General features: G+C 34.9%; 11 protein-coding genes and 1 long non-coding RNA gene across 29 annotated transcripts in view; 6 read left to right on the top strand and 6 right to left on the bottom strand.

The window, feature by feature from the left end:
* Positions 1 to 243: 243 nt before the first annotated feature.
* LOC106058157 (low-density lipoprotein receptor-related protein 2-like) lies at positions 244 to 39,649 on the bottom strand. Of its 3 annotated transcripts, none has more exons than XM_056028046.1 (20): positions 39,358 to 39,649; positions 35,175 to 35,285; positions 32,727 to 32,837; positions 32,149 to 32,259; positions 27,308 to 27,418; positions 22,200 to 22,310; positions 18,455 to 18,565; positions 17,733 to 17,843; positions 16,542 to 16,652; positions 15,274 to 15,384; positions 14,167 to 14,286; positions 12,826 to 13,356; positions 10,097 to 10,162; positions 9,008 to 9,106; positions 6,521 to 6,551; positions 4,932 to 4,966; positions 3,894 to 3,983; positions 2,593 to 2,730; positions 2,269 to 2,409; positions 244 to 1,642 (listed from the first exon to the last, which is right to left on the bottom strand). In XM_056028046.1, the coding sequence occupies exons 1-20, from the start codon at positions 39,452 to 39,454 to the stop codon at positions 1,515 to 1,517; spliced, it is 2,475 nt and encodes an 824-aa protein (XP_055884021.1). In that variant the 5' UTR covers positions 39,455 to 39,649; the 3' UTR covers positions 244 to 1,514. The 3 variants fall into 3 exon arrangements, with proteins under 3 accessions (XP_055884021.1, XP_055884022.1, XP_055884023.1); XM_056028048.1 differs by having other exon boundaries at positions 1,547 to 1,642; positions 2,328 to 2,409; XM_056028047.1 differs by lacking the exon at positions 2,269 to 2,409.
* Positions 39,650 to 47,961: 8,312 nt separating this feature from the next.
* LOC106051585 (small nuclear ribonucleoprotein F) lies at positions 47,962 to 57,608 on the bottom strand. The gene is made up of 4 exons (XM_013206789.2): positions 57,479 to 57,608; positions 50,513 to 50,638; positions 49,516 to 49,580; positions 47,962 to 48,748 (listed from the first exon to the last, which is right to left on the bottom strand). Exons 1-4 carry the CDS (start codon positions 57,485 to 57,487, stop codon positions 48,682 to 48,684), a joined length of 267 nt encoding a protein of 88 aa, XP_013062243.1. The 5' UTR covers positions 57,488 to 57,608; the 3' UTR covers positions 47,962 to 48,681.
* A 7,937-nt stretch (positions 57,609 to 65,545) lies between these two features.
* On the top strand, positions 65,546 to 73,082 carry LOC106051615 (transmembrane protein 121B-like). Of its 3 annotated transcripts, none has more exons than XM_056027488.1 (2): positions 65,546 to 65,601; positions 67,665 to 73,082. In XM_056027488.1, exon 2 carries the CDS (start codon positions 67,685 to 67,687, stop codon positions 68,654 to 68,656), a length of 972 nt encoding a protein of 323 aa, XP_055883463.1. In that variant the 5' UTR covers positions 65,546 to 65,601; positions 67,665 to 67,684; the 3' UTR covers positions 68,657 to 73,082. The 3 variants fall into 3 exon arrangements, with proteins under 3 accessions (XP_055883463.1, XP_055883462.1, XP_055883464.1); XM_056027487.1 differs by lacking the exon at positions 65,546 to 65,601 and adding an exon at positions 65,621 to 65,810; XM_056027489.1 differs by lacking the exon at positions 65,546 to 65,601 and adding an exon at positions 66,281 to 66,600.
* A 2,859-nt stretch (positions 73,083 to 75,941) lies between these two features.
* LOC106051624 (4-hydroxybenzoate polyprenyltransferase, mitochondrial-like) lies at positions 75,942 to 91,922 on the top strand. Of its 3 annotated transcripts, none has more exons than XM_056026679.1 (8): positions 75,942 to 76,047; positions 76,515 to 77,119; positions 77,291 to 77,457; positions 79,755 to 79,876; positions 81,454 to 81,539; positions 85,237 to 85,370; positions 88,344 to 88,532; positions 89,305 to 91,922. In XM_056026679.1, the coding sequence occupies exons 2-8, from the start codon at positions 76,534 to 76,536 to the stop codon at positions 89,470 to 89,472; spliced, it is 1,452 nt and encodes a 483-aa protein (XP_055882654.1). In that variant the 5' UTR covers positions 75,942 to 76,047; positions 76,515 to 76,533; the 3' UTR covers positions 89,473 to 91,922. The 3 variants fall into 3 exon arrangements, with proteins under 3 accessions (XP_055882654.1, XP_055882655.1, XP_055882653.1); XM_056026680.1 differs by lacking the exon at positions 85,237 to 85,370 and adding an exon at positions 83,126 to 83,256 and having other exon boundaries at positions 75,951 to 76,037; XM_056026678.1 differs by having other exon boundaries at positions 75,951 to 76,037.
* Positions 91,923 to 92,347: 425 nt separating this feature from the next.
* Positions 92,348 to 110,736, bottom strand: LOC106051594 (conserved oligomeric Golgi complex subunit 5-like). The gene is made up of 21 exons (XM_056026677.1): positions 110,600 to 110,736; positions 107,198 to 107,337; positions 106,469 to 106,526; positions 106,221 to 106,275; positions 105,876 to 105,945; positions 104,866 to 104,986; positions 103,059 to 103,189; positions 101,925 to 102,090; positions 101,607 to 101,716; positions 100,993 to 101,070; positions 99,457 to 99,544; positions 98,970 to 99,168; positions 98,055 to 98,216; positions 97,395 to 97,494; positions 96,926 to 97,036; positions 95,624 to 95,790; positions 95,307 to 95,435; positions 95,009 to 95,194; positions 94,236 to 94,362; positions 93,651 to 93,730; positions 92,348 to 92,478 (listed from the first exon to the last, which is right to left on the bottom strand). The coding sequence occupies exons 1-21, from the start codon at positions 110,643 to 110,645 to the stop codon at positions 92,373 to 92,375; spliced, it is 2,430 nt and encodes an 809-aa protein (XP_055882652.1). The 5' UTR covers positions 110,646 to 110,736; the 3' UTR covers positions 92,348 to 92,372.
* A 6,216-nt stretch (positions 110,737 to 116,952) lies between these two features.
* LOC106051643 (uncharacterized) lies at positions 116,953 to 136,425 on the top strand. 5 transcript variants are annotated; one of them, XM_056026834.1, is made up of 12 exons: positions 116,953 to 117,098; positions 118,247 to 118,415; positions 121,089 to 121,402; positions 124,163 to 124,356; positions 125,039 to 125,150; positions 125,766 to 125,909; positions 126,598 to 126,675; positions 127,632 to 127,842; positions 128,530 to 129,523; positions 130,280 to 130,497; positions 131,037 to 131,233; positions 132,280 to 136,425. In XM_056026834.1, exons 3-12 carry the CDS (start codon positions 121,140 to 121,142, stop codon positions 132,692 to 132,694), a joined length of 2,826 nt encoding a protein of 941 aa, XP_055882809.1. In that variant the 5' UTR covers positions 116,953 to 117,098; positions 118,247 to 118,415; positions 121,089 to 121,139; the 3' UTR covers positions 132,695 to 136,425. The 5 variants fall into 5 exon arrangements, with proteins under 5 accessions (XP_055882809.1, XP_055882805.1, XP_055882808.1 ...); XM_056026830.1 differs by having other exon boundaries at positions 116,954 to 117,098; positions 130,277 to 130,497; XM_056026832.1 differs by having other exon boundaries at positions 116,996 to 117,098; positions 118,389 to 118,415; positions 130,277 to 130,497.
* A 7,390-nt stretch (positions 136,426 to 143,815) lies between these two features.
* On the top strand, positions 143,816 to 182,192 carry LOC129926008 (uncharacterized). Its single transcript, XM_056027678.1, has 11 exons — positions 143,816 to 143,894; positions 144,520 to 144,775; positions 159,829 to 160,013; positions 160,182 to 160,293; positions 163,538 to 163,693; positions 167,952 to 168,023; positions 168,520 to 168,730; positions 174,866 to 175,751; positions 176,688 to 176,818; positions 179,612 to 179,817; positions 180,164 to 182,192. The coding sequence occupies exons 2-11, from the start codon at positions 144,540 to 144,542 to the stop codon at positions 180,324 to 180,326; spliced, it is 2,358 nt and encodes a 785-aa protein (XP_055883653.1). The 5' UTR covers positions 143,816 to 143,894; positions 144,520 to 144,539; the 3' UTR covers positions 180,327 to 182,192.
* A 3,553-nt stretch (positions 182,193 to 185,745) lies between these two features.
* Positions 185,746 to 199,402, bottom strand: LOC129926000 (uncharacterized). The gene is made up of 4 exons (XM_056027620.1): positions 193,435 to 199,402; positions 190,121 to 190,218; positions 188,685 to 188,881; positions 185,746 to 188,572 (listed from the first exon to the last, which is right to left on the bottom strand). Exons 1-4 carry the CDS (start codon positions 193,790 to 193,792, stop codon positions 188,296 to 188,298), a joined length of 930 nt encoding a protein of 309 aa, XP_055883595.1. The 5' UTR covers positions 193,793 to 199,402; the 3' UTR covers positions 185,746 to 188,295.
* Positions 199,403 to 199,676: 274 nt separating this feature from the next.
* On the bottom strand, positions 199,677 to 225,616 carry LOC129926001 (uncharacterized). The gene is made up of 6 exons (XM_056027621.1): positions 224,465 to 225,616; positions 220,510 to 220,768; positions 216,362 to 216,552; positions 215,721 to 215,820; positions 213,715 to 213,858; positions 199,677 to 204,813 (listed from the first exon to the last, which is right to left on the bottom strand). The coding sequence occupies exons 1-5, from the start codon at positions 224,529 to 224,531 to the stop codon at positions 213,804 to 213,806; spliced, it is 672 nt and encodes a 223-aa protein (XP_055883596.1). The 5' UTR covers positions 224,532 to 225,616; the 3' UTR covers positions 199,677 to 204,813; positions 213,715 to 213,803.
* On the bottom strand, positions 204,003 to 206,439 carry LOC129925777 (uncharacterized protein DDB_G0287625-like). The gene is made up of 3 exons (XM_056026276.1): positions 206,432 to 206,439; positions 204,204 to 204,813; positions 204,003 to 204,029 (listed from the first exon to the last, which is right to left on the bottom strand). Exons 1-3 carry the CDS (start codon positions 206,437 to 206,439, stop codon positions 204,003 to 204,005), a joined length of 645 nt encoding a protein of 214 aa, XP_055882251.1.
* Positions 225,617 to 239,819: 14,203 nt separating the features above from the next.
* Positions 239,820 to 288,358, top strand: part of LOC106078079 (uncharacterized) — a 58,974-nt gene continuing 10,435 nt past the window's right edge. The window contains exons 1-11 of one of the 8 annotated variants that reach the window (XM_056026354.1): positions 239,820 to 242,497; positions 245,878 to 246,125; positions 248,155 to 248,431; positions 250,890 to 251,077; positions 251,256 to 251,334; positions 256,594 to 256,746; positions 258,841 to 259,765; positions 261,735 to 262,404; positions 265,506 to 265,687; positions 266,571 to 266,770; positions 269,119 to 271,802. In XM_056026354.1, the coding sequence (XP_055882329.1) occupies positions 248,175 to 248,431; positions 250,890 to 251,077; positions 251,256 to 251,334; positions 256,594 to 256,746; positions 258,841 to 259,765; positions 261,735 to 262,404; positions 265,506 to 265,687; positions 266,571 to 266,770; positions 269,119 to 269,329 (2,865 nt within the window). In that variant the 5' untranslated portion in view covers positions 239,820 to 242,497; positions 245,878 to 246,125; positions 248,155 to 248,174 and the 3' untranslated portion in view covers positions 269,330 to 271,802. Of the gene's footprint in view, positions 242,498 to 245,335; positions 246,126 to 246,410; positions 246,563 to 247,027; positions 248,432 to 250,889; positions 251,078 to 251,255; positions 251,335 to 256,593; positions 256,747 to 258,840; positions 259,766 to 261,734; positions 262,405 to 265,505; positions 265,688 to 266,246; positions 266,473 to 266,570; positions 266,771 to 269,118; positions 271,803 to 288,358 lie in introns of those variants that run through there. The other 7 variants (XM_056026353.1, XM_056026355.1, XR_008777486.1 and 4 more) reach the window with 7 other exon arrangements.
* LOC106070234 (uncharacterized) lies at positions 274,598 to 281,545 on the top strand. Its single transcript, XR_008777487.1, has 3 exons — positions 274,598 to 274,710; positions 275,130 to 275,206; positions 281,410 to 281,545. It is a non-coding gene; the product is annotated as an uncharacterized LOC106070234 (long non-coding RNA).

The following is a 288,358-nucleotide window of genomic DNA, read 5'->3' on the forward strand; positions in this document are numbered from 1 at the left end:
CTCTCCCTCTCTCTCTTTCTCCTTATCTTTCATCAACTGAACTAATTGAAGTGAATTTTTTTTACATCAAGTATTTTTTTTTAAAGAATATTTCCAACTATGAAAAAAAATAAAAAAGACACATCAAAGTATCACGTGACAGTTTGTACGTTTTATTTCTAGAATTACAATGAACTTTAAAAACATTATATATATATTTATTATTATTATTAATTAATTTATTTATTTATATATATGGCATAATGTTATAACTTACAGGAAACTAGATAAACAGCAATAGAAATTAAGCGTAACAAACTTGAATAATCATCTCAAAGGAACTGTAGAGTTATAAGTGTGAAATTCTATCTGTAAAGTTTGTAAAGTTATGTCTGTAAATTTATGTCCGTAAAGCTATGTCTGTAAAGTTATGTCCGTAAAGCTATGTCCGTAAAGTTATGTCTGTAAAGCTATGTCCCTAAAGCTATGTCTGTAAAGCTATGTGATCATCATTAAGCATAGAGGAACATTTTCATTGCCATGTTTAATTGAATACAAGCCACAGATAAAAATGATTTATAGGCACTCAGAGTATCTATTGTGCCCTACTTCATGTCTAAGCAGCACGTACTGGTGCATTGATCATGTATTTAGAGGCTGTTATTCCGTAAGTGTATTGGGCATTTACAAATGGTGTTTATGAATCTGAGGAAAAAGAAATTGCAACAAGCTAGCTCGTGAGTTAGTAAGTTAGTCTAATCCGCCTCTTCAGTGGACAGACGAAATGGTTCCAACAATCTGTCTGACCAAACATCGGCTCACTCAACGCTGATCGTTTACAAGGTTGTCTACCAAGGTTGTCTACCAAGGTTGTCTTCCAAGGTTGTCTACCAAGGTTGTCTACCAAGGTTGTCCACCAAGGTTGTCTACCAAGGTTGTCTTCCAAGATTGTCTACCAAGCTTGTCTTCCAAGGTTGTCTACCAAGGATGTCTTCCAAGGTTGCCTTTCAAGGTTGTCTACCAAGGTTGTCTACCAAGGTTCAAGGTTGTCTACCAAGGTTGTCTTCCAAGGTTGTCTACGAAGGTTGTCTTCCAAGGTTGTCTTGCAAGATTGTCTTCCAACGTTGTCTTCCAAATTGTCTTGCACATTTCTCTCCTGATGATTTTGAGTTTTCAATTTCAGAGGAACCCTGGGATCTCTATGCTCTTGCATATAAAGAACATACAGTTTTAACATGCCTCGTTCCAGTTTAATGAACTCACGGGAATCACGTGACAAACGTTATGTCTAGTTTATGGGTTCAAGAAACAAATATTTATGCGTTCATTCAAAACGGCAGGCGACTAACCAAAAAAAAATAAAAATATCCCGCGCTTTCATAACGAGGCTAAGAATTCAATAGCGATGAATGTTTATCAACATGAGAACATGATTGAGTGGACTTCTGCGTTTAGCAAAAGTAAAAATGGCGGGTGATGAATTTCTCTAAAAGGTAACTCTATGCGTTAACCTCTTGTGCTTGTACAAAGGTAATTTAGGTATAATGGTTTGGAAGAGACCTCTTGGCTTGTTTGTTTGTTTGACCTGCTGTCTTGTCTGTCTTGTTAAGGTTATCATACACATTTCCTTCTTGTTTCCTTGTTACTAAGACTTGATTAGTACCTGTGGACATATTGGATACCACGTCTTTCTTTATCGTCTATTTTTTGTCTATCTATCTATCTTTCTATCTATCTATCTATCTATCTATCTATCTATCTATCTATCTATCTATCTATCTATCTATCTATCAAATCTATATCTCCCTACTTATCTGTCTATCTATCAATAGTTATCTATATTAACTGTAATGTCAGGTGTCTGTTGACACCTCTTGGGAGTCGATTGACAATTTGCCAGGGGTCGCCTAAGACCATCGAAAATATAGATTGTTGTTGTCTATTCTTCTATTGCTGTATGTGTGTGTGTGTGTGTGTGCGGCAGAGTGGAGGATTGTAAAAAGGGGTCGCTGAGAATAAAAGGTTGAGAACCGCTGCAATAATGAGATCAGATTGTATCAAAATATCAAATGACTGTTAACGAAGCGGGTTGTAATGTATCATTTTGGAGCAAAGAGAAATAACTCTTAGCCAGCTAAACAAAAGAAATAACAGAATTTTCGAGCTAATTTCTATATCTTGTCCCAGATTTTTTTTTTGTTTTTGTTTCGGACTGCCCAATCTAATAATAGCAGCTTTCACTTAGTCCAACACTAACTTAGCAGGTAAATAAGAGAAATGTTGTGTTACCACTCTTCTCTGGCAGAGTAAAATTGATTTTATACTCCACATGCACCGGAGTTACGTACTCAATGTCCCTGGTCAGTGCATCAAAATTAGGGGAGACGAGTCCGTCAGATTTAACTCTCATTGTCTTAACAATCGTTGCTTCTGTAATTAATAATAATGTATATCAGCTTTTGAAATGCCTCTAGTCTAGATCTATGGGCTTGAAAGTATTTTAGAGACTCGGTGGCGTCTAAGGTTTGTCAGTTAAGAAGCTAAATCTTTAATATCTTGCTATAATGCTGCTTATTTAAGGATAAAACGAAATGTAGAGGAAACAGAACTTACCCCTTACTACTGGAGTAGACCATCGAGTTCGTGGATCTATTTCATTGACGTCATCTCCAATGGTGTCATACTTCTCGTCTTGGGCACATTTATTGACGTCATCATTGGCATGGGCCAGGGGATAGTATTCAACAGGAGCTAAAATAGAATGGAGTTGTTTATACAAGAAACAGCGTTAATCGTGGTAAAAGAAAGAAAGAAAGAAAGGAAGAAAGAAAGAAAAGAAAGAAAGTAAGAAAAAAAGTAAGAAAAAAAGAAAGAAAGAAAGAAAGAATGAAAAGAAAGAAAGGAAGAAGAAAGTAAGAAAGAAAGTAAGAAAAAAAGAAAGAAAGAAAGAAAGAATGAAAGTAAGAAGAAAGAAAGTAAGAAAGAAAGTAAGAAAAAAGAAAGAAAGAAAAGAAAGAAAGAAAGAAAGAAAAAAGAAAGAAAGAAAAGAAAGAAAGGGTGAAAGGAAGAAGAAAGTAAGAAAGAAAGAAAGTAAGAAAAAAGAAAGAAAGAAAAGAAAGAAAGAAAGAAAGAAAGGATGAAAGGAAGAAGAAAGTAAGAAAGAAAGTAAGAAAAAAGAAAGAAAGAAAAGAAAGAAAGAAAGAAAGGATGAAAGGAAGAAGAAAGAAAGTAAGAAAAAAAGAAAGAAAGAAAGAAAGAATGAAAAAAAAGAAAGGAAGAAGAAAGTAAGAAAGAAAGTAAGAAAAAAAGAAAGAAAGAAAGAAAGAATGAAAGGAAGAAGAAAGAAAGTAAGAAAAAAAGTAAGAAAAAAAGAAAGAAAGAAAGAAAGAATGAAAAGAAAGAAAGGAAGAAGAAAGTAAGAAAGAAAGTAAGAAAAAAAGAAAGAAAGAAAGAAAGAATGAAAGGAAGAAGAAAGAAAGTAAGAAAGAAAGTAAGAAAAAAGAAAGAAAGAAAAGAAAGAAAGAAAGAAAGAAAAAAGAAAGAAAGAAAAGAAAGAAAGGATGAAAGGAAGAAGAAAGTAAGAAAGAAAGAAAGTAAGAAAAAAGAAAGAAAGAAAAGAAAGAAAGAAAGAAAGAAAGGATGAAAGGAAGAAGAAAGTAAGAAAGAAAGTAAGAAAAAAGAAAGAAAGAAAAGAAAGAAAGAAAGAAAGGATGAAAGGAAGAAGAAAGAAAGTAAGAAAAAAAAGAAAGAAAGAAAAGTAAGAAAGAAAGGAAGAAAAAAAGAAAGAAAGAACACTATAAGCTTAAAATAATTTCAAATATGTCCTCCACAGAAAAACGTTCACAAGCAAATGATTGCCTGCTGGTATTGAATATTACATTTGGAATAATTCCTACTATGCATTAAATTAATACCGTCAAGCTGTTTTAACTCAGTGTCGCCTCCAACTAATTCATGGTTATAGTGAAGAAAATGATAGTGGTCTATCTCCTGGTAGTGTTCCTCTGGTAGAGAAGTAGATAAATAAACACAGGTGATTATATAGATATATATATATATATTGTGTGTATGTATGTATGTATGTATATGTGTGTATGTGTTGTGTGTGTGTGTTTGTACGTAATTAATCTTTATTACAATGCGACCCTTCCTTCTTTCGGCAGACTTTTATTGTACCCCAGAATAGATTCTTCCTAGAGTTAGTGAAAAGACTGTGGACAGCCAGTGTGTCAGGGGGAGCGTTGTGAGCGCCAAGCACTATTTCCGGTACTTAAAACACACACAAAAAATGCATATTCTGAGATATCTACAGTGCATTATCCTACTATTAAATTTTTTTAGTTCAAAAACCCAAATCTGTTATTTCTAATGTAGCCCAGCGACTTCAACTAATACATCAAGGATCGATCTGCCCAAAGACCTGGGTCAGTCACGGCTCCTAGAGCAAGCTCAAAACACACAGTACATCACAGCCCCAAGCCCAACACCCAATCAAACGAGAAAACAGTGAAAACTGTAACGCAGACAGAACCCACGGCCAGAACGTCTTCTCCGCTAGAGGAAATACTAGGAACTAAGGCGTGACGTAGAACGCACACAATATTTTTGACAACAAAACCACGCCCAATGCAAACTAAGTGTGGCTGAAATAGTGTGTGCGTGCGTGAGGTGTGCTACTTTGTACAATCACTAATGCATTAAATTATTATTCCCATGATTTGTACTTAGCCTGGACATTAATGATTTGTATTTAGCATTAAATAGTGTTAATGTTCAACACTTGTTGACCACTTATTTACAGTTCGATTATTATGTAACTTGGTTTGTTGTTGTTCTTTAATTTCTACATTAGACTGTTGAGGAGGGGAACCTGGTCAATTAAATCATCCCCCTAGCTAAACCTGTAAAACCCACCTTGACAGCAGAAACACACACAGAAAAATAATTCAAACCTGGGGCATCAAATGATAACCTCGAGTTTTCTGATCTGCAAAAGAACAAACATTACAGTTGAGACAAAAAAAAATGGTTTACGTCTACAAAATATAACAAAATATAATACAATGGCTTATTTTTAATTGCCTTGTACTGAAATAATTTTGTATCGTTTTTTTAATGTATTTAAATTAAAAATTTTGTTGAAAATGTATACAATGTATGTAATCTAGAAAAAAAAATAATTTTAGTATTTTTGTGCCTTAGTTGTAAAGAAACAACTCCAGATTTTTTTTTTTAATTTGTGTGTTGCTTATTAGTGAAAAGATAGAGAGAAAAAAAAAAAGAAAGTCTATTTCTTGACTCCGCATTATTTTTTGTTGTTGTTTTTTTGTTTTGTTTTGTTTTGTTGTTGTTGTTGTTTTCTCCTTGCGATTTTATTATTATTAAAATTTTATTACTATTAAAATTGCTTAATTCTTTAACTTTGAGACATAGAAAGTCACTTGGTAACAAGTTTATGTTTTGTAGGGCAACCATCTTATCTACTTTGTTTTTGTTTTCCTATTGAAGTAAAACGTTTAAAAATTGTGATTGTTTAAAAATAATGAATGTTTAAAATTGTACGAATGTAAATGTTTTTTAAAAACAACAACTTCTGTCTTCATGTTGCTTGCACGATATCTTCATGTTTAGAAAGTCATTCTCTTGCGGTTCAGTAGCGGTCAACACGCGTGTGGATGAGAACATCGGAGGAGATAAGAGGGTGTGGTGCCAGGTCAGCTTGTCCAGACGTTTGGTCGTAACTAACAGCCACAGATATACAAATCTTTGTTCCCTTTAAGTTATATGCATAAACAGAGACATTTCGATTCATTCGTTGATAAAGCCCGCGGCGCAGTTGAAACTCACTGACGAAGTCTCCTTGGTGGTGGAGGCTGCCTAGGGTTGAACAAGCTATAATAGCACAGTGCAGGACGGGTCACTGTCCAGTTGGTTCATAGTTTTCTAAGTTTAGGCCGAACTTCGACCCGCGGTGCCCCCGCTGCGAGGAGTAAGAGAAAAATGTGACGATGTTCTTTTCGACAGCCCCAGACAGGGCCGGCCCTAACAATAGCGGGGCCTTATGCGAAGCGAAAAGCGCGGGATAAGCATAACGTCAAATTTAGGATTTTGTATTACAAAATACATTCCTCTTTACAATTTTTTTTTAAAGGAAAGTTGACAATGCCGTTTTTCTTTTCTCTCACCCCAAAACGACAATTTTGTCTACTTTTTCAGGAGATTTTTATGAGTTTTCATAATATAATATTTCGGGAGATTTACAGGACATTATATATATATGTATATATATTGAAATTACAGGAGATTTCCAGGAGGCCCTAGAAAATCAGGATGCCGCGGAAAGCCTGTTATTATATTATATATAATTTATAATGGTTTAATTTAATAATTTACATCTAAAATTAGATCATGGCCTATGAAAGTGCGGGGCCCACTGCGACCGCATAGAATGCAGTCGCCTAAGTCCGGTCCTGGCCCCATTCTTGTTGACCTCCGTCTAAGAGATTAGCAATATCCTAAAATATTCAATAGAGAAACTTACATGACTTTCATTGATTCTTTATGTGATACTCCTAAACAAACAAAAAGTTATTCAATTATTATTAAAAAGGTTATTTTTAAATGATTTCTCATAATGTTCATATTGATTTGCATACCTAGAATGCATAAAGTAGAGATGCACTAAGCGAGAGAAACTTTAATGCTGATCAGTCGTGACTGACTCCAGCTAAGATATTTTTTGAGTCAGTCAAATTACTTTTTTAGTTACAAAGCTTATGTTAACTCACACTACAGTGGCGTAGCTAGGGTGGGGTGGAGGGGGAAGAATTTGAAAATCCCCCCGGCTCCCACTTGAGGAGACCCTCAAATGAGTGTTGTTTTTTTTTACAATAACTATTAAATATTACGCAAAAAGCAGGGGCCCAAAAGAGGTCAAGCCCCCCTGGCCCACAAATGATGGCAAATTCGTAGCTACGCCCCTGTCACACTGTCTGTCTGATCACAGTCTGGTACAAATCTTTTAAACATTATTTCTCCCACTTCCCAATGACAGATCAAGTTGAAATTTTGCACAATTATTCATTGTCGAAGATGACGCATGAATCAATAAAAAAAAAAACAAGTTTTATCAACTAGTAGTAATTGATTTTTTTTTGTTTTATATAGAGACGGTACTAGCTAAAGGGGGGGGGGGGATAAGCCATGTGTAGAGAATTGTGATGTTAGCTAAAAATTTAAATCTTGCAAAAGATAACCATAAAACCTTCTATTGCTGTAAGTACTTATATAGCTCAGTGGCTAGCGTGTTTGCTTTCTGTCTTGGAGGCTCGCTCGAGTCCACATGTTCGACTTAAGACTTAACAACTTTTTTTAAAAAATTGCGTTTGTAAAGGTAGCACGGAAAACTTCTAGATACCCCTCCTTTCCCCCGCCCATAAATACAAACTGGTCCACACAAGTGATTGGACCAGGGCCGGCCGCGGCTTGTATAATTCGAGATACTTGGCGAAAAGAATTCTGAGGCCTTAAATAAAATTAACAAATTAAAAAAGAAACAGTGAAAGATAAATTTATGCAACTCATTTATAAAAACCTGCCAGTGTCTAGATCTAATGCGACAAATAAATGAAATTTATATATTGCAATTTCCGTAGTAGAGACAGAGTTAGACATTACTTAGTTAGACATAGTGATTTACTATGTTTGAGATCTGATTCAAGTTTTGCAATTCTTTCAATTTTTTTCCGTTCTGTGCGAGGCACCTACCGATTTGAGGCTCTAGACGGCTGCCTAGTTTCACAATGCCTAAGGCCGGCCCTGATCATACCATAACGCACTAAGAATTCCATAAGCATTAAACAAAAGGAATCAATAAGAAATATTTCCAATCGTAGAAATGTATTATTGTTAGTCTAGTAACTAGTAGTATTAACGTTACGCCCCCCCCCCCTTTTTCAGACTTTGCGAACTATAGGGCAGATGCTGTTAAGGTCATCTGCTTCTTTGGCCCACGGTTGGGGAGGGTGTCATGTGGCCAGCACAACAATGAACCGTCAATACTTTTCCCCAACTAGTGTCAGGTACCCATTAGAGCTAGATGGACTCAAAGGCGCCCTTAAGATCCCGAAACTAAAAATCCCAGTATTCACCAGGATTCGCACCCGGAAGCCCTCGGTTCGATAGTTATTTTAGGTCTTTTAAAAATTAATTACACGATTGATTTAAAATTGTTACAAATTCACAAGCTTTGTTTTTAAAAAAGATTTTTAAAAATATATTTTTCTTGTTAACGCTAATGTCGAGGTGCCCTTTCAAAGGGGGAGATAACCAAATACCAAAAGTAAAACAAATTATGCAGTGAGGTGTCTACACATGAAGATTAAAAACATTAAATGTGGATTTATAGGCATAACCATTAATAGACACAGTGAATAAATTGTGTTCATTACAGGAAATATAATTCATAAGAAGTGTGCTGAAAATCCTTTGAAGACCTCATAGGACATCAAACGAATGAGGTGGCCAATCAAAAGTGCCCTTTTGTAAAATATCATCTACGCATGACTATAAATGTGTCCTCTTCCGTTTTTCTATTTAGTTGTGCAGTTGTGGGTGTGTTTTCCTAAAGGGCAACTAATCTCTTCTAAGAAAAATCTGAAGGTGTTCCACATATGAAACAAACAAATGTCAAAGAGTATATAACAAGCAAAATACTTTTGTAAAATAACTTATGGGTAGGGTAAGAACTGCATATGTATAGCCATATATATCTATATTGTATTTCCCTTAATCAATATCACACTGAATTAATTAATTTGCCACTAATTAATTAATAAACTGGTTAATGTTTTTGAATGATTCCTATTTTGTCAGGAAAAATAAATACATGTGCGACGTGTCAACTTGTTCTGAGAATGGGAAGTGGGAGAAAAAACAAAATTTGTTCCAGACAGACAGACAGACAGACAGAGTTGAAATAAGCTTCCTAAAAACTCAAAACATCTCAAAGTCGCAGAGTTGTACTCACGTTTGTGTTTACAAGCCCAAACGAGCAGCCCTCCAATGAAAATGGCGGCCAGGAGAACACTGAGTGTGATGGTAGCTATGTTGAGTGAAGAAGTCTCCTCTGTTTGAAAATAAAGTTTATCCTTATTAATAACATTGTCGTTACGGGACGAATACTCTTCAGATCTAGAGATAATGATTATTGTGAACCTGTCCTGACCTTGAACCTAGTGTAATATACTGCTAAATTAGAATCTACAACGTAACAAAATATTTTTTTCTCTTTTAGTGTAACTTTAATCTGGTCTGGTATGGGAAGATAACTCTAATTGTATTGGTGCAGGTGTAAGTATACCTTGATAAAAGTGTTGGCCTTAGCAGTTGGAGAGATCGAGATGGACAGAATGGACATGCTACGGGAGCGGGAGTTAGAAATTGTATTATGTTCCTCTTTTAAATTCCTAGCCAGTATTTGTAAGGAGGAGACAAAGTACATTAGGAGATGTTGATACTCTGCCGTTGGTTAGTGGTACAAACGATGTGGGCGTGTAACAATATTAATGTAGGATTTGAGCTAAACAGGAACAAACTTCTTTGAAAACAAAACGGAATTAAACTTTTATTTACAAATACACTTGAATGTAGATGTTTGTACGAACAAATGTGGGAACTGATGATTGAAACAAGATCTAGCCCTTAATCTGCCTTCGCGTGTTTCTTCACGTCAGCATTCCCATCATTAGATTGAGCTACGACAGAGCACCTCGTGATTTTATCCGAATCTCTTCAGCCTACACAGCCTAACCATCCGCCCACGTTTTATCTTGGTTACGTCCATCAGGAACACGCCCATGCACTTTATAACAAGGGGAGAGGAAATAGTAGAAATAAAGATGTTGTTGATATTTTTAATTGTTAGTCATTTGTATTGCCCTTGTCTCATTGTATACCATCATGCCCTCCTATATCGAATTTTTATACCAAGGCCACATCATATTTTTTAAAAAAATCATCACATGGATGAATAGGACGGTTGACCTTGACCAATGTTAAGGTTTGACCCCTACTCAAGGTTCCCGCAGCGTGGGTCGACTGCTACACGTATACTTACTGACGCTATGTACTGACTGTGTTGTAGCTGAATCAGTTCCATTCGGAGTGACTTGTTTTCTTTCACCTATAAAATATAACAGCAAAATCAAAAGTAACACGCCAGAGACAATATCTATCTTTTAAATGTTGTTTCTAAATTAAACTGGAATCTAGAGCAAGCACATTTGTTACAGTTTATAGTTTAGAGGATGAGTAGGCCTAACCTCTACTTTTGGTGAGTTTAGGATAACATTTAATACATATATATATATATATATATATATATATATATATATATATATATATATATAATATATATATATATATATATATATATATATATATATATATATATATATCATTTTTAATTTTAAAAAACGCTTTTATTAAAACGCAATAAAAAAATAGAAAGGTTACAAAGACAGTGTGAGCAACCCAGCACTCAGAAATTTTCCGCTTAGCAATGGAGAGGTCACTCCAACTCTGATGTATGCAAACGCGACATGAACCTCTAAAAAATCGACACCATCATTTGGAAAGATGAGACACTGGATAGATCCACATGGAGAGCGAGCATAAGGGAAGCGTCCTGGATTGTAGATGACTTACAAACCAGAAGTAGAAGGAAGGGTGAAAGTGAAACGGCGCCTGGTGATTACAGATGTCCAGCATGTGACCGCAGTTGTGCATCAGGGATTGGCTTCTTCAGAATTTGCAAAGGGAAAAGATTGTCTCTCAAGAAAAAGAATGTAATTTAAATATAAGCGTTGCTTTGTTTCCATTATTTTTAGTGTTAGACTTTTGCAATAACCTCCAATCGCTGATGTATGTACTAAGTAGTATTTTTGTAGAAGAAAAATATTTTGTAAAAATGGTAAATATGACAAAGTTAATTAACAAATCCATCATATTTTTTTCTTTATAAATGATTAATATACATGCAGTCCTTGAGTATGATATAAATTATAATGTTTACATTGAAATACAGTCTTTGATATTACGACCCAAGTCTCCAAATAAGACATATCTCCCCTATGGTAACTATTTGTTCTATACAAAACATATTTTATTAATTACGACTAATTGAATAACTATTTTAGAGTTCCCCAAAAGGGGAAAAGACGCTATTAGTTTTGTGCGAAATGTCTGTCCGTCTGTCCCGTTTAGATCTCGTAAACTACAAAAGATATTGAAAATCCGACATCACAATATTTTAGACCATTCAAAGTTCTGATGCAACGGCTACTTTTTGTTTTTCTGAAAGTGAAAAATCTAATTTTTAAAATCAGTTATGCAAGCAGTTTTTTAAAGAGAAAAAGCTAATTAGTATGCATTATAAGTTAGACCTAATTTAAAACAAATAGTAATCTTGTAAACTTCATTTTCCTGAACTTATTTATGTATAGCCCATGGATCGTTTTTCTTTTTTTTTTTTTCTTCTTTTTATTTTTTTTTAGAATTCGAATAAGTGATTAAGCCTTTTCAAAACAATTAGATCAATTATAAGACATCAGTTAGGCCAGGGGAGGCGAGGTGGCTGAGCGGCAAAGCGCTTGGCTTCCGAACCGGGGGTCCCAGGTTCGATTCCTGGTGAAGACTGGGAATTTCAACTTTGGGCGTCTCTGAGTCCACTCAGCTCTAATGGGTACCTGACATTAGTTGGGGAAAAGTAAAGGCGATTTGTCGTTGTGCTGGCTACATGGCACCCTCGTTAACCGTAAGCCACAAAAACAGATGAACTTTACATCATCTGCCCTATAGACCACAAGTTCTGAAAGGGGAACTAGTTAGGCCAGGTTCACATCTAACTTTACATTTACTTTCACCTATCCTATGATCTGCGGGACCATTGGGGCACAACACAAGATCTGTTAATCTTCTTTCTCCATTCTTATCTCTCATTTGTTTTTGGTATAATTTCATTCTGATGTTTTTTCTGAAAATATTGAAGCCTGCCTGGGTGGACCACTTCGGGGGCCGATTTTGAGTTTGTGTTTCCACACAAACTGTCTTTTGTAACCTTGTTTTTATTGTTTCAAGGATGACTTGTTAACTACTGTCAATAAAAAACGCAATCTGAAACCTTATAGTCCTCAAAACTCTCTAAGACTTTCCTGCAGGGAACAGTACCAGGAAAGAGAAGAAAAGTGAGAAAGGGATGAGAATACAACATAAAAAAATAGGTCATTCATTGAAAGACGAAAGGCGAAAGACAATAGAGGAATGGAGAAAGACGGTCGACAACGGTTCATCAGACTAAGGGATAGGTCAAGGTGAAAGTTACGTGTTGTCACCTAGAATGAGCCTCTATGCAAAGTGTTTGTTTAAGAAAGTCTTTATTGAGTTAATTCTGTTGGTGTGTGTTGGTCATCAAACTCAGAGCGTGTGACTAATCTCTTTACTTTAGTGCAGCGGTTCTCAACCTTTTATGCTCGGCGACCCCTTTTTACAATCCCCCACTCTGCCGCGACCCCCCCCCCACACACACACATACAGCAATAGAAGAGTAGACAATTTTCGGTGGTCTTAGGCGACCCCTGGCAAATCGTCATTCGACCCCCAAGGGGGTCGCGACCCACAGGTTGAGAACCCCTGCTTTAGTGCTATGTAGGAGGCCTGGTTTATTAAAACGAGCAAGGGCTAGGCCTAAAAACACTACATCAGGCCTAATGCTTTAGAACTTAATTGAGATCGCAACCAAGGTAAAATACATCACTACAAATGTTTCTTATAGGTCAAAGAACTTACACAAGTTTGAAACAACACTTGGTGCCAGTCCCTTCAATGACGACACAGATGGAACAGAAAACGAGTTTTTTTCTCTTGGCTCGCTGGCGAGATCTTGCAGTAACTTTGAGTTGGCCGAGCCGACGTCAACAGTGTATATATGGATCAGTGCATCCTTTGCCAACTTCGCTTCTTTTAACACTTTCTCAGCCTCCGTGTTGAACGAAGAATATGCCACGAGAACAGCGACTTTGACAACGTCACTAGCATTAGTAAACATCGCCCTCGTTTCTTTGAGTGCATCCACCATTTTGTTCATTTCCAATGATAAATAAAACTCGCGGTCAAGGTCGTCGAAGATGTCTTTTTGTTTGGAAAAGTCTCTGAGTGGGAAGCGCCGAGGATTGACAGTCTTGTACGTGACTGCTCCTGCCCGGACGTTTCGTGTATTAGCGTCAACAATTTGTAAGAAGTCCTGAACAAAATCTTTGACTTCACCAATGACTGGATCCTCCACAACAAAGACTATATCCGATTTGATTAGACCACACACTGAAAGAGCGAGATGAAACAAGATGACATGTTATTTAAAGCTCATTATGCAACATAATTTGTTTTCTTAGCCTAATTATTGCATTTTAACAGCTTGAAGCATGCTTAATTAATTTGTGTATGAAGCACGTCACAGCAGATATTTATTGTCACCATTTAAACTTAAGTAAGTGTTGTCCACACTGTCAATTAGAATGTTCTCCCTTAAAGAAATGTTCATACTTTTCAGAGCTGCCCCTAACACACAGAAGAAACAGGCGTGGGGTACAGAATTCAATTAGAGTTTAACCTTAGAGTTTAACCTTAGAGTTTACCCTCTTCAAGTCAAGCGTGACAATTTGAGTGCATGACCACATGGCGGCGTCCACTACAAAAATTGCATCCACCACTCAGCCATCATGTACACAGTGTTTGAATCGTGTGTGTGTGTGTGACAGTGTGTGTGTGTGTGTGTGTGTGACAATGTGTGTGTGAGTGTGTGTGACAGTTTGTGTGTGTGTGAATGTGTGACAGTTTGTGTGTTTGTGTGTGTGTGTGAGTGTGTATCAGAGAAGTGGGAAAACTCTTGGCATATGTTGTCTATTGTTGTTTTTAATGTCACTTTTGTTATTATTATGGATTAGGTTACGTAGGCTATATAATTAAATTAAAAAAAGAATTTTCTACATTAGCAGAACTCAATATGACGAACCAAGTTATTTTTTTGCTCATTACAAAACATTGAACAACTATATTAATATTTCTGACCATGGTGAATACTAATACAAGCATTAAAGAAAGGATAATAAGATATTTGTCAGAGGTACATACCATTGATAGCGCAGCTTATTTCGTCGCTTTGATCCTGGCAATCATATACATTGTTACATCGCTTCCCAATGGGCACACACTGACCAGTCTTACATCGCCAGGCAGTGTCTGAGCATCGGGCTAAGTATAAGATATACGTATAGAAAGAACTGTTGTCTAAGACAAATTCGTTTTCTAAATCATTTCCTAATACTGATGTTAAGTTATCGATAATTTGTTATTAGTTTGTTTTTTTGTTTTTTTTTGTAAAGATCCGCTAAAAATTGACTTATTGTATAAGTAATATGGTCCCAATACCTTCTAATATATTTGAAAATGTTGTTTTTATACCTTGATTCCTTGTTGTTTTTATACCTTGATTCATTGTTGTTTTTATACCTTGATTCATTGTTGTTTTTATACCTTGATTCATTGTTGTTTTTATACCTTGATTCATTGTTGTTTTTATACCTTGATTCCTTGTTGTTTTTATACCTTGATTCAATGTTGTTGTTTTTTACAATTTCCTGTTAACAGCTGAAGCACGAGCTTGAGGAGTCTACCTGTTTTTGTGGCCAAGTTGTTCACATGGGAATGTGACATCAGTACACCGACCAACTTTTTGTTCAACTTTCTCCAATTAGGAGTTAGATCTACTGTACACTTTGTTCAGGCGTCACTCTGTATGTTGTTATCTTTCCCTTGGCAGTTTTCCCTCCCCCCCCCCCTCCTACTTCCCCCACTGGACGTATCCAGCACTTTTAATTTAATTCTGTTTTCTTTCTTAGTTAAACTTAATTTTTAAAAAATGACACGGCATGGAGTCACATTCATTCATTCCTGGGATCAAGGGGAAAGGAAGTGTTTAATTCTGTTACTGTGGTGTTCAGTAGGGCATTATAACCAAAGGAAGTAATTATTCTTGTAAGTAACCATGTAGTGGTGATAATCTTTGTGAATAAAATAATTTTCTACTAGTATGTTTGAGTGACTACAATAGATTCGGTCAAAATGAAACTAGATTATATAAAAGAATATACAACTATTCAGTATTTACATTCCAAATACAAACCAGAGGTAGGCCTACACAAAGTGAGAAACATAATAATACAGAAAGACATCACTTACTACAATGGCTTTCGTCACTCTTGTCCAGACATTGTTCTTGACCATCACACAGCTCAGACAAAGAGATACACTGACCATTGTTACATGGCCAAGCAGTAATTGAGCAGCTAGCTAGTTTAAGAAACATAAAATGATTCTTTAGTAATACACACATTTTTAAATCAACATTTCAATACACATGTTATTTTTTAAATTTCCTTTGTTACCTTGACATTAGATTATTATACAATGTATGGTTTTAAAGATCGTGTTTCGTCCTCTGGGTGGCCCTTGAACTAGGTATGTAAATATTTTCTTCTTGAGCTGTATCTTTCTATTGATTTATATTATCACCTCTCCATTCTATGTTGGCACAAAGTTTCCAAAATTTGCCAAAACGTTTTTTTTTCCAAAGCTGGACAATGTCTTTCTGGGAGAATTCTTGTAAACGTTTTTTTTTTTCAAAGCTGGACAATGTCTTTCTGGGAGAATTCTTGTAAACGTTTTTTTTTCCAAAGCTGGACAATGTCTTTCTGGGAGAATTCTTGTAAACGTTTTTTTTTTCAAAAGCTGGACAATATCTTTCTGTGAGAATTCTTGTAAACGTTTTTTTTTTCCAAAGCTGGACAATGTCTTTCTGGGAGAATTCTTGTAAACTTTTTTTTCTCCCACTTCCCATTCTCGGTCGGATCAAGTATTCATTGTTGAATCAATAATCAATCACATGAATCAAGTCTAAATAAAAATAAACTATTAGTTCATCAATTTTCGGTAATGAATTCAACTTTACTATCACCTATCCCTATCTCTGTGGGACCGCTGGGGCACCATGCAGGAACTGTCGACCGTCTTTCTTCATTCCCTGACAGGCCTGTCCATTCTTTGATGTGTCTTCCCATCGCTTCCTCTGTCTTCCTTTTATTCTTCTTCCTGGTACTGTTCCCCGTAGGAGGATTTTGTGATGTGGCCATAGAGTTTGAGTTTACGTTTTTTGACAGTGGTTAAAAGGTTATCGTGGGGTCCAGTAGCTGTTAAATCCTGTTTCTTATCTAGATCTAGTACTTCAGAAGTGGTCTTCCAATGACTGGGACTGGTCCTTTTATGGTGTATTTCATCACTAGGATTCGAGGATTTATTTCCTGTTTCATTTTTTCTATCTTTATATATTAGAAAGCAGATAACATTGTGGCCTTGACCTAGAAGTTTAATAGCCTGGTGTTAATGGTGAAAAGGAAAAAAAAAAACAACTCTTATGATTCTTTATTCAATTGATTTAACTCTTGACTTACAGCAATTCTCTTCATCACTTTTGTCTCTGCATTCAACTTTACCATTACATCTGCTCAAGAAAGGAATACATTGTCCGTCGTTACATGTCATAGCCTCCATGTTACATGAAGCTGGTGAGAGGATGGAAATAGAGTGAACTCTAAAGATTACATATTTGTTCGTTAGTAAGATTTGTGAATGTTTGTGTGTGTGTGCGTTTTCATGTTATGTGTCTATCATAAGTTTTAAAAAAATGCTGAAGAAAAAAAACTCATGGTTGAGAGCGCCCCAGAGATTGAGGGCACTTCATCACATGTTGAGAGCGCCCCAGAGATTGAGGGCACTTCATCACATGTTGAGAGCGCCCCACATGTTGACAGCTCCCCACGGTTGAGAGCGCCCCAGAGATTGAGGGCACTTCATCACATGTTCAGAGCGCCCCACATGTTGACAGCTCCCCACGGTTGAGAGTGCCCCACATGTTGACAGCCCTCTACAGGTTGAGAGCGCCCCACATGTTGACAGCTCCCCACAGGTTGAGAGTGCCGCACATGTTGACAGCTCCCCACAGGCTGAGAGCGCCCCACATATTGACAGCTCCCCACTGGCTGAGAGCGCCCCACTTGTTGACAGCTACTCACAGGTTGAGAGCGCCCCACATGTTGACAGCCCTCTACAGGTTTAGAGTGCCCCACATGTTGACAGCTCCTCAGATTGAGAGCGCCCCACATGTTGACAGCTCCCCACACAGAAGTGTCTGTTACATTTTGTCATACTTTTTCAACCACTCTTCAAAAATTATTTATACAAAAAGACATTTGCCTATTTTTTTTTTTATAATAATGTGCATCCTCTCAAATGCTGTTCGAAATTTGTTACACTTCCTCCATCTGTTTTCTTCTAAATGGCAAAGATATGTGCGTTATTGATAAATAATATGTTTTAAAAAAGTATCTGGGACAAATGATTTGTCGATAAACTAAACAATATAAAGGAATACAGTAAAGTGTCTGGGATGTAACACACTGGGACTTTTGTTTCATATTTCTTATTTTCCTTTAACAATCATTTCTGACTACGAATATAATAGAATAAAAATCATTATTAACACCAAAAACAAATCTCTCATGCCAATGTACTAAGCTGTTTCCTCCTATTGACTTTAGTGAGTGTGTGTGTGTGTGATTTTAAAGGTTAGAGTGGAGACTTACTACAACTGGTCTCGTCACTTTTGTCTTTACAATTCACTTCCCCGTCACATCTTTGTCTCTCGTAGACACATTGACCACTCAAACATCTCCAAGCTTCAGGTGGACAGGCAGCTAGTAAAGACATGAAGCTAAAAAGTAAGGACATGAAGCTAGAAAGTGAGGGTAGAAAGCTAGAAAGTGAAGGTAGAAAGCTAGAAAGTGAAGGTAGGAAGCTAGAAAGTGTAAACAGTAAGTAGAAAGTGAAGACAAAAAGTTAGAAAGTAAAGATATATATATATATATATATATATATATATATATAGATAGATAGATAGAGAGAGAGAGAGAGAGAGAGAGAGAGAGAGAGAGAGAGTGAAGGGAGAAAAAAAAATAAAGTGAATACAGTAAGCTAGAAAGTAGCTAGAAAGTAAAGGCAGAAAGTTAGACGGAAATAAGAAATATGAAGACAGTAACTAAAAAGTAACTAGAGAGTGAAGACAGAAAGTTAGAAAGTGAAGACAGAAAGTTAGAAAGTAAAGGCAGAATTTTAGAAGAAAAAAAAAGGCAGAAAGTTAGAAAGTGAAAGAAGAGAGCTAGAAAGTGAAGACAGTAGCTATTAAGTAAAGAAGGTATCTAACAAATAAAGCTGGTAGCTTAAATACATCAATCTATCATAGGATAATCCTACTTAAGCTGCATAGTAGGCAGTTCAAATTTTTTGTTCTACATAACTATTGTCTTACTACAATTGATTTCATCGCTTGTATCATCACAGTCCACGCTGTGATCACATCTTTGAGCCAAGTCAATACATCTACCATCGGAGCAGAGCCAAGCCTCAGCAGCACATTGCGCTGTGTAGACAAGAAGCTGAACTTGAAAATAGTGCATGTGTGTGTGTGTTGTTTTTATTGTATGAAAAACACACATTAAACTATGTCCTTGAGCATCATGTGATGTTGTTTATACATAATGAATAAGGAATGTTCTAAAATTCTTGCAACATTAAAGGCTGTTGTTCTATTACTAAAAACAGTGTGCAGTTCAGATACACTCTGTGTAGGCAGTAGGCACTATGTCTTGAGGACGCTTGCCGAGAGCTACAACGTGGTCAGTTCCTTTTGGGGAGAAAAGCAGGTCATCTCTACCCTGAAACAGAAGGCTTTGTTACAGCAATACAGGACAGAGTAATCAGGACAAAAAATTACGAGAAGCATATCATGAAACTCAATGTTGTCGACAAATGCCGAAAATGTGGAAATGTGGGCGAGTCGATTGAACACATTATGGCAGGATGTCCAGCCCTATCAGAATCAGCCTACCTAGGTCGCCATAACCAAGTTGCAAAGTTAATACACCAACACCTGGCTTTGACGTACAAATTGATCGGTAAGGACACTCCCCCTTATTATAAATACTCTCCGCAAGAGGTTCTCGAGTCTACTGAACATCTGCTGTACTGGGACAGGCCTATTCTGACCGACAAAACGGTAGATTTCAATCGCCCGGATCTGCTGTTCATTGATAAAAAAGAAAAAACCGCTACCATTATCGATATCGCCGTACCACTGTCTCATAATTTGAGAAAAACTGAGATAGAAAAACAAAGAAAATATGGGAACCTAGGCTTGGAGATTAAGCGTCTATGGAAATTGTCCAAAATAACAATATACCCCATTGTTATATCAACCGAGGGGATAATAACAACTGACCTCACAGACACCTTCAAGGCCCTTAACATTCCTAGGAACATCTTCGTTGCCTGTCAGAGGGCGGTACTGCTGCAGACCTGCCACATCACCAGAAAATTCCTCAGTGGAAACTGTTAAAGGGACTACGATGAATTTTGTTTCTCTTTAGCGAAACTCGACCCTGGCAGTGCCAGAGAATGACTACTTGTTCATTTCTAACATAATAATAAACCATAAGAAATTAAAAGAGGACTTTCTTGGCAAATATAGGCAAAGAGTTAATAAAATCCTCAACACCAAACTGTCTGGCAGTAATCTCATCACTGCAATAAACAGCTGGGCCGTCCCAGTGCTCCTTTACACGTTCGGTGTGATCAAATGGACTGACACTGACCTACATGACATTGACAGACTCACTAGAAAATTACTAACCAAGTTTCGATGCCTACACCCCAAGTCCTCCACCATAAGGTTATACCTGCCCAGGAAGGATGGGGGTCGTGGATTGCAGAACATCTTCAAATTGTGTAAGATGCAAGTTTTAAAAATACGATCAAAACTGCTCGCCTCCAGCAACAAATTAGTTGCCTTCCTACGGAAATACGACTCCGATGCAACCCCTCTGAACCTACACAATGCTGATGTCAATGTCGGTTTGGACGACGTAGGGCATGAGATTCGCCAATGGGAGGAAAAAACACTCCACGGAAAATTTCCGGCTTCATTACATGGGGACAACATCGACAAGGCTGCTTCCTTAACATGGCTCAAAGCAGGTCATCTCTACCCTGAAACAGAAGGCTTTGTTACAGCAATACAGGACAGAGTAATCAGGACAAAAGATTACGAGAAGCATATCCTGAAACTCAATGTTGTCGACAAATGCCGAAAATGTGAAAATGTGGGCGAGTCGATTGAACACATTATGGCAGGATGTCCAGCCCTATCAGAATCAGCCTACCTGGGTCGCCATAACCAAGTTGCAAAGTTAATACACCAACACCTGGCTTTGACGTACAAATTGATCGGTAAGGACACTCCCCCTTATTATAAATACTCTCCGCAAGAGGTTCTCGAGTCTACTGAACAGCTGCTGTACTGGGATAGGCCTATTCTGACCGACAAAACGGTAGATTTCAATCGCCCGGATCTGCTGTTCATCGATAAAAAAGAAAAAACCGCTACCATTATCGATATAGCCGTACCACTGTCTTATAATTTAAGAAAAACTGAGATAGAAAAACAAAGAAAATATGGGAACCTAGGCTTGGAGATTAAGCGTCTATGGAAATTGTCCAAAATAACAATATACCCCATTGTTATATCAACCGAGGGGATAATAACAACTGACCTCACAGACACTTCAAGGCCCTTAACATTTCAGGAACATCTTCGTTGCCTGTCAGAGGGCGGTACTTCTGCAGACCTGCCACATCACCAGAAAATTCCTCAGTGGAAACTGTTAAAGGGACTACGATGAATTTTGTTTCTCTTTAACGAAACTCGACCCTGGCAGCGCCAGAGAATGACTACTCGTTCATTTCTAACATAATAATAATAATAATCTTTATTGTCCGTATGGAAATTTGTGCATTACACCAAACAAAAAACATTATAACTATAAGAAACCAAAATGTACATTCACACCAGACTCACTCATAATTTACATGTGACAAAGTTTATACCAGATTGTTCTTATTTAATGATTTGATTGCCAGGGGAACAAAAGAAAGTTTGTGTCTGTCTTTTCCATCGGTGTCTTGTATCTCTTTTGTGATGGTAAAATCACAAAATCATTATGTATAAACAAGATCACATGATACTAACACCATACTCCTTTAAATTTTATGGGAGAGGGCTGGGGGAGGGGATGGTTTCCTTTGTGTCCTCATCACCTCTTTATCTTCACCTATCTCTTAGTCTGTTAGACCGTCTTTCTCCATTCCTCCCTGCTTTGGATAGATTCTATTTAAATGGCAGGTCCGTCCACTTTTGAATGTTGTCTTCCCATCGCTTTCTCTCTGCCTCTTCTTCCTTTTCGTGGAACTGTTCCCTGAAGGAAGACTTTGTGAGCTCGGAGGACCTTTTAATGTGGCCATAGACTTTAAGTTTGCTTTTTTTTTGACAGTAATTAGCAGGTAATCGTGGGGTCTAATCCTGCCTCTAATCTCTTCATTTGTGATGAGGTCTTTGTATGTGATATCTACGAACTTTCTGCAGCATCTCAATTTTATTGCTAGGATCCTTCTCTGCAGTCCTGCAGTCAGCGTCCAAGACTCGCAAGCATGTAAGAATGTGGCCATGGTCAGAGAGCGTATCAGTCTGATTTTAGTGTCGAGGGCTATGCCTTTGTCTTTCCATGGAGTTTTGAATTTTGCAAATGCTGCTGTGCACTGTGTAATTCTGGCCAGTGGTTCGGGTCTAGTTTCTTCATCCCCTCTGTTCTATAGTAATTTTTCCAAGAGTTTTTACCTGTTGCAGACCTTTCCCACGGCCCTCAACTTTTTTTTTATTGCGAAAAAAGGTGAGTGGGGGGGGGGGGGGGGTGAAATTGTGCACTTATGATTTCATTAATTAACTATTTATCTACACAAATCCTTTATTTGTCCATGAAAGTAGGCTCACTTGTGGATATCGCTCCTAAAGCCCCATTGACTCCGCTATTGATAAAAAAAAGCATATTTTAAATGGAGCTGAAACTGTAATCCTGTTAATTATTATTGTTTGCCTTAAATCAATGTATTACTTTAAATAAATATACACTCGAGATCGAGACTGTTTAGAGTAACAGACTTACTGCAATTGTGTTCATCGCTGGAGTCCCTGCAATCCATAATGCCATCACACTTCATACTCTTTTGTACGCAATGGCCGTCATTGCATCTCCAGATAACGCCGGAACAATCGTCTATATACACAGAGTTGCATATCCTTAGAATGGTTGAATTATCAGAATGTTCATTGTTATGGAATGTGTGTGTGCATGTATCCGATGTAACAAACGAGTAAAGAAATTTGGGCGGATAGTTTGGTTGTGTGGGCTGAATAAATTCTGATGTAACCATGATGAAAAGTGGGCGGATAGTTTGGTTGTGTGGGCTAAATAGATTTTGATGTAACCATGATGAAAAGTGGGCGGATAGTTTGGTTGTGTGGGCTGAATAGATTTTGATGTAACCATGATGAAAGGTGGGCGGATAGTTTGGTTGTGTGGGCTAAATAGATTTTGATGTAACCATGATGAAAAGTGGGCGGATAGTTTGGTTGTGTGGGCTGAATAGATTTTGATGTAACCATGATGAAAAGTGGGCGGATAGTTTGGTTGTGTGGGCTGAATAAATTCTGATGTAACCATGATGAAAAGTGGGCGGATAGTTTGGTTGTGTGGGCTGAATAGATTCTGATGTAACCATGATGAAAAGTGGGCGGATAGTTTGGTTGTGTGGGCTGAATAGATTTTGATGTAACCATGATGAAAAGTGGGCGGATAGTTTGGTTGTGTGGGCTGAATAGATTTTGATGTAACCATGATGAAAAGTGGGCGGATAGTTTGGTTGTGTGGGCTGAATAAATTCTGATGTAACCATGATGAAAAGTGGGCGGATAGTTTGGTTGTGTGGGCTGAATAGATTCTGATGTAACCATGATGAAAAGTGGGCGGATAGTTTGGTTGTGTGGGCTGAATAGATTCTGATGTAACCATGATGAAAAGTGGGCGGATAGTTTGGTTGTGTGGGCTGAATAGATTCTGATGTAACCATGATGAAAAGTGGGCGGATAGTTTGGTTGTGTGGGCTGAATAGATTCTGATGTAACCATGATGAAAAGTGGGCGGATAGTTTGGTTGTGTGGGCTGAATAGATTCTGGTGTAACCATGATGAAAGGTGGGCGGATAGTTTGGTTGTGTGGGCTAAATAGATTCTGGTGTAACCATGATGAAAGGTGGGCGGATAGTTTGGTTGTGTGGCCGAATAAATTTTGATGTAACCATCATGAAAGGTGGGCAGATAGTTTGGTTGTGCGGGCTAAATAGATTCTGATGTAACCATAATGAAAGGTGGGCAGATAGTTTGGTTGTGCGGGCTGAATAGATTCTGATGTAACCATGATGAAAGGTGGGCGGATAGTTTGGTTGTGTGGGCTAAATAGATTCTGGTGTAACCATCATGAAAGGTGGGCGGATAGTTTGGTTGTGTGGGCTGAATAAATTTTGATGTAACCATGATGAAAGGTGGGCGGATAGTTTGGTTGTGTGGGCTAAATAGATTCTGGTGTAACCATGATGAAAGGTGGGCGGATAGTTTGGTTGTGTGGGCTAAATAGATTCTGGTGTAACCATGATGAAAGGTGGGCGGATAGTTTGGTTGTGTGGGCTAAATAGATTCTGGTGTAACCATGATGAAAGGTGGGCGGATAGTTTGGTTGTGTGGGCTAAATAGATTCTGGTGTAACCATGATGAAAGGTGGGCGGATAGTTTGGTTGTGTGGGCTAAATAGATTCTGGTGTAACCATGATGAAAAGTGGGCGGATAGTTTGGTTGTGTGGGCTAAATAGATTCTGGTGTAACCATGATGAAAGGTGGGCGGATAGTTTAGTTGTGTGGGCTAAATAGATTCTGGTGTAACCATGATGAAAGGTGGGCGGATAGTTTGGTTGTGTGGGCTAAATAGATTCTGGTGTAACCATGATGAAAGGTGGGCGGATAGTTTGGTTGTGTGGGCTAAATAGATTCTGGTGTAACCATGATGAAAGGTGGGCGGATAGTTTGGTTGTGTGGGCTAAATAGATTCTGGTGTAACCATGATGAAAGGTGGGCGGATAGTTTGGTTGTGTGGGCTAAATAGATTCTGATGTAACCATGATGAAAGGTGGGCGGATAGTTTGGTTGTGTGGGCTAAATAGATTCTGGTGTAACCATGATGAAAGGTGGGCGGATAGTTTGGTTGTGTGGGCTAAATAGATTCTGGTGTAACCATGATGAAAGGTGGGCGGATAGTTTGGTTGTGTGGGCTAAATAGATTCTGGTGTAACCATGATGAAAGGTGGGCGGATAGTTTGGTTGTGTGGGCTAAATAGATTCTGGTGTAACCATGATGAAAGGTGGGCGGATAGTTTGGTTGTGTGGGCTAAATAGATTCTGGTGTAACCATGATGAAAGGTGGGCGGATAGTTTGGTTGTGTGGGCTAAATAGATTCTGGTGTAACCATGATAAAAGGTGGGCGGATAGTTTGGTTGTGTGGGCTGAATAGATTCTGATGTAACCACTTGGAAGTCTGAAGTAGATGAAGTTATAAATTGGAGGTGAAAGTTAAGAAAACAAGCGAGAAACGAGACGAAAAGACGTGTAGCTTTTAGAGTCTGTCACATTTGTTCAATACAACATTATTTCACAATATTTAAATCAGAGCTTTTCTTACATCACATAGACTATTAATAAAACTATAAATAGATAGCTTTTTTGGTGTATCCGGTGTATGTGGTGTATCCGGTGTATGTGGTGTATCCGGTGTATGTGGTGTATCCGGTGTATGTGGTGTATCCGGTGTATGTGGTGTATCCGGTGTATAAACTAGAGGAAGTGCTGGTAAACTATGTTTTTGTTTTAAAAAGGTATATTTTGTGCACTTGTTACTAGCGCTGCAGAATGTTCTTAGCTCTTCCTATTACAACACACAATAATGTCAATATCAAGGAAGTATTAGACTCAGTGGCGTAGCATCCATAACAAGAAGGGGTTCAATGAACCCGGGCTTATGACCATTAGAGGCCCACAGCCTGTGGCGTAGCAGCAGTGATGCAAAGGGGTTCATTGCGCTTAGGCCTATGACTCATGACCAGTTGGGGGCCAATTTGGGTGACATCAAAGTAAAAAAAAAAACACCTTTAAGTCATTTAATTATGTTAAGACTTTGAAGACACTGTTCCTTGTTGTCCTAACTGAATCAAACGATATGACATTGTTACTTATAAAAATGCCCCACTACTTGCACTGGAATGTCTTTTGATAAATGTACAGATACTCAATTGTTTGTCACACACTACCACAAATTCCTTTCATTTGTGAAGGGGAGCCCACCAAGAAATTCTTGAACCTGGGCCCACGGGTGCCTTGCTGTGCCACTGATTAGACTTTCACTCTCTGATTAGAAACGTTTTGCCAAACAAAATAACGAAAATTTAGCAGTACTAAAGGAGAGGAGATACGAAGATAAACAGCTACGCATTGAGTTATTGGTAACATTATTTGTTTAATTTGTTTCTATTTAGTTGGCAACAAGGACGTTCCATTTAGCGTCCTTGACCTTGTGTAGTTGATCGTGAAATCCGGGACACTAAACATCTACATTCAAGTTCAATCTATGTGTATATTCTTTAGTATAAGTAACATTCATTTTTGTTTAATAGCCATATCACACTATAATACACCTACACCGGTTTAGTTATATTTTTAAATGCCTGTTTCTACAACCAACGAACTAGTATCCGTGTGTGTATTTCTTGTGTTAATTGTAACTAATCCCTACTTATTCTAACAATTATGTAACAACAAAGCCTTTTAAAATAGTTTTTTTTATGTAATGTCTCATTCGTATTTGTTTCATAGGTAACGAGTGTTCTTTCGGAATTGAGTATTAGTACTTCCTGGGCATACCTTACGACTATGTGTTAGTGACGGTCGTTGACTTGTAGCACCAAACTGCTGGTAGACAACTAAACCGCTGAAGGCGAAATGTATCTTAACTAATAAGACTTGAAATAACTTGAGTAACTTCTTTGCGAGCAATACTAAATATATCTTTATTATAATATAGACAAAATCAAGTTGATAATAATAATAATAATAATCTCTATTGTCCGTAAGGCAATTTGTCTTACAATTTGTGCATTACACCAAACAAAACATGAGATAAAATAAATGTACTAGACTTAAAGTCATAATATTATTTAACAAAATCACTACAAAAAAAAACAACAACCTTTCAGTCTCACGTTCTGGAGTCGTCTGTCTTAACTAAGACCAATGACAACAATGCCATCAATCTTGCATCATTCTCAACCAATCGATAACATCTTCCCATTGTCACCATAGAAACACACACACTCATACCATAACATGATAACACTATGCAAGCATTGGTTTCGTACTTTTTGAGTCTGTTCTACCTAACCTATTGTGCTCTTTAAGTTTACAATAATAGAAAGTATAGTTCAATGATACACATAGAAGAACAGATTTAGATGTTAGTTAGTTAAATAAAAATCTACCTGGAAACTTTAATGCTGGGGACAGGCGTAGAAAAGAGAAATTTAACCTAACAACGGCAGACAATGATTAAGTCTTTGATGGATGTGGCAAAATATGTAGGCCACAGCACGAACCAGTAAGTAAAGTAAAGTTCCCCGTTCAGACCTTGCGATCTATTGTGCAGTTGATGTTAAGGTCATCTGTTTCTTAGGCCCAATGTTAACAAGGGTGTCATGTGGCCAGCACAACGACCAAACGCCTTTTCTTTCCCCCAACTAATGTCATTAACTCATTTGAGCTGGGAGGCGCCACAAGATCACGAAATTAAAAATCCCATTCTTCACCAGTCTTCGAACCCGGGACCTCGGTTCGGAAGCCAAGAAATTTACCGCTCAGCCACCACGCCTAATGACTAGCCACGTGAAATACTGCACCCCTTCTTACTCGTCAGACTGAAACAGAAGCCTACAGTCTTAACATCCATTGCTCTGATCTGGTGAACTTTGATCATGCCTCATTAAGCTTTCAAATGAATCGAGGAGCAAGAGTGTGTCTTCAATCAACGGACTTCTTGCTCAGGTTTTATCGTTTATTGGTTTCGTCTGCACACAATTGACCAAGCAAAAATAAAAATAATAAATAAATAAACAACTTACCGCAATCTTTTTCATCACTCGTATCTTTACAATTCAGTTCCCCATCACACCGAAGTCCACTCTTTATGCACTGTCCACTCTCACATGACCAGTAGCCAGCTGGACAGGGCGCTGTAAAATTAAATTTAAACTAAGTCACGGGGAGGGGGATTTACAAAGCATAGGATTTTATTTTTGTATTTATTTTGTCATATCGAAGTAATGAAAACTTATCTCCCTTTCTCCTGCCAACCACACCCACTGGCGGATCCAGAACTTTGGAGTGGGGGGGGCGATTTTTTTCCAAACCCTAACCCTAACGCCCAGTAAACCCTAACCCTAAGCATAAACGTGCGTACAGCACATATATATATATATATATATATATATATATATATATATATATATTCGATATATGAGAATAAAATAAGACTGTTTCTCAATCTTCGGCGAAAAAAAAAACAGTCATGTTGAGGCCTTTCTCTTGCAAGCTTGTGGGTCTAGGAGAGCGCCGTAAGTTTCCTCAGTGGGGTTCGGGGCGAAGCCCCAACATCCAAAAGCGTTTTCTTGCATTTTTCACTGCAGAAACGCATTCTCCTGACAGATACAGCTCAATATTTATCAGTAGGGTTCGGGGCGAAGCCCCGTCGCCAAAAGCGTTTTCTTGCATTTTTCACGGCTGAAACGCATTCTCCTGACATCTACAGCTCATTACTTATTAGTGGGGTTCGGGGCAAAGCCCCGACATCCAAAAGGGTTTTCTTGCATTTTTCACGGCTGAAACGCATTTTCCTGACATCTACAGCTTATTACTCATCAGTGAGATTCGGGGCAAAGCCTCGACGCTAAAAGCGTTTTCTGGCATTCTTCACTGCAGTAACGCATTCTCCTGACCTACAGCTCATTATTCTTTCTATTATAAAGGACCTTTTGAAAAATGTGGAAAAATATTCTAATATGAATTTATAGTCCCTTAATACAAATACAACCAATTTGTTCTTTGAAAAGATAAGATACCCCACATATTTAGATTATGGCTTTGAGGATCGCCGCCGAAAAAAAAAATCGATAAATAATATTCAATAAAATTCAAGCATAAATTGTGAGTTATAGTCCTAAATTTATTTAACTAGAAAAATATGAGATAGAGTAAAGGTTGGAAAAAGTCGACTAGGAAAAGATTACTGTTATATTGAAAAATTTCGTGACTGTTATATTGAAAAATTTCGTTTGAATTATAACTTTTCCAAAGCAAAGTCTTTCTTAAAATAGTTATGATAAATTCATGTGAAATTACACAAACTCTGTCTAGAAAGGGGAAGGGCGGTAAAATGAAAACGATTAATCCTCGCTCCTTTTTATAATTTCTGCTAATGATTGCATTTTGCATTAAAGAATAGGGGTTGGGCGACTCGATATAAGAATTTACTTTATAGCATATATAAATTATATTTGTGACAGATTTTTTTAAATTTTGTAATTTCTTACTATAATACAAAAAGAAAAAAGTATTGGTTTGTCCGATGGGGGGAAGGTGATTGCATGTATCGCACTTCCACCTGTTTATATTATATAGATATTCGACTAATTTTGTTCACATACTATGATTTCTCCATAAAAGTAGGACCGCCCCCCCCCCCCACTCAAAGGGTTTAGATGGGAAGGGCAGTAGAGGTATTCGCTCCTCCCCTTCCAATCGGCCAACAGGTGAACGACATAATATAAAGACCGGTTAAAATACCAATAACAAGTTTTTATCATATAGATATTTAATTGATTCTGTTAGCAAGCTCTGATTTCTATAAATAAATAGGACCGCCCCCCCCACTCGAAAGTTTATGGTTGGGGGGGGGGGGGGCGGATTGATGCCATCGCCCCCTCCCGACCCTACCAAATCGGCCAAAATACTAGAAGGGGGGGGCGAAATTATCTAAAAATAGGCTGAAATATAAATAATTAGTATATATTATAAACATAAGTAATAAATTCGTATACAAATTGTGTGAATTCTATACTAATATTCGTCCGCCCCACCCCTTCGTGGGGGGGGGGGGTTCGGCCGAGTGGGGGGGGGGGCGATCGCCCCTACCGCCCCCCCCCTCCATCCGCCAATGACCATACCCCTAATACTACCATCTTATATCAGTAAAACACGAACATGTATAACATGGGCGTAGCCGGGGGGGTTGGGGTTCAACCCCTCCCCCCCCCCCCGAAATGAAATCCCCCCCCCCTTTCCCCCGGAATTTAGTGACTGATTTTTGCTTTGATTTTTTTTATTTTAGGTGAGATTTTAATACTAAACCATCACTTGCCCCAGCACAACCAAAGGGGTTTTGAGTTTAAAACCCCCTACCAGGGGTTTTCGAGTTTAAAACCCCCTACCAGGGGGGTTTGAGTTTAAAACCCCCTACCTGGGGTTTTTGCAGTTAACTCCCCCTCTTCTATAAAACAAAACAAAAAAAAATGCAAACGAAAATCCCCGAATTTCAAGAGCACAATTAAGGAAGATTTTGATTTTAAACCCCCCTCTAAAATTTACGACATAGAAAAAAAAAAGCTAATTACGCACTCAAAATGTTATGAGCGTAGCTAAATGGGTTTTGACTCAGTTTTGAGTTTAAATCCCACTTCAGCGGGGTTTGAAGGTAAAAAATACCTCTTTAATAATAAAAACAAAGCAAATTATACACTCAAAATATTATGAGTGTAGTCAAAGGGGTTTTGAGTTTAAACTCCCCTCCAGTGGAGTTTGAAGCTAAAAAGTACCTCTTTAATATAAATAAAAGCAAATTACTGACTCTAAAATCTATGAGCGTAGCCAAATGGGGTTTTGAGTTTAAACCCCCCGCCAGGGGGGTTTGAGGCTAAAAAATACATCTTCAGTGTAAGAAAAAAAAGCAAATTACGCACTCAAAATGCTATGAGCGTGGCCAAAGGGGGTTTTGAGTTAAAACCCCCATTCAGAGGGGTTTGATGCTAAAAATACCTCTTCAATATAAAAAAAAAAAGCAAATTACACACTATTTGAGAGTAGCCAATCCAATCGGGGGTTTTGAGTTTAAACCCCTCTTCTAAAAATGGCTTATTTTTTAAAGTTTAAAACCCCTCTAGATGGTTTTGAGTATAAGTTAATATCCCCCTACAGAGCATTTTGAGGTGGAAAATCCCCAACAGATGATTTTGACGATAAAACTTCTATTTTCGATATAAAATCTAAAGCAAACTACAGTCACTTAATTCCAAGAGCATATTCAAGAGAGGTTACACATTTTTACCAGTGGCAGGGCTCCATTAATAAACTGCTGTGAATAGTCATCTGCCGAAATTGAAAAACACTAAATGTGGCTCAACAAAGATTGCTAAGACAGATTTTAGGAGTCAGTTATTGAGATCGGGTCTAAAAAAAGGAAATCCTATGCCGAACTGGGAGTCGACCCCTTAGTAAGATTGTGAGAGAGCGACGCATGAGGTTTGCGGGACATGTTCTCCTACAAAATGAATTACGCATAAGAAGAGTTGCAATGATATCCTAGTACAGCTTGACTCCACTCATTCATGGAGATCCTTATGGCAGGTGGGAAGAGGCTTCAGACATTACCAGTGACAGATTTTTATGGAAACAACTTGACGGCAAATGAGCCGAACGGCGCGGGAGGGTCTAAAGTCAGTAAGAATAGCACATTAGGTTTTTGAAATGAAACTTTTTAATAGCAGGAAAATGCACTGTAGATACCTCAGAATATGCATTTTGTTGGCTTTCAATATCAGAAATAGTGCTTGGCGGCGGGGCGAAAAGGGGGAGCTCCTAGCGCTCCCCCAAACTCCATTGCTACAAATTGCGAGGAATCTACATTTTTTCCACTAACTCATGGAAGAACGTATTCTAGGGCACAATAAAAGTCTTCCGAAAGAATGTAGGGTCAGAATGTAATAAAGATTACACTCCCACCCCCCAAACCCCCCCCCCCCCCCGAAAAAAAATCCTGGCTACACCCATGATGTATAACCATATGTCACTCTGTGTGAACGAAAGAAAAGACATAACATGTAATGCACTATGAAATGAATTTCAATGTTAGCGTAAACACGGTAGGCCTATGTCAGAAAGTAAGTTTAATTATTTATTATTTAGAGAAATATATATAGTTCGTAATGAATGACTTTGTTGCTACTAAAAATATAGAAAAAAGTGTTATATAGATCTAGATAGGTCTAGTGTCCAGGCTAGGATCTTGTGTGCTGTGCAAATCCAATACTAAACTAGTCATAGAACATTACAATTAACAAGATAGACGTACTCAAGACTTCATACTACTTCAACTGAACCATTTACTCACAAATGGGTAGCTTGTCTCTCTATCCGTCTCTATCACTATTCAACTTTCTCTAAGCTCTAGCCATCTTCAGGGGCGTAGCTAGGAATTTTTTACCATTTGGGGGCCCGGAGGGCTTGACCTCTTTGGGTGCCCCTGCATTTTGCATAATATTTAGTGTAAAAACACTCATTTGAGGGCCCCCCTTCAGTGGTGGCCCGGGGGGATTTTTTAATTCTCCCTCCTCCTCCCCCCACCCTGGCTACGCCACTGGCCATCTTGTTCTCTATGTACGCCTATTCTGCTACGTCATTCGTCTGTCTGACTACGTCACTATTTTTACCGTTGCTAAAAAAAACAATGCCCAATATATTTATCTACAAAGCCAGGCACTCTACTCTCTAAACTAAACTAGGTCACTACAATAGAAAAACAAAAAATAGGACTGACGCTGCAATTATTTTTAATTTGGGAAACAAAAAAATATTTCTAGTGGGAAGAGAAAGAGGAACGAACATACAAATTGAATGTAATGTCTATACTTACAACAGTTTGTTTCGTCGCTTGAGTCTCGGCAGTCAAAAACTCGATCACACAATCTGACGTCTAGTAGACAACTTTCATTATCGCAATGGAAACTGTATTTACTGCACGAGCCTTAAGAGAGCAAGATGATGACATCATCTTTATTACTTTGTAAAACTACTTATATTCTACGCCTTTTCTAGTATTGAATTACTGACTTGTTTGAAAATAAGGCAATGTCTTTTCTTTGGGTTTTAATCTGTATCCATTATCTAAAGTGAATAAAATGCGAGGAACTAGTACAATTCGACAAGCGTTTAGAAACCTCGTGTAAACATATCCCGATAATGTAATTGAGGCTGCCACTTAGACAAGGTTGATGTTACCTTCATATCTCAAGAAAGTTGCGGCTTCCAAGAATTTTTGTGAGGTGTATAGTGATAATTCGAAGTGGTGATACCTAGATTTTGTTGTATATTTTACGAGAAGAATTTCAATCAAGTGTATAGTGAAAGTTCAAAGTGGTGATACCTATATTTTGTATAGTCTTACGAGTTGCGGTCAGTTAAAAAAAAAGTATTGGCTTCAAAGTCACTCACTACAATTCCTCTCGTCACTGTTGTCTGGACAATCTTTTCTGCCGTCACATCTGTAGCTTCCAGGAACACACTGTCCACTGCTGCATGTCCACGCTTGGTCCGAGCATCTCGCTGTGACATTTTTTTAAAAAGTATATGGATGAATAGAAAACTTTTTTTTTGTAATAATAAAGCTTTAAAATAATTAAGAGTTCTTTCAATGAGGAACTAAATGAGAGTTCTTTCAATGAGGAACTAAAGGACTTGGAGGAGAATCAAATGAAAGACTTACTTTAAAAAAGGAGATTCCTGCGGGGAAAGGGGAGGCAGCTGTTTTTATCCCTACGCTATATACTTGGCTGGCTTGGCCACGTCCGTAGAATGCCAGTAGGTCGACTTCCACAGGACATCCTATACGGCGATCTAATAGAAGGCAGGAGAGGCTCTGGTCGCCCACTTTTACGGTATACGGATGTATGCAAACGCGACATGAAGCTCTTCAAAATCGACACTAGCAGCTGGGAAAAAGTGGCACTGGATAAATCCACATGGTGAGAGAGCATAAAGAAAGGGTCACGGATTGCAGATGTCATACACAACAGAAGCAGAAAGAAGGGTGAAAATGCAACGGCGCCTGGTGATTATATATGCCCAACCTGCGATCGCAGCTGTGTATCAAGGATTGGCCTCTTTAGTCACACAAGAAGCTGCAAAGGGAAAAGATCGTCTCTCGAGACGTAAAATGCCACAATGATGATATACATATAGTGTCAAAATTGTGTGAGATTTTATTATTATTATTTTTTTTATTATTATTTTTATTTTGCGAATAAAGATGTTTAACCAAAGAAGTAGTTATGAAAAACATTATTTCTGTTTTTGTTTTTATTTAGTAAGTTTGTCTGCGGGAGAGTTAGTATGTTAGTATTTAAATTTATTTTATTGAACATAAATCTAGTAACACAAGGAACACTACTCCATTTTAAAGTCTCACAGTAGCTCTCCAACATGTGCCAAAGCAATGAAACAATTCTTTTGAAAGGGATTTTCACAAAATATTTTAATCACATCTCTTTGTTTCAAATTGTCATTTGTAAGATCCCGTTTACGTTCTTTAAGCAATCAAATACTTTAAGAGGAAATAAACAAAGAAGAGAGAGCCATTAGAAGAAAGGTGGTGGAGGTGTGATGGAACTTTAAAAAAAAACCGTAAGAAAATGAAAAGAGTAAGATATTGAAATAAAAAAAATAAAAAAAAATTATTTTAAATTAAGAATGAAAATTACTTTGTGCTTCAAACGAGGTCTTAATTTTTCTTTATTTTACATGTTAAAAAGTGCAAAAATAATGTATCAAAATACTTCCCTTATCAGTCCTTTCGTAGTCTGTAAACCCGATACAGTAAAAGCTTATCAATCCTTTCGTAGTGTGTAAACCCGATACAGTAAAAGCTTATCAATCCTTTCGTAGTGTGTAAACCCGATACAGTAAAAGCGTATCAATCCTTTCGTAGTCTGTAAACCCGATACAGTAAAAGCGTATCAATCCTTTCGTAGTGTGTAAACCCGATACAGTAAAAGCGTATCAATCCTTTCGTAGTCTGTAAACCCGATACAGTAAAAGCGTATCAATCCTTTCGTAGTCTGTAAACCCGATACAGTAAAAGCGTATCAATCCTTTCGTAGTCTGTAAACCCGATACAGTAAAAGCGTATCAATCCTTTCGTAGTCTGTAAACCCGATACAGTAAAAGCGTATCAATCCTTTCGTAGTCTGTAAACCCGATACAGTAAAAGCTTGCTATTTGTAGATTTAGCTACATTTATGAAAATCCCCAATACAGAGATCTTGCCCAATCAGTTGTTACTTTCCACTGGAAGTTGAAAAGTGGCTCTTAAGGCACTTTTTAAAATTCTAAACAAAAGATAATTTGGTAGTTATGGTAGAATATCGCCTAAATATAGATCTAGTATCACGTGACATTATTTTTTGTGTGCGTCTATTATATGATCAACTCGGGCGCCGTTTTGCCCTCACTGGCATAGAGAAACGCAGCTGGAGGCCGATGGAGACCCAAAGAAAAACTTCTTGACGACAGCTGCAGAATACGAAAAGAAAACTTATACAGAACCCCCCCCCCCCCCCCCACAGCGGACAACGGCTTTGCTTGCATCATATGTGAAAAATATGTAGGTCGCAACTAGTTCTGCATAGTCACGTAGAAACATTGCATTCATCCTTAATCTTCGGGATCAAGACATTGCCATCATAATGTATCAAATGATCGCTAATTGTCAATTGTTGTTTTTCTTCTTATTATATGACTTGGGCTTTACTAGACTAGATCTGGTCCTTTTTCATTGCTTTCTCAAAGTAAAAAAGTACACTTTATTTTATTTTTCAAGAAGCTCCTCTCAAGTCGAAGGTAAATAATTAAAAAAAAAATTGTTTTAAATGCAATCAAACTTACTGCAGTTCCATTCATCACTTCTGTCCTGGCAATTTTCTTCGCCATTACACAATAATGTATGTTCTATGCATTGGTTATTTCTACAGCTCCACTCACCCTGTCCACAAGCAGCTAGAGAGAAAGTTGTTTTCAGTAAACATTTATTACAACAGAACGACAATCTTCATCAAAAGACAAAGCATTTTATTAGAAAAGAAAATCTTATCTTATCTTATAAATTACAGACGTTACTTCAAAAGAGAAGATAATTACTTCCTAGGCCAATCCATATGTCAAGCCTAGTCCTGAATGTTAATCCGTGACTTAAACTTTACTAAGTGCTCAGAATTGGGAGGGGGGGTTAAACCATTGTCACTGTGAGTTTAGTTGGCCCAGGAGAGGTTATAACTTTGTCACTATGAGTTTATTTGGGCCAGGAGAAGTTCTAACATTGTCACTATGAGTTTATTTGGGCCAGGAGAAGTTCTAACATTATCCCTATGAGTTTATTTGGGCCAGGAGAAGTTCTAACATTGTCACTATGAGTTTATTTGGTCCAGGAGAAGTTCTAACATTGTCACTATGAGTTTATTTGGGCCAGGAGAAGTTCTAACATTGTCACTATGAGTTTATTTGGGCCAGGAGAAGTTCTAACATTGTCACTATGAGTTTATTTGGGCCAGGAGAAGTTCTAACATTGTCACTATGAGTTTATTTGGGCCAGGAGAAGTTCTAACATTGTCACTATGAGTTTATATGGGCCAGGAGAAGTTCTAACATTATCACTATGAGTTTATTTGGGCCAGGAGAGGGAAAACAGGTTGGACATTTTGTTTGCTAATGACTTATCTTCTAGGTTGATCTCATGTTATTAACTTTTATTGCATCTTCGTATCACTTTTAAAATTGGTATCTTCATATACTAAAACTTGCCTACAACTGATCTATTTCTTTTTCCTTCTATCGAATCGTTTTTACTCCCAATCTAAGTCTCCCATTCTTCACCTCCATCAAGACACTTCCAATCACCAATTGAGAGATGAAAGAGCAAAGATAATGCACGGACAGGCTCCACTAAACAGTTTTATTAATTAATTGACAGATCTATAATTAAAGTCAACTTGACATAAAATAAAGTCCATACATAAGGGAAGAAGTGTGTGCACATATATATATTTTTTTTTTTTAATGTTCGGATGTCCCTTTGGAATTGAATATTAATGCACTCAAACCTATCCACTGAGGCTAATGGGGCTCATTCACCAATCGTAATCAAACAACACTGAGCCACGTGATTCTCTATCTCTTCTATACAAATTACTATCTAATTTTAATCAACAATGGTTATCACGTGACAGTTTATTTCGTTCTTTATCAATATTATCATGTGACCGTTCTTTTTTGGTGAATGGGGTCCATTGGTTTCCGAGGAAAAAAAAACTTAGAAACTCAGTTTTAAGATGTCTTCATTGATAGACTATCATAGTACAGTTCAAGTATCATAGGCGCATCGATGACAAAATCAACCGTCATTTATGAAGGAACAGTTAAAGAAGAGTCCAGCTTATATGTAGATATTAACTATATAATTATAAACAGAGCCAAACTGCTGCTTGAACACAGACCTGTATATATCTTATATATATATGTCTATTCTGGACATCGATGTAAGCCTTTTAGCTCAATGACAACTCCTTTGCTAAAATTACAAGAGTCATACGTGTGGAGAAAATGCACAAGCGTTGATTATGTTTTAATAAATAGTTATATATGATAAATTTCCGAATAATATAAATAACCTGCCACCTCTGTTTTGTTTTTTAAATTATTTTAGATGTCTTTCTCGAACTGTTAAGTTTAAAGACCTCTGTTAAATTGTAGGCACCATTCCTCTATTAAAACTCTCTATTTCAAAGCTTATATTCACTCACTCCGTCTGACTGACTGGTACAAATCTTGTACACATTTTTTTCTTCCACTTCTCTCTCTCGGATTAAGTTGAAATTTTGCAGTTATTCGTAACCAATGATAATACATGAATCAATAAAAAAAAAATTAACCGATTAGTTATTCAATTAGTGGTCATTAAGTTTCTTTCATGTCGAAAAGGGATGCTAAACCCTGCAGTATTGAGATATATAGCAGTGATTTTGTGATTCTTCACCTCATCTTAGCTTATTTTTTTTAAAGTACGTTTTCTATTCTGCCTAAAAGTTATATTTAAATTTCAACTAAAACGTATTTATTAAAGACTTGACCTATTGTCGTCTGAATGCTCGTGTGTCTGTCAAGTCGTGTGATATGCAGTCCGAACTGACGTCACAATGGTCCCGAGTTTAAACATTTCCCCCTTCCATCCCCTGTCCTCTTGGAGGAAGTTTAAGTTTTTAGGCTAGGACGTAGACTCTAATTTGTGAATAAAATTACAAAAAATTATACAAAAAAAAAAAAAAAAAAAAAAAGAGAGAGAGAGAGAGAAAGATGGACTTTAAAAAGAAAATTATTGTGTTAAAACTGAGGATTATTTATTTGAAATAAACTCGTAAATAACTGGCAATGCTACACTTTAAAAGAAACACACTTAACTCGTTCTAAGCATTCATTAATAATGATTCGCAGAGGGAGGAACAAGTGTAAACAATTGTTTGCAAGACATGGCACGAAGCTGACACCAAAACCACGAGAGCCAGATAGATCTAGATCTTACTTTGATTAAGTATACCACGACTAAAAAAAAATTTAAGGATATTCAAGCAGGTTCTCTGGGAGGTATCTCTTATTTTGCTCATTTACAGAATTTCCGCAATCACTCCTACTCCAGATTGCCCAGATATCACAGCTGGAAGGTATTTGAGAGTTAACTTCCTGATAGAAGCAGCAGATTGAGCTTATCAAAATGAAGTTGTCGCCGACAATTAATAGCAATAAATATATTAGTTTAAATAGTTTTGTTTGGGTTTTTTATCAAGCGAAACATTTTTCAGACAAAAGTGCAAATGACGTAGCTATATACATCTTTAAAAAAATATTTACTTTTGTTTTGAAACTGAAAGAATCTATTTAGAATGTATACAAGTCAAATATGATTTAAAACATCATTTAATAAGCAGTTGTTCAGATTAGGCTCTTGCAGTACAATCTGCAAACAATGAAAACAATTTGGGAAATTGAGACCTTGAGTGAGAGATAGCCCCTTGAGAAAACGATCAATTAGATAATCATTCAATAACATCAAATAAGCCAGGTTCACATTGAACCCTATCTTATTAATCATCAGGTCAATGAATACAGATAAATATTATCAATGTAATTATAATAAGATTAATATAGGCCTACGATCGTATTTCCGCATTATGTGGTATCATGTCATCGGTCGGTCTAACAATATAAAAATATCGGTAAAATGTTCGCTACGTACACATATTGTATTGTATTTTGTATTGTAACTCTCTAAGGCAGGCACTCAACGAAAGACAGGTTGACAAGAGTAAATGATGTATTTATTTATGATAAATGCAAATGAAGCATCGACAAATGGTACGGGTAATAGTAACTAGTTAGACTTGGACTTCTGCTATAAAGTCACAGGGAGTAATATGTCTACGTTCTAAGAGTCCTACTTTATACCAGAACACAGAACAGACCACCGACACACTTCCCAGTGTCGCTCCAGGTCTCCCTCACAGTTTCCTAGTATCACACAGGACAACACTCAGCACCAGACTTCAGACTCCCATGACTTCTAGCCGGCTTCCCCAACAGTCTTCCTTGTTTTCGTTCACTAGTGCGCTGGTGCGCACCTCAAGCACTGGTGCAAGGTTGGGTTACAACAGTATTGTCCGACTCGGGAATTGGACTGTGGTTGTTGATAGTTTTTAGTTCAAATTTCTGATAATCTTGCTGAAAATATTGAAAGCTGCCTTTTTACCTGCCTGAGTAGACCACTTTGGGGGCCGATTCTGAGTTTGTGTTTCCACACAAACTATCTTTGTAACCTTGTTTAATCTGCCAAGCTGTCGACCATGTCAGAAAAAAAAATGTCATTGAAAGGTCTAAATATTGTCGGATCCTGTTTTATACACGCGTTTCTTTCAATTCAATAGATTCCTTTCTACGACAACAATAATTTTTTTTTTCTTTTGGGAAAAAAAAAAGGGGGGGGGGTGTAATTCAACTGATTGTAAATGACAGTTTTGTTACTCACCTGACTCCTGCGATGACCACTTACAAACACTTAGTATAAAAATAACCATTATGAATTCAACAAACGAAATTCTTTGCCGCCAAAGTAGAACACTCATTTTACGCAGTTATTGACTACTTTCTACTAACAACACTGAAACTTCTGTTAATCAAACTGACTAGTAAACCCTGTCCCTATGTTAGTGTATTATTAAAGTTATTTTGTTGTTTTTTTTTTTAGCTCTTAGTTTATTTTTAAGAATCACAAGTGTTTACTTTAATATCTATTTCCCTGTACTAAGTTCCACTCTGACTTTTTGGTTGTCCCACCAACATTAACTTGTTTTCTCAGTAACTGATGCGCAGGAAGTGCACACACTTTGATCTTGTGATTGTTTAATAGTCCAGAGAGCAACAGGTTTATAGTTGTGCTGTTTATCATAAGCTCACAGACAGTTCAATGACATAGAAAAAGATACTAAATCATTAGGATGCATTTAACGCTTGATACACCCATGCTGGAAACACTTTTTTTTAATTTCCTCTTTAGCAAGACGTAAGTTATGGTGGTGAGTGATAGGCCTACTTTCATGCCTGAATGGGACTAAAGTTTAATAACTAAATAAAACAAACAAACAAACAACAAACAAACAAACAACAAACAAACAAACAAACAAAACAAACAAACAAAACATGCAAACAAACAAAACAAACAAACAAAACAAACAAACAAACATACAAACAAACAAAACAAACAAACAAACTTCTTCTTCTTCATCGTTCTCATTGTTATGTCGGAGTGTTCATATGACTAGACCAATACATGAGATGAACTGCGCAGTGGTTTCCAAATCAAGGAGCTTTCCATATAGTTTTCTTTCTATTGGGGTGATTTGGGACCAATGTCTTATACGGGCCTCTTGGTAAAGAGAACAGTTTTGGGGGACGTGGTCGGCATTCTCTGGTGATACTCCACATGTGCAGATTTCACTGGTTCCAATTTTGAGCTTCCGGAACATGTGTTGTCGCATTCTGTTGTGTCCGGTCCTGAGTCGAAAGATTAGACGTTGGTCTTGGCAGGATAGCTTATAGTAAGTGTCATCTTTCTTGTGATTTGGATGGGAGCTCGTCCATTTCTCATTTATTTTATCTACAATTAATTTCTTCATTTCTTCTGGATAGAGTGCAGAGTTTACTTGTGAGTTTGTTCTCCCACTCTTGGCGAGTGTGTCAGCCTTCTCATTTCCTGCTAGTTGTAAATGGGCTGGAATCCATTGAATAACAGTTTGTTTTTAGTTTTGCTGTTGTTGAGCTTTAAGTGTTGTTCTGAGGTTTTTAATATAAGAGGAATCAGAGTTTTGCGAGCTTTGGAGGGTTGTTTTCGCATCTGTTAGAAAGACAATCTGACTGTGAGGGGAACTTGGATGATTTGCTAGCATGCTAGCAGCTAGTGCTAGTGCTTCCCTTTCTGCTCTGTGACTGTCAGAGAGCTCTCCAGTTGCAATGGATTTTTCCAGTTTTCCTCCATCTGGCCATTCGATAAGTATTCCAGCTCCTCCATTTGTGGTGGCTTTATGGGATGAGCCATCCGTGTAAACTCTGATCCACTGATTGCTAGGGTAATTGGTATGTAGAAAACAGTTCACTATTTCCTTGAGCTCTGTTGGTCTGTAATCAGATTTTCTTTTTATGTTTTCAATATGGTCCCTTATAGTAGGAAGAGGGCTTTCGTCCCAGGGTGGAGATTCATTATAGTGTATTAAGGATTCCAGAGTAATTTTTTCAAGTTGGTGTTTCTTTTTTAGGTTTAGAGATTCCTGTATGAAATTGGTCCTTTTGAGACGGTTTTTTATGCCAGTTTTGTGGATTTTTGTTCTGAGTGGGTGCCTCTCCAAAGTTTCCAATTTAGTGAATTGGGAAAGGGTTTTTATTTCTCTTCTTTCATCCAGAGAGATCAGGGCAGCGGTTTCCTCCATAGCTCTTATTTGTGTTGTTTTGATTGCTCCTGTCATTATCCTTAAACCAACATTTTGAACCTTGTCTATTTTTCTTAGGTTGGTTTTGGGCTGCTGAGCCCCATGCTGTGGCATCATATTCTAGTACAACAAACAAACAAAAAAAAAACATACAAACAAACAAACAAACAAACAAGTTAAACAGAGACAATTCACCATCGACACATAAAGTTCTCCCTAGAACTTTGCCGGAATCCATCATGTCTTTTGGAGGCGCAGTGGCTTAGCGGTAAAGCACTAGGCTTCCGAACTGGGGGTCCCGGATTCGAATCCTGGGATTTTTTTTTTATTTCGGGATCTTTAGGCTCTTCCGAGTCCACCCAGCTCTAATGGGTACCTGACATTAGTTGGGGGAAAGTAAAGCCGCGGTTGGTTGTTGTGATGGACGCATGTCACCCTTGTTAACCGTACCGGTAGGACACAAAAACAGATGACCTTTACATCATCTGCCCTATAGACCGCAAGGCCTGAAAGGGGAACTTTTTTTTTACCATGTCTTTTGTTCGTCTTTCCACTGTCCATCCATTGTGTTGTGCTGTGCGCAAGTGTGCGTCAGCGTAGGAGTAGAGTTATAATATATAAATAACAGTATGAATACAGGTATATAAAATAACATCAACTCCCATCCCCGAAAATATATTTAATAATCCAACAGGTCTGTGAATAATCTCCAACTGTAGAAAAAATCTGTAGGGGAAAATAAAGAAAATAAGCTTTAAACGTAAAGGAAGTTACTTTTGTGCTTTTTTTTATGTTTTATATGTTTACTAAGACACGGTTTTGATAGATTCGCAATTTAAACGCCGCAATCCGCGAAAAAGCCTCAAAATTTCTATTAGTTTATTTTCTAGTTTATTTTTGGTACCGGATGTTAATAAAGATCTAGGCTCACAGTCAGCAATAAGCAAACAACTACCATTAGTGTCATAGTGGATAAACAATACTTTACTGTATTGAACGCGTGCACCTTTGCGCACCATATCAACATCCCATTTTCTTAAAAAAAAATAAAACATTTTGGAGGATAGGCCTATCATAAAAAAAAATATTTAAAAAAAACAACAACACAACAAACATAAACAACATAACATACAAATATACGCTTCAATGAATATGAACATATCACATTTAAAAATCAACAATCAATTGTTCATTAAGACACAAAATCATTGAATCTTGTCGGTTTCTTCAACTGATCCCTTGGTCGCTTGGAATGAAGAGTATAAGCTCTTTGATTGTCGCTTCCAAAGTTTGTTTGTAATGACCTATGGCGAATGTGTTAATCTTGAGTTCTGTTGTCCTGTTAGTTGTCATCAGTATCGGGAAATATATCTTGTTCTGTTTCTTGGGTTGATATGTACTCCGTTTTTTTTTTTTTTTTTTTGTTTTTCGGTAAACTGCACCATTGTCACCTCGAATAATATAAGCTCTCTGCTTTACTTGGGACACCAGTATTTCCAAAAAAAAGGCCTCTCTAGCTCTGTTTCTGGTGGAAAAAAAAATGGGGGGGGGGAGGTCAAACAAATTGTCGCGAACCGGGCGTCAGTTTTGCCCGCAGTGCCTCTAGTCAGAGATAATATAATCTTTATAATGGCTAGATTGTACTGTAAGCCAACAGAACAGTTAACTGTGAAGAGATGTTTAAATAGTTATTTTTGGCTCGTTTATTAGTCTAGGGGTAATTGAATTTATTCATCCCACTCACATATACACGATTTTTAACAGGCACACCGCAATTAACAGTAAAAACAGACCAGTATATTAGATTCATAAATTAAAATGATTAAATGACTATAAGTTTACACAAGATAACTGATGAAAAAAATAATATAACCAAGGAATGAAATAGATGCATTAATGTATAGAATGATTGCTCATCATGGATTGCTGATTAATGAGTGAATGAGAGAGGGTTCCTATGTCTTGACTACTTATATTTCTTAGCTCCTAGCCCGGGGTCTTCTTCTGGTGGTCCTAGGACTGGCACTCAGAAGGATGAGGCATCTGGCACTGTCCTAGGACGTCGGCTCGAGATGTTCTCTATGCTGTAGACAAGCTGGCTCTAGGTTTAGGCCGCTGTCTGTCTAGCAGTAAGGAGGGTTGATGCTGCAGACTAAGTTTATAGTAGTTATCGTAGAATCTCTCAGCTGTGGTTTCTAGCTCGTAGATGGCCGTGCTAACTCACACCAGTTTATTTTCTGTAGCGAAGGTTGCTCTAAGCAGTCGGCAGTGGGCAGTAATTATTGGACAGTGGACAGTTTGGGCCGGGTACTGGGCAGATGTTACAGGGCAGTAGGCACTGTGGACACTGGGCAAAATTATATGGCCAAGGACAGTAGGCAATGCCTTTTTGCTGACAGGTAAGTAATGGATTTGGGTGGGGGGGGGGGGTATCTGGTGTGGTTGGCTTTGGTTACAGCCTTTTGTGGAGATCTGGCAGATGTAGGAACCAGTTACAACAAGCAGTTACATCAACAGCAACCAGGCTGGGGATATGATAGACAATTAGGAACCTCCTCCTATAGGCATAGAATAGGGATTCTCGTATGCCTTGCAATCATTCAGATGTAGGCATCGGTATCAATCCAAATAAGGCATGTAAGACAATTAGATATAAAATCTTAAATCATGCATATAACTCAATAATAAACAAAATACAAGGAAGATAGCCACAATAAGTGCTATCATATAATGTAGGATGATTCTAGTCAAGATTCATCCATTGAATGTGATTACGTTGATAAGTAATCAGTTATAGTAAAATGCGGAATGAGCATAATATACTAAAGGATCAGATGAAAATAAAATACAAGGGATAGAGCTACAATAATAAGGGTTTGATATAATTAATTGAAATCATATTTATCCAAGGGACCATAGGTTCACAAGGGTGTGAGACATAATAATACGTTGATAAGTAATCAGTTATAGTAAAATGCGGAATAAGCATAATATACTAAATGATCGGATGAAAATAAAATACAAGGGATAGAGCTACAATAATAAGGGTTTGATATGATTTATTGAAATCATATTTATCCAAGGAACCATAGGTTCACAAGGGTGTGAGACATAATAATATGTATGAGGGATATAATAGCAATGTAAGGTAATAAATTTCACATGGGCTCTGTAAGTTTAGAGCACTGTGATCTAAGTTCTTAGCACTTAGATTCACGAAAGGTTATTGTTTACATCAATCACTAAGATTCAGGAATGGATAAAACATAACAAATCAAATATAATAACTATGGTTTCAAACGTAGACAATTATAGCGCATTAATAATACTATATGAAAATATAGCATCGATATAAAAGAACACAATGCTCATGCATAATAAAGTAATAATGTAACGATGTAATGACGGGGAACGTGGTTGAGTACACACACATTCCTATAAGATAAAATAAGTAAAGTAAAATATTTACACTCACCCTTTTATCCCTAATGAAACCTCACAAAATAAACTCCCTAAACTAGGAGACTATGAATTCTTGAGGGCCTATCTTAGAATGCTTTGGTCTCTATAGATGGGACTTTTGTTTAACGGGTGGGGAAGAAAGCTAGGTGATTTTCTCACATGTATTTATATACCGGAGATGTCAGGCGTCAGGTCAGTTTTATGGTCTATATTCGTTGCCTACCGTGTGAGTAGGGACTTATCTTCTTATCTTATATAATACAGACGTTACTTCAAAAAAGAAGATGATTACGTCCTACGCGTCATGCATTTAGTCATGCATATTTACCAATGACTTAAATTAAACGAATACGTCTGTGTCGAGTCCGTACAAAACTATTCCTTGGGCGGCGCGTATCCTACGGGGATTGGGGTGGGTGGGTTTGAGAAGGTGTCAATAGTTATTTAGCCGCCGTGTGTAGCGCTGGTGCAGCGTCTACTGTGTCGTTGGTCCCCCGTCCAGCGGCCAATAATTAAATCTTAGCCCTAGAGAAGCTAGCTTATGTTTTACGTCGAGTTTCATCCCGCGAGAAACAGTACCTTTGTCTTGACGCGTGGGGATAAAGCCTAGAAGAATTTAGTTATGGGAGGACAAGCAAATAATTAGTAAAGTTAAAAATAAAAGTTTCTCACGGTTTGCTGGGAAAACGCAAATCAACTTTAGTTTGCAAGTTTCGTATCGTCACAGTCTCGTTTCCTGTATAAGTTGAACTTCTTGTCACTTGACCAGAACTTGAATCACTTCAAGTTCAAATTGACAAATACATTGTAAAATGTTTTACGTTTCGGATGTTCCTTCAGAGTTGAAGATAATTTAATTCCTAGTCCAAACCTTCCGTTGGACGACGGGGGATGGGAGCGGGCAGGGTTTGAACCCGTGACCACAGATAAGTCCGAACGACAGTCCAGCGCGCAAACCGCACGACCAGGCAGCCAATATAGTGCGCAGCTTCTGTACTGTGTGGAGGTGCTTTGCACGGCAAGGTAATACCAATATTCTGTTGAATGGTTACAATATTTGTGAATCACTTTTCATTGTCAGAAATTGGAATATTGATTCTCAGAATTTTAATCTGAGCACTCTAGCCTGGTAACTTGTGATTTTAATTTGAAAGTAACTTTGTTATTCTGTGGTTCTAAAGCCATCCATTTCGCCATAAGGTCAAAGGTAAATCATGCTTGAATTTAAAACAGAAAAATTAAACTTGGAAACAATAAAACAATAACAAAAAATTCGATGTTATATTGCAGTAAGCCAAAGGTCATCTAGTTGAAAATATAGAAAAACTTGTGTCCTGGTACATACTCATTACTTTCAATTATATATGATTATAATATCATTCCTTTAGATTTCACATTCTTCTTAATACTTACCCATACCAAGCAAGCGGATATTATAGCTCCTTCTTCGTGATCGAAGATGAGCACATTTTTCATTTCCTATGGACCCGAAGATGACTTCTAAGTCCAATCCTCGCTTTAAAAAGCTGGCCGCATACGTGGCAAGGGTGGGTTTGGTCAGTTGCAGATAGGCCTGCTTCTTCTCTCAGCTTTTCGTTGGTTCGGCGCTCTTTCGCCCTGGTCACTCTTCTTGCTTCAAATCTTGAGACTCCGAGACTCACTGCTTCACGGCATGAGGAGCGATCGAGAGCTAGTGCTTCCCAGCCGCGAATGTCGATATCGCATTGCTAGAAGGAGCTCTCGGGAGTGTCTTTATAGCGTAGGTATGACCTCCCTTGGAGCGCCCTCCTGCACACAACTCCTGGTACAGAAGTCGTTTGGGAAGGCGATTGTCTGACTACATGTTCCGCCCATCGAAGTTGGGACCTTTTTACTGTCGCATTGATACTGTGCATGTTGGACAGCTTTAAGATTTCTATGTCTGGTATGTGGTCGGACCAACGCACCTTATGGATACTCCTGAGACAGCGTAGGAGGAAGGAGTTTGGTGTGGCGGGAACATATGATATTACTGTGGTGCCGAACATAGGAATGTTTTTTTACTTCTCTGATTTGCCTGTGGTTAACTTCTAGCTATGACAAGTTTGGTAATCGAGTCAATAATGTTTAATGCTCAATGCAGGCTGCTATGCACAAACTTTCCCGTTTAAATTTAATAGTTGTGATATTGTTCTTTTATTTAAAACAATAATTCTCAGTCAAAACACGGGTTTCATCAGTAGTTACACATGCCATCTTGTTCCAAGCCAACACTTTCAAACAGTTCGTCAAAGAATTGAATAAATACTGGGCTGAGTTTGTGTCTTTGCATTTTCCGAAATATCTACAATAAGAATCTTTTAATTTTGTAGAAGGACAAGTAGACACAATGTTTCTTTAGCCTCATCATCATAAGTGATACGAATTAGAAGTTTCAATAATTTCTACACATATTTGAATTGTATATATTTTTTAATACATTTGCCTCAATATGTAATTAGCCCACCCCTGCCCTAATATGAAGGAGAGCACACTAGAGTTTGGGTCAAACTAAAACTATTAGCAACTTGCGCGAATGTTACAAGAGAGGACAATAAAATTAGGCGACTAGTCCTCTGTCCAGTGTCATTCTTCTGTCCACCGAAAAAAAAAAAAAAAAAAAGTTGCTTATTTATGCCCTTACCGTACCCGTGTATGAAAATATTTCTATACTCTTTGACCATGAAAGTGAATGTCTAAATCTAAATAACACTGATGCAAAAGAGTTAAAATTTTAAAGAAAACAATAGGTTAAAAATAATTTCATTTAGTCTAAGATGGAGAAAAGTGATCTATGTAAGTGCTTACAATTATTTTTAGGTAAGGACATTCTCTTTTCAACTAAAAGAAGAGTATACACGCTATTAAAACAATTATTCTATGTATTTAATGTTTAAAACTATTCAGATATAATTAATACAGACATTTTAATTAAGTTTTTTGTTGGGGGGGGGGGGAGGGGAATGTTTCATACATTTTTGTAATTTTCAAAAAAAAAAATCATTTGGCCTGTCTTGCACCCATATATCTTTTACATTTTCCAGAAATTTTGTTAACTATTTTTTTATCTAATAATTCAGCTACAACTCTGGTGGTTGACATATTACAAATCAATGTACCAATGCTAAGAAAATGTAAAAAAAAAACAAAAAAACAACAAACTCAGAATACTGGCTAAAATCTCCAACTTTTTAATTAGATGCCCAAATGTAGAAATGAACAAAGAAATGGAATGATAACTTTCCAGAACATTCACCAGTTTTATTCATGAGACAATGGCTGGCACTACCACCAAAGTAGCACATAAAATATGTGAAACTGTCAGTTTGAAATAAGGAGATCTTTTTTGTTTAGTTCAACTAACAACTTGTGTTTACTTCATCATGGTTTTGCTGACAACTAGCAAACAACATTGAACATGGAAATACAATATCAAGATAACAACAATCAACAATTAAGAACTAAAGCTACAGACCAACACATGGTCAGCATTGCCAACTAAAAATTCAACATTGAACCATCATTATAAAAATTAAAAAACCTTTTTTTGGTCAATGAAAATTGCTAGGTATGACCACCATACAACAATGAAGATATGATCAATAATAAAAGAAATGATTTATAGTCAGGTTGTCAGGTAAAAAAAGATGAAACAATGTGACAATAAAAACGACATTAAAATGTTGGACTACATGTTCAAGCTAAGAAAAACACAAAACTGATCCACAACTTGTAATGAGGGTGAGATATCATGTTCATAAGTCAGGTTGTATATGTACAAGAGTCAGGTTTTCATCATGGTTTACAGCATTTGACAAGAACAACAGCACACAAAAAGATGAGCTCTAAAGGCGGCTCTGACTGGTGACATCAATGGGACTTGAGATTCTTCAGTCTCTTGTCTCTCCCTCCTCATCTTCTTCCTCAACACCTCTGATGTACAGAACATTGTTGCACCTTCGATCAAAAGGAAACATTGTCATTATTATACAATTATATCATTTTTATCAATTATAACACGTGTTAACACTTGAATGTTATGAAGCAAAACCCTCGAGGTTAGTGAGAGACACTATATTATACTATGTCGCTTAGGTGAAGCTTCAACACTACTTTATACTGTGCCATTTAGATATAGATTCCTAAATGTTGTATGTAGAATAATATTTCTCAGGACAATGTCTCTAAATATTCAGTTTCACATTGGACCTTGTCTTATTACAAGGTTATAAATATCAACTCACTCTCTCTGTACATGTTATTTCTCCCACACCCAATCTCAGATTAAGCTGAAATTTTGCACAATTATTTCTCTTACTTGACAACACAAAAATCTATTTTAAAAAATTATTCAATTAGTCAATTAACTTTTTTTGTATCTTAAATAAGGGAAAGAAATCATACTTGACAGATGTGGTAGTACTAGTTGAATTAGTCCCCTTGAGGACTCGAGCCCTGGATGAACATTTTTTATGCATTAAAAAAAACGATCATGTAAACATTCACCAAGATCTCCCCTTCTTCCCTCCCCCTTTCACTACCGATCCAGTCAAGTGATAGGGTTAGAGAGCATTGAGAAAGCTAAAAGCTAAACAAAAACAATTGGTAAAAATTGTTTCTAATCGCACAGATTTATTATTGATACAATTACACTTAATATAAGCTTTGTTTTTTTTTTAAAGTATTCTTTATGTTTTTTTTTTGTATTGTATTCACTCCATTACCTGATGAGGACTTCTCCTAGATTCCCTGCAAGCTGACCATCAATGAATTCTTCTGTGTTTGCCAACTAAACACAAAAAAAATATTTTTTTTTAAAATTAGATACTTTGATATATCAGAAGTTTTGAATTTACTAACAAAATTGCATACTGACTGAAAAAATATCTGTAGAGAGATTTCATTCCATGTGTAAAGATTTTGAATTTCTCACTATTAAAAATACAAACAGTGAGTGTAGGAAAGAGACGTGAAGCCATTAAATTAAAATACAAGAAGGAGAACCTGGAGAGTTGAATGTTTTTACTGAGGCAATATGTTCCAGGAGGAACACAAAGGTTGGATGGTGATGATTTAGTGCAGCCAGCTTGTGTTCTTTATAAAGAAATATAATTTTGATGTTGGGGTCTACTGACCCCATTGCACCAAAGAAATTTTTTTTTTTTCAAGGTACCACAGCAGGGTTAAGAAAAAAGGGCACATTGGTAATCCAAAACCAGTTTCAGTTATCTGACCTAGTATGCTAAAAGATAAATAAGCATGATGCGACAACTTTCCATTACCAGTATTTTAAAAAATGTGCATCAGGTAAGCCACACTAATACTGAAAATGTGAAGTTAAATAATTAAAAAATCATCTCTCAATCCAAAAAGATTAGTTAAATTAATTGATTTTTCAGATTTTTTTCTCAATTGCATCAAACAAATATATTCCAGAAACAATCAACAACTATTATCAACAGTAAACTTTCTATGTATTACAACATTTTTGAGGAATACCTGATTTTGTGAACGTTAACACCTTTTAAGCTAATATTTAAAAATATAAAATTTGATTAAAATTCAAGGTTGAAAAAAATTGGCTATGTAGTCTAAAAGTGGAGTGTTTCTAAGGGATGTCAATACTTGATTCTACTGAGCTTCTAGAAATGTCAACTTCATTTTATATTAAAGTAACTTTGTGAAAACAAAACTGAGACATTCTAAAAGTGTCACACAGACCTGGAGATTCATGTAGCCATCAACTGACACAAGATATCCTTTATACTCCATTCCCCACTTCAGTTTCACCATGACTGGCTTACCCGTGAGCCCATTTAGAAAGGGCTTTGGGTTCATAGGCAGCGTCTGAAAAGAAAAAAAATATTTAAAAAATTAAACGCTTAAAAGAATAGGTTCAATTTCATTCAATATATAAATAAATGCAGATAACACATTAAATTAGCATAAAAAAAGGGAAAGTAATGTAAACATTACATTCCCTAACCCTAACCCTGCCCCTAGATTTGTCTTATTTGAACCCTGCCTGACGTCACCAATGAGTTTTCTGAAGGAAATCAGTTTAGATTTAGACAACTAGACCTATGATATAAGGTCTAGATCTAAAGATCTAGTAGGCCTACTTTACATGACTATAGTCTGATTGAATAGATCTAGACTATCAATCATCTGAGATCTGAGTAGATAGAGATTGATAGATCTAATTTTATTGATAATGAATGATACCATGAGAAATATATATTTCTCATGGTATCATTCATTGTCAATGAAATCAAATAAGACAAATCTAGGGGCAATTACACTCAAACAGAGCACAGCGCATAGCGGCCACGCGTACTCTGAATCTGATACTGCCCAAGCAGCCATTAAAAGTCTAGAGTCTAGATCTAAATTAAAAGTATTCAGATTAAATTAAAGAATCTAGATCTAGACATTTTATTTAGACTATCTAGACAGAGTCAAATCACTCTAGATCTAGAGACTTTTAGATCTAGAACTAGGGCTAACTAGGGTCTAGAGAAAACAAGATTAACTGTCAATAAACCAATATCAGATGAGCGATGTTAAAAACAAATAAAGTCTTATTTCACTCTCTTTTTTTTTGTTAGAAAAATGGATTAGAAGAAATTTTCGTAAAACTCCCATCACTAGATTTTTGTTTAGGTCAGACTATTATGGAGCTATAAAAATTATCTTGAAAATGGTTGCCAGCAGGTTTGAGACCCACGCTTTACTCATTATCATTATATAGATCCATATTTTGAGTCTATATCTTGAGTCTAGAGTAGAGAGTACATGAGTAAAGTTCGATTACCTGCACTCCGACCTTTGTAGAGTATACCGGCCTCTTCACCGTATTTTATCATATCCTCTTTATTTCAATGCTTACTACCCAAATTCCTATTGGATTTTGCACATGTACCATTTGTTTACACTTCCAACATGTGATGATGTGTTTCTTCCATTTTCTAGTAGAATGCGCTAGTAGTTGCGTTACAGGGGGGGGGAACCTAGAAAAGCGGAAAAGCTCTAAAAAACAAAAACTAGTGAGAGAGCAAGAGACAAGCAATTATCCATCATCCAGGTACTTGTACCAAAAAGGCTAAGGTGTGACATACACACGCACTCTGCAAGTCTGTTGCCTTACAGGAAAAAAATGCCTCCATAGGTACAGTGTACCTGTAATTACACCTCCTATTCTCCCCAACAACAGAGACAATTTTGTTTTCATTAGCGCAACCAGCTATATATGGTAGGGCTGCAGGTAAAACTGTAGTGACCTAGGTGTGACGTCAGCAAGCCCAGAATGAAAAAAAAAAGGAGTGTGGGAAAAGTGATTACAGCTAGTGTTCTTATGCTGGTGTAAAAAGAAAATGATTTTAATCATAAGGATGAAATTTGAAAACAACATTTTAGATATATTTCCTTTGACGTGGTCATTACATTTTCTAACCAGCCGTCCACTTTTACAAAAAGAAAAATCATGCCGCAAACTTTTACACAAGACCATACTGACCCTACCACTCTTTCACCTCAAATATAATTTCAACTATGCATTGTACATTACAACGTAGTTATTTTTATAGACACAAGGATGACAAATTCATGGATACTCTTTTTTCGTAGGTAAGACTGTTATGGAGGAATGAAAACTGATATCTGAAATTGAAATGTAAAAAATGGCCAAGAATTCACTTAGCGCTGCCGGTTATCATACTTTACTCTAGATCTAAAATTGGAAGAATAGTCTAGTCATGATCTAAATCTAGTACATTAGTTAGCTAGGAAAAAAAAACCCCAGAAGTGGGGAAGTAAAAAAATGACCCATAAAAATTTAGACTTAAAAGATAGCGTTTTTGATGGTGTTTTTTTTACATAAGCTGCACTTGGAAATTTATTACACTTTTGAATGAAACGTGAGAAGTTTTAAAGTTGTTTTATCAATTACTTTAGCCTTTGCAACAGACAACTTATCCAAAAAGTGCACTAGAGAAGTTGCAGACCAGCTAGCCACCAGCGATCACAGACCCATATTGATCAGTATCGATACCTCCTTCAAAATATCAGAAAACTCCACCATCCCCAGATGGAACTACAAAAAAGCCAACTGGCACCTATTCTCAAAGCTCACAGACCTATATACAACTTCAATAAACTGCAAATCAAATCAGGTTAATAAGTCATTCTCAGCTTTCTCCAAAGCAATACTCTTAGCAGCTAAGGAATCAATTCCTAGAGGAGCAAGAAAAGATTATATCCCCAACTGGTCTGATCACCTTCAACAACTCCACAATGCCACTATTGAAGCCAGAAACACAGTAGAAAATAACCCTTGTATAGAAAATAACATAAATCTAAAAGCAGCTAACGCAGTTTTCAGGAAAAATTACCTTTCCGCCATGAGGAAAAGTTGGCACGAAAAAACAGAACAACTAAACGTAGATAGAGATGGCCACAAACTCTGGCGTATAGCCAAATGTCTCAACCAGGAAGAAAACAGAACAACTCCTATAGTAATAGAAAAGGACAACCAACCCCTGAAAGGCCAAGAAGCAGCAAATGAATTCATTAAGTTTTTCCAAAGCGTAGGACAAATACAAATTAATGAAAGTAGAAATAAAGATGTAAACTCAGAAATCCAAGATAAATTTAAAGAAAACAATCCAGCTTACTCCTTGGGAATGACCACTAATCTTAAAATGAAGGAACTAGATGAATCCCTAAAAGCCCTCAAACCAAAACAAGCCCCGGGCCCAGACAAAATATCAAATGACATGCTTCTTCACTTGGGTCCTCAAGCCAAAAGAAAACTGCTACAATTATTCAATGCTAGCTGGAAATCCGGCAGAATTCCAAACATCTGGAAAAAAGCCATTATGATCCCTATACTAAAGCACGGCAAGCCAAGAAATAAACTGGATAGTTACCGTCCCATCAGCCTCACTAGCTGTACTTGCAAACTGATGGAAAGAGTGATAAATAGAAGGCTGACATGGATCCTTGAGTCAAATAACCTACTCACTGAAGCCCAGGCTGGCTTTAGAAAAGGCAGATCAACAGAAGATCAAATTGCCTTCATCACACAAGAAATAGAAGACGGCTTTCAAGAAAAGAAACCAACAACAATTGTGTGGGTTGACTTAGAAAAAGCATTTGACAAAGTCTGGGAACAAGGTCTCTTGCTCAAGCTAATCCAGCATCACATATCCCACAGAATGTACAACTGGATAAAGGAATACCTAAATAATAGAAAAGCCTTAGTTTGCATGCAAGGACAAAGAAGCCACACAGTGGGTATAAAAAATGGTGTCCCCCAAGGAGAAGTCCTATCCCCAACACTTTTCCTAATATTCATAAACGATCTAAATCAAAACCTACCCAAAAAAGTTAAGAGCAGCATGTATGCAGATGACCTTGCCTTAATTAGCACAGAAGAATATGTAGGAACATCGAAATTTCGATTACAAGATGCTCTTGATAAACTCAATAATTGGTCCAAAGACTGGGGCATGTCCATTAACACAAAAAAGACAACATATACCATATTCTCACTGTCAACAAAACAACAAACAATAAAATTAACATTAGATAAGGAAGCTTTAGAAAAAAATGACAGCCCTACTTATCTTGGAGTCACCTATGACCCGAGACTAACCTGGAAAAAACAAATAGATAAAACACAGAGTAAAGGCATCCAGAGACTATCCCTCTTGAAAAAACTAGCTGGCACAGATTGGGGAGCAAATCACAACATCCTGAAAAAGACCTATACCAGTTATGTAAGACCTGTACTAGAATATGGTGCCACAGCATGGGGCTCAGCAGCCCAAACCAACCTTAGAAAAATAGACAAGGTTCAAAATATTGGTCTAAGGATAATGACAGGAGCAATCAAAACAACACCCATAAGAGCTATGGAGGAAACCGCTGCCCTGATCTCTCTGGATGAAAGAAGAGAAATAAAAATCCTTTCCCAATTCACAAAATTGGAAACCTTGGAGAGGCACCCACTCAGAACAAAAATCCACAAAACTGGCACAAAAAACCGTCTCAAAAGGACCAATTTCATACAGGAATCTCTAAACCTAAAAAAGAAACACCAGCTTGGAAAAATTACTCTGGAATCCTCGATACACTATAATGAATCTCCACCCTGGGACGAAAGCCCTCTTCCTACTATAAGGGACCATATTGAAAACATAAAAAGAAAATCTGATTACAGACCAACAGAGCTCAAGGAAATAGTGAACTGTTTTCTACATACCAATTACCCTAGCAATCAGTGGATCAGAGTTTACACGGATGGCTCATCCCATAAAGCCACCACAAATGGAGGAGCTGGAATACTTATCGAATGGCCAGATGGAGGAAAACTAGAAAAATCCTTTGCAACTGGAGAGCTCTCTGACAGTCACAGAGCAGAAAGGGAAGCACTAGCACTAGCTGCTACCATGCTAGCAAATCATCCAAGTTCCCCTCACAGTCAGATTGTCTTTCTAACAGACGCAAAAACAACCCTCCAAAGCCTGCAAAACTCTGATTCCCCTTATATTAAAAACCTCAGAACAGCACTCACAAAGCTCAACCACAACAGCAAAAAAACTGTTATTCAATGGATTCCAGCTCACATACAACTAGCAGGAAATGAGAAGGCTGACACACTTGCCAAGAGTGGGAGAACTAACTCACAAGTAAACTCTGCACTCTATCCAGAAGAAATGAAGAAATTAATTGTAGATAAAATAAATGAGAAATGGACGAGCTCCCATCCAAATCACAAGAAAGATGATGCTTACTATAAGCTATCCCGACAAGACCAACGTCTAATCTTTCGACTCAGGACCGGACACAACAGAATGCGACAACACATGTTCCGGAAGCTCAAAATTGGAACCAGTGAAATCTGCCCATGTGGAGTATCACCAGAAAATGCCGACCACGTCCTCCAAAACTGCTCTCTCTACCAAGAGGCCCGTATAAGACATTGGCCCCAAATCACCCCAATAGAAAGAAAACTATATGGAGAGCTCCCTGATTTGGAAACCACTGCGCAGTTCATCTCATGTATTGGTCTAGTCATATGAACACTCCAACATAACAATGAGAACGATGAAGAAGAAGAAGAAGAATTACTTTAGAAAATGGCCTAATTAATGCTTAATTAGGATTTTTTTTTAAAAAGTTAATTATCTTTTTAAAATTTATTATAAAAAATACCCTTTTTTTGTTTTTAGCAATACAGGGTCCAGGAAAATAATCGAAAATTAATATCATGTCTAGCTATAATTCTACCAAGTTTTATCGAGCTATCTCATGCGTGTCATATCAAAAACTTCAAAATACGATTAGCATTGTTGGCTATGGGATTTACAGATTTTGATAAAGAAATTTTGTCATAGACGTAAAACCACTTCAGGCCATGTAAGGCCTAATATTCTGGATATATTCAAATAGTTTTTGTGAATAAAACTTTTGTGCACAAATTTTAAAGTGCATTTGAAAAAAAAATGTTTCAGATGATTTTGATGCCACTTTTTTATTTATTTTATTTTCTGCAATCACAACGCCGCCATTTTTGTCCACAACCCTCTGACATTTCTTGACGCTCATTACACAATAATTTGTTAAATTTCCTTCAATATTTATTCTTAACAAGTTAAGTTCATAAATATAAATGAAATCAGTTTTGTGAGCCAGAAATTTACTACTAATACTAGATCTACTATTAAATTTCTGATTTAATAAGTAGATCTTTCGTGTACGAAACTCAATTCCAACTTTATAACTTTTGACCTGGGGGTGTGTCTCTTCCAGCTAAGCAAGCGACAAGCTCTCATCTTAATTGTTCCATGTCAATCAATGTTAGCTCAAAACGCCACCAAAAAAATCATCAAGATCTTTCTAACTGTTAAACATACAGCCATAATTTTTACACCGTTGGAAAGTTCTGTTAAAGTATTTTAATGATTATGATGTACCGCACTAACAAAATATTTTTTTTTCAAAGAAAATTTTTGTATCTCCCCTCCCAGCATTAGTACAGGCTAGTAGTAGTACAGGTCTAAATTCTAAATCTAGTCTAGTATTTATCTAGATTTCTAGATCTAGTAATTTATTATCCAACAGCTGCATTCGACATTTTTATCTTACTACTAGATTTAGCCATCGCTGATCTATTGAGACTACTGACATTCGCTGCTACTGCAGTCAGTAACTGAGTAACATTCACATTTCAGTCATTTCATTGCCATTGCAGATTGATGTCATTATTGTCATACAGTTGATACAGTATACAGTAAGTTCTTAGACTTATGATTGTTGAATGTTGTCATTGTTACTAATATTAAACACTAAACACCACTGTCCACTGGGGGAGGTGTGACTAGATCTAAACTAGAGCATAGATCTACATCTAACTACTAGATCTAAGTTACTAATCTACACTAAAACTAGCCTAGGACAGTCTTAGAGTCTAGTCTAGATTTAGAGTAGAGTCAGTAGACTCAAGACGCGAATTCAAGTTGTTTGTAACATCGTTAGACTAGCCGACACACACCGGGCGTCACTAGCCTAGAACAGTAACATGAGTTAGATTACTAGATCTATATGTTTTAATGAGCTAATTGGTTTACTAAAGGGGTAAAAGGATTAGAATTTTAATTATTATTTGTATCTTTCCCAACTTACAGCTGCCATGTTTGATATTTTGTTGTGTTTTCAACGACACTTCTGCAATAAATAGTGCGGTAAAATGCCGGAAAACGTGAAAGGATCGATTATAAGTTTAGTTTTGCGCATGCTCGTAGTAGTTCAAAAATATTTCACAGACAACCGAAACAATTATAATTTACAACTTAAACTCATTCTTTGTTTCAGTGGCCTCAATAAGGGGGAAAGAAGTTAGTTTTGCGTGGTCTTTCCCTCTGTAATATAAATAATATGGCTTATATAGATATTTAGGTCACGTTTAGATCTCAAATACTAGAAAAGCTATCCGAGCTCAGCATATTTTACAGTTTGCTAAGGTTAAGTTACATTTTAAATAAAGTAGCCTATAGAGTCTACGTCATTTATTAAACACACTATTTTCGTAACAATAAGGCCTATTTTGTATAGACCCTACTAATATATGAGGCTTACATTGTCGTAGAGTCCGAAGATTAATGAGGAATGCAGAATTTCACGTAGCCACGCAGCCCCAGCTGTGTCCTACATATTTTGCCACATCCAGGGCAAGCATAACCATTGTCCGCCGGTGGTCGATTAAGATTTTCTTTTCGCCGTCTGCGTCAGTCCTCGGTAGCAGATTTTCTTTAGGCCTCAAATTTGTATCCCGCGGCCATTGTGAGTGACCTCCAGCTGTCTCGTTCTGAGGCCGCATGCAGCCATAATATGTGCTCTCTTCTATGTCAGCTAAGACAAGTTGGCGCCTAAGCTTGTCTTTAAAGCCCCGGGCACGCTACCCTGTCTCATCGTGGCGCCCATGTGGAAACGGTCGTGATCAGAGGGTACGGCTAGTCCAAAGGGTAGCACAAGGCTCCCGTGGGAGTGTCTAAGACAGTGATTCCCAAAGTGGTCTACATTGACCCCCAGGGGTCTACGAAGACTTCTAGGGGGTCTACGAAAGTGAAAAAAAGAATTGGGGGTGTATGACAAAATGGGGTCCACGAGAGAAGTTCGTGATTTTAATTTTGATTTTACATCAATGAATTTAACAATTAGGCCTAACTCACGCAAATATAATTTATATTTAACTAATTGATCGGATCATAAGAATTTCCTCTATACTGTCCATACCGGCGTTCGCGAGGACTTCGCTGTTCATAGTGCGATCTTGCCACCGTATGTCCATGATGGAGCGCAAGCATCTTTTGGTAAAAGCGTTCAAGTAGTCTTAGTTTCTTTCTGTATGGTGTCCATGTCTCAGATCCATATAGAAGGGTTAAGAGAACCACCGCTTGGTAGAAATTAATTTTTGTAGGCAGGCGGAGCGACTTATTCCGCCAAACTCTCGCCTGAAGGCGCCCAAAAGCGCTACTATCCCTGGCTCTGGGCAGACGTTTGTCAACTTCCCTTGAAAGCGAGGCGTCATTTGATACTCTACTTCCTAGATATGGGAAGTGGTCTACCACGTTAAGAGGTTGTCCATTTACGTTTTTTTTTTCAGGCTGAAGGCGACTTTCTATAGGACTACATATCAGAGGCGGTCTAAGCAGTGCGCGGGGCCCTGTTCGAATTTCATATGCGGGGTACTGGGCCGTAACGGTAGACTATATTATACTATATATATCGTAGCCCTACCATGTAACGCTAACGGGATCGTCCGCCTCTAATGCTGAAGACCTTATTTTTGTTACGAAACATTGGCTTGCTACTCTATTAAGTACTGTATATTGGCCTTATAACTACATAAGTTTACCATAACTTTTGGATCTGTGACATCCACAATACGCTATGTAAAAAACATCTGTTCTTTATGGCTAACATCAAGCGTGCAATCAAAGGTGATGGGAAATTATGCCACCAGGTCTATGATACGTTCGTTTAGAATCCTATATCAGAGGTAGGCCTAATAGTCGTGATCCTCGGCGTTCTTAAGAAGATGTTCTTGCATGATTCGGTCCAATTTGACAAGCATCTCAACCAAGCCTAAAAACTTAACGTTATTCGGAGTATGAAGTTTCTGTTCTCCCACGAAATGTGCTGTTTTTTTTTTGTTTTGTTTTTTTGGCAAGGTACTGAACAATCGCTAGATTTTTTGCTGAGACTGCGCGCCAACGCAGTTTTTCTTTTCTAATTTGTTCTAGCATCCAGTTATCCATTGCGGTACCATTGGAGCTGACACATATTTGTTAAGTATGGATGGCTGCCTGGCCGTGCGGTATGCGAGCTGGACTGTTGTTCGGTCGTCTTGATGGTCCCGGGTTCATACCCTGCCCGTGCCATCCCCGACGTCCTGCAGGAAATTTGGACTAGGAAGTAGATTATCTTGAACTCTGAAAGAGCATTCGAAACATTTTACAAACATTTTAATGTGATCTCCTGCTGCTGAATTTTTTTTTTTACCAAGATGTTTCCAGTCGCAGCAGCTTTCGTTTGCTCATTGGCCTCCAGTAGCCATCGTGCCAAAAAAAATAAATAAATACTGTCTTTAGTCTTTTGTTTAAGAACAAAGTGTACGATAGAAGCTACAGTGGTCCGACTTTATTATGATGTACACTGAAAGGTAGGTTTTCACAAGGCCACCCAATTTATAGGCCTATGCACAATAGCCATTGGGGGGAAATTAATACGTCATCGTCAAACTTTTTGGATGCTGATTGGCCAACATAACTATACGAGCTAGGCCACAATAGGCTACAAAACAAGGAATCCCTCTCACACACCCTCGTCCTTTTTTTTTTTATGGCGGACCAAATATAGCCTATAAAGTAGCAGTAGCCTATATTTACTGTATCAATTCTTTTTATACTATAATGCGACACAACAGTAGCCTACTTTACAACTATTTACTAAATAAACTATTTTTATTAGTTGCCTTCGCCTTTGTGTTGTTTTTTATGCAAGGTGAACTGTTAAACCACCATGTTTAAACAGCGTGATAGCCGCGTAGAATACAGAAGCTACACGGCATTTCGAAACCAAAAATGCTATGTTATGTACTTGGCAATTGGTATCATATAGATGCCAGGAAATATTAAGTCCTAGATTATAATGAGAATTGTTCTAATTTTCGAACCTGAGGGTGGCAAGGGAATATCCTATCGCGAGACCCCTCATGTGCGGGGCCTGGAACGGTCGCCCCACTTGCCACCCCCTTAAGGCCGCATCGGAAGTTGATGGTGCTGAGGCCTACGTATATTCAGGAATTTGAGTGTCAAGGCCTTCATCTTCGTGGATATAGGTTAGTGTTTCTTCGTCTTAAACGTACCGTAGTAAATGCGATGTGAATGTTCTTTCGTGAACGATACAGCATTACGAGTTCCAACAAGGTCCTTGAACGTTTAAATGCCAAACTGGCAAGGAATATATTATTGGCCTAGTTTTATAGCATTTCTTGGTATACGATTCCCCCGGGTACGCTATTCTGCCTCATCGTGGCACCCGGGTGGAAACGGTTACTTGAGGGGGTAACTAGGCTAAATGAATGGCGAAACATAACTCCCGTGGGGATGCCCACGGGTAGACGAGAGTCCACCTCTTGCACGGGCGGAGTTGCAAAAGAGTCCTCATAAACCTGTGACACATCCAAGCGCTGTTCCTCAAGGGACCGTTACATAAATGGCGAGTCCCCCACGGTTAGCTTGGTATAACGAAGGAAAATGGCGGAGGCTCCCGGTGTCCTCGGCCTTCGGCCATGTTCAGCCAAGCATGCGTCCGGGGCCAAAGGCATTGGAAACAGCAATGCTTTACATAGGCATTGACTCGGGTCTCTCTCAAACAGAATTGTGTTCACACAGGTCTGTTTTTTTTTTTACTGTTTGGCGTCAAAACAGGTTTTTTTTTCAAACTTTGAGCTCGATGAGCCTTCGGCTCAGCTCATAAGACGATCAAACGGTATTGGATTCCAGCAGCTTTCGATTTTCATTTTTTCTATTTTTCTTCTCCTTCATTTTCGATCCATGTTTTGGTCAGATGCTTTTAATTGATTAGTGAATGACTTCTTGGTGGGGAAATCCTGAGATCTTGCGTCGAACGGGCCTAATATAATGCTCACGTGACTGGACACGCCGATGCAGCTATAGACTACTTCATGCGATACTAGATAGTAGTTCATGGCACCGGGAAATTAGTTGTATTGTATAGTAGTACTAATTTATAAGTTCAGGGCCCCCTTACAGAATTCCCCGAGTAGGTTCACACTAACGCGACTTTCTATAGGACTATACAAAAATAGGCCTCATGTTGTTTGTTGATCGCTTAGACTGCAGCGGTTCTCAACCTTTTAAGCTCGTCGACCCCTTTTTACAATCCCCACTCTGCGGCGACCCTCATCCACTCAGCAATATCTTCTTCTTCTTATATAATACAGACGTTACTTCAAAAAAGAAGATGATTACGTCCTACGCGTCATGCATTTAGTCATGCATATTAACCAATGACTTAAATTCTGCCAAGTCACTGGTTTTCCTGGCTAGCTCAGGCAACCCATTCCATGCTCTAATAGCACTAGGGAAGAAGGAGTATTTGTACAAATTTGTCCTAGCATATGGGACGAGGAATGTGCCTTTATCTTTGTGTCTTTCAGAGTATTTTATTAAATTTTGTTTTTGTATTTGAAGATTATGGTTCAGTGTTTTATGTATTATTGCTACTTTACTTTTGATCCTTCTGTCCTGAAGGCTTTCTAAATTTAGTGATTTTACTAAAGGTGTTACTCTAGTCAAATGTGAATATTCGTTTGTTATGAATCGCACTGCTCTATTTTGTGTCTGTTCTAGTTTCTTAATGTTTTCTTGAGTTGAAGGGTCCCAAACAGAGGATGCATATTCTATTATTGGCCTAACCAAGGTTAAATAACATTTTAGTTTTATGTTCTTATTTGATTTATAGAAATTTCTTTTAATAAATCCTAATGCTTTGTTTGATTTTTTTGTAGTTTCATCAATATGTGGATTCCATGACAGTTTTTCATTTATTATAACACCTAGGTATTTTGCGTTTTTAGTCTGTGTTACTGGTTTGCCATGGATAAGATAAGTGGAATTAATTTGTTTTAGTTTTTTTGTTACTCTTAACAACTGACATTTTTCTGGGTGGAAAGACATGCTCCAATTTGATTCCCATTTCTGTAATTCATCTAATTCTCTTTGTAAAATATCTGTGTCTTGTGTTGTTTTTATTGTTCTATATATTATGCAATCGTCTGCAAATAATCTGACTTTTGTTCCTGAAGTAATGCAATTTGGTAAATCATTTATGTAAATTAAAAATAGTAGTGGACCCAAGACTGTTCCTTGAGGTACACCTGAGTTTACTGTTATCGGTGTTGATTTAGAGCCATTTATTATTACAGTTTGTTCTCTCCCTATCAGAAAGTCTTTAATCCACTGATGCAGTGGACCATTAATGCCGAAATATTTTAATTTTTTAAGCAAACTATGGTGGTGAACTTTGTCAAAAGCCTTAGAAAAATCTAGTAAGATAGCATCTATTTGTTCGCTATTATCTAAACCTTTTGAAAAATCATCAATTAGTCCTATTAGTTGTGTTTCACATGATCTATATTTCCTAAAGCCATGTTGGTATGGTGTGAGGACATTATGTTTGTCTAAGTGGTTTATGATGTTGCTACATATTATGTGTTCTAGGATTTTACATGTGATGCTGGTAAGTGATACTGGTCTGTAGTTTCCTGGGTCAGATTTTTCTCCTTTTTTAAATAGGGGGGTGACATTAGCTTCTTTCCAGTCCTTTGGTACTCTGCCCTGGTTAAGTGAAGCCTGAAAGAGTATTTTGAACACTGGGGCTAGCTCATTACTTAGTTCTTTGAGTAATCTAGCTGGAATACCATCAGGTCCAGAAGCTTTATTTGGTTTGGTGTTGGCTAATAGTTTTTGAATTCCATTTTCTTGTACTACTATATCTTCTATGTTGTCTACTTGGTTCAAATTCAGTAATATGTCTTTGTCTCCTGGGGCTGAGAATGCTGATGCAAAGTATTTGTTTAGAATGTTTGCTTTAGTTTCATTATCATTATGTATTATGTTATGTTCATCTTTTAATGGCGCTACGCCTGTTGTTTCCATTTTCTTAGACTTAATGTATGACCATAGGTTTTTGTTGTTGTCTTTAGATATTACATTGTTTATGTATTCACTCTGCAGCTGTCTGCTTACTTTTTGGGTTAAGTGTTTAATTTTTATATACTTTTTGTAAACTCTTTCTGCATTAGTTTCTTTAAATTTTCTATATAGGTTTTCCTTCTGTTTACAAAGCTTCTTTAGTCTATTATTAAACCAGCATTTATTTATTTTGTTTGATGTGTATTTAGTTGGTATTTGATTTTCTATAATGCTTTTAAGATGGTTTTTAATGAAATTCCAGAGGTCATCGACTGGTTGGTTAATGTCTTTTTCTAATAAGAATGTTTGTTGAAAGTTTAATGCAGCTTGGTGTAGTTGTGTTAGGTTACATTTATTCCAGAGTAAGATTTTTCTTTTGGGTTTTATATTGGCTACTGCTTTTATCTGACTGTGTATTTTTATGATCTCATGGTCTGATAGACCAGGGATAATATCATAATCAACTACTAATCCAGGTCTGTTGGTTAAGAAGAGATCTAATGTGTTGTTTAATCTAGTTGGCTTTTTAATGATTTGATCTAAACTTAGGTTGTGTAAAGTTTCTATGAAAAGCTCATTTATGTCCTTAAGGTTTTGGTGTTTATCTATGGTTAGTGTTTTCCAATTTATATCAGGTAGGTTGAAATCACCCATAATCCAAAAAACTGCATTTTTATTTGTCTCTTTAAGTGTCGTAATCTGCGCATGATTACATAGTTCCTGCATGTATTCTAAACTAGAATTTGGTGGTCTGTAAATGCTGCCTATTATTAGGATAGAAGAAAAGACAAAAACAATCCATATTTTCGATGGTCTTAGGCGACCCCTGGCAAATCGTCAATCGACCCCTAAGGGGGTCGCGACTCACAGGTTGAGAACCCCTGGCTTAGAGTGTATAAAGAAATGAAGCTTACCAGTAGAACGATATAAGGGTACAGGCCAAACCATTTTTACAGACAATGTTGTCAGTATAGACTGAGAAGCTTGTTATGAGCTTTTATAAAAGGTTACGTCAATCACGTTAACGGGGAATTTCTGTCATTTTAACAGTGGCCCATTTAGTTGGCCAAACGGGCCTTTTCCCGAATGCCCAATATAGCCTAAGCCAATCCGACCCTGTTGCTGGAGTTAACAGTTATGTATGTCAACCACGATAAGATCAAATGACCCATGTTTAATTAGAATGATCTTGTCAACCACTGTAGATAATCTCCCGCCTTCCGAGATTTTTTTTTTCTACCAAAGCGAAAGAGTGTATATCTTATCTTATCTTATATAATATAGACGTTACTTCAAAAAAGAAGATGATTACGTCCTACGCGTCATGCATTTAAATAAGTCATGCATATTAACCAGTGACTTGAATTCTGCCAAGTCACTGGTTTTCCTGGGGCAACCCATTCCATGCTCTAATAGCACTAGGGAAGAAGAAGTATTTGTACAAATTTGTCCTATGGGACAAGGAATGTGCCTTTATCTTTGTGTCTTTCAGAGTATTTTATTAAATTTTGTTTGTGTATTTGAAGATTATGGTTCAGTGTTTTATGTATAATTGCTACTTTACTTTTGAGTCTTCAGTCCTGAAGGCTTTCTAAATTTAGTGATTTTACTAAAGGTGTTACTCTGACTCTAGTCAAATGTGAATATTCGTTTGTTATAAATCTCACTGCTCTTATATTTTGTGTCTGTTCCAGTTTCTTAATGTTTTCTTGAGTTGAGGGGTCCCAAACAGAGGATCCATATTCTATTATTGCCCTAACCAAGGTTAAATAACATTTTAGTTTTATGTTCTTATTTGATTTATAGAAATTTCTTTTAATAAATCCTAATGCTTTGTTTGATTTTTTTTATTTCATCAATATGTGGATTCCATGACAGTTTTTCATTTATTATAACACCTAGGTATTTTGCGTTTTTAGTCTGTGTTACTGGTATAAACCGAGACTTGTCGAAAGTCACCGACATTTAGATTCAGCCCCGGTAGCCAATCACGTACACGTTTCAATTTCACGTTGTGCTTTGATAGTAAACAAACCATTAGTCCATTAATAGACATCTAGATCTAGCTCTAGTCTACTAGAATCTATATCTAGATCTAGATCTAGATTCTATTTGGTTGGATAATGAATGCGTAAAAAATAGTCTTGGACAGTTTGATCTGTTGTAGTGTTGATGACTGCAGCTCGATTATCGATAGATCGATTTACATTTTACATTATTGTCATACTAGAGGGGTCTATTTAAATTATATTATTATTAGATCTATAATATTTATGTCTAGAGTCTAGAGTAATCTAGACTCTACACTCTAGTCTCTCTAGATTCTAGATCAATTGTCAATAGTAAATTTATACAATTTAATATTCTAGATCTAGATGTAATTGAGTAATTCTAAATCTACATTATAATCTACTATAATCTAGTGACTAGTGATTCTAGTCTAGACCCCCTGCCGTATATATATATAGAAATCTAGTTATAGTATAGTTATATATAATTTATTATAATATACATCTAGACTAGTTCTATACTTACTATAAATATAAGTATAATAAATAAATGATTTAATAATATAATAATTATTATTATAGTTATTATAGAATTATAGATCTAGATTTTCTAGGTCTAGATAGTCTAGTGTATAACTATAATAATAGGCTATAGTTATAAGTTATACTTATAGTTATAGGACTATACTACTGTATATAGGAATATAGGGGTCTATGCCTGCCCATGGCCATGGTGTCTATAGACTAGTATAGACAGTATAGTATGAGTATAGGATAGTTATATATAGTATAGATTTAGTCTAAGATTATACTGATACTTATATAAATATTGTTACAAATGAACAGTGACAACTAGAGGTCAACCTGTGACCCCAGCGAGATGACACAGCAGCCAGTGTTCTCTGGAATCTACGCATATAAACAATGACAGGATGTGACGTGTCCTCACGTGTTGTTCCAGGGGACAAACAGATCTAAGAAGGGGGCAGTTACTAATGAACAGTGACAGATAGAGGTCAGTACGTGTGACCCCGGCTTGATGACACTGCAGCAGGTGTTCTCTGGAATCTACATGTAAAAACATAGACAGGATGTGATGTTTCCTCACGTGTTGTTTCAGATGATACTAGCAGTGTTTGTGCAACTTTGGAGGAGCGATTAGGGACTCTATATAAGCCAGAGAGTTAATGTGAAAGTCAGTCGTGAGTGAGCCATTACAGTCGATACAGATGATGTAAGACGTGTGCGACTCTAGTGGAAGAGAAATGTGTACGACTCGATGCAAGTTAACTAGGGTAGAGTTAACTGGAGTGGACTACTGTCATTAAAGTCTATACAGCGAACTACGGTGGACTTGAGCCATTACAGTCGATGTAATACGTGTTCAGCTCTGATTCGGTAGACTTGAGTACGACTTGGTTCAGCTTTGGGAGACCTGGAGTGACACTGGAAAGTGTGTCATTGGTCTTTTCTGTGGAATACGGCTCGATGCATGTTGAGAAGAGATGAATTGCAATGAAGTGAAGAGATGAATTGCAACGAAGTATAGCTAACTGTAAACTGACAGATATTGTACAGTCTTCTAAGCTACATTTTACAGTGACGAATTGTTAGAGTTAATAGTCATTAAAGCTATATGAAACTGCAAAAGCCTCTTGGACAGAAACCCAACATCAGCAAGCGTGGGGCAGTCAAAAAGAAAATGAGACTTAGTTTCCTCCCTGTACTGCGCTATAATAGCTTGCTTAGGCCTTGGCAGCCTCCATAGGGAAGTGCTGTCAGGGCGCCTCATGTGCTCCCAGTCTCGGAACAGTCAGATGGCTCTATTAGTCCATGTTAAACAAAACAACATGTATTCTGTATATAGGCAATCTCAATCATCTACGTCTTTTGTCCGATTATTAAAAATTCTACGCGCTAGCCTATTGTACTATTACAAAATAAATATTTATTTAAAGCCCCCTTTTACATTTTTATAATATTATTCTATTATTATAGTAGACCTTTTTTTTTATATAGTTTTGAAACAGTCTTTATCTATAAAAAATGAATTCAAATAAATTTTTTTTTTTTTTTCAGATTTTAGAAGTGACTCCACAATGAATGAAAAGGAAAGGCTTTGTGACAGATGTTTATTTGTTCCTACACGTGTTTCTGTCATTTTACTGGCTATGATTCAAGGAGGAATCTTGAATTATTTTCTTATTCATTATCAGACACACAACTGGTATGCTTGGATTGCAGGAGATGTTGCAATAATATTCAGCTTTTTTGTTGCATTTTTCATCTCTTTTAGAGAGCTCAAAATCGTTCACAAAGCTAAAAAATATGTCAAAAATCACTTATTGATTTCTACAGTAGAAGCCGGCAGTTTTCCCCTTGTTTATTTTGCTTGGTTGGTGTATTCTGTGATTATGGCTGTCCGGGTTGGCATTATTTACAAATCTTTGGCATTTCAAGTCCAACATGAATTGTTTTTTGATAGAAACCTCCTCAAAGTTACTGTGGCCTTTTCTGGATTGGTATTTTTGCTTTTAGTGGCTTCACACCATAACTTTGGCCCTGGAACAACTGCTGGCAACCAAATAAACCTTTTGTCTGCCTTGGTTCCTTTTGACATCATAGATGCAGTTGACATACTCAGCATATTTTTTTTCAAGGAAGATAGAGATACTCTTGAGCCAGTTCTGGCATGGTTCATCATCATTGTTGCTTGTCTGAATTTGGTGCTTCCCACTGTACCACTCATGATGCTAAGCAAGAGTCACTTTGGTGCCCAGCCCATTACGTCTCAGTTGGAGTATCTGAACAAACTCATTCACATCTTTGTCATTAATTTACCTCTGCTGGCTATTCGCCTGATTCTGTGGCAGAAGCACAGGATGGAGATATCACCATTGTTAGTGAAAAATGTCTTCATGATAGTTGTGCTGGGCATTGAGCTGCATGAGAAAGAAAAAACACAACAGAAAAATATGGATGATGTTGCAAGCACTGGCAACAGAGCTGGAAGTCTGAGAAGTATGGTGGGACATGAGCCTTTTTCTGCTTGTAATAATAACCATGTTTAAAGGTTCTATTTAAAAAAAAATGGATTGGAAATCAAACCTAATTTTTTTTTTGTTTTGTTTACTTTTTTATTAAAAATATTGATATTATTTTAGTGTATTTAAATAGTACCTAAGTTCATGGAATAAATGTTGTTGTAATTTGATTTATTAAATGAAAAATTTTATGCTTCAATGACATTTATTAGAAATTTGAGTCACTAAGATAAAAATTCTATTAGTTGATCTATTTTTTTAAAATTAAGGGAAAAGCCTACACAAGCATAACATTTTTATTTTTTAATTGCTTTGTTCAATTTCCCATTTCTTCAAATGTCAATCCATCAAAATAAATAATGTGGCCTATAAGAAGCTTACTTATAGAAACAATGGAGATGCATTTTTTAAATTTATTCTAAGCAATAATTAAAAGCTTATCAAAAAGACTGTATACAATGGAGGCTAATGGTATTTTATCTTTGCATGTCCTGTTGATTTTTTGCCCAGTGCTTTGAATTCACAACTTTTCCAAACCAATTATTTTTATCATGCATTTAAAAAAATTATTTATCCAAATATTTGACAAATTTACTCATCTGGGATAAATTTTTTGTTTTGCTTACATTTTCATAAAATGTTCATTACTGATATCAATAAAATTATTATGTAATATTAACATTCCAGTAAGACATTTAAATCGTATCAATATTCATTAAAAGTAAACTAAATAATGTATTTTTGCCGAAATGCTAACTGTTTTTTTATACATATTTTTAATGCAATTACCATAACTATCCGCTGTGTTAACATGGCACAACAATTTTGACTTTTAACAAAGTGTTTAACCCCATGGAGGAAAAACATTTACTTCACTTCAAAAATTATTACGTTTCTTTTATCATATGGAAACGAATACTCTTTTTTGTTCTCACATTAAGCAGTTTTTATTCCCTTTTGTGGAGTTGTAAGCATATTTCAAATGTAGAATCTCATATTGGATTCCATTTTTCTTCTTTTTCACATTTTAATTGTAGAATCTCCTATTTAACTAAATTCTTTTTTTTTTAGTAAAGATTGAGAAACATGCAGTAAATATTTGTAAATTATTATTTTTTCTTGTTGACACATTTGCCAGTTCTCAGCCACTTTTGTGGACTTGTAAGCACATTTCAAATGTTCTATATCCTATTTTATTAAATTCTTCTTTTTATATCAGGAAAAATTGTGAAACTGTTACTATGTTAAGATTTTACATTAATTTTCATTTTCCCCATTTTATTCTTTCCCTCTTTCTGTGCTAATTATTTTGATAGAAAAAAAAAGAGTTTTCCTAAACAAACAAAATTCTTCAAGGTGGTCAGAGTTACTAAAATGTAGCTTTTTATTTCATTTTATAATTTAACATATTTTATTTTAAAAGAAAATAGGTCTTCACCAGCGCTACCGAAATTACTCCATGAGAGTAACCCTGCACAGAAAGAGTTAAAACTTAATGTAAGCCTTTTAAAAACTGTGCTGTTCCATTGTAATATTATTATTTTTAATTTAAACAATTTTAAATAGAATCTCAATTTTCATGTAATGAAAATTATTTGTTACTATTATTTGCTCAAACTATTTTTATTGTGATTTCAAATGGTTTATCAGCACCGCAAGTGAGTTTTTTTCTTGCTACAAATTGTATATACTGAATCTTTAATGTTTAAAGTTTTGCGTTATTCTTAGTTATATTACTTATTTTAGTCTTTTCAAGAAAAGTGTTGGCTCGTGTAGCTTAGTTACAATATTTATGTTATCTGATTGTCTATTATTATGTTTTCAGCTTGCATTTCACATTATTTTTGGCAATATGTGCTACTAATTACACTTTTGTTTCTGTGGATTTGACATAGTAAATTATTGTTTACTATTTTGAACAATGCCTATTCATTTTAGAGATTATAATTCTTCCTCTAGATGTAAGCTGTTTTCTAGTGTAGCTCACATAAAATCTGTACTGTGGAAACAAATAACTTTGATTTAAGCACTTATATTTATAGTGACATAATATTCACATCTAGGATTACTAGGACATATTTAAATACAGTGACAAAATACACATTTGACTGATCTTGAACATTTTAGGGAAAAAAATAAATACAAATGTATTTATTGGACTAAAGCAGTTTTCAATAAAAAACAAACTTTAAGTTCATAAAATGAAGTAATAATTTTTATAAAATAAGTAACATATTAGTAAATATTACACATGTACTAATTTAGTTAAAAAAAAAAAAAAAAAAGAAGTATTTAAACTTTCAAAAGTACTGTTTATTAGCTAGGACATAGAAAATGATGATTCATTCAAGCTTTGCTTATCAATATGCTTTGAATCTAAAAATCTAATTACTCAGAAGTAATTCTATGTTAACTTCTTTTTCTTGAAATTATAAAATGTCGAACTTTGACCTACCCAAGAAAAAAAAGCACCTTCATTTAGAGCTCTGTTGGATTCTCACTTTACCACATACATTTTGTGAAAGGGTTAGAGGGTTAGTTTTTTTTTAATTGCATAATTATTTATAAAATATATTTATTTGTTTAAATATTGCATACTTGTTTTGGTGATATTATAAATATTATTGTTGATGTTATTGTTAACTGAAAACTTGTTAAAGTACTGGGTATAATCAGCCAGGCAATTGTTATAAAATCTTTTGCTTTTTATTTAAAAAAAAAAACCACAACATTCCATAATATTTAATATACATTAAATATTTTGTACATAATTCTTTTTTTTAATATTACAAGATGCTTCAAACTAAATAATTATATTTTGAACAAAAAAAAAATTTTTTTTTTTATGAATTAAGGAGTTAGCGATTGGTAGGGTTATCAGACAACAACATTCCCAAAGGAGGATTAAATGAAGGACAAAAAATGACAAAGTAAACTGGACATATTTATTTGATTAAACTTCATAGTAAGCTGTACTGCAACTTTATTACATGTCATATTTCTCAGAAGAAAAGACTTTCAGCAGTAGTTCATCATTCGCGCTAACATTTACGTGGAACCCCATGCAGGCAGGATATATATTTCAATATCCACAAATAGACAAAGATATCTTTTAGAGCCTCACTGTAATCAACATTGATGGATTGATGCTGTGTACTATTTGTCATTATCAAGTGCATTTATCATGCCATTCGTTATATAGAGGTTATATAAATACTAATCAACACAGTGAACATGCGCCTTGCTGTGAAGCTTTACATCTTTTCATCTTTCTATTTTAAGGGAGTTTTTATATTTAAACCAAAAGATATTAAGTATTAAATTTGATTAGTATATTGTTTGCCATTATAGTAAACAGCAGTGAAAAGCCAGACATTTTGACACTTAGGCTAATGTGCTGGCTGGCCTGAGGACATTTCCTCCTTTTTCCGGATCTCTCTTAACCCTAGCTATTGAAACTAAAAAATGTATCACATTTCTAAACTTAAAAACATAGAGGCTAGTTTAACATGAGTACTATTTGTAGCCACCATTTTACAAAGGTGTTATTAAACGATAGTGGTCCTGGAGCATCCAAAAACTTACTAGTGAAATCTATCCTACCCTGATTCAAAGTAGAGACCACATAGATAACCATATTTCTCCAATATATGTTCCTTTATTAATTAGGACTAACATTATAACTTTTTTATTTTTCATTGTTACCACAATTATGGTGAAGTAATAGTTAAGATATAGAATTGGAATAACTGGTTGTTTTTTTGTATAGATTTTTTTTAAAGTTAAGCATATCATAAATAAAAAAGTGAAATATTTTAGAGTATGTTTTTTTTTATTGTTCTAATATTTCAAATTTTTTTATTTATAATCTTTTAATTTACAGCCATACTGTGCACATTTAACAACCTAAACATGCATTAGTAATGTACATTATGCTTTATTGCTTAGAGACATATTCAGCACCAAGCTACTGTAGCCAGACATTATTGGAATAAAAAATGTCTATGTAAAAAAATAAAATTTAATTTGACATTTCAAAAGAAATGTTAGTTGTTTTTTTATTTTTTTTTAACATATAAATTAAAAAAAAAATAGTAGTATAGGACTATTTTTTTTCTTATAATGATAATATTTGTTTAAAAGTTATAAATTAAAACATGATGATATTTTAAAGAAAATGTTTAATATCTCTTCTTTTTTAATTATATTATTGTTTACAGTATTATTTTTATTAATATTATTAATTATTTTATTTTTATATTTTAAATTTATATTTTAAATGTGTTCTTTTACATTTCTATTCTAAAACATATGGTAGTGGATTGTTAATCCTGCTCACTATTAATTGATTTATTTTTTTGTAAAATAATAAGGGATCTTTCTTTTTGAAGTAGAATTCTGTTTCAATGTATCTATTTACCTTCTAGTGATATTAAAAATGTTCTCATTTATTTGTTTAAAAAAAAAATTGAAAATCATGTATGACATAATCAGAACTGTTGAGAAAGATATTTTTTTTTATATATTTTAAATGTTATTTCAAAGTTTCATCTTCATGGCAACTGAAACCCATTAAGCCTGTCTTATTGGAATGTGATACAGAAATTATTAATTGTATCAAAAAATGTTTGATTTATTACATTTTAATATGATTGTTCAAAGATAGCTTTAGTGTAGATAGTCTAAAGTATTTAGCATAAATATAACAGTTTGGCCTTGAGATATGTTTCTGACTATATAAACTAATAATAAAACATTGGTGTTTAAACAAAAAATGTTTCTATTAGTTCAAAAAAGCTTGCTTGCATGTTAATGTTTGAATACTTGTTCCTTTATGAGAAAATTTGAGAATTTTTGATTTAAAGAAAACACAAAAGTAAGTCAACAAAATGTTACAGATAGATATAGAGAAGACTAGTCTAAATTGTAACACTTGAAACATTATCCTAATTTTATTTTTTTTTCACTGTACAATACCCCATGTCTAGGTTACCAGGATTTATCTACTGTTAAAACAGTTACCTAGATGTATCTACTGTTAAAACAGTTACCTAGATTTATCTACTGTTAAAACAGTTACCTAGATTTATCTACTGTTAAAACAGTTACCTAGATTTATCTACTGTTAAAACAGTTACCTAGATTTATCTACTGTTAAAACAGTTACCTAGATTTATCTACTGTTAAAACAGTTACCTAGATTTATCTACTGTTAAAACAGTTACCTAGATTTATCTATTGTTAAAACAGTTACCTAGATTTATCTACTGTTAAAACAGTTACCTAGATTTATCTATTGTTAAAACAGTTACCTAGATTTATCTACTGTTAAAACAGTTACCTAGATTTATCTAGTGTTAAAACATTATCCTAGTTGGGTTTTCCAGGCTTCCCCAATCCCTAGCTACGTCACTGGTGATCACAGATGAACATCAACATGGGCCCCCGCAGGGGGTTGCAAGGAGGAGCACAGGCAGCCCAATGAATTTCTGAGTATCCAAAGTCTGTTCAAATTAACATATAGTAGCCGTTCTAGCATTAGCGGTGTCATTAATGACATGTATCTTCTTATCTTGTATATTACAGACGTTACTTGAAAAAAAAAAAGATAATTACGTCCTACGCATTTCATATGTCAATCCAGTCATGCATGCAATGACTTAAAATCTTTAAGTCGTTGGTTTCCCTGGCTGATTCAAGTAACCCATGCCATTCTCTATTGGCATTAGGGAAGAAGAAGCACTTGTACCATGCTGAAGAACATTTCAGGAGAGATGGCATCTTGAGGAAGGCGAGACTGCTGGCAGACAAACGGGAATTGAGTTGGTGCTACCGTGAATATGTCCACCAATATATCGTCCATCACTTGGTGGAAAAATAAACAGTTTTTGTATGCATGCCAATACACACACACACACACAAATACACACTATAAGTGAGGTGTGTTTTGGTCAGAGATGGGTATAGGCTACTGCAGTTTACATTTAGGCCAATGCTCGTCAGACGGAGGTCGCTACTTCAAAAAGGAGGGCATGTATGTTCCCTTTTGCGGACCTCTAGTTACCTACGTAAGATGGAATTATCTTTTTTGTTTTTGAATGAATTTATAGGATATTTAAAGATATTTAAACAGAATAAATCCGACTCAACTACCACCCTTACAAAATTGTGAATCATATCCTCTTTGAATAGCACATATTATTAATTCACCCAGGCAGAGCCAATTTTTAACTACGGTACCACTACAGCCCAATATAACCAACACTCTTTATGGCAGAGCCATATGTAGGCCTATGTTGTTTTGTTTTGTTTTTTTGTATGTATATGTCTTTTGTGTGTGAATGTTCGTATTTGCATCTATATTGTTATAGTAACTTTGCTGGGGTGGACTATAGTAGTAAAACTGAATTAGCACAGACTTTAGATACCATTATAAGAGCCTAAATGGCCCAGCAGCAAAAAACTGGCTAGAAGAAGAATAGCATAATAAATAAATAAATTATAGCTATTATATAGCGCTACTTTCATGCATATAGCATGCTCAGTGCGCTATGGTCCAATCTCATTTGTGGACCAGTGGGGGGGGGGGGGTATGATGGTATCTGGGATAAGGTTTTCCGTGCTGCCTTTAGGCCTTAGGCGCTCAGTAAACACAACTAGTCTTAAACCTCCTTCAAAGCCAAGTCAAGTTCTAGCGTACTTAGCCTGCTCTCGACCACGCTTCCCACTAAAGACAATAATAAAGACAAAAGTAAGCTAATTTGCTTCTCTCTCCTTCGCCTTTCATCACACCGAGACCAAACGAAGCCGTGAAACCATCCGAGAGATTTTCCAGGACGTACATTTTTTTTAAAAATTATTATTAGTTTTTCATATGGTTTACAGTGACCTTATATGCTACACTGGGTATTCACATGAATAAGAAAGTATGAAGTATGGTTTACGTGTTGTTGTTTTATGCCCATTATGCAGTCTGTGTGAGAACAACATGTGAAGGCCAAGGTCTCCGAATAATGCGATGTGAAAAGAGGACGGCAATACTGTAATCGCAAGGTCCCAGCCATATACGTATTGACTCCCCCTTTTTTTCACTAATAATTTTTTCTTTAAATATGATAAGGTGGTACATTTTTGGGTTAGATTAATAACTTTATTTTGGGGGCAAAAAGAAAACTAGCAGTGTTCATCGTTTTTAAGGCACGGAAATTTAAAAATTAATAACGCATATAGATCTACCTATAGGACCTATAGATCAATATTAAAGTTTATTCATTACTTGTATAGGTCTGTGACTTAACCCTAACCTTGTCCAGAGCAATGCCGTGGCCTTGACATTCTGCCAGATAGGAATGAAAATCAAACTTTTATAGACAGAGAGATAAGATTTATAAGCATAAACTAGATCTAAGTAAGGCAAGGTAGATCTACCTAAGTCTAGATCTAGACTCTAAAAGCTCTAGGCTAGTTTTTACATAGTAATAAGTAGTGTAGATCTAGATGTACAGACTGAGACTACACACTTTTCACTCTACACTACTTATCACTAGTAGTAATACTAGTAATACTAATAGTACTAGTGTACTACTAGATACTCAGGATACTGACTAGACTAGAATCACTACTACTACTAGTACTATAGATCTAAATTTGAAGTCAGTATCACTGAGTATCTATAACTATTTCAAACGCTAAAAATTGTCCATGACCATATATTCATTAATTTAATATTAAAAATATTGTTTAAAATCAGAGTTATTGCTCTATTACATAGGTTTGTTATTCTATTATTCAGAGTTAATGTTCTTAATGTTTATCTCTTCTAGTTTAATATTCTTTTTTTCACCTGTTGCTTATACTATACTATTTTTTTTTCTTCACATGAAAGAACTTGTACAACAGTAAATATGTCAATGCCAATCTTATCTCAGTGCCATCCCAAGTCAAGAAACATTATTTCATTATTCAGCTCAAAAGTCATGAATACTACTAGCCTTACAGGAAATCTTCAGGCTTCGCTGAGGCATTTCCCATGCTGTAAATGTGCAAGTACTTTTTCTAAAAATCATTTGTTGAGAATCAATAGGAGACGTTCTCATGTGCTGCTTCAACCATCTAATCATGCAAGGATAATCACAGGACAACATTCCATGACATGGTCATACTTGAAACATTCAGTTAGGATTTCAGAAAAACAGACTACATCAGTCTCTGTTCTCAATACAGCATGTGTTACAAATGTCCTTCAGACTTCAACCAATTTAGTTGTTCCCAGTTCCCATTTTCATTTAAGCTCCCCAGAGCAATGGACGGCATTAAAACCCAGTAATGACGCAGAGGATCTTGCACCGAGCTCTTCGCAGCAAGTGCGGCAACAAGGCACATTGCAGGCAGTCAAATCATTTAATTTTTCAACAACTAAGTTCATCTTGGACTCTTCACCTCATTCTTTGCAACCTTACCTCAGGCTGATTAGATTTGACAAACCAATAGGTAAGATATTTCAGTACAACTAAAAATAGTTTGCTGCATTTTTTTTTCTTACTCTTAAACTTCAATATTTTTTTAACTTTTTTTTTCTACAGTGTAAACATTTCTTTGAAATACTGAGTCCAGAAATTCAATTATGTTTAATAATCTATGATTGCTTTTATGGTTGTGCAGGCACGTGGTTATTGTACTGGCCATGTACTTGGAGTATTGCTTTAGCAGCACCGCCAGGATGTATGCCAGATTTGAAATTACTATCGCTATTTGGTGCAGGTGCTTTTTTTATGAGAGGAGCTGGATGTATTATCAATGATATGTGGGATAAAGACTTTGATAAGAAGGTAAGATTATTTTTTTTTTATCTTTGGTGAACTGAATTTAGAGCATCTTCTGCAAAAATAAATTCTATAATCTGCTGCCCTCACTCTGACAAAGTTAAAAAGATTGTATGTATAGGACTATATATATTCTAGTTATAACTGTTAAATTGAAATATTTAACAGTATTAATTTAAAAACACTATTTTTCAAAGACATTTCAAAGAAACCTTACTAAACCCTTGAAACTGTCAGTAAATTCCAAACTTCCAATTTTAGTCTGATTTTAAAAGTTAAAAAAATGTATAAAATGTATGCTTGAGTGAAAAGCAAATAAACCATAATTGCTATTAGCCTGTTTATGTGTGTTGATCTTTACTAGTATGTTATCAAAGAACAAAATAGCAAATTTTTCTGCAGTGTTTAACTCTTTCTCTCCTAAGGGACGATATCGTAGATTTTTTTCTTTAAAGTCGATTAAGTGAGGATATTGCCGTCGGTGCATTTAAACATCTTTGTTTCGTTCCTATTCTTGGTTAATAATTTTAAATGCTTATATTCTAAATCTACGTGATTTCCGCATGCAGAATAGTACTCTGTTTACTTCCTTCAACATGGTTTTAATATTACAGAGCATTTTGAAAGTCGTCTTTTTTTGTTTGTTTGTGTGTTAAAATGGAAATGGAGCCCGGCCCATCTGGAGGTCGATCTACTAAAACTTGTAGATCTAAATTATATTTGGATCAATAAGTAAGAAAGAAACATTACTGATTCAGATAACAGTCACATTCCTCGTCCCATATGCTAGGACAAATTTGTACAAATACTCCTTCTTCCCTAGTGCTATTAGAGCATGGAATGGGTTGCCTGAGCTAGCCAGGAAAACCAGTGTTTTGGCAGAATTTAAGTCATTGGTTAATTTGCATGACTAAATGCATGACGCGTAGGACGTAATCATCTTCTTTTTTGAAGTAACGTCTGTATTATATAAGAACAGTGGTTTTGTTTTATCTGTTCATAGTGATAGTGATAGTTCTAGTGTCAGTGTTAGATCTAGATTCTAGACAATCTAGATCTGAATCTGAATTAATCTGCTGATGAACCTGCCACGCCCCCTCCTAAAACTAAACATATTAACACAAAGAATACATCTAGATCTAGGCCTGTTTCAACAAGTTTGAAAAATGCAGAGATGGGTACTAAAACAGAAAGCAAGTTTAGATTTATTCCTTCCAGTAAATCTAGCTAGATCTACTTCAGCCAATGTAGTATATACATTATACAGGTGTCAACATGAACTTACTCAATTCTGAGTCAACTGAGCTTGACTGTTTTTTTACTCTACTAGATTCCGCAATAGTTGATAATCTTTTTGATGCAGTCAACATAATAAAAAAAAACAACACTCCAGCACACATGACATCCATTTTTACAAAATGGAAACCAGTTTCAAACAATGAAATTTATAAACTTCTGGCCATGACCACAATGATGGGATTAGACTCGTTGTTACCTGCCGCACATCCATATGGATTGTTTTAAATACCGCAGTTACTACATGGAAGTTGTTTTTTGATCAGGCAAACACTATGTAAATAGCAATTAATCACTTTTATTTGAATTATATCATGTACAGTGTAATTATTGTCTTACTGGAACTTAATGTTGCAAGTTGTTTTTTTCTCATACATTTTCTCTGGTGGTGACCTTGGATTATGTGCTCCAGTTTTGTACTCTATGAGTTTTTTTTATTGTTTGAGTGCCAGTTCTATTTCATGAAAATATGTATAAGGATTATAAAACAATAGCATTTTATTCAGTTTGAAATAGAAATGATCTTATGTGACTTGGATTACATTTTTTGTTGTCCATTGGTGAATTTTCAGATTTTCATTTTTACTTTTCATAAAGCAAAAAAAAAAATCTCTTCAATTTATACACTTGATTTTGTAATATCTAAAAAGAACATTCATTTTCCTTTAATTCAATATCAAAAGCATTATTCTATGATTGTAAAAAAAAAGTTATACCATTTTAATTATAACCTGTTAGTGCACTACAATCAGATTAAATTAATAATTTAGTCAGAACGTGGAAAATAATTACGGAGAGAAAGAGTTAAGTTTCAACAATTTTAGAGGCACTCCTTATTATCAATATCATCAACTATACAAAATGAATATATATATATGATATTTATAAAGCAACACAGTTTATAACGTTTAAGGGCACAGTGATGTTTGTGTTTTTTATATTCCTGTTCAGAATTTTAAACTCTTATTACTTCTTCTTATGTAGTTCTTGTCATTGATTATGCCCAGGTCGCCAGAACAAAAGCAAGGCCATTAGCTTCAGGGGAGTTGACTTATTTCCAAGCACTTGTCTTCTTGGGGACTCAACTGTCCTGTGCCCTTGCCATCTTACTGCAGCTGAACACATACAGGTAGTCCAAATAATTGATCTTGCTAAAGATGTAAGATTACACAGTTAGTAATTAGTAATAACAACGAACAACAACATGTGGGTTGAATTTAAAACTTGTAAGTTACTAATCATTTTATGAAAACATTTAATATTTTATTTTAATATTACATTACACATAGGGCTTGGGGGTTTGATATTACTGTCACTACAAATGTTAAATATTTTTTAGACTAAGAAATGAAATACACACTTCCATCAGTTTATGATTAGTTTTTATGTAAAGAGAAAGTTTGCGATTCTCAACAACATCTATACAAGAAGTAGAGCTTATTTTTTTTTTACAAAATCAAAATTAATTTATATACATGTACCAACACTGAAGTCATAAAACAGTCTAATGATAATCATTTAAATATTAATGAGTCCACAATTGAAAATGTTAACCATCTTTTTATTTCTCATGTATATTGCCTTCAGTTTGTGCCCCTTTAGTTTGCTGGACTTGCTAATAGCTTTAAGAAAAGAATTTTACAATAGACCAAAAGTAGTTAAAATCTTTAATATGTGATTACCATTCTTTCAGGATCTGTCTCATGGCTTTCTGGTTCCCAAACATAAACTGATGATTTTATTTAATGAGATATTTTACAGTGAAGTTGATTCACTAAACTACATAAATTAATAGCATATTAAGTTAAACAACATTGCAAACAATACTAGTATTAATATATAGATCTATTTAGAGTGAAGTTGATTCACTAAACTACATAAATTAATAGCATATCAAGTTAAACAACATTGCAAACAATACTAGTATTAATATATAGATATCTATTATTCTCTACAACTTACCATATCACGCCAACAGCTGACCAACAAGTCAATGATACTTTCATCCTCACACAACTTCAATTAGGATGGCAGGATCTCAGAACTTTCTCTAAGAATTGGTCTCTAGAATAAATAGAGATAAATGACCATGTGTTTTCCACTTTACTGAAAGGATAGTGGTGAATTGAACAGATCAACAGAAGAACAATTAAAAAAAAATAGGTTTAACAATTAGAAAAGAAATGCAATGCTGCCCCAAGAGTCTCACACTTACTGAAATACAGCCAACAGCTCTAGGATTTATTACTTAAACACAGTGTATCATGGTGTGTCCCAAATTTGTGTATATAAAAGTGTGTCATGGTGTGTCCCAAATTTGTGTATTGAAAAGAATTGGTGCACAAGAGGAACAAAGCTACACAACACCAACACAGCCATTTCCCTAAACAATACAACAGAGTTAAAAGTTTATGTACCTCAAATAAGTACACACATTTTGTGGACCAAAACATATTACCAATAGTGCAGTGTAAAGTATTAATAGATGGAAGTTACCTAATTAGTTTCATTCATGCTGCTTTGCTTTTTTTTTTTTTAAATGAGAATTGTCTTATGGAAGAAAGAGGTTGTTTTTCCAGCAGGTTCTAATGTCTTGCTTTTAAGACTAGGGTTGTATGCATGGAGGAACAGTCCTAAGTAGACATTGAAAGGATATAGCTGTTTAGTGTGTCATGGTTTTACAATAAACTCTTCTTTATTTGACAGTATTTATCTGGGAGTAGCCTCCATGGGGCTAGTGATAGTGTACCCACTGTGTAAGAGATTCACCTATTGGCCACAGATAATGTTAGGTAGGTTACAAATAGCTATGTGAATAATAACTTGTGACAAAGACAATTTAATTTATCTTTCAAATAGTAAGGGTTGATGGGCATGTCATGATATAAACTGTGCCTAACGGGAAAAAAATTGCTACAAACACTCAGCACCATCCTGAATCAATGAATGAATTGATTTTGTATCAAGAGTTGGTCATCAAAATACATCACAGAACAGAAATTGAAATACTTTTGAAATGTTTTTTTTAGTCTTCATGTAAATTAGTTGAATATGATGAAATAATTTATAGATTTTAGACTGTTTAAAAAAAAGTTAAGTTTTAATAAATATTTGTTCACTTCTAATTGTCCCCATTGAATATACAGCATATTTTGACATGTTCGCACACAAAAGCTGATAGCTAAGATATATAAAAATAGCCTTCTTTCTTATAGATAAGCTTGTGATTATCTTGGATAGATAAGAAAAACTGTGTTTAGATGCTATTTAGTACATATTTCTTTGAAAGATGACAGATAAGCTTACAGATTCTAATTAAAGAAAACATCAAAGTGTAAATATCTCTTTATTGCCATTTGTAGCAGATGAATAGATCAACCTATATACCCCAGCCTAAAGGGAAATTTGTTAAAAGGATGAAAGCTTTATTAGCAAGGGGAATTAATATCTAACATGCAGTCAATAGACATCCAGGAGTAAAAATTTGGTGCTGCGAAGTTTAGTAGAACCCAATTGGACTAATTACACATGTAATAAATATTAACAAATACTATAAGAAAAAAATTAGAACCTTGTAATAAATTAATATCAGAAAATGTTATTAAATACCAGTACTATATTCTCTAATTTGCAACATTTTGTTGACCAAAGTAATGGCTACTATTGCCTATCCAAAAGAACAGAGATAGCTTAGTGTGTGTGTGTCGTAGTACAAAAAAAAAAGTGAGGTAGAGGGTCATTATAGGAGGGAAAAAAAACAACAAACTTAGACAAAAGCTATCAAATCTGATCATGTGTTGTGTGCTGCTCCAGACTGTCATCTCAGTGGTCTCATGTTTGAACCTTACCCACCATCATTCTGCTGGAGGTTTGGGCTAGGATGTAATAATCTTCAATTCTGAAGGAACATCCCAAACATGCAAAACATTTACATTGTATTTTTGCTGGAATTTTTATTTACATATAATTACTAAATGAAATTCAAATTTGTTTTCAAATGTCTCAATTATTTTCAATCCTAAAGTATTAATATTGCATTTATCTTGCAAGATTAACAGATTAACAATTCTAGTTTTATTTGAAATTTAATTATGAAAAAAAAATCTTAATTAATCATTTTATTTAACAGATACATACATAACAAAATTCTATTTTACATGAATATTATAATCTATACCTTTTTTGTTTTGTTTCATTAATCTACATATACAAGTTTTTTTAAAAGCCTGACATTTAATTCAATTTAATCTAGTTATTATGCTTATCAAATTAAAGCAATGTATGAAAATTTAATGAAATCTCCAGGACGAAGCATGTACAAATAAACAGGCTCAACATTTTTAGTTTTTCCAGATTTGACAGCTTTATTCAATTACAGGGCTTACTCTTAACTGGGGTGTCCTGCTGGCGTGGTCTGCACTCCGAGGTTCATTAGAGCTGCCTGGTTTGATCTTGTACCTGGCCTGTACCACGTACACCATTGTATATGACACAGTGTACTCACACCAGGTACATGCAGTTAGTGGTAGACAGGGGATACACTTGGTGGGAGTTGTTTTTGGATAGGAAACTTGTCTCTCTACAAGCAGGGAAAAATATAATGTCAGGCATGGACATTCCTGTCTAAAAGCAGGGAATGTAATGTCAGGCATGGACATTCCTGTCTAAAAGCAGGGAATGTAATGTCAGGAATGGACATTCCTGTCTAAAAGCAGGGAATGTAATGTCAGGCATAGACATACCTGTCTAAAAGCAGGGAAAATATAATGTCAGGCATGGGCATTCCTGTCTAAAAGCAGGGAATGTAATGTCAGGCATGGACATACCTGTCTAAAAGCAGGAAATGTAATGTCAGGCATGGACATACCTGCCTAAAAGCAGAGAATATAATGTCAGGCATGGACATTCCTGTCTAAAAGCAGGGAATGTAATGTCAGGCATAGACATACCTGTCTAAAAGCAGGGAATGTAATGTCAGGCATAGACATACCTGTCTAAAAGCAGGAAATGTAATGTCAGGCATGGACACACCTGCCTAAAAGCAGAGAATGTACCATCAGGCATGGGCATGTCTGGCATTAAGTAGAGGATGTACTTGTCAATAGGCAGGTCATTGTTAGGCAAATAACATACCTCACTTAGCATGTGATGTATCAGCCTGTCATTTGACAAGGACAAACCAATTTCTATGTGATCGGGGGGGGGGGGGGGTAATCTGTCTATATTGTAAAAAGTCAAACATCAGCATAATCTAAAAAAAAACACTTTAAAAAAAAAATTCTCTTGACCTTTCTCTGTAGCTAGAATGAACATTTGGATTTATGAACACAATTTTATCTACCAACTGCAACTTTTGATAGACTTCTACCAAACAACGTCTTCTCTTACCCTGCTGCTTTTCTATTTTGCACAATTTTGCTTCTTTTTACCACAATTTTAGTCTTTTCTTATATTAGCATTTTTCCTATAAAGAGATAATATCAAATGATTTGTTTGCTTGGACTGCTGAAAGCACATCTTAGTTGTTAGCAGTGTGCTAGGAGCAATGTATTGTTAATAATACAAGCCTATACAAAATAGATTACAAAATAAGGACAATAAATCTTCAATATATGGCTGTGTGGCTCACAGATTTGATCTTTGCTAACTGTTGTGTTTATATACCCCAGTACTTCCTGTCTCCTAGACTTTTGTGTTTGCATGCACTTATAGTACATTCCTGTTTTAACCTTTTACAGAAAAATCTTGTGTAGATGTTTTGTTTTTAGTTTCTTTGTGTGTTTATGTTTTAAAAATATTTTCATTTATTTATCTTTTTTTTATATAGAAAAAATTCAGTTTTTCTTGGACACACGTTAGCCTCTAGTTCACACAAAGTAACAGCCGAATGAATGCTGTATGGTTGATATGCTTTGTGCTGTTTTAGACGTGTTTAAATTCTGGTCCACCATAGTGCTTAAATCTGTTTTTTTGTCAGAACGTGAGGGATAATATTATTCTCAAATCGAACTATTACCAGAAACATTTTAAAATACCTTTTTCCTAAAATGTTTACATAAAATGTTGTTTTTTTCAATTGAAGTTACATAACATTAGCATTTAGGATTTAACTATTACTATTATATTTTTTTTACACTTTTAAAGGTAACTTCTTTATTTCTTTTTGCAAATTTATATTATCTTTGTCATTCCAAAAAATTAAAACTTCTGAGATTACAGGCAATTATCTTCTAGCCCATGTTTTTTTTTTTCTGCCTAATTCCTCTTGATCCTCAACCCCATAGAATTGTCCACATGAAACATGACTGCATGTACCAGTGATGAGTTTTCACAAGCATTTTCCTTTTACAGGCTAGGAACATTTTGTAGGCTGTAACACAAGATTGAACCAGGCAGATAAAAGACTACCCCCCCCACATAAATAAAAATTCTGTCCTGGAGGTTTTATGCAATAAGACTTGTCATTAAGGTCAGCTGTCGTTCTTCCAGGCTTCGCCTTCAATTATGGTGCCCTATTGGGGTGGGCAGCAGTCAGGGGCACAGTAGACTGGCAGATATGTCTGACCCTGTATTTTTCCAGTATATTGTGGACTCTTGTTTATGATACAATCTATGCTCATCAGGTAAGAACCAGCGATAGATATAACAACTTCAGCACATTTACCACATAAACATTGTGGATTTCTGTTTGATGTTGATATTTTTAAAATATAGTGTTGAAGCTTAAAAGGGCCTTAAATCTTAAAGCAAGAATTCAAGGTTTATTTTAAAGTTGTCTCCCTTGCTGAGTGTTAAAGAGATAAAGAGGCCAAAGTACTGTATGTATGTAAACACACGTGCTTAAAATAGATTTGGTTTTCAATAAGGTCGTATGGGTCATTGTGTTAATTTTATCAGTGGACCATAATTTTTTGGTACATATTGTAAAAAAAGATGTTCAAATGTGTGTCCAAATATTTTTTCCTTCATTAGATTATTATTTTCCTTAGTTTATATATTTATTTCTTTATTTTTGTTAACTATCTTATTTGTGTTGTTTTATTGTAATCGCTTATAATCTTATTAACTGATATTAATTGGCTACATAGACCTAGGCCACTAAATTAGCCAATAAAATATATATTAACCAACCAAGCACTTAAAAAAAACAACTATTAACCTTTATTTTATTCAGAATCATTAATATCTAGAAATGTGAGCCACATCTAAATCTATATAACCATTTTAATTCTCAACTATAATTATAACCCATACTACCAGGCAAATTGTTTTAGTTTTCATCTATATGACATACACAAAAAGGCTAAAGAATCTAACATATGAGTAGATTGTTGGTCTGTAGGGATCAGAAATGTTTTATAGGCTCTCATTCACACTATTGTGTGTGTGTTTGTGTGTCCTGTATCTTAAACTTAAAATGTAGTTTAGGGATTTCACTATTTAGCAAGATAATAGACATACTAAAAATCTGTGTTTGTACAAGTACACAGGCCCTGTATGTTATAAACATGTACATGTACACTGTGTTATAAACATGTATATAAAACTTAAAGAAATCACAATTAACATATTACATGTGATACAAACGTCTGTCATTTAATATTGTATTTTACTTTCTTTACATAAACAATTTTTGAAAAGAAAAAACAACAACCCAGTAACACACAAGTATTAAAAAAAAAAAAGAAGTAAAATGTTTGTCAAATGTTTGACATGTTTCGGATGTTACTTTAGAGTTGAAGATAATATACTTCCTAGTCCAAACCTCCCGCAGGATGACCGGGGGGGGGGGGGGGGGGGAATGCCAGTGGGCAGGGTATCAACCCAGGACCATCAAGATGACCGAATAACAGTCCAGCAAGCCCCCTAGTATTAATATTAGATCTATATTATTAAACTCTCTAGCTCGCGCTACATATTTTTTTAAAGGAAATTTGTCACTTGCCCTTCTGAAAATTAAAAACACCTAAAATGTAGATTAAAAAATATTGTTATGCACATAGTTGTACCCAGTATATGTATGGTGAGTCAATAGTAACTTGGTCTGTGGAAAAAATGACTCCAAACTCTTGCATTATGACCTGTTTTCAATAGACCATTTAGACATTGATAAACCACCAGATTTTGTAGACCCATTTATATTGTGTAGAAAAGAAATGAAGGAATATTTTGTTAAACTTTTTCACTGGTGTCTTAACTGATAATTGGAGCATGTTGCTTTTTTTTTTTTTTTTTGGGGTGGGTGGGTGGGTTAGCTCATTCAACTAAGGAGAGAGAGCTCTAGAATAATATTATTTGACCTTCCAAAAACCCTTGCTATCAAATATTATTCTTGAATCTAGGCAGCGAACACAAGAGCCACATAGCCATATGTCATTGTTTATTGTTCAATATCTTAGGCATCTAGATAGAGAAGTTATTTCTTTTCTGAAATATTTGTTATAAAAAAATGAAACAAAAAATCTTCAAAAGCTTGTATTCATTGTATTCTTAAGCTGCTAACTGTACTTGCTTCCTGTTCTCAAGTCAACTATTTAACCAGTGGAGTTGAAATATTAGCAGCTCTGTCTGTCTGGTCAATAGTTTATACACATTATAACAAGAAACAATTTAAAAAAAATAAATTAACAAATCAGTTGATTAATTATTGATAATTTATTATTTTGTTTGGAATCAAACAAGTGAGAGAAATTTTACTTGACAGATGTGGTGGCTTAAGTTGAAAAAGTCCCCTTAATACTTTGCTCAGAGAATTAGGTTGTCGCTTAAAAGGTTGAAACTAACAATAGATAACTATAAAATCTTGTATTTTTATAAGCACTTTCCTGGCACAGTGGTTAGTGTATTGGCTAGAGAAGGCTTGGGCCCTTGAGTTCAAATTTTTTCCTCTTAAAATGCATTTAAAAAGCGATCACTGTAACATTTACATTCACCCTAACCCTTCCCAATTGGTCCAAACAAGTGATTTGGCCATAGCGCATTGAGAAATATAAAAGCATGAAATTGTGTTACCAAAAACTATTAGTAAAAATATTTTATTTGTTATTGCTAGTCTAGATGTATTACAAATTTAATTACACGACTAATTCAAACTAATTACACTTAACATAAACTTTTTTTTTTTTTAAAGTATTTCTTATATCTTTCTTGTTCTCTGTTGCTTTTTAATAATGTCAAAAGAAAAAAAATAATTGCATCTGTTAAAACACTGTGCATCAACAGAGTGAACATATATTATACCTTATATAAACAGAACTACTTGATAAAACGAGAGAATATATTACATGTATTGTATAATTCATATACAAGGAACTACATGATCATACAGGTGTATACAAAAAAAGCACTTAAAAGAATCAGTATTTTGTTTTCTACTTGTGTTGTCACATCTCTCATTGTTGGGACAGTGGCTTGAGGTAGAACATTGATATTTATAAACCTTCCCATTACTTTTTTAAATTATCAAGCAGCTTGTTCAATGTCATTTCAAACTAAAAGTTCATTATTGTATTTATTTCAAGATTTTCGATAGCTGATTTTTAATTACCAGTACATATACTTTTTTTTGTAAAGTTTTCACACTTTTTCTTTTAAAGGATAAGTATGATGACATGCTGATTGGGGTGAAGTCCACCGCCATACGACTGGGCGAGCAGACCAAGCCCTGGATGGTTGCATTTACAACAGGGATGACTGCTGGTTTGACTGCCACAGGGTTCATGTGTGACATGACATGGCCTTACTACACTGCAGTTGGAATCACAGCACTTCGACTTGCCCAACAGGTAGCACGATTGAATGCCTTTCATTTGATTACGTCACAGTTATGTTCACAGAGTCTGCTATTCCTTTAGAAATATAGTGCCTCCTTTTTTAGTCAAATACATTTTTTTTAAAATTATTTTTTATAGAGATATCTCACTCAACAATGACATCACACTAATGACTCTTTTATGACTTCACATACCTTATCAAATGTTGCATAACTTATGAAATATTGAAAAGACTTCACTAAATGAAGACTTACACAGAACATTAAAATTATATAATTATCATCTTTTTTTTAATGGGAAGAACATTAACTCACTGTCAGTTTTTAAAAACTGGAAGTTTTCTTGGATTAGTTGTGCACTATAACCTAAATGTGTAAACCAGTAAGCTTCAGTCAGGATGTACTTGTTAGCCTTGGCTGCCTACCCACCTATGGGAAGGTAAACTCGGAATCCAAACATTTGCTGCCTTGAGGTGGGGAAGATTTTGGTAGTCGACCCTGAAGAAAAATCTGAAGCCAATGACTCAAAGGAACCTGCTACACCTTTATTCCCAAAGTGTTTCTTTTGTACACATCAGCTTGAGAGGAAATGATGTGTGGGCGACTCCATTCTGACTATAGGCAATGTCTAGGCATTCATTTCAATTGTATCCCTTTTATAATTGAAGGACGCTGAAATAAAATGTAAAGAAAGAGGAAATAATTTTATTTTTGAAAGATGAAATGATCTTTTAATTAACCTTAGTATTCAAGTCTAATAAACTTGTATTGTCTCCTCCTGACAGTTGTATACAGTTCGATTGGATAATGCTGATGAATGTGCCAAAGCTTTTCGTGGAAACTTTTATCTTGGTGCAGTCATGTTCCTTGGGATTATCTTCTCCAATCTCCTCAAGCCTAAAGAGAATGTTGAGAAAGAGCCCAAGGATGTGGCAGTGATCACTGACATATAAAATGACTTGTGCTGGCGACATTGGTTCCTTACAAGGTCACTGTGATTTTTGCCAATTTTTTAGAGACAGTTTAAATGTAATTTAGGAAGAATTTTTGTGATGTAGATGAGGTGTAAATGTTGTTTGTTTTTTTAATATGTTTCAGACATTCCTTCAGAATGAACATTATTACATCCAGGGGATAGAAGCAAGTGGGGGTTCAAAAGAAGCGCATACCACATGTAGCTTGTTGGGTAGCATTGGTTATAGTTTGTAGACTGATTTATGAGTATAATAAAATACTGAGAAATCATTATTTTTTAATTATTTACAAGAAAATGCTTAATAATAATAGTAATGCTAGTAAAAAAAAAAGACATTGGAAATAGTTAAATCAAAAAGCTTGTAAAATGTCAAGTGACAATATTAGTAAAACATTTGAAATTTTAGTTAATATCTATGTTTTCTGTGGTTGCAGTGATTCCTTCAGCTATTGTATGATCAGCTGACTGATTGTTTGGACGGAGCTGTCAATATAAAGCTCTGTTCAGTTCTGATTCAACTTCTTTTTCATGTTGTGTTCCTCCCTTGTAATTTGTAATGAAACTGTTTCCTCTCTACCTTTGAGGCATTATGATGCCAACATGCAAAGTTGAATGTTCCTAAGTCTTTTTCTTCTCTGAGTATGTCCATACTTAGAGAATCTAATGTTCTTTTTCAGAAGGACAGGTCAACTAGAACTACTTCATTTGGTGTTCTGTTAGTTGAAGTGCAGGATAATGACTGGATGGTGTAATGGTAAGAGATATCTGTTTTATGAAACACAAGTGAGAGCTCCCTTTACGTTCATGCTCATTCTTTGAAATGGTTGGATTGCTTTAATGAGCTCTCTGGTTGGCTGTCTGAAAAAAAAGGGCTTCAGGTCAGCTCAAATGCTGTTCAATCTTAGTTCTGACATCCTCATACAAAATGTAACAATTGGGTAACCCCCAGAGATGAGTTTCTGCCATTGGTCATGTCTGGGGCATAGGCCACCAACCAGTTTCTTCCAGTCTCTCCAACATCTTGCCCAACTGTTTCCAAATTTCACTGCCATGTATTTCTCTTTCTATGTGGGTGTTCCTGCTGAGAGCTTTTCATCGCCAGCAACTCTGAAGGATATTGCTTTTGACCAGAACCAGTCTTGGACTCAATCACATTTGAAGGGTTAAAATTTGTGTACTGTCTGAAAGGCAAACCATAGATATTTTTGTAAGAAACCCTTCCTCTGTTCTTCACTAGCTTCAACTTGACTTTTCCCATAACTGAGCAAGTGTCAGATTTATACTCTGATGCCATGATAAATTCATGATGGGATTATTTCAGACATTAATTTTATTATTGCTGCTGTATTTATTTCTTCTGTTGCATTGTCAACATTTCCTATAACAAGATCTATCAGTGGATCATAAAATAATTCCACTAAATACTTCCTCATCGATTATAATATATCTAAATAAGCACATGCAAATGAGTAACTTTTAATTTCTGCATCAATCTAATGTAATTTAATCATGTCTTATAATCAGTATCTATTATAGATAAAACTACTTTTCACATCTATGACCTTTGAGCCAATGTCTCTTAGAACCGACACCTTTTTTTCTTTTTTAAATATCCACTCTTAGAATACAAATTACAGATGAATTTTTTGGTTGCTTTTAACTCGAATATCTTTTGTGGTGTTCTCAGGCGTTTGACAAAGTTCTTCGGAAACATTTGTGTTCAATTTCAATGGTACCATTGGTGCTCTCATGTCTTTATTTTCAAATTCATTTTTATTCATGGGTCTTATTTTGTTTTAGTTGCGATAATGCTAATGGACTGTTGATCTACTGTATTCATAACTTGGTTAGTCACTATCAGAGTAACTTCATTCTATTAACACGACTTTGTTCACTTGAGCTGATTTAATTATTATAGTGACTATAGTATAGTATATATATATATATAGTATTATGTCTTCTCCAATTGTCTGGCTATGCACCAGAAAAAATAAAAAGTAATGTTGCACATAACCATAACTATCAATTAAATGATCAAAAATAGACAAGATTACGGCACATTTCATAATCACATTATTTCATATGCTAGGACAAATGTTTACAAGTATGGTACTCCCTTCTTCCCTATTGCGAACAAAGCATGGAATGGGTAGCCTGAATCAGTCAGGAAAACCAATGACTTAGCAGAGTTTTAGGTCTCTGGTTAACATGAACAGGTCTAGAACCTAAGAGTATATTCTTTTTGAAGAAATGTCTGTAATTTCTAAGAGAAAATGTAAATGCCAGTGTGCATGAGGTTGAGGTCTTCATAAATCTAATTGAACTATAAAATAAAACTCAGCTGCTACTGCTGAAAGATTATAATTTAAAATGTTATGATTATTAAAACTTATTGATCCTATTGCTAGTTTTGCTTTCTTTTTCTGACTAGAAAAATTTGATGCATGATTGCTATTTATTTTGAATGCAATAAAGTTCAATGTATGCATGTTCATCAAAAGCTTGTACAAACAGGTGATACATACACTCATGTACACAAACACACAGACAAATGTTATAGTAACAAGTTTATTTGTTAGATATCCCTCATTACAACCTAAGCTCCATGTGTGTATCAGCACAGACTGAAATACTTAGGAAACTATTCATTGTATATGTACATTTGACATAAAGTACAGATCATACAGTTGGCAATTCAAAACTAACATAATAAAAATAGCAACAGACACAAATTTATCACAGCATAAAAAAATATATGGTCAACTTAAAAAAAAAAAAAAAAGGCCCAAGTAATATTATATAATAATAATTGAAAAAAAAAAAAAGATTAAAATTGTGTATGTACATGTCTGTTTATATAAATCTGTTTTATATAGTTCAGTGTAAACCTCTCTGTAGTAAGTCTAACATGATAGGGTAGACAGCTGTGTATTCTTTGCCTTGTTTCTGGCGTATTAGTTTGGCATAAGCTTCCAGGGCACCCCTGAGAGAGATGACAAATGTTGATTAGAATTAAATGTTGTGGCCTGGGTTCAAAACTATTAGAAGAGGATATACTGTTTCTTATTCATTCTACTTTAAGCAAGTGACAAAATTTTGATGAGGATGATGAAATCTAAGAGTATAAGACTATAAATAAACTAATTGTTAAAAGCACACAAATTAAAACCAGCTAAAATCTTCTAAAAAACTATGATGAGAAAGTCCTAACCCCTAGATCACATACACAATAATAATCTAAATATGCTGAGATAGAAAACTTCATTAGAAAATAATCTAAATATGCTGAGATAGAAAACTTCAGTAGAAAATAATCTAAATATGCTGATATAGAAAACTTCAGTAGAAAATAATTTAAATATGCTGAGATAGAAAACTTCATTAGAAAATAATCTAAATATGCTGAGATAGAAAACTTCAGTAGAGAATAATCTAAATATGCTGATATAGAAAACTTCATTAGAAAATAATTTAAATATGCTGAGATAGAAAACTTCATTAGAAAATAATCTAAATATGCTGAGATAGAAAACTTCAGTAGAAAATAATCTAAATATGCTGATATAGAAAACTTCAGTAGAAAATAATTTAAATATGCTGAGATAGAAAACTTCATTAGAAAATAATCTAAATATGCTGAGATAGAAAACTTCAGTAGAGAATAATCTAAATATGCTGATATAGAAAACTTCATTAGAAAATAATTTAAATATGCTGAGATAGAAAACTTCATTAGAAAATAATCTAAATATGCTGAGATAGAAAACTTCAGTAGAAAATAATCTAAATATGCTGATATAGAAAACTTCAGTAGAAAATAATTTAAATATGCTGAGATAGAAAACTTCATTAGAAAATAATCTAAATATGCTGAGATAGAAAACTTCAGTAGAGAATAATCTAAATATGCTGATATAGAAAACTTCAGTAGAAAATAATTTAAATATGCTGAGATAGAAAACTTCAGTAGAAAATAATTTAAATATGCTGATATAGAAAACTTCAGTAGAAAATAATTTAAATATGCTGATATAGAAAACTTCAGTAGAAAATAACCTAAATATGCTGAGATAGAAAACTTCAGTAGAAAAAACTATTTTGTACTTCATGAATTTCTAAAAAAAAATTATTTTTTTTTACTAAATCTTGTCTTACTTGATTATTTTCAATCTATCTGTTTCTGCTGTATGATCATCTAGCCACTGAGAATACCTGATAACTGACCAATCAGACACCTGGAGTGTAATAAGACAAAATGTTAAATAATGGCACATTTTTATCTCTTTTACTGAAGAGCATACATAAATATGACAATATTTAGCATAATCTAATGTGAGACAAATGGAATTGAGGACAAATATTAAATAAATTAATTGTTTTGCACAATCAATTATTTTTGTTAATTAATCAATCTCTCCACATTCTCTTTAGGCTTTGTCCACATGTATCCAACTATCAGAAAGTTGCAGTGATCTTAAAATTTCAATAACTGCATCCTAACCAATCAGACTCATCCACACATGAACAGTGTGTCATGTCTAGAGCTCACCCTAGTTTAAGAAACTATAAAAGATTATTTAAGATCTGTCTGTGTTTAATAATAATAGAACCTGTTAAAGATTTAAAATAAAAATAAGTAAAACAATAGAAGATCTATCTAATCCATGCACTGCAATCAGATTTGAAAGAAAATGTTATAAGTTTGAAGACCCATTACTGGCACTGGGAGTATTCACAAACCTGATGAGGAGATTTCAGCTCAGAAGGTGCTCTAGCAAATAAAAACTGCAAGACTGTACTGTATGGAATGATTTCTCCAAGTGCTGGACTCTGTGAAATGTGCTCAGGAGTTTGAAACAGTAATGGTCTGGAATAGGAAAAAAAAACTTAAATCAGAGGTTCTCAAACTTTTTTCACCCGGGGACCCCCTGTATACAGTCAAAACCAGCCCCATGACACCTAAGTGAAAAGCTAGATAAATTCATAGCACATAAGTTAAAAAAAAAAAAAAAAAAAAAAGGTGTTCCTAAGATTATAAAATATAAAGTTGTAGAAAATTAAATGACTTGGATGATGATGAAATTTTATGAAAGGTATTTATGTCTGGCTTAATGCTTATAAGTGGCAACCACAAATCTCCTCGTTAGAAAATTAAGTTCCTCGTTTGTGGAGATTTCAATATTAGTATGGATTAGTATGGATTCAACTGAGATTGGGATCTAAGTTTGTCAATACGCAAAAGGATTCAACATCCAGTTGGGATTATCTAAATGAAGAATGTTTTCATAGGATAGTATGTTATAGACTTATTAAACAGAATTGAAGGGCGAGTTGAAAATTACTAAAATTATCTGATCAGATAAACTGGCTTTTAGCAAAGAAATTATTTAAACTTTCATCTTTCTGGGGACCCCCTATGCTTATCATGCAGAACCCGCGAACCACATTTAAGAACTACTGACATGGTAGGATACAGACATTTCTATCTGTGAATAGCCTAACAGGCTACCTACCTAAACGCTCTCAAGAGCCTGTAAGATTTTCCTAGATCTGCAGGCCTGCGGCACAGTGGTGATATGGCCAACTCCATTTGAGCAAAGTCTGCAGCCAGTCTCAGTTTACCTCCATCACCAAGGGGTCGCACTAAACTAGCATGGCGGACAAAGAGCTCCACACACCGACAAGCCAGGGGATTGATGCTGATAAGGAAAAAACAAAAAGAAAAAATCTTTTAATAAATGAACGCCTCACTGGAGATGTTTCTTGTTCAAGCTTGTTTAATGCTAAGACAAGGAGAGAAAAAGTGTGCACCTGTCAAGAATAAAATCTTTACATTTGAATGGAGCCAAGTAATCTGACTGGCATCTGACAATAAAACTTTGAAGTTCTTTCATGTAACCTGAACAAGGGGCTTCTGTTTCAGACTTGCTGGGAGCTGGCCTGATGAGATCAAAGAGAACCCATTAGACAACACTAGTGCCACCATAGTTACAATTAATTTATAATGAAAACAAGTGAAGAAAATAGCTTTTTTTTTAATACATGTTTTGAATTTTCCTTTTGAAGATGTAATGTAATCCACAGTTATACATTTCAATAACAAGTTGTGTGTGTAATGCTAGTCTCACCCAGAGAAGTCTTCACTATGTATGGTCAATATAATAGCTTCTAAGGCATCTGATATAGAGGACAACAGGGGCTGCAGTGCTGTGCCCATCAATTGGACAATGAACTCTAGTGATGATGTGATGCTCTGTTGGGCTTCATCGGGGAAGTGAGAGATGCCAGACAATACCTAGAAGACAGTCACAAGACAAAAAAAAAACATTAACCATCATTATTGATTAGCTTCAACTATTGTGTAAATGGAAACTGATGTATTACTTGTGGAAGAAAATGTACATTGTCTAGACTACTTTAGAACAAATAATCTCCAATGAGTGCCTGATTATTCATGAAAAACTCTTATTGCACTTTCTTGTAACACAAATTTCTGAATCATAACTGCAAAAACATTGTTTCAGAGCTAAACTCATACTTGTAAGGATCAAATTTCTTTTTCTAAGTAATTAAATTTACAAGTAACTCCATACAGTGAAGTAATAAAATGTATGACTATTATAAAAAGGAAAATAAAAAGCATTGATAAAACCAATAAAAATCTACAGATCTATCCATTTTGTTGGCCATAAAGCCAAAGTTTCAAAATAAGACTAAGACTAAGACTGCTTTATTGATCCTTACAGAAATTTGTTGTGATTACAAGGACTCGTTTCTCATATAAAGACAACACAACAGAAACATACACATATATACAACAGACAACATAAAGAGTTCATTCAGCGACTACACACAGGTATCTTGGTGCATTTCATGTTCCCTGATCAATGAGTGGCGGTGATAGCGTCTGACCGAGTGAGGTACGAACGAGTTTTTGTACCACTCCGTTCTTGTTTTGATTGACAGCAGTCGCCCACTTCGCGACGACCTGGCGTAGTTCTGATGGAGCGGGTGGACGTTGTCTTCCAAGATTTTTTCGATTTTTCTTAGGCACGTTTGTTCAAAAAGTTCCTTTAAATGTGGTAATGTTGTGAGTGTAATTTTTGATGCTTTTTTAATGATGTTTTCTAGACGTTGCAACAGTTTAGATGAGGCGTTGCCTTGCCAACAACTTATTCCGTATGTTAGCAGATTTTGTACAGTTGCGCCGTAAAATGTCTCAAGGATCTTCTTGTTTAATTTAAAACTGTTGAGTTTGTATAGAAAAAAGAATCGCTGGGCTGTTTTCTTTTTATTAGCAGACTATTTTTTAAACTCATGTTTACTTAATGATTTTACTTAGTCAGTGTAAGCATTTGAGGTAGTATGGTATATAACCCAAGTAAATTTGATTGTTTGGGAAACTGTTGCCTGTAGAGGTAAAAACTTACTTTTGATACAGCCTGATGAAAGAGAAACAATGTATTCACTACGCCCACATTACGAAGTTGGCCAGATGATAGAGGTCCAATAACTTGACTGGCCTCCCCATCTGTAGACAGCTGGAAGAAAAATAATGAGTAAAAGGCATCAAACTAAATAAAAATAATAGACATGTCAATATATTTCCATCTGACTTCTTGATCAAAATGTGTACATCATACAAGACAAAATAGGCACAGTATACACATTGGTCAAGATATCCCCATCAGAAGTAGAGATCAAGATATGCTTACGCAACATAAAAAGAAGGTAAAGATATGCCCAACATACATATGTGAGTAAATCCACTCTAAATATGTTAAGGTCAAGAGCTGACAATTCTAATGTTACCCGGAGAAAATTTTATTCATGTGTTCTATTTTTCGACTGTTTGCCAAAACAAAACACAGAGAAAATAATAATGTCCAAACTACTTACCAGCTGTTCACTCTTGACACAAAACAGTTTGACAGTCTTGGCTACATTCTTGGCTACTGTAACACTTAGCTTTGTGTCCCCACTGGATACATTCAACTCACTGTGAACCAAATTACAAAACTTCAGGACATCTTTGTGATAATACATGGCTTTTAAACACTTAATTTAGAAGGAAAGGTAATAATTTTTTAAAATGATCAATTTAACTCTTTCTTTCCTAATCTCATTTCAGTTGGATCTATGATCCCATCATCCTTGGGTTGTTTCATTTACTTTCTTCTCGAAATATTTTTAATTGCTTAAAACTGTATCTAGAATAGTTTCATTTTTTTAAACCTCCATGTTTTTTTTCTCTTTCAACAAGTTCTGACATATTACAATGTGTTTAAAGAAGGGGGACTACTTTTTCTACTTTCTATTTACAATGCTTTTCTAATGGTAGTGACATGGCATACCAAGCTCCAGATTTCAGTTTTTTAATAAGTTTTATATTTGCAATTATATATCAAATGTAAAAGTTATTGAAGTTTAAAAATAACTGAATTGTGCACTACAAATGAGCAAATAGGTAGTTTCACATTCTGCCTGAAAACTGGAAAATAATACCTGAGACTGAAAGAGTTAACAATGTTTAAAAAAAACAAAAAAACAACCAAAGACCTTGCTATAGTCTTGACTATATTGTCTACTTCCTCTGGTGTGGGCGGGTTAGAAGACGATGATGTAAACACAAGGTTGATGCTGTCAAAGAGTCTAGACAAAGACATTCGCAGGTAGGCATTCTCAAACGTTGCTAGAGTTTCACGTAAAACTTTCTCAGAACTATCATAAAAGAAAAAAAAAAGAAAATTAAAGCAATTTTAATAAAAAAACACAATACATTTTATTTACAATTCAAATATTTTCAGATCCATTAGGATGGAAGTAGTTAAAGCTATGATTGAATAATCAAAGATGCACAGATATATAATTGATCAAACATTTGCCAAAATGAAGTTACTTACTGCTCTACAAAGCTTCTAGTTATTATGAACAATTAACTATAATAATTAACAAATATATTTACACACAGACAGAATACATAACATTCTATTTTTTTAGGCCTAAACATTTTTTTTGTTGTTGTTGTGATTTTAATTTCTCAAGAACTGAAACAGAACAAATAAACTTGTGTCACCACCTTCACCTATCCCTTGGTCTGTTGGACCATTGGGGCACCACAAAAGATCTGTCAACCACCTTTCTCCATGGAGAAAGACCGGAGAAAAGTGTGTATAGAATACATATTTAAGTTTCAGGTTATTAATAAATTAGTATGTTAGAAACTGGACATAACAGCTTACAAGCAACAAATAAAACATTGAACCTGATTGTCAATAATACTTCTGATGGATGATCAGTTGACTTAACTATAGAACCTTACACAGGCCTAGATAGAAAATATGATATAATGTCAGTCACAGATAATGATGAAAATGAAGTTTCTTGTAGTACCATTAGAACTATGTATGTTTTAGAACTAGTTAGTGAAGATGCATTCTATACAAATGCTGGACATGATGTTCTAACACTTACTCATATTGCTGCCTGGCTTTCTCTGTCTGGGCAAAGAAGTCTTCCTCTGTCTCACCAGCTGGAATAATATCGACATTTCCAGCACTAGGTGTCACACTAAGTGCTATGCTAAACTGCTGCAGCCGACGCCACAAGTCATTGTAGAGCCTAAGAAGCTTAGGGTACTCCCCTTCAAATGACTGCTTCAGGAATGAAGAATCTGAAATTTCAAAATGAAAAAAATATCACAGAAAAATGTTATAAATGTAATAGCAAAATTAATCATTGCATTCTTTGTGGGTGTGGGTTATCAAGTTATGCATAATGATTTAGCAAGAATGCTAAAATGGTTATCAAGTTATGTATAATGATTTAGCAAGAATGCTAAAATTGGTGTATGGATACAGTGAACCTCTAAAATTTGTATACAAATAGAAATGACACTAAGATTTGTAGAAAAATCTAAAAATTACACCGAGACTTCATATTTATTGAGGAATTTACTTACGCTCAGCAGCAGTGTTGAATTCAAGAGTCAACATCTTTGTGACATCCTCCCAGAAAGCCTGAATGATATTCACATCACTGTGATGATGCTGAAGTTGGTTGAAGAGCAATCAATATTTATTAGTTACAGGACTTTTAATTTTAAACAGTGAATTTGATAAATTCGATGGTTTCACATACTAATAAAAAAAAATAAATTAGAGCTTCAAATTTTACTTAGCAAATATTTAGTCAAATGTGCAAGTGGAAAAAAATATCAATAACATTGGAGTCATTGAATTGTATTTAACTAAAGCTTCAATGAATTGACTCTGTTCATAAAAAAAAAAAAAAAAAATTGGTTGTGCCTTATACACAATCCGCAGCAATGGTGCAGAATTTTTTTTATACCTTTTTTTTTTCGATCGGCGAAATTCCAGGACATTGAAAGAGATATTTTAAAATTCCAGGAGATTTCCAGGACTTTTTTATTTTTTCTGAAATTCCAGGAGATTCAAGGACATCCTGGAATTTCAGGAGGCCGCGGATATCCTGACAATAAGTGGTTTTAGGAGAAAGAATTAAACGAACAAGAAATTAAGTTTTTTTTTCATTTAATCACCTCGACTAGTGTGCAATTATATTCTATTTTTGAAGATAAGTCTGTAATTTATAAGTTAAGATAACTCTACTGTCAGCCAAATTTTTAAATGGCCATAGAAAATGTGCAAGAAGGGATAACAAATGATGACAATGAAATATACTATCGGCCATCTATGATGGAGTTGTTAGATAGCACCTCTTAGTTTGACTCACTGCCAAGTGTTTAAATGTTTATGCATTTTATTATTTTGATTTGTAGACTAGCTAGTAAAAACTATTTTTTAAAAAAATTTTCTTTTTAATAATGTGGACTATTATTATTATGATTATTCTTCATTATTTTAAAGAGCTTGATAATGATGAAAAAAAAAAGACATAATAGGTGAATTTAAATGTTCAAATAATATCTTACTAACTTGTTCTTTCTTTCATTGGTGTCAAGTTTATTTCTAAAAGCTTTCGAGATTGAACATTTTAGACTTTGTGAAACAGTTATTCTAGTCAGTTAAAAATAGCACAGTTACTTCCAACTGTGCTTGAAATGTTAAGCATTTAATGGAATGCCAAGATTTTCTACTTTACCACTAACATAGTACATTCTAGGAAACACTTGTACCATATAAACCTCTGCTTATCAATAGAGTCTTTTGTACACTTGGTTTTTAGATCTAGGGATGCAACAATAAGAGTAGTCAACTCTACATCCTATCTTTGAATGAAATGCAGGGTTAATTATTAGGAAAACCGAACTGCTTCTACTATATTAATAGATTTGGCTAAGAAACATTGAAAAAAAAAGGGAAGGGGGTGGGGGAGGCTCATTTAGATCATTGCATAAAATAAAGAAAAAGATCAATATTTTGCAAATAATACAATGTGTAGGGAATAAAACATTGATTATCTTAATGCTTTCTGTATCTCTTCTAAAACAAAACAAAATGAAGTCAAATTTTACCTTCGCCAGCTCATCAATAAAACAAACATGTGACACTGGATCTCTCTTTTTAACTAGAACTTTCTGAAGGTGTTGAACCTGAAGAACATAATACATGACATTCAAAATTATCGGCACAAGGTAATATTAGCACTAGTTAATTACTGGCACGTTCTACAGGTTTGTTCGATAATGAATATGCCATTTAGAAAGACAAAGCAGTTGACAGTTTTTATTGTTGTCTTTTTAAAAACTATTTTTCTGTTATATGTTAGAAACGTTAATTAACAGGTATAAACATCTAACTAATAGAAAAACTATCCCACCATGATCAACACAATTATTTGCCTCTCGACCAGACACACAAGGACGAGGCAACAGATGACCTTAAAGTAAGAATCCTAACCAATTGAGGCATGGTTTCTCAGAATGCCAACTTTGTCAATTGAAGTCTACTTATGTGACAAAATTACTGGACAACAAAGGTAAACAAGTACTCTCCAACAAATATGGAATGTTTGGACTTCTGTTTGACTTGGTCTACACAGAACATCATTGCTGACCAAATCATTTTTTAGATGAGAAAATGTTTTCTTTCCCCCTGAGCTCTAGCAACAACAATGGTGGTGGCTGACCTGAACACAAGCTGAGTATATGTTATCCATTAGTTTCTCCATGTTGGTCCACATGTTGGCTCTGAGCACTGGGATGTTACTGGGGGCAGGCATGGCAGCACGGCCTGGGGCTGTTAATATAGAACAATAAATTTATCTATTGGGTTTACAAGCTAAATAAAAAAAGAAATTATACAAAAAAAAACCAACAACAAAAAAAAATCCATTAAAAGAAGATGTTTTTATTGTTAAAGTAGAAAAAAATCAATTTTCTAACTCATAATAACAATTTTAAAATGTCACACTTTTTTTTTTACTGGTCCACAAATCTTTACTGACCTCTAGCAGAACCTCCAGAAGCCATGGTCAAGGCTTGGACATCTAAACAAGCCCTGACCTGCTGGTGAAGGGTGGCTCGACATCCAGCCACTACACGGTCAACAACTGTATGCAGGGAGCCCAGGTTATAGAACACTTGCAGGGATGTGGCAACAGCTGTCTGGTTCTAAGACATAAAGAAGTATGGAAGTATTTAATGCTAAAATACAGCAACAATAAAATACTTGACAATATTAACTAAATTTGAAATATAACTATTCAAAAAATGTATTTCAGATTACCACTGCATACTGAAAATATAATGCCTATCTACAAAATACTTGAAATAGAAACATTGAATGAAAAAAATTGTGCTTTTAGGTTTCAGATTATTGAAAAAAAAAAAAGCATTCAGGTTTGAAGCCATTGCGTTCCATCAGAACATGTGTCAATGTTGGGGGGGGGGGGGGGGGGGGGGGGGGGTTTACAAAGTTGATTATGTAAGACATCAAAGACATCACCAAGACTAGACTCTGTGAGTCTATGAGAAATGTATAGATAAAATTCAAGGAAAATATGTTCACTGCAGCTTTTCACTTGATTATATAATAATGTAACTCAAATCTTAAACACTAAAGCTTAGATTTTATGTTTATCACTGTTAGTACACTTGATAGCCCTGCACTAACAAAAATTAGCTTGAATATTGTCATTAATTTGAAAATAAAAATTACAAATAACTTAATAACTGTAGCTCTATTACGGTATTTAAAAGAGTTGATAAGGCTAACTAAATCAGAACAGGAAAAGCAGGTAAAGATTTGGATGCTGTAATTACAAAGTGTCTGAGCAAACAACAAGAAATTGGAGGATGTAACAGGAAACTAGGGGGTTAAAGAAATTATATTATAAACTTTTAATTTGGTGAATAGGAAAAAGTACAAGCCACTGATAATAAACAGTTCAAGGATGGCTGCCTGGTCGTGCGGTTTGTGTGCTGGACTGTAGTTTGGATTTATCGATGGTCCAGGGTTCAAACCCTGCCCGCTGTCATCCCCCGTCGTCCTGCGGGAGGTTTGGACTAGGAAGTAAACTATCTTCAACTCTGAAGGAACATCCCAAACATGTAAAACAAACATTTTACAAGTCCATTACCTGAGTGGCCATCCCTTGTTCTAACATTTTCTGGGCCTGGGTCTCAACTTCTTTTCTTGCCTGTTTCACTAACCTTCGATCTTGATCAATAATTTCCACACCACTCAAATCTACACCTTGACATATATAATCTGTACAGAGAGACATCAAGAAAGAGCAAAATTATTGAATTGACTTAATGTAGTCATTAGAGATCTCAGTGAAGACATGTCCTGTATTGCAGTTATACTATATTAAACATTTTATTTCCATATGCAAAACATGTAGTCAATTTTTATTTTTAACCTCAAATTTTATTATAGCAAACTCATAATTAGATTCCCCCCCCCCCTTTTTTTTTTCTTCTTAAGTTTACTAAATGTCTGTGATAATGAATGGATTTTTTCTATCTGGTTACATTGAATTAAGTTATTTCAAACATTTACTCATTTCCCAATAGGTACAGTCAGTTGTGACATATAATCTACTCCAGACAGCATAGAGTTTAACAAGAACATTGTCTGCATTTTTTTAAAACATATAATTAGAATTTTCTAACAACTTTAATTTTCTTATTTAAATCATGCAATGCAAAATACCCCATACATAAATGTATGGTTTATGAAGTTAATATGAGATTTAGAGTTAAGAGGGGAAAGGGGAGAGGGGGTTGGGCGTTATGGCTATGGCTAATGCCTCCCAATCATGCATGATTCAAAAGAGAGTCAACTCAAGGAAAAACAAATTTCTGTTACAAATATCTGTGAATATTTGCTTAGAATAGACCATCAAACATATCCTACTGACTGAAGTGTTACTCATCACAGATATTTTCCATACTTCTATAAGGATGTGAAAGCTGGAAAATGAATGCTTGGACTGTGAGAAGAATGAATGCTTGGCCTGTGAGAAGAATGAATGCTTGGCCTGTGAGAAGAATGAATGCTTGGACTGTGAGAAGAATGAATGCTTGGACTGTGAGAAGAATGAATGCTTGGACTGTGAGAAGAATGAATGCCTTTGTGCGTCAATGATTTAAACAACTACATGGTAAGAGATACCAGGGAAATAAAACAAACAGCTAATCAGCTTGTCCTTGTACAAGTTTAATCAGCTTGTCCTTGTACAAGTTTACATTTTGAAAGGCAAACAGAAAAATCGCCTTAATACTTGATAGTAGCTGGAAGTAGGATGGTTAGACATTATTCATGGACAAGATTATTCTTAAGGCTACAAAAGAAGCAGTCAGGCTAAGATAATATGGAGACATTTACTGGCTTGTCTGTTGACGAAATTCACTAATGGGAATTTGAGAACTTTGTTATCTAACAGCAATACAGCACAACTAAACGTCAATTGTTAAATATATTATATATTAAAGATTGGCTATTAAGTTTGATATATTAATTGTTTTCAATAGTGCTTAGAGCTAATAATAAAATGTTTTATATGTTTTGAGTCTAATACTGATTCTGACTTCCTATAAAAGAGAATTAATTCAAAAAGTATTTTTCTCATTGTATTTATAAATCAAACAAATAGAATCCCTCTCATGAAGTTTACGATAATGATGTCTGCTGTGTGTTGGAGATAATATAATCAAATATTCTGACGCAAACAAAATTAAGTGATGTAAAAAGACTACAGTCAGCAGGTTATTTTAGATGGTCAACTTCGAGATTGTGACAACTACATAGATTGGCAATATCATTGTATATGAGGCTAGACTATTTATAAATAGGCCATGGAAAAACAAAAAGCGAAATGTCATTGAATATTTTGAGAGGGATTTATTTATGTCCCCTTTTATTATATTCAACTAACTTACCCAGTTCATTTAAACTTTGTGCTGCTTTAGTGATCTCCCTTGCTCCCCCTTCCAACTGACTGTGTAGGCGTCTGCTCAAGTACATAATGCGAATAATTCGCCTCAATAGGTCACATGTTTCCTTTTGATGGCAAACATTTTTTAAGATGTTAAAATTGTTTGGCATTTTTGTTTAACAAGATTTGTAGCATGTAAAAAAAGGAAGTAAAGCTCAGTCATTTTAAGAATGGTCACTAAACGCTTATTTCTTTTCTTTACATAGAAAAATATGTGAATGTTTTAGTCACTATATAACTAAACTCTGAAACACCCTCAAAGCTAGTAATCCTAATTTATATCTGAACATTTTTTTTTTCCAAATAGCACAACTTTCATGTTAAAAGCATGCTCAGTGCACTCAGGTCCAATCTCCCAATCTCTTTTGTGGACCTATTAAAGGAGGGAGTATCTGGGAGAAGGTTTCTGTGCTGCCTTTAGGCAGTCAGCAAATCAACTCATCTTGAATTGAGATTTGAACTCAAGCCCCCTTGATAAGCAACCAAACAGTTTATGTCACTCAGGTACACAAATCTTTCTTTGAAACAAATATTCAAATGTATTTTTCTACTTAAAGAAAAACAATAAGTCGCTAACTGAAATGTGAAAGAGCCTGATTGATCATTAACAGTAATAGATCTGGACATTAACAAAAAAAAAGTTCATAAAAAACAAAATATGGATAACTATAGCTTGTATTATCAGAAAAAAAAAAGATGTTAATATTTCATTTATTTATGAGAATGTATTGCTTTATGATAAAAAGAATCAGTCAAAGAAATAAAATTTTGACTTTAAAAAGTTGTTGTTTTTTTTATTAAAAAAATATACACTATATTTTATATTAAGTTGATAAATAAAATAAATACAAATTCTCCCATTTCCCTTTTATGCAACATATAATATGGACATTCTTTATTATTAGTTTTAGCTTATATATAAATGTTTAAATAAAGTATTCTCAAAAAGTGTACCTGCAGGTTTCTTAGCTGTACTGTTCGAGCCAGAATTTTAGAGTATGGTTCACAAACTTTTGTTCTTATCCTATAAAAATAGCTCACTATATTAGACCAGCATTTCAAATAAACAGTTAAAAAAAAAAAAAACAATTTGTATTTCTGAAGCTACTTTGCATTTAGAAACAAAAAATACCTAATATTATATTATATATAACAAAGGGCTAAAATAGATGATATGATGATTTGTCATAAAAAAAAAATAAAAAAATTTTATGCACATTTCCAGACTCTAATTTTAATGATGACTATTAAAGAATGACATGTTTTAAACAGTGGATTTTGTTACACAGAACACTTTACCTATCCATAGCTGAGAGCAAAGACTGGATGCGAGTCTGCATCATTTGTAGAACGCCTGGAGAATAAGAAAACATTTTTAATCATGTAGCGTAGATGTTTAAAGTTAAATGTCAAATATGATTTTTTTCCTGTTAGCAGGAAACAGTTAATGTTTTCCCCTATAAAATTGATAAAATGTTAAATAAACAAAAAAAAATTAAAAGATAAATGTAAACAACAGAAACAAAAAAAAAAAAAACCCAGCTCACCTTCCAGAGTTTCCACACCCGTAGCTTGAGACAGCAAGTCTTCATGGTGAGTTACAATCTGGATGTAAAAAAATCCTTCATTCATTTAATCATACAAATATTTTACAACTTAGGTACAGTTATTTTATCTATTTCTGCACTAAGACTACAAAATTTGTTTTTAACTATCTAGATTCTGACACATTGTATCATTTTAGGATCTTGATCTGTAGATTTGAGTAGTTTATGCAGAACAAAGAAATACTAAGCATTTGAGTAGAACAATGTCCTTAAGCCTAAAAATGAAGAGATTTATTGACTGAGTTAAAAAGTTGATTCTGACACATTTTGCCATCTCACACTGTTGCTCTCTAAATTTGAAGAGTCTATGTCCAAATCAAGACATGTTAGCGACTGCATCAAAAAGTTTCACTACCAAAGTTTTCTATCCAGACAGAAGTCAGGATTTGTAAGTCATGGTTTGAGATAAAATACAATACATTTTTTATTAATGTTTTCTTCTTATCTTATATAATACAGATGTTACTTCAAAAAAGAAGAATAAGTTGGTTGACATCTAGGGAAAACTATTAACCATCCTTTGTAGTAATATATTTTAAGACTATGTGAAATATACATTTTAAATATATATTCTAAAAGATATGTATTTTGATGCATGTATTGATACCTCCCTCACTCTAGTTTAAATATGGAAACAAAGACTTTTAATTGAATGCACAACTAACTTACCTGGGCATGTATTTCTTTGTCTAACAAACTTATACCTTCTGCTAATTTTCCCAACTGTTCAGAAATAACCTGACCTTGAATGGCTTTATTCGCATGAGCTTTAACATCAAAATTTTCATCCAGGAAGTGTCGGAAAATTTCTGAAGATTGAAAAAAAAAAATAAAATTATTTTTAAGATTTATGGATAGTTAAAAAAAAAAGTCAGTTGAATAATTACATTGTATTCAAAAACTCCTACCTTAATAATTTTATTAAAGAAAATATGAAAACAAAAAGATCTTTTCGGCTTTACATAAATCTAGCTTGAAATTTACTTAAAACTTATTTCTTTCTATCCTCTTTTATTTATAGTACAAAAAACATTTTAAAGCCAACCTTCGACAATTTATAGTAATGTAATTGCAATAAACCAACTTAATGATCTAGTGTGCTTACGTTTACTTAAGAAACTCAGACTTAACTCAATACTGCAGTTCAGTGTGACTTTTATGTTTATAAATGATAGATTATAGATCTAGTCTATATAGGTCTACTTTCTAGTCTAGTTATTTTCTAGAGGTCAATGATAGCATGCAGCATGGATCTAAAATAATCTAGATCTAGTCTATATCTAGATATATTTTAATATAATATTTTTTTTATAGATCTCTAAAATAGATCAAGTAGCTCTAACTGCTGAATAGTATTTAACTCAAACTGGTCATAAGTGAGTCTCAAAACTGTTGAGTAGTACTGTTAGTTAGACTGTTAGGGTTACTCAAGCTACTTACTCTAACTTAAGTTACATTCAGTTACTCTGATCTGTCATTGAGTCAGCCCAGTGACTTACTAGAACCACTAGAAAGTAAGTAGACTACATAGAAGATCTATATTGACTAGATCTATAATCTATTGTTAGGCACTTCTGCTGTGTCGAATGCAGATAAACCAAACTCAACAAAATCCAATAACACCGGCAAAAGGCCGAACAATCAATAGAAGTTAGTCGACGCTGATACTGAATGTCGAACAAGTTTAATAGTAATGAAGCTTCATAACAAGCTTCTTATCTCCAAGCCATCTTGAAACTAGTCTGTTTACATCGTCTGATATTTCGCTATCTCCTCCTAAAACATAGTACTGTTTTTACCAGTCACGTCATTGTCTTTAACTGTACTCTAAGTGACTAAGTCTAAGTCAAGACTTCCCTTATTTTCGAAACAAATATATATATTATATATAGATCTCTATTATTAGATTTATATCTATATATATCCAATTCCTAATCGTGCCATGACTGTAACAGTGACTAGATTCTATTAATAATTATAAAAATAGTATTAATTTTAAGTACTATAAATTATCATACCGCAAATAGCCGTAAATAATTAATCAGTGTAACGCCAGTTACGGCCACTGACTGTAAATCAAGTAACTGTGTAAGTGTCAGTGTTAGTACTGTTACTTTAACCTTAGCCATCCCGAAACTAGTCTGTTTATATCTATAATATTCTATAATAATAATAATTAGATTTATAGACAGTATAGATTATCTATAGTATACTATATTATAATTATAAATATAGTATAGACTATGACTATGTAGAAAGTATATATAGTAGCTTCTTATATTAGGCACAGCTCATCGAATTCTCCTTTAAGAAACACGTCGCTTTTTTTTGTTTATAATTAATTTGTTTTTATGTTTGGAGCTAAAAACGATGTTTCGGGACAGTGCATGTCCAATTTTAGATAAGTTCCTGTATTTTTGTTCCGCTTTTCCAAAGCAGATGGCAGTTTTTTAGATTCTCGGTAACCAAGTATGTAAAGCTATTGTTTAAACCTCCCCCGGCAATTCATACCCATATAAGGGATGAAGGCTATATTATGAGCCTGTTTGGTCGTAGGCTGGTGGATCTATCAAAACATCTTTAGAAAGACATTCCAATCACATTCATACTGTTAGCTGTTAAATAAAATTAAAAAAGGAGGTGTTTCAATTAATAATAATGAATTAAACACATTCTCCTATAGTGCACAAGGCAAAATCGTAATAAGAAATATTATTGGGATTAATAAATCTATGATTTTTTTCAATAAATAAATGTGACCTAGATCGAGATATCTAGAATATATAATATATAATATATTTAACAATTGACATTTAGTTGTGCTGTATTGCTGTAAGATAATTTGAAGCCAGAGACCATGCCCACTGCAGGTGATCACGCCAGGCGAGTGCTGGTGGTGAGGAGAGGTATACACTAAGCGTGTAGTGTCACAACCTATCATACAGGCAGTGGAGGGAAGGGGGAGAGAGTCATGAAAAGAATTATAAGCATCTATGGGAGGGAGGGGATGTTAAGGTCTAACAAAACGAACATCCAAATTATGAAAAGAAGAGGGTCCTTGGATGGGAATTAAAAGAAAGAGAGAATACATGTAGCCTAGTTGAAAATATCATCTTTATTAAATTATAATAATTAATTTATAGATCTATAATTATATAGATTTATTTCTGTCTGTTTCTACACATAGATTATGTAGGTAGGCTCATATATATATATCTAGAGAGAGAGAGAGGCAATATACTATAAATACATATGATATTGCAGAAGTGAATCTACTTCTTTTAATACAATCTAAATAATTTTTAATTAACACAGATATAATTTATTAGCAATAACATAGTGGTGTTTCTTAACGGTGCTCAATGTGCGCTAAAGGAGAAAGCACAAAAACTGCGTTTATTATAGGAGCATGAAGTGACCTGATTTATTTTAAAATAAAATCTTGACTATGAGTGGTAATTTAAAGAAACACAGCTATTTTTATAGTCCTTTAGTTGCAGAATAAGAATCTGCTTTCAGTTTTTTTGTAAGTTAAACCGTCACCAAATAAAAAAATAAAATAAAAATTTGACCTAGTTCCCGAATACGGTGTGCCTAATATAAGAATCTACTGTCTATAGATCTAATAAAATCTAATTATAATTTATTATAATATGATCCAATTCCTAGTTTATAAATTATACTGAGATTTATAGTTAGTTAGTGTAGCTTCTAAGACTTATTCAAGTTAGTGTAAGTGTAGGTCTAGACTCAAGACTTAGACTGGCAGTGGCAGTGAGTGGCTAGTTACTAGATCTAGATAGTGTTTTGTCACTCAGACTCAGTGTCACTCACTGACTCAACTCAGTAGTGAGTAGTGTAAAATAAACTATTACTATTAAATACTAGACTCTATTAATACTATTATAAACACTACAAGTACATGATACATCTACTCTAGCTAGACAAGAATCTAGAGATCTACAGTATTACTTATTACACTAGGCCCAATCAAAATTAACATTTTACATTGAATGTACTCTAGATCTAATCTATATATGTGACGTAAAAGAAATTAAACAAAATAAATACCGTCTTCTTCCCATTGTTTCCAAACAACCGGGTCCATTATTAGCATGTAGCAGTATAAAATTAACAGAGATTAATCCTAAGTGTCAGGTAAAAATAGTATTAATAATCGATAAATAATAGACATTTTAGCACTTAACTATATAATCTATATATATATTATTTAGTGCCACGTGAACGAAATCTTGACCATAACCTAAAAGCACTTCTAGATAAAAAGTAGATACGTAAAAGAAACCAATAATAGGCCTATAACTAAATTCTATATTCAGCTCTTGATATCAAGAAAAATATACATGCTACATTTAGTATAGTAAAGATAATCCAAATAAAGGCGAAATAGATGTAGACCCCCCACCTCTTTTCTATATTTTTTACAATCAGCCCTGGCTTCAGTGGCGTAGCTAGGGGAAGGGAGGAAAATTTGAAAATCCCCAAAATGAGTGTTTTTATTTGCATTTAATATTACGTATAAGTAGATTTAAGAAGTAGGTTATTCCCTTTTTTTAAAGACCAATTAATCTATAACCACAAGTAGGGCCTACTACAAAGCTTATATCAACTCTAGTAGAAAATGTGTTCTTTCTCCCACACCCAATCTTGGATCAAGCTGAAATTTTGCACAATTATTTCTTTTACCTGACAACACAAGAATCAATATTTTTAGCGGCTCCCGAAAGGGGAAAAGACGCTATTAGTTTTGTGCGAAATGTCTGTCCGTCCGTCATGTTTAGATCTCGTAAACTAGAAAAGATATTGAAAATCCGACATCACAATATCTTAGACCATTCAAAGTTCTGATGCAACGGCTACTTTTTTTTTCTGAAAGCGAAAAATCTAATTTTTAAAATTAGTTATGCAAGCAGTTTTTTAAAGAGAAAAAGCTAATTAGTATGCATTATAAGCTAGACCTAATTTAAAACGAATAGTAATCTTGTAAAGTGCAAATTCTTGAACATTTTATTTATTAATCTCCCATTCTTTTTGAAAATTCAAATAATAAATTATAACACTTCAGTTAGGCCAGGGGAAGGCGCGGTAGCTGAGCGTTAAAGCGCTTGGCTTCCGAACCCGGGTCTCGGGTTCGAATCCTGGGATTTTCAACTTCTGAATCTTTGGGCGCCTCTGAGTACACTTTGCTCTAATGGGTACCTGCCATTAGTTGGGGAAAAGTAAAGGCGGTTGGTCGTTGTGCTGGCTACCTGACACCCTCGTTAACCGTAGGCCACAAAAACAGATGAACTTTACATCATCTGCCCTATAGATGTTCTTTTTGAAAATATTGAAGCCTGCCTGGGTGGACTTCGGTGGCCGATTTTGAGTTTGTGTTTCCACACAAACTGTCTTTGTAACCTTTTTTTTTTTTTTTTTTTTAATTTCTTAGAAGGCTAATTTTTATAACAAATTATATCTAGATCTATTGATTACAGCTTTTCTTTCTGGCTTCCACACTAAGCTGTCTAAAGTCATTGGACTTGAAAGAGTATAGGCATTTGGTCATAAAGAACATTATTTTGATCACTGTGTCTTACAAGCAGTGGTTCTCACATCCCTTACTTAAGGTTCTGAGAATCAAGTAACTGGATAGAAATATGATCGTCATTGTGGCCAGTATAGAGTCAACGCGTATTGTTCAACAGCTGCGTTAGTTAAGCTATCCGCTACCTTTACCGCATGGGGGAGGACTTTACGTCAAGTGGACTTTTTTTTTTTTTTTTTAGACAGAAACGCGCCCCAATGGCCGCTAGGGCGCTATAATAACCAACTCACGTGTAATCAATCATACAATCACTGGCGGATCCAGGGGGGGGGGGGCGGTAGGGGCGATCGCCCCCCCCCCCACTCGGCCGACCCCCCCCCCCCCCAAGGGGGAGGGCGGACGAATTTTAGTGTAGAATTCACACAATTTGTATACGAATTTATTACTTATGTTAATAATATATACTAATTATTTATATTTTAACCTATTTTTAGATTATTTCGCCCCCCCCCCTCTAGTGTGTTGGCCGATTTGGTGGGGTCGGGAGGGAGCGATGGCATCATTTCCGCCCCCCCCCCACCATAAACTTTCGAGTGGGGGGGCGGTCCAAATTATTTGTAGAAATCACAGCTCGCTAGCAGAATATAATAAATATCTATATGATTAAAACTTGTTATTGATTTATATTATGTCGTTCCCCATGTTGGCCGATTGGGTGGGTGGGTGGGGGGGGGGACGAATATCTCTACTGCCCTTCCCACCTAAACCCTTTGAGTGGGGGGGGGGCGGTCCTACTTTTAGGGAAAATCATAGTTTGTGAACAAAATTAGATCAATTAAAATATAGTATTTATATTATGTCGCTCCCCTTCTGGTATCTTGGACGCTTCAGTGGGGTAAGGGTGGGGAGTGATTGCATCTACTGCCTTCCCCACTCTAGCCCTCTGAGTGGGGGGGCGGTCCTACTTTTATGGAGAATCATAGTTTGTGAACAAAATTAGAATATCTATATGATATTAGCTACGTATTAATATGTGAACCCATTTGTATATTATGTCGCACCACACTCTAATCTCAAATTTTATCATTAGTAAATATAAAATGAAAAAGGGTTGTACCAGGTGGGAAGGCGATACACGCAATCGCCTTCCGCCCATCGGACAAACCAATACTTTTTCTTTTTGTAGTTAATGTAATTTCACATGTATTTTTAAGAAAGACTTTGCTTTGGAAAATTTAGAATTCATACGAAATTTTTCAGTATAAGAGTAACGATTGAGATGAGTTCTGAACCCAAATATTCTTTCCTAGTCACCTTTTTCCAACTTTTACTCAATATGATATTTTTCTTGTTAAATAAATTTGGGACTATAGCTCACAATGTATGCTTGAATCCTAAAAAATGCAAAAAAAAATAAAATTTGAGTAGAATCTAATTGGTACATTTAATTTCTTCTCCCACTTCCAAAATTTTTGTATAGAACTTTGAATTATAGTTCTGTAACAAAACAAAGTTACAAGCATGCCTAAGCAACAAAATATGTCACTTACAAATGAGCGTCTTTTTTTAAATATTATATTTCGAATTTTTTTTTTTCGGCAGCGATCCTCAAAGCATTAATCCAGATATGTGGGGTATCTTCAAATCGTTTATTTGCAATGTAGTAAGGGCCTATAAATTTATAATAGAATATTTTTCAAGTAAAACATTTTTCAAAAGGTCATTTTTTAATAGGATGAATAATGAGCTATAGATGTCAGGAGAATGCGTTTCTGCAGTGAAAAATGCAAGAAAACGCTTATGGCTTATGGCTTCACCTCAAACCCCACTGATGAATAATGAGCTGTAGATGTTAGGAGAATGCGTTTCTGCAGTGAAGAATGCAAGAAAAAGCTTTTGGCATCGGGGCGTCGCCCCGAACCCCACTGATAATAATGAGCTGTAAATGTCAGGAGAATGCGTTTCTGAAGTGAAAAATGCAAGAAAACGCTTATGGCTTATGGCTTCACCTCAAACCCCACTGATGAATAATGAGCTGTAGATGTTAGGAGAATGCTTTTCTGCAGTGAAGAATGCAAGAAAAAGCTTTTGGCATCGGGGCGTCGCCCCGAACCCCACTGATAATAATGAGCTGTAAATGTCAGGAAAATGTGTTTCTTCAGTGAAAAATGCAAGAAAACGCTTTTGGCGTCGGGCCGAACCCCACTGGAGAGGCTTACAACACTCCCCCAGACCCACAAGCTATCAAATGAAAGTCTGTATATGTAAGGAGAATGCGTTTCTTCAGTGACAGACGCAAGAAAACGATTTTGGCGTCGGGGCTTCTTTCGGTACATTCTTACACCAGAACGTGTTTTAATACTTCAAGCAATACACAACAATGTCACTTACAAACGAGCCTTTGCACATTTCATAAAAGATTTTTCTGATCTAATAATTCTTTTCAGAGATGTTTAGATATTACACATTTCATAAAAGATTTTTCTGATCTAATAATTATTTTCAGAGATGTTTAGATATTTTTAATTCTTTCTTATCGGATTTGTGTGCCTAAATAGTGTTATTTTGTTTACAAGTGAACTATCATGAACTGATCATGGTTTCATTGCATATGAGACAGACGTGTTTAAATTGTCGCTGTATTCGTATATTACTTCAATGTTTCAACTCATAATAAAAAAAAAAGATTTTTTTTCGTTTTGTTTGAAATGGTTATTTTAATTTTATTTTTGAAAACAAAAATTGTTTTGGGTCGGGTGAAACTTCTCCGCGATTCGAACTTCTCGCGCGGGCCGTAGTTTGCCTATCACTGATGATCTTCTTTGCCTAATTCCTGGCAATTATGCTGCATAAAACTATTTAAGCCTAATGCATTATTTATATAATGACTGTATTAAAATGTACCAAATATTTTTTCTACCTTACTTTATATTATCTCTATAAATATGCAGGTCACAACTGGGTTTGCCCAGCAATGTGAAACACTGTACTTATCCTTTATCTTAGGAATCGAAGACATTGCCATTATTATAACATTTAGGCCTATATTTGAATGCGTACAAAATGATTAAGTTTGTGTTGACAGTAGGATAGCATCTCATTAGCCTACTTAATAAAAATCTGAACTGATTAGCCTACATTTATGTTTTGTTGAAATGTCCGATAGGTTTCCATTAGAGGAAGTAACTGTGTGAGTGCTGAGGCGTCTCTAGAGTTAAGTTGGACTGGATTAGGCCCACGGGCAGTAGCTTGCCCATCACTTTTTAAACCATCAAATGGTACTAAAAATAATAATAACAAAACACTAGATATAGTGGTTTTAAGAGGTTCGTGTATATCTAGTTGTATATGTCAATTTCGGCTACAAATACACACTTTCGTCATAATAATAATAAAAAAAAAGAACAATTAAATTTGGCAACTTTTCATTATTCAATCGAGTTGAAATTTCGCTCATAAACTGGAGGGGCGTGACAACACATATTTTATCAAAATTTCAGAAAAATTTGCAAATGCCATAGTCTTTTATACAAAGCAGTGGCGTAGCTATGGATTTGGAAGCCCGGGGGGGGGGCTTGACATCTTTAGGGTCCCCTGCATTTTGACATTCGATATCATGACATGAGATAATGGCGTGATATTTAATGTAAAAACAAATTTCGGACATTCATTTGGGGAACTCTCAAGTGGGGACCCAGGGGGATTTTTTAATTCGGACCCCCTCCCACACCCTAGCTACGCCACTGGTACAAAGCTTATATCAACTAAATCTGTCTTTACAAAGCTTATATCAACTTACTCTGTCTTTACAAAGCTTATATGAACTCACTCTGTCTTTACAAAAATTATATCAGCTGACTCTGTCTGCCTAATACAATATATGTTCACGTTATTTCTCTTAATCACATTCTCGGATTAAGTAGAAACCTTACACAATTATTTGTTGAGATCAAGCAAAAAAAAATTATCGATTAATTAATTAATTTTTTTTAATCATAAAAGGAAATAAATGCTACTAATTGAGAGATGTGGCTGTATATGTGAAGCTAATCCCCTTATTATATTCTGATTACGTTATTTGTCCCACTTCCCATTCTCGGATCAAGTTTAAATTGTGCACAATTATTCATAGTCGATGACAATACATAAATCAACATTTTTTAAACCATTTAATTAATCAATTAGTGGTAATTAATTAATTTTGTTTTATATAAAAGGAGCTTATTCCTGCAGTATTGAGATATACGGAAGAATTCTTCTCCTTAGATGAGTTTTTTTTTTTTTTTAAAGATTTTTTTCTTAATATTTTGCTTGTAATGCTTTATAGTTCTATTTGCAGGACTCAGGGGAACTAACACTTTTATTTTATCTTTCTTAGTATTAAGTATGGGTATAATCCCTTTGGCATATACCCGCATTTATCTATATGGCTTAGAATTGTTACTAAATTATGAAAAATTAAATATGAATGTTTAGATTTTGTTTAATTCATTAATCTTTTGCACAGATTAACAACATATAATAATTGTTTTTCCTTTTTTCCCATCTAAATAAGACCCAAGTTATAAATATATCAAATTCATTATAGCTGAAGTTTCTGTGTGTGTGTGTGATCACCTGCTCAGCACAGAATAGACCTAAAATAGGCCTACAACAACAGAACCCGATTCCTCCTACCGATGTTACTCACCACAAGGCACGTCATGCGTAACGCAGTGCTCATACCCAAAGAACAAAGACGAACACTTGCAAGGTGCTAACGAGACGTCACGGCTGAGAGAAATCTAGGTCACATCTGAAGCGGTGATTGTATGCCAAGGAAAAAACAAAGCAGAAAAAAAAAAAAAACACGCATGTCTAACTGGCAACCATAAAATGTGTGGAGTGGATCAATTGCTGACTGTCAGCGGAAGCGAAATACAAACACCCCGAGTGTGCTCTTATCTGTGTAGTAGTCTGTGGTCTTGTTGTGTGTACTGTGCTAAGCCTAAGCTGTTGACCTAAGTCAGGCTAAGTCTCAATGTAAACACTTTATTCAGTCTTCAAGTTGGATTATATTTAAATCTCATGTTTTTTTTTTATTTGTTGTCATCTAATAGTCTAAATAGTTATAACAGAGATCTATACTCTATACATTGTTTGAATGTATAATAATAATACATATATCATATATAATAATATATTATATATACTACAACACTAGTACTTATACTAGTAACTTAAACTGTCTATATCTAGATCTAGAACTAAATAATAAGTATAGATTATAAATTATACTAAATAATAGAGTCTGAGATTTAGTCTAGATCTAGACTAGATAGCAGATACATCTACTGAACTATATTATTATTATTATATAGTCACTACAACTACTACTAGATGTAGATCTAGTAATAATTAAATACAACCGGGTATACTACTTCTAGATCTACTAGTCACCGTACTAGTGACGTACTAGTCATTCTAGTGTAGATTTCCATATATTATATTTACTCTCTCATTAGGCCTATATGTTTATTTATTTTTAGTCTATATTGCTCTATATAGTAGTATATAGACTCTGGATATATCTTTTATAGTATTATAGACCCTATATTCATATAACTATATTATTACTTTTAATATAGACTATAGTATAGATGTAGTCTTTATTATTCTTTATTATAGATTTAGATGTCTACTAATCTAGAATCTACTCGTTGTCGTCGTTGAGTTTATAAAAATAATATAGAGATCTAGGCCTAGTCATAGATCTAGTTCTAGATATCTATCATACGTTCTAGATTCTAAATCTTGGAAGGATCTAGATTCTAGATATAATATTAGTATTACTAGGACTAGATCTATATTATAGTATATTCTAGGTCTAATATAGTTAATAGAGTCTATAGTCTAGATGTAGCCATACATTTAGTAGAGTTAAGATTCTATTTCTAGTAGATCTCAAAGTAGTAATCTATATGATCTAGATCTATTAATATTAAGATTTTATAGATCGACAGTTTTGATACAAAATACATTAATTCTTCATACAATGTTTTATTATTCTAGATCTATTTTCCATTTAAATTATTTGGCTAAATTATAATGTAGGAAAATGCAAGAAAAGCTCGACGTAGATAAATTTTAGATCTAGGTCTAGTGATCTTTCTTTTTATTCGACTTAATAGCTGTATTAGCCACAGAATTTCAAATAACAGTACTGCTAGGCCTACATATTATGTTGGGACATGGCTATACACCATCTAGATCTAATTCCTATAGTCGACTAAGATGGAATTAGTCTATATTATAAATGATTGTTTCTAACAGGAAAAAAACAACAAATCTACACTACAGGTAGGTCCAAATTCTAATTTTTTTTTTTTTTGCTATTAACTTCAATTTGAAGTTATAGACTATAGGTCTAGTATTATTTATTAATATAGACCCAATTTTAAGGAACTAAGTTAAGATGCCATATTTCGAAAATAATTAAAAAAAAAACTGTTCAAGATTTAATGCTGTATACTGTAGACTGATTTCGGTTAGCCTACTTTTATTTCTAACCAACTCCCATCATTATGTCAGCTTCTCAGGTGCACTGCTCAGGTTCTCACCTGCATATTGACTTACAGTGTCAAAGAAGTCGTTGCACCTATATGAAGGGGGAAAAAAGCTATCCCGTCGATCCCAAATGGAGGGGTGGGTCGATGGGGTCATAAGTGATGACTTTCATTGTAGCATGACTAGGCTAATAAAAGGTTGGCGATGCTCATCCGTAGCTTACCATGGGGGTCACGGAGGTTACCGCTCGTCCCGGTATTGAATCTAAAACAAAAAAAAAAAAAAATGTGGGAAGGCTAAGAATTGCATCAAAAACAAAACCACTACCACTAAATGAAGACATCTATCTGAACTGGGATGGGAGGCGCTGACGCTTTAATCGTGTCAGTTATGTAAATGCGTGCCATATCAAAGGTATTCAGGTACGGAGAAGACATGTCTTAACAATCATGATCCATGTTAATGTCGACACCTTCCTAACTAGAACATGTAAACCTCCCTGCATTTAAGCTCCGTAGTGAGATCATTTCTTGTAGTACGGACCAGGTGTCTGGCAGTGTTCACCAGGGGTTCCCTCGCATGTGCCAGCCCTACCCTACCTTTGAAACCTGTCATGTTCTAAGCACTTTTCCAACCGTTGAGGATGTGTTCCACTGTTTCCATGTCCTCTTGGCAGTGTCGACATCAGGGATCGAAGTACTCTTGGATTCTGTCGGACAATGCCCTGTGTGATAATGTGTCTACTTGTGTCCTTTCACAGTAGACATACTTGCATGAAGACATGCTGAACCAAAGTAAAAACAAAGAACGTTTGGGCCACGAGACAATCATCAGCTACTCACAGACCAAAAAAAAAAAAAGAAACAATGCAACAAAAAAAATAAGCTTTTAACTCATCTGACCAATGGACCTCATTCATCAAACGTAAACAAACAACATTGAGTCACGTGCTTCTCTATCTCTTCTATACAAATTACGATCGAATTTTAATCAACAATGGTAATCACGTGACAGTTGTTTTATCAATATTATCACGTGACCTTTCTTTTTGGTGAATCAGGTCCATTTCGGCTATCAGGGCAGAAAAGAAGTGGAGCATCCGCTTGTATGAAAGCGCGGGAAAACAGAAAGAAGTTGTCGGACTTAGATGAATGGGTGTGAAAAAAGGGAAGGAGAGGGGCGGATGGTTTAGGGCTGTCTCCATTCCATTGGAAAGAAAAGTTTGATAGGTGTTGATCCCCTGGGCATGAACGGTGCCTCCTGCCATGTAAATAGGTTTGTTCTCAATCTTTATTCCTGTGTTTTTAAAACTACCGTATTATTGTATACCAATAATAAGGGTTAAATTCTTTATTTTTTTTGTCCAAGTGCAACAAATTATTTATTGTTACGCTAACTTTATACTTTATCCATGGTGGTGGATGGGGGTGTGAGTTGAGGGGGGGGGGGGGTGTATCGCACACTCTTCTATCTTTCGACTTGGACAGAACTGCCCTCATTGGATGTTCCCGCAGTTGACCGCAGAGAGAACACCAGATCTAGATACCGCCCTTTTTTTGTTTGTTTCTTGCTGAAATGATGCGATCTTAGATAGACCTTGCTTGCACATCACATCGCCATTTAATGAGCTTGTACTTTAAAAAAAAATTCCATTCATTCCTGACACATTCCTAAATAAACAAATGCTTTCAATGAACTGAACCATATACGCAACCAATGAAATTCTTTCATCTTTTAACGGGACTCCTATTAAACCCCAGAGATATCTAATACTACTTAGAGTGACTCCCTTTCTGGTGTATGTGCTGACTGACACATTGCACACACCCACGTAATGGAGGAGGCACATTGTCTTGTGCATGTTTGGGGGGGGGGGGGGGGGAGAAGCCTTGAAATCAGTGAACCGTGAACAGCGGTTCAAGAAGAAGTAAAACTTAACCTCTACCTTTCTAAAGTACTTTGGCCTCAATAGGTCCGTACATATTGGATATATCATCACACTATAGTGCAGTATTTAGTGCAGTAGTGCAGTATTTATCAAGTTTCATTTATATTTACAATATATTTGGATTCTAAATTTATGTAATGAATGTTCATTTAAGTTAGTCCAATCTACCCTTTTTTTGTGTTTTCTTTTTATTCGAACAAGAAAAACATCTAAAACACTTTAGAAAAAGACAATATCTTTTTTATACAACTTATAGAGCGATTGATTTTCTCTTAATAAAAGGAAACGTGTATCTCTGTGTGGGGGTGGCTAATACAGATTAAGTCTTAGTTTTTTTTTACTAAAGTTTGTTGCTCATTACATGCATAGGTGTATACTCAGTGGTGAAAATGAGAGGGGGGGGGGTAGGAGGAGAGTGAAGCTGGTTCAGTCAATTCTCTTCAGACTTACGAGTTTTCCTAATTAATGACTATGATGACATATGTCGTAAATCTGACTCGTAATACACATTCCTATAGATCAGTCAGTAAGTCAAGTTAAGGGCACAGATAGACAGACATGACCGCATCATGGAGCTGACCAAAGTGTCCGTCGTCTTGTCTATGTTGGCTTGGACACTACTGACCACAACTTCCGGTCAGTGTATCTCTTCAACTCCATTTCCGTGTACCTTCAAACTGCTCTACAACAAAACGTTTGTGGACAACATTGTCCAGTATCTTGACCAGGACAGCTATACTGTTATACTGGAGTACATTCTCAACTTGACCAATGTGGGACCGGACTTTGACCTGGTCAAGAGAACCAGCCCTGATGCGTTTCAACCGTGGAGGTAAGAACTGTTGAACTATTTTGTCTACTTTAATGTACGATGATGTTATGTTTCTAAGATTGGCTTTTTTAAAAATTAAAAGTGTCAGATTAATGAAGATATTATATAGAATTTGATAGCTACCTTAAGAACTATGGTCAGGATACATTCTGCTATTTATTATTTTTCACCCATCTAATGCACACATTTTTAGCGGCCTTTGCTAGAATAGCCACTTTTAAATTGTGAGTGTGGGTTTGTTGTCCTTCAGTCCTGTATAGATTTCGAAAACTAAAAGTGCTATTGTAATCCGATTCACCATCGCCATTGTGTCAGAATAGTTGCAGCGGCTACTTTTGGTCTTCTGAAAACGAAACTTTGTAAAAAAAAAAAATAAGTTTTTTTCTTCATAAGACGCACTATTTTTTTTTAAATACAATAAAATATACTTATTTATTCTATAAAACTACGTTTGTAGAACAGAAATGGCCCAAATAATAATAAAAGTGTTTTGTGATGCATATACAGACACACACACAAAATAGTGAATATATTATGTTACTGGTTAGCCTGATTGACCCCTAGAGGAAGTCCTCGAGTTTGTTTAAAAGCTCAAACTCCCTTAGTTGTGTTAATATTTAGTCAATTATATATATATATATATATATATATATATATATATATATATATATATATATATATATATATATATATATATATATATATATATATATATATATATATATATATATATATATATATATATATATATATATATATATACATACATATATATATATATATATATATACATATATATATATATATATATATATATATATATATATATAGTATATATATATATATATATATATATATATATGTATATATATATATATATATATATATATATATATATATATATATATATATATATATATATATATATATATATATATATATATATACATATATATATATAAAATAGCTGTTATATAGCGCATCTTTCATGCTTATATCATGCATAGGGCGGTATTGTCCAATCTCTTGCAGACCGTTGGAGATATGGGGTATCTGAAAGAAGGTTTCCCGTGTTGCCTTTAGGCGCTAAGACAAGTCTGCAGCGTCAAGTGTCGAACTCGAGACGCCTTGATAGGTGGCCAAGTCATAAGCCCAAGCAGTTTTAGCCTCTCGGCCACACATCCCACCCCTTACAAAATTTAGCATTGCAAGCACCATACTAATGATCATACTATTGTTTAGATAGTTTGTGTTGCAGAGCCCTGCTAACTAGTGCCAGTTTTCAAAATGTATCCAAATCTCCTATATAGCTCCCAAAACTCACACCTTTCCTCGTTTCCGCAAAAACTTGGTAGATTTAAAATGCGCGTAAACCATTTCACTTTGAAATAGTCAATACACAGGAGACAAAGAAGTGTAAAAAAAAAATGTTATTGGTAGCCCTGTCGAGGTCCAAACAAAGAAACTATTCAACAGAAATCAATGTCTCGTTCTGAGGAAAGGGAAACAAAAGAGAAAAAAAAAAAAGTCATCACGTCTGCTAGGATTGCAAATGAACGTCTGAGTACGTAGACAATAGTCTTTGTTCAGTTTTCTGGTACGTGTTGCTTACAGCACAATGAATCGTTGCATGCAAGGTTGTAGACGATATCGTATTTCAGAGTTATCCTCATCTAATGAGATTTTAGTGGGTGGATTATTTAGGTCACTCTAGGACTGCATTCCCCCCCCCTTTTTTTTTTGGTACGGAAATAACGAGAGTTACGTGACTACTTAAGGGAAGACCGGGGAAGACTTCAAAAGCGTCTCGATCTACGTGTGATACGCACAGCACTTCAACTAAGGGAAATACACATGGTAGATTTAGTGCAACCAGAGTTTTGTTGTTGGGTTGTCTTTTACTTGTTTCAATTAGACAGACCTCTCGCTTGTTTTTTTTTTTTTTAAGTGGTCTCCCTCCCTTTCCTCGAAACGGGCGTATTACCATTGGCTAAATACGTTAGCGTAGCCTCTGGCTACTGCTAAACTCTGATGGGCGCCTGACATTAGATAGTATACTTAAGGTGGTTGGTCGACACCCTAGTTAAACCTAGATGACCTTGACATAATCTTCCTTATAGATCGCTAGGTCTGAAAGGGGAAAGTTTAAACCTCTCATTTATTATACTAAATTCGCTTTTTTTTTTTTTACAAAATATTGTAGCATTTATGGTTGTTTTGTTTAGATTCATACTGGAGTCTTCGTGTTTTAGGCAAATACATTATTTTATATTTTACTAAATTAGTTATAATGCTTTGACTCCATAATGTTGTGGACTTATTATGGTAACTCTTCCTCTTTTACATCTTAAAGTTTACATTTGAATAACGAACATGGAGAAAAAATATTATTCTATTTCATTAGCAATCGCAGAATTTTGGAATTAAAACAAAATCGTGGGCAAAAACGAGTTGCCTAAGCCAGACAGGAACACCAAGGACACCAGAATTTAAGTCATTGCTTAACATGCATGACGCGTAGGACGTAATCATCTTCTTTTTTTTAAAGTAACGTCTGTATTTTATAAGATAAGATAAAATAGTAAGGTGTAATGTAGTCTAGGCCTACTAGTAAGTTGTAAAAATGCACAATAACTTAATATCCCACGCATCTGGTAACAAAAATCTTTAAATAAATCACAAGTGCTTCAAAACATGCTGAGCATCCATTGATTGTTATCCAGACATGTGTACATTTTACAAACATGTTTCTGTGTTCAGGTGGTTCCGTACCCAGGGCAAAGCCAGTTCCCAGTTACTTCTCATCTATCACTACTACTATGGCCTCCTGAAGCCCATGATGGCAGTCAGCATCAGTGAACTGAGAGTGGATCTTGTGGTCAGCCCAAAGGACTGTTTCAGTAACGTGACTCGTGAGGATGCAGAGGTCATGATCAGAAACTATTTATTGCAGGGTGAGTACTTGATGGATGAGCAGCTTAAAGCTGAGCAAATGTTTGAACATCAAATTTAAACACCTTTGTGGGGCATTGTGTTTATTTCAACTTTATATAAGCACTCAGAAATTACCCAGAATACAACTGTAATACTAGACTACATAATATGTCCCAATTGAAAGCGTTTTAGTCTAAACTGTTTTCCCTTTTTCCCATGAAAATAATACTAAAAACCTTCCTGGACTCAATGCAGACCTATACACACGTGGTAGATAGGTCATAGCTTTTATAAACTTTTTAAAATGTAAATGACACTACGCCAAAAACATTTAACCGTCTTAATGTATGAGTTGAAGATCTGGATTTTTCTCTGGAAAGGCAGTGCTTCTGAAAGAAGATTAACTTTATTTATGTAGTCTTATCAAAGACAAATAATTTTTTTTCTTCAGTTAGGCTCACTTAATATTTTTTTATTATTTATTCATGTAAATTAAAACTAAGAACAAGTTGAATAGTTGAATAAAATTATTTTAAAAATTGTTGTCTTCTTGTACTACATCACATTGTCACGTTTATATTGTGTTGTCAATTAATCATGCTGGGTGTTATTTCTGACAACTTCACATGTGATTATTGACTACTCTCCATGTCAACATTTCTACTTTTCTTTTTTTTTAAAATTATTTTATACATTTTCCAGATTTCAACATTGACAGCAAAACTGCCAAACATAGCTTCAAGTATTCTGATGATGTTGAGATTTGTACTGCAAGGATAGGCAGCAACGCTGGGTGGGGGAAATTGATATACAGGTGAGATGAACTGCTTAATGTGTGGGAACAGGGCAGTTTGATTTGATGACCGATTGTGCCTGGCAGGGGCCCCACAATATACATTTAGCATATCACTGTCAGTTATGGCTCTTGTCACAGGTCTCAAAAGATGTAGGACTTATAGGGTTAACAAGTTTAATGCATCATACTATAAAGAGTCTGCAGGAGCTCCCTTAACACAATATAAACTTTGTTTTTATTTCTTAAGTATTTTTATATTTTGCATGTCTACATTTTCGACAGTGACAGTGGGAAGCGTGGTCGAGAGGCTAAGTGCACTTGAACTTAGCTTGGCTTGGCTACCTATGAAGGGGGTTTGAGGTTCGACACCTGACTCGGGTAGAGTTGTGTTTATTGAGCTTCTAATGGCAGCACAGAAAAACCTTCTCCTAGATACCCCCTCCCTCCACTGGTCCACAACTGAGATTGGACCAAAGCCCTCTGAGCATGCTATAAGCATTGAAAGTAGCGCTATATAAAAAGCCATAATTTAATTTAATTTAATGTTGAAGCCAAATGTTAAAACAAAAAAAAGAGTGACTAACAAACTTCAGCACAACTATAAAACATGTTACACAGTTTTGATCTCAACAGATGCTGTGGCTGTGACTCTGATGACTCACTCTACTGTCATGATGTGTCTGAAGATGGTTGGGTCTGGGCACTCAAAGTGTTTATCGTAGTTCTGACTGTCTTCTTTTGTCTCTACATGCCTGTGCTCATACCGAAAGCTTACATGTAAGTTTCTCATTGGGAGATACTGATGACTAACCTTACATTTTAAATCAGTGTTTGATTAGCAATAGTTTTAGAAATGTTTTATTTGAAATGAAAGCATAGGAAACTGAAATATGGAGTTATGTTTTTAAAGTGTGGGATGCCTGGTAGAAAGGCTAAGTATACATAAACTTGGCTTGACTATCTATCAAGGGGGCTTGAGGTTCAACACCCATCTCAAACAGAGTTGTTCTTAGAGCGCCTTAAGGTAGATACACTCTCCCCCCACTGGTCCACAAAAGAGATTGGATCATAGCACTTTGAGCATGCTATAAGTATGAAAGTTGCGCTATATAAAATCTATTTAAAAAAATAAGTTTGTGATATGTTTTTAGAAATGAAGATTATTACATCCAAATCATGCAGGACAGCAGAGGTGGATTGTGGCAGGCTTTGAACTCAGAACCATTGGGATGACAATCTGAAGCACATAACACACACTACCTTATGCTTAAGAAGAATAGCTTGTTTGGTAGCCATTAGATAAAGATGTTATTATTATTATTAATAAATAAAAAAATCTTTATTTATATCTACAATTTTTTTTTGGTAGTTACCAGTCAGCAGTTTTTTTCCATTTCATTATCAAATTTCAAAAGTCTTTATTTTGTACAACTTTGTAATTGTTTCTGGTTGACTTTGTCCCCAGTGTGAGCACCTACAGTTATGACCCTAAAGATGACCTTAAGTTTCAAATTGTCATCACGAAAAATGCAGAGAGATATAGGTAAAGAGTTTTAAATCTAATCCATTTTATCTTATTGATGTCCCTAGTATATCAATGTGTTAATCTAGACGTGCTTGTTGATTAGAGACTTGAAACTCTACCAATTCTTTGGCTTTCCTGGCTAATTCAGACAATCCATTCCATATTCTAATGGCATAAGGGAAGAAGAAGCACTTGTACAAATTTGTCCTAGCTTATGGAATAATAAGTAATATGCCTAATGTTTATGTGAACATTAAAGTAAAACTAATATATAAGATCAGACTCAAAGCTAGATAAATTATAAAATAAAGGTAAATGAACTTGTAGATTAAGGTGGTTGAATGCCTTGGCCATCAAGTTTAATCCCAAATTTGACTCCCTGTGGAGATGTTTTTTTTAGATACTAAGGATGTTCATAAGTCATCAAAATGATAATCAGTTTATCATAACTATTGAAACTGATTATCCAGCTTCTCTTGTCTTATAAACTTTTGCTTGAATTTTTCATGTGAGATAAATAGGTTGTAATAACATGCAATAGAGATTTAAAGTGATTGCTGACCTCCATCAGTCGTAAAGCAACGTTTCTTCCCAAGGAGCAGCTAGGGACTTTAGAAGAGACATTCTTGTGTTTGAACTATGCATATAAAGATGCCTTTGAAAGAGACAGCTGGTGAACTCTGACGAAATTCTAAGAACAATTCATTTAAAACCCAAAGAAGGGTCCTTGCAAAAACAGGTGCAAACTATGAAAAGAAACTTAAACAGACTCCAGGTGGAGAAAACAGCTTAATGGAAGCTGCAACTGTATTTGATTGATAATTTGAAAAGTGGAACCAGACATTTTTAATAAGAAAAATAGACTTTTTAAGACAAAAATTAGAAGCATTTATTTAAAAAATTGTAATTTATACTATGATACTTGTCACTCCTAATCTATATTATTTAAACACAATTGTTTTTATTGTTTTCAGCAATTTGGAATCTGCAGCCTTAATACAATCAAGTTGTTTGAAACACATGAAAGCATTTCTAGAGGAGGTGAAGAAACTTGAAATTGATCACATGACAACGGTCAGCGTAAAAAAACTGGAGCTATCAATTAGTGAGGAGAAAATATTTGTAGAAAATGGTCAAACAGTGAAAACATTGCGAGCTTTATTTAATGGACTCATCAGATGTAAGGTAAGATAACTGCTGACTGTTATGGCATAAATAACACCAAATAATTTTTTAAAATTTTATTACTTTAAACAATAAAAACAAGACCATGGCCTAAATATTGCTGGTCCATGGAACAATTTTATCCAACCATCACGAAACAACACACAGTCCTTAGTCAGATAGCCATATCGTAGTTCACCTACAATGAGAATGTTAACATCAGTCCTTTTTAAGTACACAGGCTGTGTCACGTGTTGGTTGATTACACATAGAGCTACACCACCAGCATCACAGTTTAGCTACAACAATGTGGTTAGAAATTTAGAAACTACAAGCCAGATTGACAAAACACACAGGCTTTACTGTAGCATCTAAGATAGCAAACACACATAATTAATTAATAAAGGAACTAGCTTGTATAGAATATTAGGTCACATATCAGCATTTCTCTACAAAAAGAATATAATAAATGTAAGCAAATATTCTATAAAATAAACCAACAGTGTTGTTTATATGTGCTTTGGGTCACACACTTCTAATATTTTGGGAAATTCATTCAAAATGTTCAAGAAGAACACATACATGAAGTTGTACTACTAATACTGGCAGGTAGACAACTCATAACCAGGAAACAGAGTTATATCCCTTTAATTTTACAATTATATCTTTAACAAAATATTACAAGATGTTTTTTTATTCAATCATTAGATTCAACGCAGTGAACCATTGAAAGAATGTTGTAATACTCCTGCTTGTGGAACACATTGTTGCACTAAGTGTCCCAGGTGGAGTTCCTGGCTTCGAGCTTTAAGAACCATCCTAGTGTTGTCCATTCTGGCCCTTCCCAGTGTCCCCTTCATGTATGCTATGTGTGTCAATGGCCTAGACTATCAAGTCCTGTCTCAGGCCTTCAGGGAGAAAGGACTCAAAAGCACTTTTGATTTCTACACTGGACCTATTGTAGGGAAAGTGATTGTTGGCTTTGTGTCGGTCATGTATGTGCTACATGGACTCATCATTGTCATTGATGGTGCCAGCAATCAAAGCATAAACAAGTTATACACCGAGGTGCTGAATGAGGATGGAAAGAAAGAGAGAGTGCGAAGACGAATGCAACTGATGCAAAGGATAATCAAAAAAGGTTGTCTGCCCGTGAAAAGATTTGGTGCCATATTTGTTCCATGTTGGATTCTGATGGTGCTTTTGTCTCCCCTTCCTGTTCTGCTGACATTTTTAATTAGTAGTCCCATGGTTCAAGTGATCATCCAGCTAGTGAAAAGAATACTTCTCCGAGCCAGAATGTTAAAGGACAACCCAAAGAGTGCCATGAGAATGTACAACAGATGTGAAATGTTTTTGTTTTTCTTCACTGCCATCTTCATGGTAGTTGTACTCACTTTTGGTGCCAACTTTCTTGTCCATGTGTTGGTCATGACTATAGTGATGATAGTAGTAGAGGCGGAGCTTATGTACCGGGTTCTCCCAGTCGTTTTCATCATGGTAATCTACATCAGGGACTCCTACAGTACTATAGGGAAAAAATTTGATGCTTTCCTTGGCACAATCTTTAACTACGTCAGCAACAAACAAATAGATGAAATGAGGAGGGAGGCGTTCAAGCCAAGTGACGAGCAGGAGAATAAAATCTTTAACATTCCAGCAGACATTGATGTACAAAGTAATCCATCAGATGAAAATACTGGTAATAAACCAAAGTAGAAATTAATTAACATAAATATTTATCTATGTAAATAAAAAAAAAAGTATTATAATTTAGAACTTTCATGTGAATCTTCACATATTTTGTTAGGGCTTTGTTTGTAAACTTATTTTACCCTGTCGTTAGGTAGGAATATTTAGGTTCACAATTTATACTTTTTTAGTCATCCTTGGGAGGGGATTACAAATAGTTTTTTAGCAATTGCTGTAGTCTCAGAAATAGTTAATGCCAAGTAAGTTTATAGTTATTTTAAAGTGAAATATTTTTATTCATTATAATCAAAATAATAATAATAAGGCGACTCCAAAGATTAATGAGGAATGCAGTATTTCCTGTGGCTAGGCAGCCCCAACTGTGACCTACATAATCACAATACTTAGCATGTAAATCCTAATGTCTGTTGCATTGGGCTTAAATATATTAATTACAAGAATTATATGCAATTACTTTTTATATCTTCCTTTACTATCATTTTATATTGATATACATCAGAGTATATTTTTTTAGATTTTTTAAATTTTAATATCCACCAGATATATACATGATTTTGTTGAAATTCATCTACTTTTTCATTCTTCTAAAAATGTAAACATATTAAGAATCACATTAGTGTTTTATTACTCTAGTTGTAGGACCTGCATGATCTTAGTTAAATAATGTCTTCGTATCTAATGCTCTAAATTCACTCCTCTGATAGGATAAAAATTTTCTTATAAAAGGTCCTTTTTTTTTCAGCAGATGAGACAACTGTGACAGTTTCACCTTCCAAAATGAGACATCCAAAATTAACCCCCCTTTTTGATCTGAAAGATGGAGCTTTACGTTTTAAGATGAAACAGTTTCTGGTGTTCTTAGATAACAATGACAACTTGTACATCAGTAAAAAGTTTCTGTTTCACTGCTCAACTGTAGACTGCACTGGGGCACCAGGAACTTTAGGAGAGAACTATATCAATGTAAGTATATGAGTAAACTAACTGCAGGGCATTGCTTGTATAGAGATGATGTGCCTTAAACCTGAAGCATAAAGTGATGAAACTAAAATGTTATTATATTACCTTAGTGGATCATTCTGTTCTCTGCTTGAATTAATTGGTGAAAGCTCACATTTCAGGATGTAACATAACTAAGATATCATTAATGCATTTTGATTTGATTACCTTATTAGAACACAAGCCAGAAAAAGAAAGAAACATAGGGCACTGAAAGTTTTACACTATATATTTTAAATTAAGTTATAAAATTATGTATCTTTTCTATCTCGTCTCACTTGCATAAAGGTTATCACGCTGACCTTTCTCATCTGAATCTGTCTACATCTAGTACCAGGGATTATAATATTCTTTAAAAATAAAAATAATTATTTAAAAAAACTATCTAGAAAATTTTTTTGGTACTGTAATCTAAGCTTGTGATTAGTTTTAAAGAATGAAAAACAAAAAATGAGATAGATTTTGTAAGTTTGTTAAATGGCAAATATTTTCTTTTCAAACAGGCCACAATGGAGTTTTTCAAAATTGGTGTCTTCATCCTGTTTATATTTCTGGTCATCATGGCTTATGGCTCCATCTACTACATCTCTCCCACCAATCATCTCTTCATCACGCTAATCACTGGCCTCATTCCACTCATCATTAAGAATATCTTCAGCGGTGGCAACACTATACCAACAGTCAATACTTCCAACTTTAGGTAAAACTTAAACAAATCATGTTTAAAATTTTCAACTACAGTAATAATTAAATTGAATTAATTTTTACTAAGAACTAAATACGCCTACATGGGTTTTGTTGTACTAGCTGTTCGGAGCTACAAATCAACAACCAAGTATAAAATAAACTATTAATCTCCATGGGTTCGAGTCTCTTCCAGAGCCTTTTGGTTGAAAGAACAGATTCTAAATGCTTAAAAAAAAACACAAGGACAAGGATGTCATGCTGCCTGCACAATGTCAAACTTTATTTTATTTTACCTATTCTTAGGTGGTGATAATGAAGTCTATCTTTATGTGTTCAAAGCCTGGTATTTTTTTCTTGTTGATTCTTTGCATCTCATGTTACAACATTTCAGTTTGATTTTACTGACACATAAATGATACAGTTTTGTGTGTATTTTGAACTCTTATTTTTTAAAGTTATTTAGTCTTGGCCCCCTAAAAAATCTGACCAGGAATTAAAACGTTGAAGAAAATTTATAATAAAAAAAACAACAACTAGTATCTTACTTTTGGAGCCATTTTGTTGATGTTCTATAGATTCTCATTAGGTACTGATTCTGTTGTAGTCTATGCTCTGTTTATACTCACTGTTTATAAGCTAATTGCTTTTTATATTGGCACAATAACAATAAACTGCTTCATACATAAGCTTTCTATTTATTATACAAAAGAGGATTCAGTACTTTATTTCATTTCATTATTTTCAATTTAGCAGCTTTTAAGTGAAGCTGTTGGTTAAATTATGGAGTGGCTGAACAGAATAGTAAATCACTTGGCTTCTAAACTGAAGGGTCTCAGGTTGTTTGCCTATGTGAAATATTAGCTACCTAATTAAAAACGATAGGACTTAAGTCCTTAAGTTATTTTGGATTTCTTTTTAATCTGCATCACTATTTTAGTATAGAACTTGTGTCTTTACTCAAACTCGTACTAGCTTATTTTATTACAATATTAATTTAGCTAGACATTCTATTTAGAATGAAAAATATAACATTTAAATGCATTTTATTCTCTCAACAAGATTCCAAGCTCAATTTAAAGAAAAGGTTGAAACCTTCAATCAGTGCTGGACAGTAGAAGATATCCACTTGAAGCCTAGAGAATACAATAATGATGACATTGACCATGTGTTAAGACTGGAACAGTTTCCAGAGAACAAAAGTGACGTCGACCTGCTTGTTGTCAGCATAAATGATGAATTCAACCAATCATTATCAGTTGGTCAGAGGCCCAAGAGTCATGACAGCTCAAGAGGTCAAGGTGACTCATTAAGAAGTCATGGAGATGAAAGAGCTCTACTTGAAGTCACATCCAACCCAGTCAGTAACAGAGAAATTGCATTCACTGACAGACCGTCAATGAAAGTAAAAACAATATTAGCTGACATCAGTGTTCCAAAATCAAAGTCTACAGATGTTCATCAAACCAATGTATAATGTCACCATGGAATTTACTTTTTGTTCATGTATTTTCATAATGTTGTGAAAGATATTGCTATTATAGTTATGATATTTTTATACCTTTCCTCTTATGTCAATCTATTTTTACAATCCTCTTGCAGCTTGCTTATACTTCATAGCTTGAAAAAAACAACAACTTTTGAACAATTTTTTGCTAACAATTTGACAGTTTATATACATATTAGATTATTGGCTACATTGAAAAAATCTTATCTCATAAAGTACAAAAGTTACTTCAAAAGAGAAGATAGGTCAATCTAATCATGTTAACCACTGACTTAAATTCTGCCATGTCATTGGTTTTCCTGGCTAGCTCAGGCAACCCATTCAATGCTCTAATAGCACTAGGGAAGAAGGAGCATTTGTACAAATATGTCTTAGCAAATGGAACGAGGAATGTGCCTTTATTTTTGTGTCTTTCTGAGTATTTTATTAGGTTTTGTTTTTGTATTTGAAGATTATGGTTCAGTGTTTTATGTATAATTGCTACTTTACTTTTAAATCTTCTATCCTAGTGATTTTACTAAAGGTGTTACTCTAGTCAAATGTGGTTATTCATTTGTTATGAATCTCACTGCTCTATTTTGTGTCTGTTCTAGTTTCTTAATGTTTTCTTGAGTTGAGGGGTCCCAAACGGAGGATGCATATTCTATTATTGGCCTAACCAAGGTTAAATAACATTTTAGTTTTATGTTCTTATTTGATTTGTAGAGATTTCTAGTTTGATTTCCATGACAGTTTTTCATTTATTATAGCACCTAGGTATTTTGCATTTTTAGTCTGTGTTGCTGGTTTACCATGGATAAGATAAGTGGAATTTGTTGTATTTTTTTTGTTACTCTTAATAACTGACATTTTTCGGGGTGGAAAAACATATTCCAATTTGATTACATTTCTGAATTTCATCTAATTTTCTTTGTAAAATTTCTGTATCTTGTGTTGTTTTTATTTTTCTATAATATCATGTATAAGAAACATTTCGCGTTCTTGTTAAGCACAGAATTTGTTAGTTAAATAGATAAAATAAAATAAACTGTGCTTATCACTATATCATGTAGCTGTTTATGTAATTAAATATTGTTTTTCATAATTATTATTTACTATAGTAATAATTTTGCTTAATCAAAGATGTTAATCCAAAATGAGTCTGGTCCCTATCATTTCGGACTATCAGGACTCCACTATAATTAATTTATTAAGCTCTCTTTAAAGACTTTCTTTGGCCTGTCATTTATATAAGACCACTTACACAAGGTATACTTGAAAAATACAAAATAAAAGAAAGAAATGGTAGTCTAATAAACTCAGCAATGCAGGATGTTTTGGTGATGGTTGTATTGGTGACTAACATTTCTGGGCTAATTGTTGTTAACATATATTATTAATTAATAAGAATACATTTTTCAAAAGATTTAAACATATTTTAGTTTTGCATATGTATTTCTATTCCAACGTATATATTTTATGTGTAAACTTTTTCTATAATATTCTGAATTATAATTATGTCATTAAATGTGTACTTCATGTCAGTCATTATGTTCTTTAGGCATTAATGTTATTCATTAAGAATGTGGCTTCACCATTTGGTGTACATGTGTGTGTGTGTGCGCTTTTCTTTAATTAGTCAAAATTTGTAAGACATCTTGCTGGACTATAATTGTTTTGCCAATATGCTTTTTAAAAATGAATTTGTCAACAAAACTTAAGTGAACAATGGTAGGAAAAAAAATTATTATTTTTTTCACACCTAAATGATGAAGTAATACAAAGAATCACACAAAACAGCAGCTTCAAGAGATGATCATTTGCATTTATTAGGTAGTTACAAATAATTAAAGTAAAGCATATATTTTTTTCCATTTTGAGGGCAGCTGGTCTGCCCTTCTAAAATGTTAATATAAAAGAGCTGTAATGTAATACAAATTGCTTGCTTGGAATTTCAGGGTGGGACTACTATTGTTCTCTACTTGAAAATGTCCCTAAAATTTATGGAATTGGCAAGAAGCTTCATTCATTGTCCATTCATTGAGTCTTCTGGTACCAATCTGACTTGTTAAGTTCACTCAATTATTTGTTAAATATTTAAAACTTTGTCTTATTTTTCATAAACTGAACATTTTTGATTGAGAAAGCTAAAAGCATGAAATTATTCTAAAAAAGAACAATTGATAAAAATAATTCTAATCACAATATAAAAATTTGACAGGCCTGTCATTTAATAAAATTCTATCCAAGGTAAAGAGACATAGAGGAATGGAGAAAGATCTTGTGTGGTGCCCCTGAGGTTTAACAGACAAAGGGATAGGTGAAAGTTAATCCATTATTGTTTGTCTAGATCTATTACAAATTATATTACATGACTGATCCAAACTAATTGATACAATTATACTTAATATAAGCTTTGTTTTTTAAAAAGGATTTTTTTAAAAGGTTTTTCTTGTTAAATATCCAGATTTTCATGTAGAAAATATGTTTATTACAAAACTCCTAATTCCAAAGCAGCAAATGTCCTGCACCAAAACTCAGCTTTAGCGCTAGATTTGTTTTATGTACTTTTGTTTGTAAGTATAAGTTTGTATTATTGAAGTCAGAAAGTGAGTTTGCTTTTTATTAGAAAAACTTTCCTAATTATGCGAGAATGTCATAATCATATAATAATATATTGTGGCATTGATATTCTTTCTTTTTATAGCAAAAAAATCTGTATTAGAAAGTTCATTTTCAGAAGCTTTATTTGTTTAAAATTTGTTATAGCTAATAAACATATTTTATTACTAGTTCCTTAATCTTTATGCATAGCCATTGTTTATGTTCATTCCTTTTGCAATCATTGTAACTTTGGTAATTTTTTTCATGTTTAGTTGTTATTGGTCACAGATCTTTGTACAAACTTTGTAAGTTTCTATTATGTTTATATATATATGTATTATATTATAGTAGGAAAGTTCGTTTTTTTTTTAATTTCCTTTTTTGTATGATAAGTATGAAATATTGACTCAATTTATTTGAACACAAGAGTTTTTATGTCCTTTGCTTTGTACAATGTTGATAACATTCACCATCATTCGTTAATCTAGATCTTTCAGCATCATTTGATTAAATGTTTATCAGCTCACAATTATTGTAGGTCACCTTTTAAATCGATCATCAGTTCTCCTGTCCCAGTCTCCTGTATTTTTTTATTGAACTGTCAATCCAAAACAATATGTTCATGTATTTTCAGAATATATGCATATCTCTATCACCTCTTTTATATCAGGCCAGCATTGTTGGTAGGCCACTTTATATTCATTAGTTTTTATATGCACAGATTCATAAACACACAATGTTATAGATATAAAAGAAATATTACTGTTTATTTTGTTTTTTACCAAGCTTTTATTAACTCTGGTTTTGATATCAAAAAGGGAAATAACTTCCAAATTATTGAGATCTATAGCTGTAAAGTTCTATCCTTAAGATAAGCTTTGTTTTTTAAAAAGGAATTTTATTTTTTCCTTGTTTATATGTATGTCATGTTTATATATATATATATATATCACCATTATACTATATTGGAGACTTCACATTTCATAGGTACCTTGTATTATTACAAATTTATGCCTGTGTGTACATCTATGTACAAGTCACTAAGGTTTTGTTCAACCAAGTGCAATTAGTTCCTTTTGGTTAAAATTTTCATGTTATTTAACATTGTGCCAAATTTATTTGAATCCTATTTTTTTTCTGCTTATCTTTGGCCTTCCTCCTAAAATTTTGGACCATAACAAAGGACTGGAGAAATAATGCAACAAAATAAATGTACTTCTAAGTCATATGTTCAAATACAAGCAATTTATCATTATTATTACTCAAAAACATTTTTTTTAGTAATATACTGCACGTGGCACTCACAAAATTGACAAAAAAAAACAACAAACAACCAGATTGGTAACCCACGTTGACTTCATAGGCTTTCTCTCGAAACATAATGTGACCGACATGGGTAGATTTGTTATTTAGTGTCTCCCTCAATGCCATCAAAAGTTGGTTTTGAGGCACTTTCACCTTGTTATCTCACTCAAGAAAAACTGCTTGGGGTGCCTGTCATGCAAGATAAATGTAGCCATAACGAGCTCACATCCACACCATCAACTTATTGCGTCGCTAATTTTTGTGTTTGTTTACGTGTAGTCCTGCCTCTTGATCGGAAGTACAGTAAGTAGTTAATGTATCGAAGTTTATTTTACGTTAGGCAGCTAGAAATACTTAAAAGTTTGTTCTCTATTTGTTTGATATAATAAGAACTTTTTTTTCTCTAATGGTATCTTTTATTTCAAGCACCACTTTCTTAGATTATCATTTCCCTTGCAATGTCCCCACCCCCACCGTTGCCTTTATAACAAAAGATCATCATCATCATCATCAAACTCCATTAGAGTGAGGGCTTGAGAGGCTCAAATCCTCTCTTGCAAAAGCCCTGGACAGAAACCCTGCTGTCTTGCCTAGTGCATACACGTCACTATACAGGTCGAGAATTTTTGGTTTCCCAGACCTGTCGAGACGGAGATCAGCAAGTCTGGGGCAGTTTCCTCTTCTTCCCCGCAGCGGGTGCACCGTAAATCGAAATTTGGCCATAGCCGTGAGAAATATGAGCCAACAGGACAGTGGCCTGTCCTGCACTGTGCTATAATAGCTTTCATGGATTAAACAAAAGATGATAGATATTTAGAAATGTTGCTTTTTCACCTCACACTTTCATCTAAGAACATCTGTTTCTATTCTTGAAACTTTTGTTTTTCTTGAGTTATCAATATTGATAATCTATTTGCTAAGTTCGTTTCAACCGGTAACACAGTGTTTCCAAAACATTTTCCTTAAAGGAACACTTCGCACATTCTTAGTATTTAGCGGAACACTTTTTTTTGTTTAGAGAGATTAATTCACGTGGTGGCCTACTAGTTAATCCTGTAGTTAGTGGAACACCTATTTAGGCCTCCCGGAACGCTAGGGTTTCGCGAAACACAGTTTGAGGAACACTGCACCATTTCCATTTTAATAATTAAAGGCCAACTTTCTAGTAGAATATAATTTAATACAGTAGCGAGGAACAGACGTAGAATATTTAAAATGTTAACTTGATTTTGTGGTTATTTTAGATACTTTAATAATGATCGATTAAAACTAATAGTAGATCTATTCAAGTTAGAAGGTTGCGAAGGATAGAGATATCGTTAATAAAAAGTAAGTGGATCACTATTAAGTCATTTATAAAAAAAAAAAAAAAAAAATAGTGACGTTGAATAACAGAGTTTAAACCTGCTTGGAAAAAAATGTGATATAAGAAGTCGTGTCTTTCCTACATTGGGGTAAAAAGATAACAGGCTTTATCTTCTACCGGGTTTTTATGGAAGTAGATGGTAAGATTTTCTGGGAAATATTAGATGATGTGTAACGTGGGATGTGTGACCGAGAGGCTAAGTACGCTTGAACTTGGCTTGGCCAACTATTAAGGGGGATCAAGGTTCAAAACTGACTCGAGCAGAGTTGTGTATAATTAGAGCCTTAAGGATACCCCCTCCACCCACTGGTCCACAAATGAGATTGGACCATAGCGAGGATGGTATAATAATAATAATAATAATAATAATCTTTATTATCCCTATAGAAATTTGTCTTACAATTTGTGCATTACACCAAACAAAAAACATTATAACTATAAGAAACCAACGTGTACATTCACACCAGACTCACTCATAATTTACATGTGACAAAGTTTTTATCCGATTGTTCCTATTTAATGATTTGATTGCCAGGGGAACAAAAGAGTGTTTGTGTCTGTTTGTCTTTGCTATTGGTGTCTTGTATCTCTTTTGTAATGGTACATCCTGACACAAAGGGTGATTCTTTATTTCGAGGATTTTGTATAAGCATAAGTTGCTATTAATAAAATGTTAAAAACAATTCATGAATGAGTTTCTGTGAAAATAAATCCATACTATGGAAAAAAACAACAACAGAGTATAAGTCTTTTTAAGGCGAAAGTTGAAATATAAATTTGTCTTAGTATAGGCCTACACCAAAATAAATTGATCTCGTAAAGTTGATAGAAGTGGTAATGGAATTAAGCACTCCATTAAGCACTCCATTACTTATAAAATACTTCTAATAGCATGCGAGTCAAATAGCCTTTAACAACCATTCCAACTCCTGGCCTTCAAATATGGCTTAGATATTGAGTCCGGCGGAACTGTTTTCACTAACAGGAGAAGGGGAAAAGGCGACTTACTGGCGCCTAAACCAGTAAGCTTCGGGCAGGAGGGACTTGGTGAAATCTACCTAGATGAAGGAAAACTCTGAATTTAAACCTTTGCAGCCTTGAAGTTATACCCAAATTTGGGAAAGACTTCGGGAATCGACCCTGAGGAAAAATCAGGGGCCGTGACTGCGATGTCACTGATCCCAAACTGTATCTGTACTTGCTGTTCCTTAGGATACATAATAAAGCTGCAGAGAGGGCGTCATCGTTTCGACCAGAGCTATGCCCAGGCATTCATCACATTTGAATGAAACGATCCATAGCCGATTCTTGGTTGAAGAAGGTTATAACACAGAACATTAGATTTTACTCACTTTAGTATATATACAAAATAAAATTGTTTCACAGTGGAAATCGAAAAAGAAATGGCGGTCATTTTTACAAAGCTTATATCAGCTTACTCTTTCTGTTTGGTAAAAAGATTAAACACGTTATTTATTCCACAGCCATTCCTGGAACAAGTTAAAACTTTGCACAATTATTTATTATTGTAGACAATACATGAATCGATTAGTTATTAGTCAACAAATAATTCGCTATTGTTAATTCCAACAAGGGAAATTATTCATTCATAGATATGGCTAAATAAGTAAGGTTTTGTACCCTTAAATAATTGTACACTTTATTTCTCCCACACCCATTCTCGGATCGTTGAAACTTTAAATAATTATTCATTGTACCTAATAAAATCAATTAATCAATTTAAAAAAATTAACCAATAAGTCAACTGTTTATTGGTAAATGATTATTTGGTTTGCTTTCAAAAAGGGAAATCAATTCTACATTACTGAGAGATGCAAGTGTTGAGCTCTTCCCCTTAGATAAATTAAAAAAAAAAAGGATTTAAAAAAATATTTTGCTTGTTTCTTATTACGACATCAATTAATTGGATTAACATTTACACAATTTAGAAATGAGAATTGTTGACACGTGAACCACAATTTTAAGTTGGTTTGCGACATTCAAAGCTTAACTCTTTCTCTCCGTAATTATTTACACATTCTGGTGGAATCAACGTTGGTATCGTCAGTTAGGAGAGAAAGAGTTAAGCTCCTTATCACACAGTCACTGTCTGATTTGACACTCTCTCTTAAGAAAAGGGACACGTACCTCGTACATGTACTTGATTGTGAAGAAGAATTTATTGAATGATTCTTTAGTCTTTACAATCTATTTTTTTTGGTCATCTCCCACACTCTACCTCCCTTTCCTCCCCTTCCTCCCAACCCAGTCGCTCATCTAAATCCTGTTTACATCTTTCCTCTTCCCCGTGCTGTACTTCTCTCAGGCCATTGCAACAATCCCCCCGACTCCTACAATGCGCATTTTATTTTAGCTTCCTACTTTCATCTGCAACCCTTTCAGCACTCAACCATACATTTCTCTTTGTCTTTTTTACTGAACATATTGTTAGGTCTCTGTCAAGTCAATATTTAGAATGTCTTTTATTGAAAAAAAAAAGATTTGCCGAGATGGAAGGGTCTTGAAGATAACAGCTCTACACAAAGTTTCAGCTATGATCGTGAAATGATTTAATAATTGATAAACAAATAAATGAAACAACCTTATGTGGTCATTACGTATTACTGGTGCTGTTGATACGTTTGAAGATCATAGGATTTCAACTATGCTTATGAAACGGATTAGAGCATGACAATGAGAATAGAAATCTGTTTGATAGCACTTACAGATAGCCCTTTCGAGAGAATGTGGACCAAAGCATAATGGGTAAACTAAAAACTAAAAACATGATGGATGGAGACAGCGGCGTCACTAGGGTCGATGCGGTTAGCTCAGGGTGTCAGCCCCCCCCCCATTTCCCTTATCAACTATCTTCAAACCATTTCCCAATAAACAGTATAGTTTGTTCATTTTGTTGAGCCAGTATAGTGAGCTGATCGCCTATTTTCATCGATTGTTGCACAAATGTAAAACTCTTCTATAATTCTTCCCATTGTTTAAGGCATTTATTCAATATATATATAAGTATATAAGAGTAAAAAAAGTAAAGTTCCCCTTTCAGATTATGCGATGTTTAGGGCCATGGCCATGCTCTTGTGACCTACGGCTAACGAGGATGCCGTGTGGCCAGGCAACGACCAACGCCTTTGCTTTCCCTAAATACTAGAGAGTGACATGAATCCTCATTGGCAGACAAATATAGAGTTTATTGATAATAATAATAACGATACTGCAACCTATTTGGCAGTTACATCAAGACTTCCGGTGTGAAACATAATTACATCCGCATAACAGCGGTAGTGAATATATCAAGATGATTAGTTACAGAATAAATCACAAGTGACGTCCGCATCACAGCGGGTAACAAATACTTTAATAATACATATCCAATTCTCAGTCACTGGCGGATCCAGGGGGGGGGAAGGACGAATTTTAGTATAGAATTCACACAATTTGTATACGAATTTATTACTCATGTTAAAATGATTTATTTATATTTCAACCTATTTTTAGATATTTTCTCTCCCCCCCCCTTTTTAGTATGTTGGCCGACTTGGTGGGGTCGGGAGGGGGCGATGGTATCAATCCCGCCCCCCCCCACACCATACACTTTCGAGTGGGGAGGGCGGTCCAATTTATTTGTAGAAATCACAGCTTGCTAACAGAATCAATTAAATATGTATGTGATTAAAACTTGTTATTAATATTTTAACCGATCTTTATATTATGTCTTTCCCTGTTTGCTGATTGGAGTGGGGGGGGGGGCGAATACCTCTACTGCCCTTCCCATCTAAACCCTTTGAGTGGGGGGGCGGTCCTACTTTTATGGAGAAATCATAGTTTGTTAACAAAATTAATTCAATTAATATATACAATTTATATTATGTCGCTCCCCTTCTGGTATCTTGGCCGATTCGGTTGGGTTGGGGGAAGGGTGATTGCATGTACTACCCTCCCCACTCTACCCTCTGAGTGGGGGGGGGCGGTCCTATTTTTATGGAGAATAATAGTTTATGAACAAAATTAGTTGAATATTTATATAATATAAACTACATATTGAAATGTGAACTCATTGTATATTATGCCGTACCACACTCTAATCTCAAATTTTATCATTAGTAAATTTAAATGAAAAAGGGTCGTACCAGGTGGAAGGGGCGATACATGCAATCGCATTTCCCCCATCGAACAAACCAATACATTTTCTTTTTGTATTATAGTTAAGAAATTACAAAATTTTAAAATCTGTCACTAATATAATTTATATATACTATATATTAAATTTTTATATCGAGTCGCCCCACCGCTATTCTTTAGCAGAAATTATTAAAGGAGCGAGAATTAAACGTTTTCACTCTACTGCCCCTCCCATTTCCAGACAGAGTTTATGTAATTTCACATGAATTTATCATAATTATTTTAAGAAAGACTTTGCATTGGAAAAGTTAGAATTCAATCGAAATTTTCAGTACCAGAGTCATGATTGAGATGAGTTCTAAACCCTGATAATCATATCATAGTCGCCTTTTCCCAACCTTTACTCAATCTGATATTTTTCTAGTTAAATAAATTTGGGACTATAACTCACAATTTATACTTTAATTTTATTGAATATTATTTATCGAATATTTTTTTTTCGGTGGTGATCCTCAAAGCGAAAATCTAATATGTGGGGTATCTTATCTTTTCAAGGAACAAATCGATTTTATTTGCAATGTATTAAGGGCCTATAAATTTATATTACAATATTTTTCAAGTAAAACATTATTCAAAAGATCCTTTTTTAATAGTATGAATAATGAGCTTTAGGTCAGGAGAATGCGTTTCTTCTGTGAAGTATGCAAGAAAACGCTTTTGGCGTCGGGGCTATGCCCCGATTTCCATTGATAAATAATGAGTTGTAGATGTCAGGAGAATGCGTTTCTGCAGTGAAGAATTCAAGAAAACGCTTTTGGCGTCGGGGCTTCTACTTCCTGTTTTCTACCTCAGGAATTCACGAGTCTTTTCAACGTCTTAGCCTGAGGTGAACATTACATCAGGCAAAGTCAACTGAGACTGGGACAAATGGCTACATCCAGTCTATTTCTTTGCGTATTTATTAAGTTTGTTGCGCACTAAATCCATCTATGAAGATGGAAATGCTAAGAATAATTCCATAATTCCCAAGTTTAACGAAATCGTTCTTGTGCAAGGGTTACTTTTTATCTTTTGAAAGAGAACCATATTTAAAAAAAAAGTAATTGAGAATTATATATTTCACTGAATCAGGGCAAAGTTCTTCACGATTAATGCAATACCGGAAGTCAGGTGGAAAGCACTTGAACCATCTGTCCAGGTTGAGGAGGAGATGACTAAGGCGTAATAATACTTCCGCTTGTGAATAGGATGGCCTTCATTTTAGACACCAGTTTCATTAAGCGAGCTTTTAGATACGCTATAGCTTACAATTCTCAGCTAAAAACTATCAACAACCTAGAACTTGTCTGTCAGGTTAAAAGAAAATGTGAATGTATTGTCATTAAGAGAGAGAGAGAGAGAGAGAGACTGAGAAAGGGAAGGAGGTTCTAGAACGATAACAATTCTACATAAAGAGTAAGTGAAAAACAAGATTATAAAATGTTGAAGTAGTTGATAAAGAAAAAGCAGCCTTATGTTGTCATTACGTATTACTGCTGATAGTTTTAAAGTTCATATGTTGTCAATAAAACTTAAAAATGGATTTTGAGCACAATAAGGAAAAAAATCGAATAGTTAGGAACCCACTTACAGATATCTATTTCCCGAAAATGTAATTTGGGCCAAAGAACAATGAATGAACTAAAAATGAGAGACTCATAAATAATCATCGGTATAAAATCAACACCCCATGTCTTAAAAGTGAGTCACAAGCAATTCTCAACTATTGCCTCTCGTCAGGTAATTTAGACCTCTGACCACTCTGTCACCTAGTGACAACTAGATTTTGATTAAAATTGAGACAGAAATTGTGTGGAGTATATGTGATTTATGATTATATTAATTTTTCATCAACCAAAAAAAAAACGCATTGCAAGATCCAAAGATCATTAAATGCAAGTTTATAATTTTTTATATATTGATACTGTATATATTCTTTTGTTGTTGAGATTCATAGTACAAACCTACATCTGTAAGATAAATGTAGGCCAATTGGCAAACAAAGCCATTGCATATCGGGTGTCAACCAGAGTTCCATATTCTCTGTAGCTTTCCTTTAAACTGTCCAATACATAGCTCTAGGCTTCTAGACCGTGGTCTTTGTATTATTTTTTTCCGCATTTTATTTGCTGCAATGTTTTCTCCATGTTAAACTCACGTCTGGCTTGGTCTTAAAAGATTTTCCGAGGGGTATGGACATTATTTTAGCCTCCCCATTCCTAAAAAAGCTTTTGTTCAATCTCCATGCGTGATAGATGCAATATAGCACATGTGTCAAACATTGAGCAGCTCTTAAACACTGTCCACACCAACATTTACAAATATATATTTGTGTAATTTTTAATTTTAATGACTTGTATTTCAGAAGTACCTATTGTCAACGCAATGTATCTATATTTCATCGTTATCTGCATGACTTTGGTAGCTCAAGCACTAGGCTACTCTGACACCAATTGTACCCTTGATGTGGTCAATAAAAAGGAGTTTGAGAGCCGAATTATTGGTTATCTGGATAGCAAGAGCGACACTGTGCTTCTTGAATACGATCTGGATTTTTCACATGTAGGGTCTGATTTTGATTTGGTCAATAGAACGAATCCAATCGCATTTCAACCTTGGAGGTAATGATCTGCTACACAGAAATAATGATATTAATTTTTCATCAATATGCCTAGGTGCTACTAAATATCCTTTAAAAATAGCGTAAGCTTGTGCTTGTCAAAATCTAACTTAATTAAATACGAATTTTTATTTTTAAATTGTTATTAAATAATTTAAAAAAATTAGTTCAGTATATTTTTTTCAGTTACAGATAGACATGTAATGTTCAAACTCTCATCAGTGAAAGTAATTTAAATATTTAAGGAATAATATTTGAAATTTTAAATTTATTTCCAAGTTTTCTACTTTAAGCAACACATTTTTTAATGAATGACTAAAAAGTTGTACCCACAGGCCTATATATATATATATATATTAAATCTGGACATGGAGATCTTTTAGCACTACATCAAAAAAAAAAAAACCCGTGGAAAACTTTCAAAAAGCTAAAAGAAGGCGTTGTTTATTAAAGTAGTTTTTAAGATATAAAGTCGTTTTTAATCCTAACCAATGAAACATATAATTTAATGTTTATATTGAACATTGAATATAAGAACACTGTCGTCTCATAATTATTTTCTTTTTAAACTTGTAAATTAGTATTTGTAAATACATAATCTAGAAAGATCTAGGTTATTAATCTATTGAAAGATACACAGACGATTCAAATCAACAGACATGAATTATTTCGATCTAGGATTTTTGAAACATTGTCTCAATGAATACTAACAGGAGAGGACTTTATTTCATATATTTGCGTGAATATATAGTTCTGTGATTAAAAATCCGCAAAATGGTATTGCATTATTTATAAACTTTGAAAACTAAAGATCATTAGTTTTCTAATGCTGAAAAGTTTGATTTTCATAGATTTGAGATGATTTCCTTTACAGCTTTGAAAAGAGTTACGTACATAACTATCTAGTACCAGGTGGCCGAGCCTCGCTCGGTTAAATAATTTCTTAAGGAAGGTTATATACCCGAAGTCATTTTGGGAATATTTTTGTAATTACGAAACTATAAGATCGGATAAAGACTACTAATCTGAAGAGTTGCTTTAGTGTTCTGTTAGTTCTAAATGCTATTGTACATGGCGATTAAATATAAAGTCTCTTAAGTCCTCTTACAGTCTAGACAAACCACAATTCACGTCTTTCTTATAGTCTTACAATCCATCTTTTGCGTAAAACGATTGTAGGCCTACAATTATTGGCTTGGATTATAAAAAGTTCATACCGGCTTTTTCCATCCATCCATTCCAGTGATGCTACAGCCCGTGGAGGGATATGACCTACTTTTACACACTCTCCATTGAGATCTCTCCTGGGTCTTCCATCTCCACGCCCTAACCACAAGCTTTTTACCAAGGTTTATATTTAATCAAAAGAGGCTGCAGCGTACGCAAACTCGTTGACCGCTAGCTAGATATCCTGTTCAGTGTGAGCAAGTAAGGCGTAGAGAAGCTTTGTTATGACCATTTCTTTTGTTTTAGTACGGGACTGTAGACTTCGAAGCTTGAACACATGGTAATGATTCACCAGCAAAAATAATAAGAATGATAAGGCTTGTCTTCGAGTCCGAAGATTAATGAGGATTACAGTATTTCCCGTAGCTTCGCAGCCCCAGCTGTGACCTACATATTTTGTCACAACCAGGGCAAGCATAAGCATTGTCTGCGGTGGTCGATTAACATTTTCTTTTCGCGTCTGCGTCTGTCCTCGGCAGCAGATTTTCTTTTGGTCTCAAATGTGTGTCCGCGGCCTTTGTATAGAGGGAATTATTGAAGTCCGACGGTTACGCTGGACAGAGCAGCATCCTGTATGGAAGACGAATCTCAGACGAACGCATGCCAAAGGCAGTCTTTTTTGGTGAGCTAAAAAAATGGTCGACGTTTCACCGAAACGCTTAAAAGACCAGATTAAGCGCCAACTTGTTTTAGCTGACATAAAAGAGAGCACCGGCTTCACAACGAGAAAGCTAGAGGTCACCAGCAAAATAAACAACAAAGTAAAAGGTATCTACACCGCTCTACGCAATTAAAGAGTAAACAATTTATTACGCACTTAAAACACAATAACTAATCATTCATCGGCACATTTAATTTCATTTCTTTCTTTTATAGTTCTACTAGACATATGTTACCCGCGACCCGCGGGTCTTTATTTGCGCATTACTGTCCATATAGTCACTGAGAGTGTTTTGTAAACAATTAAACGAAATAATAATGCAATAAGTAAAGCGAATGTGTCAATGTAAAAATAGTGTGAATGAAGCTATCATGTCAGAATAGCTAATAGGCTTAAATCCATTTTTTAAAAAAATTAAAACATTTGCTTGTAGGCCTACATATATTTGATTAAAATTTGAGATGAATAGACTAAATTTTGTATGTTCATGTGTTATGAGTATAAAGTATAAAGTAGATCTTGAGGTAGACATAGATCTAAATCTACACTAATCTAGAGTTAAAAATTGGCTTTTATAGAGTTCATTCTGTTTTACGCATGCGTGACCTTTTTTCATGAATGAATATAGGCCTATCTCAACACGGCTACGCAGCTTTAGCGAACAGCGAACGAATATATTAAAAATGCTTTAGAAAAACAAATTTGAATGTTAATTTGATTAAAATATGAAATGAATGGACAATAATTAGTATGTTTATGTGTTAAAGCATAAAACTATCTTTGCGAAAAGAAGTTTTATCATCTTAGAGTTCAGTAAGAGATTTAAACCTAGGCCTAGGAATAGACTCAGTAGAGAGATGTGTTAATCATAATGTGTAACCATTTGGTAATGTCTAATGAAATAATGTTCGCCATGAAATCTGTAGTCACAGATATCAGGAACTAATTTATGTAAGAAATGCTTTTGGATAATCTAGTGGATTGGATTTAGATGTATGTTAAACGTAGCTAATGATCCTTTCACGTTATTTCTCTTTCGCTACGAAAATAAAATTAGTTTTGCGAAAATGGGTTTACCCCAAGTCGATACATTCTTATCTATTAAAAACAAAAAGAGCGATAGCTTTGTTAAATGAATCCTATACTCTTAAACGAGCAATTCTTGTATGTATGTATATATATATATATATATATATATATATATATATATATATATATATATATATATATATATATATAAATTTTATTTCGAAAACGGCTCTAACGATTTTCTTTAAAAGTTCACGGTATGTGCATAATAGTGAGAAAAAAATTCTCAACTCATTGGCCACATCGGGAAAACTCGAGGTCGACCGTTATATCGGTTTGAAAATGGCTCATTATCGAAAAATTTATTTTGGCTAGAATGTTTTATGAATGAAATTTTCTGTATGACGTCAATGGGAAAAAAAACTTGACACCGCTTACGTCACTAGGCTCACAGCAGTACACTAAGACATTTCTTCGCAAAGAAGAACAAGTTTTAATGATTCAATTGGCGTAATTAAACGTTTGCGCACCATCTTATTGTACATTGATCCATTAGGAATTTATGGAAGAAAAATAATGAAATTAAATATCTTCATGTATGATTAGTTATTGTGTTTTAAAGGCTTTATAAGTTGTTTACACTTTAATTGCTTACACCCGTAGGTAGCTTTTACTTTGTTATTATTTTGCTGGTGAATTATTGCAATGTGTTTAAGCTTCGAAGTCTGCTGTCCAATACCAAAACATAGGAAATGGTCATAACACAGCATATCTATGCCTTACTTGCACAATCAGGGCCGGCCCTAACATTTGCGGGGCCCTAAGTGAAATGTGAGGATTGCGCGCGGACCAGTAAGGGTAGAGATAAAGATAATAAGTGAAAATAAAGATTTTGTATTAGAAAATAAATTCGTATTTGCATTACATTTTTATTAAATGAAAGCTGACGATGCCGTTTTTGTATATCACGCGTAGGACTGGCGTTTACCATATTGATTGACACCCCAAAGTGACAATTTTGTCTTTTTAAGGACATTTTTATGAGTTTCAGGAGATTTCCAGGAGCTCCTTGAAAACAAGGAGACCACGGGAACCCTATTATAAATTATAATGGTTTAATTTAATAATTTACACCTAGAATTAGCGCGGGGCTTTTGAACCTTCGGAGTCCACCACTGTGACAGCATAGGCCTAGGGCTGGCCCTGATGATATCCAGCTCGCGGTCAACGAATTTTCATCACGCTGCTGCCATTTTTTTATTTGTTAACCTATAAACCTCGGTAAAACAGAAGTCATGTTCCAAAAGTCACCCAATAAAACCTACTCAGCCCAAAGATCACTGCGCATAGACATCCCTTAAAGTGGTAGATAACTTCACATTATCTGGGAAGCATTTTATCAATTGACGCATTGCTTTAAAGAGAGGTTGATATGTGATCATGGATAGTCGTGCTTTTGGACGCCTCCAAGCGAGAGTGTGGCGAAATAAATCGCTCCGCCTGTCTACAAAATTCAGTGTCAACCAGTATTCTCTCAACCCCTCTATGTGGATCTGAGACATGAGTACTTTATAGAAAGCAACTAAGACTTCTTGAACGACTTTACCAAAGACCACAATACAAACAGCGATATTCTTGCAAAATGGTATGAAATTCGAGTCCCAAGATAAGTGAGGAATGCAGTATTTCCCTTTGCTGTGCAGCCCCAACTGTGACCTACATATTTTGCCACATCCAGGGCAAGCATAACCATTGTCCGCAGGTGGCCGATTTAGATTTTCTTTTCGCCGTCTGCGTTTGTTCTCGGCAGCAGATTTTCTTTTGGTCTCAAATGTGTATCTCGCGGCCTTCGTGAGAGACCTTCAGCTGTCTCGTTCTGAGGCCGCATGCAACCAGGTGCTCTCTTCTATGTCAGCCAAGGAAAGTTGACGACTAGGCTGGTCTTTGAAGAATTTCCGTGGAGCGCCTCTGTTACGTCGACCACATATTAGCTCACAAAAAAAGACTGCCTTTGGCATTCGTTCGTCTCCCATACGGGATACGTGCCCTACCCAGTGCAACTGTCGGACCATAAGAAGTCCCACTATACTGTCCATACCGGCGTTGGCAAGGACATCGCTGTATGTAGTGCTGTCCTGCCACCGTATGTCCATGATGGAGCGCAAGCATCTTTGGTGAAAGCACTCAAGAAGTCTTAGTTTTTTCTGTAAAGTGTCCATGTCTCAGAGCCATAATAAATATACTAATTGCAGTACTAAATGTCATGAAGTAACCATTTTAGAAGTTATACTGCAAAGACTTTCTTACAAGCCTATAATAGCCCAATAGTTCTACATGAAAGAAGCAATGTAAAACGTTAAGACGTGAGCTGTGGTTTTCTATAGGCCTACTATTGGAGGGACTTTCTATTCTAATCGCCATGTACAATTACATTGAGAACTGAAAGAACTAAAATGCAACTCTTCGGATTGATAGTCTTTACCCGATAGTTCATTTTCGTAATTACAACAATATTCCCAAAATAACTTCGGGTAAATATCCTTCCTAAACAAATTATTTATCCGAGCGAGGCTCGGTCACCTGATATTGGGATTATAAAGTGAGCAATAAAACGAAATAATTTTTAGTACGCGATTCATGAATGAATATAGATCTAGGCCTATCTCAACTCGGCTTCGCAGCTTTCGTAAACGAATGTAGCTTTAGAAAACCAAATTTGAATGTTTATTTGATCAAAATATGAAATGAATGGACTTTAATTAATATGTTCATGTGTTAAAGTATGAAACTATCTGTGCGAAGAGAAGTTTTATCATCTTAGAGTTGAATTAGAGTTTTAGATCTAGGGATGGGATTATAAAGTAAACAATTAAACGAATTAATATTTAGTACGCGATTCATTACGGAATTGTCTAATGAAAAAATGTTCGTCAGGAAATCTGTAATCACAGATATAAGGAACTAATTAATGTAAAAAATGCTTTTGAAACACAAAATTGAAGGTTAATTTTATTATAAAATGAAATCAATGGATCTTCTTTTGTATTTTCATGTGTCAAAGTAAAAAACTATCTGCGCAAAGTGTATTTCTTAAAATTAGATCTAGGTCTAAATCCTTTCTATCTTTTCTCATGTCAACATTGTAGACATGGCCTAGATCCATAAAATACTATAGCTGTAATAGAGTCGGACAACTTTATTTTTTTTGAGGGTCTTAAGTTTGTTTTAGGGCTACAATACATACACTACGGTCTAAGTTGGTACCCAAGGAACATTCCTGCCTAGTTTTATCAAGATTGGTCAAGCGGTTTTGATGTCTATAAGTAACATACATCCATACATACATACATACATACATACATACATACATACATACATACACACATACATACCCCTCACATTCTACTTTATAATATAGATAAATCAATCTAATGAGGTAAGCAGCGTTTTTCCCGTTTACGTCATGAAAAATTTTCAATCATAAAACATTCTAGCCAAAATTAATTTTTCGATAATGAGGCATTTTCAAACCGATATAACGGTCGACCTCGAGTTTTTCCGATGTGGCCAATGAGTTTAGATTTTTCTCTCACTAATATGCACATACCTTAAAAGTTTTAAGAAAATCGATAGAGCCGTTTTCAAAATAAAATTTATTAGGTCTATATATAATATCAGGTGACCGAGCCTCGCTCAAATAAAAAATTTGTTAAGGAAGGATATTAACTTTCACCAAAGATGTTTGCGCTCCATCATGGACATACGGTGGCAGGACCGCACTACAAACAGCGATGTCCTTGCCAACGCCGGTATGGACAGTATAGAGGTCCGACAGTTGCACTGGGTAGGGCACGTATCCTGCATGGGAGACGAACGTATGCCAAAGGCTATCTTTTTTTTGGTGAGCTAAAAGTCGGTCGACGTAACAGAGGTGCCCCACGGAAACGCTTCAAAGACCAACTTAGGCGTCAACTTTCCTTGGCTGACATAGAAGAGAGCACCTATGCGGCCTCCGAACGAGACTGCTGGAGGTCACTCACGAAGGCCGCGGGATACACATTTGAGACCAAAAGAAAGTCTGCTGCCTAGGACAAATGCAGACGGCGAAAAGAAAATCTAAATCAACCACCTGCAGACAATGGTTATGCTTGCCCTGAATGTGGCAAAATATGCAGGTCACAGCTGGGGCTGCGCAGCCACGGGAAATACTGCATTCCTCACTAATCTTCGGTCTCGAAGACAAGCCTTATTATTATGGCTTTAGTAAGAATCATCCAGTGATGCAAAATCTCTACGTTATAGTGTAAAACGTGCACCTAGTAACAAAGTAAAACCGCGCAATTATTCCTAAGAGACTTAAAAACATCGCGTTAGTATTCTAAAGAAGCGTTATTGTGAGGCATCTCTGTTACTCCGACAACCTTTCAGCTTAGTAAAAAAAAAGATTGCCAAAAATATATTCGTCCCACACACGGAATAAGTGCCCTGCAAGGCGTGACTGTCGGATTATAAGAAGTTCATTTCATTTTGCAAGAATATCGCTGTTTGTATTGCGGTCTTTGGTGAAGTCGTTCAAGAAGTCTTAGTTGCTTTCTATAAAGTACTCATGTCTTAGATCCACATAGAGGGGTTGAGATAATCACTGGTTGACACTGATTTTTGTAGACAGGCGGAGCGATTTATTTCACCACACTCTTGCTTGGAGGCGTCCAAAAGCACGACAATCCCTGATCTCATATCAACTTCTCTTTAAAGCAATGCGTCATTTGATACTTTGCTTCCCAGATAATGTGAAGTTATCTACCACTTTAAGAGATGTCTATGTGAGGTGATATTTGGGCTGAGTTGGTTTTATTGGGTGACTTCTGGAACATAACTTCTGCAGCAGCATGAGGAAAATTCGTTGACCGCGAGCTGGATATCATCAGGGCCAGCCTTAGGCCTATGCTGCCGCAGTGGACCCCGAAGGTTCAAAAGCTCCGCGCTAAGTCTAGGTGTAAATTATTAAATTAAACCATTATAATTTATAATAGGGTTCCTGTGGTCTCCTTGTTTTCAAGGAGCTCCTGGAAATCTCCTGAAACTCATAAAAATGTCCTTAAAAAGACAAAATTGTCAATTTGGGGTGTCAATCAATATGGTAAACGCCAGTCCTACGCGTGATATAAAAAAACGGCATCGTCAGCTTTCATTTAATAAAAATGTAATGCAAATACGCATTTATTTTCTAATTCAATATCTTTATTTTCACTTATTATCCTTATCACTACCCTGGTCCGCGCGCAATCCATTTCACATAGGGCCCCGCAAATGTTAGGGCCGGCCCTGGTTGTGCAAGTAAGGCATAGATAAGCTGTGTTATGACCATTTCCTATGGTTTTGTATGGGACAGTAGACTTCGAAGCTTAAACACATTGCAATAATTCACCAGCAAAATAATAACAAAGTAAAAGCTACCTACGGGTGTAAGCAATTAAAGTGTAAACAACTTATAAAGCCTTTAAAACACAATAACTAATCATACATGAAGATATTTAATTTCGTTATTTTTCTTCCATAAATTCCTAATGGATCAATGTACAATAAGATGGTGCGCAAATGTTTAATTACGCCAATTGAATCATTAAAACTTGTTCTTGTTTGCGAAGAAATGTCTTAGTGTACTGCTGTGAGCCTAGTGACGTAAGCGGTGTCAAGTTTTTTTCCCATTGACGTCATATAGAAAATTTCATTCATAAAACATTCTAGCCAAAATTAACTTTTCGATAATGAGCCATTTTGAAACCGATATAACGGTCGACCTCGATTTTTCCCTATGTGGCCAATGAGTTGAGAATTGTTTTCTCACTAATATGCACGTACCTTGCAATTTTAAAGAAAATCGTTAGAGCCTTTTTCCAAATAAAATTTATATATATATATAAATATATATATACATACATACAAGAATTGCTCGCTTAAGAGTATAGGATATAATATCAGGTGACCGAGCCTCGCTCGGATTAATAATTTGTTAAGGAAGGATATATACCCAAAGTCATTTTGAGAATATTTTTGTACCAGGTGGCCGAACCTCGCTCTGTTAAATAATTTCGGAAGGATATATACCCGAAGTTATTTTGAGAATATTTTTGTACCAGGTGGCCGAACCTCGCTCTGTTAAATAATTTCGGAAGGATATATACCCAAAGTCATTTTGAGAATATTCTTGTAATTACGAAAATGAACGATCGGATAAAGACTACTAATCTGAAGAGTTGTTTTAGTGTTCTGTTAGTTCTAATTGTAGGCCTATGTCGATTAAATTTAAAGTCTTTTAAGTCTTCCTACAGTCTAGACAAACTACAGCTCAAGTCCGTCTTAAAGTTTTGCAATCCATCTTTTGCGTAATTGTATTGTAGGCTTACTATTATTGGCTTGGAAGAAAGTCTTTGCAGTGTAACTTCTCTACGTTATAGGGTAAAACATGCACTTAGTGACAAAGTAAAATGGCTCATTTTTTCTTATTAGACTTAAATCATTGCATTAGTTTTCTAAAGAAACGTTTCCGTAGGGCACATCTGTTACGCCGAATAATATGCTCGTTACCCATACGGCATACGTGCCCTGCCCAGCCTGACTGTCGGACTATAAGAAGTTCATACCGGCTTTTGCCATCCATCCATCCCAGTGGTGCTATGACCTGCTTTTACACATCCCTCCATTCAGATCTCTCCTGGGCTTTCCGTCAACAAGCCCTAACTCCAAGCTTTTTACCGAGGTTTATAGTTAAATCAAAAGAGGCTGCAGCGTACGCAAACTCGTTGACCGCTAGATGGAAATCATGTTTAGTGTGAGAAAGTAAGGCGTAGAGAAGCTGTGTTATGACCATTTCCTTTGTTTTGGCACGGGACAGTAGACACCGAAGCATGAACACATGGTAATAATTCACCAGCAAAATAAAAATAATAATAAGGCTTGTCTTAGAGTCCGAAAATCAATGAGGATTGCAGCTGTGACCTACATATCTTGCCACATCAAGGGCAAGCATAACCATTGTCCGCGGTGCTCGATTAAGATTTTTTTTTAGCGTCTGCGTCTGTCCTCGGCAGCAAATTTTCTTTTGGTCTCAAATGTGTATCCGCGGCCTCTGTATAGAGGGAATTCTTTAAGTCCGACAGTTACGCTGGACAGAGCAGTATCCTGTATGGGAGACGAATCTCAGACGAACGCATGCCAAAGGCAGTCTTTTTTGGTGAGCTAAAAAGTGGTCGACGTAACACCGAAACGCTTAAAACACCAGCTTATGGCGCAAACTTGACTTAGCTGACATAGAAGAGAGCACATGGTTGCATGCAACCTCAGAACGAGACAGCTGGAGGGCACCAGCTAAATAAACATCAAAGTAAAAGGTATCTACACCGTTCTACACAATTAAAGTGTAAACAACTTATTAAGCACTTAAAACACAATAACTAATCATACATCGGCACCAGTGGCGTAGCTAGTGTATATGATGCCTGGTGCGGTACCTCATCTTGATGCCCCCCCCCCAAAAAAAAAAAAAACAACACAAAACAACTAACTAATTAATAACATTGCAAAACCTTACTTTTTTTTTCAAAATAATATGTAGGCCTATTCATTAATCAAATATTGTTAATTCTTTCATGACCTTTCATGACCGCAGCATTATCATAGCCTTTGTGTCGATGAAGTCAACAAAAGACTCACGAACCTGCACCCTGTCATTCTCCATGACAACATACCGTAAAATTTGGGAAATTTGATCCAGCTTTGAGATGTCAGGTGTACTGTCAAAAATAATAGAGAAATAGTTGGCTTGTTTTACTTGCTGTATGATTTGTTTTTTTAGCGTGATCCCCCAATATTGTAATAAATTCATTTTGTATTTGTGGAGACATGTATATATTCGATATGGAACAAAGCTTAGTTCGAAGCACATGCTCCCTCAAGAGTGGATCGTACTTTGATAGTAATTTTACTAACTCTCCAGGTTTTTGTCTCTTGTATAATCAAATCTTGGGCCTTGTTGTCAATATTGTTCCCTACTCTCAGGCAAACTTCAAGTTCCCTCCAAGCAAGCGATGACTGAATGTGAGCTCTGCTGGTCTCATGTTTTTCTATTTTCGGGGATAACCTCTACCACTCATTGAATCCATCTTTGGATTTAAATGAAGATTTGGTACTTGGTCTTGTTGAGAAGAGTGTGCAGGGGAAGCAAAATAATAATTTTTTTTTTTTTTGGTGAATAACACATCCACTTTCTAAGAACTTTCTCGCCGTTTGACATTTGCCGGAAAAACCAAGCCTTTGAAAGCTTTCTAGCCTTTCCTTTTGCTGATTCTTGATGTCTATACGCCTCTCTGAATTGACTGTCCGTACGCTGAACTGTTTCAGATCCTTGAGTGAAAAGGTGTATGCGAATATTATCTTTGATGACATCAGGCCAATCTCCAATGTCGTTCAGTCTAGAGTTTATTATCCTGCTTTCTGTATTGTTTACACTGTCTGATGGTTCAGCTACTTCAGTATGAATGTTTGAGGACATGCTTGTGTGCTGTCCTTTAGTCTCTAGAACCTGCGGTATTGAAGTATTTTCTTCTTTTCACGATGTCGGCCTCATCCTTTTTTTCTGAATTCAATGATAACCGTCTCATCTTGCTTTGTTGCTTTTTATTGTTCAGTTAATTCATACCCATTAACAGCTCGCCTATAGTCGGTGGACTCTGGCAATGATGTGACTTGAAATTGTCTCGATGCTTCTTTAGACTTAAGAAATTTAAGAAACGCACCTCACTGCGGTCAAAGAAACTGCTTTATGCGGATGACATTGTCCTCTGGTCAACCGGCAAGAAAGCCGACCAAATACAGGCGGCATTACAAGCAGACCTCCAAACCATCTCCTCGTATTGCGACAAGTGACAGATTCAGATAAACATTGCCAAAACGACCTGGTCCCTGTTCAGCCTATGGATCGACTTTCTTAAGGCTCCATTCGAGCTTCAACTTAGTGGGCTGCGACTCCAACGTGAAAACACGCCAAAATATCTAGGGGTGACCCTGGATAGAAAGTTGTCAATGCTCCAGCACGTCCAGGAATTTGAAAGAAAAGCCTCGGAGAAGTTAGTGTTACTAAGAAAGCTGGCCAGCACAAAGTGGGGTGCCAAAGCTTACATGCTACGCACATTGTACTTAGGGGCAGTCAGATCACACATTGAGTACAGCTCAAGTATATGCTAGTAAAACTGCCCTCGAATCACTCGACCGAGTACAATCACAGGCACTAAGGTTCATTTGTGGCACCTTTCGGACAAGCCCAACAAACGCTGCTGAAATCTTAACAAACGAAGCCCCTTTACATTTAAAGAGGGGGAGGGCGGTACTTACAGCCTATGAGCGCTATAAAAGGGGCGACAACATGTACCGTGTGTCCGAAATAAATCTAGTAAATTAGAGTCAAACTGTTCTATAGCTTACATTGTATGGAAGAAATAGTCAAGAAGATGAAACAAAATAGCGACATGACTAGTTTATAAATCGTTAGTTCATGTTTAAAATACAGTAGTTTAAGTTTGTTCGTGTCCATACAATTAGTCGTTTTTACTGAAAAGCTCACGGAAATAGGAAATTAATACACACTGGGGGAATCTTGGTGCCCCTCTCCACTTGGTGCCCTATGTGGCCCGCACCACCCGCACATTGGTAGCTACGCCACTGATCGGCACATTTAATTTCATTACTTTTATTTCATATTTCTATAATAAATCAATCTACAGTAAGATGGTGCGCAAATGTTTATTTAGGTCTATTGATTCTTTAAAACTCGTTCTTGTTTGCAAAGAAATAATTTAGTGTACTGCGGTAAGCCTAGTGACGTAAGCAGCGTTTTTCCCGTTTACGTCATGAAAAATTTTTATTCATAAAACATTCTAGCCAAAATTAAGTTTTCGATAATGAGGCATTTTCAAACCGATATAACGGTCGATCTCGAGTTTTCCCGATGTGGCCAATGAGTTGAGAATTTTTTCTCACTATTATGCACATACCGTGAACTTTTAAAGAAAATCGTTAGAGCCGTTTTCGAAATAAAATTTATAAATATATATACATACATACATACATACAGGAATTGCTCGCTAAAGAGTATAGGATAAACATACATACATACAGGAATTGCTCGCTGTAAGGGAACTCTGGAGTTCTTTACTACATACGTAGAGCTCAATGTTCTAGGGTATGATTCTCACATGCAGACCTTTACATGTATAAATATTACAAAGTATCACTTAACGAAGGAGTATAAAATTAGTATTTATTTACTGTCAACAGCAAGTACACATATAATAATTGAATGCATAGTCATTAATAACTGAGATACTAAAACGTGCCCAACTGACATACTCCAGGGCGCTTAGACTAGATTCATTGGACAAAAGGCTATCAATGCCATACGTAATATACCCACAAATAGTCAGTTCTCATACATAACAATGAATAGTAATATATGTTATAACATCTCCTTACGCTAGGCATAAAACTGGTAAACAAAACACAAGCACCCTACTTAGACAAGGTCAGCTCTCCATCTGCTAGACTGACCGCTAGAAACCTAATTGTCCCCCCCCCCCTTGAAAATCCCGTGATAAAAACAATTCACACACCAACCAACAAAATAAACAAAACACTGCTCTTAAGAGTATAGGATATATTTAGGTCTGTGATTTGATCATTATCGGATAAGAATTCGTTTCCGTTTTCCAGTATAGATAATAATAGATATAATATTTATAGGTCTGTGGTTGTACTATGTTAAGATTCAGTGGAAACAAAATTTTATTTCAGAGTACATCAATGTGATAACTTATCTGTTTTTTGTTTACTTATTTACTTTTGTATCTGAAGCTTGAAGATCGTTTTGTGTGTTTATTATAGAGTCAATATAAGAACAGGATTTAGATCTTGATCGTGTAATATTTACTGTTAGTTTTATTGCCAAATATGCTTAGCATATTACTTAAGCTTAAAATTATTAAAAGGTCATTAAATGACTTCCGAAAGAAAAATTATGAGAAATTTTACAAGCCACTAGTGGCTTTTTTTACAAGACACTAGACCAAGACCAATCGTTGTAATTGGGTTAACACTGTCCTGCGATGTCGCAACCTGTTGGCAGTTTAAACTTGACGTCATACCTCACTTGGATATAAACATGTGTTTTAAACAGCTTTTAACAACCAGTTCAACTTCTGACCTTCACGTGTGGATCCGGCGGAACTATTTTCCCTAACAAGCTGGATCGAGTAACTGGCGCCTAAACCAGCAAGCTTTGGAAAGGAAGGGCTGGATAGCCAAGGTTGGCTACCCACCTAGGAGAATTCAGACCGAGGCTTACTTGCAGCTTCACCCGAACATAGAAAAGGTTTTAGGAGTTAAACCTCAGAAAAAATCATGATCCTGTAACCTTTAGGCAGATTGCAGCACACAATATTACAACCTGGCAAAACTGCATCAGCAATTGCTATTCCTTTGTACCCATCACGGGTGATGTCTCATGTGTGGGCGACATTGTTACGACCATATCTAATGCCCATGCCTTTATCTCATTTTTATGAAATGATCCATAGGCGCTTCGCAAATAGAAGAGGTCATATGTAAAGTCTTTGGACATATCCCGACGAGGGTTGATCCAGCATACATAGTTAGCCAATAAAACTGTAGGAACTGTTTTTTTGCGCACTCAGGGTAAATTGAGGGTTTTAACATATCTCTGGAACTCAGCAAACATCAAAGCATTATTTATGCCAACCTATATCAAAACTGACTTAACTGTCTTAAATTGTAATAATAAAAAAACATATTTACATATATAAATATACTATGGCCTCCTTAAGTTGCGAAGCGACTAAGGATCATTTCAAAGAAATGAAATGAATGCCTGTTCATTAGCTATGAACGGGGCTATACACAAAGAAGAATACAAGGAGAGTTTATGTTAACACACATGAAAGTTTCCATTTCCATAAAAAATGAGTTCAGTTACTAGCATTTTCGTTATTTTAAACAATTTTCATGTTAATTTAAAAATACTTTCTACCATTTAATTTTTTTTATTTTTTTCAACACTCTATTTTAAGGTGGTATCGAGCTAAAGGAATTGCTAGTACAGGAATTCTACTCAACCAATACCGCCCTTATGGAAAGATATTAAATATGATCAATAAGAAATTTACAGTTCCCTTGATAGATCATCCAAAGGGCTGTTTGTATAACATCAGTCGAGATGATATGGAAATGTACATAAACGCATTTTTATTAGATGGTCAGTTTATACAATGGTAATTTATTTAACTTTAATGATGAAATATATTTAATAGCCCTATTATAAACAGATTGCACAAAATTTTCTCTGTGTCAACTATTAACATACTCTCATCTCTCATCAACAAATTTCATACTTATTTTTTATTAATTCATTAATTTATCAAAGATTTCAAAATCCATGTGGACGACCTAAGAACATCTGTGAAATTATCGACTGACGTTGCAATTTGTACTGCACAAATCATCGGCGCTAACTACTCTCTCGAATTAGCTTTATGGTAAGAGTTAAAGATATGTTTGAAGTGTTTAGAAAAATATAAGTCTACTTTGTTGTTGTTATTAATATTTAGTAAATATTAATTTAATAACAAACTCTATTGTACAGCTAGCTTGTGAGTCGCGTTTCAGTGTGTTGCAATTTTGTTGTACCCCATTAGTACTTAACTAGATGTTTCTACTGATTTTTTCGCTGAGCATAAGTTGTAACTACGTAAGACTTCCTTATGATTTGCAGAAACATTTTCATTGTCCTATATATATATAAAAGGCTTGTCTTGAAGTTCAAAGGAATGCTATATTTTCAGTGGCTACGCATTCCCAAATATACATGTTTACGACATCCAGAGCTGAGATAACCATTTTGCAGGTGGTCGATTTAGATTTTCATTTCGCCATCTCGCAGCCTTTCTAAGTGATCTCCAGTATCTCGTTCCGAAACCTCTTGCACCAGGTGCTGTTTTCTATTTAAGTTAAAGTTGGCGCCTCAGCTGGAAATACATATAAACATATTTTTATTAAATAGTCAGTTTATATAATGGTAATTTTTAAAACTTTTATGATGAAATTTATAGAATAGTTTCCGGTAGGCACCTCTAATACGTCGACCACCTTTCGGCTCAACAAAAAGAAATTCGTTTGGCATACGTTCGTCTCCCATACGGGATACGTGCCTTGCTCATGGTAACTTTTGGACCATGAGAAGTCACTCTATACTGTCCCTGCCGGCATTCCCAAGGACATCGCTGTTTGTAGTGCGGTCTTGCCACTGTATGTCCATGATGGAGCGCAAGCATCTTTGGGGAAAGCGTTCATGAAGTCTTAGTTGCTTTCTGTATGGTGGTACCCATGTCCCAGTTCCATACAGAAGGGTAAGAGATACTCTGCTTGGTAAATATTGATTTTGTAGGCAGCGGAGCGATTTATTCCGCCACATTCTCGCCTGGTGGCGTCCAAAAGCATTACTGGCCCTGGCAAAACTGCTATAAACTTTTCTTAAAAGTGATGCACCATTTGATACTATCCTTCCTAGATAATTGAAGTGGTCTACCATGTTAAAGGGCTGTCCGTTTACAGTGATCTTTGGGACTGAGTATGTTTTATTGGGTGACTTCTAGATTATGACTTCTGTTTTCCCGAGGTGTATAGATAACCGAAAGAGACAGCAGCATATGCTAATTCGCTGACCGCAAGCAGGATATCGTGTTCAATGTGAGTTAGCAGGGCTCATTCACTAACATAGAGAAGTTCTGTTATAATCATCTCTCTCCTTTTTTTCTGCATTGGACAGTAGAAATTGCTATTCTAAACGAAACCTGACGTAGATGCCTTTGTGCACTCGCTACCTCATTTGACCCAACAGATAGTGAACAGAGTAAGGCAAGTAAACAGCTCTGCTTTACATCATTTTCTATTGGGAAGTGATCAGACAGGTCACCATTAACTTAATTTATAACTTTTATATAGCGCTTCTTTCATTCTTATAGTATAGCATGCTCAGAGCGCAATAGTCTAATCTCGTGTGTGGACCAGTGAGGGAGGGGGTATCTGGGAGAAGGTTTTCCGTGCTGCCTTTAGGCGCTCAGTAAACACAACTCCGCTCGAGTCAGGTGTCGAACCTCGAGCCCCCTCATAGGTATCCAAGCCAAGTTCAAGCGTACTTAGCCTCTCGACCACGCTTCCCAAGGGACAACTACATTATATACTTTATTTTACAAATATCAGATATTCCTTCAAATATGAAGATTACAGTTGGCTCTTGGTAGTTTTATGTCTAATCTGACCTTTTTGTCCATATGAAGCTGCTTAAGAATGGATAGGAACGTAGGTGAGCATCCAAGCTTAATCAAAATCATAAGCCATCTCGACTGATGGTTTCAAAAGCCTTGGTGAGACCCATAAATGAAGTGTATATGTTAAGTTCCGCTCTTTGCAACAAGGTCTGCTTTTGGATATTTTTCACGAATCCTTGCCTGAAGCCCTGAACACAGTTCTAAATGCTACCCATCACAGGGCAGCCATCGTAGCCTTAGCCATTTAGTTTGTCCATGCCTAGACTGTACTTGATGTATTCGTTGACAATGACGTTAGACACATGATTAAAACAAATGAATTCTTCTCGAGTACAACCGGCATCAACAAATACAACTCTCAATCATATCTATTTAGTGCCAGAGATATCTGCATTTTCAATACTGAAATACCAAAAACAAACCCGCAGTTAATTCATGCTGCGGCTCGTCTCGTATATTTTTGTTTCTTGTTGCTGCCAGTGCTTCATCGCTACAAATCAACGTTTTGACTCAGATGACTAGGGGAAAACTATCGTAAACTGGTGAACGTGTTTCACCGGTTATTTTATCCAGAGCTAACACTGACCGCAACTCCGAAAGACGTATATACATTTACCAAGATGACTGCACTCTTCAATCTTGTTCAAAGACATTTTCACATATATCAATTCAAACGACAGCTGGTAAGGATAAAAAAAAACCCACAATGAACTTTTATCATATTCTATTCCTTTACTAAATATGATGATAACTATGATGGTGTGCAACGAAAAACAAATCGTCACGACTAACGTGCTATAGAATATTCATTTGCAAGCGCACATGGTCAGGCATAAACTACAGATTAGCCTATTCTAGTTTATTACAAATATAGCTTATCCTTATTAACTTTATTGCAGTTCAAGCTCTACATACTAAGTTGCTTCCTAGCAGAAGTTAATTTATTTGAAGGTGTAAAAAAAATGGCTAAGTTTGGCTACTCAAAATTCAGAGGTGTGCACGTAGGGCCTACATAGTTAGCCATTAATTCCTGATAGGCCCAGTCTAATATAAGTCTACTACAACTGTACTTCAGTCACGAGTGGAAGCACTACTTGTTCAGTTGCTATTTAGATCTTAATTGATCTGATGGTGCAAAAACTAATTGTCTAGAATTTGGCTGCTCAGAATCCAGGAGGAAGCAAGTGTACCACCTTGCACCCCCCTGTGGGCGCCCATGGATACAATAACGCTTAATATAAGCTTTTTAAAGTTTTGTTTTGATGTTTCTATTTACTTCTTCTATTTTACTTTTCATCCTGGTACTTGATAAAAGTACATGTTGTACTATAAACAGTCTTCTCGATGTCCACCTACCCAGCAGCGTAACACCCTAAAACAAAGCAAGGATATTAATATAAGACCTTTGTTGTTGTTGTTGTTATAACTTAAGTTACTAATTTTGTTTTTGAAGGTGCTGTGAATATGAGATACATAACGAAGTTAATTGTTACATTGTGAAAATGAGCACTATTTTCTCAGTCACAAAAGGATGTGTATCAATGCTCATGCTTATTGCATGTCTGTATATACCACTTCTCTTTCCAGTAAATAGGACAAGAGAAGTAAGGTAACTTAAGTTTACAATTTTCTATAATTAATTCCATTAATCAATGCAGCATGATTTACAACTACAACTATCTTGCTATTTTAACACTGATGAGATCTCTCCCAATGTTATTCTTCTTTTTCTTAGTTTTTCTTTAAGTTTTACTATATCGCAACAATATTTCTTAAGATCTATTTCTCTTTCTTTTTTATCTTTATAAAGTACTATACATATATTATTTAAAAAATAGTATGAATGGAGCTATCAAAATAGCTAATCGACCCAAATAATTTTTTAAAAATAAAAACATTTGCTTGTAGGTCTACATACATGGGCGTAGCCAGGTTGGGTATTGGGGTTCAAACCCCCCTCCACCGAAATGAAATCTACCTCGCATGGGAGGGGGTCGGAATTTAGTGACTGATTTTTTGCTTTGATTTTGTTTATTTTATGTGAGATTTTAATACTAAACCATTACTTGCCCCATCCCAGGCAAAAAGGGTTTTGAGTTTAAAACCCCATACCAGGGGCTTTTGCAGTTAAATCCCCTTCTTCTATAAAACAAAACAAAACACAAAAAATGCGAACGACAATCTCCATATTCCAAAAGCATAGCTAAGTAAAATTTTGATTTTAAAACCCCCTCCGAAATTAACCATAAAAGCCCGATCTTCAATATAAAACTAACCATTCATCAGTCACCAGATTCTATGAGCGTAGTCAAGAGTTTTTTTTTGCGTGTTTAAAACCCCTCTCCAGCAGGGTTTGCAGCGAAAAAAATACCTCTTTAATATAAAAAAAAGCGAATGACACTCTTCTATGAGAGTAGCCAACGGATTTTTGAGTTTAAACTCCCTTCAGTGGGTTTGAAGCTAAAAATACCTCCTCAATTACCCCCCCCCCCAAATTACGCACTCAAAATGCTATGATCGTAGCCTAAGGGGGTTTTGAGTTTAAACTTCATTGAGATTTGAAGCAAAATAATACCTCTTCAATATATAACAAAATCAAATTACACACTTAAAATGCTATAGCCTAACGGGTTTTTGAATATACTCCCCCTTTTCAGAGGGGTTTGATGCTGAAAAGTACCTATTCAATATAAAAAACAAGCAAATTACACACTAAAAATTCTATGAGCGTAACCAAGCCAAGTGGGGTTTTGAGTAAACATTTCCCTACTCCAGAGGACTCTTTTTAAAGTTTAAAACCCTCCAGATGGTTTTAAGTTGAAAATCTCCCCACAGAGAGTTTTGATGTTGACAACCTCTCTCTTCAATATTATTCTAAGGCAAAGTACAGTCACTAAAGATCTTTTAGTTTAAAACCCTCCAACAAAAGATTTTGACGATAAAACTTCCCTTTTCGATACAAAATCTAATGCAAACTACAGACACCTAATTTCAAGAGCTTAGTCAAGAGAGGTTACACATTTTTCAGTGGCTTGGCTCCATTAATAAAGTACAGTGACTTGTCATCTGTCGAAATTGAAAAACACTAAATGAGGCTCAACAAAGATGGCTGACAGAATTTAGGAGTCAGTTATAGAGATCGGGTCTAAATCAAGGAAATTCTATGCCAAAATGGGAGTCGACCCCTTTGTAAGGTTGTGAAAGAGCGTCGCATGAGTTTTACGGGACATGTTCTCCGACAAAATGAATTACGCATAATAAGAGTTGCGATAACATCCTAGTACAACTTGGCGCCACACTTTCATGGAGGTCCTCAGAGCAGGTGGGAAGAGGCTTTAGACATTGCCAGTGACAGATTTTTATGGAAACAGCGTGCCGCCTAATGCGCCGAACGGCGCGGGAGACTCTAAATCAGTAAGAATAGCACATTAGGTTTTTGAAATTAAACTTTTTTAGCAGGATAATGCACTGTAGAAACCTTAGAATATGCATTTTATTGGCTTTTAATACCAGAAATAGTGATTAGCGGCGGGGCTCTGCCCCGCGCTGGAGGAGCTCCTAGCGCTCTCCCAGACTCCCTTGCCGGCAAGGACGGGAGTCTACAATTTTTCACTAACTCCAGGAAGAACTTATTCTAGGGCACAATAAACGTCTTCAGAAGAATGAAGGGTCTGAATGTATAAAGTTTATATATGTAAACACACACACACACATATATATATATATATATATATTTTTTCTTTTCTTTTTCTTTTCTCGGTTTCTTTGAAACCCCCCCAACCCCCCTAAAAAAAATCCAGGCTAAGCCCATGTCTACATATATTTAGATTTAGATCTAGAATCTAGATACTATTATAAAAGATGTAGACCTACTATTATAAGAGTGAATTCAATGGCTCAAGATGCTTATTAATTATTGTTAGTATATTTAATATCCCCCATAAAGAGCCTCATGTAGCCTGTCCAATCATGTGTTTACATAGCGATGTGCAGGACACATGAATGGGACTATTAAAATGTCAACATGGAAGATATAGCGAACAAATGTATGAAAAATAGTTTAGAAACACAAAATTTGAGGGTTAAAATAAAAAATGAAATGAATGGACCTTATATTGTATTTCAATGTTTTCAAGTATAATGTAGATCTTCTCTCTTTGAATTAGATATAGATCTAGAGTTAGATCTAGACTGTCTAGAGCAGTAATTCCCAAAGTGGTCTATATAGACCCCTAGGGGTCTACGAAGACTTCCAAGGGGTCTACGAAAGTGAAAAATATTATTGGGGGTCTATGAGATATCCACGGGGGTCTACGATAATAGATTTCATTTAATCAGGTCGTGACTTTAACTTTTACATCCCATTAATGTAATTCTTTCATACAGTAATATATGATTTGTACCTTAATCAATCATTGAAATATTTATCCTGTTATTCAAACAAAAAATTGTTGTATTTAATCTCTATAATTTAAATAGCTTAATTTATTCATATGTAACTAATGTCTAACAAAAGGAAATATGGGTTGTACAGCAATGATTATTTAAAATTGGGATTCATTCCTTAATAAACAAGCGGTCGGCATTTTATGACGATATGACTGGAGATCTGAGACAATGCCACCCTGTCAAAATAGATACAGATTTGAAAAACTTTCGAACACTCAAAGTTAATAATAAACCAACAAAATCTCTCTTCGACATCATATAGAGAAGATGATGGTTTGTGAGGGTCTTACAATATCTCTTTACTGATAACAAAATACGGGAAAACACAAAAGGTAAAACTAGTAATTTTACCAGCCGTTGTAGTTGTAAAAACTGTTTTACACAAACCTACATCTGATGTTATTAAAAGAATTTCATTAAACAACAATACAGCTCAAGGGCTCATTGGTGGCATGAATTATAAAATTAAAAGCTTCTTATGTAATTCTTTGCAAATGACATATATATAGTTAGTGATCAGCGGCGTCACAGGCTTTGACAGGGTAAACATGGTGTGCTCCAAACTGCATAAAGGTCGATGGCTCCATATTTTTCCTTAGGGTTAACCCAAGAAGCTTTCCCATGTTTGGGTTTAACTGCAAGGCAGCAGAGGTTTGAATTCAGTTTTCCATCAACTAGGTGGGTGGCAAGCCAAGGCTAATGAGCCATTCCTGCTCGAAGCGTACTGGTTTAGGCGCCAGTTACTTACTTTTGCCCCTTCTCCTGTTAGTAAAAATAGTTCCAAGGAACCAATATTTGAGCCAGACGTGAATGATCAAGAGATACACTGGAGAGTGGAGACTACTTTTTGCAAAAACTTTTGCAATGATACTTAAGCCAAATCAATTGATTAATTAATATTTAATGTTTGAATGTCTACTTTATAGAACAACAAATTCCTATATGAAACATAATATCCATAGCAACGGATGCATATCCTAAAAAAACAAAACATTTCCAGCGCGTTTAGTGGTTCCTGCAGTACATATTAATTGTTATTTTAATTAGTTTAAATTTGAATTTTATCAATAGAAAATAATAGATCTCTATACATTTATTGTAGCTTAAAATAATTTTAATCTCTTCAACTCACTACAGTTACAGATAAGTTTTTTAAAAATGGCAATGAATTTGCAAAAAATTGCAAGTCATGCAGGGGGTCTACAGAAAACCAGAAAACGTGTCAAGGGGTCTACAAGAAAAAAGTTTGGAAACCACTGGTCTAGAGTCTAGACTTAGATATCGGCTTTGATAGATGAATGTACGTTACAACATCTAAATTGCAGATATAAGGAAAGAATTTATAGGTTTCTGGTAACCCTAACAATGTTAGATTTCGGTTACACTTATTTACATAATATTTATATTTTATTTATCAGAGAAGGAGCTTTACAAACTCTTCCCAGAGAAAATCAACGAAGTCTCAGATTTCAATTTAAAGATTTTTTAAGGTAAGTTTGTAAACTCAAGGAAAAAACGATATTATATTTCTAAAGGTATCTGAACAGAAACAGATAAATAGTCGATGTAAGTCTTACTTTATACTTATACATTTCCAGAAGAGCATAGGTCTGCCAGCCTATGGATTTCGGCCCTTGAACGTGTTTAGCAATATTTTCTCTTTTCACATCGTAAGCCAATCCAGTCCCAGTGGCGTAACCAAATTTCTTGCTCCATTCATATGCTTTTTTGGTTATTTCTTGTGTAATTTCTGTAAAGAGAGAGTTTGTTCGGCAATCTAAGTCTTAATACAAGTCACAAGTATTTGATGGTGAATGCCTGGAGCGTGTCTATATTGTTAGCTCTTAATCTATAGTACTGTGCCATATAAAAGATATCCTTTCTCCTTTGTAAATAGACATGGTATATAATAACATTTCTTAATTATCTACATTCTTCAAGACAAAAAAACAAACACCACGATCTATTATTTTATTTGTATTTCAGCAAAGATGTAAAAAAGGAGTCTATTTCTGAAAAAGATATCACAAGTCTACCGGCATTCTACTCAAGTATTAAGTCAAAAGCCAAAGATAAAATCTACACTGCTGAAATTATTGATGTTACTTTGAAAGTTGTAAATGATGGTTATATCCATTGTGGACAAACAGTCTTATCTGGATTTGGATCTTTAATCTATCATCTTTTTAATTCACTGGTAAGTGCATTCTTAAAATGTACTTATTTTTTATATTTTTATGAGTGCCAGGTGACCAAGCCTCGCTCGGTTGAATTACTTGTTGAGGGATGATAGATACATATTTTGGAAAAATTTTTTGGCAATGACAAATATGAACGATCGAGTACAGACTTTCAATTCAAAGAGTTGCTTTCGCATTCTTTTAGTTCTAAATTTCACTATGTACATGGTAATTTGAAAATAGAAAGTCTCTTAATTCCCCCACAGAACACGCATCTTGGTTTTTGAACTAGCGTCTTTATATCTTAAGATAAGATACAGTCTAGAAAACCGCAGCTCACGTCGAGTCGTTTACATTGCATCTTTTGCCTATAAGTATTGGGCTATTATTGGCTTTGAAGAAAGTTCTAGCAGTGTAACTTCTCAAAAAGTTACGTACAGACATTAGTATTGCAATTAATATACTTTTTAGTCATTAGTATGAAACATCAAGCGATGCAATACCTTTAGGGCAAAACATGGATCTTTTTTATCTTTAACAAAACAAAATGACAGGAAGACTTGTTGTGGTGGTGATATTGTATGTTTTTTAAATGTAGATCTAGCTGTACTTTGAAAAATATTAATAGCTCACACTCTGGCTTTGCGGTTCGCTACCACTCACAACAGATATAATACAATTAGAAAAATGAATTGATAAAATGTGTTCCACTTAAAATATAACTTTCATTCACAAAGAAGAGGCTCAGTCCACTGTCATCAGTTCCTAATCAAAACAACGTCTTGCCTAAGCTAGAAGAATGTGTCTTCAACTGGCATTACTATCCCAGAACTACTTCCGTCTAAAATAATGTGCAATTAAAAGTCGCGTCGCTAAAAGGAAATTCCTGATTAAACTAATTCCGTCCTAAACCTATAACAGACTTAAAAACATTGCGTTAGTGTTCTAAAGAAGGATTCATCAAATAAATTTAAAAAAAAAAAAGTCGGAGCAGTCAATAAATTCGGATACGCCACCGCTTTTTTTACAATTTTATCTTAAACCTAAAAAGACAAAAAAAAAACAATTACAAGAAACAATCAAACAAACAAAACAAGCCATGTTACAAAATTCACCCAATTAAACACCTACTCAGCCCCATTAACGTGGTAGACCTCTTCACATATATAGGAAGCATGGTATCGAATGACACATCGTTTTCAAGGGAAGTTGATAACCGTCTGGCCATAGCCAGTAGTGCTTTTGGACGCCTCCAGGAATAAATCGTTCCGCCTGCCTACAAAAACAGAATCTACCAAGCAGGGGTTCTCTCAACCCTTCTATATGGATCTGAGACATGGGTTTAATACATTAAGCAACTAAGACTTCTTGAGCGCTTTCAACAAACGTGTTTTCGCTTCATCATGGATATACGGTAGCAAGACCGAACTACAAACAGCAATATTCTAGTGAACGCCGGTATAACCAGTATAAAGCAACTTCTTATGGTCCCACAGTTACCCTGGAGAAAGCACTATTCCGAATGGAGGGACGAACGTTTGCAAAAGGCAGTCTTGGTGAGCTGAAAGGTGGTTAATGTAGTAGTAGTACTAGTAGACTAGCCTAGGGCCTAAGCGTATCAGGCATAGATGGCCACCCATGTACCTGCTTCCACTGGTTAATGTAGTAGTAGACTAGCCTAGGCGTATCAGGCATTGATGGCCACCCATGTACCTGCTTCCACTGGTTAATGTAGTAGTAGACTAGCCTAGGCGTATCAGGCATTGATGGCCACCCATGTACCTGCTTCCACTGGTTAATGTAGTAGTAGACTAGCCTAGGCGTATCAGGCATTGATGGCCACCCATGTACCTGCTTCCACTGGTTAATGTAGTAGTAGACTAGCCTAGGCGTATCAGGCATTGATGGCCACCCATGTACCTGCTTCCACTGGTTAATGTAGTAGTAGTACTAGTAGACTATCCTAGGCTTATAAGAAATTGATGACTAACCATGTACCTACATTTTGAGTAGCCAGATTTTTATTTTTTTTACAATGAAATCAGTCTTGCAGATTTAGTCAGATTCCGGGGGTGGGAGGTGCAAGTGCACTGCGGGCGTCCATGCATTATTGACAAGATATTCTGTGTAGTGATTTAACAGATGGCGGGAAATCCGCTGGTAGTCCACTGCTAAGGCCTACTAATATATGCAAACGAAACATAAAGCTCTTCAAAATCGACACTAACAGCTCGGAAAAAAGTGACACTGGATAGATTCACATGAAGAGCTAGCATAGAGGAAGGGTGCCGGATTGCAGATGCCATGCACCACAGTAATAAAAAGAAGGGTGAAAGTACAACGTTGCGGCCTCTTTAGTCACACAAGAAGTTGCAAAGGGAAATAATCGTACAAAGGATTGGCCTCTTTAGTCACACATGAAGACGTAAAATGCCACAATTATTTTTATAATATTTAGTTGAGGTCTAGAATATGATGTTATTTTTTTTTCTTGCCTTGGAGAAGAAATCCTTACCCATTACCTTTCGATGTGACAAGTATTTTACTTTCTTTGAACAAAAGTGAAGAGTGTAAATGTATACACGTTTTTAGTTCTGGTCGGTGTCAGCGCTCGATAAAACATCAGGTGAAACACGTTCAACAGTTTAGAATTACAGAGATACAAGAAAGTTCTTCACATGCCATCTTCCGAGTCAAAACGCTGATTTGGGTCAACGGAGCACTGACAGCAGCAAGAACCCAAAAATACGAGCATTTCTTCATTACGTCTCACTTTTTGAGCACTACTAATGGCCAGTTCAACTTGTTTTGACTTCATCCTAAAACGATACAAAAGCTGCATCTAACGAATCCCGTTAGTGGAGCTAAAAGCGCTCCCCCAGACCCCCTTGCTGGCAAGGTGGGGAGTCTACAATTTCTCCACTAACTCCAGGAAGAACCTTTTCTAGTGCACAATATACGTCTTCCGAAAGAATAAAGGGTCAGCAGAATGCAATAAAGATTAATTATGTACACACACATATATATAAAATCCTGGCTACGCCCATGACCCTATTGAAGTTTCATTTATATGAACATACTCAGGTTTATCTAACTTATAAATTGGTAACGAATTTCCGGCTATTATTGTATGTTTTACCATGGGTTTGAAAAAAATATGTAGGTCACAGCTGGGGCTGTGCAGCTACAGGAAGTACTACATACCTCACTAAATCTGAATCAACGTTGGTATCGTCAGTTAGGAGAGAAAGAGTTATATATTGTTAATGTTCAACACTCGTTGACCACTTATTTACAGTTCGATTATTATGTAACTTGTTTGTTGTTGTTCTTTAATTTCTGCATTAGACTGTTGAGGAGGGAAACGTGGCAGGGCCGGTCCTACAGACTGCAGGGCCCTATGCGAAACGGATTGCGCGGGGCCCAGTCTGGGTAGAGATAAGGATAATAAGTGAAAATTAAGATTTTGTATTAGAAAAAAAATTGTCTTTGCATTTTATTTATACTCAACTAAGTACAAAGTCACTGTCAAATTAACTTTACGAGCTATCTACAGTAGATAGTAATTTTCCAACTAAAAGCCGATAAGCATTCATATCTGCCTTTTAGACTTACTATCGACTAGCAAAATATCACTTTTGTTTTTTTTTTAATAGGTCGAGATACATTTAGATCTATATCTAAATGCCGGTGACTATTAAAGTAATTTAAGTATTGGAACTCGTTTTGGTTGAATTCGCTTTATTTTTATTAAATGAAAGCTGACAATGCCGTTTTTTTTAATAGCGAGTAGGATTGGAGTTGTCCATAATGAATGACACCCCGAAATGACAATTTTGTCTGTTTTTAAGGAGATTTGCATCAATTTTCAGAAAATTTTAATGATTTCAGGACATTTTCGTGATTTTTTCGTATATTTTGCAATTTCAGGAGAATTCCAGGAACCCTTCAATAATAAGTTAAAATGGTTTCATTTAATAATTTACACCTAGAATTTGCGCGGGGCCTATGAAAGTGCGGGGCCCACTGCGACCGCATAGGTTGCAGTGGCCTAAGACCGGCCCTGTCACTAATCTTCGGACTAGAAGACAAGCCTTATTATTGTATACAGTAATCTGTAGGATTAACTGTTATCAAAACAAACTCAAAATATAGCATGACCTGTCAAATGTGCATTATAATAATTATATTATTGGGTTAGTTCGTCCAAGATCCCAAGATTCGCCCGCTACAAATTTTACACCATCTGGATAGAGAAAGGTGAGGAGTAGAAGAATATGATCAGAAGAATGACTTTTGTAAAAGGTGGAGGTGAAAGTAAAGAGACCTGTCTTGTAATAACTGTTCAAATGGTTACCAATAGTACTGAATTTTAAGAAGTACAATTTAAAGACTGTTTTGCAATCCTCAGCTTGGCTTTGGAGTTAGCGCTTACGCAAGTAGTTTGTAAAAGAAGTTTAGGCATTAGAAATGTTTAAAGAATAGGTTTGAACGGTTTGAAGATTTCATTTTAAGGCTGTTGTTAAAGTTTTTTGATGAAGGACATTTTTATCCCTAATAAATTAATGTATTGCAGGAACATTTTGCTCCATTTATGGAACTGTTGTGGCTGATCGGTAAAGCGCTTGGCTTCCAAAGCGTGGCTACCGGGTTCAAATCTAGATGAAGACTGGAATTTTAAATTTTGGGATCTTTGGGCTCTAATGAGTACCTGACATTAGTTGGGGAAACGTAAAGGCAGTTGGTCGTTGTGCTGTTCACATAACACCATCATTAACCGTGGGCCACAGAAACAAATAGCTATTGACTAAATCACATCCATTAGGAAGCATCTCATAGAACCATTCTTTTGAAAACAGGCGTACTTCTTTTGCTTTGGATAATTTCCTTCGTAAATCATGCAAATTTTGGTTTGGCACATGACAAGAAGACAAATAAAATACTATATTTTATTGTATAGTATTCGACTGAGTGTAACATTTCCACCATCTTGGCTAGATCTTCTTTAACAGTCAACTTCTAAAATTACATCATCATCTTTGAAATTTCATTGCCAGTGACTCACTTTCCAATTCTGCGGAATTTACACTAATGGCATTTTAGATTTTTGTAATATTTTATGCCTGAAGACAGTTATCAATAAGGATAACTTCTATTTCTAAAGGCTGAAAAATAGTTTAGATAAAAACATTTTTAAAATGAAAGATGTGTTAACAAACATGCAGCTGGTATTCAGGGTTTCATGTTTTGCTTGTGATATAACGTATCATGTATCGCTTTGGACTTTTTGATAGAATTATGAAAAATGTAAAATGTTTTGCATAAATAAAAAAAAACTGTATATAAAACTATTTATTAATTGTGAATATCATGTTTCGACATTCTGCCAATGACGCTTACTTTTAAAAAAATTGTCCGCCATATCAAAACTGCATTTTTCATTTGAGTGAAAAAGGTGTCACCCAGTGCGAACCGCACCTCCCGAAACCTAAGTGACTAAACTGTCTATATCAGTGGTTTCCAATATGTTTTATCTTGTATACCCCTTGACATGTTTTCCGTTTTTCAATGGACCCCTGTTTTTCTAATTAGGCATATGCGTTTTTCAAAATCCAACAACTTGACCAATGTGTATTTATTTATCACTTTTTTTCTGGGAAGAGTCGAGAATGCATGGACACAATCCTTGCCATACACCTGATGTTTAATTTTAATAAACGAGTACAAAGGGTGGTAAAGAAGATTATTTATGGAAGGAATCTTGCTCTTAACAAACACGTCCATTAGTGGAGACTAAACAAATTGATAGTAATATCTTAACTCAAATGAACTCTAAAGGTCATTGGTCTTTTAAAAAGAATCCTTTCCAGACGATGACAGTTGGGGGCTTCCATGGTCCTTAAGTCCCAAGAGTCTTCCACTCAACTCTTAGGACAATGGCAAATAAGAGGAATATTGGAAAATAACATGATCTCTTAAAGTAGAGAGCCCCCTCTCCCCTCTTACATTTAGAGATTGTAAACAATTAGCACAAAAGAAAAATTGCCATATTAAAAAATCAATTTCATTTTATTCACTATATGTAATTCCTATTAAAACTCTCCTTTACACTCTCTAATTAAATATAATGTAATGCTTATTTTCTTTTACAGGCTTGCTCAGGCCATTACAGAGAAGATTCAAAAAACAGCATTAAAAGACGGTGTTGTAGTGCTCTTTTAAGACTATTGTTTTTCTTTGTTTTTTTTATAGCACCTTATAGTTTTAATACATATCTAGAAGTAGAAAATTACAATACCGATTTAGCTATAGCTCTCAGAGAACGAGGCACTAACGATGAAGACTTTTCAGTCGAACTTTTATTATTCCTTGAAATGGGACTAATGAATGCTATAGTTATTGCAGCATTAAGTTATGATGCATTGAAGGGAGATAACTTTCAAAATGCTCTCCGGAATTTAAGGGTAAATCTTCACCATTCATGGAAAAAAACAATCCAATTAATGAAACAATGTTGGTGTGGATCAGCTTGCTACGTGTTTTTGCCTCTGTACCTAGCATTATGTTTTTTTATTATTTTAATGAGTCTTGTGTATAATAGTCCAGCGAATCTTATTTTCCTGGATATGTTTCCATTTAAAGAAGCTCGAAAACGTTATCCAATAGGGAATGCAATAGTGGTACAGTTATTCTTCGGCACTATATTTTTCTCATTTACTTATCCATCGATCTTTATTGCAGATTTGTTCTTTACATGTACAGCTCTCGTTATGTTTAATGCCCCCTTTATTAGCACTATCTTATCTGGTGTCGCTCTGTTTTTCCTCTACTTGAAAAAATTTGTTACCAAGATTGGTAATGAGCTGGATGAGAATTTACAGAATCTTGTAATCCTCATCAAACATGAAACTGCTTTGCCTGCATTAACTGAGAATATCTTGCCTGCAATAAATGACAATGATTTACCTATCAATACAAACGAGGATGAAAGTTATAGTGTATACTTTCTGCCCATTGCAACTGAAGAGTATGACAAAGGTATTTATGTTAAAAAAATATGTCTCAATCACAACGATTATGTATATTTATTTTTGCAGATTAAATTATAATACTTTTTTAACTTGATATTTAAGTTGATAAAATATTGTGTATAAAGCAATCAACACTGAAAAATTTTAAAACACTTAGAACACATTACGGTATTGTTGTTTTTTTTTACTTATTAAATCAAACAGTTTTTTTCTGTAATTTAATGGACATTCTATGGGAATTTTTTTTTTCACAATTTAATTTTCTTTGAATTGATAGAAATACTTTCTAAATCTGTATAAATATTTTCTTTACAAATATGATCATTTGTGTCATTTCATTTAATTAAAAAAAGCAACTATTCGAGAGTTTAGTTTGTGAGTAACATAAAATCATTCAACATCGACACTTATCGTCATTTCATGTGTTGTAAACTCCTGACATTGGATTTATGAACAAGCAAGGCTATGTCCCTTAATAATTCAAAACATCAGGAACTAATTAGGAAAACAATATATTTAATAAAACAAGAATAACACGTAGACTTTAAACAAAACCACCACATGCTGTACTATTTCATCTACTAAAAATTATGAAACTGCCTTCTTTAGCACATTTACTATTTAGTATAAAACTTAGGCCTCTAACAACACTAGCAAAGTCCAAATGTCTATTTTAACCCTAACCCTAATAGACCAATGAAATCATAATAAATAAACATAGAATATGTCATAACTTACAACTAAAACTCTATTAACCAACTATTTACAATACGTTACTAGACTCTAAATACATCACATCATCAGAAAAATAATGATCGTTAAGGGTAAACCTTACATTGCAAGAGTATTAAGAAAGTATAAGTATGTTTACAGTTAGAATAACCATAAGTATTTCATGTTTTTTTTTTCTTATAAACAATATTGACTATAATTGTATTTCTAGTTAACTTAAAGGTCGACAGATCACGTCTGCATGTTGAGGTTTCAGGCTGCATTCCATTCATCTTGAAAAGAAATGAAATTTGTGTCAGTAAAAGATTGTTGATGTATATGACGTATGCAAATATTACAAAGGTAATTGTTGAATAAATACATTTGGCTAATAAAGGTACAGAATTCTAAAAGTGAAGGACTTTCCAGTCAATAGAATCAAATTAATATTTATAAAAGAAAGAAATTTACAAGGGTGTATATTTGCTATATTTGTTTTACATGTTAAAATAGAAATTAATCACTGGTCATTCATTTCAAACATTTAGAAATGTCGAATTAAAATTTCGTTACATTCTGTAATATAGTCGTTGAGAGCAAAGAATCAGATTGTTAGCCTTAATATAGGGCCTAATAAAACCTGATCTATTGTTCTAACTATCACAAAGAAATTATTAGACATCGATCACAAAAACAAATACACACACAAACTCTTTTGTTTCGTTGCCAATAAAATCGTTGAGCAAAGGGTAACAGAGTGATGTTAACTTCACATGTAATGTTAAAGGGAAACTGGGGTATGAACGTATGGTGACTGATCACTTCATCCCCAGTCATTTCATCCCCTTGTCACTTCATCCCTCAGTCATTTCATTCCTAGTTCCATATGCTAGGACAAATTTGTACAGATGCTCCTTCTTTCCTAGTGTTATTAGAGCATGGAATGGGTTGTCTGAGCTAGCCAGGAAAACCAGTGATTTGGCAGAATTTAAGTCATTGGTTAATATGCATGACTAGATGCATTACGCGAAGGACGTAATCATCTTATATTTTAAAGTAACGTCTGTACTGTATAAGATTAGTAAATAAGCTACAGCGATTTTCCAAAAGTGATTCTCCATTCGCAATTTAGACCCCATATGTTTTTTCTAAAGCCGACATATAGTCTATCAAAAAGTACAAGATTAAACCTCTTCCGTTTTTAACAACTATTTTAACTTAAGTGTGCGTACATTTCTTCTTAGAGAGAAACTGGCTTTTGTAGACATTGTATAAGATATATATATATATATATATATATATATATATATATATATATATATATATATATATATATATATATATATATATATATTGTGTGTGTGTAAAAATGAATAAAAAAAAAATGAAATGTATGTATGACTATATTATTTTGTGTGGAGGTAAAAAAAAAGAATAAAATACTTGGGTGAGAGAGCGTTACGACGACAGAGTGAGAAAAAATAATGTTATCCAACCAAAAGAAACGTAAGACTTCTAAAATAATTTATATTCAATTAAGAAACTTAAAAAAAGTCAGTGATTGCATGTAATATTACTTTTTTAGGGGTGGGTAAAGTTAGAAATGTGAAACTTAAACTCTCAGCCAGAAGTCTGTGTTTAAATATTTCGAAATAATAAAATAGAAAATGAATAGCCAGATAGTGTAAACATATTTATTTATTAATTATGGTCGTATGATAAAAAGCATTGTAAAAGTTTTTATCATCTATTTCTATTCAATTCAAAACGAAAATAAAATTTAAATAAGTCAACTCTAGAAACTTTGAACAAAAACTGTTCAAACAATATTTTTTTCTTTTTTATTCAATACGCGTTACTTATCTCCGTATATTTGAAAATATTTTATGCAGGATATTTTTTTGTAGAACCTTTGGAAGCAAAACTTATTTATTTTCTTTTAACTATAAATTACTACGCCCGTTCATTTGTTTCCATGTTTAAATTGTTTGATTTGACCAGTTCACCCCCTTTTTTAAATATCCACAGTCAATTAAACGATCAGAGCCCCTGCCCTTTTCTTTGATATTGCTTTTAGTGCACAGTACTGTTCTCCCAAGTATTCTGGTCCAGAACTCCCGCCTTCTTTTTGTTAACTTACAATGAAAAAGCCCGCTTTTAGAACCTTTACTAACATAGTTTTGGCCCTTAAGTTAGTTGAATTGAAACAGCACACTTTATTACGCATACATATGTTTGGCTCGTGAATTCTACTATTACTTTTTCTCCGCCCCTCAATTATGATTTATGTTTTTTTTTAACTCATCATGTGCTACGGGTTTTGGACTGTTAAAAACCCCTAGCCTTCATGACTCGTCGTCTTTCGGGAGGTTTGTTCTAGCATTTAATAATCTTCATTTCTAAAAGAACATTCTAAATATGAAAAATAAATTATAGACCATTTCGTACCCATTGATTCTTCAAGCTAAATTTAATCTACAATTAAATCTTTAAAAAAAACAAATACTCCCCACTTTTAAATAAGAATACTACAAACAATGCTAAAAACAAATTTTTAACAGAAAGACAGACTTGATTTAAGCTTTGTAAATAATACAAGGTACGGGAAAACAATTCTTTTTACTTAGTCTTTTTCCGGAATATTATTCACAGTTTTAGTGAGCTGTCGTTAATCACAAAAGGTACTTGGAGTTACTATTAGGAATTTAGTTGACCCCTAAAGAAGGATGCTTTTTTTTTATAGCTTTCACATTTGGATCTTAATACTTTAGATATATATATATATATATATATATATATATATATATATATATATATATATATATATATATATATATATATATATATATATATATATATATATATATATATATAGTTCGTCTATCGTGGTTCGATGATGACCACTTTGGGTCTAGTTTTGTGACGTTACGCACAGGCCGCCAAGTCCAGACTTTACATGCTAGGTTTGACAGAACCTCAGTATACTGAGTGCCTAATCTCTAGTAGTACTCATATCATCATTCTTGAGAAGCTCAAATGTTTAATATTTGCAGTTCGTTTATATATCAGGGTTTTATACAATGAACTTGACTATTGTACATAAATATATATGGTTAATTTATTCATCGACATTCTTTGTTTGTCACTCGTCTCCAGAGCTTGTTACAGTGCTTAGTGATCATGATTTTTCTGGCCACTGTGGTTTCCACTGTAATAGCACTTGGTACATATGAATACATTTCAACTTCTTACCAAATTCTCATCACTCTCGTTACTGGCATAGTTCCTTTGGTGGTGCAAATGCTATCAGGAGGTGAAAGTGAAGGATCAAAGTCAAAGAGACCAATTAGAGAAATTAAAAGGTACGAAATATGCCCTATCAATAACAAAAAAAACTTAAAATAAATTTTGAGTTCCAGAAAGATTTTATTAATTATTTATTATTAGAATTTATTTTGCAAAAAAAAAAAAGGAAAGAATGAGAAGAGCTCCATTAATGAAATAAAAAGTAATGAAAAAAACAACAATTTTATTTCATAATACAGATCCTATATTAAACTTTAAAGTTTAACATAAACCTTAACACCAAGCTTACACCTATCTTAATATATATTAAAGCAAATGAAAGTACTAACCAATATCAAAGATTGTCTCTTCCTTTGTTTTTGTCAAGTTAAACAACGATACCTTTTTTTTCCATTCTTGTAGCGCTGTAGTGGAGAGTTTAAGTTCGTATGTGGAAAAAATAGAAATTGCAGATTTAAATCTACAGAACTGGAGGGATGTAGAAAGGAAATCGGACAATGTTGATCTTATTGTTACATCATCTGATTCTGAGGGGAACAACGGCGAAGGGTATCACCTAATTTAGCTCAATGGAAACAAATAAAGTATTATTTTTTAATGTTGAAATAATAAATAATATATGTATATAATTTTTTTAAAAATAATTTTAATGATTAAAGCAAATTAGCTTTGTTTATTGAATTACCTTTCTATTGCAAACTATTGTATAAAATAAAATATAACATCATCTTGTACTCATTTCTTAGAGTTAAAAACTTACAGGCAGGCAAACCGCTAATTATTGTGCAATGTATTCATTACACACAGGCGATCAAATATTTGAGGCGGACGAAACGCTTTTCAATGGTTGACTTTAAAAAAATGGTTTAACAGTAAAAAAAAATAATAAATGATTGTGCTATGTGTATTTTTGTCCCGAATGCAATAGCCTGGCTTTTTTTGCATACCAGGTTAGCTAGCTCTTTTTCTGTCCCTGCTAGGCCATCCATGTCATACGCAAAGCGTAGGTTAGTAATTCTTCTTCCTCCAATGCTTACAGTACCTTCATGGCACATGAGAGCATCTCCTCCTATTCTGTCAATGAAGATATTTAAAAGTGTTTTTCAAGGTTTTTTTTTTTGCTGTGGTTTGGCTAAATCGCCCGGTATCAACTCTTTCCTTCCTTTCAAGCTTCTGGAGCGCATCGTGTTAGCGCAAATTCTTTCTCATCTTGAACAGTACTGTCTCTTGGAAGAATTTCAATCTGCATATAGGAAGTGCCGAAGCACAGAGACAGCAGTGGTCAGGGTACTAAACGACTTACTTCACAATTTCGACATAGGTAACATATCAATTCTTTCAATGCTGGACTTGTCCGCAGCCTTTGATACGCTAGACCACTAAATTATGATGGCCAGATTCTCTGCCACTTTTGGTTTAGCAGGAATCGTACTAAAATGGTTTGGATCTTACCTGACTGAACGCACCCAAAGTGTCGTTGTTAACGGAACAGAATCAACAAGCTTCCTCTTGAAGTACGGAGTACCACAGGGATCAGTTCTAGGCCCAGTACTGTTCACTATGTATACAAATCCATTCAGCGGTGTCATACGGCCAACCGGCATCTTATACCATTTCTTTGCCGATGACTCACAGTTATACGATTCCTCTGTACCATCAGTGGTGTCGCATCTGGCAGAGAAAATCAGTAGTATCATTGGAAGGGTGAGCAATTGGATGGTTGAAAATAAGCTCAAGATGAACGAAGACAAGACAGAAATAATTAAGATTGGCACTCGGAACAACGTCTCAAAAGTTGAAAGCACAGATTTTCTATTTATCACGAACTGCCAGGTTCCTTATGTCCATGTAATCTTGGGGTTTTCTTTGACTCAACACTATCTTTCGACCCACACATAAGTCAGCTCTGCAAGGGTCTTTATCTACAGCTGTTAGATTAGGCCAGATCCGACATATTTAACAACGGATTCAACAAAAACGCTAGCTGTGGCATTCATACTCTCCCGCCTTGACTACTGTAACGCCGTGCTAGCAGGTACACCTGATGACAAAATAGCCAAGCTGCAACGTATACAGAACAACGCCGCACGTATAGTACTTAGAAAAACAAGACAAGATTCTGCTATTACGCTCTTGCCCACGCTCCATTGGCTTCCCGTGAAAGCAAGAATCGATTACAAGGTCGCCACACTTTCATCAGTGTATATATAACAATGAGATGCCCTTGTAACTTAGCGAACTGATTACTCCATATTACAGCGCCTTGAGCCTACATTTTTGTTTGTTTACAGCGCTTTATAAATGAAATTATTATTATTATTATTATTATTATTATTATTATTATTATTATTAAAATACTGCACTAATTCCTATTCTTCGTAAAAAAAAAGAAAATGCCTTATTATTAAAAATATGTTAATGATCCTAAGAACACGTTTTAATTCTTTTTCTTTCCTATACAACTTCATTAAATGAACGATCTGAAATATTTTTCCTATACAAACTTAATAGCTTTAAACAAAACAAGAAGATCCTAAATAATTAGTACTGTGTGAATATGCAAAATCTGCTAACATACGGAATAACTTGTTGGCAAGGCAAAGTTTCATCTAAACTGTTGCGCCGCTTATAAAAAGAGCACCGAAAATCACACGTACAACACTAGTATATTTAAATGAACTTTTTGAACAAAAATGTCTCAGAAAAATTTTGGAAGACAGCAGCCACCAGCTCCATCATAAATACTTTAAGTGGTCGATAAGTGTGCAATTTCTGACACAAACTCGTTCCTTCCATACTCGGTCAGACTATATCAACGCCACTCGTTGATCAAGAAACATGAAAAGGACCAAGATGCCTATGTGTAGTCGCTGAATGATCTCTTTATATTGTGACTGTTCTATTTATGTGAATGTTTCTGTTGTGTTGTCTTTGTTTGAGAAAAGTGTATTTGTATTAACAACAAATTTCCATAAGGATCAAAAAAGCAGTTTTATTCTTAGTCTTTGCTGTGGTCTGCATATGGCTTATAGAATTTTTTTGAAATTTTATACTAAATAATTAGCGTTGAATTATGAGCAACGATGATTTGCATAATCAAAACTATATGATCCTGTATGAAAAAGTAATCAGAAGTAAATGTACAGGATTTTTAGGAACTTATGAAGAACTAAGAGCAATCGAAGTCTATGTTAAATCTGAAATGGGTCCTGTTGAAGTACGGAAATATATTTTTAGAAATAATTTTCCTCAACTTATTTAAATTTGGTAATTGTATAACTGTTACGACACAAGACTCTTGAAAAATAGATAAAAAATACACAGATGCTCTCAGGCTCCAATTTAGAAAATACTTTAATTAATATCACAAATTACGTACACATAATAAATTCACTGGCTTCATGTTCATATCTTACTCAGCTTCCTCTTTTTAATTTCACTTCCATTCAATATCCAACTTCGCACCATTTTTCATTCACACCATGCTGCACTACGACCGTAGCAATAACAAATTATTCTAACTATACTACCAGTGACTAGCAGTAAACGGTCATTTCAAAATTAAACAGTTTAAAGTTACCCATGATACACAGTGTCCTTAGGCAGAAAATCGTTGCTAGCATTGTAAGCAAGGAAGAGGTTACAGATGTTTAGATTTAATATATGGTATTGATTAATACGTTTTTTGTTTATGCATATGTATTGGATCAAGCTAGTTCTACCCAACACAAAGTTATCTCCTGCTGACCTACAGTAATCCTTGTTGAAAATTTTATTGCGGCGTCACATGGTGCGAAAAGCTCAGGGTGTCGTACCCTCAACGAAAAATTCCCCCCCCCCCCTAAAAACTTTTTTTTTTTTTTAACCATTTTATTTAAATTTCGTTAAGTAATTTTACCAATAGTTATTACATATATTAAATTGTAAGATTGCTTGAATTAGAAAAATTAAGTTGAACAAGTTTACTTAAATGAATGTTATTATAGAACTCCTCACGCCAGAAAAGGTTTTCATGATACTAGTGTTCCTAAAACGCTTGTGAAGAAGCAGATTTTCGTCCCACAAACCATCATCGACCGAAGCTAGGAATACCAACAAAGAATTCGGTGAGATGTTTTGCATTTCAAAAATGCATTTGATAGCCTTTACCGGGAAACACTCTGGAAAGTATGCCCCATTGGTCTTCAACCTTTTTAAATCTACCTCCCCCTTTTCGTATTTTTTATTTTTTAAAAATCCGCCAGCAGCCCCTATAAGAAAAACACTTATAAAGAAGCGTGAGAAGGCAAATTTGAACCAAATATCATTTATTTATTATTATTTACACTGTCAATAACAGGAGACCGCATGCCAAAGGCGATCTTCTTTGGCGAGCTTATAGTAGGAATGAGTTACAGAGGTGCTCCTTCCATAAGCACCCCACATAAGCGCTATAAAGATCCACTCAGGAGCCATTTCGTCCTCATTGGCATAGAGGAAAGTAGCTGGCAGCAGATGGCCTTTGAGAGGGACAGTTGGAGAGCTCTCATTAAAGCTGTGTGACAAACTTTTGAGACTGAAAGAAAAGCCTTTATTGAAGACAGGCGCAAAAGACCGAAAGAAAACTTAAATAGACCGCCAGCAAACAACGGCTTTGTCTGGACAAAATTCGGGAAAACATTCAGGTCGCAACTGGGTTTGCGTAGTAATATGAAACACTGCAATTAGCCGTAATCTTTGGAATCGAAGGCAAAAACAGCCAATTTTATCATTATACAAAAATTATGTCAATTAACTTACAGTGATTCCACACAAAAGTTAATCTCATTGTCATGACTTTCTTTTAAATCCTAAGAATAATCCCTTTTTGAATTTTTGAATATTAAGGCCTACTGTTTTTATGTTTAATTTTAAATTAAGCTTTATATTTTTAATATAAATACTATTATTTCTGAATTCATTACAAAACAAAAATTAAGCTAATGGTGACCTTGTGACTCATGCAGTATGACAATATTAGAAATTTCAAGCTTTAAATTAGCCAAAGCAAGGCGAAGGTCTCCTTTACTAGCTACATCCAGTCTATTTCTTTGCTTATTCATTAAGTTTGTTACCCACTAAATCTAGGTTAACCATATATGTTGATGGAAAAGCTAAAACATAATTCCATTATCGACAACAGTCTTGGAATTTTACTGAAACATTTAAATACAGTCACATCCCTGTTGTGCCTCCTGGGGCATAGCTAGGAATTTCCCATCGTTTGGGGGCCAGGGAGCTTGACCTCTTTGGGGGCACTTGCATTTTGCATAATATTTAATTTAATTAATTAGAAAACACTCATTTGGCCCCCTCAAGTGGGGGCCCGGGGGATTTTTGAAATTCTCCCCCACTCCCCTTAGCTACACTACTGTGTGCATTCAATGTTTACATTCTTTTTTACTGAAGACATGATTTTGTAAACCTACTTTTTCCTGGAACTCAATTTGAACATCAGTAACAGATGTTTAATAATTGTCATTTATATATTTTTAAAAAATTAGAATCGAATCGTAATTTCTTAATAAAGCATTGTTATGTGAATTGCATAGATATCGGTGTCCTTAGGCAGTAAATCATTTGTCAACAAACAAGTTATGTAAAATTGTAAAATAGATTAAATATCCCGATAAAGAAAAAAGATATAATCAATGAAAGTACATTTCATTCCTAGCAGTCGAAGGTTCGTTTCATTCATTTGAGTTAGATACCTACCATGTAAAACCATCTTTTAGCTTTAAGTCAATCTTCCTGTTTCTAAAATAAATATCAAAATTGTATTTAAGAACTTAACAAAACGAGCAATAACAACCCCCTTTCGAAATCCCGCGAACTTTAGTTTACAACAAGAGTCTAACATCTTTTTCATCATTTGTTTCACACTCTAACTAAGAGATGCTAATATTTCAAACAGTATTTGATTATTGAGTATCAAACATAAATAGATTAAAACGAAAAACCGATAATGTTGTATACACGTTTATTAAAAAACAACATTAAAACACCACATAATCAAACCAATAATATAATTGCTAACTTTATGACAATATAACTATATATAATTTTATAACTATAACAATAGAGATATGGACGCGTATATATATATATATATATATATATATATATATATATATATATATATATATATATATATATATATATATAATACGCAGAACTTAAAATCTCTCAAACCCTAGATCTAATTCAACACTGAAATGATACAAAAATACGTTTTATACTTTAACATATGAACATAGTAAATATTGTCCATTTATTTAATATTTAGATAGAATTAGACTAAAGCATTTTCTATAGCATTTTAAAATACATTCGTTTGCTATAGTTGCAAACCGTGTTGACATACATGAGACTCTATATGGGTGATGTTAAATATTCCAACCTAAACATTATAAATAAGCTTTTTAATCCTTAAATTCAATCTTTAACTTAGAAATCAAAAATGTTTAGTGAAAGTAGATGTATTTTCTTTAATTTAAACCATTGAATCAAAGTTTAATTTAAGTCGAAAACTATATTAGACTCTAGATCTAGTTCTCAATATCGATTAGCTATTTTAATAGCAACATTCATACAATTTTTATATTCACGAATTCACTTTACTTATAACGTTATTATTGGAAAATTATTTGAAAAGGCAACTTTAATTAACAAACCAAAATATTAAACAATGTTTTAAATTTTCGCTAAGACAGCTAAGTGTATACTCGTGTACAATAAATAAAATACTCTACATTAAAAAGAAACATTCAAATTACATTTTAGCTTGTTTGGGCATTCGCATGAATATTTATTTAAGATATTAAAAATTGCAGTGAAAAAAAAAACAATTCCATGAGTGTATGCTTAGCTTGTCAGTTTCTTTCAAACATATCTTATATGTATACTTTCCTTATCTGTGCGTGTATAAGTCCATCCTACATCTCTATTATATCCAGTTTTACCAGGCTGAAGTAAATGGGATTGACTGACTACTCAGACTACATAGTGGTTTTTTAATGTTTACATTAAATTTATGAAGACATAGATGCTGAGGTACTAGGGGATCCAGAACTTTTGAGTAAACCCTAACCCTATGTATAAACGCATTTCCACACACATATATGAGAATAAAAAAGCAGTGTTTCTCAATCTAAGGCAAAAAATACAAATAACAAAAAACAGTCATGTTGGTGTCTTTTCTCTTGACAGTTAGGGGGCCTGGGGAAGCTCTGCAAGCTTCCCTCTGGGGGTACGGTGCTAAGCCACGACGCCAACCGTTCTATTGCATTCTCATCTTCAGAAACGCATTCTCCTGATATCACTATGCACCCCATTTTAAAATGCAGATCATTGGGGGCAAGGGGCCGATCCTGAAGTGTGACTGACAATTGATGCACAAGTGACGTAAGTATATCTTTATTATAGGTATTTATCGTAATATTATCTTCATGTTAAGCGAGACCTCTTATTGTAGTCTTGTTTTGGTCAGCATAAGACATCAACAGAACGATGGTTAAACGCTAAAAAATATCTAATTTTCAAGAACCTTTTGAATAATTTTGTACTTAAATAATATTCATATATGAATTTGTAGGTCCTTTCTTACTTTGCAAATACAACCAAGTTGTTCCTTGTAAAGATAAGATACCCCACAGATTTAGATTAAGGCTTTGAGGATCGCCGCCGAAAAAAAATATATTCGAAAACTAATATTTTTTTTTTAAAAGTTCATTTTAAGTGATACACTTGTCCAATGGACCTGTTTGTAACTTCGTTTTGCTATAGAACTATGATTCGATGCTCTGGACAAACAAATTTCGGAAAACGGAGGAGAAATGAAGTAGACCAATCAGATTCTACTCTGAATTTGTTGCATTGTTAGGTCCTCAAGCATAAATTTGTGAGTTATAGTACCAAATGTATTTATGCAATAGAAAAATATCAGATAAGTAAAGGTTTTAAAAAAATGAGACAATGAAAAAAAAAATTTCGATTCAGAAATCATCTCAATTGTTACTATTATACTGAAAATTTTCATAGGAATTCTACATTTTCCAAAACAAAGTCTTTCTTACTTATGATAAATTCATGTGCAATTACATTAACTCTGTCGCCATATTTGACTATTCTGTTTTAAAACGTCATGCTTTTGTCTGAAATGGGGCGTTTGAGTGAAAATGATTATAGAGTAAGAGTCTTCGCTCCTTTTTTAAATTTCTGTTCATGATTGTATTTTGCATTAAAGAATAGGGGTGTGACGACTCGATATAAGAATTTAATTTATAGCATATATGAATTATATTAGTGACATTTTTTTAAATTTCTTAACTAAAATACACAAGACAAAGTATTAGTTTGTACGATTGGGCGGAGGGCGATTGACATAATGTATAAATGGTTTCAAATATTAATAAGTAGCTTATATTATATAAATATTTAACTAATTCTGTTCACAAACTATGATTTCTTCATAAAACTAGGACAATTCAACCCCAACCCTCGATCCGCCAGTGTGCTTAGGAATATCTTTGTTTTTGACTAGGATCCAAAGGATTAGTTTCGTCTTGGTACGTTAGATTCAGGTATTGGTTTACCTGCTGACTTTTGTTTCTTAACTTTTTCGTTTTTTTGTCAGTGCTGCCTTTTTCAATATCTTCATTTCCTTCTAAATGGGAATTTCTTTCTCCAATACTTCTCTGATGAATAGATTCTTGTCTATTTCTCGCATTTTGGTTATTTTCTTCTCTTATCTCTTCAAATTGTTCTTTATATCTGTTAAGTTTTTCATTGAATCTGTTAAATTAAAACAAAAACAACTTACGAGTCACTTTGTAAATATATATTTATTTTGCTTATATATACTTATATATAAACATAATTGATAATTAACCTCTATAGAGCTTACTCTTCTGTTTCAAAGAATATATCACAGTCGCTGTCGCCTTTATAGAAGACTATTTTGAAGAGGTAAGGTAGTAAGCCAATAAAGCTTGTGAAGAACATTTGATTAGTAGGTGAAATAAACTCCCAAGTTCCAATATATATCACCAATATAATTATTATCACAATAAATGATGCCGCCAGGACGAGGTTAATTATTAACTGGGGAACAGAGATCAAATTTTGAAAAGTTTGATAAAAAAAATAACATGACAAACAACATCAACAATAATATATTTAAAAAAATGACAAAAATTATATTATACTTGAGAGCATTAAAAAAACACACACAACAGACAAAAGTAAGCTGAACAAATCCATTTAAACATATTTTTTGAAACGTCTTATTTTAAAATGTGTATAGATACAGTTAGGTTTAAAATTAAATGTTAATTTTTTTAGTGCAAGGTAGATAGCTCATTCACGTGTAAACATCCGATCGTCATCTAATATTGAATAGAAGCTCGTGCTTGATAACACTCGAGTAAATAAAAAAAAAACATCAACCATTCAGTACATTAATTAGTTATAAGGTTTGTGTAGAGATTTAGGTGATTGGAATTGAAAGGTAACCAGAGCATAGTAACATAATTAAATGTTAAGATTATATCAATGACTATATGCTAAAGTACACATTCTATTAAAGATGTGTGTACTTTTATAAATAATAAATAAAACTTTTGTAATGAATATGGTAATTAATTGTTTTCAACATTTTCTAAAAAAAATTGTTCTTACAAAAATGTTATTCAATTGTAACGTCTAGTTACCACCACCATGTGCAGAACAACTGTAAATAGTTTTTAAATAGTCACACAAAGTAAGCCTGTTCTATATTAATGTTTGAGAGGGAAGATATATAATATCATTGAACACCCCAGTACTGATCCGATTCTGCTTTTACCACAATATCATCTTATCCATCTTGCAGTAAGACCTTTTGATTAATTTTTTCATGATTATACATCACCATAATGCTTTATTTTTTCAAATCTAGATAATCCCAATGATCTATTTTACTGCTCTATGTGTTAAACCATAGAGCACTCCACTGCTCTGTTGCATCACACTGTATATGACTTGTTTGCTTTTTTTTTTCTTTTGATTCTTTAACGAAAGTTTCTTTTATGTTTACTTACATGAGCTTCAGACGTTTCCATATAAAAAATTAAAAGTGCTCAACCTTAACTCATACAGAGGCTGAGAGGGAGGAAGCACAAAGGGTTTGATCTCATAACATTTTACGAAGCGTTAATGACACTGCCAAAAACATATCCTAACATAAATTTACATCCTCAAGTCCTGCAACAGCAATCATTTTCGTTTAAAAGTTTTTAATTCAGATGCATAAGATTTTTAAATGCTAATCTAATAAAAATCAACTAACAAAATGCTTATTACCTTTTCATAACGTCGAAAGTGATAGACCAGTGAGTCTTTAACATAGATCTTTGTACCCTTTATAATAAAGGGAATGCAATTTTCAACTTCTAATTGTCCTTTAAAGTGAAAAAATTAAGGTACAAGCTAAATCAAGTCCACTCACCACACATCGAACAAATTAGCAAACTCAAATGATACAATGGTTATGTCCACAAACACCTTATCATACAATGATTATAACATCTCATTCCCACTATCCAATTAAATCACACCACAAGCATATCATGTCTACTTAAACCACACCACAAACATATCAACTCATCTCACCTGTCCCTTGACTTTTGTCGCAGGGGTACTGTGACAGTCCGACTAATCAAAGCCTTTTATTTTACCGGTCAGCAGCTGTTCTTAACTTTTACATGGTAAAGCCAGCTTTTCTTAGGACGATCCTTTCTTTCTCTATGCTTCCCTCACTTTACCTTGAAGGATGACTTTTGACTGTGAGTCATGTACACTATGACCAAACCAGCTCAATTTTGTCTTTTCAAGTACTGAGGAGTTCTTCCTTCTTGCCAGCCAGAGTGTTGACTTGTAAAAGTATAAATTCAGTAGTCTTCTCTTCCTGATAACTGAAACCCAGCATTTTTCTGTTGCATTTACTCTCAAAAGCTTGGATTTTACTTTCAGCCTGAGCATTTATTGTCCGATTTTCCTCAACCATATAGGAGTACACAGACTACTATCGAAACATATACAGTTTTAATTTTACTGGGAAGCTGATTTGACTCTATATTTTCCACAGTTTGGTTATGGCAGCTGAAGCTACGCTTAAACGAGCTTTTATCTTTGTTATTAATCCACCATCTCGTTTCGTTTGATCCTAATATTTAAATAAGTCGAATTCTTCTAATGTTTGGTCATTCAATTGTATGCAACTATCTCCACAACAGACTAATACTTTGCTCTTTTCGGCAATGATTTCTATACCAACTGCTCTAGGTGCAGCATCCAGTTTTGAGCTAAGATCTTGTACCTGGTCTACATCTTCTGCAATTAGGTCTATATCATCTACTGACCTCAGATTTGAAATAATCTCCCCACTTAAGGTCAACTCTCTCATCACTTGCCGCATGCTATCATGCCAAAATCCGGCCAAAAGCTTTCTTTTTGGAAGTTATGTACCGTACCAGTTTCTTGTGGTGTTGAATCATTTTTAATTTAACAGTAAAATGTGAAATATTTTCTCAACATTGCTTCTACCTGCTCTGAAGCCTGCCTGTCTTTCGGAATAGACCATCTCAGCTTTTCTCCTGAGTCTGTTAAGAATTATTCTTAATAATATCTTGCTTGCGTGACTAATCAGTATAATCGTATTATATTTTTCGGCACAGTTTCAAGTTTCCTTTCTTGGGAAATGGAATAATTGATGATTGGGTCAATTCTTTCTTTCGACTATGTTTTTTTTCGATCCATATGTTCTGGCATTTTGTCCTAAAATATTTAGTTATATGTGAGTCGTAATGTTTAAAATTTCTGACGACTTGCCAACTTTAAGTGATCTTATTGCTTCCTCTACACCTAACTCTAGAATCGGAGCTTAGCGAAGTTCTCTGTTATCTTAAAGTCTTTTGTTAAATAGAGTGTACATGAGATGTATCTCAAAATTCTACAGATCTTTGCAATATTCTGTCCACCTTGTAAGCACATCTGCTTCTTCTGTCAGAAGAGTTCCATCGTTGTTTCTAATCACCGTGGTTCTAACTTGTTTTGTGTTGGTTAAAACTTTTAATTAAATCGGCTAAAATTTTTTTCAGTAACCACATTCGATAGCAGCTTGAAAGTTAGCAAAAGCAAGGAAGCATGTAAAACATTAAAAGCTTTAACCAACTCAAACTTATCACGTCTAAAAAATCACAGATCACATATATCACGTCTAATTAAATCATACTACAAACATAACACCTTTTATTAAATTACATCTAACAATCTCACGTCTACTTAAATCACAAAACAAACAAATGAAGTCTTATCAAATCACAACACAAAAATATCATGTCTAGACAAATAACACCACAAACATATCACCTCTATACATATCACAACACACACTAATCATGCTCACAATTACTTCACCACACATTGATCATGTGTACAAACACTTAACCACATACTAAACATACTCACAAATTGTATGTAATATTTTCAATCAAATGACTTTATTCTTTTTTGTGGTAAATAATGGTAATGGTAAGAATATATATTGTTGTAAACCTGCCTTGAACCAGTACTTGTGGTGCGTACGAGCGCACTATTGAACAAGAACAGAAAAGACGCTAAGAGAGAGAAAAAAACAGTTTATCAAGTGATTGTGGAAAGTATGAATTGCTGGAAACTAAAGAGCGGTCTTTTGTGCTGTCTGAAGACTGTTGAAGACTGTAGTGGGGACCTGGAGCGAAGCGAGGAAGGCTGTCGTTGGTCCGTATTCAGGTGGGCTGATGAAAGGACTGGTTTAATTAGTAAAAAAGACTCTTAGAATGCAGAAGTTGTTTTGTGTTTGTTCTGGTAAATAAACACACTTATGTATTTACTGTAAAGCTTTGTTGAATTACCTGCCTTAGATGTTCACACTTGGTGTCAGAAGTGGGATTGGGCGACTCAACGGAGGTAGGATTTTATGTCATAATGACATATATGAAACGGATAGGCTTACTGAAGAAACTAATAGTAGAGCTCCAATGGCGACGCTTAAAACGGTTTGAAAGGAATAAAGACATAATGAAAGCACGTCATCGGTAGGCTCTGATTAATGAAGGGGAGGATCCGGAAACATACTTGTTTGAGGTGGATCCAGGTATTGGCGAGCTGCTATGAGCTTTGGTTTAATTAGTAACGAGACTCTTAGAATGCAGAGGGCTGTAATGTGTTTGTTCTGGTAAATAAACACACTTATTTATTTACTGTACAACTTTGTTGAGTTGCCTGCCTTAGATTTACAACAATATTATACCGATATATAAACATATATAAATATAAATAAATAAATAAACAAATATATATATATACACAGAGAGAATGAGAGAGAGAGAGATTTTTTTTCTTTGATGTTTTTGTATTTCCGTCTTCACACCGTTTTGTTTTGATAATATCATGATGTCTTCTTAATACAAAAACATCAAAGAAAATAAAATGAGCTAGTCAATTTCCATATCTTTCAACTACTAGGAGATTATATAAAATGTTAGAACATAATTTAATTACTTATTTAAAATTAATAAAGAATTAGTTTAAAGGTTTGATTGTTCATTAATGTAAAACATATAAAAGAACCTTACCATTTTTGAAATTCTTAGATGGCTTATTTCCATCATAAAAATGTAAATACGCTTCATTCAATTTGTTGTCTGAGATATTTTCCCAAATTTTTTCTGTAATTATCTTCAAACATCGTTCGTTTTTTTTCCTCAAACCACTTTCGTAATCTTGTACATAGACCAGAAAAGTTGCCAAACCAGATACAATAGTGTAGACAGACTCAACTTGGTACATTATGTAAGTTACTAATGTCACAACTACAAATGTTAGGGCAAAAGAAGGAATGGTAAAAATAAAGGATATCAAAATAATCAAGAAAGTCTTACAATTGCAGCTTTGGATCTGTTCTTTACATATTGAAGACCAAATAATAACCATTGGACTATTCAGACAAACAAGAATTATAAAGTGCCATGGTTTGTTATGACAAATAGTAACAGAACCATATTTAAACTTGTTACTTATGCAAAATAGCGTTAAAAAGAAGACAAATATTACAACTGAAAAAGTAACTATAAGACATATCCATATATTATCAGAAATATTGAAATAATTTTTGAAATAATAAGTAAACAGAACATCACAAGGAAAAATAAAAAAAAATGAAACAACAAACAATTTGCAGATTACATTGCAGGCGGAAGAATCCTGGGGAAAAAAGAGAAGCAAAAAATATATTACCAAAAAAGTTACATATAATATTTTTTAGTGGCCTCAGTAAGGGGTAAAGCCGATATTACTTTTGTACAAAATGTCCTTTTGTCCGTCCGTTTCACTCAGATCTTAAAAACTAGAAGAGAAATGAAGAATATCCTTTAACCATGCAATGCGACTTGCAAATGCGGGGACTATATATTTAAAAAAAAGCCTGAGGAAACACCCAGCCTACACTAAATACCAAGGATTTTAACGAAAAATCCATACGAACTCATGGCAGTTTCTTACAGGTCTGCCTGTGATAAGTCAGCTACTAGAAATAAAAAACAGACTAGCAGCAAAAACCTAAACCTTTTGCTACTCAACATTTTAGGCCTAAAAAACAAGACAACAGAACTCCAACACATACTCAAGAAGCATGATATACACATAGCGCTATTGCAAGATACAAGATGCTGCCCAAGAAAAAATAAACATCACAGGCTACACACAGTACAGATGCCTTTGCACCAAATGCCAGGGAATTATGACCCTCATAAGAAACGACACACAAGCCACAGTACAACAAATACAGAACAATACAGACATCGACACGCAGGAAATACTTCTTTGGAGAGGAGGAACAAAGTACACCATCAAAAACTACTATTGCCCACCATCATCAACAGCAGAAATAGACATACAACTACCACACTACACAAGGACAATAATAGCTGGCGACTTTAATGCACACACACCTTCCCTAGGCTACCCACACTACAACAAGCGTGGCAAAGAAATAGAGGATGTAACAAATGCCTCTAACCTACAACTTCTGCAAAACAAAACTACACCTCCAACTTTCCTCCACAGAGCACACAACACAACTAGTAGACCTGACCTAACTTTTATCTCTACAGACATTACTGACTCTTCTAAAATAACAGTACTTGAAGACATAGGTTGTGAACACAGGCCTATACTCTTCAATATTGGAACGCCAGGTAGATACCATTCCAGCAAAACAACTAGATGGAATTATAAAAAAGCTAACTGGGCAGCTTTTTCACAAGAAACAGACACAAGACTATCAAACATAATGGAGACAGACGTCAACTCAACCTACACAACTATAGTCTCCAACATCGTACAAGCTGCAAAACAAACAAACACATCCCTCGAGGCCAGGTTAAGAAATACAAACCTTTTTGGACACCTGAATTAGATAAATTAGTAAAAGAAAGAAACATGGCCAGGAAGACTATAGAAAAAAAACCCTACTAGAGAGAACAAGACAACGTACAACAAATTGACAGGGCTTATAAGATACAAAATTAAAACAGAAAAAAGAAAAAGTGGACCACAACATGTGAACAACTAGATCTAAACAAGGATGGTCGAAAGGCCTGGACCCTTCTGCACCGACTAGCAGGAAAGAAACAAATAACAAACCCCCAACCTATAAAAGGCACTGACGACATAATAACAGAAAACCTTAAAAAGGCTGAAACCTTCAATAAATATTTTGCCAGCATTAACAAGTCAAAGCCAAGAAAACAACTGGACCAGGCCTTCAGTAATATCTTAAAGAAAGAAGAAAAAGCTCCATCAGTCAACTGTCAGATCTTTGACACTTCCTTCACTCCACATGAGCTCAATACTGCCCTAAAAAGCCTCAAGTCAAGAAAATCCCCTGGACCCGATAAAATAACAAATGAAATGATCCGGGGACTAGGACCACAGGCCCAAAACTGTATACTTAACTTTATCAACCATACATGGATAAACTGGAGACATACCACAGGAATGGAGAACCGCAAACATAATACCCATTTTAAAGAAAAATAAACCACCTGGAGACCCAAAAAGTTACAGACCAATATCTCTAACATCCAACATTGGCCAAATGGCAGAGAAAATGATCAATAACAGACTTCATTGGTGGCTAGAAAGTACTTGCTCACTCCACAATGCACAAGCTGACTTCAGGAAAGCAAGTAGAACAGAAGACCACCTCTTTCGTTTTATCCAGGACACAGTAGAAGGGTTTCATGAAAACAACCACACTACAGCAGTATTTATAGATTTGCAGCAAACCTATGATAGAGTGTGGAGAAAAGGTCTATTTTTGAAGATGAAAAAAATAAATTGGCATCCATGGAAAAATGTACATCTGGATCAGAGCATTCTTAAAAAACAGAACCATCCAAACCCGATTCGAAGGTGCCATCTCTAGTAAAAAAACGTTTGGAAGAAGGACTACCACAAGGTTCAGTCCTTAGCTGCACTCTCTTTCTAATCTTCATGAATGACCTCCCAGCCCTCATTTCGGTCAATAACGCACTTTATGCAGACGACGTTTTAATTTGGACTACAGAGCAATATTCAGTGCTGACTAGATCCCAACTAAATAGAGCCCTCACAACTATCTCCACGAATTCAAAATTATGGAGAATGGAAATAAACAAAGAAAAGTCAGTTTATTCAATCTTTAGCCACAACAACAAAACAGCAAAAAGAAACTACATCCTAAAAATAGACTCACAGACAATAAATAAAGAAGAAAATACAACATATCCTGGTGTAAAACAGATTTAAAGCAGATTTAAAAGAAAATGCATCACAAAGATTAAACATACTAAAATACCTAGGAGGAACATCATGGAGAGCTGAAAAGAAAACCCTAAGAAAGTTACACACTGGATACGTCAGATCTGTAATGGATAACTGTCTCTCCATACAAGTAGCTGCCAACAAAACCTATCAATCATCATTAGACACAATCCAAAACCAAGCCTTGCGGCTAATTATTGGAGGTATGAGAACTACTCCCACAGCAGCCTGTGAAATAGACTCCAATATAAAACCTCTTAAGTTAAGGCGCAACAGAGCAGCATTAGAAGCTATTGAGAGATACAGAAGGTTGGAGGACGATCATCCAAATAAATTACTAACACAGAGAAATAGGAAAAACAACCAAAAAAAAAAGCAAAGGACTCTGATCCAACTTACTGACGAACTAGCCCTAAAACACCACCTACCCAATAACAGAGAAAAAATTACCAGATTTTCAAACATTACACCCGGACTAAACTACAAACAACCAACCATCAAAACACATTTACTAAATAACACCTTAACAAAAGAATCAAATCCACTGAAGCTATAAAAAACAGCTATCCATATTTATACATCGTCTTTCAAAGCCACCATCAATGCTGGTCTTGGTGCCTTCCTGGTTTCCCCAAAAATAAACACTTTGAGATAAGCGCACCCTTTGGCGATTACTGCTTAAACTTCCAAGCCGAAATTGAGGCAATTACCATAGCCCTACAGACAGTGGAAAACAAATTATATGAAAGAGTGCAACCACCATCAGATATTGTTGTCTTTATAGACTCCCAATCGATTCTGCAAGCACTTAACAGCAACACCTCAAACAGCCCAAGAGAGTTGACAATACTCATTGTGATAATCCATCAGATGATATCAAAATTAAATATCAATATCACACTACAGTGGATCCCTGGACACATTGGCATCATGGGAAATAAAAAGGCAGATAAGCTATCAAAGGTAGGTTCATTTATGGAACAACCAGATAGACTTGTTAACTACCTCACCCTAAGGTCAATGTTAGTCAACAATCACAAAGAGGAGTGGTTCAACCAATGAGCATCAGGAAACACAGGCAGAGCCATGTACAAAGAAATGACTACGCCTAACAAACTAGACAGTATTAACTTCCTCCCCCGCAAAGAACAATCTACAATTTTCCAACTAAGAACAGGACACACACCACTATTAAATTACCACATAAACAAAATAAACACCACACAACTTCCCCTTTCCAGACACTGCGCCCACCCCTTTCAAACCGTAAACCATATCCTCTTTGAATGCCCCTCCCTAATCCACCTTAGGCAAACCCCACTTCCACTACAGCCCAACATAACCAACACCCTGTACGGCTGTACTGAACAACTGAAGAAAACAGCACACTTTTTTTCCTTGGCACATTCTGCAAAAGAGCTCATAGCTCAGCAGCAATAAAGCTGGCTAGAAGAAGAAGAAGAAGAAGTTTTCTGATAGCAAACTGTTTAGTTTATAAAATTAATTATTCAAGATTTTTCATTAAACAAAAAACAATTCTAAAACAATTCATACATTTAAGGGAGGTAAAGTTACAATATGTTAACAAGGAAAGATAATTTATTTTTTGTATTTTCAGTATCACCAAGTCAAATATATTTTTTAAATGTACAAGAAATTTTTACAACAAATACAAAAAATATTTAACATTATTTTCTGATCAACTAGCTGATAAAATTAATAGAAAACATTTATATTCGTTTATAAAAGCTAAGATTGCATTTTGTATGTAAATATCACGCACATTTTTTATATGAACTTTTATTCAACAAATTTCGTGCAGCGGCAACACATTGTGCTATCCGGATGCTCTGAAAATTTGTAATAATCAGATATTTTTAAAATTCTTTATTTATTTTATTTATAAATCTTTCAATACAATCATATTAGAATTCGTTGCACCATTTTCTATAAACCCTCGTTAACTCTCTCATGTTAATAAAGACATTTTTAGTGTAACTAGCCCATTGTGACGTAATGGAATATTTTTCTTTGACGTCATATGGAGGTAATTCTTTAAATTAAAAGCTAAAATGACTCTGTACATCAATGTCTATAAACCCTAGACAACTTGATAGTATTGATAATGACATTTTTTATTCTAGCTAGGCCTTGTGAAGTATTGGATTTTTTTTCTTTTGATATCATATGGATTGAATTCTTCAAATGAAATGCAAAAAGATCTCAGTGTATTAATGCTTTTTAAAACTCGTCATATTTCTCGTATTAAAGAAGACATAATAGCTAGATTTAGATCACATCTAGATTTTTACACTAGATATAGATTTTTTTACACTAGATCTAGTTTTTTAAAACTAGATCTAGATTTATATTCTAATTAAAGTCATTGTAGATTCTAGATCTAGAATTTCCAGGTCTAGTTTAAAATTATATAGACAAGTTCAAGATTTATAATTTCAATTTCTAGACTTAAAGTATAGATTTTTTTTCCAAATGTCTAGATCAATTTTGTAATGTTACAATAAAATACTCAAACTAATCTACTACTTTTAATTAAATTAAATTTTGCCTTCAGTCTATTGATAGATAATGTAGGCACTAGCGGATCCAGAACTTTGGAGTGGGGGGGGGCGAATTTTTTTCAAACCCTAACCCTAACGCCCAGCAAACCCTAACCCTATGCATAAACGTGCGTACAGCGCGCGCACACACACACACACACACACACACACACATATATATATATATATATATATATATATATATATATATATATATATATATATCATTTCTCAACCTTCGGCGAAAAAAAAACAACTGGAGCAGAGCTATAAGGCGCCGACGACAAAAGTGTTTTCTTGTTTTTTTCACTGTAGAAACGTATTCTCCTGACAAGTACAGCTCATTATTCATCAATGGAGTTCGGGGCGAAGCCCCGACGCCAAAAGCGTTTTCTTGCATTCTTCACTGCAGAACCGCATTCTTCTGACATCTACAGCTCATTATTCATCAATGGAGTTCGGGGCGAAGCTCCGACGCCAAAAGCGTTTTTTTTTTGCATTCTTCACTGCAGAACCGCATTCTTCTGACATCTACAGCTCATTTTCATCAAAGGAGTTCGGGGCGAAGCCCCTACGCCAAAAGCGTTTTCTTGCATTCTTCACTGCAGAACCGCATTCTTCTGACATCTACAGCTCATTATTCATCAATGGAGTTCGGGGCGAAGCTCCGACGCCAAAAGCGTTTTTTTTTTGCATTCTTCACTGCAGAACCGCATTCTTCTGACATCTACAGCTCATTTTCATCAAAGGAGTTCGGGGCGAAGCCCCTACGCCAAAAGCGTTTTCTTGCATTCTTCACTGCAGAAACGCATTCTCTTGACATCTACAGCTCATTATTCATACTATTAAAAAGGACCTTGAAAATATTCTAATATAAATTTATAGGCCCATAATACATTGCAAATAAAACTGATTTGTTCCTTGAAAAGATAGGATACCCCACATATTTAGCTTTTTGCTTTGAGGATCGCCGCCGAAAAAAGAAATTATTCGATAAATAGTATTTAAGAAAATATAAGTATAAATTGTGAATTATAGTCCCAAATTTATTTAACTAGAAAAATATCAGATTGAGTAAAGGTTGGGAAAAGGCGACTATGAAAACATTATTTGAGTTTAGAACTCATCTCAATCATGACTTTTATACTGAAAAATTTCGTTTGAATGCAAAGTCTTTCTTAAAATAATTATGATAAATTCATGTGAAATTATATAAATAAACTCTGTCTGGAAATGGGAGGGGCGGTAGACTGAAAACGATTAATCTTAGCTTCTTTAATAATTTCTGCTAAATATTGCATTTGGCATTAAATAGGGGTGGGGCGACTCGATATAAGAATTTAATTTATAGTGTATATAAATTATATTAGTGACAGATTTTTTTAAATTTTGTAATTTCTTAACTATAATACAAAAAGAAAAAGTATTGATTTTTCCGATGGGGGAAATGCGATTGCATGTATCGCCCCTCCCAACTGGTACAACCATCTTTCATTTAAATTTACTAATGATACAATTTGAGATTAGAGTATGGTACGACATAATAAACAATGGGTCACATATCAATACGTAGTTTATATTATATAGATATTCAACTAATTTTGTTCACAAACTATGATTCTCCACAAAAATAGGACCGCCCCCCCAGCACTCAGAGGGCTAGAGTGGGGAGGGCAGTACATGCAATCGCCCCCCCTCACCCCACCGAATCGGCTAATATACCAGAAAGGGAGCGACATAATATAAAATGTATATATTAATTCAACTAATTTTGTTCACAAACTATGATTTCTCCATAAAAACGGACCACCCCCTCCACTCAAAGGGTTTAGGTGGGAAGGGCAGTAGAGGTATTCGCCCCCCCCCCCCCCACCAATCGGCAAACAGGGAACGACATAAATATCGGTTAAAATATCAATAATAAGTTTTAATAATATAGATATTTAATTGATTTTGTTAGCAAGCTGTGATTTCTACAAACAAATTGGACCGCCCCCCCCACTCGATAGTGTAGGGGGGGCGCGGGATTGATACCATCGCCCCCTCCTGACCCCACCAAATCGGTCAACATACTAGATGGGGGGGGGGCGAAATAATCTAAAAATAGGTTGAAATATAAATAATTTGTATATATTTTTAACATAAGTAATAAATTCGTATACAAATTGTGTGAATCCTATACTAAAGTTCGTCCGCCTCCCCCCCCGGGGGGGGGGGTCGGCCGAGTGGGGGGGGGGGCGATCGCCCCTACCGCCCCCCCCCTGGATCCGCCAGTGAATGTAGGCTTGTTTACATAAATCTTATCTAAATTACATCTACATTATTCCAAATGTATATTATAGATCTAGATCTACTAGATATAATTCTTAAGAATGCTAAATCAGAAGTTTAGTTTAGGTAGATTTACACTTGCATTCTAGTTCCATTTAAATGAAAATGGCAATAGTGTGTTGGTAACTGTGCTGCGACATCGAACAGACGTTGCCGAAGTACAATCTCGATACCTGTAAAATCTTTTTTTTCAATGACTAATTAATACAAAAAGATCATCTAAAATCGCTCGTTTGACATATTGCACATATGAGGTAGATGTCATGGTGTAATGTATAATATAGCTCTTTTTCAATGATAGGCTATTAGTTTGTTATTAAGTTAACAACAATTCCTAGTCGTGCAGCTAGCGCGCTGTACCACCTCAAAATGCTCTGTAGGGGGATCTTAAATTCAAAACCATCTCAAAAGCCATCTGTAGAAGAGGGGTTTAAACCCCCAATTGGATTGGCTTTGCTCAAATAATTAAACTCAAAACCCCCTTGGTTGTGCTGGGGCAAGTGATGGTTTAGTATTAAAATCTCACCTAAAATAAATAAAATCAAAGCAAAAAATCAGTCACTAAACTCCGATCCCCCCCCCTCAGGGGGGGGGATTTCATTTTCGGGGGGGGGGGGGTGAACCCCAAACCCTCCCCGGATACGCCCATAATATATATATATATATTAGAGTAACCTACAAGTACGAATCTTGCGTATTTTGTACGCTAACGGACTCGAAAATACGCGAGTACGGTTTATCATCGGAAAATACGCATTTCCCCCTCTATAGCAGAAAAAAAATTAATTAAAAAAAAAAAAAGTAGTTCTTGCTGATCATAAATCAGTGCGTCAATGCCTGGAAATGGACTATTCCTATTAGATCTACCACGAGATAGATCTAGTATCGCTTTTATTTTTCGCGCGCGCTAACGCTGGCGCGCGAAGATTTAAATATTTAAGATTTAAATATTTACCAGGTCTAGATCTTACTAATCTAAATAAAAAATGAAAAACTTAGCTAATGTTTCTTTCAAGTTTTTTTTTTTTTCATTACGAAAATAAAAGTAGATAGCACGTTTACTCGATTTATTTAAAAGTTTATTTCTTTAAAAGATATAAATCTAGCTTTTTTTTTTTTTGGGGGGGGGGGCCCGTTTGTGGGAGGGACATTAAAGTACACTACTGTCTCCGCCAAGAACTAAGGAACATTTATGCCAAGTTTTATCAAGATTGGTGAAACGGTTTTGATTTCTATGCTGGGCATACATACATACGCCTTACTTTCTGCTTTATATATTACAATTATAACTCCAGTGGCGGAATGATAGGTAGGGGTTATGTGTCCAACTTCGACCTTCTGACACACATGACTCAGGAATATCACACATGTCAACGGCTGTCGTTGGACAAGGGACCCTAACCCTGCATTTTATGGTCCTATGATCGAAGCCTTTACGGACTAGAGATAGTGTATAAGAAAGTTCAGTCCAGGATAGCAAAATATTTAAAATTCATAAAATTATTAACAAATAAGTAAAGTGGTTCTCAAGCACTTTACTAAGTTACACACCACCTATACAAGAAGAAGGGACAAATTGTCTGGAAATCAGAGACAGCAGAATTGTCCTCTTTCCACCAGGTCTTGAAAAGGAATGAAATGGAAAGACCAGAGTTACAAACGCCAACAGAAAATGGCAGAGAGAGGGTAGAGGAAAATGATGTGAGGTAACAGATCATACGTCGCCATTAAGAGAAAAAATTTTTAATGGATCTGAGATGAATGATTTCCAATGATGGACATTGTGCAGACATTTGAATCGAGAGACCAAAGAATTTTGTTCGCTGGGGGATGCGTCTCTTTGTCTTCTTGCGCAGGGGAAATAATGGGAGATAACACTGTCGCCTGACCACAGCGAGGAAAGTTGTCATGACAATGACACTGGACAGTGTAAACCATGACGAGGGAAACTTCTCAAAGTTTGGTATCTGAGGAGGGCTCTTGAATTAATAAAACGCTCCCAAGAGGAGGTAAGGAAGTCACCGGGAAAAGTGTTACCTGCCCGTATTGACGATAAAGGAGGGGAAGAGTTCCGTCCATCATATGTATACCTTGGTCCAGTCAATGGGAGAAGGGGCATGTCCTTGTCTGGTGTTCAACTAACTCCTGTCTAAGTTTCGTTTAGCATATGTCACAACATGGAAAGGTAAAATATAAGATTAAAATGTCTGAGAGGGTTGGATCGGAGAATGGTGGAGGTGGCATTTTAGTGATTGATTCAAGGAGTTAGGGAAAATAAATGATTTAAGTTTAAAAAAAATAAATGCTTGGACCTGAGGGATACCTTGTGTGAGCTTTAAACGTATCGTCACATCAAACTGACATTAGTTGAGGAAAGTAAAGGCTGGTCACATGACACCCTGCTAGTTAACCGTTGGCCAAAGAAACAAATGATCTTATCATCAACTTCACTGTACTGAATGGGGAATTTTGTTCTACAGACATAATAGGACTACAAAGTTATGGGTTAATTTTTGTATAATTAACTTCGAAACTAAATATATTAATTTAAAATTGTGTAAAGTATGACTATGAAAACATGTAATCATTATAATTATTGTGTTGCTGTTTTTAGTTTTATTAACGTGTCTAGGTAGAATTTGACTTACCTTGTCATTAAAGCAACAGCCTTTTGCTTGTATGTCGAATGGCAACGGTTTTTCATTTTCATAATATGAGTTTAACTTTATTAGAATTGAGCGATTTGTATTTGTGTAAGCAACATAATTGCTGTAAGCCCCATTTGGAGAATCAGTATTGCTGCAATCACCATTTGGAGAATCAGTATTGCTGCAATCACCATTTGGAGAATCAGTATTGCTGCAAGCCCCATTTGGAGAATTACTATTGCTGCAAGCACCATTTGGAGATTCAGTATTGCTGCAAGCACCATTAGGAGAATCAGTATTGCTGCAAGCACCATTAGGAGAATCAGTATTGCTGCAAGCACCATTTGGAGAATCACTATTGCTACAAGCACCAATTGGAGAATCACTATTGCTGCAAGCACCATTTGGAGATTCAATATTGCTGCAAGCACCATTTGGAGAATTAGTATTGCTGCAAGCATCATTTGGAGAATCAGTATTGCTGCAAGCACCATTTGGAGAATCAGTATTGCTGCCAGCATCATTTTTAGAAACAAAATTTAAAGAAACAATGCGTATGGAAGAATCATTTAGAGGATCCGAATCTATGCCAACAAATTTTGATGTAGTTCTGTGGAGTAGAATCAAATGAACTGATTTTAATAATTGAAAACTTCTCTGTCTTATAAGTTGGGGTGGTTGCCTTGTGCGGTATGAGCGCTAGACTGTCAATTTGGTTGTCTCGATTTTACGTTTTGTTTTGTAGACCACTGCCATCCCCAATCTTCCTGAGGGAGGTTTGGACTAGGATGTGGATTGTCTTCAACACTTAGAAACATCCCAAACATGTAAAACATTTTACAAACAAAAAATAACAAACCAAAAAAGTTCATATTAAAACAGAAACAGTGATCTATTTAAAAGCTTTAGCTATGTGTTTAGTAGTCAAATATTTGTTCCCAAATTGTTTAGTGCATCTGTTATTATAATACAAATGTTGATTATTGTCTATAAATATTATACTTCACTAACAATTTTTTAAATTATATATGTTACCGCTAAAGTGCGAAATCAGTTAATCTACAGATTACTTATGAAATATGCAGAGGATTCAGTTCGCTCCGTTAATGTGTAAAATTCGCATTTTACGTTGGTTACGCATTAATGTTTCGTACTGTTTAAGTTGAGAAAAGTGTTATTCTAGCCATTAAGATTAGTATATGAATTAGGTTGCAATTAGGGGTAGGGTTAGAGTTAAGCTTAGGGTTTTAGGGCTAAGGGTTCAAACATTAACAGTGATTTAATTAATATAACATAATAAAATAACAAATGAGATTAAGTAAAATTTGTGTAAAATGATATGTGAAATGAGATGAAATAACTAGTAAGATGCGAAGTGCTACAATTAAAATAGTAAAATGTCATTTGAAGTATAGTATCAACAAATTGCACGTGAACTTGTTAGTCTTAGTAAGCTTTAACTTTTTACAATTTTTACCTTAATATGCTTTACTTGCCATTAATTTGAGGAATCTAAAAAGGATTGTGGCGAACTATTAGTTCGTTGTTGGGAATGATGACGTTCAGTCGGAGGATGCACAAAAAAAAGTATGCGATGTTCCTTTCTGTATACTAGGGGTGCATCGGACAGTATTTTTGATTACCAACCGGATCTGGATTTGACAGTAGAGTTAAATAAAAAGTCAAGCCGGATGCGAATAACTTGCTTAGATGATTATTAAATACTAAATACCTATATAGTGAACATTTTGCAAAAAAAATTATTAGTAGTCTACCTATGTTTTATTTTATTTCACTTATTCCCACCTTATTGTTTTAAACTTTCATCACTCATTGATGAATAAACGTTGATCAGCATTTATTTACTGATTCTACAAAGTAATCTTTGTAACTTGTTTGTCGACTTACAATATATACGTGTATACTGAACTAATTTTTAAGCTCCTAAATGTACACTACAGTCTGTATTTTATAGTGGGTAGTTGTATGGGTTCGTTTATTTCAGACCATCAATAGGCATCTGGCTCGTTTTTCAAAGGCCACATACCGCTTTCGGTCTGGGCCTGATACTGATAGTTGCTAAGTATATATATATATTGTTACGTATTTCTGAATCTTCTGGCTAGATGTACTAGTAGGCACACAAATAAAAACACTGTAAAGAACTTGGCGACTAAACTTTCAGCTTCATATAACTTTATTGACTATTAACTCTAACAATTTGTTACTGTGACATGTAGCGTAAAAGACTGTACAATATCTGTCAGTTCACAGTTAGCTATACTTCGTTGCAATTCATCTCTTCACTTCGTTGCAATTCATCTCTTCTCAACTTGCATCGAGCCGTATTCCACAGAACAGACCAACGACACACTTCCCAGTGTCGCTCCAGGTCTCCCAAAGCTGAACCAAGTCGTACTCAAGTCTACCAAATCAGAGCCGCACACGTCTTACATTGACTGTATCGACTGTAACGGCTCAAGTCCACTGTAGTTCGCTGTATAGACTCTAACGACAGTAGTCCACTCCAGTTAACTCTACCCTAGTTAACTTGCATCGAGTCGTACACATTTCTCTTCTACTGTCTCGCACAGTAGACAACATTACCGACGACTCACTCACGACTGACTTTCACAATAAGCTTATATAGAGTCCCTAATCACTTCTCCAAAGTTGCACAAACACTGCTTGTATCCTCTGGAATAACACGTGAGGAAATGTCACATCCTGTCGTTGTTTATACATGTCAATTCCAGAGAACACCTGCTGCAGTGTCATCTCGCCGAGGTCACTCGTAGTGACTGTTCATTCGCAACACTGCCCCCCTTCTTAGATCTGTTCGTCCTCTGCAATAACACGTGAGGACACGTCACATCTTGTCTTTGATTATACGCGTAGAATCCAGAGAACACTGGCTGCTGTGTCATCTCGCTGGGGTCACACGTTGACCTCTACTTGTCACTGTTCATTTGTAACAATATAATATATGTATATGTATATATATATATATATATATATATATATATATATATATATATATATATATATATTAAGTATCGATAATGAGGAGCTACGTGACATTCATCAAGGTCACACTTGTATTGGTGTGTTCTGTGGTTCAGCAGCCTAATTGACATTTCTCTCCATGTCAACAAACTCAGACCATAATAAGATGTGACCTTCATGCAGTATCAATATCCCGTCTTAGCATTCTGGCTCAGAAATGGTCCATGTTTATCAATAAACACGTGTGTTTAGCTCTCCTTTACAAGATCAGTGTCAGTGTCTTTTACGCTAATATACACAAATCTGAGCAAGGGACATAAAGTATGCTGTTGGGTGAGAGGCGTTTCATTTAAAAGTATTATGTGTTTTAATTGTGCGTGTTTGTGTGTGTGTGTGGAAGAGGGTCGTTATAATGCAGTTAAATAAGAAAGTTACAAATGATCGGCCACAAAAGCACGGTTATCTTAAATAGTATTTCCAATTATTCCAGAAGCAATTGTAATATTTTAAATTTTTGTCTTTACCAAGGAATTTGTTAATGAAACATTTATTTATATTTCGCGGTTCCTATGACTTTCGTCAATTAATACACTGGGATATCATATCAATAACAAAAATTTTAATATTTTTAAAACGTATACAAATTCACTCTGTCTTGAGGGAATCTGTTATGTTTTATTTCTTCTTCTTCGTTTTCTCGGATCAAGTTGAAATTTAGCACAACTTTTCCAAACGACACATGAATTAATAAATAACAAAAAATAGCTAATCAGTAAGTCGTAATTTTATAAACAATATTTTAAGTAGAAAATATATTAAGCTGTTATGGCACAATTAGAAATCAGTTATTTGTTTCGTAAAAAAGGGAAGTTTAAATTTAGAGACAATGACTCGACTATTAAAACTAGACTAGGTTTTATCTTATCTTATCTTATATAATACGTTTTGGAAAAGAATAGCGAAATATAAACAGATGTAAACAGAGTACTTATGGCGGCTTTACGAAAAGGAGCTTTTTATGAACGTAAAGATTAAGTTTGAAGACATTCGACGGTTCCCTTCGTTATTATAAAGCTTATTTGACATTCACTATCAGCGTCGACTAACTTATATTGTTGGCCTTTCGCCTGTTATATATGGGTTCGTTATTAGCGTGTTACCTATGGACGCCCGCATGATTTTTTGCAGGTGGGTGCAGGCTGCCACCCATAGCTCAAGGTATCTTCTACTTTCTTGTTATAATATTAAAGAAAAGAACTGCCCCAATTCGGGCCCTCATACTTAATCGATATTAAATGCTCAGTAAATATTTTTTTCATGAAATAAAAAAAAAGGGAAACTAAACACGTGAACAAAGTATTTACCTTGAGGCTCGTGCTTGCCTACGTTCGATCAAACAAAACTGCAAATGTTGACTGTGGTTGCAGAAACTGTCAATAACTTTATTTATGAATTGCTTTTTGTCGCAATGGACAAGCTCTTATTGTGCAGTTCTGATATTCTTCTTTGCATTGCAGCTCTTGTGCCGTTATAAGTTGAAAACAAAAACAAGTTGAACTGATTATTTTTGCTCGAAAAGCGAGACATAATGAATAAACTTACGAACTTGGATATGTAAGGGTGTAAAGCGTGTTCTGTAATAACTCCTACAATCCAAACATGTTTTTTGTTCTCAATGTGTCATCAATTGCGAATTCTCGGCAGCAGCACTCAATATCAGGTATCAAGGTTTTCTGCCAGCAGTCTCTCCTTCCTCAAGATGACATCTCTGACGTGTTCCTTAGGATGGTCAAGTTGGTTTTTGATTATGCCATTAATGTGACTGCTGATGTGCTGTTGAGCAACTACTATGTTAAGTTATTAAGTTGGATAGACTGCAGCACCAGGGAAACTGGCTCGAGAACAGAAGAATAATTAAAGGTAATGAAAAGACAAATCAAAAACATAAAGACTAAGACTAAGACTGCTTTATTGATCCTTACAGAAATGTGTTGTGATTACAAGGACACAACAGAAACATACACATAAATAGAACAGACACAACATAAAGAGTTCATTCAGCGACTACACACAGGTATCTTGGTCCTTTTCATGTTTCCTGATCAACGAGTGGCGTTGAAATAGTCTGACCGAGTGAGATACGAACACGTTTTTGTACCGCTCTGTTCTTGTTTTGATTGACAGCAGTCGCCCACTTCGCGACGACCTGACGTAGTTCTGATGGAGTGGGTGGCCGTTGTCTTCCAAGAGTTTTTCGATTTTTCTTAGACACCTTTGTTCATAAAGTTCCTTTAAATGTGGTAATGTTGTGAGTGTAATTGTTGATGCTTTTTTAATGATGTTTTCTAGACGTCGCAACAGTTTAGATGAGGCGTTGCCTTGCCAACAAGTTATTCCATAAGTTAGCAGATTTCGTATAGTTGCGCCGTAAAAAGTCTTAAGGATCTTCTTGATTAATGGAAGGAGGCATTTACTTCACTTGTACAGTTTATTTGGTTTCACTTGCAGTCGTTATTTTAAGATGCGACGAACAGTCAAAGATCTCTAAGTTGAGACTTAAAGCTCAAATGGAATCATAATTTTCCGTTCATTGTGTCTCTCACAAAAGATGTAAATTTAACACAACGCTATCGTTAGGGACAGTTACGGAAAAAGAATGCTAGGCAGCTTTGGCCGAGTAGTTTGTCCATGTCTAGACTGTACAATGACGTTAGACATATGAAGTGCGTCTCTCTAAACCTCAGGAACTAAACCAATTAAGTCGAATACAATCGCAATCAACAAATCGAACGCTCAAAGACATCTGCTCAGTGCCTGAGATATCTGCAGTTTCATCACTAAAATACCCAGCAAATGCAGTTCATTCATGATGCTGTAGCTCGGATATTTTTTATTTTTTTTTGGGGGGGGGGGTTTGCTGCTACCAGTGCTCCGTTGACCTAAGTCAACGTTTTGACTCAACTGGTGGCATGTGAAAAACTTTTTTGTATCTCTTCTATTGTAAACTGGTGGACGTGTTTAATATGCCGTTTTATCGAGCGCTGACACAGACCGCAACTCCGAAAGACTCTACTTTTGTTTAAAGAAAATATAGCATTATCGAAAGATAATTGGCGCAAAAAAATATTTTAGAACTTAACTAAATATAAAAAAAAATAATTGTGGCATTTAACGTCTCGAGACTTTTTATGTGACTAAAGAGGCCAATCCTTTCTGCTTTCACCCTTTTTCTACTATTATTGTGTATGGTATATGCATTCCAGGACCTTCCTGTAATGCTCGCTCTTAATAGGTACATTTTTTTCCAGCTGTTGGTGTCGATTTTGAGGAGCTTTAGGTCGCGTTTGCAAACATCAATATTTCTTAGCAGTGGACGACCAGCGGATCTCTTGCCTTCTGTTAAATCTACATTCAGAAATGTCTTGTGAAAGACGACCTTGCGGCATTCATAGTAACCATAGCTTTGTGCAAATATAAACAAATCGTCAGGACTAACATGCTATAGAATATATGACATCCTTTATAGAGCAAAAAAAAATTGCAAGCCTAGAATAAATCGTACATGGTCGGACATGAAATAGAAATTTGCCTATTCTAGTTACAATAATAGCATATCTTTACAAATGTAATGCATTGGCACCCGCAGGGGGGGTACACGGTGGTGTACTTGCACCCCCCCCCATCTGGATTCTGACTAAATCTACATCTACTTAATAAAAACAAAACAGATCTGGAAGATGTATTATAAAATATTATATTATATTATATTATAAAATATAACAAATGGCTAAAATGTGGCTACTCAGAATTCAGAGGTTCATGGTTGGCCATCCATTTCATACGCCTATGTTGATCTTCTTATATATACTACTACATTAACCAGTGGAATTATTACTTGTTCAGATACTACTTAGAAGTAGAAGTTAATTGATTTGATGGTTAAAAAAAAAATGGCTAGAATTTGGCTACTCAGAATCCAGGGGGGTCGCAAGTGCACCCTCTTGCATTCCCCTGTGGGCAATGATCGACTGTTACCTCTGTTTGATTTATCTGCATAAGAAACGGCGTGTAAGTGCCTAACAAAGCTAAGGAGAGATAATCTATAAATAGAGAGAATTTTGTCGTTCACTTAAACTTTTAAACTAAAATTGACTTTGAAACCTTCTTTTTTTTAAAAATAAGTATTTGAATAGTACAATGTCACCCTTCTATCAAGGAGGTTAGAGACATGGAGTTCTAAGCCAGATTCAATCATTTTTTGTTATTTTTTTTGAAATCAGCATGGAAACAGATATTCCGAGTACTCCAAAATTACTTTTTTTTTTTTTTTGGGGGGGGGAACTTTGCTAAAATCAACAATCTAATTTATAATTTTGTACTTTGTTTTACATAGATATTTTTCCTGTCTACTTTGATATATTCAGCTCTTGAGTTTGGGTGCATTTCTAACATACAAAGGCATGTCGAATCCAGCATTACACTTGCTATATGAATAGACATCTTTAGAACAAACGCGCTAAATGGCTTTGTTTTCGTTTCAAATGTTTTGGATGTTCCTTCAGATTTTATATCCTAGTCCAAACCTCCAGCAGCATGTTGAGGATTTGCGTCGGGCGAGATTCAAACCTGCTTGGTCGACACGACAGACCAAGCGCAAACCACACAACCAGACAATCATTAAATGTCTAATTATAACTACGTTAAATGTTTTATCTAAAGAAAAATATCTGTCTCTTAATTAATGATAACCAAAATGCTTCAAGCATTATACACTACATGGGCGTAGCCAGGATTTTTTTTCGGGGAGGGTTTAGGGGGGGGATTCCCCCCCCCCCGACCCCCCTCCCGCAAAAAAATTATATATATATATATATATATATATATATATATATATATATATATATATATATATATATATGTGTGTGTGTACATAATTAATCTTTATTACATTCTGACCCTTTCGGAAGATGTTTATTGTTTATTGTAGACTCCCCGCCCTTGCTAGCAAGTGGGTCTGGGGAAGTTCGCAGCGCTCCCCCATCGCGGGGCGAAGCCCTACCGCCGAGCACTATTTCTGGTATTGAAAGCCAACAAAATGCATATTCTGAGGTATCTACAGTGCATTATCTTGCTATTAAAAAGTTTTATTTCAAAAACCTAATGTGCTATTCTTACTGACTTACACCCTCTCGCGCCTTTCGGCGCATTTTCCGGCAAGCTGTTTCCACAACTCTTATTTTGCGTAATTCATTTTGTGTGAGAACATGTCCCGCAAAACCTCATGCGACGCTCTGTCACAACCTTACTAAGGATTCGACTCCCAGTTCGGCATATGATTTCTTTGATTTAGACCCGATCTCTATGACTGACTCCTAAAATCTGTCTTAGCCATCTTTGTTGAGACACATTTAATGATTTTCAATTTCGGCAGAAGACTATTCACACTTAATTAATGGAGCCCAAGCCAAGCAAATTTGTATCCTTTCTTGACTACGCTCTTGGAATTACATGCCTGTATTTCGCTTTAGATTTTATATCGAAAAGTAAAGTTTTTTCGTCAAATCATCTGTTGAGGGGTTTTAAACTAAGAAATGTCTGGAGTTTTTTTGTTTTGTTTTTAATTCAAAACCCTATTTAGCTACGATCTTAGAATTTGGTGACTGTAGTTTGCTTTAAAATAATATTGAAGAGAGAGGTTTTCAACTCTAAACGCTCTGTATGGGAATTTTAAACTCAAAACCATCTGGAGGGGTTTTAAACTTTAAAGAAAAAGCCATCTGGAAGAGGGCGATTTAAACTCAAAACCCCTTTGGCTACGCTCATAGATTTTATAGTGTGTAATTTGCCTTTTTTTTTATATTGAAGAGGTACTTTTTAGCTTCAAACCCCAACTGGAGGGGGGGAGGGGTTAAACTCAAAACCCCTTTGGCTTCGCTCATAGAATTTTGAGTGTGTAATTTGCTTTTTTTATATTGAAGATGGGGTTTATCGTAAATTTTGTAGGGGGGTTTAAAATCAAAATCTTCCTCAACTGTGCTGTTGGAATTTGGGGATTGTTGTTTGCATTTTTTTGTTTTGTTTTATAGAAGAGGGCGATTTAACTGCAAAAACCTCTGGTAGGGGGTTTAAAATTCAAAACCCTCTGTAGGGGGTTTTTAAACTCAAAGCCCCCTGGTAGAGGGATTTGTATCTCAAAACCCCCTGATAGGGTTTTTTTAAAATCTCAAAACCCCCATGGTAGGGGGATTTAAACTCAAAACCCCCTGGTAGAGGATTTTTAACTCAAAACTGCCTCGGCTGTGCTGTGGTAAGTGATGATTTAGTATTAAAATCTCACCTAAAATAAACCAAATGAAAGCAAAAATCAGACACTTAATTACGTTCGCTCCCCCCCGCAGGGGGGGATTTCATTTCAGGGGGGGGGATTTAACCCCAAGAACCCCCCCCCCTGGCTACGCCCATGATACACTACAAAAACACATAAAAATGTAAAGGGAGAACTTACTTGTGTATTTTTTTTAAACAAGAACCATTTAAATATAAAAGAACAATCACAATGGCAACAAGCACATATAAAATGGTAAGGTAACCGCTTTATTCTTGAACAGAATTGCAAACTATTTCGTTATGTAGGTCGTTCTTACAACACCTAAAAAAAAAATCAATATATAAACATGTATTTCTAAAATATAGTCAAATTCATGTATAGCAATCGTAGTCGTTTACCCAGTATGCATTATACCAAGAGAATGAATAATCGAAACATTTAGGGGTTTATATGTAATTTAAAAACATAGAATGAAGTAAAAATGTGGGGGGAAAAACGGAACAAAGTTTCCAGAATAAGACATAGAGAGATTATTTTTCTCTGAAACACAAATGAATGTAACATTAAAAAAAATATTTTTTACACCCACACATTCCCCCTCCCCCCCCCCTCCCGAAAAATAATCCTGGTAAACGAATTTATAGATCAACAGATATATTAGAGGCGTATTCCAGGTGGAACAAAGGGAGCACGATGCCCCAGGTGCAATCCTAAGTGGATGTCAAACGTAAAGGGCCGCCAAAAAAACAAACAAACAAACAACAAATATGATTTTCTGTAAGTTTTCAATATTTATAATTATTTTAACTATCAAATATTTTCACCTAGAAATAATTACTTATTGCATTAATAGAACTGTATTATAAATTATCTTTATGCCCATCATGACAAATACAAGAAACTTCCTCTCTGAGAGAGAGATTTTTTGAAGCCAATGATATATTGAGCTCTTGATTTTCAGCAAATAATTGGGCGTGAAGTTGGTTTTATTTTATTTTGAAGAACATGTAACTTGAAGTTATTATTTAGATTTGAGTATTATTCAAGTCATAATGATATTATCGTGTTCCTCGAGAACTGAATATTGGTTTCACAAACATAAGAATTTTTTTTAAAGTCAATCAATATCAATCGAGACTGGCCAATGCACTGCACTCTGAATGCAGTGAATTATTTTGACGTATTCACATCTTTTTGTTACCATAGGCTAGTGTTTCCGAAAATGCCTGTATAAGTATCTCACGAACTACTGGAATAATTAACTAGTAGGCCACCACGTGAATTTATCTCTCCAAAAATAATCAAAGAGTTTCGCTAAATACTAAAAATGCTCGAAGTGTTCCGTTAAGGACAAAAGTTTGGAAAATACTGGTCTTTGCTATTTATAATAGATTCTCTATGCCCCACATTAGTAAAAGCCTACGTTTTAACGTTACTGATGGTCGCGATCTAATGTATGAGTTAGGCCAGTGTTGTGGTTGATAGTAGATACTGGAAATGATTATTTTTGTACTATGATTGGCTTGAAATGGTTATTAAAATCTTTGTTTATATTTTCAACATTTGTTTTATTGTATTATATCTACAGTATTTCTAATAAATATATCAACAAATGTTTGCAACAATTGACTATCATCACGTGTATCATCTTTTTATTGCACTGTAAAATAATTATTACATTAAATATTTTTAATAAAGGGTTGTTCCATTATCTAGTGTATGCACTCACCACTTATTTTATGAGAACGTCAGGTTCCTAAAAAACCAACCCCAACAGTTATGCTTGGTAGTTTTCAGTTCTAAATGATGCGTTTTCGATAAGTTGGTATTCATTTATACATTTTTTTAGAACTATTACATTCTTCAGTTTTATACTTTCATAATTCAAACAACAGTAGTTTTATCACTTTCCAATTTGTATTTACCATATATTAACAAATGCAGATCAATTTTATTTCTTCACATTTAGAGATACAATTCAAATATTTAAATGAATATATAATTTTTTAAAACTATTAACTTAGTTATATAATTTCAAAGTTCTGCGAAATATCTCGTGCTATTAGCAAGAAACAGTAGGCACTGTTTTCGGATCCGGCTCTGGATAGCTTATTTTACGATCCGGCTAAATCCGGATCCGGTCGAAAATAAATGCGATCCAGTATTCTTTATTGTAAACTTACCATTTATATGTTTTTCCATTGTCTCTTCGTGTGGTACAAATAAATGGTTCCTTATACAGTTTCGAAGAGGTTCGTAGATCCTCAAATCGTATGCCAAAATCTATAAAGAAAATATTTAATTAAATTTATATTATTAGTTAAAGTTAATTTTAACTTCTCTTTTATGTCAAATGAAATTTAGAATTATTTTAAATCTCATTAAGGAATCAAAGACCGATGAAATAGAATTCAAATAGAACAAAAAGAAAATAACGAAAATTATTCATTGAAAAGTTAATAATTGTTTTAAAAAATATATATAGAATTAATACCAACATAATTTTTAGCCCTAATTGTATTCATTATGTATACCACAATTTTAAAGCTCATTACATAAAATAATGTGCATGTTCATTTATTTTCTACTTTCACATTGACAGAAAAATCAACGTATCAATTTTATGCATGAGATTCACAATTGTACGAACACAGATTGCAATAACTTTCTTGAAGAAAAAATATTTTATGTAGCTTGCATGTCTTTATCAAGCATTTTATCCTCAATTGTTTTAAACGTTTCATCTATTATATATTGGCTTTTATCAAATTTTATTCTAATGGTTTGAAAAAATGCAAAATTATGTATTAAAAACATTCATTACCTTCAATTAAAGCTCTCATTATAAATGATGACGTCTCAGTGGTACTAATATTCTGTAAACAGCCGTCTGGGTGATCAACAAGATCTACTGGAAAATACTTGTAAATCTTGTAAAAAAAAACAGACCCTAAAAAAATTCTGTCGTATATCAATAGAAACCTTATAATTTCATCACCTTTAGCTCGAAACCATCTGAAAGAAAAAAAAAACTTAAACCTGATTGTCTTTGCTTTCTTTATTTAACATTTATTTCTAAACAATAGAAAAAGAATCACTCTAAAAGTTAAAAAAAAAGTATCGTCTTTTTTTTTTGAAAAAAAAAGTATTTTTTGTTTGTTTGATATGTGTTCATTTGAGAGGCAAATTATTCAAAAGGGGTGCGTAAAATTAGTGCTTCGTATTAAATTTTAGTGGTTTGCTGAGATGAAGTCTTTAGGACAAACTCTTAGAGACCCTTTACCAAAGGAAAGTTTTTTTTTCCTTAAGTCAAGAAAGAGAAATAGGCTATTTTACAAACCCCATATCCGAGACACCCCATGAACCTTTTATGATCATTTCATCACATACGTTTTTCGGAGTCAATTAACCATTGCGTTGTTATTCCTGTTGTGGTGAGAAAGCTGGCCGTGCCTCGAATTCTTTTGGTCTATAGGGCAGATGATGTAAAAGTCATCTGTTTCTGCCTATGGTTAACGAGGGTGTTATGTGGCCAGCACAACGACCAACTGCTTTTAGTTTTCTCCAACTATTGTCAGGTACCCATTAGAGCTGGGTGGACTTAGAGGCGCCCGAAGATCCAGAAATTAAAAATCTTCCCCAGGATTTGAACCCCGGATCCAAGTTCGGAAACCAAGCACTTTGCCGCTCAACCTCAATATTATATTTAAAACTTGAACAAATGATTGGAGTTTATTAAACGAATAATTATACAAATCAAACAATTACATAGAACTAAAATGTTCTTAACCTTGGTTAGCCCAATATTATAATATGTATTCTTTGTTTGAGACCCCTCAATTCAATAAAACATTAAGAAACTGGACCAGACGCAAAATAAATCATTGAAATTCATAACAAACGAATATTCACATTTGATTAAAGTAAGACCTTTACTTAAATTAATAAATTTAGAGACCCCTCAAGTAAGAAGACTTTAAAAAAAAAATAGTAACAATAATGCATAAAACAGTGAACCACTGTCTACAAATAGAAAAACAATACCCAATAAAATACTCAGAAAGACATAAAGATAAAGATACATTTCTTGTTTCATAGGCTTTGGACACCTCATTCTTTTCTAATGCTAAAAGGGCATTAGAGCATCGAATAGGTTGCCTGAATCAGCCAGGAAAACCTACGACTTAGCAGAGTTGAAGTCACTGATTAACATTTATGACAGATTTATCAGGGACACGCGTAGAAAGTAGTCATCTTCTCTTTGATTAACGTCTGTAATTTATAAGAAGAAGAATATAAGTCACTTATCTTTACACTGCGCCACCACATTTTGGAATTCTTGCAATAAATGGCGTGGCGGTTGGATGTTTCAGAAACACGCAAGAGATTGTATCCCTTTCCATGTGTGTCAAATTTTTTCGTTATACACGTATTATTATGATGCCACTATGAGAGCAAGGAAATTATAGGCCTACATATACCAGTAGTTTCTGTTAACTTTATTTAAGTTAAAACAAAATTTAATTACCAGAGTCTCGTGCCATTTTAAGTGGAGCACAGTCATTCGAACTTTAATACTGCCAGGAATTTCTAAGCCCTATGACTACCTGTTGAAAATCATGTAGTGTTCACGCTGGCCGTATTCAGATAAGTGATAAGCAGAACCTTACATGTGAGTGATCGAAAGCATTCATGCTTTAAGTAAGCATCTCGAATATAGTGAAGTAGGATTGTGGTGCTTGTAGCTTGTTGGTTGTATATAGCTACTAATATTCGTGTTAAGGACTTAAGGACTTGTCATGTCGATTAGCTAAGGGTCGTTACGAAACTGACTTGTCGAAAGCCTCTTCCGTATTTGTGGTTTCACACCAATTTTTTAAAACTCATTTTTTAAATATGCTTTTTTAGCAGCCCCATAAAGGGAAAAAGACGCTATTAGTTTTGTGTGGAATGTCTGTCCGTACGTCCATTCCGTCCATCCGTCCCGTTTAGATCTCGTAAACTTAAAAAGATAGTGAAAATCCGACATCGTAATATTTTAGACCATTCAATGTTCTGATGCAACGACTATTTTTTCTTTTCTATATGAGAAAAATCTAACCTTTTAAATCACTTATGCAAGATGTTTTGTCATAAAAATACACCATTTTTGCAACTATTCGCTATTAATGGTAGCAAACACGGGAGGTTTTTTAGTAGGGGAGAAGAACTTTTACCATGTTTTCAACACATTTATGCAAACGGTTTTAGATTTTTTGTCAATTTTTTTTTTACAATTATATTGCTAATTTAAGTAAGTTCCGTCATACTAATTTCTACATTTACACAAAAAAATTTTTACTTTTAAAGAGAAAAAATCTATTTAGAATGCATATAAGATGGGCATTATTTAAAACAACAATTTATACAAAGTTTTTATATTATCGCTTGAACTGCAGCGCTACACTTAACTAAAGGAATTAAAAAAAAAATTTTAAGGAAATGTTTTTTTCTTGAAGCTTTGAATAAGAGATTGACCCATTACAAAACAATTAGATCAATGAGATATTTATTATAAGACATCAGTTAGGTCAGGTTCACATACAACTTCAGATTTAGTTTCACCTATCCTTTGGTCAGCTGGACCGCTGGGGCACCACACAAGATCTGTCAACCTTCTTTCTCCATTCTTCTTTGTCATTTGTCTTTAATAGAAATTCATTCTGATGTTCTTTCTGAAAATATTGAAACCTGCCTTTTTACCTGCCTGGGTGGACCACTTCGGGGGCCGATTTTGAGTTTTTGTTTCCACACAAACTGTCTTTGTAACCTTTTATATAACTGATATATTTTTGTAATTACGAAAATGAACGATCTGGTATAAACAATCAATCTGAAGAGTTTCTTTTTCGTACTGTTTGTTTTCAATGTAATTTTACAATGCATCTTTTGCATAAAACTATTGGGCTATTATTGGCTTGGAAGAAAGTTTTTGCAGTGTAACTTCTAAAATGGTTACATTCTGACATTTAACATTGCAAATAGTATATTCATGCTTAATAGATGTGTGAAGTGAATATACCATGTTAAGGAGATGTCTATTAACGGCGATCTTTGGGGATGAGTAGGTTTTATTGGGTGAATTCTGGAACATGACTTCAGTTGTTTGTTTTTAATGTTTGTTTAATGTTTATAGATAAAACAAAAGATGCTGCAGCGTATGCGAATTCATTGACTGCTCCGACTTTTATGATGTCCGAAAATTGATTTGATGAATCCTTCTTAAGAATATTAAAGCAATGTTTTTAAGTCTTTCTATCATTTTATTTTTTTAAAAGTAATAAAAGGTCCATGTTTTAACCTAGAGATATTGCATCACTTAATGTTTCGTACTAAAGACTTGATTGCAATATTCATGTCTGAATACTTTTAGGCAAAACGTGCAATGTAAACGACTCGACGCGAGCTGCAGGTTTCTAGACTGTATTTTATCTTAAGAAATACAAACGTTACTTAAAAAAGAAAATGATTAAGTCCTACGCGTGTTCTGTATGGGGACTTAAGAGACTTTCTTTTCTAATCGCCATGTACATTGACATTTAGAACTAAAAGAACACGAAACCAGCTTTCGGAAATATATTTTCACAACAAATTATTCAACCGAGCGAGGCTCGGCCAACTGGTGTTATACATCTATACATACAAGATTGATCGCTTAAGAGTATAGGATTATATTATATTATATTATATTATATTATATTATATTATATTATATTATATTATATTATATTATATTATATTATATTATATTATATTATATTATATTATATTATATTATATTATATTATATTATATTATATTATATTATATTATATTATATTATATTATATTATATTATATTATATTATATTATATTAATCGTATTATATTAAATGTTGGTTTGCTTAAATGTACCTTCGTTTTATATTTGCTTCTTCTAAGTTATAAACGTACCTCCAAGGTTCAATTGACGTAGAGTCTGCTATATTGTTCCAGTCGGTTATGTTTCCTCTGCTGGATATAGTCAGGTTGTACTCAATAAGCAAAGATTTGCTGTCCTCGCTTAAATATATGACTATTTTTTCTTCAAAATCCTTTCTGTTGACGACCTCTAACTTACACTCTTGGTCAGTTTGACACGTCACCAACGATAAACTCGTCATCACAGATAGGATAATAAACAGTAACATTGCTTGAATATTTACGCCCGTGGCTATAAAACAAAAGTTGCATCAGTTAAGAGAAAGTACCATCAACATCAATCCATATCTTCGAATAAAATAAGACTGCATTTAGTGCATTGGTATCTGTGGGGGAAAACATAATATCTTACTTATATATCTATGAGGGTCATTCATAAATCAGTCATCTATCACTTAGTAGTTTTATTTCATCTGAATTATGTAAAATAATTAAAATAGAAAAAAAATACTTAAAAAATAACAACAAAGCTTATACGAAGTTTAGTTGTATCAATTAATAAGTCAGGCATGTAACAAAATGTGTAATAGATCTAGACTAGCAACAATAAATCTGCGCGATTAGAAATTGCTGTACCAATTGTTTTTGTTTAGCGCTATTAAGCGTGGTCGACTTAGCTTGTCATCTACCTCGTGCGAGGTTCGACACCCGACTCGGGCAGAGTTGCGTTTACTGAGCAGCACGGAAAACCAACTCCTAGATACCCCCTCCTCCCACCTGTCCACAAATAAGATTTGACCAAGGCGCTCTGAGCATGCTATGAAAGTAGCGTTATATAAAAGCTATAATATTACATGCTTTTAGTTTTCTCAACCCGTTATAATCCTAACACTTATCTGGACCAGTTGGGAAAATGGGAAAGGGGAGAGAATGAAAGGTTTAATCGGGTGAATTTAAAAGTAATGTTTTTCAAAGCATTAAAAAAAAGAGGGAACGAGCTGAATACTAACTCATGACTCAAGCCAGACCAGTCGTTATAGAAGGCATCAACACTGACCTGCGACGTCGCAACCTGTGAGCGGATGAGACCGATAGCTGTTGCCTCGCCTTACAAACCAGTGACGTGGCAACCAGCCGATGGTCTTCACTGCTAATAGGTTGCGACATTAAAGGTTAGTCTCGACTCAAGCCTCCTCAAGCCGACATTCTAGCCAATATTTCAATTGCTATTACATTTCGCGAAGACTACAGGAGCTCATGTGCAAAGTTAAGTATCCCTCGTCATCTCTCTCGTGTTGAAAAATAATATTTTAGTCTTACTAAGCCAAATGACGTAGTGGAAAGTTTGTTTTTCTTTTTTTTTTTTTTTGACAATAATTTTATTATATGAAATGTTATAAGAACTCGTACACCAATGTCTAGAAACCCAGTCAGAAATGTAACTAAATGGGGAAACCGATGAAGGCTTCAACAATGGGCTTCAGAAGGCTTTTAAGAATGAAAAAGAAAAGATACTTAAAGACATATAATTATGATACAATTTTCGGTAATTTTTTTTTTTATATTCACACTAGACATATGTTACCCGCGACCCGCGGGTCTTTATTTGCGCATTACTTTCGATGTAGTCACTGAGAGTGTTTTGTAAACAATTAAACGAAATAATAATGTAATAAGTAAAGCGACTGTGTCAATGTAAAAATAGTGTGAATGAAGCTATAGGCTTAAATCCATTTTTTTTTCAAATTAAAACATTTGCTTGTAGGCCTACATATATTTGATTAAAATTTGAGATGAATAGACTAAATTTTGTATGTTCATGTGTATAAAGTATAAAGTAGATCTTGAGGTAGACATAGATCTAAATCTACACTAATCTAGAGTTAAAAATTGGCTTTAATAGACTATTGAGTTCATTCTGTGCTGCGCATGCGTGAACTTTTTTTCATGAATGAATATAGGCCTATCTCAACACGGCTACGCAGCTTTAGCGAACAGCGAACGAATATATTAAAAATGCTTTAGAAAAACAAATTTGAATGTTAATTTGATTAAAATATGAAATGAAAGGACAATAATTAGTATGTTTATGTGTTAAAGTATAAAACTATCTTTGCGAAAATAAGTTTTATCATCTTAGAGTTCAATAAGAGATTTAGACCTAGGCCTAGGAATAGACTCAGTAGACAGATGTGTTAATTAATGTGTAACCATTTGGTAATGTCTAATGAAATAATGTTTGCCAGGAAATCTGTAGTCACAGATATCAGGAACTAATTTATGTAAAAAATGCTTTTGGATAATCTAGTGGATTGGATTTAGATGTATGTTAAACGTAGCTAATGATCCTTTCACGTTATTTCTCTTTCGCTACGAAAATAAAATTAGGTTTGCGAAAATGGGTTTACCCAAAGTCGATACATTCTTATCTATTAAAAACGAAAAGAGCGATAGCTTTGTTAAATGAATGGGATTATAAAGTGAACAATTAAACGAAATTATATTTAGTACGCGATTCATGAATGAATATAGATCTAGGCCTATCTCAACTCGGCTTCGCAGCTTTCGTAAACGAATGTAGCTTTAGAAAACCAAATTTGAATGTTTATTTGATCAAAATATGAAATGAATGGACTTTAATTAATATGTTAATGTGTTAAAGTATAAAACTATCTGTGCGAAGAGAAGTTTTATCATCTTAGAGTTGAATTAGTGTTTTAGATCTAGGGATGGGATTATAAAGTAAACAATTAAACGAATTAATATTTAGTACGCGATTCATTACGGTATTGTCTAATGAAAGAATGTTCGTCAGGAAATCTGTAGTCACAGATATAAGGAACTAATTTATGTAAAAAATGCTTTTGAAACACAAAATTGAAGGTTAATTTTAGTATATAACGAAATCAATGGATCTTCTTTAGTATTTTCATGTGTCAAATTAAAAAACTGTCTGCGCAAAGTGTATTTCTTAAAATTAGATCTAGGTCTAAATCCTTTCTATCTTTTCTCATGTCAACATTGTAGACATGGTCTAGATCCATAAAATACTATAGCTGTAATAGAGTCGGACAACTTTATTTTTTTTTTGAGGGTCTTAAGTTTGTTTTAGGGCTACAATACATACACTACGGTCTAAGTTGGTACCCAAGGAACATTCCTGCCTAGTTTTATCAAGATTGGTCAAGCGGTTTTGATGTCTATAAGTAACATACATCCATACATACATCCATACATACATACATACACCACACATTCTACATTATAATATAGATTATGTTTAGAATCGAAATGTATGAAGTGAATGTTCATTAAAAGCTAGTCCGTCGAGCCTTTGGTTTCGTAAATGTTGATTTGTAGATAATTTTTGTAGACTTCCAAAATATTCTTCCTGATAATAGCATAAGAGTGGAATCAATCTCCCCTTTCCTTTAAGCGAAAATATATAGGGGAAGCTCCGTAAGCTTCGCCTGCCGCCTTTCTGCGTTTTGGGCTTTATAATTCTTTTTTTTCTGGCGTCTACACAGTGCTTTTTTCTCATAGTATGCAAAGACCGTGTAAAAAAAGATTAAAATATAACAGGCAAGGACGTTCCGATATTGAATTATCTTCATGCGATCAGAGCGCACTATTCATTCAAGTTTAAAAAAAGTCAAAGTCGCAAGCCAAGCTAAGTCTAAAAAAGAAGGAGTCAACATTGGTCAACACTGTTATACTGGCGATATTTCAGCTACACATAGCGCACGTATGTCTGTAGTGGGCGTGATGGTCTTGGATCATTTTCTTGTTCAGTAAGAACTTACACTGCTGAGCTTTTTTTTTTGTCACACAAAAGTCGTCAAAAGAACGACATTGAACAGTTGTGAGAATTTCTGGCCTAAGAAAGACATTTGACTGGGTTCATATTGGGACGTTGATTAATTACTACAACAAAAATACAACTTTTAACATTTGTTAGTCTATCGTCATTCTAATAATGCTGGTTTACCCTTGAAAAATAATTTTGAACGGTACTCCGCCTCCAAATTTGCCATTCCTCCCAGTTTGAGAAACATCGCAGTATAACATGCATAATGGGCTTGGTCGTCATTTCATCATATTCGTGTTTAGGAAGAGGACATGTAGCAGGCCTGTTCTGTTCACGTAAAATACATCGATAGTACGAGTGTACGTCAGTCGAGAGAAGTTTATCCGTTCTGTCATAAGATAGTAGAAGACTTAAAAATCGCGTTGTTGAAGATGCATTGAAAAGTCTTATTTGAAAAAAACAACAATTGAATCAATCTTGCAGTTCATGGGGAAAGTTTCTAGTTATAATAATTGGCATTGAAGACGTTTTTGCTTGATTAATAATAAAATACGAAAGAATTGTGATGCAAGTGCAACCGACTTTTTGTCCTTTGACGAAAGACAACGTTTGCTTCCCAATTTTCTACACTTAGCATTTTGGACATTTGTAGGCCTACCAAACATAAAGTAAATTAAAATAGATAGATCAAAGTATGTTTGGTCTCTAGCTAATCATTATTTTCGTCTAAGTTGTCTGTTTTTTTTTCCAAAGTACAATTCTTTTCCACTTGGGTGTCACCCCCCAGGTGTGTGTCACCCGGTGCGGATCGCACCCCCCGCACCTGCCTAGTGACGCCATTGGTTACTAGATACAATATCCAAAAGTAAACGGAAATTCGGGAAATTAAGTAAAAGTTTTACAAATTAACTTTAGAAATTGTTTAATTGATTAATTATTTTGGGTCATGTTTTTGTGATTTTACTATCACAAAAGAGATACGAGACACCGATAGCAAAGACAGACAGACACAAAAACTGTTACCCTGGCAATCAAATCATTTAATACAATTTTACTATCCGATATAAGCATTTCACGCGTAAATTTATAGTGAGTCTGGTGTGAATGTATATTTTGGTTACCAATGTTTTGTTTGGTGTAATTGTAATTCAGATTTCCTTATGGATATATAAGATTATTATTATTATTATTATTATTATTATCATTACTAAACAATACTTAAGTACAAGGAAACAATTTAAAGTATTTAAAAAGGTTGTATGAACATACTGTTTGACTGGTCATTTTTTTAACGCATTTTTTCTCCTACTTCCCGCTCTACAATGACGTTACTTAATTATAACATGAATGAATTTTAAAATTAAACAATTTACTAATTGATGAGTCGTAATTATTTAATGTAGTTCGATATTGATTAAGAGAATTAAATCTTTCAGATTCTGCTTTTATTACAAAAAATATCACAATAAAATAAGATACCTTTTCTCAATGTCTCTATGTACCGATTCAGCCGTTCACAAGTCTGCTATAACGCGACCATTTAAGAAACTGTGATAATCGTGATAAGTCTGTCGGAGCTCTCTTTTATCCCCACAAGAGCAAACGTTTGAATAAATAAATGCATCAAGGTCGTACTTTTTCCCCCGTTATTTTAATTTTACCAATAACAACCATTTTTTTTTTTAAATGATAAAACCTTTTGAGAAATAAAGAAGGAAAAATAGCAAATATAGTTAAATACCCTTGTTGACCTACTTAGTTTAAGATTCAAGATTTATCAGATTGTCTAACGCCGTGTTAACTAAGGCATTTTGTCATGCCAACGTCGTCAACATAACGAGGCTGTGTACCAGTGGTAAGACCTTCGGCCATTCTGAATTAATAAAGACAAGAGTAGTAGTTGTGTACGTAGTAAAGAATGAATAAAATGCAAAGAAGCTGAGGTTGTCAATTGTAGTCAAACTGAATTTCCATTTGATTGGATTAATAAAATTATCTTATCTTATCTTATCTTATTTTCTAATACAAACTCCTAATTTTCACTTATTATCCGTATCCCTACCCAAACTTGGCCCCGCGCGATCCATTTCGCATAGAGCTATGAAATGGTTAAGTCCGTCCCTGGGCTCATAATAATAATAATAATAATAATAAAATTCTCAACACCAAACTGTCTGGCAGTAACCTCATCACTGCAATAAACAGCTGGGCCGTCCCAGTGCTCATTTACAAGTTTGATGTGATCTAATGGACTGACACCAACCTACATGACATTGATAGACTCACTAGAAAATTACTAACCAAATTTCGATGCCTACACCAGGAAGGATGGGGGTCGTGGATTGCAGAACATCTTCAAATTGTGTAAGATGTTAGTTTTAAAAATACGATCAAAACTGCTCGCCTGCAGCAATCAATTAGTTTCCTTTCTACGCAAATATGACCTGTTAAAAAAACGTAAAACGTTTGAAATAGTACGTTTAAATCAAATACTCAGAAAGACATAAAGATAAAAACACATTCCTCGTTCAAAATGCTAGGAGAAATTTGTACAAAACTCCTTCTTCCCTAGTGCTATTAGAGCATGGAATGGGTTGCCTGAGCTAACCAGGAAAACCACTGACTTGGCAGAATTTAAATCATTAGTTAATATGCATGACTAGATGCACAACGAGTAGGACGTAATCATCTTCTTTTCCGAAGTAGCATCTGTATTTTATTAGATAAGATTAATGTATTGTTTTGTCAATATAACTTTATTATGATCGATGTATGTAGATATGTTAAGTGTAAAAATATGAACAATTGATGAATTTACATTCCCATGATTTCTTTTTACTCTATCCAACTTACAGTAATTAAGCTATTGTAATCACGGGATATTTAGATGGTTAGACCTCAATGCACGAGTTGGTCTGACAACTCTGCATGGGACAACTGTATTGGGCGTTTTGGTGTCGGAAAAGTAAAGGAAAATGGACAAAGGCTCCTCGAGGTTTGCTCACTCCACTCCACAATGTCACAAATGCATATTTCAAGACTAAACCACAGCACAGAGTATCTTGGCGGCATCCTAGCCCCAAACACTGGCACCTGCTAGACCTAATCATAATAAGACAAAAGTGCCTAAAATTTGTCGAGCTTGCCAGGTAAGACTGTGACACAGTTAAGAATGTGACACAGATCCATTCTTGGTATGTTGTAAGATCAATCTTCTTCCTAAAAAAAACACCATACCAAGCAGATTGGAAGACCCCAATCGGATGTAAGCAAGATGTGCCTCCCTGATCTTCAGATATAGTTTGCGGAATCGTTTGAACTCGCGAGTATAAAAATTTCTCTGTAAATACAGCAACAGAAAAATGGGAACACCTCAAGCCCACCATACAAAAGACTTCCCTGGAAATCTTTGGAAGAAAAATTACAAAACGAAATGATTGGTTTGACTCTATAAATCAGCTATTTTAGCTCCTATCATCAGAGCAAAGAGAGATGCACTCGCTACATACAATGCATGCGTTATGAATACACTACTGTATGGCAGTGAATCATGGACCACCTACGCAAAGCAAGAGAGAAAACTGAACTCATTCCATTTGCGATGTCTCCTTTGGATCTTGAAAATCAGATGGAAAGAAAATGTGTGCAATACTGAGATCTTGCGCGAGCGGGTATTCACAGCATCTTTACAGCCCTCAGGCAATACCGCCTGCGCTGGCTTGGACATGTTCGCCGGATGGAGGACAAAAGCATCCCTAAAGTCATCCTATACGGACAACTTGCGACTGGCTGAAGAAAAAACTGGTCGCCCCCACCTCCGTTACATAGATGTAATATAGTGGGACATCAAATCAGTGAACATCAATACTGACCATTGGGAAGACATAGCTCTGGACCGCACCAGATGGAGAGAGACAGTGACCAAGAAAGCTATGAAAGGTGAAAGAAATGGGCCTCGGCTCTTGAAGAAAAACTTACAATGCGAAAAATGGCCAGCTTTTCTACCACCGAAGCCAAAGCCACCTACCTACTGTAATGACACAAGATGCGTAGAAGTTGATGTGAATCGGGTTTTTCCTAAGTAATGTGACGAGTAAGAACAGAGTAGGATTATGAACAAGAAGAATAACGGACAAGACGCCTAAGAGGACGACGCTAGGCTAGCGACGACAGAGGACTGTGCCCTTTTGATTGTTTATTAAATTGTTGAAGTTATCAGCCTGCGTTATTAAGTATATTCTTGATTCATTCTGTTGTTGTGTCATATGGACTCGCATACACCAGTAACATATATATACTCAACAAAATAGACCATCAACAGATGTGGCGACCCCGACGGCCAGGGCGTCATTTTGATCTACAATCTAGTTAACTTCATGTTCTGGATATATCTATCTACAATTCTACACTTGGCGAAGTACACTGGAGAAGTACTGGATTAACATTCGTTTATTTCTACTAGATCTACCCTACGTCTGTGCTAATTATCTGGACTGCAGCTGGATTTTGGCATCTTTGTTCCAGTGGATCTAGACTTTCTATTAGAGAAAATTCGAAACCGTTACCAGCGTCTAGCTTTGTCAGCCAGGTTAGATATTTTTAGATTGAACCTGGATCTATATATAGATCTATATTGACTATATCTATTGTGTCTGAATCCAGAACTATTTCGTCCGTGTAAGTGATCTAGGGCAGTCCGTCGTCAGTATACCTCTATCTAAATATATATACCTCAAGACTACTCAAGAGTGAAGATACCTCATTTTGTCAGGTTTATCTGTTTATTGTGAGTACGGAAAGTCATCTGAGTCTACATATCTAGTATCTACAAGCTGACCGTTGGATCGAGTCACCTTGTCAGGTTTGTTTTTCAAGCTATTAATTGACTGTTGCAGTGTTGCTGAGCTTACAATCTAATCTACACACGAGTGATGGTATACCCTACTACCACACTGCGTGACCATCTAATCAACTTGTAAAGTTGACTCATTTATATTCATCAAAAGAGAGAGTTGGACTTTGTCATTTTTTTTTACCTCTCTTGAGACAGCACCACCAGCTTGTCTCAGTATTGACTTATGTTCCTGACCTGAAGACAGAAGCCAGCACCAACAGATCATCAAGTGGAACCGGAACCTTGGAACCCCACCAGAGGACTTTATCTGAGATTCGTACCATACTGTGGCAGCACCAGGAGAGATTGGCCTAACTCAGTACTGCCTGTCGAATAGCCTTTTGGGAGCACACCTTGCCTTGCCTAAGACTAAGACAGTGGGGAACTTGTGTGGAACTGACCGTTGTAGCTCCGTGGACTGAACAAAGGGGATCTAACTAAAGATAAGTTTATTTTTTCTCTCCATTATTATTAAATTAAGTCTATTAGGGACAGTAGATCTTTGTTAAGAGCAGGTTGCCTGATAAGGGCGTCATTATAGGACACATTAGAAAGTGGACCTGCTCCATTTAATAAAGTCTCGATGATTGTTTAGATTGTCTTGTTTTGTTCGTATCCACGTACATTTTATTTTTTTTTAGAAGTCAAGTGAAGTTATCTTTATTTGTCTCTTTCAGTGTATACTTCCTTTAAAAAGTCTCATCTCATTAGAATAGATTTATTTTTTTTGTGTCTTATTACGTTTATTTTACATTATTCTTATTATATATTAGTAATTTTATCTTAAGTAGATAAGGTAAGCCACGTATAATTATTCTAGATTATAAATTCTAGATTGTTTCAAGGTATTAACTAAATTGTTATACCTATGAGAGCTTTAGATCTATTTTATCCTGAATACAACTGAGTCTAAGGAGTAATTATTTATATATATAGATCTTTTGTCCCGATTAATCGGTTGACATTATTTTATAGATGTGTTTAAACACAGTCTAATTGGTCAGAATAATAATTTTTGTCAGTATCACTGGATTGTGATTTACTGTTGGAGGTATAATATTGATTTATCTATTTGAGGTTGTATTAAAGTTGTATTGAATCTAGACTAGTGACTAGAATAGTCCTAGGGGTATTTATTGGCAAGAAGTAAGTCCATTGAATTAAGTATTGAGGTATTGATAAAAGTATATATGATATTTGTTTATGTGGCCTAAAGTAAGTCCACTGAATTAAGGTGATATGAAATTTTGAGTTGTATTCAAGTATTGTGGCTGTGAGTAAGTCCACTGAGGTAATATTTGTTAATATAACATTGAGCAAAGGTATTTAAATATATATATATTACAAGAAGTATTTGAAAGTGAGTTTTTGTGAAAACTAAATTGGGATATTTAGGCCAATAGGGAGGCCATATCAAAACTATATCGAGACATTGTTTAAAATAAAATAAGCATAATGGCAACAGCTCCAAACTTTGATTATATGGAGACTTTTCGCCAGCAAATTATTACTGAGGCTAAACAGCTAGAACTTAAAGGGAAGGACCTAACTAGCTATGTGCAGCAAATGGTGACAATAGAGAGAGATAGAATAGATAAAGAAAGAAGAGAAGAAACAGAGCGTAGAGAGAAAGAAAAGGATAGGGAAGCACAATTAATAAAAGAAGAAGCAGATAGGAAATTACAATATGATCTTGAGAAATTGAGAATTGAAGCTGAACAAAATAAACAAAAAGTTAATAGCACTAATACTAATGATAGATCTAATACTAATACTACCAATGCCCCAGACAATCACATTGAAACCAATAATTGTAATAATCACACAAACAACACTAATATTTCAAGTGATAACAACCATTGGGTGAGGAAAAAACTACAACCCTTTCAGGAGGCTAGAGATTGCATTTCAGATTACCTAAAGAGATATGAAATTAAAATGGTTAATTGTAATATAAGGGAGGAAGAGTGGTCTCAAATTTTGTTAGACTTTGTACAAGGGCAAGCTCTTACATATTGTCAAAACCATAATCATACTGTACAAAATAGCTACCAAATTTTAAAAAAGGAATTGCTGAATGCATATGGACACAATGCCAGCACATTCAGAAAAAAATATTTCGAAAACACACCTTCCAATCAGACAGAACCACAAACCACTATAAATTTGGAAAAAGACTATTTTAATAAATGGCTGGGATTTGAGAAGATTGACAGTACCTTTGAGGGATTAAAAAATTTTATATTGCTTGATAATTTTATAGCTAAGTGTGACCCTCAATTACAATCATTTATCAAAGAAAGGAATCCCAAAGTTTTGGATGATGTTACTGAGATAATAAGAACATATAAAAAGCCTATCCCAACAACCTTTTTTCATGTAAAGATAAAAAGAATATTGATCTCGTGGGATATACACAGGAAAACAATGAAAGAAGTAGAAATAGAAGTAGGGATAGCCAACATTTTAGATATAGCAATAGTAGAGATAGGTCAAACAACAGGGATGTTACATGTTATAGATGTGGGAAAAAAGGACATATGGCTATGAGATGCAGGGGAACACAAAACAGGTCAAACAGTAGGAATAATTATAATAGATCAAGTAGTACACATAATTACAATAGGACAGATAGTAGAAATAATTACAGAGCAGACAGTAGGAATAGGTACAGCAATTACAACAACAATTACAATAATAACACATACAATAGGAGTAAAAGCAGGGAATATAAAAATAGAGATTCTGACAGAGTGTTTTTTGTTAGGGAAAATAAAAACAATTTTGCTTTCTACCCAGCTTTTATTAACAATGTTCCAATAAAGGCAATCAGAGATAGTGGCTGTAACACACTCGTGGTTCGGGCTGATCTCATTGAGGCGCAATATTATAGGGGATATACAAGGAAAGTGGAGTTGGCAGATGGCAGTATAAAGGAATTTAAAGTATTTAAAGTGTTTATTGAGACACCTTTTTACACTGGCCATTGTGAGGGAGTAGCCATGCCTAACATGAGACATGATATGTTAATTGGAAACCTAACAGGTTTGAAGGAATGTTCAAGACAGGAAATTGAAGCATGGGAAAAGAAATATGAAAGGTTACAGCAGAATAGGAATACTGAAACAGAAAATTACATTAGTAATATGGTAATAACCAGATCTAAGAACAAGCCAAAACAAGAAACTCAGGAACTTATTGATATGAATGATGAAATAGTTAATGGTGAAGAAGATAAAGAGAAAGAAGTTGAAATACAAGGTCAAAAACAAGACGAAACGCAAGCAGAAAAACAGAAAGATGGAACTGAAGAAATGAAAACAGAAGAATTGAAAGGAATAAACAAATTGGCTCAAGAACAAAAACAAGATAACATCATTGGGAAAACATATGACAGAATTAGTGACAGGAGAAATAATAACCCAATGGAGAAATATGTCATAGAAGAAGGAATACTATTTAGAAAAACAAAAATAAATGATAGAGAAATAAAACAATTAGTCTTACCACAAAAGTATTGGAAGGATGTCATGATTTTGTCACATGACAGTAATTTAAGTGGACATAGGGGTATAAAGAAATGTTGTAGAAATTTAGCAACTCAAGTATTTTGGCCTAAAATGAAAGGAACTATATCAAAATACATAAGATCATGTGATATGTGTCAAAGAAGGGGACTTAAGGGTAAATTAGGTAAAGCTCCATTACAGTCAATGGATGAACCAAATAAACCATTTCAAAAAATAGCAATAGACATCATAGGACCTTTAACTAAAACAGAACATAATAATAAGTACATATTGACAATAGTAGACATGTTCAGTAGATATCCTGAAGCAGTGGTATTATCCAATATAGACACAGAAAATATTATTAATGCTTTAGATCAAAAGTTCATAGTCAGACATGGGATACCAAAAACATTACTATCAGACAATGCTTCTATGTTTACATCTGAGTTATTTAAAAGATGGACATTAAAATATGGTATTGAACACATTAAATCATCGCCATTCCACCCGGAAGCCAACGGGCTTTGTGAACGCCTAAACGGTGTTATAAAAAGATCCTTAGCTAAAATTGTAGAAAATAATCAGAAAAACTGGGATCACTATATTAATTTTGTTCTATTTTCTATTAGAAATAATATTCATGAGGCAACTCAATTTTCACCATATGAGTTAGTGCATGGAAGGAAACCTAGGGATGAAATACAAATTTTTAAAGAAAGTTTGATCTTAAATAAAATAGAAAAGGAAAATGACAATGAAACAGCATTAGATTTAAAACAAATATGGGCGAAGCTTTTGAGAATAACATGAAATATAAAGAAACAGTACATGAGAACTTAAATGAAAAAAGAAAATTAAGAACATTGGAGGTAGGAGACAAGGTATTACTTTTGGTAATTGACTTAAAAAACAAATTAGGAAAACAGTGGAAGGGTCCATTTGTTGTTACAAATAAAACAAGTGAAGTAAACTATAAGATTAATATGAATGGAAAAATAAAAACATATCATATAAATAATTTGAAGTTGTACAATGAGAGAAATGAAAATCAATTTCAAAATTTGGATACAGAAGTAAACAATGAAAATCAAACTCAAAAGTTAGATACAGAAACTGTGGAAAATGAAAATCAAGTAGATGAATGTTTAATTGTTTTAATCAATGAAGAAACTAATGAAAATGATATTAAAAATATTCCTATACTAGAAACTAAAGATAACCAAACATGGGAAAAACTGAATTTAGAAAATTTATCTCCAGAAAAAACAAAAGACATAATAAATGTAATCAGTGATTTTAAAGAAATTTTTTCCAGTTTGCCAGGAAAAACAAATATCATAAAGCATGACATAAAGTTAAATAGTGACAAACCTATTTTCATGAAGCCTTATAGGATTCCATTACACTTACAGGGAAAAGTTAAAGATGAAATAGACAACTTATTAAAACTAGGAATAATAGAACCATCCAATTCAGCTTATGCTTCACCAATAGTTATAGCAAAGAAAAAGAATGGGGATATAAGGTTATGCATAGATTATAGACAGTTAAATAAGATAACTGAATTTGATCCTTACCCTATGCCTAACATTGATGACATATTACACAAATTGTCCAATGCTAAAGTATTTACAAAATTGGATCTGACAAAAGGATATTGGCAAATTCCTTTAACCAATAGAGCTAAACCTTATACTGCATTTATCACTCCTTATGGAATATTCCAATGGAACTTTATGAGCTTTGGGCTTATAAATGCTCCAGCTACCTTTAATAGGATGATGATGTCGGTTATAGGTCAAAAAAAAAATGTAATCTGTTACTTAGATGATATATGCATTTTTCATGAGGATTGGAAAGAACATTTAAAAGGAATTAGGGAGATATTTGAGTTAATTAAACAAAATGGTCTAACAGTTCAAGCAGAAAAGGTAGAGATAGGCTTAGAAGAAATCACATTTTTAGGACATAGAGTTAAAAATAATACTATCAGTCCCATTGAAGATAATGTAAAGAAGATATTAGAAATAGAAATACCAACAACACAAAAACAGATTAAATCAATACTAGGGATGATAAACTATTATAGAAAATACATACCAAATTTAGCAGAAATAGTTGATCCATTAAACCAGTTATTAAAGAAAGGACAGCCTAGAAAAGTGACTTGTAATAGAAAGTGTATAGAAGCTATAGAGAAAGTTAAGCATATTTTTTCTACAAATTTGATATTGAGATTACCAGATGTTTCTAAAATATTCTATGTCACTACTGATGCTTCTGGTAGTGCTATAGGAGGTTGTTTGATGCAACAGTATGATAAATTACACCCAATAATTTATGTAAGTAGGAAATTATCTGATACCGAGAAGAGATACAGTGTCATAGAGAAGGAGGCTTTAGCTGTTGTTTGGGTTGTAACTAAGTTGGAAAGCTATTTACTGGGAAACAAATTCATATTGTTATCTGATCACAGGCCTCTTAAGTTTATGCAAGAAAAAAGTATTAAAAATGGTAGATTATACAGGTGGTTTCTAATTTTACAAGAATATAATTTTCAATTGGAGGCTATTAGGGGAGAAATTAATATTGTAGCTGACATGTTGTCAAGAGTTACAGTGAGATAAACTGTTGTAAATAATGATTATTCATTTTGATTTGTTTATGCATGTATATATATGTATATGTTCTAGTCAATGGGTATGAATAAGTTGTTTATATAAGGACTATATATTTTATTTCCTTTAAAGGAAGATAACTCAGTAAAATATAAATTGGTAATTTTATTAAATCAAGGGAGATAACTATAAAATTTCAATAATTGAAGTCAAAGGTGTAAATTAAAGTAAGTATGATCATCTACAGTCATTATTTTTTTATATAATCATTATCATCCATTAGTAAAAGGCTAGGTCAGTTTGGAAATGGTAAGTGGAGAGAAAATATACTTATTGGTACCCAACAAAAAAGTTAGGTAGAATAATTTGGAAAGCTGTTTTGACACAAATATTACATTTTGTCTGACAGGAAAGGTTTGGTGTGATGTGAGGCACCGTTCTATACACATATAACCAATGACAGCATTTACTCTGAAAAACTCTGTTTTATGCCTATGGAGTCAGCAAAGGCATCTTCGTATGTGGACTATATACATGTGTATTTATTCTGAAAAACTCTGTTTTATGTCTGTGGAATCGACAAAGGCATCGTCATATGGGGACTGTATACATGTCTTGATGGACTTAGTACTATTGGTTGGTGAAACTATTACACTGTACTATACTATTTTATCGTCAATGAGTGATGATTAGAACACCGCATACCAGATATTTTCTTACTAATAACTGTATTGGAACTGTATTGTTTTCTTGGTGTCAACATTCAACTACAGTGTGAACTTTGTGACATAGGAACATGGACAATTTTACCAGGGAACTGATGAAGATGGGAAACATTATGATGTCCATCAAGATATATGTTTGTTTTGTCTTTCCCCAAAATTTTGGCCATGTATATTGTACAGACATGACAGTAGGGATAGTGTTTTAGACTGAAAAAAAAAATTGACAAAATTTTTTTTTTGATAAAGGGGGGAGGAAATATGTAATGACACAAGATGCGTAGAAGTTGATGTGAATCGGGTTTTTCCTAAGTAATGTGACGAGTAAGAACAGAGTAGGATTATGAACAAGAAGAATAACGGACAAGACGCCTAAGAGGACGACGCTAGGCTAGCGACGACAGAGGACTGTGCCCTTTTGATTGTTTATTAAATTGTTGAAGTTATCAGCCTGCGTTATTAAGTATATTCTTGATTCATTCTGTTGTTGTGTCATATGGACTCGCATACACCAGTAACATATATATACTCATCAACAAAGTAGACCATCAACACTACGATATTTGGGGACGGGAGTGTCTATCCAAAATAGAGCTCCACTGCTACATGAAAAAGTGTGCGAGATGAACCTATAGTCATTCTACGACTGAAGGAGGCCAACTAGACGCGCAGAAGTTGGGACTAATAGGATATTTCCTTAGTGACGCAACGGTACTTACAAAAACTTATAGGCAAATAGCTCAAAGACAGATTGACGGACAGAAGAGACCCACTTCAGCGGTACTTTATAGATCTAACGACGTGGACTGTGTCCTTTTTTGTTTGAATGACTTGTTGTTTTATTTCAAAAAAGGCCGTTTTACTCTTATATGTTAAGTGTTCTGTTTAGTTATATCGTCATAAGATTATTATTTACTATTTTAAGTGCTCACATCGAAATTGAAACCAGTAACACCTCAACACTATGTTTAGTTCAAATGTCAAGATTAAGTCCGTGACAGACTATCATGTCCCTATAACATTTTATGACTTTGTTTGCGGCAACTTTTGGATAGATATATAATATGAAAAACTACTTATTAATTGTTGTTTTAAATTATGTCCAACTTATATGCATATTAAATAGATTTTTTCTCATAAAAAAGTAAACATTTTTTTGTGTAAATATAGTAGTTAGTATGACAGGACTTATTTTAACTTATTATTATTATAGCTTTTATATAGCACTACTTTCATGCTTATAGCATGCTCAGAGCGCTTTTGGTCCAATCTCATTTGTGGACCAGTGAGGGGGAGGGGGAATCTAGGAGTTGATTTTCCGTGCTGCCTTTAGGTGACAAAAAATCTAAAACCGTTTGCATAAATGTATTAAAAAATGTTGAATAAACATCTCCCCTACTAAGTAGCCTCCCATGTTTGTTACTATTAATAGTGAATAGTTGTAAGAGTGGTGTATTTTTTAATGAAAAAAACAGCTTGCATAAGTGATTTAAAAAAATAGATTTTTCCATTCAGAAAAGAAAAAAAGTAGCCTTTATATCAGAACTTTGAATGATATAAAATATTATAATGTCGGATTTTCACTATTTTTTGTAGTTTACGAGATCTAAACAGGACGGACGGACAGACAGACAGACGGACAGACATTCTTTACAAAAACTAATAGAGTCTTTTTCCCTATCGGGGGACGTTAAAAATTTCATTGTGATATGTTTTTTTTACAAGTTTATCAAGTTAGAAGTCCGATCATCACAGTCCGATGACATCTGTTTACTACATCCAAAAAATAATAAAGAAGCTTCTGAGATCTTAAATGTCCTTTATAGTCATATACTTTCATCTTATAAATTCTAAACACTAACTAAATGCTTTATTTATAAGCACAGATAGTAATCCTACCAATAATTTGAATAAATAATAAAATTATACATTTGAAATGTCCCCCTAGTCATATTTATAAGAGATCCTACATAATTGTTTATATTAAACAAAAAAAATTAACTATATCATATCATGGGCGTAGCCAGGATTTTTTTCGGGGGGGGGGTGGATTTTTTTCTCCCCCGGCCCCCCCCCCCCCCGCGCGAAAAAAAGATTATATGTATTTATGTGTGTGTGTGTGTAGATAATCTTTATTACATTCTGACCCTTCATTCTTTCGGAAAACGTGTATTGTGCCCTAGAATAGATTCTTTCATAAGTTAGTGGAAAAAGTTTAGATTCCCCGCCATTACTAGCAAGGGGGTCTGGGGGGCTTCTAGCGCTCCCCCAGCACGGGGCGAAGCCCCGCCGCCAAGCACTTTTTCTGGTTTTGAAAGCCAACAAAATGCATATTCTGAGGTATCTACACTGCATTTTCCTGCTATTAAATAGTTTTATTTCAAAAACCTAAAGTGCTATTCTCAATGACTTAGACCCTCCCGCGCCGTTCGGAGCATTTGACGTCAAGCTGTTTCCACTGGTAATGTCTGAAGCCTCTTCCCACCTGCCATAAGGACCTCCATGAATGAGTGGCGTCAAGTTGTACTAGGATATCATTGCAACTCTTCTTATGCGTAATTCATTTTGTCGGAGAACATGTCCCGGAAATCTCATGCGTCGCTCTCTCACAATCTTACTAAGGAGTCGACTTCCAGTTCGGCATAGGATTTCCTTGATTTAGACCAGATCTCTATAACTGACTTTTAAAATCTGTCTTAGCCATATTTGTTGAGCCACATTTAGTGTTTTTCAATTTCGGCAGATGACTATTCACTGCAGTTTATTAATGGAGCCCTGCCACTGGTAAGAATGTGTAACCTCTCTTGAATACGTTCTTGGAATTAAGTGACTGTAGTTTGCTTTAGATTTTATTTCGAAAAGAGAAGTTTTATCGTCAAAATCATCTGTTGGGGGTTTTCCACCTCAAAATGCTCTGTATGGGGGATCTAAAACTCAAAACCATCTGGAGGGGTTTTAAACTTTAAAAAAAAAGCCATCTGTAGAAGAGGGTTTTAAACTCAAAACCCCCGATTGGATTGGCTACGCTCAATTAATTTTAGTGTGTAATTTGCTTTTTTTTATATTAAAAGGTATTTTTAGCATCAAACCACTCTGAATGGGGGTTTAAACTCAAAACCCCTTTGGCTACGCTCATAGATTTTAGAGTGAGTAATTTGCTTTTATTTATATTGAAGAGGTACTTTTTAGCTTCAAACTCCACTGGAGGGAAATTTAAACTAAAAAATCCTTTGACTACACTCATAACATTTTGAGTGTATAATTTGCTTTATTTTTATTATTAAAGAGGTATTTTTTACTTTGAAACCCCGCTGAAATGGGGTTTAAACTCAAAACTCAGTCAAAACCTATTTAGCTACGCTCATAACATTTTGAGTGCGTAATTAGCTTTTTTTCTATATTGAAGAGGGGGTTTATCGTAATTTTTAGAGGGGGGTTTAAAATCAAAATCTTCCTTAACTGTGCTCTTGGAATTAGGGGATTTTCGTTTGCATTTGTTTGTTTTGTTTTATAGAAGAGGGGGAGTTAACTGCAAAAACCCCAGGTAGGGGGTTTTAAACTCCAAACCCCTTGTAGGTGTTTTTAAACTCGAAACCCTCTGGTAAAGGTTTTAAACTCGAACCCCCCTGGTAGGGGTTTTTAAACTCGAACCCCCTGGTAGGGGGTTTTAAACTCAAAACCCCTTTGGTTTTGTTGGGGCTAGTGATGGTTTAGTATTAAAATGTCACCCAAAATAAACAAAATCAATGCAAAAAATCAATTACTGAATTCCGATCCCCCCCCCCGGGGGATTTCATTTCGGGGGGGGGGGTTGAACCCCAAAACCCCCCATGGGTTCGCCCATGTATCATATTATTAGGTTGAGTTCAGATTCTTATAAATGTAACCACATGAAGCTGTTTCGGTTTCATTCAATCGGAGTCGGATTTAAAGGAGTGTCGGTGTAGCTACAGCCCCGTGACTCCACAAGAAATGGCCATCCACAAAAGAGATAACAAGAAAATATATATATATATAATTCTCTTCTTGGCTCAAGAGTTTGGACGAGAAGAAGAAGAAGTAAAGGAAAGATCTTTTTTTTTATTTCTGTGGATGGAGTTATCCCACGAAAAAACAAGAGGCAATATTCACCCGTCGCTACGGATGGCTGCCTGGTCGTGCGGTTTGTGCGCTGGACTGTCAAACCCTGCCCACTCCCACCCCCCCCCCTTCGTCCTACGGGAGGTTTGAATTAACAAGTAAACTATCTTCAACTCTGAAGGAACATTCTAAACGTAAAACATTTTTACAAACAAACTGTGGGGCCCTATGCGAAACAGATTTTGGGTAGGGAAGCGGACAATAAGTGAAATTTAATAGTTTGTATTAGAAAATAAATTCGTCTATGCATTTTATTCATTCTTTGCTACGTACAAAATTACTTTACGAGCCATGCGTGTAGCAAAGTCATACAGTATATTATGATAATTCTGTTTCCTACATAGATCACGCTCAATAGCAAGAATTACTAAATGTTTTAATCTTTCTTTGAGAATTGTTGACCTCAAGTAATTCTTCATTAGTTTGAGGCACGAGAAGCTTCTTTCGCCAGATTACATAATTACGGCTAATGCATAATGCCGTTTTTATTTAAAGCGCGCAGGATTGGCGTTCTCCATATTGAATGATACACCAAAATGGCAATTTTTGTCTATATATTTCCGTATATTTTAAGGGCTTTTTCGTATATTTTGTAATTTCAGGAGATTTCCAGGAGCTCCTGGTAAATCGACAGGAGGGCGCGGAAAATTTGTTTTAAGTTATAAAATGGTTTAATTTAATTATTTATACACCTAGAATTAGCTCGGGTTCTATGAAAGTGCGGATCCTATGAAAGTGCGGGGCCCAATGCGGTCGCTAAGGTCGCAGTGGCCTAAGACAGGCCTTGCAAAATAGAGGCGTATGCTACGCCGCCGGTCGACTAGTATAGATATAAAATCACTAACTTCAGGCGACTTTAGCCGCAGATAAGATATGAATCAACTCTTATAAATGAGATAAAAATCCTGGGAAGTACTTCAGGTAGTGAAGGTCCGAACGATGTCCTCCACCCAGCAGTTCCCACTTATTCATTCAGCTGATAGTGCAAACTTTGATATCAATAGTGTTTCAGGCTCTAAAGGGACGTAGCACGGTGTGCTAAAAGCTGCCTAGGGGCCACCATTCCCTCATTTCACCTCACGGTTGAGTCGCGAAGCTTTTTCTGTGCTTACATATAGCCGCTAGGATAGGATTCAGAGTTTTCCTTTTAGGTGGTCAGCCATTTAAGGTTAACGATCCCATCCTGCCCAAAGCTTGATGGTTTGGTTGCAAGCTGCTCACTTTTACTCTTTCTCGTATCAGTAACACTAGATCGTCATTGCCCCAATATGCGTTGAATGCATTTACAAGCATTTTATAGGTTCTAGAATGCTAACATTTATTAACACATCTGGTACAACTGATACTAAAAAAATACTTAACGCAAGTGTAAATAAGTTAACAAGAAAGCTTCTTTAAAAATATAACATTTTATTAGCGCTCAACCGCATCTTTTTTTTAAATGTTTAGACATCATAGAATGGCACACAACTTCTCAAACTAATTTTGATGTTAAAATTCATTAGTTTCAAGTGAGACTTATGAGTTTGGAATAACATACAGAAAAAAAAAGATGAGAATCTATACTGAGAAGTGTTTTAAGCACAAAGGATTCTAGTTATCTTCTAGTTCCCTTGTATCAAGGATACACTGTTGGGTTCTGAAAAGCTGAAGTGGAGATAGGTCACGTGATAAAGATATATAATCATTCTAACGTATGGCCTAATTTAAGTAATACAAATAGAATATTCTCAAAGCCAGAATTATGATAATTTTTGTTTCTTTCTATAGTTGTTGATTAGACAAATGTAGAGCTTAGTGCTCTCCCCTACCCCTTCCCCCCCTCTCTCTCTCTCTCTCTCTCTGAGTATTTGGCGGAACACTTTGCTTATTTTTTTAGAGAGATCAATTCACGTGGTGGCCTAATAGTTAATTATTCCAGTAGTTCGTGGAACACATATTCAGGCCTCGCGGAACAATAGGAACAGTTTGGGAAGCCCTTGGCCTGTATTAGGACTAGCTGACAATTGCATTTCCCCCTCTATGTATAAACTTTAAAATTCATCTAAAAGTTTAAAACAAAAACTAAATAAGAAAGAGCGTTTAAATAAAGTTAAAGATAAATAATGAACAAGACCGTGCTTGTCTCAATGGCCTGTTTGATCATATTATTTTTTTTAAAGCGTTTTTTTTTTCTTAGAAATCATAATTTTTTGATGGTGATAAAAAATAAGACCATGTTTCTCTAGATATTTTGTTATCAGTTCTATAAGATGAAGGTTATTTGTGTGGATATGTTTTTTCGGGACATTTTTTCGTTTATTTACTATAAATGTTAATTTATAATGGTAGACAGTATGCCAATTGTTATTCCAAACTAAATATTTTTAAGTTTCATTTTTTGTCCCAATTTTTAGCGGCCCCCGTAAGGGGAAAAAGCCGCTATTAGGTTTGTGCAAAATGTCCGTCTGTCCGTCTGTCCGTCTGTCACACTCAGATCTCGAAAACTAGAAGAGATATGAAAAATATTATTTCATCATTAAATTAAATCCGGCTTGAAAAGTTTAGGTGCAACGGCTACTTTTGGTTTTCTAAAAGCAAACCGTTTAATTTATAAAATTAATTATGCAAGCGATTTTTTCATAAAAATACACCAATTCTAAAACAATTACGTAAATGTAAGGGAGGCAATGTTACAATATGCTAACAAAGATGGACAATTTTTGTGTATTTTCAGTATCACTAAGTCAAATATATTTTTAAAATGTACAGGACAACAAATACAAATAATAGTTAAAGACGTTTTTTCTGGTCAACTAGCTGCTAAAATTAAAAGAAAACATTTCTGTTTGTTTATAAAGGCTAATAATGCACTTTTTATGTAAATATCACGCACATTTTTTTAAATGGACTTTTTATGCAGCGATTTTCGTGCAGTAGCGTAACGTCGCAACATGATCAGGTGCTAAACCAATTCCTTAAACTTTTTTTAAAAATCAGATTTTATTTATTTTTTGTTTAGTGCCCCCATCCGAATAAAAGAAGATTATTTTTGTGCGTTTTGTCTGTTGGTCGGTCTGTCCGTCACGATTAGATTTAAAAAACTAGAACTCTAAAAGCTATTGAAAATCTGATTTACCCTTTAATGTTCCTCCCATAAAATCTCAATAGTTTTAAGTATCTAAAATTGATTGTTCCGGATTTTTTTGTGCAAAACTAATCGACGCCAACAAATGTTTGTTTGCTCTTCTAACTTATATTACATTCAATTTCCATGCTTAAACGTTGCAAAAACACATTATCAATAATATGTTGTTCCGTTTTTTATGTAAATAGCATATTAATGCTAAATCATAATCTCTATACTGACTTATATTTCATTAAGTGTAAAAATGTTCCGGATATTGTTTTATAAAACATGAATTATGCCTAATGATTGTTTGAAATCGCATAAGGCTTTTAAAAAAAGTAATTTACTAGAATTGATTACTGAAAATTACTTTTTAGACATTTAATTTTCTTGTAAAACATAACATAGAAGTTTTGTAATCGATAAAGAAAGTTGCGGATTTTGTTTCTTACAAATCGTCGCCAGAAATTTCCGAATTTATTTAAAAATCTACTAACGCCAAATAATTGTTTGAACTCCCTCTTCTAATTAATAAACAAATAATCTTCTCATTTACGAAATAATGTTTTTACGGATTTTTATGAAAAATATTTTAACTCACTACTCTCTTACAGTACATTTAACTTTCTACCTAAAACATTAAAAAATCTAATTATCGTTAATATTATGTTCCGATTTTTAAGGAAAACAGAATCCAAACACCAAAGTAAGGTATGAAAATCTCTCCACGTGGCTGTAGTACATCTAATTTTTATACGAGACCATCCAAAAAATTTAATTAACGGTATTACATTTATCTGAAATTCTCTTTTTCTTTTACTATTTATACAAACATCCGAAACAATCTATTATATAAACTTTTCAATTGTGTTCATACCTAAAAATTATTGCGATGTTTTGAAACGTAAAATAAAGGTTAATCAATTTTTAATAACTTTTAGTTTTTTTTTTTTATATGAAGATAACGGACAGACCGACTGACAGACAAAACGCAAAAACAATGTGGCTTTGATCCTTTTTAAATAATATCTATTAGAACTGAGTGCACCAATGTCTATGAACCCTCGTTAAATATCTCATGTAAATAAAGACATTTTTTTTTATGGTACCGGTACTAGCCTATTGTGAGGTAATGGAATTTTTTTTCTTTGACGTCATATGAATGGACTCTTTAAATGTAATGTTAAAAGAACGCACTCGGTGCACCAATGTCTATTAACCCTCGAAAAAATTGCTTGTATTAATGAAAACATATTTTAGTCTAACTAAGCCGTGTGACGTAGTGTTTTTTTTTTCCTTTGACGTCACATGGAATGAATTCTTTAAATGAAATGCTAAAAGAACGCACTCGGTGCACCAATGTCTATGAACACTCGAGAAATGGCTCGTGTTGATAAAGGTGATTTTTAGTCTAGCTAGGCCTTGTGACGTAGTGTTTTTTTTTCCTTTGACGTCATATGGAATGAATTCTTTAAATGAAATGCTAAAAGAACGCACTCGGTGCACCAATGTCTATGAACACTCGATAAAAGGCTCGTAATGATGAAGGCGATTTTTATTCTAGCTAGGCCGTGTGACGTAGTGTTTTTTTTCCTTTGACGTCATATGGAATGAATTCTTTAAATGAAATGCTTAAAGAACGCACTCGCTGCACCAAAGTCTATGAACACTCGATAAATGGCTCTTATAGATGAAGGCGATTTTTAGTCTAGCTAGGCCGTGTGACGTAGTGTTTTTTTTCCCTCTGACGTTATATGGAATTAATTCTTCAAATGAAATGAAAAAAGAACACGGTATAGTAATGTTTATTAAGCCTCGTTATGTGACTCGCGTTTAAAAAGGGAATGATATCTTGATTTAGATCTAATCTAGATTTTTTAAACTAGATCTAGATTTTTATTACAGTATATCTAGATCTGGATTTATATTCTAATTAAAATTATTTTAGAGTCTAGATCTAGAATTTCTAGATCTAGTTTAGACTAAAATAGACTAGATTAAGATGTAGAATTTCAATTTTTAAACTTAAAGTGTAAAAAAAAAGTGTAGATTTTCATTTCCAAACGTTTTGATCAATATTGTAATGTTTTAATATACTAAAACTAATCTACTATTTTTTTTTTATTAAATTTAAATTTAAATTTACGGCAAATGAATCTTTGAAACATTATTACTTTTGACCATCGGATGGCTGCCTGGTCGTGCGGTTTGCGCGCTGGACTGTCGTTCAGATTTATGGATGGCCCAGGGTTCAAACCCTGCCCGCTCCCATCCCCCGTCGTCCTGCAGGAGGTTTGGACTAGGAAGTAATTATCTTCAACTCTGAAGGAACATCCGAAACGTGTAAAACATTTTACATCAAAATTAAATCACCTCTTGAATATTATTTGCGAATATGCAGATCCGACAGGGATCCGACTTCGACGGGGGCCGCCTCTGAGTTTGTGTAACACAAACTCTCTTTGTAATCTTGTTAAAAATGTGTTGTTGTTTTTTGAATTAACACAATTAAAAGTCTTTGACCTTACCTCAAAGCTCAATGTATTTTTTCCCCATTTTCTGCACTTTTTGCAAAGTTATGTAACTATTATTTTTTAGTGGCCTCCGAAAGGAAAAAAGACGCTATTAGTTTTTTGTGGCCTGTCTGTCCGTTCCTCCCGTTTAGATCTCAGAAACTATAAGAGAAAATGAAAATCGGACATCATGATATTTTAGATCATTCAAAGTTCTGATGCAACGGCTACTTTTTTTCTTTTCCGAAAGTGAACCATCTAATTTTTAAAATTATATATGCAAGCAGATTTTTCAAAAAATTACACCACTTTTCAATGAAAATTTCAGGGGAGGTAAGTTTTTTTTAAAAAACGTCACAGACTTCTTCATTAATAACTCAAGCTTCATTCATAGATTCGCGCATTGGTACAAAAAATGTGCATCTAAAGTCACAATGGTGAAAGTGTCAATGGAACATTATAAAATATATTTTCCATTTATTAACTAACTCATGAAATAGAAAACTGATTCAAATGTTGTTATTAAAAATAATTTTAATTAATACGAACTTCGTTTCAATTGTAAGTTTTAATAAATCGAACTACTTTTATAACTCGCAGTTTTCACATATCCCTATTAAGCTATACACTTGACAACAATTTAAATTACAATAAATAGAGGCCAGACATAGATCTAGATTTAACTTATCTTCTGACAGCTTAGGGGTGCACATTACATTATCACATTAAGAAATGAATCAGATACGAACAGCATAGTACACCTATACCAGGTAACAAAAGGCCTACTATTCATGATCATAACATTGGCCTAGGTCTAGTAATTTTAAGATTAAACGTGTAAATTCATGCGAGTTCTAGTCTAGATATAGTAGATTCTATATCAAGATTCTATATCTAGTTCTAGGTTTTAGATCTAGATCTAGACTAAGATCTAGGCTTAGATCTAGATATAGACTTAGATCTAACTCTAGATCTAGAATTAGACCTACTTCTAGACCTAAACTTAGATCTTAAATCTAGATTTAGATCTAAAACTAGGTCTAGATATAGCTAGATCTATGTCTAATTTGTATGACAAATAACAATGGAGATATTATTTTTTTTTTGCGAGGGAAAAGTCTTGTTAAGTAATTTGTTCATAATTGTAGCTTAAAGTAGGTCAATTTTTTTTTCATGTTGTCAATTTATCTAATTTTGTTAGAAGAATAAATATTTTTTTAGTTTCTCTTTATTACATGTAACATGTTATTAATTTTGAATGCATGGATATTATTTTGAAACATACAAGTTTACGTTAAATTAATATATCAAGATGCTGTGGCTGAGGGGTAAAGCACTTGGAAACGGAAGTCCCGTGTTCGAATCCTGGTGAAGACTCTAGGTCTAGGTGGACCACTTCGGGGGCCGATATTGAGTTTGAGTTTCCACACAAACTGTCTATGTAACCTTCTTTTGTAACGTCGGTCCGAGGTTTAGTATATATAGTATACATAGATTCAAGATTGTATATTGATCAAGATATTTGAAGAAAGTAAACGTCTAGGCGTACATAAGCCAACATAACATGGTTCATAAAATAATATTATTCATAACATAACATAGTTCACATCATAACATAGTTATAACTTAGTTCGTAACCTTATCTACGGTAAAAAAAAAAACACAATAATTAGATTTCGATGCAGGTGGTAGGAGTGCTGTCATGGATCACGATATGAGACTCAAGATTATCTATAGGAGATAATTTACACAATTTTTTTATAGTCCTTGTTTATAGTCACAAAAGAGCACAATTCTTTTCCCAAAGGGACATAAAAGTCATAATTAAATCTTTACATAGATCTAGATTTCTTCCATTGTATGGGTGCGTCCACATCATTATGGGACTATTTTTAGCGACATTAGGTTATTCAAGGAGGCGCGGTGGCTGAGTGGTAAAGCCTTTTGTTTCCGGACCGAGAGTCCCGGGTTCCTGGTTAAGACTGGGAATTTTAAATTTCGGGATCTATGGTGCCTCTAAGTCCACCCAGCTTTAATGGGTACCTGACATTAGTTGGGGAAAAGCAAAGGTGGTTGGTCGTTGTGCTGGCCACATGACACCCTAGTTAACGTTGGCCACAGAAACAGATGACCTTAACATCATCTGCCCTATAGATCGCAAGGTCTGACAGACGAATTTACTACCTTACTTAGGTTATCTAAAGTTACTGATAAGAAGACAAATACCCCCTACCAAATGTTACGCATATCATTGTAATATTTTTACGACACTTTAAATATGTAACTCTAAACGATATAGTCTTTAAAAATAAATAGAGTGATTTCCTTGATTTGTTTATTTGTTGTTTTAAATTTTTAATAGCGTGTCAGGACTGTCTAACAATGAATGGATTTAGACTAGTTTGTTACATCACATTGATTTGTTCGTGGATGATGGTAAGTCTATGTACGACTAGTGCTAGTGCTATGCCCTCACCATGCAGCTTAACGTTTTGGAACAAATCAACGAGCTTGGGAAGTGTTTCCCTTGGTGGATTAGATCGAAGAGATTACGTGGAGTATTACGTCACCTACATCAACGCTTTCAGGGATGACGTCATTTTCGAGGAGTCCAACACGACACGGTTTCAACCAATGCGGTAAGACTGAGCAGACAATGTTCTTTTAAAGGATTTGTTTTGACTCACTCTGTCTGTCTTTATGTCTGTCAGCCTGAAAATAGTTTGTATTTTCCCGACACTCATTCTCGGATCAACTTGAAACTTTGCGCGATTATTCATTGGCGTAGACAAGGCATAAAAAGATAAAAAAAATTTAAACAATAAGTCAATTAATTACTAGAGATTATTTTTTTTTATACGAGTAAGGGAAATTAACCTTCGGTATTCACAGTTATGAATGTCGAATAAGAACAAAGACGTCTACATAATAGATAGAAATATTTTTAGCGTTGATTTCTTAAATAATAAAAAGGATATTTTATAGTTTGCTTGTGTTGAGCTCTTTGACATATTATTTTTCCTTTTGTTTCAAAGCCTAACTATATTTGAAGTGTTTGGTTCATGATATTAATCTGTTAAACATGGTTAATATTAATGATACATTTTTCTGGTTTATTTCCCCTGCTTGAAAAGCATATTCGGTTCGGTTGGTAGGCGAAGGTATCAGCTTGACTCTAATGTTGAATTTCAGACTATCTTTTATACATCTGGATTTGAGTTCTAGCCCCTTCATCTAGCCGATACTTTAGATAATTTATGGTGTGGCTTTAAAGTTGTTTCTGGAATCTGGAGCGTCTTTTGATGCTCTATTTAATTGTTCATGTTAAACAGTCTGTTACATAGTAATACTATCCACTACAGAGAGGAGGGATAAAACGGTGTCTCATAATTTTTTCACCCGACCCAGAAAAGCTGACCAACAGGTCTGGCAAACCATAAGCTCTTAACCTGAAAGGCGACGTACTAGAATTACGCCCAACAGTAAGACTTCTGACTTTCTGTCGAGGGATTTTGCAAGAGAAGCTTTCAGTATCTCGGGCCCGGATTAGAATGGAGGTTGGTGTTGATGAAATCTAATCACTATAGCTATTTATAGTAACATCTTAACGTAGCTGTCTAACAGGCTCTCTAGGTGTCAAATATGTCTAAAGATGTTCCTGTGATGGTGGGAATTCTAATATAGATATTGATATTAGGTCTAAATATCTTTAGAGATTTAAAAATAAAAATCTTTAATTCATGAACTAGGAATCACATACAATAAACAAAATTTAACAAGGTTACAATGACAGTTAGTGTGAAAACATAAACTCAAAATCGCCCCCCCCCCTGCCGAAGTGGTTCACCCAGGCAGGCTTCAATATTTTCAGAAAGAACATCCGAATGAAATTATATCAAAGACAAATGAGAGATAAGAATAGAGAAAGAAGGTTGACAGATCTTGTGCAGTGCCCCAACGGTACAGCAGATCAAAGGATAGTTGCAACTGAATGCAAAGTTAGATGTGAACCTGGCCTAACTTGTTCCCCTTTTAGACCTTGTGGTCTATAGGGCAGATGATGTAAAGTTCATCTATTTTAGTGGCCAACGGTTAACGAGGGTGTGATGTAGCCAGCACAACGACCAACCGCCTTTACTTTTCCCCAACTAATGTCAGGTACCCATTAGAGCTGGGTGGACTCAGAGGCGCCCAAAGATTCCTAAGTTGAAAATCGCAGTCTTCACCAGGATTCGCAACCGGGACCCCCGGTTCTGAAGCCAAGCGCTTTACCGCTCAGCTACCGCGCCTCCCCTGGCCTAACTGAAGTGTTATAATTGATGTAATGGCTCAACCTCTTATTCGAATCCTCAAAACAAAAAATATATTTCTGTAAAATAATACAAAATGTTTAAGTAAATGCAGTTTTTAAGATTACTATTCGTTTTAAATTATAATGCATACTAAATAGCTTTTTCTCTTTAAAAAACTGCTTGCATAAGTGATTTTAAAAATTTGATTTTTCGCTTTCAGAAAAAAAAAAGTAGCCGTTGTATCAGAACTTTGAATTGTCTAAAATATTGAGATATCGGATTTTCACTATCTTTTCTAGTTTACGAGATCTAAACGGGACGGACGGACAGACGGACAGACATTTCACACAAAACTAATAAGTCTTTTCCCCTTTCGGTGGCCGCTAAAAATGAAACTGTATCAATTGAATATTATCTTTAGAAATCGTTAACAAATAGATTCAAGCAAATATATATAAATTCTACAACTGAAAATATATGCGACTTGTCTCTTTAAGTTCCATTTGACAACTGACGCTTAAAAGCTGCTAAAACCAATACCACAATTCACAGGCAAAACCACGCTCAAATCACGTGAACAGATGACGTCAGAGCTCTCCCGTTCCGTTCCGTTCTTCTTTTTTTCTAGAACAAAAGGTGGAGGTAATTACATAGGTTACTTCCAGGAAAGGTTAAATTTAGATGCAGCTAAACTGCTACGTGACAATAGCCGTAAATAGTACTCAACAAAAACTTACAGATTAATCCTTTTATTTGCAAGGCCCAATGTTTACTCCATTTTTTAAGTAATACACATTTATTTCAGATGGTTTAATGTACAGAGCAATGTGAAGAGTCTTTTGCAGATTACGTATATCTATTTATTCAACATTTTTAAAAGCGTCTTCCACATACACACTGAACATGTTGAGATCAACGTCACACCACAAGACTGTATATACACCATTGACTTTGAAATACTGGAAGAGTTAACAAGGAATCTTTTTCTTGATGGTAATTTTAAAAATGTTTATAATTTCCTTCTTCTTAGAATTCAAGTGTTTACTGACATGTAGCGTCTTTTTTTCTGTGTTCTTTTAAACAGTGAAAATGAAAGATCCCGGAAATTAGCTTCTACCTCCTCCCATTCATAAATCTGAAATCGTCATAATTTACTTTGATTTTACTCTAGTTTCAGGAAAACTCACTAACCCTCATATTTGTTCTGCTCATATAGACAATAACGATGGGGAAGGAAGGATAACATTTAAGTAAGTATCAACTAATCTCTCTATCTCTCTATCTATATCTATCTATATCTATATATCTCTATCTATCTATCTATCTATCTATCTATCTATCTATCTATCTATCTATCTATCTATCTATCTATCTATCTATCTATCTATCTATCTATCTATCTATCTATCTATCTATCTATCTATCTATCTATCTATCTATCTATATATATATATATATGTATATATATATCTATCTATCTATCTATCTATATATATATATATATATATATATATATATATATATATATATATATATATATATATATATATATATATATATATATATATATATATACATACTATATACTATACTATACATCCTTCTCTAATCATAAGTACCTCACTAGTAAAGTGGTTAATATGCGGCCCGAGGAGGCTTTAGCCACCAGTTGGAATTCAGGTTGTTTCCCCACCCTTTTTGTCTGTAAATACTTTTAAAAACCAGTTACGTTTAAATCCACCCAGTTATTCTTTTATTTTTCGCCTCCTCCCTTTTCCCAATTAGTCCAGACAAGTGATAGGATCATAGCATAGTGAGAAAATTGAAAGCATGAAGTAGCGCTAAACAAAACAATTGTTAAAATCGTTATTAATCGAACAGATCTATTGTTGTTGGTTTAGATATATAACAAATGTAATTAATTGACTGCTCCAAACTAATTGATACAATTACACTTCGTATAAGTTTTGTTTTGTTTTTTAAACTGTTTTTCTTATTTTAAAAATCTAACGTTCATTAGTTATTAAGAGCAAAATAATCGCTAAGTTGTATAAGAGATTTATTGTTGTCTTTTCTTTAATAGTATTTTAAAAATTTCAATGGTTTCAAAGGTTGTCATGGCCAGGGGTGTCAATGGGGTTAAGCTCCCATTGTCTATAAAGTACTCCTAATGGCATGCGTCTCAAATAGCCTCTGACAACTAAGTCCAGCACCTGGCCTGCTCGTGTGGCTTAGATATTAAGCCCGGCGAAACTGCTCTTACTAACAGGTGAAGGGGTGAAGGCGGATACCTGGCGCCACAAAACCGGGAGCTTCGGGCAGATGGAGCTCGTCAGCCTAGTAAGGCAGTTCATCTAGGAGAGGGGTACTCTGACTTCAAACCCCCGCTGCCTTGCGGTACTGAGGCTTCAATAGACAACCTCGAGGAGAAATCAGGAGTGAAGCCCCTTAGGCGTTGGGAGTATCAGCTACGAAATTCCCTCCGGCAGCTTCTGCAACTGAGTTGGTGCCAAATGTAATGCGATGCGTTCCTTTGGATCACATCAGCAAGGTCGAGAGAGGGATCATGACGCATGGGCCACCCATGACCCCTTTATCCAAGGCCCAGGAATGCGCCCCGGAGAGGAAACTCTGGTGCTGCTGCAAAGCGGCTAAAACAACACGGGAGACAACAGTTACGGGTTATAAGTCCAACTTGATTGGCGCAATGTATGGACGCCACGGGTTGTCTCTGACGGTGGGAGAGGTCTTCGCGCCTCACTGATCAGCTACCGCCCGCCTCAACCTGGGCAGCCCCCAGTCAGTTAGGTTCTGATCCGCCACAGCCTGCCTGCTCTGATGGGTGCTTAGAGCTTAGTTTAAAACGACAAGTAGGCTGGAAACTTGCACCAAGCAACAAAAGAAGAAAAATTAAACTGAAAAAGAAAATCCCTGTCATGCGACTGGCCACTTGGAATGTCAGGACAATGTGTCCTGGTCTCACTGATGATCTAAGGCAGATCGACGATGCAAGGAAGACGGCAGTTATAAACAACGAGCTAAAAAGGCTACATATTGACATTGCAGCCCTGCAAGAAACCCGACTGGCCGAAAACGGCATGCTCCGCGAGACTGACTACACTTTCTTTTGGAAAGGGAAGGCACAGGATGAGACTCGAATACATGGTGTGGGCTTTGCTGTCAAGAACAGTCTTCTTCCCATGATAGTCCCTCCAGTTGGTGGCTCGGAACGGCTACTAAGCATAAGTATGATGACAGCATCTGGAAAAGTCACTCTAATTAGTGCCTATGCCCCCACACTATGCTCGCTTCAGGAGGACAAAGACAAGTTCTATGAAGACCTCAAAGAAGCCATTGCAAACATTCCTCAAAAAGAACATATGATCCTTCTAGGTGACTTCAATGCCAGAGTAGGATCAGATCACACTACCTGGCCAGACTGTCTTGGGCTTTTTGGAATCGGAAAGATGAATGAGAACGGACAAAGACTGCTTGAATTCTGCACATACCATAAGCTCTGCATTACCAACACATACTTCAGAACAAAGCCACAGCACTGTGTCTCATGGAGGCACCCTAGGTCTGGGCACTGGCACCAGCTGGATATGATACTGACACGAAAAAAGGACATTGGAAATATACTGCTGACACGTAGCTACCAAAGCGCGGATTGTGATACTGATCATACTTTAGTGTCCTGCCGGAATAGACTGCTGCCAACTAAGATCCACACTTCACAGGGAAAAAGAAAATCACGCCTGAATACTACTAGCACAAAAAATCCTGATCTTTGCACCGAATTTGAGAACAATTAGAGGAAGCTTTTAAAAACTTCTCTGTGACTGAGGTAGAAAAAAGCTGGACGTTTATGCGTGATACAATCTACCAAACATCATCACTGGTCTTTGGAAACAAAACCAAGAAAAGCGAAGACTGGTTTGAAGCTAGTCTACCAGAAATGGAAACTGCCACTACGAACAAGAGAGCAGCCATGCTAATCTACAAGAAGGATCCCACCCCAAGCAACTTAAAAAGGCTCAGAGCTGCACGTAACAATGCCCAAAGAGTAGCGAGACAATGTGCTAACAAATACTGGCAGGAGCTATGCGAAGATATTCAATCTTGTGCCGACTGTGGTAACATAAGAGGACTATATGAGGGCATGAGAAAAGCCTTTGGACCTCACACCAGCAAGTGTGCTCCGCTCAAGTCAAAAGATGGCTCAATCATCAGCGATCGTGCGCTGCAAATGGAACGATGGGTAGAACACTATGCAGAACTCTACCAGATTGAAAACGCCATTCACCAAATGCTGTTTCCAACTTCCCATCACTTCCAGTTTTGACGGAATAAGACGAAACGCCCTCAGTAAAGGAGCTGAGCATTGCCATTGACATGCTTGCACATGGGAAAACACCCGGAGGATATGGCATTCCTGCTGAAGTAATTCAGGCTGGAAAACATGCCCTAATGAAACCACTCCATGAACTGCTAAGCTTGTGCTGGGAACAAGGAATGGTCCCCCAAGAATTGAAAGACTCCAACATTGTTACAATTTATAAAAATAAAGGCGACCGCTCTGATTGTAACAATTACAGAGGCATCTCACTGCTTAGCATAGTCGGAAAGGCTTTTGCTAGAGTATTACTAAAGCGATTACAGATCCTGGCAGATCGTGTTTATCCAGAGTCGCAGTGTGGCTTTAGGGCATGTAGATCTACAACATATATGATTTTCTCTCTGCGGCAGCTACAGGAGAAGAGCAGAGAACAAAAGCAGCCCCTCTTCATAGCTTTTATTGATTTGACCAAGGCCTTTGACCTTGTTAGCAGAAGCGGTCTGTTTGCTGTACTAGAGAAAATCGGCTGCCCAAATAAGTTAAGAAAACTAGTGTCAGCTTTTCACGAAAATATGCAGGGCACCGTTCAGTTTGAAAGTTCTTCCTCCAGGCCATTCTCCATTAAGAGCGGTGTAAAACAAGGATGTGTACTGGCCCCTACACTATTTGGCATCTTCTTCTCAGTCGTACTATCCAGTGCTTTTAAATCCCTGGAAGACGGAATATACATCCATAGCAGATCCGATGGAAGGCTCTTTAACCTGGCACGTCTTAAAGCCAAAACGAAAAGGCGTCGTATCTTGATAAGGGAGCTGCTGTTTGCAGATGACGCGGCACTCGTATCTCACTCACAAGGAGGTCTACAGAAGCTAGTGAACGCCTTAGCAGCTGCTTGTCAAGAGTTTAGCCTTACTATAAGTCTCTCCAAGACCGAAATCCTGGCACAAGACGTCGCAGAAATACCTATAATACAAATTGGGAACCACACCCTTTCAGTGGTGCAGGAATTTACCTACTTGGGTTCAACAATTGTCAGTAACCTAGACTTAGACATCGAGCTGACAAAAAGGATAGGAAAAGTTACCACAGCATTGGCAAAACTCTCCAAGCGCGTCTGGGAAAATGGTAAATTGACCACAGCGACCAAAATCCTAGTCTACAACGCCTGTGTTGTGAGCACTCTCCTTTATGGCAGTGAAAGCTGGTCAACATACATGTACCAAGAGCACAGATTGAATAGTTTCCACTTGCGCTGCCTGAGACGCATAATGGGCATCTCTTGGAGGGACCATGTCTCCAATCAGGAAGTTTTAAGATTGGCCAATATGAACAGCATGTATGCTCTCCTGACACAAAGAAGATTACGCTGGCTCGGACATGTCACCCGCATGCCAGATGGCAGAATCCCGAAAGATAGATATCTTATATGCTGAGCTTGTGGAAGGAGTCAGACCCAAGGGCCGCCCAAGACTAACATATAGAGATGTCTGAAAGCGAGACATGAGAGCCTCAGGCATCAGTGAAAGTATGTGGGAAAACATAGCCAAAGACCGGAGTGCATGGAGACAGACTGTGCGTGCTGGGACAACCCTTGCTGAGAACAAAAGAATTGAAGCGGCTTTAATCAAGAGGGAAAAAAAGAAAGCTGCCCTGCCTGCTAGCCCTAAATCAGAGGCATACACATGTACGAATAGTGGCAAAGTCTGCCGTTCTAGAATTGGCTTGATTAGCCACACCAGATTCTGCCCCGTCTCAAGATTAAGCCAAAACCAGTGACTCACTTGGGCGCATCCATTGCCTTTCGAGACAAAAGGAGCCATATATTTTAAAAATTGTTTGCTTGTTTTGTAACCATTTCGTTTGCAAGATTTTAGTGAAAAAAACAACAACACATAAATAATTGACTGATTGGATTGTTTTGTGTGAATAATTTTTAATTATTTGGACCTTTTAATCTTCCAATGTCAAGCATCTTCACTTTCCTATTTTTTTTTCTAACGCTTTCTTGCATTTATGCTGAAAAACATATTGATTTAACAACAGAAATGAAATAGATCTCCTACCTAATACTTTAACTAGCATCTTTCTTAAATATTCTATAGTATGTATAAAATCTTAAACTTTGTCTTTAATGAATAATGACTAAATGACATCACTCTGCATCTTCCAGGTGCTGCGAAGGTGACTCATTAACCGGAAGAAAGTGTCAGGTGGTCAATGAAACATTTGTATGGGAACTCGGTCTCCACATTATTTCAATCTTAGCTTCAAGCCTCATCCTGCTATATGTTTACTTTGGCGTTTATTCCAGATCTTCTATTAGGTAAAGATTTATAGCGGAACTGAAAGGGAAAAAGACGCTATTAGTTTCGTGTGGCCTGTCTGTCCGACCGTCCATCCGTCCGTCGTCTGACCGTCCGTCCAGTTTAGATCTAGAAGAAACTAGAAGAGAAAATGAAAATCGGACATCATGATATTTTAGATCATTCAAAGTTCTGAAACAACGGCTAATTATTTCTTTTCCGAAGGTGAACCATCTAATTTTTTAAATTATCTATGCAAATAGACTTTCAAAAAAAAATACACCACTTTAAAAACTTTAGTGGAGGTAGGTTTTATAAAAAGGACACATACTTCTTCATTAATAAATCAAGCTTCATTCATAGTTTCCAGCATTGGTACAAAATATTTGCATCTAAGGTCACAATGGAAATAGTATCAATGGTCTTTATAAAATAGATTCTCCATTTACCAACTACCGCATGGAATACCATACTAATGTTTTATTAAAAAAATAATTTTAACACGAACTTCGTTTAGTTGAAAGTTTAAAAAAAAACGAACTACTTTTAAGCGCGTAGCTTTGACATAACTTATGATACACCTGACAACAATTATAAATTAGAATCAATAGAGGCCAGAAGTCAATCTAGATTTAGATTTAATTGCATTAAACTATTCGAACAAAATTTACATCTATAAATTATTAATGAAATAGTTTATCTTCTTACAGTTGAGGGGGTGCAGATTTATATATTTTGACAGTGGTATCACATTAAGAAGTGAATATGATGCGAACAGCATAGTGCATTATTATTCAGTAGTTAGCCTACTAGATCTAATCCTGATCCTAATCCTGATCCTACTATCTGCCTAACTCTAGGTCTAGTAATTTTAAGATTAAACGTGTAAAGTCATACGAATTCTATTCTAGGTCTAGATTCTATATCTTGCTTTTCTAGATCTAGACCTAGTCTAAAATCTAGGTCTAGACTTAATCTAGATTCCACCAGATGAAACCATTTTGGGGATGACAACCAAGTTGATAAAAATATATCTTGGCAAAAGATGACACATTGGAAAATAAAATTATATTAAAATCTCTAGATATATTCCCAAACTTGCCTAGACACGTCTAGAAGGCAGCTTAACAACGTTATACCATTTCTGTCTTAAAGTAAAACAAAGGAAACCTGTTCAGGTGATGTTAAGATTGTTCCTAATTTTAATTAAATATCACTGTAAAATTTATTAAGACATCATATGTCATAAACAGTGGGATTTTATAATAGCATTGACACTTATTTTACATTTGATTAAAAATCAATAATAATATGTAATATGCTCGCTGTATTTGTTCAACAAAAAGAACTAACTAGCAATAGTGTTTATTGGAACATATTTGAAGAAAGTTGATGGGGAATGGATGAGAAACTGAGTTACCACATCAGGTACCACCGACACTGTCTGGGCGGTTTCTATTCTGTTTTTAGGTGATCAGTTGGATCTTTACTGTACTTATTCTATAAGAGTTAGAAGAGTCTTATCAAAGACGAAGAGATGTCCTATTTGCTATTATTTGGAAAAAAACAACAACCGACCAATGATTTTTAACACTTGTATTAATTTAAACGATCAAAAAAACACTATGGCTTAAATAATCCTGGTCCATTGGTGACTTCAATGGGGGCCGCCTCTTTGTAATCTTGTTTCATTTGCATTGGCTAATTCTGTTACTACGAATGTAGTATAAGCCACACTGGTTGCTAAACTATAAACAGCAAACTTTAAACAATAATAATAATAATAAAGCTTGTTATCGAGTCCAAAAATAAATTTGGCTACGCAGCCCTACCTGCGACCTAATTCTTTAGCCACACTCAGTGCAAACATATATTCATTGTCAGCAGGTGGTCGATTTAGATTTACTTTTTTTTCCGATGTCAACACATGAATAAATTTTTTTAAAAAAGTTAGTTAATAATTTAGTGGTCCTTAATTAATTTTGTTTTATATATAAAAGGGGGATTCATTTTGCAGTATTGAGATATATGTCAGTAATTGTGTGCTTCTTTCTTACACATAAGGTTTGTTTTAATACAAGTATTTTGTTATTTCTCAATTTTTTTTTATTTAGGACTGAGGAGTTTACCTTTCATCCTAACAGCGTTAGAAATATTTCTATAAAAAGATCCGATGAGTTCAAATCACCGAAAGATGAGGGAAATGTACATGACCAAACTAGTAATATAGAAATAATAAAAGAGGCAGATGAAATTCAGTCGCATGCCAATCCCATAATTAATTTTTCTAAAGTGACAACTGATGCTGCTAAAGACGTTATTCAGTTTGTAAGAACTTTAAGTCTGATGAAAGTAACAAGTAACAACCAAGTTCTACAAGATAATCAAGAACAAATCAAAACGTTAGTTGAAAAAATGAAGCTAGACCATAATACTCTTTTATTAGAGATTATCGAGAAGAAAAATAGCTTAGATATATCAGAGATATCTAAATTAAAAGAAGATTATGAGCTTGTTATCAAAGCATTTCATATTGTTGAGGAGGCCGCTGAAATGCTAAACAATTCAACGAAAGAAATACAAAAATCTCATGAAACTTTTACCATTGTAAAAATTATGGAAGCTATTCGTGCTACGGAGGCTTCAGAACAAGCACACAAAGACATGGTGGAAGCATTATCAGATTTTAAAAATAAGATTTCAAATTTCAAACAGGAATTTATGGCTTCAGAAGATGAAAAAAGAGAATTTAAAGAAGAGGTTCTGAAGGAAACAAAGCTGTCAGCTCTGAACGTTAGAAAGCAATTTAGAATGGCTATCGCCAAAGCTGGACAAACTGCATCATTTGCAAAAGAAACAGTGGAACTATTGTCAGATTTAAAGAAGGGAATAAATATTGTTAAAAAAAATACGGTGCTGGAAAATGACACATACAAACTGTTGGTTTTTAAAGAAAAGTGTGTGGATGAAAACAACTTAGCCATAACATTCACAAGATGTGTAACAGAATTTTTAACTGGTCTTAAGACATCATTCTGTGTAAGTATATGATAAAATAAATTTGGTTGTCAATATCTTCTCTAATTTTGTTTTTTTTTTTGGATGGGAGAGGTGTAAACATTTGCCTGTGTTATACTCTGTGCCTGTACACATCTAAGCCTTAGATGTACAACATTAGTCCTAGACATCACATGACAGTCCATAACAGTCCATCGATGGGGGGAGGGTTAGTTTGGCGATAACTAAATTTTTTTCTTAGCATTCGGGGACATACTTTAGATCTTTTTAAATGGCGGAGGATATTCCTTTGATTTTTTTAATTCTTAAACTTTAATTACGGTATAAATAGCCCTAACATTTTCAGTATTTAAAAAAAAAGATTGTTAATGTTCAGATTTTATTTTACTCGCCATAGACCTATTGTCACGTAAACATTCCTCCTACAGAAATTGAGAAAATGGATTGGACCTTTGAAATGAGTAAAAAAAATTGACCTTTTAAATATGTGTCGTACTTTAACAGAAAACAAAAAAAAACATGTTACATCTAGACCTTTATTACACTGAATGACAAACAACTACACACATAGTAAAGGTCACGACACGAAATATGGTCAGTTCACAGTCTTACAAATGTAAACAAACACAAAGGTTTAACAATCAAATAAACAAATTCACTACAATATGCAACTCTGTATGAAGAAAACTTTACCTATATATGAGGGCCTCTTGTTTGTTCTTCTTCTAATCGTCCTCATCCTCTCCGCTACCTTCAGTGAAGTCCAGTAGGGCGTCGGCGCCGTAGGCGCCATTATCCCGTTGATGGTTAGAAAGGCTTTTACCAACCACCAGGCCTGGACATGGGGCTCTTCACACCTGTCCTGTCTGAGGGCTCCCAACGGTAAACGGCCATATCGGTTGACTGGGCCGGACCGTGCCGTGTACACAGCGCACCGTCCCCGTTCCTGGGTCCCACTCGCTACAAGTGGCCGAGAACAGAGCTAACTGCGGGGAGCTCCTCTCCGCTACCAACCGTTTCCACCCGAACGCGACGTTGAGGCTAAAAAACATTGTCCGGGCTTGTTTTGTTATAAAAGGTACTTATTTATCAATCACTCAACATTCATTGATTAAAATGTATTTACAACTCAACAACTACAATTAAATCACGTATTCAACCAACTATCACCAGCATATCTACTAGTTTGACGGACTAAACTAATAGTCAAAATTCATAGTTCAAGAGATATTTTCATTATGGGAATAGTTTTTCTAGTAAAATATTCATACAGCTATAACTCAGGTGGTGGCGCGGATAGGGGTAGTGGTGTGTGTAGTCGGCTGACATCAATTAAGTTTTGCGACGGTCAAACGTCATGAGTGGCAGTGCGACGACGCTCCTCAAAAGATCTATTGTGGCCATTAATGTCGGAGTGACTTTTTGTTGGTCTCTGGAAGTATTCTGGGACCCCATATAAAGAGCAAAGGTGTCACAGTCAAGACGGCTTATTGCAAGGCGGTTCAGGAATAGGCATTACGGTTCGGTTCACAAGTCATAATTTAAGATTAAGTCCGGTATAACGAGTGAAGTCAGTCCGGAACAGTTGAACTCAATGCAAGTCCAGGATGATTTGGAGAAGCCAGTAGAGTACTGCTGTACGGTTGATAACATTGAAGCATTTGCACAGTGCTTTTTGTTGCCAATCGTACAGCATGACTGTGATTTATTGGACATTCAAGTAATATATTTTTTGGAATCTTGAATTGTCAAGTTCTCGGAGCTAGTAGTGTCGCGTAGTGCATTGTTGCAGAGAGCTTGGATAGAGATATACGTCTAAATACTATTTATTTTAGCTAAAACTATGATTATTTCTTCAATTTTTTTTGTATCTTATGGTTAATAATGTACACCATATTCTTCTTATTGGAACTATTATTTGTGTTTATTTGGGGAATATAACTTAAACAAATAAATTGCAACTAAGTGATATTTTAAAATGTATTTTCAGAACAAGAAACTCAAGAAACAAAAGTATATTAAATGCAGTTGTTGTTGCTGTCCATATCGACTCTACTTAGGGAGAATATTGTCCGTCCTACTCTCTTCCATTGTTTTAGTGCCTCTTATATTTATTGCCCTTGAATACAAAAACAACGAGAAGGCGGACTATAAAATACTATGTGAGACTTATAAAAACAAAGGCTACACTTGCCCGTTTAATGTCCAAGAAATACCAAGAGAATTGACCTACACAGTGTTTGGTGTCTACGCACTTTTCAGTGTCCTTTATTTGATTCTTCCATTGAATTGTTTAACAATGATAGTCTGCCATCTACCTGGATGCTGCAGTAAAAGCAAACAAGCAGCAAGCAATACCTTAAAAATTGTATTTAATTTGCTGTCTCAATTCTCAATTTATTTGACTTGGGGTCTTTCCCTCTATACTGTGTTTTATTTCATTCTAAGTGTTGTGGTGCTATCATCCAGCACAAAGAACAAATTGGATGATTTAGTCCTTACTTTCTTTCCATTGGCTGTAATAGTGTATGAATACATTCAGAATGTTACAAATAAATACAAGGTCATCACAGAAAAAATTATTAATCTGCTACGCACGGTCCCTGAGTTTAAGTGTCTACCTAGCAATCACAGTGGTAATGAGGCAGTTCTTTTACCAGGTAAGTATATACATTTTTATTTCAGTTATCTATTTTTACTTTGTTAGTTTCAAACTTTTATGTGACGACTTAATTACTCTACACAAAGTAGAAAGGGGACTAATTTTACTTATTCTACTACATTTGTCAAGTAATTTTTTTTCTCTAGTTCGATGATTTTTGTTTTGTCAGGTGTAAGAAATAGTTGTGCAAAATCAGCCTTTTACGTTTTACACTTTACCTACTCTCAGACTGATTAAATTTACTATTTTCCTTTAGAAATAAAAACTTTATGTAAACTCAAGCATTCATGTATTATGTTTTCGATGCAATATTAAACTTTAAATGCACCGATATTTGGGCCAGTCTATAGGGAAATGCCAGGGCCGATTTTTGCAACCAGTCCGCCAGCTTATATCTTTTATTTCACGGAGGGGGGAAATAGCGCTATAAAGATCCTATAACATATATTTCACGGATGAATATCGACGAGCGATAAAGCATGACAAGATTTGCTTTATTAAGTAGCTTATTGAAGAGCCGCAATTACGAAATATTAAACAGGGACTAATTAGTATCAATCCAACATGAAATATATGAAAATAATCACTTTCCCCTTTACCTATGTGTTAGTCTGTTGAACCGTTGGGGGACTATACAAGAACTGACAACCGTCTTTCTTCATTCCTCTCTGTCCATTGCCTCGGATAGAATTTTATTCACTGACAGGCCTGTCAGTCTTTGTATGGTGTCTTCTTCTATGGCCAACTAGCTGCTAAAATTACAAGAAAACATTTTATCTTTGTTTATAAAGGCTAAGAATGAACTTTGAATGTAAATATCACAAAAAAAAAAGTTTAATGGACTTTTTATGCAGTGTCTTTCGTGCAGTAGCGTGACAAGCAGCTGCAAGACAAGGTACTGATCTGTTCGCTCAAAATTTTTAAAATGATGAGAATTTATTTAATTTTTGTTTAGTACCCCCATCATAATTAAAAATCTTTTGGTATATTTCAGCAGAAAATTAAATTTAGTGTAAGAGAGGAGCGAAATTTTAAATAAATAGAGTTAAAATATTTTTCAGCAATTAAATTAAATGTAAAATAAGTCTTAAAGTGATTTTCAATAATCATTTCTAGTAAATTACTTTCTTATTTTAAAATCCTGAACAACCTATTGTCGATATTTTTGAAAAAATTAAGTAATTTGACATAAATTTATTTTAAGTTAAAATATGGAACAATTTGATATCGATAATTAAACTATAGTGGCGTATTGTAAAATAATTTAAGTGTCATATTAGTCAATTAAGCTATTTTAAACAATAATTTCACATAATTTATTTTTTATAAGACAATATCCGGAACAACTTAGAGTATATAGATTTTCATTTACCATTTATTTGCTATTTACAAAAAAACAAAAACAAAAACATATTATTGATCATGTGTTTTTGCAACGTTTAAGCATGAAAACTAAATGTAATATAAATTAGAAGAGCAAACAAACATTCGTTGGCATTGATTTGTTTTTCACAAAAACATCAGGAACAATATATTATAGATACCTAAAACTATTAAGATGTTTCGGAAGGAATATTAATCAGCATCCAAAAAGTTTGGCGTGGAAAGTCATGGAAAGATAACACTTTTATTTCTGCAAGTCAGACTAGAGTTACCCCACGTAACTTATGCGGCGAAAAAAAAAGTTTGGGGGGGGGGGAACAAGTAGTATTCGCACGTCACTAAATAGCAAGGCCGGACTTAACTATTGTGGGGCCCTATGCGAAACAGATTTCGAGGGGCCCAGTTTAGGTAGGGATTCGTATAATACTTGAAAATTTAGAGTTTGTATTCGAAATAAATTCCTCTTTGCATTTTATTCATTCCTTACTACGTAAAAAATTACTTTGCGAGCCTTGCGTGTAGTGAAGTCCTTCAGTATATCATAAAAATTATGTTTCCAACAGGATCAAGTAAGAATTACCAAATTATTTCAATCTATCTTCAAGAGTGTTGACCTCAAGTAATTCTTCCTTAGTTTGAGGCGAGAGAAGCTTCTTTTACCAGATTTCACAATTACCGATATTTTATAATGCCGTTTTTTTTTTAATCACTCGACTATTTTGTGACTATTTTGTCTATATTTCAAAAGAGTTTTAGGAGTTTTCAAAAGATTTAAATTTGAATTTGAATTTGAGATTTCTAAAGCTTTTTTGTATATTTGCAATTTCAGGAGATTTTTATTAGCTCATGGTAAATCAGGAGGCCGCAGAAAATCTGTTATAAGTTAATTTATAAGTTTAATTTAATAATTTACACCTATAATTAGCGTGGGGCCAATGAAAGTGCGGGGCCCACTGCGGTCGCATAGATTGCAGTGGCCTTAGGCTGACCCTTCAAAATAGCGGCCGCGGGTCGACTAGTACATATGTTATTATTAGTGCAAAGCGACAAGCCAAAAAAATTTTAGTGACTGAATCTGTCAGTGACCATCTAAGCAACTATTTGGTTTTTGCACATTTGTTGGTTTTCCTGAGTATTTAATAGTTACTTTCCGACTCCAGCTTAGCAGAAATTATTAGTATCTAATTTGTTAATTTTTCATGCAAAATATTTCTGGATCATTAGTTACGTTTATTTACCTTAAAAGATAAAGTCCTTTATGGAGAACAGTTACAAAGCAGTATGTAATTGGTGAAAGACAATGTACAGTATCTATGTAAGGTACTATGTTAAGTAGCAAAAAATAAAACCTACTGCGTTTGAGGCTCAGGGAACCGCATATGTTTCTCGCCCAGCGCCCCGCGCTTTGCTATGGCGCCTCTGTTATGTATCATTCTTTTTTTATTTTGTTGTTGTTTTTGTTTGTTTTTGTTGTTGTTTTTTTTTTTTTACATTAATAAATAGATGATTGTTGATCATCACTGATAGGTTTCTGTCTTTTTTTTTTTTTTATTTGCGTCTTATGTTCTTTCATTGCTTTTTGAAATATTCTCAGTCGCTATCTTCAGCTTTAAGCAGTTTAGTTGGCAATCACTTGTTGTTGCTACAAGGTTACATAATATTATGTCTGTTTAAGAACAGTTGAAACATTTTTATGACTTTCTGTTCTCCTTCCAGGCGCGACCACGAACGTTAAGGCTAGAATTAAAAACTATGGATGTAGAAGGCGTCTAAAAGTGAATCGACCTTTGATTTTTGTTCAAACTGATGGACATGTTTTGATTAGTAAAAGATTGGTTGCAATGATTTACAACGAGTCCCCCAGTTGTATGTTCCTTGAGCTTAGTGCATATCTGAAGGTAACACAGTACTGCAGTAAGATCAAGTAGAGTGCATTTATAGTTTTTGTTACTTTATACAATGTAGATACAAATCTCAGCTGTGGATCACAAACAGACATATATATTGTGAATCCATTTTGTTTCAAACAGTATTAAATATAAACATTCTTGACAAAAAATAATAGTTTAATATAGGAAAAAATATTAATATAATTTTAAATTGTAACAACTTTTTTTTAGGAACTATACTATTAAGCTGATAAAGCATTTCGCTAAGAGACCTGGCGTTTTGTAAAACTGCGTTCAAAATTTACTACAATTTAGTATTGCTGTAGTCACTTCAATAATTTACTGTAAAATTTATTATTTATTATGTATCGGAACAGGAAATGAAAGATTGACTAGCCAGACACTTCACTGTTTTTAAAGGGGCGTGATGTAAACAGTTTTTGTTGCTACGTAGATTCAGATTTATCAATTAATGCTAGCACTGTTTTAATTTTTTATTAATTTGTAAGTAATATTATTGAACTATACTTTATGTGGAATAACCAAGAGATATATCAATTGTATGAAGACCGACCGAGAGTGAATGAAATATAAAAAGAACAGATCCCGTTGGGCAGGTCCCCCTGAAAGAAGGTCAGAGAACAGAGGAGCGAAAAAAAAGGCACGCGACTCAAAGGCAGATCGCGAATCCGATGGAGACAAAAGATCTAGACGGGATCTGAATGGAGGGATGTGTTGAAGCGGGCCAGTGCCCTCCACGGGCTATGAGCAACTGGGATGGATTGACTTTATGTGTAATACTTTTTTTTTTATTAATGTATCTCTTACGATGGCCGAAACATGAAAATTATCCATTTCGTTTAGTTTTGTATTTTTCTGATTTTTTTTCTAGGCTCTGATGTTTTGCATATTGCCAGCGCTAGTGTATACAAGTTTGTTGTTCGTTCTAATCACCTACCTCTCCATCTTCACCTATTCCAACGATGTGGCTGGGTACGTGGTGAGTGCGGCCACATATCTACAGTTTGTCAAATACAAAGCTGAAAACTTTCTCAGAGACCTTTTCATTAAAGGTTCAACAGCTGATCCCAAGTAAGCTTAGTACAAAGCTTATATCAACTCACACAGACTGTATGTCTGTCTGTCTGTCTGTCAGTCTGATAAAAAGTTTGTATACGTTTTTTCTTCCACACTCATTCTCGGATCAAGTTGAAACTTTGCAAAATTATTTATTGGCGAAGAAAAGTCAGGAATCCATTTAAGAATATTGTTACGATCTTCTTTACCAGGCCTTCTGTAAACACTGCTTAACAACACAACACATCTAACACAAGAACATGACAACAAGAGCTTCAATAAACAAAGTGGCGATTTAATGACAATTACATCAACAGCCAATAAACACAACTGGCTACACTAACTTGAAATGCTTTCTTGTACTTAACAGAACAAGTCTCTCTAGCTCGTACAGCTATATTTTCGATGACTCAAAGGTACCACAAGTCCTTACTACTTTTCTGTCCTGGACTCAACTGTCTATTGTTACACACTGTATCTCTTCCTTGAAGGCTTTCGGTCACATGACCACAACACGGGTCATATTTGCGTGAACTAGCAGTACTGTCCCTTGTTCAACCCGTTGACCTGTGTGATTGGCCTGAGTCGTGTGTATCAGTAGGCCGCACATACATTAACCCTTTCGGTCCGCCACTGGAGTTACTACAATATTAACCAGTTAGGGAAATTAATCCTTCAGTATTCACAGATTCGGGTCAATTTGTAGAGTTATGTCCCCCTTAAATAATTAATAATAATTAAGCCTTTCTTGGATCATGTTAAGACATCCAACGTGTATTTTTTGTATCTAAGAAAACACGAATCAATAAAATAATTAACCAATTAGTCAATTAATTATTAGTAATCTTTTTTATATAGAATATTCATTATCATTATTCAGAGATATAGTTTTACGTTCTGAGTTCCATTTAAATAAGCTATATCTGGTTATCTAGTTATAAATGTGTTTTTAAAACATTTGGAAGTATTTGAAAAGAAAGAGTAAATGTAATGTTACTATTAACATTTTATGCTTATGGGGATGTCAGCCTTCAGATTATCAAGAGAAACAAAAAAGATAATTGATTCCAAACATTGAAAAGGGCGTTTTCAATAAGTTTATATCAGTCCTGTAATTAAATTTTATAATAGATCTAGACCAGCAACAGTAAATCTATGCGATTAGAAATATTGTCTTACTAATTGTTGTTTTTTTAGCGCTGTCTCATGCTTTTAGTTTTCTCAATACGCAATGACCCTATCACTTGTCTGGACCAGTTAGGAAAATAGGGGGGAGGGGGAGAAATATCTGAATATGTGGCCGAGTACGCTTGAACTTGGTTTGGCTACCTTTCTATGGGGCTCAAGGATCGACACCTAACTTGAGCAGAGCTGTGTTTAATGTTTAAGGCAGCACTGAAAAACTTCTCCTAGATACCCCCCTCTCCCCACTGGTCCATATATGAGATTGTATCATAGCGTTCTGATTATGCTAGAAGCATGAAAGTTGCTCTATATAAAAGCTATTATTTTTTTTTATTTTATTATTTTTTTTTTAAATTTGCTTTTAAATTAATTTAACCATCAAAGTATATTAAAATATTTATAACACACAAAAACAAACACACAATAAAGAGGAAATGACCGTAATTCGAACTCATAGTTCAATCATCATTAAGCCGACATACTAACCACTGTGCTCGTGAAGTGATTATGAACATAGATGATTGTATAGTAATCTTTGTTTCAAACTTATTTTAACGCGGCGACGTAATTCAGCTTATACTTCAGTCAAGTACTATTTCTTTCCCTTGTTCGAAATTACAAACAAAATTATTTATTACCAATAATTCATTATCTATTTGGTTGTTTTTTCAAACTGGTTCTTGTGTTGTAAGTTAAAGAAATAATTTTGCCAAAGTTCAGCTCCATTCGAGATTTGGTGTCGGAGAAATAAAGTGTACAAACTTTTTACCAGACAAACATAGTGAGTTGATATAAGCTTTGTAATATAATCTTTGTTTCGTGTAACAATGTTTTAACAATGTATTACATATTTCCGTTATCCATCCTAAATTGAAGATTATTACATCCTTGCCCGATCCTACCCAAGACGTCGGAGGTGGCCGAGGAATCCGAGACCTTTGAGAAAACTGTCATAATGACATTATGAAAGATATCCAATAAAAAAATCCTTAAAAATTTAAAATGACAATTACTTAGGCATTTTGTTTGTGTATTCTTGGAATACAAAACTAATAAAAATGTGTTAATCTTTTCCTAATTTGTCTTTGCTGGCAAAGTGCTACTAAAAAATAAAGATGCTCTTATACTCAACAATGTGATTGTGTACTGTCATGTTTATTTTCTTTTTAATTTCACAGGTTTGTAGAAAATGTAAGAAAACAATTAAATTCCTTTAATGAATCCTGGATAGTTTCTGAAGAAAGCAAAGACCTTCAGCAAACACAAGATACAAATATGACTGCAGGATCTCTACAAGCGTCCAGAACTGGTAATAATACAGGGCGCCTAGAAGAGCAACACACATATACTAATGCAGCACTTCAGCATGATACCACTTCAGCAGTTTAACACGTGCACCGTAGAGATATAAGCGCAGTAAGTTAAAAAGTGCATCGAACAACAGATATCGATGTCGGAAATCAAGAAGTGCTAAAAGAAACATATATTAATGCTGGAAATCAAAATGTGCAATAAACAGATATATAATGATAGCTGTCAGCTTTAGCACTAACTAGATATCAATGCAGAATCTCAACATCTGCACAAAACAGATTTAAAATGTGGAACTTTTACAAGTAAAATAACGTCATTGATAGTGACAACGCAGAGAATATATGTAAAAAAAAAACATATATATATATCTACACAGAGAGAAAAAGAGAGAGAGAGAAGGGGGGGGGGGGTTGCGAATACATTTTTCTTTATGTAATTATAACCAACCCTGTCACACGTAATGTTTGTGACTCTGTTCCAAACCAATGTTACTTGGGTGCGACATTGCATGTTTGGAGACATACTTCCACAACTTCATGCCTATCCCTGTAGTATCTGAAAAATAAAATTATTTGGATACATAGAGGGCAATATTTTGTCTTCATAAGAGCCGAGATGAGTTGTTCCAGTTTGGCATTCGTATTTATTTCTATTACAGAGGTTCTAAACCATTTTCAGGTCGGCAAACCCTATTTATTATTTAAGTCATTGGTTAATATGCATGACTGAATGAATGACGCGTAGGGCGTAATCATCTTCTTATTTGAAGTAACGTCTGTATTTCTGTATTATATAAGATAGATAAGATATTAACCTACTTATCAAAATAAAAAAAGTATATTTTTGTTCATACACCTGTGCTTTTTCTAATTGAAAAAAAAATTTAATCATATTGTAAATGTCTGATGTGTATTGCTAAAACTTTATGTCAAATCACAAAAATATGTATATTTGTCGTCATAATTCTGTTGCTGTCAACTTTGTTTATAATAAAAATTACAAATACATTAAATTTTAGCTTTAAATGTCAAGCATTTATTTATATTTTCCGTTGCATATTTACCATATTTATGTTGCATAATAATGTTACAATGTCAAAAGCATTGCGGAGCCTAAGGCTCACGCACAGTGATGCGATATCTAACAGTATGGGAAAACCTTTTTTTGTTCACAATAATATGTTATTAGAAATGGAAGAAGAAGGCTCAACAAAAGGCAGTTGCGTCACTTGGGGGTGTGGAAAGTGCGGGCTGAACCGTGTGACCGTGGGTACACCAAGGGGTGACAACCGAGTAGACAAAAATGCACTTCTTAAAATACAGTGAGTTACGGTAGCTAGATATCCAAACATACTTATTCACTTATATCTACATTGTATGTATAAATATATATCTACATTATATAGTATTACTTTCGGCACAATTGTAAAAAACGTGACATAATTGCAACAAAAAAAAGAGGAGGGGGAGTAAACGAACCCAACATTTGAAGCTGCGAAGCTTTGAGAAACACTTAGATTTAGTCCCTTGCGTGCCGTTAGGTGCAGATGACGCAAGTTTTCTCACAGATACCTCTAAGGCAGGGGTTTTAACCTGTGGATCGCAACCTCTTTGGGGGTCGAATGACCATTTCCCAGGGGTCGCCTAAGACCATCGGAAATTTCGTTTCTTTTTTTTTCTTGTCTATCTTTCATTGTAAGTTGTCATACGATTTTTTAGTGTTGTAAAAAGCACATTTGTGCCATAGATGGTATACATTAAAAAATTATTATTTTTTAAATTTATTTTATACTAAATAAAATTACATAAAGATTTTGCTATGTATATATATCATGGATGTCAGATACTCATATATGTATTTAAAATTTGATTATGATTTTATAACATTAGGAAAAACACATTTAGGGTCTACCTAGGCCTATGAACGATCAGTGATTGATACTTTTCATAGTGATTCGCTATGGAGCCTATCGAACGCTTTTTTTTTTTCAATCCACAAAAATGATCCACAGCCTTTGTTTTCCAGGCTTCGCTTGATGATGGTTCAAGGGACACAAATCTGTTTAGATGCATGATCTGTTTCTTAAGAAGCAGTTGTGAAACATTAGTTTAATCAGTAGCGTTGTTCGTGAGGAGGTCTCTGAAAACTTTCAATTCAGAAACGTTTTGAACTAATTTCTAGTTTAAAAGCAATTTTACATTTTTAATTATATAATAACTAAAAAAAAGCTACGGAAACTAGTGTCAGCTTTTCATGAAAATATGCAAGACACCGTACAGTCTGACAGTTCCGCCTCTAGGCCATTCTCCATCAAGAGCGGAGTAAAACAAGGATGTGTTCTGGCTCCAACACTATTCGGCATCTTCTTTTCAGTTGTACTCACCAGCGCTTTTAAATCCCTGGAAGATGGAGTATATGGGGGTGGGGCGATCACCACCGCCCCCACCCTTGTATTCGCCAGTGTATATACATATATGTATATATAATTATTATTATTATTACTATTATTATTGTTATTATTAAATATACATTGTCCTTTATTCTGATACTATTAGGCCTACTGTGTTTTGTTTTTTTTTAAAGAAAACAAGAAAACAAAATTTATACAGGAAAGAACGGAACATTTATAGCTTATATATCAATACTGAAAAATTTAATTCCCTTAATCAATATCAAACTAAATTAATTAATTACCACTATTCAATTAAGGAATTGTTCTTTATTTAGATTTATTCATATTTGCTTAGGTAACTTCAATACCACAAAAAAAGTGGGAGAAATAATGCGCATACATATTTTTTTTTTTTACAAGACAATGTATGTTGATAGAATCTTTGTCAATTATAAGAATAAACGTCTCCGGTAACATAGACTCCGGTGGCTCAGTGAGTGAATGATTTTCATGTCACATCTTGATTCCTTGCCTAGTGTGAACAATTCTTAACGTTTCACGTTGTTTTTTTTTCCCCTTTTATTGGTTTTAAGAATTGAATTATTTGCATCTTTTTATCATCACTGTTTGAAATCTATTTCTTTCTTTGTTTATTCGTGTGCAAAATGACAGCATATGGTATGCTGTATAGATATAAGTATATTCTATTCTTTTGTGTCTGTATATTGTATAAATTTATGTAGGCCCGTTTATTTCTTTTTTGTCTAACATACAGACACACCCTAACCATAAAGTATATAGGCTGTGTCAAACTGATTTTAGCAACCTGGTCAGCTTGACATTCACATGTAGGCCTAGTGTACTGTGCGAGTGTAGTTGATGACAATACAAGAGTGCCCTCCATTTTTTTTATTGCGCGTTATGCAATAGTGTTTGATTTAATGTGGAGTGGTCAGACAAGAAAATAACACACTGGCGTGGCTAGTCAAGCATGTTCGTAGATATGTCTTTACACTAAAATAATTACACACCCTTCCTGCCCAGAAAGTAAAAAGACAGTGTGTCCGACTGAGCAGATAGACGTACACGTCTAGGGCTATATAGTATACTGAGTGTGCAGTCCATGATGACAAGACCACTCTGTTCTTTTTTCCTTTGCGCTTGAATTGATTGAAACCACTAAATAACTAGCTCACTAATCAGACTCCCACTATAAACAGAAATTAAACTCCGCCACGTGGCTCACAAAAATTCGGAACAACCCCATTCATAATATATAGATGATTTTGGCAAAAAATGTTTAACAACATTTTATAATACTGCTACTTTCAAGTGCAAATATTTACTCACATAACTTCTACCAGGATCTTACTTTACCCTCTTCAAATGCAGACTGACTAAATAGTTGTTAACTGCATCTTTTTTTTTTTGATAATCAAAGTTATTGATATCACATGACCAGAAAACAAGGATGTGCGTTTCAACCATGACCACATGTTGAAAAGTTGTACAAATTTTTATTAAACTTTTTAGTTAGTAACTAAAAAATTAATAAAACTACGATTTTAACTTTTTTTTTCTAGTGAATCAATAGCCTTTATTAATTTTGTCTAAAACTAAACTTTTCTAACTTTTTAGTTAACTTTTGCCCATTACTAGGAAAAGGACAAGGGCAGAGACGAGAAAGGGGCGAAGAGAGAGAGAGAGAGAGAGAGGAGGGAGCAATATAGAAATTATTTCTTATAGACAATGTTAAAACAAATAGTCGTACACCAAGTTAAGATCCATATTAAACCTGATAAAAACAATGTAAATTAAATTGTACCTTTCGGGCACAAACGGAACATACATAAGATCAGTCAGGTTTATACATACATTCTTACTTCAAAGAAAGTGATTGTGTCACATACACGCTTGAGACTCACTGTGACATGAAGTGGCTTTGTGATCATTTAATATCTGGTTCCTTTTTCACGAGAAAAACTATTGGTCTGTAACTGACCACGAGGTGAAAGCCTCAGTTAACTTCTGTAGAGTAAGGAGGTACATGTATATGAAACCTGATATGTATTTCTTGATGGTTGGAATTGCCAGCAAATTATTATTGTATTTTATGGAAAATGCATGTGTTGTCTGCTACACTTTATGGTAATATTACTCGGTAGACTTAGAGTGAGCACTTATTGTTTAATTAACACAGCAGACATACTAGAAATAGCAGAAGATGTATTGAAACAACACAAGAAACACAGATTCAAATAAAAGCCTGACAGTGATAGAGGGAGTGACAAAGCATTTGATTCAGGATGAGAATAAAAGCAGGAAAGTCTAGCGAGTGAAATTGTATTTGTCTCTGTATGTGTGTAACAAAAAAAAAACATTTATAAAGAAGAAAGTTGTGAACAATAGAAAGATGGGGAATATAGAAGTTGGGGAATATAGAAAGTTGGGGAATATGGAATTTAGAATGTTGGGGAAAATAGAAAGTTGGGGAAAATATAAAGTTGGGGATTATAGAAATATGGGGAAAATATACAGTTGGGGAAAATAGAAAGTTGGGGAATATAGAAATTTGGGGAAAATAGAAAGTTGGGGAAAATAGAAAGTTGGGGAATATAGAAAGTTGGGGAATATAGAAAGTTGGGGAATATAGAAAGTTGGGGAATATAGAAAGTTGGGGAATATAGAAAGTTGGGGAATATAGAAAGTTGGGGAATATAGTGACTGAAGAGAAACAAAGGCACATAAAAGAGTATGAACAAAAAAAAAACATAACAAATAAAATAGAAAAAGGGGGGGGGTGGAGAACGTGAGGGAAGAACTAAAAAAAAAAAAAGGAAAAAAGAAATTATGTAGGGCATCTCTCGATCAATACATGCCGCCTGGGAAGAGAACATGGGCCGCCCAAGGTCACGCTGACAAGTCTGGCTGTGGTCCATGTTTCTAAGTATAACAATTTCCTGTAAAATACAGTAATAGCGAGCAGTGTGAGCACGCTTTGATAGCATCATAAAACTGAGCACAGTGTACAGACAGTAGTGGCGATGTGATTCTTACATAGCAGGTAGCTCGTTATTACGTTTGTTTATTTCCCTTAACCAATTTATATTTCCATTTATTATCTTTATTTGTTGAGAAAGAGAGAGAGAGAGAGAGAAAGAGAGAGAGAGAGAGAGAATAATAATGAAGCAGTAACATTTTTGCATACATCGATTTTTTTTGTCTTGAGTAATTGTGCGATTTTTTTAAAAAAAATTTTTATTTATTAAACTTGAATTTAAAGAAATTAAAAGAATACTTATTTATTATTTTACACCTCCCCTCTCCGGTTTTTCGATGAGTCATAATACTTCTTAGATAAATACAAATATAAATATAGTTTTTTCTTAACATATTTCAATTAATAATAATAATAATCCTTATTATTCATATGGAAATTTGTACTACAATTTGATCATTACAAGTCTCCTTCTGTCTCTGCAGACAATGATGCGCCCAGATAATGCATTGGTTTCATTTTGTCTTGAGAAGGGACAAGCCTGGAGCGACAGAGTTTAACTGTTCGTACATGTGTATTGTGTATGCATCTGCTTTAGAGCTAGCTGACAGGCCAGCTTTCTTTTTCTTTTTCATTAGATAAAGGCGCTTCGTTTCTTTTGCTCTCTATAATGTTCGTACCAAACACGCACTGTCTGTCTCCATGTTGTCCTATCTTGTGTTATTTGCTCCCACATACTTTCAAGCAGGTCTGCAGTATTAATATCTTAGTAGGTTAATTGTGGGTGGCCATAGGGCCTCACGCCCTTCTCAAGTTCTGCATAGATGATATCTTTAAAAATTCTTCCATATGGCATGCGGGTGACATGTCCGAACCAATGTGTCTAAAGAGCATAGATACTGTACATATTGGCCAATTTAAAAACTTCCTGATTTGATACACGATTCCTCCAGTAGATGAAACTTATGCATCGCAGGCAGCGCAAGCGAAAACTACTTATCCGTTTAAACCGATTATTAAATATCATAATATCTTATTGGAAGAATGATTTTTTTTTACAAAGCTTATATAAGATCACTCTGTCGGTCTAATTAAAAATGTTGTTTAGGTTATTTTTCCCACACTCAACCTTGGATCAAGTGGAAATTTCGCACTATTACCTCTTGTACCTGACAAAACAAGAATTAAAAAAAAAACGTTAATAAAATATTGGTAATAATTATTTAGTTTGGTATCAAGCACTGGAAGGAAATTGTACTTGACAGTTGTAAAGGCTTAAGCTCTGAGTGAAAATTTAAGGTAGTGCAATTTTTTTAAAGCGACCTCGGCATGGGCATAGCCGGAGGGGAGTAGTTCGGGTTTCCACCCCCACCCCCGAAATCAAATCATCTCCCAAGGGGTAGGAGGTGGAAATTTGTGACTGATTATTTGCTTTGATTTTGCTTACTTTGAGGGAGATTTTAATGTTAAACCATCACTTGCCCCAATTCAGCCAAGGGGGTTTTGAGTTTTAAATCTCACTCCAAGGGTTTTTGAGGTTAAAACCCTTCTTCTATAAAACCAAAAATAATGCAAACGACAGTCACCGAATTTCATGAGCGTAGCAAAGGCGTATTTTGAATTTAAAACCCCCTCCAATTTTTTTATGATTAAACTCCCTCTTAAATATAAGACGAAAGCATACAACAGTCATCAGTTTCTATGAGCGTAGCTAAGAGGGGTTTCGAGTTTAAACCCCTCCAGGGCGATTTGAAGCTAAAAGCCACCTTTTCAATATAAAATCAAAGCAAACTACTGTCACAAAATTCTATGAGGGGGTTTTGAGTTTGTTTAAAAAAAAACTCCAGAAATTTTTTAGTTTAAAACCCCCCAACATACGGTTTTAACGATAAAACTTCCCTTTTCGATATACATTCTAAAGCAAACTACAGTCACCACATTCCATGAGCGTAGCCAAGAGAGGTTACACATTTCTACCAGTCGCTTGGCTCCATTAATTGTGAGCCCTATTTTGGAGAGACTCCCATGAAGCTGCGAGGCCGTAGCACAGTGTGCCACAATCTACCTAAGGGTCACCAACTCTTTTTTTTCCTCACGGTTGTTTCCCTAAACTTTTCCCGTTTTTCGGGTATAGCCGCAAGGCAGCGTAGGTTTGGATTCAGAGTTTATCTTCTCCTAGATGGGTAGCCAACCAAGGCTAGCTGTCTCCATAAAAATCTGTTACTGGAAATGTCTTCTCACTTGGAGTCCACTGCTATGAGGTGCTCCATGAAAGTGTGTCGCCAAGCTGTACTATATATATAGTTCGTCCATCGTGGTTCGATGATGACCACTGGGAGGGGGGATGACAAGTGACTTGCGCTGGAATTTGGATTAAAGTGAGGAGGATTCGCGCAACACGTCGACCTCACTCTCTCACCCCAAAGCCCGTCCTTTTCCGGAAGCAAGATTTGATCAAGACGTCCGGGGACAAGTTTGGGTGCAGTGGATGACCAGAGACTTTCTGTGTGTCTTGTCCTGCTCTTGAGTACTCCACAGCACTGTGCTGGTACTTGCCATTCTGTCCGATTAGTCTAGTTTTGTGACGTTACGCACAGGCCGCCAAGTCCAGACTTCACATGCTAGGTTTGACAGAACCTCAGTGTACTGAGTGCCATGAACACTACCTGGTTTAGCCGGCCAGTCAAAGCCGTTTCCGGGGTGTGGCCGCTGCGCATGTTACAGCTTCTGGGAGCCACAGGTGAGAGTTGGGTACCGAGTGGGAACCAAGAGTGAGCCAAGCTACCTTCAAAAAGAGGGTACGAGTGCCTGTTCACTAGAGGTGCTACGCCTCCTAGATACCCCATACACCCCAAGCTGTACTATGATGCCCATGTTTGCACTTTCGTCGTAATGGCCTCCATTTCATCACTACTATTGATATGCGTAATTTATTTTGTCGGAAATCAAGTCCCGCAAACCTCACGCGACGCTCTGTCAAAACCTCACTAAGTGATTGACTCCCAGTTTGTTATAGGATTTTAATGATTTAGACCCGATCACTAAAACTGCCTCCTAAAATCCGTCTTAGCCATGTTTGTTGAGCCACATTTAGTCTTTTTTTCAATTTCGGAAGATGACTTCCATGCTAATCAATGCTCTTTATTAATGGAGCCCAGCCACTGGTAGAAATTTGAAACCTCTCTTGGTTACGCTAATTGAATTTGGTGACTGAAGTTTGATTTAGATTTGATATCGAAAAGGGAAGTTTTATAGTCAAAACCATTTGTTTGGGAGTTGGGTGGTTAAACTAAAAATCTCTAATGTTTTTTTTAAAACAAACTTAAAAAAAAAATTAAGTTACGCTCATAGAATTTGGTAACTGTAGTTTGCTATAGAATAATATTGAGGAGGGGATTTTTAACTTCAAAACTATCTTTAAGGGGATTTTAACATCAAAACCATCTGGAGGGGTTTTAAACTCAAACTCCCTTGGCTACGCTCATAGAATTTTTAGTGTAAAATTTCTTTTTTTATATTGAAGAGGTGGTTTTTAGCTTCCAACCCTGCTTGAGGGGAGTTTTAAACACAACCCCCCCCTTGTCTACGCTCATAAAATCTGTCGACTGATATATGATGTATAAAGAGGGGTTTTATCGTAAAAAAATTTTCGAGGGGGTTTTAAAATCGAAATCCCCCATAGCTATCCTCTTGAAATTTGGAAATTTTCGTTTGCATTTTTTTTTGTTTTAAAGAAGAGGGGGTTTAATCACAAACCCTCTGGAAAGGGAATTAAAACTTAAAACACCCCTTGGCTGCGATGGGGCAAGTGATGATTTAATATTAAAATCTCATCTAAAATAAACAAAAGCAAATCAAAAAATCAGTCACAAATTTCAATTACCCCCAACACCGCGGGGATTTTATTTCATTGAACTACGAACCTTCCCCCCCTCGCCTCGGCTACGCCCATGATAAATTTTCATTAACACATATGGCGACAACAACAACAGATAAAAAAAATAATACTTCACGCGTGTGTAAAAAAATTAACAAGAAAGCCTTTTTAAAATAAAACATTTTTCCAGCGCTCAGCCACATCTTTTGTTTGCAATCTTTAGACTTCATACAATGTTAAACTTCTCAATTTTATTTTAATGTGAAATTCATTTGTTTCAAGTTAGACTTATGAGTTTGGAATAACATACATAGTTCATAACATAACATAGTTCATAACATAACAAATTTAAAACATAACATAGTTATAACATAACATAGTTATAACATAACATAGTTCATAACATAACAAAGTTAAAACATAACATAGTTATAACATAACATAGTTATAACATAACATAGTTATAACATAACATAGTTCATAACATAACAATGTTAAAACATAACATAGTTATAACATAACATAGTTATGACATAACAGAGTTCATAACATAACATAATTATAATATAACATAGTTATAACATAACATAGTTCATAACATAACATAGTTCATAACATAACATAGTTCCTACGGTTAAAACAACAAAACGATTACGAAAGGCAGTTGGTAGGAGTGCTCTCGAGGATCAAGATATCGCCATCTTCTACATGAGATTATTAACACTATTTTTTTTTTATAATCCTCACCTAGTCAAAACAGAGCACAATTCCTTTTCCAAAGGTCTTAAAATCTTTATATTGATTTCCTTCATAGCATGGGTAGGTGCACTTGATTATGGGACTCACCATAGGAGGATTATAGACACTTTTTTTTCACTAATTTCAGCAACATTTTGTTATCCAAATTTACTAATAATAATACTTTACGCATACCATTGTAACATTTTTACGACACTTCAAATATGTAACTTCCAATAATATTTGTAGTGACTCTGTCATATACAGTGCCTTTAAAAATAAATAGAGCGATTTCCTTGATTTGTTTGTTGTTTTAAATTTTTAATAGCTCGCGTCGGGGCTGTCTTACAATGGATGGATTTAGACTACTTTGCTACCTAACATTGATTTGTTCGAGGATGATGGTAAGTCTATGTACGACTAGTGCTAGTGCTATGTCCTCACCATGCACCTTAACTTTTTGGAACAAATTAACGAACTTGGGAAGTTTTTCACTTGGTGGATTATCTCGCAGCGACTACGTGGAATATTACGTCACGTACATCAACGCTTTCAATGAAGACGTCATTTTTGAGGAGTCCAACACTACAAGGTTTCAACCAATGCGGTAAGACTGAGCAAAAAAAAGTGTCTTTTTAAAGAACTTGTTTTGACTCACTTTGTATGTCTATCTGTCTGTAAAAAGTTTTTACACGCTATTTCCTCGACACCCATAATCAGATCAACTTGAAATTTTGCACGATTATCCTCTGGCGTAGACAAGACATGAATCGTTAAAAAATTCAACCAATAAGTCAATTAATTACTAGAGATTCATTATTTTGTTTGATACGAGTAAGGGAAATTAACCTTCGGTATTCACAGATACGGCCAAATATATAGGGTTTAGTCCCCTTAGAAAATTTACATATTATTTCTCACATACTCATTTTTTGATCAAGTTGAAACTTTAAATTCTTTTTTATTGTACCTAATAAAAAATGAAACAATCATTAAAAAAACAACTAACTAGGCAACTATTTATTGGTAATTAGTTATGTTGGTGAATATCGAATAGGGGCAATAACGTCTAAATTATTTAGAGAAACGGCTGAAGGTGCGGAGTTCTTTCCCTTAGATGAAAAAAAAGGATATTTTTCATGCTTTGAGTTATATGTCATATTTTCCCTTTTATTTCAGAACCACACTTTCCTTGAAAGATATTTTTCTGTTATACATGGTTATTATTAATAAAACATTTTTCTAGTGTATTTCCCTTTCTTGTCAAGCATATTCGGTTGATAGGCCACGGTATCAGCTTGACTCACATGTTGAATTTCAAAGTGCCTGTTATACATATGGATTTGAGTTCCAGCCCCTTCATCTAGCCAATAATGTATGGTGTGGCTTTAGAGTTATTTGTTCTCTAATCTAAAATGAAGCGTCTTGTGATTGCCCATGTTTAAAAGTCTATTAAATGGTAATACTGCTAAAGAGAGGGGGAGGAAACTGTGTCTCATAAATTTTTAAGCAGCCTTAGACTTGCTGATCAACAGGTCCTGGGAAATCATAAGTTCATAACCTGTAAGGTGACCTACTTGCAGTACGCTCAACAATAGGCTTTCTGACTTTTTGTCCATAAGTTTTGCAAGAGAAGCGTTAAGATTCTCGGGCCCGAATTCGAATGGAGGTTGATGTAGATGGAATCTAATCACTAAAGCTATTTATATAGTAACATCTTAATATAGCCTTAACTAAAACTAAACGAAAACTATAACATTTATCATTCACTTTGCAAGGCCCAATGGTTTATAAATATATGCATTTTATGCATTGTAACTTCATTAACATAGTTTAACCATTTTTCTCCTGACTGACGATACCATCATTGATTTGACGGCATTAAATTAACTTTATTTTGGGTTAATCTACTTTGATTTGTGTTACATAAAAACGGCATGCATTTATCTCAACCAATTATAACATTGTCTAATTAAAAAGAAAATGTTTTTGAAGTTTAACCCAAACAGACTACTGAAACTACAAATGGGAATAATGAATAATGAATTCTGAGCGGGTAAAATAATTACGGAGAGAGAGTTAAAATTGACGTTAAGATAAATGATTTTCTATTTAAACTCCATTTTCTAAGTAATACACATTTATTTCAGCTGGTTTAATGTACAGAACAGTGTGAAGAGTGTTTTGCACGTCACGTATATCTATTTATTCAACATTTTTAAAGACGTCTTCCACATACACACTGAACATGTTGTGATCAACGTCACACCACTGAACTGTATACACACCATTGACTTTGAAATACTGGAAGAGTTAACAAGGGATCTTTTTCTTGATGGTAATTTTAAAAATGTTTATAATTTCCTTCTTCTTAGAATTCAAGTGTTTACTGACCTGTAGCGTCTTTTTTTTCTGTGTTCTTTTAAACAATGAAAATGAAAGATCCCGGAAATTAGATTCTACCTCCTCCCATTCATAAATCTGAGATCGTCAATAATTTACTTTGATTTTACTCTAGTTTCAGGAAAACTCACTAACCCTCATATTTGTTCTGCTCATATAGAGCATAACAATGGGGAAGGAAGGTTAATATTTAAGTAAGTATCAATCAATCAATCAATCAATCAATCAATCTATCTATCTATCTATCTATCTATCTATCTATCTATCTATCTATCTATCTATCTATCTATCTATCTATCTATCTATCTATCTATCTATCTATCAATCTATCTATCTTTCTATCTATCTATCTTTTTATCTATCTATCTTTCTATCTATCTATCTTTTTATCTATCTATATTTCTATCAATCTATCTATCTATCTATCTATCTATCTATCTATCTATCTATCTATCTATCTATCTATCTATCTGTCTGTCTGTCTGTCTGTCTGTCTATCTAAATATCTATCTATGTTTTGCAAATATCGTTTAAATGATTTACTTAAATGTTTTGCGAAAACATTGGTTTTCTAATCTAATAGAGTAAAAGTCTAGAAACCTGAGCTACCAATTCAGGTTTTCATTCATCTTTTAAATTACAGCTGTTCCGTTAAAATAGAAAATATTTACGAATTGGTTAATTTTAGTGTTTGATTTTATAGTCATAGTGTATATGCTCGTAAACATATGAAACATTGATTTTGTCATTTAGACAAATGATTAGTATGCGTTTGACTTAACGATTCTCAAAATGTAGGATGTCCTCATCCTCACAGGGTAGCTTCATGTGCAGAAAAAGAATGTTGTGTAAAATATGTGATTGAATTATAGTTATGAGTTGTCGAGAGGCTAAGTACACTAGCGCTTGTCTTAGCTATGAAGGGGGCTTGAGGTTCGATACCCGACTCGGGCAGACTTGTATTTACTCGGCTTCTAGGGGCAGCAAGGAAAACCTTCTAGTAAATGCATCTCCTCACTGGTCCACAAATAAGATTGCACCATAGCACTCTGAGCATGCTATAAGCACGAAAGTCACACTATACTTTATAAAGCCATATTTCTTTAATAATTGTGTAAAAAAATATCAATATCTTAAAAACAAAATATTTATTAGTTTATGTGACTTCGTTTCATCTTTTACTTCTTAGTAAGACCGTATCATTTGTTTTGCAAAATGCGCCTCTAAAGTTAATCTGGGCTCTATAATATTATTATAAGTTCTACCTTAGGTAAAAAAAATGTTTAATTGTTATCATTGTGCGGCCTTGCGATCTGTTGACAGTTTTTGCTTCCACATAACAGGCTTGCTATAAGACATCTTGCTGAATTCCCATAAGAATAGTACAGGCTTTAGTGTCTCTAACACTTCAATATACAACTGAAATCTGTTTTGAGGTTTTGTCTTTATTGACTATTTATGTTTGTTACAATTCTTCCTATTCGATTACGAAAAATTCAAGGGTTCAAAAAGGTCGGTGGAGATGTGGCGAGGTAGAGAATGTTCCTTTTTCAAAGATATCAACATACTCTGTCTGTCTGGTAAAATGTTTGTACACCTTGATTTCTTCTACACCCAATATCGAATGAAGCTGGAAGTTTTTCGACAATTATTTCCATTACCTGACAACACACGAATCAATAAACAAATTAACCAATTAGTTGATTTAAATTGATAGTTATTTTGTTTGATATCTCGACAAGAAAAAAAAATGTACTTGACTGAAGTGGGGATTAAGCTGAATTAGTCCCCTTTATAGATCGCCGCTCTCAATGGAAACAAACAATATATAGCTATACTATCTTCTCTAGTCATAAGTACCTCACTGGTATTGGGGTGAGCACGTCGGCCGTAAAGGTGTGAGCGAGTTCAAGTTCAGGTTGTTTCCCTTTTTTTTGTGTGTAAATGCTTTTAAAAACTAGTTACGATAAAATCATCCCAGACATCATTTTCTTTCTCCCCCCCCCCTATTTTCTCAAATGGTCAAGACAAGTGATAGGGTCTTAGCGTGTTGAGAAAGCTCTAGAACAGTGATTCCCAAAGTGGTTTATATAGACCTCCAGGGAACTACGAAGGCTTCCAGGGGGTCTACAAAAGGGAAAAATTAAAATGGGGGTCTATGAGATGTCCACAGGAATCTACGATAATCTGTTCCGGTTGTGAAATCGGGACTTAATTTTCACATCCCATTAATGTAATTATTTCATACAGTAATATATGGTTTGTACCTGAGTTAATCCTTTAAATATATTTCCTGTTATTCAAACGAAAAAATGTTGTATTTAATTTCAATACTTATTTATTTAAATAGCTTACTTTTGTCTGCATGTAACTAATTTTTAACTAAAATAAATACACATTTTACAGCGTAGATTATTTAAAGTTGGGATTCCTTCATTCCTTGTGAAACAAGTGGCTGCTTAAGTGCCTTTTTATGACACTATGAAACTAGTATCTTATCTTATCTTATCTTATATAATACAGACGTTACTTCAAAAAGAAGATGATTACGTCCTACGCGTCATGCATTTAGTCATGCATATTAACCAATGACTTAAATTCTGCCAAGTCACTGGTTTTCCTGGCTAGCTCAGGCAACCCATTCCATGCTCTAATAGCACTAGGGATAAAGGAGTATTTGTACAAATTTGTCCTAGCATATGGGACGAGGAATGTGCCTTTATCTTTGTGTCTTTCAGAGTATTTTATTAAATTTTGTATTTGAATTTGAAGATTATGGTTCAGTGTTTTATGTATGATTGCTGTATGATTGCTACTTTACTTTTGAGCCTTCTGTCCTGAAGGCTTTCTAAATTTAGTGATTAGTTATGATGGAGGATCATTTAAGACGATTCCAACATAATGAAAACATAAAAGATTTTAATAACTTTCAAACATTCAAAGATAATGTCCAGAATAGACCCACAAAATCTCTCTTCAAATGGAGAAGATGGGGATTTTTGAGTGTATTGCAAGATCTCTTTGCTTATAGCCAAATAGGGAAAACATTATTAATAAAACATTTTTTATTTATTTATTTATTTTGAAGTAGTGTTAAAAACTGTTTTACACAGACCTAGCTTACATCTGATATTATTAAAAGAATTTCTTTACGCAACATTTCCAGGGTCCATAGGTGGTATCGGTGGTATAACATTTAAAGTTTCTTATGAAATTCTTGGCAAACAACAAATATAGTCTGGGATCAGGGGCGACACAGGCTCTAACAGGGTGTTGCGCTGTGTGCTGCAAACTGCCTAAGAATCGCCGGCTCCTTAATTTTCCTCAGTGTTGACCCAAGAAACCTTTCCCATGTTTAGGAACCAATATTTTAGTCATACATGAAAGATCACGAAATATACGAGCAACTAGTCTTGACGAGAATGTTTACAATGATACTTAAGGCCAATTAACTCATTAATATTTAATGTTTGAAGGACCAGTTCATAGAACAACAAATTCTTCTATGAAACAGAACATCCTTAGCAACGGAGGAAAAATCTGCAAAAAAAACATAACATTTCCAGTGTGTTTGGTGATTCCAGTTATACAAATTAATTATTTTAATTGGTTTCAATTTGAATTTTATCATTAAAAATAGATATCTCCAACTTATAATGAAGCTTTAAATTACTTTTTCACTCTTCAAGTCACTACAGTTTGAAATTTGTTTCTAAAAATGGAATTGGTGAATTTGCAAAAATGCAATACAAGTTAAGCAGGGGGTCTACCGAAAACCAGAAAACATGGCAAGGGGTCTACGAGACAAAAAAGGTTTGGGAGTCACTGCTCTAGAATAAATTAACACTAAACAAAAACAAATGGTAAAAATATTATAATCGCACAGGGTTATTGATGTTGGTCTAGATTCTATTACAAATTTAATTACATGACTGATCCAAACTAATTGATAAAATTACACTTCGTATAAGCTTTTTTTTGTATGTTTTTTTTTTATGATTTTCTTGTTTTGAAATCTAACATTCATTAGTTATTAAAAGCAAAATAATCGCTTAGTTCTATAAGAGAGTTATTGTCTTTTTTAAAATAGTTTTTTAATGTTTTTCTTGCTTTGTAAAAATCTTGTCTGAATGATTTCTGTAAAACAAACACACATTAACTGATTAGATTGTTTCGTGTAAACGATTTTTTTATTTGAACGTTTTAACCTCCCAATGTCCATCTTCTTCACTTTCCTGTTTATTTATTAACGCCGTCTAGCATTCATGTTTAAAAACATAGTGATTTAGCAACAGAATCTATATAGATCTTTTGTGTACGTAATACTTCAACCAGAGTCTTTCTGAAATATACCATAGTAAGTAGTATGTATAAAATCTTAAGCTTTGTCTTTGATAAACAACTTGCTAAATGACGTCACTCTGCTTCTTCCAGGTGCTGCAAAGGTGACTCATTAACCGGAAGAAAGTGTCAAGTGGTCAATGAAACATTTGTATGGGAACTCGGTCTCCACATTATTTCAATCTTAGCTTCAAGCCTCATCCTGCTATATGTTTACTTTGGCGTTTATTCTGGACCTTCTATTGGGTAAAGATTTGTTAATTTGCATATAGCTAATGCAGCATATGCCTGTCTGGATGTTATTGGGGGAAAACTATAAACAGTAAACTTGAAACAATAATTATAATAATTAAGCTTGTCTTCGAGTCGAAAGAAAAATTGTCAACACTGTATACGAGGTATCTACGCAGCCCTGGATGCGACCTACATATTTTGCCACACAGTGTACAAGCAATACCATTGTCCGCCCGTGGTAGATTTAAATCTTTTCTTATCGATGACAACACATGAATCAATAAAAAATTGACCAGTTAGTTAATAATGTAGGTGTACTTAATTAACTGTCTTTTATATAGAAAAGGGGAATACATTTCGAGATTATTGAGATCTATTGTAATTGTGTGTTTTTTTTTCTCACGTACAAACTACGAGTATTTCTTTTTATTTCCCTTTTTTTTATTATTTAGGGCTGAGGAGTTTACCTTTCACCCTAACAGCATTAGAACTATTTCTATGAAAAGATATATTGAACTCAAGTCACCGAAAGATGAGGGAAATGTACATGAACAAACTAGTAATATAGAAATAATAAAAGAGGCAGAGGAAATGCAGTCGCATGCCTATCCCATAATTCAACTTTCTAAAATGACAACTGATGCTGCAAAAAACGTTATTCAACTAGTAAAAACTGTATGTCTGATGAAAGGAACAAGTGACGACGTTGACAAAATGAAGCAAGCCATTGAATCACTTGAAAAAAAAGAGAATAACCTGAATAGCTTACAATTACCAGAGAGATCTAAACTTGAAGAAGATCTTGAGTTTGTTGTCAAAGCAGCTAATATTGTTAAGGAAGCCGCTAAAATGGCAGAAACGTTTACAAAAGAAAGGCGCAAATCAGATAAAGCTTTTACCATTGTAAAAATTATGGAAGCTATTCGTGCTATGGAGGCTTCAGAACAAGCACACAAAGACATGGTGGAAGCATTATCAGATTTTAAAAATAAGATTTCAAATTTCAAACAGGAATTTATGGCTTCAGAAGATGAAAAAAGAGAATTTAAAGAAGAGGTTCTGAAGGAAACAAATCTTTCAGCTCTGAACGTTACAAACCAATTTAGAATGGCTATCGCCAAAGCTGGACAAACTGCAACACTGGCAAAAGAAACAGTGGAACTATTGTCAGATTTAAAGAAAGGAATAAATATTGTTGAAAAAACTACGGTGCTGGAAAATGACACATACAAACTGTTGGTTTTTAAAGAAAAGTGTGTGGATGAAAACAACTTAGCCATAACATTCACAAGATGTGTAACAGAATTTTTAACTGGTCTTAAGACATCTTTCTGTGTAAGTATATGATATAATAAATTTGGTTGTCGATATTGTCTTTAATTTTTCTATTGGCTTGGGGAGGTGTAAACATTGGACTGTGTTATACTTTGTGCTTGTACGCTTCTAAGCCTTATGTGTACAAGAGTAAACATTAGGGGGTTAGTTAGGCCATATACTAAACATTGTTCTCGAGATGTGTATACATACTCTAGACATTTTTAGATGGCGGAGGATATTCCTATGCTTTTAAAATTCTTAAACTTTTACATACGAATTACATTTATCAGTGCATAAAAAAAAAACTTTTAATAGAGTTTATTTTACTCGCAATCCTTCATCCTACAGAAATTGAGAAAATGGATTGAACCTTTGAAATGAGGAGAAAAAGGGACCTTTAAAAGTATTTAATTATTTATTATTATTATTATTATTATAGCTTTTATATAGCGCTACTTTTATGCTTATAGCATGCTCCAAGCGCTTTAGTCCAATCTCATTTGTGGACAAGTGGGGGGGGGGGAGGAGTTGGTTTTCCGTGCTGCCTTTAGGCGCTCAGTAAACACTTGGCCTCTCGACCACGCTTCCCACGTGAAAAATGTACATATAAATGAGGGCTTTATGTTTGTTCTACTTCTTCGTAACAGTTGAGTGTAAGACTCTTGATTGAATTTCTAGGCCTACGGAAGCTTGCATCGATCTGTTATCTGAACAAATTTATGTCTGAAAAAGATCCTTTATTACCGATGGCTCGTATTCCAAGACGCTTGGTTTAGAAACGAGGCCAAAGGCTAAGCGCACCGG

The sequence above is a fragment of the Biomphalaria glabrata genome, chromosome 4 (assembly GCF_947242115.1).
Source record: "Biomphalaria glabrata chromosome 4, xgBioGlab47.1, whole genome shotgun sequence".
NCBI lineage: Eukaryota > Metazoa > Mollusca > Gastropoda > Planorbidae > Biomphalaria > Biomphalaria glabrata.

What these genes read in the sequence shown, in the direction of transcription:
- LOC106051585 (XM_013206789.2), bottom strand. An exon ending in ATGGCTACATGAATCTCCAG is followed by an intron (nt 49,581 to 50,512) that starts GTCTGTGTGACA and finishes TTTTGTGTTTAG; the next exon opens with TTGGCAAACACAGAAGAATT. An exon ending in CTAGGAGAAGTCCTCATCAG is followed by an intron (nt 48,749 to 49,515) that starts GTAATGGAGTGA and finishes TTTTGATCGAAG; the next exon opens with GTGCAACAATGTTCTGTACA.
- LOC129926001 (XM_056027621.1), bottom strand. Translation starts at nt 224,531, where the DNA reads ATGTTTCTCAAACTGGGAGGAATGGCAAATTTGGAGGCGGAGTACCGT. An exon ending in AATGAGAGCTTTAATTGAAG is followed by an intron (nt 215,821 to 216,361) that starts GTAATGAATGTT and finishes TTTTCTTTATAG; the next exon opens with ATTTTGGCATACGATTTGAG. An exon ending in AATGGAAAAACATATAAATG is followed by an intron (nt 213,859 to 215,720) that starts GTAAGTTTACAA and finishes TTTTTTTTTTAG; the next exon opens with GTGTTGTAAGAACGACCTAC.
- LOC106051594 (XM_056026677.1), bottom strand. Translation starts at nt 110,645, where the DNA reads ATGCTAATAATGGACCCGGTTGTTTGGAAACAATGGGAAGAAGACG. An exon ending in TTCTGGAGGTTCTGCTAGAG is followed by an intron (nt 101,717 to 101,924) that starts GTCAGTAAAGAT and finishes CTATATTAACAG; the next exon opens with CCCCAGGCCGTGCTGCCATG. An exon ending in AGGCTCTTGAGAGCGTTTAG is followed by an intron (nt 94,363 to 95,008) that starts GTAGGTAGCCTG and finishes TTCCTATTCCAG; the next exon opens with ACCATTACTGTTTCAAACTC.
- LOC106051615 (XM_056027488.1), top strand. Translation starts at nt 67,685, where the DNA reads ATGAATGAAAAGGAAAGGCTTTGTGACAGATGTTTATTTGTTCCTACA.
- LOC106051624 (XM_056026679.1), top strand. Translation starts at nt 76,534, where the DNA reads ATGTCAATGCCAATCTTATCTCAGTGCCATCCCAAGTCAAGAAACATT. An exon ending in TTGGCCACAGATAATGTTAG is followed by an intron (nt 81,540 to 85,236) that starts GTAGGTTACAAA and finishes TCGTTCTTCCAG; the next exon opens with GCTTCGCCTTCAATTATGGT. An exon ending in CACTTCGACTTGCCCAACAG is followed by an intron (nt 88,533 to 89,304) that starts GTAGCACGATTG and finishes TCCTCCTGACAG; the next exon opens with TTGTATACAGTTCGATTGGA.
- LOC106058157 (XM_056028046.1), bottom strand. Translation starts at nt 39,454, where the DNA reads ATGAGTGTTCTACTTTGGCGGCAAAGAATTTCGTTTGTTGAATTCATA. An exon ending in AATAAGCTGCGCTATCAATG is followed by an intron (nt 13,357 to 14,166) that starts GTATGTACCTCT and finishes TCGCTCTTTCAG; the next exon opens with TGTGTGGTCTAATCAAATCG. An exon ending in ACAGTCAGTACATAGCGTCA is followed by an intron (nt 9,107 to 10,096) that starts GTAAGTATACGT and finishes ATTTTCAAACAG; the next exon opens with AGGAGACTTCTTCACTCAAC.
- LOC129925777 (XM_056026276.1), bottom strand. An exon ending in GCTGTTGCTTTAATGACAAG is followed by an intron (nt 204,030 to 204,203) that starts GTAAGTCAAATT and finishes TTATGTCTGTAG; the next exon opens with AACAAAATTCCCCATTCAGT.
- LOC129926008 (XM_056027678.1), top strand. Translation starts at nt 144,540, where the DNA reads ATGTATCTATATTTCATCGTTATCTGCATGACTTTGGTAGCTCAAGCA. An exon ending in ATCGCATTTCAACCTTGGAG is followed by an intron (nt 144,776 to 159,828) that starts GTAATGATCTGC and finishes CTCTATTTTAAG; the next exon opens with GTGGTATCGAGCTAAAGGAA. An exon ending in AAACGCATTTTTATTAGATG is followed by an intron (nt 160,014 to 160,181) that starts GTCAGTTTATAC and finishes AATTTATCAAAG; the next exon opens with ATTTCAAAATCCATGTGGAC.
- LOC129926000 (XM_056027620.1), bottom strand. Translation starts at nt 193,792, where the DNA reads ATGGTTATTATTTGGTCTTCAATATGTAAAGAACAGATCCAAAGCTGC. An exon ending in ATCTAAGAATTTCAAAAATG is followed by an intron (nt 190,219 to 193,434) that starts GTAAGGTTCTTT and finishes TTCACTTTAAAG; the next exon opens with GACAATTAGAAGTTGAAAAT. An exon ending in ACTTTCGACGTTATGAAAAG is followed by an intron (nt 188,882 to 190,120) that starts GTAATAAGCATT and finishes TCTGTTCCCCAG; the next exon opens with TTAATAATTAACCTCGTCCT.
- LOC106051643 (XM_056026830.1), top strand. Translation starts at nt 121,140, where the DNA reads ATGGAGCTGACCAAAGTGTCCGTCGTCTTGTCTATGTTGGCTTGGACA. An exon ending in ATGGACTCATCAGATGTAAG is followed by an intron (nt 127,843 to 128,529) that starts GTAAGATAACTG and finishes TTCAATCATTAG; the next exon opens with ATTCAACGCAGTGAACCATT. An exon ending in TCCATCAGATGAAAATACTG is followed by an intron (nt 129,524 to 130,276) that starts GTAATAAACCAA and finishes TTTTTTTTTCAG; the next exon opens with CAGATGAGACAACTGTGACA.